Raw genomic sequence first — 288358 nt, 5'->3', positions numbered from 1 at the left:
GGTACAGCCAAACTTGCAAACCAAATCTTTGTATTTATGGAAGAATTTAGTAAAGGTTTTAAGTAATTTGTGGTAACGAAATCCCTGACTTAATAATTTACCAGTAATACATAGATTACGCTCATTGAAATCCAAAACGTCACTACAGACACGGGCATATAACGAACGAACACCGTAAGATGGTGCCAGAGGAACATCACCGTCCGAAAAGGAAAATTAACAATAGGGAAAGAAAAAATCACCCCTTTTGTCGTAAATTTTTGGGTAGAGTTTCTGGTGTAAAACTGAACAATTTAAATCTAGGAAAGAACAATTATTGCTGTTAATATTTGATTTATTTAACGTAAGTTGCTGTGGGTAAATTTCGGCAGTAAATTTAGCCTTGATTATACTAAATCTTATTAACATATAGATCTCTGATTTCGTTATCCGCATGTAATACGAGCACGCAAGTTGTGAAAGATCTGAATTTAAATCAGATTGGATTAGACTTTCTATCAAAATCTGAGAGGCGGAGAAAAACTGACAACGCCATGGAAAAAAAACCCAAACACGATATCAATATGAGAATTTGACAAGATTTAAAATCAGGACAGATTTTTATGTCCCACCTACGATAGTAGAGGGGCATTATGTTTTTCGGTCTGTGCGTCCGTTCGTTCGTTCTTCCGTTTGTCCGTCTGTCCCGCTTCAGGTTAAAGCTTTTGGTCAAGGTAGTTTTTGATAAAGTTGAAGTCCAATCAACTTGAAACTTAGTACACATGTTCTCTATGATATGATCTTTCTAATTTTATTGCCAAATTAGAGTTTTGATCCTAATTTCACGGTCCACTGAACATAGAAAATGATAGTGCGAGTGGGGTATCCGTGTACTATGGACACATTCTTGTTTATTTATACTTTGTACAAGGATTATTTTTAATAGAATTCCTACTACTAAAATCCTTGCTTGTAACCTGTAAAATATCTTCAAAATTTAAAATGTACACCAAAAGAACAGTTTCCAAATTACATGGAATTAAAACAAAGTTTAATGAAATAAAAATAATTTGCATAATTTGCTCTTTTATTGTTTTGGATATTGGTGTCCTTTCTCTGCGAATACCATCTGGTAGTCTACATTCAACTTGTTTCTAGGTCTTTCTAGGCAAAGTTGATGATCTCAGACGGTTAATAGGTAACCTTAAAACTCTGTAAACTTGTAACTTATTTTGTTTAATGTATTATTTTGTTTTGCAAGTTATAAATGATTACTATGATCAGCAATGGACGCCAAACTTGGCTCAATAAACTATCTTGTATCTTGTATTCAATTCCGGTCCAATCACACGAAATTACAAAGAATGAAGCACTAAAGGACGTTTGCTACTCTGCTTCAAAATAACAAGCTTTTTAAGAGACTGTTCTAAAATGATTTTATATAAATAAAGGAACTAAAAAAGCAGAAAAAAATGAAGGGTCCGTGTGCTTGTTTTCAAGATATAAGCCATTGAAAATTTGGCGGGCAATGATTCTCTCTAGATTTTTCTTACTTTTTTAACATTGACCGCTTTTTCGTTCCAAAAACTATAAAAAAAATAACAAGGATTTTATAAGATTTTCAAATATGGCTTTTTAAACAATATGTAAAGTGGGCAAAATTTTTAAGACCACCTCGGAGTGTGGAAGGGTCATATGTTCTGTCTTATAATGGGTTTAAACGTTTTTCAAATGGTATTTACTGCTTCTCCACCTAGCAATGCGGCGTTTAGAAGTAAGAACAAAGACAGGTCAATTCTGAGTAAGAATATTACGTGTCGGAGTAGGAGGATATGTCATTACTGAGCACTGTGACTTTGTGACATAGTACGAAAAATTCGATAAAGCCTGTCCAGCGGTCTAGTTCAAACCGGGGTATATTCATATCTTATTGCTTATTTTATCATCATTTAATAATATAAAAACAGGGCCGTAGCGTAATGGAGGCAACTGAGGCAAATGCCTCACTTTTGAAACGATGACCAAACTTTAGAAGTGTCATTTTTTTTTCTTCAATTATGTATTTTACATTATCAATATGCGAGTTTCGAGTTTCAAATTATCTACCGGCACACTACATACAGTGTGTCCAATCTGCAGCAGCGATTGCAGCTTTTACCATAGCGGTGACGGTAAAAAAATAAGTGTTCCGAATACAAATCAAAATAAAAAAATTGAAACAAATCTTAATGTCGTTACAAAACTGGTTGAAGACGGGTTCTTTAAAGAGAAAAGAAGATGAAACAGGTAACTCATGAGTATAAACACCCCCTATAAGTATGCTGGCTTATTACTTTCCTTGGTTTATGTTTGAATCGATAATGCTAAAATTACCAATGTTTACACTATCAACTCACTGAACAACAAATGCTAATCGATGGAGCCTCTGTCATGAGTGGACATGTATCAGGTGTACAACAGCGCATACGTGAACAATGTCCAGATGCACCTTTCGTTCACTGCAAGTCGCACAACCTTAACCTTGTGGTGACGCAAAGTTGCAAGGATGTGCGCCAGATACGGAATTTGATGTCATCAGTCGGCCAAATGACATGGTTCTTGTGTGCATCCCATAAGCGTAAAACCATTCTAAACTCATTTACAGGCAATACAAAATTAGAAGTTGATATGCTTGAAGGTTTACAAAATGAGGAAGAAGATGTCGACATAAAACTTTTGAAAAAGGGTGAAGCGTTTGTGCGAAACAAAGTGGACAACAAGAGTAGACACGGTTTCGTCACTTCTTGCAAACTACAAATCTGTTCATGCTGCTCTGACTAAAATTGAAAATGTAAGCACAAGTGATGCTAGGACAAATGCAAGTGGTTATCGGCGCTACCTGGAAGACCCCGAATGCATTGTTGCCGTGTTAGTGGCCCAATTTGTCTTGAGCATTCTTAAGCCACTAACATTGTTCCTTCAAAAGACTGACTGCAACATGGTGGATGCTTTTGAGGAATCAAAAATTCTTCTGGAATTATTGCAGGAAAAGAGAACAGAGGAAAATTTTTCAGATTTTTTCAGGCGAGGTACTGTCATAGCAGATGCTATTTAAATAGCCTTAATAATGCCACGTAGGCGAGTTGGGCGTCAAGTTCATAGGGAGAACGCAGCAACTGCCTCTACTGCAGAGCAGCATTGGCGAATTAGTTTATTTTTCCCATTTTTGGATGACGTCATTAGTGAAATGCAACGCCGGTTTCCTGATGAGGTAAAAAATCAAATGTTAGGATATTACCTTATTACAAAAAATGTAGGCAAGTTAACACCTGAATTAATTGAACCCCTTTTCCAAGCATTTCCGGACGTAACTAACATGGAAGAGTTAACATGTGAACTTGAAAGGTGTGTAAGAAAGACAGTAGCAATGCTAGATGAAGGAAGCCTCCAGACAGCAATTAAGCTAGCCAACAAAGACTTATACCCAAATGTTTTCATAATATTACAAGTACTTTCAACTCTGCCTGTCACATCAGTCTGTTGTGAGAGATCGTTTTCAAGTTTAAGGCTTTTGAAAACCTGGGAACGGGCTACAATGGGTGGTGACAGGCTTTTTGGACTTGCCATGCTCCATGTGCATAGGAATGATACAGTTGACAAAGAACGTGTGTTGAAGCTTTTCGATAGTACAGGTCACAGGAGAATCGGAAAGTTTTGGTTGACCAACAGAGATTAACTTTAATATTGAAACTTGTTTTGTTACTTACAAGGCTAACTAATAAAAAAAAACGCATTTCTGTTATATTTTTTTTTTGTTTTTTATTATAAATACATTGACCTCTCCCATAGTAATGCTGAAATAAGCTTCTCCCATTTCAGGCACACGAACCCCCCTAAAAACATTTTTGCCTCAGTTGATTTGGACATGCGCTACGGCCTTGAAAAATATGCATGTCTAATTGTTTCTGGAAGTAAAGCAGCCATTAATGTCATTAATCAACGGCAATGATTCCGCTAGCTTGATTCAATGCCGCCAATCTAGTTTAAAATATAGACTCTGATTTCGTTATCTCCATAAGATCTCCATAATCGCTTAACAGGGTCTATGCAATTCTTTGAGCTCATTTAAAGAATAAGGCACGAATCACATCATTATCATGTGATTGTCAAAAGATACTTTCTAACCGAGTCGCAAATCTATCTTCTACTAGCATCCCAGGCAAAAGAAGGAATTTTTTTTAAAATGAAGTCTGTATACATGCAGATGCGTTTTGTCACGAAGTTTCCGTTTGTGCTATGTCCATTGTATAGTTTGTTTTTCATGTGAATTTCTCACTTATTTTGATTAATGATATAACTATATATGAGGGTCTACAGGGGTTTATAGAATAGAGGGCTAATAAATAAAGAATATATATAGAGAGATAATAATGGGGTGCTTAAATATACAGAGTAGAGAGAAATGACTTAAAATCAATGTATACAGAAACAGAAACGATCGATATTTCATTCATGCATGGCCTTGTCGCGACCTCATTTCATGGATCAGTGATCAAGGTTAAGTTTTCGTGGTCAAGTCCGTATCCAAGAGGTCAGCTATATTTGGTGTATGGAAATGATTGTAAGGTGTACATTTATGTCTGACAGGTTTCGTTGGACCTCGACCTTACTTTCATGGTTCATTGGTCAAAGTTGAGCTTTCATTGTTTAGTCTGTTTCTTAGATACTACAAGCAATGTGGGTAAGGCACACATGTCCATGTAACAGAGATAATCTCAATTAACTTTACATTATTTACACAAGTCATTGATAACGTAAATTTATTAACTGTGCTTGTAAGATTCTTCATCATACCACAAAGCAGTCTGAAGTTATCGCTCTTGTTGTAGTCTGGTATCAAACCAAATTGATCGACCTTTCTTTGTGACGCTGGGGTTAAGATTATGATAATATATCTCTAGTGATTAAAATAGTGGCCAAAACACAGCACAGAAAACAACATGTTAAAAAACTGTGCCAACAATCTTGACATAGAGTTGCAAGTTGCTTGCAAGACACTAGTAAAATATTGATGGGAACGGATATTGTTTTGTTTTGGTATGAAGGCATATATATACACTGCTAACTAACAGTATTAACATCTCGAATAGGGGGCGTAATATTGGTGATGTTTGGTACACTATTGAGGCGTATATATAGTACATGTATTGTTACTCGTAACGATCCAGCGCCCTCGTAAGAAAGCGTATTGACTAATATGTAGACAATATATATATATTTATACAAGTCTAAATTGAAAACAACGTTCAAACCTATGATTGCGTTGGATAAAAACCGCAATTTCTACACGTGTGCATGTAAAACAAATTTCTTGGTAGAGGGGTCTAAATACAGCACAAACAACATTTTCCAAAAGACCAAAAAAGTGAAAAAGCATATTTTAACAAAACGCATTTGACTAACAGGTCGAACAACTGATGTTCTTAAACCCTACTGACTGCCATTGGCGATTGCCAAATAAATTGATCACCAGATGTAAAAAATGGATCTTACATATTAATCTAATACCAAACAGAAAACAATAAACTTGCGGAAAAGATGGTATACCGCAAACATGAGGTGCAAAAATTTGTACACCATATCCGGATTTCGACAATTAATGTCTCTTCAGTGATGTTAGGGATCGAAACGGTATTTGGAAGGCCATATAATTTACCTCAATTTAGGATAGACTCTTGAATTTTAAAGAGTCGAAATAGGATTAACGGATCATATAAACCCGAAGGAAAATATAATACAAGCCCAAACGAAAAAATATAAACAAGTCTAAATTGAAAACAACGTTCAAACCTATGATTGCGTTGGATAGAAACCGCAATTTCTATACGTGTGCATGTAAAACAAATTTCTTGGTAGAGGGGTCTAAATACAGCACAAACAACATTTTCCAAAAGACCAAAAAAGTGAAAAAGTATATTTTAACAAAACGCATTTGACTAACAGGTCGAACAACTGATGTTCTTAAACCCTGCTGACTGCCATTGGCAATTGCCAAATAAATTGATCACCAGATGTAAAAATGGATCTTACATATTAATCTAATACCAAACAGAAAACAATAAACTTGCGGAAAAGATGGTATACCGCAAACATGAGGTGCAAAAATTTGTACACCATATCCGGATTTCGACAATTAATGTCTCTTTAGTGATGTTAGGGATCGAAACGGTATTTGGAGGGCCACATAATTTACCTCAATTTAGGATATATATATATATATATATATACACAAGTCTAAATTGAAAACAACGTTCAAACCTATGATTGCGTTGGATAAAAACCGCAATTTTTATACGTGTGCATGCAAAACAAATTTCTTGTTAGAGGGGTCTAACTACAGCACAAACATTTTCCAAAAGACCAAAAAGTGAAAAGGTATATTTTAACAAAACGCATTTGACTAACAGGTCGAACAACAAATGTTCTTAAACCCTGCTGACTGCCATTGCCATTTGGCGATTGCCAAATAAACGGATCACCGATGTAATAAATGGATCTTAATTATAAATTTAATACTAAACAGAAAACAATAAACTTGCGGAAAAGATGATATACCGCAAGCAAAAGGTGCAAAGGTTTTTGTACACCATATCCGGATTTCGACAATTAATGTCTCTTCAGTGATGTTAGGAATCGAAAAGGTATTTGGAAAGCCATACAATTTACCTCAATTTAGGATAGACTCTTGAATTTTGAGGAGTCAAAATAGGATGAACGGATCATATAAACCCGAAGGAAAATATAATACAAGCCCAAACAAAAAAATATAAACAAGCAGGGGCGGGTCCAGGTAAGGGCGTAATGGCGTACGCCCCCCCCCCCCTTTTCAAAAAAAAAAAAAAAAAAAAAAAAAAACTATCGTTATCTGCTAATATTGTATTGAATATGGCAATTTATCATATTCAAATTAAACACTTACTCTGATTTCTTTTTATACTGATTCCCCCATCCGATGGGTGACTTGGGCACCTTTTTTCAAACAACCAAAGCGGTAAGTCAATCTATACATGAAATGGTTGTTTTGTGTGACACTTCCCCAATGGCCATTCTACATCTACCCGGGGGATACTCGCTATATATATGATACCGGGTATGTTCCGACAAACGGGGTTACATTTTCAGCTAAATTGTCTGAAATGGGGTTATGTTTTTTTCGCCTTGCATTGGAAGGGGTCAGATTTGACTATCTAGAACGGGGTATTATAAATACAATGTTACACTATTGCTTCAGATAAGGGTGAATGTTTGGTACCATTAAAACGTTTAAACCGCTGCAACTGTATGCACCTGTCCTAAGTCAGGAATCTGATGTTCAGAAGTTGTCGTTTGTTGATGTGGTTCATAAGTGTTTCTCGTTTCTTTTATAGATTAGACCGTTGGTTTTCCCGTTTGAATGGTTTTACACTATTAATTTTTGGGGCCCTTTATAGCTCGCTGTTCGGTGTGAGCCAAGGCTCCGTGTTGAAGACCGTACTTTGACCTATAATGGTTTACTTTTATAAATTGTGACTTGGATGGAGAGTTGTCTCGTTGGCACTCATACCACATCTTTTTATATCTACTAAATTGAAAACAACGTTCAAACCTATGATTGCGTTGGATAAAAACTGCAATTTTTATACGTGTGCATGCAAAACAAATTTCTTGGTAAAGGGGTCTAAATACAGCACAAACAACATTTTCCAAAAGACCAAAACAGTGAAAAGGTATATTTTAACAAAACGGCTATATATATATATATATATATCAAAAGTTCAGAAAAAGCTATCGTTAAAGATTTATTTTTCATTTTTCATGCCCATTTCATATAACCTTCTAACTGAATTCACAACTTCTTACAAAGATTTGATATCTACATGTTAAGCAATACATAATTTGAATGATCCGAAGGCAGACTATTTTCATCAATTTGTCTATCATGGAGTCTGTTATAATACTTCAAAATTTGATGCTAAATTTTTGAAACCAGGAGCTTCTGACCTTCCCCATGGACCCTATACCAGGGCAACCGGAATTACGCCTCCCGTTCATAAAATCCTGGCCTAGGACTATTGAAATGTAAAGTAACGCCCCATACCCTAGAATTTGGAATTTCTCGTTATTGGTCTACTGCTGTTAAGATCCATCCAATCATTTTAATATACCATAGACAATTAATGGAGAGAATTCGGCATAACAAATATCAAACCCTGACACTTTAACTATAAAATATACATGATCCAAGTCAGGAACCGTTACATTAGTGCATTTCACAATCAATTTATGTTTTTTAGCCAAAAAAGGTCCAAAAAAATTTTCGCCTCGCTCCGCTTGGCGAAAAATTGTAATATACGCCCCCTCTTTCAAATATCCTGGAAACGCCCCTGACAAGTCTAAATTGAAAACAACGTTCAAACCTATGATTGCGTTGGATAAAAACCGCAATTTTTATACGTGTGCATGCAAAACAAATTTCTTGTTAGAGGGGTCTAAATACAGCACAAACAACATTTTCCAAAAGTAAAGACCAAAAAAGTGAAAAAGTATATTTTAACAATATATATATATATATATAAGTGTCTGATAATAGAAGTACTTCTGGAGAATGTCGTTCGTGTGATGAAAAACGCTGCAAATGCTGCCTACAGATGCACCACTCATCAACTTTTCACAGTAAGGCAACCGGAAATAACTATAGGATATTTTGCAATGTAACCTGCAAAAGTATGAATGTTATTTACATTCTAGAATGTTCGGTTTGTGGCCTCCAATATGTTGGTAAGTCAAAGCAGCCTTTCCACAAACGCATCAATGGCCATAGGAGTGATATCTCTAAGAAGCCACTTCTCCCAGTTTCTCAGCATTTCAGACGTCTAAACATGTGTCAACTTTATGACAGATTTTCTCCATCGGTTAACACGTGGTTATACAGGGCTAGCACCATATATATAATTCATCTCAAATTTAGCCCAACAAACGGTTAATAGATTTTCAAATTTGCGTTAACAACAATTTGTTCTTCCCTCAGCGGTATTCGAACCCTTGCGTCTGCACCGTGTCCAGCGCCCTAGACCACTCGACCATTTAGACTACATAAAATATAGCTTTCGGTGGTCGATGTAATGCCTTTCCTCGTCGGCTTTATCTAGGGTTGTAACACAGTGCATGACGTATAGTGGCAAGTAGATGGTGTACCTTTCAGATCAGGTATTTTGTCTGTTGTAAAGGATGATAATGTTAATTACCATGCCGCCACATCAAATTTTAATTTTATTATATATACACGTCTAAACGTGTGACAACTTTATGACAGACATTCTCCATCAGATAACACGTGGTTATACACCTCCACCTGGGACGGCGTGCTCAAAGTTTACGGCAACTGTAAAATGCGCTTTTAAAAGATGTTTTATGCCACCTTGTTAAAAATATCTTTTAAACAGGAAGGGTTTTTGAATGATAAAATGATAAATACTAGCCATTAAAATCCACATTATTAGTAAGGTTATCAAAATTCAATGTATAAAGTATTAAACGAACTTAGAGAAAATGGCAAAAATATGTGTAACTTGTAGCATTAAATAAGCATAAAAAAGATTTTTTGACCTAAAATTTATACAAATTCAACATATTTACCCGCATTTTCGTATAATAGAATTTTCGGATTCGGACAATGACGTTATACCAAATTTACCCCCCAAAAAAATCAAAAACGGCCATTGTGAATGAGTTTGGAACGTAGTTCGCTATGTGTAAGAAGTAGAATTTGGAAGGATTAATATTCGCAAATGGAAGAATCGTCAAGAAAAAAATGTAATAGCTATTTTTTTTTATTACAAAATAACTTGATATTCCAAATGTGCATATCAAGAGGTTTAAAAAAATCTGCAAAATATGAATGATTCGATAGCCCAGGCTGAACACCTGAACCTTTTTAATGTCCAACTATCATGTTACAATAAAAAGAAATGACGTTTTAACGCTATTTTCTGAATAGTGTCCCCAACATAGTCGCTAATCATTTCCATTACACTGCTCTTAGCATATATTTATTTATATTTCCAGAATGTGCATTTGCTGCACTTCGTTGTAAAAAAAAAGGAGTATAATGAACGTTTATGTTTAGAGTAATGTAATAAACTAAGTGTCCAGTGATTTTGTTACGCTTACGTTTTTCTGGGGGAAAATGTCGACGTCGTAAATGATTTCAGTTATTTGAAGACGTTACGTTTGTGGACTCAGATTTATATATCGTTTCAAACTTAGCCCAATAATGTTAGATCTTCAAATTTGCGTTAGCATATATATATATTTATATACCACGACCATCTTCACACGCATGTGGAGACAAAATTAGAAAAAACGCAAACCGCTTTGTCGGCTATATATAGCCCCGGGGTATTAAAGATCTAGCTTGGCTTGTCTCTTGTATTTGTTCCTTGGTCCCTATCATATGTTGGGCATGTTGTATTTAAGGCTGGTTTCACAAGGACCATAGTGTGCGAATGACCAGGTTCTCCGCTATTCTCGGTCTGAAGAGATGTACCGATTAACTCTGTATCTTGTACTGGACCTCTTTTCATATTTCGATCACTGACCGGTAGCATGGTTGGTAAACATGTAGCACTAGTAGCAAATCTTAAATTCACTTTTTTTGCTTTGTATGATATGATCGCCATACTTGGTTTGATACGAAAGTAAGTTTCTCTTTTATTGGAAAAGTCGGGTATATGACAATTTTATATTAATTTAGATATTTTATCACATTGATACGAATTAGACATCTTAATTTTGTACCTACAGGATAAAAATAGTTTTAAAGTATTGTAATTCAGGGTGCAAACATTAAGTAACGTATTTGTTTCCTATAGTAACGTATTTGTTGCATGCCTTGAACAGATACGTTACATCGTATATCCTATTGTTTCATTTGAGTTTGAAGCGTTACGCTCACTTCTTTGATTTCAAATATTATATATTTAAAGTTAATTTATAATTAATAGTTCCAGAACCGATATAATAGAGTTTTTAATATAAAAATTGTCTTCTCAACAGATACGTGATATGTTCATTTCCAAGTTGAAAAAAAGATAATATATATAAACATTTGAAAAAATATATGAAATTAATATGAGCAGTTGTTGATAAATGATATTTAAACATATTTTGAGTAATATCTTGATACATATTTTATCAAGAACAACTAATTGTTATGTGTTTTGTCTTCAAAGTTATATTTTATCAAGATATGGATTCAAGAACAATTCATTAACTTTTCAGAGTCTATTACTAAAGTACTTAAGATTTATGACTATTAATAGCATCTTAGGTACCTCTAGAATAGTTTTGGAGGAAAAAATCTAAGCAATGACACTTTGTATGAAAATTTGTTTGCTAAGGAAATAAAACATGACGGTAACGTATCTGTTATGTGGAAAACAGTGACCCATAGTCCTGACCACGATATTATTTTCACAGTAAGAGCTAAGATCAACCACTTTGGAAACTTTCGAATCATATATATACGAATCATTTGAGCATTATTAAAAGTTGGCAAATAGTCCCGATATTCTGGGGGGGGGGGGGGGGGGGGGGGGGCCAGGAGGATTTTGAAAATAAATAACTCAGCCTTGATAATCACAAAAATAAATGGTTTGTTCTGTGGTAGTTTGAAAATACTTTCGATTAGACCTGCTGAGTTATTTATTTTCAATACATTGCAAGTCAGGTAATTTATTTTCAAACTACCACAGAACAAACCATTTATTTTTGTGATTATCAAGGCTGAGTTATTTATTTTCAAAATCCTCCTGGCCCCCCCCCCCCCCCCCCCCCAGAATATCAAATGGTCGTCCCCTAATCGAAAGTATGAGATGGCACCAGATTCTTCATAAATTCATCTTTTTTCCAAAAAAAAATCGGGGAAACACTTCCCATATCTTTTAATAATAAAAGTATAAATATTATTTAAATATACTTGAAATGTCAGAAAATTGGTTTCATTTAACTTGAGGTTAATTGTCTCAGGAACACCTACCTCACTTTTATTAAATCAGGGCCGTAACTACATTGAGACAAATGCCTCATGTAGGAAATTTCAAAACCAAACGCTTGTCTCAATATCAAATTGTGTTCACCGTGAGTGCCTTGCAAGAAGCAAGTTCTGTTCTCCCTCAGACCTAGCCCCTGATTTTTCGGGATCAATGTTTCTTATTTATTTGTCTTTTGTTCATTGATTGCCCTTCTGTATTCTGTTAGTGTTGCATTCATTTTGTAATTTAGTAATTTTATTATTAACTTGATCATGAGTTTAAAAAAACACAGCAGCCACAGACTTAACTATGTGAATTACATTTTTGCTTTATCATGCATATTTGTCTTTTGATGTTGTTCCTAGAAACTTAAGTCTTACACTGAATCTATAACGTGATTTTGCTTTGAGACCAAAATATTGTCATAAAATTATTAAAACAGAACTTGCATTTTCAGTTTAAGAAAGGGTCTGGGGAACACCCAGAAGGCATGATTTTGCGTCATTTGTTCTATAGCTTCTTGGGCCTTCAGCGGTTCAAAAACCCTTAAAAAAAATTTTGCCTCGCTCCGCTCGCCGAAACATGTTTGCCAATACTTTTAAAAGAGCCTTAGTTACAACCAAACTTTAATACTGTGTATGTATGCAATACATGTATATGCATTGGGGAATACAGAAGATTCATTTCTGCAGAGGATAATAATTAATTCTGATAATGGTACATAATGACTTGACTATACATGAATTATTTATAATAAACAAATAATTTAAAAATTGTATGTTGTCGAATATTATAAATATAGTTGTGAAAATAAATAATCAGTCCCTTGCTTTAATGAAAATGAAAAATCTTGCTTCAATAGTGCAGAAAATAGATAATCTGTCCTCTTAGTTTACAAAAATAAATAACCGATCCAAAACAAATCCTCCTGCCCCCCCCCCCCCCCCCCCCCCCAGAATATCAAATGGTCGTCCCCTTATCCATTTAAAACATCCAAAGAGTTTTTCACACTCCAAAAATATTTTTCCATAATTTTCGTATGCCTTCTTCTTCTTCTTCTTCCGGTAAGCGGCCACCGTCAACTGGTTGACTATTCTGCCACATTTTGGAGTGAGCGCATGAAATATTTTTGAAATTTATTAAACAAAAAGAGAATGGGTGCAATTTAATATATATACAGGTGCAATTAAAAACATGGCATTTAATCTAATGACGGAGCTGAGCCTTGAAGGATTCAGGACTCAGGGCGGAGACAGTAGAGTTGGGCAAGGTGTTCCACTCTCTGATTGTTCTGGGATAGAACGACTCCTTCCGTACAGTTGTTTTACACGATGGTATTCTAAGTGCCTTTTCGTTATTATTTCTGGAAGGGCGTTCATTCGGTATTAGCTTACTGGATGTATCGATTTTGACAAAGTTGTTTTGTAGCTTATACATCATTATTAAGCGGCTATGTTTCCTTCGTTCTTGTAGGGTAGACCATTCAAGATGTTCAAGCATGCTACTAACAGATGAGGTGTTGTGATATCTGTTAGTAACATACCTTGCTGCCCGTCTTTGCACCATGTCCAATCTGTGGATGTCGTTTTGTTGGTATGGATCCCATACTGCACTAGCATATTCTAAAGTAGGCCTGACGAGGGACATGTATGCTTTTTCTTTAATTGACTTGTTTGAGATGTTAACATTCCTTTTTAAGAAGCTAATGGTGTTGTTGGCTTTGGAGCAGATGGAGCTTATGTGTTTCCCCCATTTAAGATCTGATGAAATGGTGCATCCCAGGTATTTAGCTGATGTTACATGTTCGAGGTTATGGCCATGTAGTGTGTAATTGTACTTTGATGGAGTTCGCTTCTTGGAGATGGTGAGTACATTACATTTGTCTGGATGGAACTTCATAAGCCATGTTGTTTCCCATACAGCCAGTTGGTCAAGGTCCTTTTGTAAGTTTGCGGCATCTGCATTGGATGAGATGGTGAGATAAGCAATAGTGTCATCGGCAAACAGTCGTACAGTTGATTGAATCCCCTGGGGCATATCGTTTATATAAAACAAAAATAGGCTAGGTCCCAGGACGGATCCTTGTGGTACGCCGGACTCTACAGGTATGGAGGTCGATGTTTCACCCTCTACAACTACTGACTGTATTCTATCACTGGGGAAGTTGTTTATCCACTCATTTGTTTTACCGGTTATCCCATAATGCTTCAGTTTGTGGATGAGAAGGCTATGACTAACCTTATCAAATGCCTTGGAGAAGTCCATTATGAGACAATCTGTTTGTTTCCCCTGATCTAAGTTTTTAGTTACATCATCAATAAATTCAATCAGTTGTGATTCGCATGATAATCCCCTTTGAAACCCATGTTGAAGTGGATACATGATGTTGTGAGTATCTGCATGAGACATGATATGGCTAGTTATGATGTGCTCCATTAGTTTACATGCTATGCAAGTGAGAGAGACAGGCCTATAATTTATCGGATCGTATTTCTTCCCTTTCTTATACACTGGACAGACGTTTGCAGATTTCCAAATACAAGGTACTTCGCTTGTCTGATATGAGCAGCGGAATAATGTTGTCAGTATTGGTGCTATATGTAATGCAAGTTCCTTTAAGACTCTTGGTGTTATATTGTCTGGCCCAGCTGCCTTATTTGGATTAAGGTTATTTAGTAGTTTGTACACACCATTTTCTGTTATATTGATGTCCAAGATTTGTTCAAAGTTTCCGGACATGTTACACTGTTCTTGAAATTCTTTTTCTGTTATGGTGGTTTTGTCTGAAAAGGCTTTCTGAAATTGGCCATTGAGTATGTCTGCTTTTTCTGTTGGCTCTGAATGTAAAGTTCCATTTGATTTTAGAGGTGGTATTTTACTCCCATCTGACCTTTTGTGTTTTATAAAGGTCCAGAACCTTTTCATACAGTTTGGTCTTTCTTGAGGTTTAATTAGGTCTGGTGGTGAAACTATACTGTCGATGTAATTCCAGTAAGCTTTCCTAATTTCTCTCTGTGTACGACGCTTAAGTTCTTTAAATTTGTCTCTATCTCCTCCATTACCCGATTTTTTCATTCTTTTGAACCATCTGTCTCTTTTTCGTATGAGACGCTTGATGTCAGATGTGATCCAGGGACTACCATCCTTTTTCCTAGCGGTCTTTTTCGGTACATTTTTTTCTATGCTCTCTTCAAGTTTGGTTTGGAAGTGTGTCCATAATGTATTTACTCCTGCCTTTTGTTCATTCATTAGGGTGATATCATGGTGTAAGTTATTCATATCTATTTTCATATTCTCCCAATTTGCTTTTCTATATAACGGTATAATCCTTGGTTTTTGAATAGATTTCCGGGGGTTTAGATTAACTTCTGTGAAAACGATTTCATGGTCGGAGAGCCCAGGTAAGGTTTCAACTCTCATGAAGCTTTCAGGATGATTTGTTACAACAAGATCAAGAGTATTGGGTCCTCTGGTTGGTTTATTTACAAGCTGTGCCATCCCATTATCATCCAATATATCAGCAATTTTTTTTCATGATTTGTTGCACATTGGGTGTGCATCTTGATCTCTTTGTTAGTCCAATCCCAGCCTGGTAGGTTGAAATCACCAGCTGATATAATGAATGCATTTCGTATTTTACTGGCTCTTTCAATGCTTATTCCATATTCATTATATCCCTTTTCGTTTGATGTTTTGGGGTTGTAGTAACTAGATAGATAGACAGTTTTATGCCCGACAATTTCCATCTTGCACCAAGCAATTTCACAATCAGTTTGAAGTTCTGGTACTGATGAAGTGATGTATGTGTCTTTGACGGCAATGAGTACTCCCCCTCCACTTAAGTTTCTGTCATTTCTGTAAATATTGTACCCATCTGGAAAATATTGCGAGTCTTTTATTGATGAATCAAGCCAGGTTTCAGTTCCAAAAATTATATCTGGTTTTGTGCTTTCAATAAGATTTATAAGTTCGCCTTGTTTGTTTCTTATTGACTGGAAGTTGACATTTAATACTCGAATAGTCTTAGGATTTGAATCTTCTTGCTCCTTTTTCTTTTGTGTTTTCCGTTCTGGTGTTGAAGTATGTAATGGTTTTATGATGCTAGATGTTGGACTGCTGATGGATATATTTGACAGTATGCTGAAATGATTTGAAGTGCTGAATACCAAAGAATAGCAGAAGGTGGAGTAATTTGGACAATTACACATAATGCAATCCCATGCAATGGCGGAGTCATTCACATGTTCTAGGTAGGACTTAGTTTGCATAGCCTGGCAACTGATGTGGTACCATTGGTTGCATGTATCGCATACTATACCTCGTTCTTGCCATGTAACTGGTTGGTCGCATGTGCCACATGGATATACAGTTCCACTGGTGTTTGAACATTCAGGTCCAGGGTTAAGATTTACATCGTTTGATATAAGAATTAGTATCATTGAAAGATAGGTGAGATGGTTTATCATTTTACGATATATTAATCTTCTCTCATTCATACTAAGTATTTCAGTTCTAATGTTGTCAATGATGGTAAAATGGTTTATATACTCTGGGTTGTAGTTGTTAATAATGGTAAACATATGCTCCCCTTGTTTTGATTTTGTCAAAATATTTTGTTGGTCTGTTATTTTGGCTAGACATAGTTGGTATCCAAATGACAATAAAAATAGAAATATAATTAGTTGTGACATCTTTGGGCTGTGTAAGAAGCCTTAGAAGGTGGTGATAAGATGAACTCACCTACACACCTTTCTTAACTTCCACTTGACTGTCGAGCTGTCAGATTTCTATTTCGTATTTGCTGCCATTTTGTTCTTTGTTTACATAGGTAACCGCTTTCTAACTCAGGATTTCGTTGTTGATTGATGTTGGTTGGTCCTAACTTTTATGTTGCAATGAATGTAATAGATAATGGAACACCTTTACCCAACTTACATTGATTTAAATAAATTTTACAAAGGATACAAATAACTTTAGTAAGACTTTTCTTGGAGATGAAAAAGGATACGTCCGAATTCGGCGGGAAGCAAGTTAACTCGTACCATTGTAAACTCGTACCAAGTAAACTCGTACCAAAAAAGTTAACTCGTACCAACGTAAACTCGTACCACTGGGAAGTCGTACCAATCAGAACTCGTACCACTGCAAACTCGTACCATTAAAAATATATTAAAAAATACGAATGTTTTATGATTTTGTTTTGGTATCACCAGCCCAGTAGTCAGCACTTCTGTGCTGACATGAATTATCATTGATATGGTCATATTTATAAATTAACTGTTTACAAAACTTTTGCAATTTTGAAATACTAAGGCTTTTCTAGCTCAGGAATAGAATCACCTTAGCTGTATTTGGCAAAACTTCAAGTTAGGAATTTTGGTCCTTAATGCTCTTCAACTTCGTGCTTTATTTGGCTTTTTTAACTTGTTTGGATTCGAGCGTCACTGATGAGTCTTTTGTAGACGAAACGCGCGTCTGGCGTAAATACAAAATTTAATCCTGGTATCTATGATGAGTTTATTTAAAACACAATAAATAAATTCTTTCGTTAAATAAAAATTCCTTTTAGAAACAAAAGAAAAATACACAAATCTATTCAATGATACTGATTTGGAATGATTAAAAATTAAATCAAATAGTTGTCAGTAAAAGTTTAAAAAAGAGTCTACTCAAGGGAGACAACAAAGCCAATCTGCCACGGTTTTCTCTATCCAATAAGACAAGGAAAATTAGCTACAAATTGGTCATTGTAATTTCAAATTATATACACTTTACAGATTTACGAGGTATTGAGGGAAATTAAAGTATATATTCATCATTAAACACCATTTGAATGCATTTAAATAAGTTGGTACGAGTTTACAATGGTATGAATTTACCGTGGTACGAGTTAGCAGTGGTACGAGTTTGCATTGGTACGAGTTTTTTTTTAGTGGTACGAGTTGACATTGGTACGAGTTTACAATGGTACGAGATAACTATAATTCATTCGGCGCATGCGCACACTCCATCCGCCTTAATTTACACTTAAAATTTACTACAAAGTAGTCTAAGTCAGGGAATTAGTTAAAAGGACTCCCTTTAGGCGCATTTTATGTACCCTTTTCTAGTTTTCTGTGACTTTTCATTTTTTTCCCTACATTCAGACCAATCATATTTTATATTTTTTTTAAATCCAGCCCTTGTGCGGGAACACATACCTTTTTTTCTATTTATCAAACTCCACATTAATTGACTACGTCATGAAATTTGATGCACAATAAATCAGCGCCATTGGACAAGGAAATTTTGCAAGAAAAATCGGAGATATAAACAAATTTAACGAAGAAAATTAATTCAAAACAAAAAAGTTTGTACTACACATTGTTTTTGCACGGGATTGCTCAGATATATATTTGAAAATGAGTTGTCACAAATTACTTTAACTAAAGATGTAGATTATCATGATTATTAGAATAATTAGTCCAAAATTATATTTTATGACGTCTTGGGATGCTATTTAGATTTCTTGCATAGACGACTTCCAGTCGTAGGAAGGGCGTCCATTGATTTTTTTAGAAAGAATATCCAAGACATCATGATAACAAGGACTAGCAGATTATAGTTATATCCATTGTCAGATCCTATGCATGTCAATCCCCTATATAAAATATTCCATCCAGGTTGATGAAGTTTGAATATCAGGAATAGTTGGTCAAACGGATACATGTCAACTAGTACCTTCACCAACTCCTATTTTAACCAACGCGTACCCAATATTTTATTTTTACTTATAATATACATTATAGTTGTTATTTTCTTTCATATATGGTCAGATCATATGTTTTCGAAGTCATATGAATTTGTACTATCATACGGGTAACTCGAATGACCGAATAACACCGTTATTATCCAAATAACACTTGAAATGACCAAATAACACTTGAAATTTAAATATTAGCACATATTGGTGACATTTAAACATTTATTATTAAATAATAATATATTATTAGTGTATTTTATAACTTAAAAATGATTTACAGAAAGCAGGTAAGTTCATAAAGATCATTATAAATCTTAGTGTGTACATCCAACATGGCGACCAAGGAAATCACAATGGGGAGAATAAAAGAATGATTGCATACGATCCCTCAACGTGTTCATTTTAGACCACCAAAGTGGAGCCCTCACGCCACGTCAAGGCAATGAACAATGTGAGGGTGGGCACCTCCCCTTTTAAAGAAAATATGGAATAGTTAACTGTTTAAAATAATTATTTTTTTATTTATAGTTATTAAAAAAAATAATATTATAATTAAAAATTTCTACTTTTAAATAAAATATCTGTGTATTATATTTTTTTTTTTAATTTAAAATGGAGAGTAACCAAGCCCTTTTAAAACTACTAAGATATCCTGCACAAGGCACAGGCTTACCTGTTGTAGTCCGTGAAAACAATTTATTTGGGATTTATTTAACAAAATATTAAAACTACTAAGATATCCTGCACAAGGCACGGGGCTTATCTGTCATAGTCCGCGAAAACAATTTATTTAGAATTTATTGTAAAAAATTAAAACTACTAAGATATCCTGCACAAGGCATGGGCTTATCTGTCATAGTCTGCGAAAACAATTTATTTAGAATTTATTGTAAAAAATTAAAACTACTAAGATATCCTGCACAAGGCACGGGCTTATCTGTCGTAGTCCGCGATAACACTTTATATAGAATTTATTGTAAAAAATATTTTCTTCCAGTTGTACCTGAAAACATGCGCAACAATGCTATACATGCATTATGTATCCAGTCTATAAATATTTCATTATTAAACTTATTTAATGTATTAAAGTGGATGAACATAGCAATAAAAAAAAAAATTAAACGTCAATACTAAGAATATTAATTTTTTTTCCCTTTACTTTTATTTCTGAATTTTGAGAGTAAATTTAGTAAATTGAATATATATTGCCAAGGAAAATGAAATAAGAAATAAGTTAAATATAATCGAATTAGTGAAATTAATGTCTTCTTTAAAATTAAATATGTACAATATCACATTTGTTCTTTATATATATTCATATACCTTCTAATAAATATTATGTTAAAAATATACTTTATAAAATTACTTACCTTTCTAGGGCCTTGGCCATGTCGTACTTGTTGTCTGTAAAGCAGCAGTCCTTACATAGGAACTTTAGAGACACATCTGACCAGGCCGATAACATTGAATCATTCATTGGGACACAAGCACTGTGAACCCAAGGATCACAACTACTGCACTGAATTGTGCAATCAACACATTCTTCATCACATTGAACACAAGGATATAAAGCCATTTTAAAAATGGAAGACAGCACATATGTTTTTATACCAAATTTTAGTTACTTGTAAAAACATTTTTATTTGTCAATGAAAATCTTGAATGTTTTTTGGAGAAAATGTTATTACAACACACATATGAATCATCCATTCAGTTGCTTTGTTTTTATTATAAATCAATCAAGTATAATCAATTTTTTTATTAAATTTAAATTAAATATGTGAAAATTCTTAATTACGTTTCATTCAATATTGAGTAAATCCTTAAGAAAACTAATAGGTGATTGGAGTAATTGCATGGCTTTGATGTACTTGTTAACTTTTCAAAACCTTACTGAAAAACAATTATTGGACAATACTCTGTATATACAGTACATTATTTAATACTTTATTTTCATAGCATTTCCCTTTGAATGCATATGCAATCATTCTTTAATTCTTCCCATTGTGTTTTCCTTGGTTGCCATGTTGGATGTACACACTAATATTTATAATGATCTTTATGAACTTACCTGCTTTCTGTAAATCATTTTTAAGTTATAAAATACACTTATAATATATTATTATTTAATAATCAATGTTCAAATGTCACCAATATGTGCTAATATTAAAATTTCAAGTGTTATTCGGTCATTACAAGTGTTATTTGGATAATAACGGTGTTATTTGGTCATTCGAGGTACCGCTATCATACCTGCCAACCCACCTGTTTTGTACGGGAGTTTCCCACTCAAATGACGAAATTCCGGAAATCTCCTGCTTGCCAGTCCGCTGCCGCATGGGAGTATAGAATCTCCTGCATTCGGATATTTTAACCTGGAATGACCCGCAATCGTATTTCTCGGGATCTTTCATTACTTTCAATAGAAATGAACAATCAGCAATCATTTGAAAACTTTGGTCAGTAGTTTTTATGTACGATTTATAAGTAATCGAAAATCCATTTCTTCTATGTCAACTCCAACAAGATAGATTTCTTTGTCTCGACCATGCGACAGTGTAAAAAAGAAGAAATATAACTGCAAATTTCAAGCAGATTGGATGAAAGATTTTCAATTTTTACGACCAAGTTCACTCGGCAATGAATCTTCATTTTACACATTACAATGTATGTTCTATCAACTTTTCGGTTGCTTCTGGTGGTCTGTACTTGTATTATAAATTTAAACAATGAATTGAAGAAATAAAGTATATCTATTAAGGATGTATTCTTCTGAGGTTTCAGTCTGGTTGAAATCTCGTTCAGGAATTAATTTAAAAAAATGTGATGCAAGTGGAAAATATCAATGAATATAAAAAATATTATAATCAAACTAAACTCTGTGAAAAAACTGTGTACTTACAATATTTAAAGTAGTGTTTGAGTAATAAAATTTTCAAATTTTATAACCAATCTGTTCAGTGTCATAAGCCAAAATGTTGAGAAAATAGGTGAGGGTACAAAGAAATGATTTTACCAAAAATATGTACATCCCATTATTTTATTATTTTTTCTTTTAAAAATTCTTAGATATGTATTTTTTCAATCATATATAACAAAGAAGTTGAAATAATATGCTTTTTGTTCTAAAAAAAAGAGAGAAAAATCCCAAATTTACAAAATTGACAGCATGGTCAATTTGACATGAAAAAGCAACAAAATTTAATACAACTTTCTAATATTATCACCAACCTATAGTTTATTTTAGTTAAATTTATTCAGATTGGTCCACTTCATCTTTAGTGAAAGTATGAAAAAAAGTTTAATTGTGAAATTGTGATTTTTGTCGAGCCTTCGACTTTAGTCGAAAAAGCGAGACATAGCGATCCTACATTCCGTCGGCGTCGTCGTCGTCGGCGGCGTCCACAAATATTCACTCTGTGGTTAAAGTTTTTGAAATTTTAATAACTTTCTTAAACTATCCTGGATTTCTACCAAACTTGGACAGAAGCTTGTTTATGATCATAAGATAGTATCCAGAAGTAAATTTTGTAAAAATAAAATTCCATTTTTTCCGTATTTTACTTATAAATGGACTTAGTTTTTCTGCCGGGAAATATTACATTCACTCTGTGGTTAAAGTTTTTAAAATTTTAATAACTTTCTTAAACTATCCTGGGTTTCTACCAAACTTGGACAGAAGCTTGTTTATGATCATAAGATAGTATTTAGAAGTAAATTTTGTAAAAAAAAAAATCCATTTTTTCCTTATTTTACTTTTAAATGGACTTAGATTTTCTGCCAGGAAACAACACATTCACTCTGTGGTTAAAGTTTTTAAAATTTTAATAACTTTCTTATACTATTTTGGATTTGTACCAAACTTGGACAGAAGCTTGTTTATGATCAAAAGCTAGTATCTAGAAGGAAATTTTGTAAAAAAAATAAATCCGTTTTTTCAGTATTTTACTTTTAAATGGACTTAGATTTTCTGCCAGGAAACAACACATTCACTCTGTGGTTAAAGTTTTTAAAATTTTAATAACTTTCTTATACTATTTTGGATTTGTACCAAACTTGGACAGAAGCTTGTTTATGGTCAAATGCTAGTATCTAGAAGGAAATTTTTTTTTCTTCCAGTTAACATTACATTCAGTCTGCAGTTAAAGTTTTTAAACATTTATTAGATTCATAAACTATCCTGGATTTTTACCAAACTTGGACAGAAGCTTCTTACAATCAAAAGATAGTATCAAGAGGAATATTTTTATTGATTTACTTCCTCATTTTTGTTGAGCCTGCGATTAACAGAAAAAGTAGGCGAGACACTGGGTTCCGCGGAACCCTTACGAATTTTTTTCATGATAATAGCTCAAAAATGGGTAAAAATTGATGAAAAATGAGAAAATCATTAAAAATGGAGTACTTTCAAATGGCCGTAGCAAAAAAATGAAGTGCACCACCATATAATTTTTTCTTCATCAGTTACTTTCTTACAGTCATATCAACCCAAAAATCAGGTTAAGAAAAAAAGTTTAATTCTGGAAATTTTTAGCTCCTCAGAGGTGTACATCCTTAACTCTCATTGGTGTTTTGTAGACGAATAAGTGTACAGGTCATAAATTTTAGCTGGAAAATGTTGTTTGCACAAAATCTCCCCCTCAGCTGTCATAGCTGAGAGGGGGATCTCCCTCTTTGAAGGTTTCAGAGGTTGGCAGGTATGTACTATGCATGCTTTTTCAATGGAAATTTTGATGTCACAATGCATTCTTAATACTAGCACGGAAACCCATGAGATGAGGATATCATGATAATATAACAACATAAAATATAACTTTGATTGTTCATTTGATGCTATCACAATTGTTTCAAATCAAAGCTTATTAAATGCTAATCATTAATAAAAATTGAACGGCAATTTATTTGATATGCATATTAAATAATTAAATGGTACAATATATTAATCATTCATGTCAGTAATCTGACTAATCATTAGTGGATAATAGACCTTCAAAATAGAATGGGTTTGTTTGAATAAGAAATAAATATAAAGAAGTATATAAAAACAAAAAATTCTGTATAAATGCGGCACTTTGAACATCAAAGTCCGTTGAGTTGTACTTGTACAATCACCATCCTCACAGAAAAGAAAATGCATGGCTTTAACATTATAAAAGCCAAGCTTTGTAAAAAAATGTATAATGGTGATATTTTGATCTTCTTTATTTGCAGTAAAAAGTATCCTTTTGCGAAATTCTATGGATCATTCAAGCTTGAGATGATGTTCTATATATTTACCAACAAGGGTTTAAACTAATGAATTCATCACTTCACAATTAAATAGGCAAAATATACCAAAGGGACATTCAAACTCGTAAATCCAAAATAAACTGACAACACCATGGCTTAAAAAGAAAAACACCAACAAACAAACAGCAGTACACAAAACACAACACAGAAAACTAAAGACTGGGTAACATGAACGGTTCAACCTCACCATAAACAGTCAACTAACTCATGATGGCTTCCGTACTATAAAAATAACAATAAAATTTTCAATAAAACCTAACAACTAAGACACTATCATGCTGTACATATATGTTGGCCAAGGTATGAGTTGTCGTGTCCCCGGTCAAACAGACCTATTTACACCTTTGGGTATTTAGCTGAATTTGCTCTGAATAAACCCTAGATCTGTATCCAAATACTCATATTTACTCTATGTAAATTTGTCCCCATTTCTTAGAGACAAACAAGTTCCCGCAAAATTTTGCATCACAATTTAAATCATTTGACGTCATAATTATATAGTGATTGTTGCAGGACACCAGAAGGTTATTCAGAGGCAGATCTAGGGTCATTTGGAGGAAATTCAGCTAAATACACAGGTATAAATATGTCTATAACCTTCTGATGTCAGCAACAATCTCTTTTTGTAATTATTACTTCAAATTTTTATATGAATGCAAAATTTTTGCATTCATATAATGTTATGAATTGTCAGCGTCATCATTGTCGTTATCTGAAGACATATGGTTTCCAGACAATAACTTGAGTAAAAGTGTATGGATCTCTATGAATTTTAATCTCAAGGTTCCATACCACAACAGGAAGGTTGGAATTGATATGAGGGGTTATTGTCCTAGCTGATAAGGAATTAGGGGCCAAAAACAAGCCTTTTTCTTGTTTTAGAACAATAACTTGTGTATAAGTCTATGGATCTCTATGACATTGTACCACAAGGTTCCATACCAAAAAAGGAAGGTTGGGATTGATATTGGGGGTTATGGCCCTTAATGTTTTGGAAAAAAGGACGAAAAACAATACTGTTCTAATACTTAGTATAAATTGCTTATTTCTTGACCAATTTCAATGGGGTTTAATTTCAAAGTCTGGAATTCTTTGGGTTCTTTAATATATGCTGAATCTAACCATGTATTTTTGATTTTGGGCCTGGTTTTCAAATTGGTTCACATTAAGGTCCAACTTTTCAAAATTAAACTTAGTTTGATTTTAACAAAAATTGAATTCTTGGGGTTCTTAAATATGTTGAATCTAAACATATATTTTGATTTTTGATATTGGGCCCATTTTCAAGGTGGTCCAAATTGGGGTCCAAAATTAAACTTTGTTTGATTTCAACAGGAATTGAATATATTAGGTTATTTGATATGCTGAATCTAACCATGTATTCATATTTTGGATTATGGGCCTCATTATCAAATTGGTCCACATTGAGGTCCAAATCAGGGTCCAAAATTAAACTTTGTTTGATTTCATCAAAAAATGAATTCTTTGAGTTCTTTTATATGCTGTCAGAATCTAATCATGTATTTAGATTTTGGATATTGGACCATAAAAGGTATATGTCCAATTTAAATTTTTTATGTTTTTATGCCCCCGCCGAAGCATAGGGGGCATTAAGTTTTACCCTTGTCCGTACTTACATCCCAAAATTGGTTTCCGTTCTCTAACTTAAGTTGCCTCAACCAAATGTTATCAAACTTATACACAATGTTTATTACCACAAAACACAGATCAAGTTTAAATTTTGGTGGCGTCACTTAAACCGTTCTAGAGTTATGCCCTTTTATAAATGGATTTATTGCAAAATTTTTAGTTTCTGTTCTCTAACTTAAGTTTGTCTCAACCAAATGTTATGAAACTTATACACAATGCTTATTACCACAAAATTCAGATCAAGATTGAATTTTGGTAGCGTCACTCTAACCGTTCTAGAGTAATGCCCCTTCATATATGGAAAAATTGCAAAATTTTTAGTTTCTGTTCTCTAACTTAAGTTTGCCTCAACCAAATTTTATGAAACATATACACAATGCTTATTACCACAAAATAAAGATCAAGTTTGAATTTTGGTGGGGTCACTTTTACCATTCTCGAGTTATGCTGATTTGATATTTGGTGTATAGTTTTATCATGACAAGTTACAGATCAAGTTCGAATTTTGTTCTGGTCTAGATTTTGTGCAGAGTTGTGGTCCTTGGACTTAAAAATTCACTCAAATAATCAGTTTTCTGCACTTTTTTCATCATGCTTGAAGACATTGATTTAATAATTGGTATATAGTTTTATCTTGACAAGTAACATATCACTTTCGAATTTTGTTCCAGTCTGATGATTTTGTGCAGATTTATGGTCCTTGGAAAATTCGCTCAAATAATCAGTTTCCGCACTTTGTTTTCTTTGTTATATAGTTTACACCATGACAAGTTATAGATCAAGTTAGCATTTTGTTCTGGTCTGATGATTTTGTTCAGAGTTATGGTCCTTGGACATAGAAAATTCACATAAATAATCAGTTTTCCACACTTTTTAACAGGATTTTCGAAGGAAAAATCGGTTATTGATTTTTTTCATCATGCTTGAAGATATTGACTTGATATTTGTTATATAGTTAACACCATGACAAGTTATAGATCAAGTTTGCATTTTGTGCCAGTACAATGAATTTTTAACTGGTAGGCCAGGGGACTATGTATTGCCATGCAATACTCTCAGAATGCTTGTTTTATTAACTAGATAGAGCTAAGAGATTTTTTATGTTACATTATAATTGATTTTCCTCAAAATAGATCTTGGTTTCAATATCTTGGATAAGAGGAGTTATTTGCTCTGGAAATGAACAGAGCTGATAAGCTAACATTGTAGGCAATGCCTTGTTCATGATATGTTAATACAGCTTTATAGGTTTATGTTGAAGAAAAAGTGTGTGGACCAAATGGTTCGTATTATAGATTTTCTTCCGACTTTTCAACGTACTAGAATTTTTCATGCCATACTGTTTATATACAACTTGCAGTTACAGATTCTGCTTTTTGAATCTTTCAGATGACAGAAAGTGACCAAACTTACATAATATTTACAGATTCTGCTTATTAAATCTTTCAGATGACAGAAGGTGACCAAACTTATACAGTATTTACAGATTCTGCTTATTAAATCTTTCAGATGACAGAAGGTGACCAAACTTGCACAGTATTTACAGATTCTGCTTGTTGAATCTTTCAGATGACAGAAGGTGACCAAACTTACACAGTATTTACAGATTCTGCTTGTTGAATCTTTCAGATGACAGAAGGTGACCAAACTTATACAGTATTTACAGATTCTGCTTGTTGAATCTTTCAGATGACAGAAGGTGACCAAACTTACACAGTATTTACAGATTCTGCTTGTTGAATCTTTCAGATGACAGAAGGTGACCAAACTTACACAGTATTTACAGATTCTGCTTATTAAATCTTTCAGATGACAGAAGGTGACCAAACTTATACAGTATTTACAGATTCTGCTTATTAAATCTTTCAGATGACAGAAGGTGACCAAACTTGCACAGTATTTACAGATTCTGCTTGTTGAATCTTTCAGATGACAGAAGGTGACCAAACTTACACAGTATTTACAGATTCTGCTTATTAAATCTTTCAGATGACAGAAGGTGACCAAACTTATACAGTATTTACAGATTCTGCTTGTTGAATCTTTCAGATGACAGAAGGTGACCAAACTTACACAGTATTTACAGATTCTGCTTGTTGAATCTTTCAGATGACAGAAGGTGACCAAACTTACACAGTATTTACAGATTCTGCTTATTGAATCTTTCAGATGACAGAAGGTGACCAAACTTACACAGTATTTACAGATTCTGCTTATTAAATCTTTCAGATGACAGAAGGTGACCAAACTTACACAGTATTTACAGATTCTGCTTGTTGAATCTTTCAGATGACAGAAGGTGACCAAACTTACACAGTATTTACAGATTCTGCTTGTTGAATCTTTCAGATGACAGAAGGTGACCAAACTTACACAGTATTTACAGATTCTGGTTATTAAATCTTTCAGATGACAGAAGGTGACCAAACTTACACAGTATTTACAGATTCTGCTTATTAAATCTTTCAGATGACAGAAGGTGACCAAACTTACACAGTATTTACAGATTCTGCTTATTAAATCTTTCAGATTTCAGAAGGTGACCAAACTTACACAGTATTTACAGATTCTGCTTATTAAATCTTTCAGATTTCAGAAGGTGACCAAACTTACACAGTATTTACAGATTCTGCTTATTAAATCTTTCAGATGACAGAAGGTGACCAAACTTACACAGTATTTACAGATTCTGCTTATTAAATCTTTCAGATGACAGAAGGTGACCAAACTTACACAGTATTTACAGATTCTGCTTATTAAATCTTTCAGATGACAGAAGGTGACCAAACTTACACAGTATTTACAGATTCTGCTTGTTGAATCTTTCAGATGACAGAAGGTGACCAAACTTACACAGTATTTACAGATTCTGCTTGTTGAATCTTTCAGATGACAGAAGGTGACCAAACTTACACAGTATTTACAGATTCTGCTTATTAAATCTTTCAGATTTCAGAAGGTGACCAAACTTACACAGTATTTACAGATTCTGCTTGTTGAATCTTTCAGATGACAGAAGGTGACCAAACTTACACAGTATTTACAGATTCTGCTTGTTGAATCTTTCAGATGACAGAAGGTGACCAAACTTACACAGTATTTACAGATTCTGCTTGTTGAATCTTTCAGATGACAGAAGGTGACCAAACTTACACAGTATTTACAGATTCTGCTTATTAAATCTTTCAGATGACAGAAGGTGACCAAACTTGCACAGTATTTACAGATTCTGCTTATTAAATCTTTCAGATGACAGAAGGTGACCAAACTTACACAGTATTTAATACAGACAACCAACAGACAGTAACAGTAGCCATGCCTGATGATCAACAACAAGCAGGAATTCAGTACATTACACAAGATGGAGTACAATTGTCACAAATTTCTCAAGCTGAGGTAAATTGCAAAAAAATAGAAGTTTGACAGACACAAAAATAAGCCAGGTGCTAGTAATTTAAGGTTGGTGCTTAGAATTCAAGCTTGGTGTACCCTCACACTACAATAGATCATGGTGATGCCCGGAAAATCCCACAAAAATTTATGCATATTTTGACATTTTAAAGACCAATAAACCTAAATTGTAACTATGAGTAGTGTCGTCATTTGGAATCCTGTGTTAGCTTATCCCATCACTTGGTCTCCATTGTCTGTCGTAGTCTACAATCTTCTCCTCTGAAACTACTTGGCCACAATCATCATTGGGGTATCTAGTTTAAAAACTGTGTGATGACTCTGTTTGCCAACCAAGATGGCTGACATGGCTAAAATTAGTACATGGTGTTAAAATGCAAGTTTTGTCTATTATCTTGAAAACCGCTATAGATCGAGGAAATCTGTCAAGGCAAAGAAGTCTTTATTAATAGATATAGAAACATAAGCAGAACAAGATCTACAAATACTTCAAACATGGCTGAATGCTCTTTAGTGCCTCAATTTTTATTCCCTTGGACTTTGTTAATAAAGTCAATCGAGTTAACAATTGGGAAACTAAGGGCAATAAATTTGGTCACAACACATGAATATGATTACTTTTTACATGGCGATGACCATGAGGGCATTCCGATGTATTGTTGCCACAGAGATTTCTACTTGCGTAACTTTCGTTTTTGACTGGTAACCGATCTATAAATAAGCGGACATTATCGAGTGCTAAATAACATTCCTTATTACTTGTTATAAATTCATTTCTCCAATGAATACTCATAAAAATATCGTTTTTAGAACATAAATTAATAATATGAAAATGTTTTGTCGTTAGAAATATATACATTATATATAAATAAATAAACTATTAATATCTATGCACACGTACAGAAAAATTGTGTTAACGCATGCGGAAGAATATCACAAGAACGTTTTGCGGGAAAATATGAATGCCTGCTCAAATCCAATCTATTAAAAAAATCCAATTATTACAGAAGAGTGTCCACCATGCACTTGCACTTCACTATCATTAGAATAGTAGAATAGAATGATGTACAAATAGATGAAAATTATATATACATGTAACTGTTATATACAAATATTAATATAATATTACTACAATATTATAGTTATTACGATGAGGTTGAATTCCCTGTCATTTATTCATCATCCACACACGAACTTGTCTCAGAAAAAAATATATATCTCTACATTAACCTCACTTTCAGGTATAGAGATGTGATTTACTTTCTGAGACAAGTGCTTGTGACCATCCACAAGAACTTGCGGTCATCCGATGTTCAGTACTTCAGTACTTTGATTACTCTTTGCTATGGATTCCATGAACCGACTCACTAGTAGATTGCTTAAAGTTTCCTTACCTGATAGAGCATGAACACCAGTGGAATTACATTTGCTGTATACTCTTTCTAAATGCAACAACACTCTTTATAAGAAGCAATGCTTTTATTTTAAAAACACACATGTTCTAATCATTGATATTGTTTGGACAACATCTTTGAGCTGAAGTAACTCTTTTCACATTATTTCTTCATGTCAGTGCCATTTCAAACACAATTTCTTTATTTTTAAAGCTTTCAGATGCATAATCAAATTTCACAGCAATGCACATATGGACATATACATGTATGAACAATGTGGTTCTGTTGATAAATTGTTTTTTAGTGCAAGGGAATAAGTCTGATTCAAAACATTTCCAAAAGCTTAATTTGTTCTTCTTGATTATATGAATGGGGCAAACCTATATTTAGTGTCTGTTTGAGCCATGTGGCAGTTGGTCATAATGAATTTTTTATTACATTTCCTGAAAATACAACTGTTTTAGAAGTCATGCTATCAACCTTTAGGAAAAGTGGCAGTTTGATGATACTCATCTGTGAGAAGACAAAAAAAAAACATTTAATAGCCTCTTGGAGAACAGTCTTATACTGTTATACACAACTGTAAGATGTAACTGTATAAATAATGCATGTATTATATATTTTATAGACCACAGATAATCAGAATGTTATATACTCATCAATGTCAACAGCAGGCTTTACTACACCAGCATCACAGGTGATGACAAACATGGGGCAGACAACTCAAAATCAAACAATGGTTGTCCAAACTCCACAAGGTCAAAGTTCAGTACAAACCGTTGGAGTACCACAGATGTTGTTTTTAAATCAAGTCACCTTGAATGGTCAAACATCTTTTGTATTGGTAGATGCTAATAACAAACCAGTACAGTTACCTCAAGGTAAGTGAATTATCTTAGATATCAAATTCACTACTCTATACACAAAAAAAGCTGCACATTCACTCAAAATGTAAGCCACACTGTATAATCATTTCATAATCAGACATTTGTGTGACTCAGCACCAATAATAACCTGTCCAGATTCCCCTGTGTTATTCAAACAGAATGGTAGGACATTATTTATATTCGTAAAGATCAGTATTTGTACTGTTATTCCAATGACAGTCACATTGATTAATCAAACATTTATTTTAACTTGCCTATACCAAGGTAAACCTGTACAGTTACCCCTAAGTAAGATACCTTGAAGACTTAAATTTCATTACAACTGGTAAATGATTACAATGTATTATTTAAAGATTGCTTCCTCAAGGAAGGTAAAGTTTAACATGATAAAATGTCTGATGAAGAAACCTGATAAAAAGATTGGATAATGATTGATAGATAAAGATTTATGATGTAAAATATACATATGAAAAGTTTATTGAAAGGAATTATCTGTATTGACAAATTATACCCCCACTCATAGAGAGGGTGCTATGTTGCAATCACTTTGTCTTTCTTCATATGTTCCTCTCTCTCTCTCTGTCCAACAAACTAAATCATCTCACCTTTCTCAGATACTATTGAAAATAATTACTTCACATTTGGTGAACAGCTGATAAGATGAAACATGATAGTGATGATGTGATGGTATTTTTTTGGATTTGTCTTCTTAATAGAATGACTGGATTTTTGATCTGCAGCTTGACAGTAATGAGTTGAAACGTTTTGAGAACTTTTGGGATTGGGATCATAACATTGTATGATTTATGATTACAGTTTATTACATTGTACCAATTGTGATTACAATTTATTACAATGTACCATAATATTGTATGATTTATGATTACAGTTTATTACATTGTACCATATGTGATTACAATTTATTACAATGTACCATTTATGATTACTGTTTATAACATTGTACCATTTATGTTTACAGGTATACAAGTGATAAACTTACCAACAAATCAAATGAATCAACAGCTGCCTGTGGTAAGTACATAGAATTTATGTAAACTTAAGATATGGCCTGTCCATCAGGGTTAGGCAAAAACCTGGCTTTTATGAATATTTGCTAGCCCAGTGTAAGATAATAGGTTTTATATGGTAAATCTAGGCAATACAGGGCAAAATAAAATACTTACCTGAATCTAATATAGATTCAGTAATTCTCATAAAAGACGACTTAATGTTCTAATTTATAAGTTCACTAATCCAAGACTCTCCTTAGTCTCCTATCTACTTTCCTTTGTAAGCACCATATAGATCATAGCATCTTCAAACATCCACTTTTTTGCCATTAGGAGGGTTAGAATTGCCTGAGAAGAGCTTCAAGCATTTGTAATATTATAGGCCAAAGATCAAGGGCAACATGTTTAAAAAGTTTTAAATTTAACTATCTCGAGTGCATAAATATTTTAATTAATGAGGTTGTGTGGTAGAATCTATAGATATCATATATTCTGTGTATATATATACACCCCAAGAGTTTCCACTGGGGTATAGTAATATGGTCATCTGGCCTTCTTCCATCTGGCAGTAAAATCTATACAAAGAGGTGTTTCTGTTTAAATGTACAAGTACACAGCCAGGTCAAATTGGAATGGGGATTTTAGTGCAAAGGCTATACCTGTATTTACCTATATTATAGCGAGAAAGTCTTGACTCAGATTAAGTTTTTTTTTTCATTTTAGTAATTCACTGCTATAAAATCCAACTTTGAACAATTTTCATGCCTCTCGAGTAACAAAAAAATCTGATAACTATTGAAACTTTCAACCATTCAGCTTAAATTACTACCAATTATTTTTCATTATGTATAACATGTGATATTCTCTGTAGTCAAATGATTCTGGTGAAGAGCCATTGTATGTTAATGCTAAACAGTATCACAGAATATTGAAGAGAAGACAAGCGAGGGCCAAGTTAGAAGCATTAGGACGAATACCTAAAGAAAGACAAGTAGGTCATTTAATCAGATTAGACAACCAGTTGACCATAGTCCCATAGTAACTTGCAGATTGTTTTATTTAATCACACATATGGTAACTCATGTTTTGTTGAAATATGAAATTGGCTAAGACCTGTTGGTGACCTTCTGCTGTTGTCTGTTCTGTGGTCGGGTTGTTGTCTCTTTGACACATTCCCCATTTCCATTCTCAATTTTATTTGTTTACAAAGGAGGCGAAGAGCGTCATATAGAATTTTTATTAAGAATTTTACTCATGTACTTCATTCAATCAGAAGTAAATGATCAACAATACCAAAATAAAAGCTTTCAGAAATAGGCACTTTATAACTGAAAGTTGTTTTATAAAAAATTATTTAAAAAATAAACATTTAACCAACAAATCATGCACATATCTGTATTTATTATTATGTGGTAGCTAAATTTATATCCCATCTTTTGTTTGTTATAAACTTATATGAACTGACAATGTTTTGCAAGAATTTTTGTTGTCAATAAATGAAAAAGTTGACCATAAGGTCTCTATATTAAATATTTCACAAACCAACCTATACAGAAGGAGGTACAGTTTATGACCACAATAGCCATTCAATTGTCAATTAGCAGAACCATTTTTCTCAAATACAAATGAAAGACCCTTTACCAAGATGATCTCCATTCATATTAAGATAATGTTTTTAAGAAAAGGATAAATTATGAATAGACCAGTATCTGTCATGGTCAATTCATAAACTCTGTTACCTTCTATTTGCAGTGTTCAGTAATTTTCATTTACATTAGACCTCATCAACAGCTTTTAAATTACTTTTTAGCAAAAATTTCGAATAATTGTCAGATTTTGTATACCACATAGATACATAGATACAAAGATACTGCAGAATAATCAACTTCATCTGATTTTTAATCATTTATTTGTGAAGATTTATAGATATAAATAGAACTCAAACGGAATTTACCAGTATTGATATAGCATATAAAGGCCTTCCCCAAGTCTTCAAATTTCCTCTATAAATAAAATAGAATAAAAATTCTTTGAATGTATAGAAAGACGTACCAGTATTAAGACAAATAGATCTAGTACAAATATTTGAAGAGAGAAAAACTACATTCAAATACAATGGGAAAATGTTTCAATCTCTGTACTACTGACTATTTAACTGTATCAGCTACCAACATGGATTAAACAGCTCTTCTGGCTACTGGCATGTTTGTGAAAAGTACTACTAGGGGGGTGTTTTAATGACCTTGGCTACCCATGAGGGTCTCGCAAGGTCAGTCAGTCATGTTTGTGAAAAGGAAATTTAATGTGAGATGTGTTTTACTAGTTGCATAAAAATTCTTTTTACTTAATTTTGAATTGAAATTATCTTTAGAAACTGAATTTGAGGTTGCTTACTTTACAGAAATACCTGTATGAATCTCGACATCGACATGCTCTGAACAGACAGCGAGGGTCTGGTGGTGTATTTATTAAAGGTGGTAAACATGCCAATTCAGAAGAAGATGAACTTAAACAAAAGAATGGAAACACCCGAGGAGGTTCCCGCCCAGCTACGCCATCTTTTCCACAGCCAGTACCTATTGCCATTGCTCCATCTACAGGCATGTCAGCATCATCAGAAATAAATATGGCTTCATACGCTACAGCAATTAACAATCAGTTACAGGCAGCATTCTCAAGTGTAGCTGGACAATCGATTCAACTGAATACATCGAACATACAAGTATCTGCTAATGGTGCCGCAAATATACTCAATTCTTTGTCAGGAACATAAACTTGCTGTCTAAATATTTACATTTGTATATAATTTTTATGTCTTTATTAAAGGTAGTGTCCATACACAAATGTATGTAGGTTGTTACATATATTATATGAATTTATGCCATATTTATATGATAAAAGTCCTGTGTATTCAAACTTGTATGCCTTACACCTAGAATACTTTATATTCGTGTCTTATGATAATACTTGTTTTGTCATGTCAAGTCCCTACTTTATCACAGAGCTGTTTTCTTAGAGGCATAGGGGGCCTCGGTGGCCGAGTGGTCTAAGTAGTTACTACTGTAATCACTAGCCAGTCAACACTGAGGTTGTGAGTTCGAACCCCGCTCGTGCGGGTGCACTCGACTCCAATCTTAATTGACTAGGATTGTCAGTTTTCCTATCGAAGGTCGGTGGTTTTCTCCCGGCACTCCGGCTTCCTCCACCAATAAAAACTGGCCGCCACGAAATAGCCCAAAAGCGGTGCTTAAAAGTGGCGTTAAAACACCAAAAATCAATCAATTAAATCAATCTTAGAGGCATATATTGGACTAACATTCTCATTGGCCTAATAGACACATAATCTACAACAGTAGGTCTCTAGTCTTAACTTGAGTCATTTGTAGATATTATAAAAAACTCAATTACAGGTCCTTCAGTTACTTGTTCAGGCTCTCAATTCCACCAGCGATGGAGGTACATTGTATTGGTTGATTTATCACAATTTAGGATTATTTATCACCTGGCAACAAAACACTAGTGATGGCAATTTTCTTGTGCCAGAATTTGTCTGAGGAAAAATGCATTTAACATTGCTTAATATCTGTATTTACATAGAAGTTTTATCATTTATCAGCAAAAAATTCACATTTTGGCAATCAAAACAAAAAAAGACAAGATAGAACAGCGATTCATATCGCCATACAAAAGCAGTGATAAGGTATCAATTTGATGACAAATAAATAGACGCAATTAAGATTTCATTCCAAATCCATCACTAAAAAACATCTTCTGAAAGTGTTTATACTGCATCTTGAACTTTTGAGATAATGACCCTTTTCCTTTTATATCAAAACCAATTGCTCTTTTTAGAACAAGAGAAAAGATTAAAAGTTCTTTGTTACTTCTATGTAAATCATTCATTTATAGACAAATGGCAATTTCAATTTTCAGTAAATCCTTCATAACTAAAGAACATAAAAAATGCTTCTTTTTAGAAAATCTGAATTATTGATGCAGAATATGCACATGGAGTTTCATATACTATTTTTAACTGGATTTTCGAAGGAAAAATCGGTTATTGATTTGGGGATGTATGGCGGCCGGGCTGGCGGCTGCCAAACTGTCCGTTCATAAACATGAAAACACTTTGACGAAATCTTTTCAAATTTAGATATGTTGTTTCCTGTGACTAAATGAAGGTCAAGTTCAATTTTCACGATTTTAGCTGTTCTTGTTGTAGACCTTTCAGTAGCAAAAGTGATACTTATTATATGATTTATTTATTTTGAGTTATTTCCCTTTGAACAGAAATGGTGTAATTAATAAGTATATGGGTAGATAGTCTATCAATGATTGTATCTGTTTTATTCGTGCAATAATTTCCACCTTTTATCAAGATAACAAACATGTGGTAATTATCAACTAACAAAATTATAATTGGAGTGACAGATTTATTTGAAAATTTTGTGTTTCCTAAGTGTTGTTGATGATAAGCTCTGTAGGACAGTATAAATATAGTTTGAAATTTACTGCTCATTATTATTTATTTTGAAATTAATTACAGATAAGTTTTATAGATTATTATTATAGTATTAATGATAAATGATATTTTGAAGAACAAAAATTTCTTTTTTTTTTGTAAATGTTTTGAAGAATTTTGTGGTAGGCTTGTTTGTTATTCTGTATAAACTAATTTTCTAAATGCTATATATATATATATATTTTTTTATGGAGCAAAATCCTTTAAAAACTAAAACTTATATTGTTTATTAATAAACATGTATTTAGATTTTTGATTTTGAGCCCAATTTTCAAGTTGGTGCTAATCAGGGGTCCAAAATTAAATTGTTTGATATCAACAAAAATTGAATATATGGGGTTCTATGAAATGCTGAATCTCAACTTTTGTTTTTTACTTGATCATGTTTGGGGGTCCAGATTTGCAAATATCATTTTCATGCAGGAAAATCCGGTTTGATGTCACTCTGACAGCCTCTTGCTTACTCGTGTATGTGATTTTATCATCTGCTTTAGAACAATATATAAGAACAGTTTGAATAAGCAGCTGCACCAAGAGCGCATGATACACCTTTATTGTGCGTATTGAAATTGTTGCAAAAATGAAATGGGATACTTAGAAGGCAACCAAAGTGGCTCTTTAGAAAAACATGCGTGAGGATACCCTTAGATGTATAAATATTGTGTCAAATATGACTGTTAAAAGTCCCACGACTAATGACAAACCTGAAGACTTTCAATTCAAAAACGAGTTTTTATTCACCAATCAGAGTTGAGTTTGTAAAAATTTGATCCAAGCATACTACATTTAAGAAATGTCTTTTATTTATCTAATGGTCAAAGTCCTATTACTCTGGTATGACATATCCAAATTTTTTAATAGCGTTTTATTTACCAATTTTAGCAATTATGTCAAGTTTCCAGTAAATCAACCGAAGTAAACTCGAGTAATGGTACAACATTTGAAAAATTTACTTAAATCTGACAATTAAAGCCCTGTAACTCGGGAACGACAATCCAGAAAACTGGAAAAATCAAAATGGAGCTTTCTTCACTCAATCCTAATGTTGTGTTTTTTATAGGTTAAAGCAAATTTTAGTCATTGTACGAAGTGTTGATAGACTGTCAGAGGGAGGGATGGATGGATGCACGGACGGATGGATGGACATTGGTATACCATAATATGTTCCATCTTCGACAGATGTATAAAAATTCCTGCTGTTCACTATTAAATGCTTACGAAGAAAAAAAAGTAATCTAATCTAAAACACACTTTCTTCAAAACACTTTATTGGCAACATTGTTTTCCAGTTTATTGAAACCCTGAGAAAAACTGCCTTACAGGAGATTGAACAAATGTAATAATGGATGAAATGATATTGTACGTCAATAAGACAACAACCTTATGACACTATTAACCAAATGACATCTAGAGGGCAACATATAGTCTTACCATGGAAGTATTATATTGACATCTTACCAATTTACAGGCCATATCAAACACAACCCGAGTTATGAGCAGATTTTGTGAGTTACAAATCTAACTTTATATTTAAAGTATTTTCTCTTTTGATAGTTACATGCCATAGATTTTGTTTTGGAAACAATATACCCTAACTGGTATTGTTGTGGTATGTATACCTAGCTTATCATACTTCTTAGAAAAATAACAAACATTATGCCAATACCATCTTCATCATTCTGTAAGACTTCTGAGCCAACATCAATTTCAAGCTTGAATTGTTTCTTAAAGTCAAGTGAAACTAGAGCAGGCGTAGACATTAAAATGGCTTAAATTTTCTAAAATGCACCATGTTGTCTATGTAAAATTTATATTCAAATGTTCTGAAAATATGAGACATACTTGGACCATTTTTCGATAATATCTAATCATTTCCATAAATCTCACAAGTTCCTTGTTGCATAGAGACTTAATTTCTAGAACTAAACTTTTTTTCTTAACCTGATTTTTATACGACCGCAAAAAAATTTTGCGGTCACATATTGGTATGACATTGGCGGCGTCGTTGTCGTCCGAAGACACATTGGTTTTCGCACTCTAACTTTAGTTTAAGTGAATGGATCTCTATGAAATTTTACCATAAGGTTCAATACCACAAAAGGAAGGTTGGGATTGATTTTGGGGGTTATGGTACCAACAGTTAAGGAATTGGGGGCCAAAAATAATCAATTTTAAACTTCTAGACATAACTTGTGTGTTAGTGTATGGATCTCTCTGACATTGTACCACAAGGTTCCATATCACAAAGGTAATGCTGGGATTGATTTTGGGGGTAATTGCCTCAAAATTTAAGAATTATGGGGGCAAAAAACAAGCATTTTTCTAGTTTCATGACAATAACTTGTGTGTAATTGTATGGATCTTTCTGAAATTGTACTACAAGGTTCCATATCACAAAGGGAAATCTGGAATTGAGTTTGGGGGTAATTGCCCAAAACGTTTAGGAATAAGGGACCAAAAAAGGGCCAAAAATAAGCATTTTTCTAGTTTCCAGACAATAACTTGTGTTCAAGTGTATGGATCTCTCTGAAATTGTACTGCAAGGTACCATACCACAAAGGGAAGGCTGGGATTGATTTTGGGGGTAATTGCCTCAAAATTTTAGGAATTATGGGCCAAAAAGGGGCAAAAAACAAGCATTTTTCTAGTTTCAGGACAATAACTTGTGTGTTAGTGTATGGATCTTTATGAAATTGTACTACAAGGTTCCATATCACAAAGGGAAAGCTGGATATGAGTTTTGGGGTAATTGCCCTAAACGTTTAGGAATAAGGGACCAAAAAAGGGCCAAAAATAAGCATTTTTCTGGTTTCCAGACAATAACTTGTGTTCAAGTGTATGGATCTCTCTGAAATTGTACTGCAAGGTACCATACCACTAAGGGAAGGCTTGGATTGATTTTGGGGGTAATTTCCTCAAAATTTTAGGAATTTGGGGCCAAAAAGGGGCCTAAAAACAAACATTTTTATACGACTGCAAAAAAATTTTGCGGTCATATATTGGTATGACGTTGGCGTCGTCGTCATCCGAAGACACATTGGTTTTCGCACTCTAACTTGAAATTTTACCATAAGGTTCAATACCACAAAAGGAAGGTGGGGATTGATTTTGGGGGTTATGGTACCAACAGTTAAGGAATTAGGGGCCAATAATAAGCATTTTCTAGTTTCCAGACAATAACTGTGGAACGGTGTATGGATCTCTCTGAAATTATACTACAAGTTTCCATACCACAAAGGGATGGTTAGGATTTGCTTTGGGGGGTTATGGCTCAAACCGTTTAGGAATTAGGGGCAAAAAAGGGGGAAAAACAAGGTTGTCCTGGTTAATGGACAAATACTTTAGTACAAAACATAATTTAAAGCAGTGTAAGGGAAATAAATCAAATACATCATTGAAATTATCTCCCTTACACTGCTTTTAAATTATGTATAAAGTAATTGTTAATGAACAATTAAGATAATTTAAAACAGTGTAAGGGAGGTAATCCAAATACAACGTTTTGGTTACTTCCCTTACACTGCTTTTAAATTATGTTTAAAGAAATGCATATTTATAAAGGAAGACCAGTAAAAATATCTGCAAATGTTGCATCTTTTTTTTTTTACAAAAAAATCCATATGAAAGATCTGACACTATATTTTAAATTCTATTATAAAATAGATTAAGTTAGCACTATGGTAAATTTAAATGGGTAATTATGGTTGCAAACTCCATTGGAAATTTGAATTGAGATTATGACCATATCTTTAGGGAAAGAATTTTTTGGGGGAAAAAAGGGGGTGGGGGGGTAAAAAGAAATTGTGGGGGTCAATTTTTTCTCATTTCAGATTTCAGAAATTAAAAAGAATTATTCTTCAAATATTTTTTTTTTTTCAAATTTCAAATATTGAAAAATTTCAAGAAGTAATATAATCTTTAATTGCACAGTATGGCGCATTAGATTTATAAAATCTTTGACCACATTTATTTATTTGTTATGCCGAATCTATCCGTGTATTTAGATTTTCAATTTTGGGTCCAGTTTTCAAATTGGTCTACATTAAGGTCCAAAGGGTCCAAAATTAAACTTTGTTTGATTTTAACAAAAATTGAATATATGGGGTTCTTTGATATGCTGAATCTAAACATGTATTTAGATTTTTGATTTTTGGCCCAGTTTTCAAGTTGGTCCAAATTGGGGTCCAAAATTAAACTTTGTTTGATTTCAACAAAAATTGAATATATGGGGTTCTTTGATATGCTGAATCTAACCATGTATTTAGATTTTTTATTTGTGGACCCCGCTATCAAATTGGTTCACATTGAGGTCAAAAGGGTCCAAAATTAAACTTCGTTTGATTTCATGAAAAATTGAATTATTGGGGTTCTTTGATATGCCAAATCTAACCGTGTATTTAGATTTTTAATTTTGGGTCCTGTTTTTTAAATTGGTCTACATTAAGGTCCAAAGGGTCCAAAATTAAACTTTGTTTGATTTTAACAAAAATTAAATATATGGGGTTCTTTGATATGCTGAATCTAAACATGTATTTAGATTTTTGATTTTTGGCCCAGTTTTCAAGTTGGTCCAAATTGGGGTCCAAAATTAAACTTTGTTTGATTTCAACAAAAATTGAATACATGGGGTTCTTTGATATGCTGAATCTAACCATGTATTTAGATTTTTTATTTGTGGGCCCGCTATCAAATTGGTTCATATTGAGGTCCAAAGGGTCCAAAATTAAACTTAGTTTGATTTTAACAAAAATTGAATTCTTGGGGTTCTTTGATATGCTGAATCTAAACATGTGTTTAGATTTTTGATTATGGGCCCAGTTTTCAAGTTGGTCCAAGTTGGGGTCCAAAATTAAACTTTTTTTTATTTCAACAAAAATTGAATATATGGGGTTTTTTGATATGCTGAATCTAACCATGTATTTAGATTTTTTATTTAAGGGTCATGCTATCAAATTGGTTCATATTGAGGTCAAAAGGGTCCAAAATTAAACTTTGTTTGATTTCATCAAAAATTGAATTATTGGGGTTCTTTGATATGCCAAATCTAACCGTGTTTTTAGATTTTTAATTTTGGGTCCCGTTTTTTAAATTGGTCTACATTAAGGTCCAAAGGGTCCAAAATTAACTTAATTTGATTTTAACAAAAATTGAATTCTTGGGGTTCTTTGATATGCTGAATCTAAACATGTGTTTAGATTTTTGATTATGGGCCCAGTTTTCAAGTTGGTCCAAGTTGGGGTCCAAAATTAAACTTTGTTTGATTTCAACAAAAATTGAATATATGGGGTTCTTTGATATGCTGAATCTAACCATGTATTTTGATTTTGGACATTGGACCATAATAGGTAAATTAAAAAAAATCAAGTTCTTAGACCACAATATTTCTGTGTCAGAAACCTATGCTGTGTCAAATATTTAATCACAATCCAAATTCAGAGCTGTATCAAGCTTGAATGTTGTGTCCATACTTGCCCCAACTGTTCAGGGTTCGACTTCTGTGGTCGTATCATGCTGCGCCCAGCGAAGCATTTTATTCTAGTTTCCAGACAATAACTTGTGTTCAAGTGTATGGATCTCTCTGAAATTGTAATGCAAGGTACCATACCACAAAGGGAAGGCTGGGATTGAGTTTGGGGGTGATGAATCATAAGGGGGTTCAAAAAATTTGGGGGAGGTTTTTTTTTTTTCCTTTTTTTTTCTTTAAAATTTTCCATTTTAAATTTGTTATTTCTGATTTATATATAAAAGCAAATAATAATGATATGGTGTGAATAGGTAAATTAAAAATGTTTTAAGTTCTTAGACCACATTCATTCTGTGTCAGAAACCTATGCTGTGTCAAATATTTAATCACAATCCAAATTCAGTGCTGTATCAAGCTTGAATGTTGTGTCCATACTTGCCCCAACTGTTCAGGATTCGACCTCTGCGGTCGTATCAAGCTGCGCCTAGCGGAGCATTTTATTGGGTTTATATGACTGTCAGAAAGTAATTGATGAAGAAAAAATCATTAGACATATGGTGGTGGCCGTTTGAAAGTATCCCATTTTTATGATTTTCCCATTTTTGATCAATTTTTACCCATTTTTTTACTATTATCATGAAAAAAATCACAGTTTCACAATTTAACTTTTTTTCATACTTTCACTAAAGATGAAGTGGACCAATCTGAATAAATTTAACTTACAAAAACTATAGGCAGGTGTGAATATAAGAAAGTTTTATAAAATTTTGTTGCTTTTTCGTGTCAAATTGACCAGGCTGTAAATGTTGTAAATTTGGGATTTTTCTCTCTTTTTCAGAACAAAAAGCATACTATATCAACTTCTTTGTTATGAATGATTGAATAAATACATACCTAAGAATTTTTTAGCCTCAACTAAATGTTATGAAACTTATACACAATGCTTATTACCACAAAACACAGATCAAGTTTGAATATTAAGGGTGTCACTTTAACCATTCTAGAGTTATGCCCCTTTACAATGGAAAAATTGCTGAATTTTCCGTTTCCATTCTCTAACTTAAGTTAGCCTCAACCAAATGTAATGAAACTTATACACAATGCTTATTACAACAAAATACAGATCAAGTTTGAACTTTGGGGATGTCACTTTTATTGTTCTAGAGTTATACCCCATTACAAACGAAAAATTGCTGAATTTTTCATTTCCGTTCTTTTACTTAAGTTTGCTTCAACCAAATTTTATGAAACTTATACACAATGCTTATTACCACAAAACACAGATCAAGTTTGAATATTGGGGGTGTCACTTTAACCATTCTAGAGTTATGCCCCTTTACAAATGGAAAAATTGCTGAATTTTCCGTTTCCATTCTCTAACTTAAGTTAGCCTCAACCAAATGTTATGAAACTTATACACAATGCTTATTACAACAAAATACAGATCAAATTTGAACTTTGGGGATGTCACTTTTATTGTTCTAGAGTTATGCCCCATTACAAATAGAAAAATTGCTGATTTTTTCGTTCCCGTTCTTTAACTTAAGTTTGCTTCAAACAAAGTTTATGAAACTTATACACAATACTTATTACCACAAAACTCAGATCAAGTACAAATTTGGGTAGCTTCACTTTTACCGTTTTTCAGTTATGTCCCTTTATAACTTTATATGATATGCAAGCGGGGGCATCATTTGTGTCCCATGGACACATTCCCCATTTATTTTTTCAAATAGTTTAGTTTTATAATATTTTTTTAAAATTCTTTGATATTTTCCACTTGGATCACATGTTTCGGAAATAATTACCGAACGAGATTTCAACGAGACTGAAACATCAGAAGAATACATCCTCTTAACCTGTTAACATGTTGGTGTTATTTGACCTTCACCAATGACATCCATGGCTAAGAATTTTTATATGATCAAATTCGCTTTTAACTAGATTAGCTGTCCAAATTTACTTTCTATAACCTTTCTAACAATCATATATTGTAAATGAAATAACTAGACTAGAGTCACTAGACACATATTTTTGTTGACAATTCTTTGAAATGTGACAGCTGGGTTTTCTATTTACATTGGCATTACTCTGTATTGATACAAACCATACAGAGTAACAAAAGTAGAAACCGTTTTGGCCTTATCTACTAGTATTCAAGGAATGACCTTTCAAGAGGTTCAAATTTACTTAGGTATACATTTTGCCTTGCATCTATGCAACCGTCAATCCTTTGTGTAATAAAGCCTGTGGAATTGCCAAAAAAAAAAACTTGAAGTACGGTTGCCTATAATTGCTTACATCCACTTCATTTGAACTTTGGTGGATAGTTGTCTCATTGTCAATCATACCGGTACTACATCCATGCGCGTAGCTACGTTGACGTCAAAACGCCCGGGCGTGCGCATAAATTTCGAAGAAAAAAAATATTTGAACCAAATAAGGGGACGACCATTTGATATTCTGGGGGGGGGGGGGGGGGGGGGGGGGGCAGGAGGATTTTGAAAATAAATAACTCAGCCTTGATAATCACAAAAATAAATGGTTTGTTCTGTGGTAGTTTGAAAATAAATTACCTGACTTGCAATGTATTGAAAATAAATAACTCAGCAGGTCTAATCGAAAGTATGAGATGGCACCAGATTCTTCATAAATTCATCTTTTTTCCAAAAAAAAATCGTGAAACACTTCCCATATCTTTTAATAATAAAAGTATAAATATTATTTAAATATACTTGAAATGTCAGAAAATTGGTTTCATTTAACTTGAGGTTAATTGTCTCAGGAACACTTACCTCACTTTTATTAAATCAGGGCTGTAACTACATTGAGACAAATGCCTCATGTAGGAAATTTCAAAACCAAACGCTTGTCTCCATATCAAATTGAGTTCACCGTGAGTGCCTTGCAAGAAGCAAGTTCTGTAGCCCCTGATTTTTCGTGATCAATGTTTCTTATTTATTTGTCTTTTGTTCATTGCCCTTCTGTATTCTGTTAGTGTTGCATTCATTTTGTAATTTGCTTTATCATGCATATTTGTCTTTTGATGTTGTTTCTAGAAACTTAAGTCTTACACTGAATCTATAACGTGATTTTGCTTTGATACCAAAATATTGTCATAAAATTATTAAAACAGAACTTGCATTTTCAGTTTAAGAAAGGGTCTGGGGAACACCCAGAAGGCATGATTTTGCATCATTTGTTCTATAGCTTCTTGGGCCTTCAGCGGTTCAAAAACCCTTCAAAAAAAATTTTGCCTCGCTCCGCTCGGCGAAACATGTTTGCCAATACTTTTAAAAGAGCCTTAGTTACAACCAAACTTTAATACTGTGTATGTACATGTATGCAATACATGTATATGCATTGGGGAATATAGAAGATTCATTTCTGCAGAGGATAATAATTAATTCTGATTAAATGGTACATAATGACTTGACTATACATGAATTATTTATAATAAACAAATAATTTAAAAATTGTATGTTTTCGAATATTATAAATATAGTTGTGAAAATAAATAATCAGTCCCTTGCTTTAATGAAAATGAAAAATCTTGCTTCAATAGTGCAGAAAATAGATAATCTGTCCTCTTAGTTTACAAAAATAAATAACCGATCCAAAACAAATCCTCCTGCCCCCCCCCCCCCCCCCCCCCCCCCCCCCCCGAATATTAAATGGTCGTCCCCTAAATTATAAGAACTGATTAAAAGCACACGAGCCTTGTATTTTTTTCTTCAATGACTTGTAATGGGAGTTTAAAGACAAAGTGACGAAATATACTTTTTAATCAAATGGTATCCGATGATATGATTTTTAGGTCATATACATGTAGCTCTATAACTGTTTCTGTTCTTATACATCCACGGCTTTAAAATATTCGCCTTTGAGCGTTCCTGATGAAGGTAAATCTAGAAAAAGCGTTTCGAACGCATGACATTAATAAGGTGTTGTTTTCATATTTTATATTATATGTTTTTTTTTCATTTTCTGTCAAAGTCTGAATCTACTGTGAATTCTACTCAGTTTACTATTATTTAAAGCAATTCATTATCTGCTGAGATACGATGTGGCTTGCATTTTTATGTTTATTCAGTTCCCTTTCAATATTTAGTTTAACGTTACACCTGCCCATCTATGAAAACTAATTAGGGCATGTGTCCATTAACGAAATTTGAGTGTAAAACGGTGAGTTAACTAGATAAGGTAAAACAAATTAATAGAACGACAACATTGAAATGGAGACTTGCTTTTTTACTACTATCTGAAATAAAGTTTTAATTTTTTGTCGATTGACTGTTTACCCCACATCTCCTTTTAAACCAAATGAATCTTATTAAAATATATATCTCTGATTTCATTATACTGATAAGATACGAGCATGCGAGTTAATGTAGATATATAAATTTTAATCAGATTGCTTTTAAACATATTTTTAGGAAACTGGTTTGGGCATTTTTTCTCTTAAATAAATTACCATTATATTCCAAATCATTACAATGAATAAATCTAACTTAAAAAAACCAAATTAGACTCCAAAAGAGATGCGAAAGATACAAAAGGGATATTCAAACTCATCAGTTGAAAACAAACTGACAATACCATGGCAAAAAAATATAAACTACGAAAAGGCAAACAACATTATACAAAACACAACATATAGAAACATAAGACTTAACAACACGGACCCCACCAAAAACTGGGGTGATATCAGGTGCTCCGGAAGGGTAAGCAAATTCTGCTGCAAGTGTGCAAACCCAGTGATAAGTCAAATTCGGTAGATCACATTAGAGGAAAAGAGGACGGGATTGGTGTAATATTAACAATTGAAACATATCCGTCGTCATTAACCTACTCGTTATGTCGACCGTTTAATTTTTAAAGGGATAATTTCGACTTCACCACTTGGAACTCTTGCTTCAGTAGCTTTCTTGTAAGCAGCAACTATCTATCAAGGAAATGATGTTAGGAAATGCAAGCTCTGGAATATCTTGTCAACTGGCAGGTATATACGTGTACTCCATATACAGGTGCTGCTGGAATGTTGCTGCATAGAAATTGGAGGCTGAATCATCTCCTTTGTCGTAAAGTTTTGTTCTTAACCGAACAAGTATGTTGCTATTGATGAGATTTTAATGACAGATATTGGTATCTCTTTCTCAATAACGAGTGAACGTCCGGGGATTTCGCCCCTACCAGGAGGTCTTCTGTCCTGGACCTCAAACTCCTCGATGAGATTCGGGAGTACACTTAAAAATGGCCTAGCTACGCCACTGACATCTCCTTATTTTTATATGTATTACGAAATAGAAAAGTTATGTTAAATAAAAGAATAGAGTTCCAATGCCCAGTGTTGCACATATTTTATCTGTTCAATGGCAATAACTAAAAGAAGTTTTTTTTTGTTCTTCGAATTTTTGTGCTCCGCCGTAGCGGAGGGGCATTAAGGTTTATACTTGTCCGTCCGTACGTACGTCCCGAAATTGGTTTCCGTTCTCTAACTTTAGTTTGCCTCAACCAAATGTTAAGAAACTTATACACAATGCTTATTACCACAAAACTCAGACAAAGTTCGAATTTGGATGGCGTTACTTTTACCGTTCTGGAGTTATGCCCCTTTATAACGTTATATGCAAGCGGGAGCATCACCTGTGTCCAATGGGCACATTCTCCATTTATTTTATAAATATCTTTGAGAAATGGAGGCTTGGGAGCAAATGCTCTGCAATTTCCCATATAATTAATATTTCGAATGGGCATAAGCCTTTTAAAAATATTTGATCGGCACTGATTTTCTTAATTGTCCAAGACATTCAGCTGATATAAACCTTTTTTATAAATTTTATAAAAATCTGGCAAAAATTGTTCACATGAGAGAGGGTGTGGATGGGGGTTTACAGAACAGAGAATAATGGGCAAAAAATATAAAGAATAGAGAAAAATGGACCAAAACGTATATAGAATAGAGAATAATGAGGTGTTAAGATATAAAAAAATAGAGAATTATGGGCAAAACGTATAAAGAATAGAGAAAAATGGCCTAAAATTAAAGAGTACAGATATGAAGAACCCCTCCAGACCCTCATGAGAGCCCTTACAATGCAATTTTCTGTATACATTGTAATTAGTATTTCCAAGTATAAGCCTATGATATGAATTTCATAAAAAATATGACACAAGTTGTTCGTATGAGAACGCAAACAGTGCAATTTTCCATAAATGATATAATTAATATTTCCAAGGGGCATAACACTAAAAAATATTAATCCACACTGATTTTCGAATATGTCCGAGACATTGCTGATATAAACATATGAAATAAATTTCATATAAATCTGACAAGAATTGTACACGTGAGAGCGCTAATAATGCAACTTTCCATATTATAAATATTTCCAAGGGGCTTGAGTCTTTTTAAAATCTGTTGATCGGCACTGATTTTTGAACTTTTCCGAGACCATGCTGATATAAACCTATGACATATGTTTATACAAATCTGGCAAGAATTGTACACGTGAGAGCGCAATCAAGACCTGGGACGGACAGACGCCCGGTATTTCTATGTCCCCCACAGCGCGTTGCAAGGGGGACAATTTTACCAGTTGTAAATGGTAATGCTGAAGAAATTGAATCATTGGGTCGAATGTAGTTATAAAATTCTGATGTTTTGTCTTATTTAGACAGTAAATTGGAACATTTGTCATATTCACAATAACCAGATTTAAAGAAACTTATACACGAGTTTACACAAGTTGATTTATTTCCTGACACACCCTGTAAAACAACTACTATATATCATGATGTAGGTGATGCTTAATCGATAAGACATCCATATCGAGTCAATCCCATACTTGAAAGCAAAATATCTTTGTAAAGATCATGTTTTTTGGGGTATCATCTCACCACTTTTCTTTCAAACGTTTTTTTTTAAATGGGCCAGTATGACCATAAAACGAGCTAAAATGGACTGAAACCTCGAGACCCATGTAGGCTCTCTAAAAGCAAACAAGTACATCCATCCCCATCCTTGTTAAAATCAAAAAAATATGCCTTAGTAGTATTTTTTCAATGTCTGGTGAAACCTTTCTACTGCACCTGGAATTCAGCATTATGGTAAGCACTCGTCTTAAACTTGTTCTGCTTTACATACTGATTCATAACTTGTTGGAAAATGCATGACATACAATTTTAACCTTGATCAGACTGAATAGACGTTGGAAGTCCGACTGAGAAAACAAATGATTAACCAATGCTTTACAAATACGGGTAGCTCTAATATTTCTTAGGTATCTGGTTGAAGCATACATTATTTAGCATAAACGCATTGCCAGAATTTGTCCTTGGCAATAGTCATTAAGTCTATCAACACTCTGCTGAAAAGTTTGGAGTTTAGTATGACGTCCATTTCACGGAACTAGTACACATTGCTGTTTAGGGGCCAGCTGAAGCCCGCCTCCGGGGGCGGGATTTTCTCGCTGTGTTGAAGACCCATTGATGGCCTTCGGCTGTTTTCTGTTCTTTGGTCGGGTTGTTGTCTCTTTGACACATTCTCCATTTCCATTCTCAATTTTACATTAAATACTGGTATGGGAAGTAGCGGAGCTATAGGAATTTTCTGGTTTGATTTTTCTACCATTTGACATGTGTGATAGGATCTACAATATACATCATATTTTATTTAAAAAAAAATGATTTAAACTTCTGATACGATAAATTGCCAGCCATTAGTGCTTCATAGTTTTAAAAGTACTGTCCTGTATTTGTTTGGCTCAGCCACCTTTTCTCCATTCCTCGTCTGCACTGACGTCAGGAGAAATACATTTTCTCGCCACCCCGACTTCTTATAACAAACAACTTATTTTTTAACCATTGTGACTGATAGTTCCGAATAATTATCGTGGAGTGTTTTAGGTTGTTCTTGAGACACCGTTGAATACTTAATAGTATTTTGTCCATTACATTAACCATTTTCATCATTTACGGCATGTTTTGGATAAATTAATCTCATTTTGAGTAGTTTGAAGTTCGTCTTCATTTTTACGCTTCGAAACAGCAAAAAACACGAAAGAAAAATATCTGTATACCATTTTCTTCTTAATTCCTAAATTTATCTCTGCATGTTTTTTTTTACAAACAAGTGGACTGACCACCTCTTTATCTCCAGCTAAATCGGTACCCAGCAGTAAAGTATTACCTTATACTGAAATAACTTAAACAGTACCAATTTTACTGCACCAGATGCGTGTTTCTACTTTCGACAATTAGGGTCTCTTCAGTGATAAACGACTAAGGTTGACTCCTCTTGAATGCAAATTCGAATTTGGGGGGCCTCGGTGGCCGAGTGGTCTAAGTAGTTACTACTGTAATCACTAGCCAGTCAACACTGAGGTTGTGAGTTCTAACCCCGCTCGTGCGTGTGCACTCGACTCCAATCTTAATTGACTAGGATTGTCAGTTTTTCTATCGAAGGTCGGTGGTTTTCTCCGGGCACTCCGGCTTCCTCCACCAATAAAAACTGGCCGCCACGAAATAGCCCAAAAGCGGTGCTTAAAAGTGGCGTTAAAACACCAAAAATCAAATAAAATCAAATTCGAATTAAAGTTAACATTATCAAGGGGAACATTAACAAAACCGTATTCCCCATCATGAGTCTTCAGACAGCGATACAAGGTCCTTTAATTGCAAAGACTGAGAAGCACAAGTATCCCTTTAAATCTTAACGAGTTGTTGATTAGTATTGCCGCCTATAAAAAGAGAGGCGGAAGATACCAAGGGAACATTCAAAACTCACAAGTCGAGAGAAACTGATAACGCCATGATAAACGACGAAAAGACAAGTTCATAAAACACTACATAGAAAACTGGGCAACATAAACCTTACCTGATATGAGGTGCTTCGGAAGGGTTATACTGATCCCCTAATGTCACCCGTCGTCATGGTTACTCACGGAAAGTCCTCATCTTGATCATTATCCACATATTGATCATTATCCACATCTTGATCATTCACTTTCTCAAAATAATACTAAATAAAGTAACATATGAGATTTATCTTAACGAGAGCCTTACTTCTCTGTCCACTACCGCTTCGGTGGTGTCGTGTTAGCATGCCCACCTCGAGTGCACGAAATATTCGGGCCAAATACCAAACTTACTACTGTTGGAAATCACAGTTCAGATTTAAAAACATGTCAAATCAAAATTCAGAGATCAAAGTTTGACAGAGATGGATTGATGGATGGATTGGTTGTATAACGTGCAGTGGCATATTAAATGCATATTCAGGACGAGAACATGTTAATTGCTTTGTACTAGACCGACACGTTGAGTCGGATTTTAACTTGCAAGTTCAAATGGTTTCTGTCATATTGGCATTCTTGTAGATCTTGTATACTGAATGTTATTGTGAAGGAAACAAAACCTTTCCACAGGATCAGTTTGTGTTTACCTCTCTATTTAAACTTGTGCGAAAGGAATAGAGAACAACAGCTATTGTATTTATTCAATGGGAGAGTTCCTTTTGCAAAAAAAAATTGAATAGCCAGACCAATTACAACTGATTCTGAGGAAAAGTGAGATGTTCTTAGCAATAACAGTTTCTACCTATCTATTATATTTTTTTTTAAGATTAAAGGCAAAAAACTCTAAAATTCGTTTTAATAAATCCTCTTGTAAGGGCAATAACTTATGTAATGAGTCATCTGATAGTTACAGTTATAAGGGCATTGTTTTTATAGATCTTATATAGCTGATAATTTTTGCTGTTTACAGTTTCTACTTGTCTATTATAGTCTCAACATTTCAAGGTGATAGCCAAAAAAACAGTAAAAAAATCGTCATTTAAGGACAATAACTCTTATAAGAAGTCATCGTTGCTGTTTACTATATCTATACCTATTTATTACAGCCCCCTCACCCCATACGGAAAAGGATGACTAGGGAATAGACCTATGGTCACTTTGGTCTTCTCCTGACTGGCAGTATAACCTTTGCCAAAGTGGGGTGTCCGTTTGGCTGTGCATGATGTACAGGTTCGCAGCCATGTCCGGTCAGAATGAGGACGTTAAATGCGATGCCTCGTGCAAGAGTGCCACGATCGCGCAATTTTGCAACAACCCTTTGAGGGGTCTGTAGGAGGCATGTTGCAAGGCAAAATTTCTGTCCCTATCCAATATACCATAAATTTCCAGTTACAGTCCAAATTTTCCCGACCTTCATCCCGGACGGCCTCTATTACATGATCTACATATTGTATTTATTGTTAATCTAGCTGTTCTCGTCCTGAACATGCATGGGATGTTTGCCACTGGACGTTAAGGAACCAACAATCAATCAATATATTATAATTTTCAACGTAATATGCAAAAAATTGAAAATTAGTTAAAAATCATCATTCAAGGGCAATAACTCCTAAAAAGGGTCATCCGATGGTTTCTGTTCTTTTGGAATGTTCGTAGATCGTTTATTTCTTATCATTTTTGCTGTTTACAGTTACCACCTTTCTATTATAGTTTTTGAGATAATAGGCAAAAACTCCTAAATTAGTCACAGATTGTCATTAAGCTCCTATAAAGGCATCTTATGGGTTCAGACGTATTGTCATTTTTGAAGATTTTAAGTTGCTGATTATTTTTGAAGTAGTTAGATATTGACATTCTGAGCAGTTTTGCCCTTATTAGGTGTCTTATTAGGTGTTCTCTATCTAGTATTTTTTTAAGATATATAGAAGACAGTTAATGCATTTGACCCTAATGTACTAGTTTTAGGGGATGTTTGTTGACTGACTGAAAAAAAAACACAATCTTTATACTACATACCATAAGGATCATTCACCCCAATTTCGGTTGAAATTGGTCCAGTAGTTTCAGAGAACATATTGGAAAAAGTATTCAACGGACAAGAAAATAAGTAAAAAATTGTCATTTAAGTGCAATACACTATACTGTTGAATATTAACCCCCCAAAAAAAATATTTGAAGAAATTTTCTTTTAATTTCTGAAATCTGAAATGAGAAAAATTGTTCCCCCCTCCAATTTTTTTCACCTCCCCCCTTTCCCTTATTCCCCCCAAAAATTCTTTCCCTCAAGATATGGTCAGTATCTCAATTCAAATTTCTAATGCAGTTTGCAACCAAAATTACCCATTTAAATACATCATAAAAGTTTTAAAATATAAAATGACATACATAGTCATGGCTAAAGTTAATATTAATTGATAGTAACTGCTAAAAATAAATTGACAGCTAATCACCTCAAGACAGTCATCATTTCTTAATACATAATTTACAAGCAGTGTAAGGGAGGTAATCAAACAGTGTTCTTTAATTTGAATTGGATTACCTCCCTTACACTGCTTTTAAATTGTCTCAATTGTCCTTTAACAAGAAAAACCCGTTTTCCCCCCTTTTTTTGCCCCTAATTACTAAATGGTTTAAGCCATAACCCCCCAAAGTCAATCCTAACCATCGCTTTGTTGTATGGAAGTTTGTGGTATAATTTCAGAGAGATTCATACACTTTAACACAAGTTATTGTCTGGAAACTACAAAAATGCTTATTTTGGCCCCTTTTTTTGCCCCTAATTCCTAAACAGTTGGGACCATAACCCCCAAAATCAATCCCAACCTTCCTTTAGTGGTTATAAACCTTGTGTTAAAATTTTATTGATTTCTATTTACTTATACTAAAGTAATTATCCGGAAACCATCTGTCTTCGGACGACGCTGACGACGACGACGACGACGACAACGTGATACCAATATACGACCAAAAAAATTTTAATTTTTGCGGTCGTATAAAAACAATATGCTCGAACAAAAATATCAACCATTTGCAATAACTTTAAACACAGGTAAATGAAAATAACTTTGTTGTTAGGTATACGTGTACAGTTCCAATAGAGAAAGGAAATATTTTTACAAAATAAATAATTTTGATGTTCATAGTACGAAGTAAAATTTATAGTAGTACCAAACACTTATCAAAGCTGGTATATAGATATTTACTTTTAGCTTGAAATTTGTTTCTATACCTTGAATTATTTTCAAAACCAATCCGTTCGGGAACAATCTCAAATCTGTTGGAAGATCTTTCACATTTAGCTAAAGTTTCAGAAATAAAGGGCTTTAAAGTACATTGATTTGAAGTATTATCTTCGACCTCAACTAATTTTGCCGCCGATTTTGACAAGTATGACCAACGACTGTCACCTATACATAGACATACCTATCATGACTAAATAAGATTAGGCTGTGAAATCTGATACACAGAACAGATATCTGAAATGTCCCCATTTGTAGGTTCTGACGGAGGATATTTGAGAATAGTAAATTGTCGTAAAAGGGCACTTGGCAAGTCTTACTCAAACTATCTATTATGGTAAAAGATAATAGACTCCTATAAAGAGCGAACTAACGATTTCAGCCATATTAATATATTTGATATTGTCTTCTGGATCATTTTCACTTTTTTAAAGTCTCTATTTTTTCAAGATAAGGCAAACACGCAATTTTTTTGAAAAGTTGACTTATTTGTAGATCTCTATCTACCCTCTATCTATATAGTTTTCAAGATAATAGGCAAAAATAGGGAAAAAACCGAGAGGCTTCAAAAAGCCCGTGTCGCTCACACACACCAAGATTATGTGCATCTTCAACAATAGACACTCTCCAACAATGTAGACTAGAATCGAATTCATGACAAATATCTTTTTTTCTTTACTTGTATTGCTGATCTTTCTGTTTACAGTTTTAATCTTTTTCCCCAAAACACAAAAAGGGTTGAAAAAACGTCATCTTTTAAGAGCATTAACTCCTACTTACAATCTCAGCAAACATTGACTTATTTGTAGATCATTTTTGTTATTCAAAGTGTCAATCTTTTATAGTTTCAAGATGTTATTTAGTGTCCATCTTTTCTAGTCTTCAAGATAAAAAATATCGTCATTAAAGAGCAAGAACTGCAATAAGGAGTCAACTGACGGTTTCGGCCATGTTGACTTCCTTGTTGATCTTTTCTTGCTAATCGTTTTTCCTGTTTGTCTAATTATAGGTTTTTGAGATAATGGGCAAAACACTAAAAATTGGTAAAAATCGTCATTAAAGAGCAAAAACTTCAAGGAGTCGACTGACGATTTTAAAAATTAATTTAGTCATTTGTAGATCTCGTCTTGTTGATCATTTTCGACTGTTCAAATTTCTATTTATAATGGTTTTCGAGATATTAAACAAAACCGCAAAAAAAAAATGGTAATAAAAGAATGTCCCCAGCGTTGCACATATTTTATCTGCCCAAGGGCAATAACTATAAAAACTTCTTTAAATTTTTTATAAACATCTTAGAGAAATGAAGGTTTATTCGCGATATAATTAATATTTCCAAGGGGCATAACTCTTTTTAAAATAATTGATCGGCTTTGATAAAAATCTGGCAAAAATTGTACAGGTGAGATTGCTTACCATGCAAATTTCCACATAATTAATATTTCAAAGGGGCATAACTCTTTTGAAAGGGTGTCTTCCTCCTATTCCCACTTTTTTTTAAATCACTATTCCTTCTATTCCCACATGCAAATAACAATAGATGTTTTGATAAATAATTTGTTTTTATAACAATCAAGGTTAATTAAAAAATCACCAGTATTTTTTCAAAAGAAAACATATTTCTTACACTGTTTAAGTATATTATTTAAAAAAAAATAATAATACACTGTTTGTTTGTAATATGTTTTTCTTCTTCAAAGAATTACCTAAAAATGAATAATAATAAGTCAGATAAATAGTTAAAAAATCATTGAACTTGTAAACCCTAAAAAATTGTCATCCGAACACATAAATTGATGATAGTTAATATTAAAACAAACTTTCCCATCTTGCAAGATTTCCATGTACAACAAACGCAAGGAGAACCAGAACCTACCAGTTTTACCAAAAAACGTTGATGAAATCAACATAGAGGGTATTTGGGCACGTACTACCAAAGGTGACCCATTCCTGCTAACAGACGACAAAACAGTTGGGTGTATGTTAATCTTCAGTTCTCAAACGAACCTAACACATAAGCAGCAGCAGATATCATATACTAGTATGGTGAAGGTACATTTTACTCCTGTCCAAGCCTATTCTTCAAACTTTACACATTTCACGCAATGGTTGACGGCGCAATGTATCCACTGGTACACAGTTCACTTCCAGCCAAGAGCGAACTAATATACACAAGGGTCCTGACTTTACTCAAAAGATGTATGTCACCAACACCAACTACAACTTCAGTTGTTTTTTTCCACTACACACAATGCATCTGGAGAAAAGCACAATGAACAGGGATTCAGGTTTCATACAAGAAAGACAACAACATTCATCAACTAGTACGCCATGATGCTGTCCTTCCACTTGTACCTACTGCTGAGGTCGAAGATGTGTGGTTTAATGCCCTAACCGACATTGATTAGATTGATACTAACATCAGCTAAACGCCCTTTACAGACTATGTAACAAAATAGTGATGGGACCATTACACAACGCAGGGACTGAGGACTACACATCATCTAGAGGGATTGCAAAGCAAGCTGAAGAAATGTGTTCAACGCCCACATCCAAACATCTTTAAACTTATAAAACTACTGAAACAGGAGGAAGCTACGCCCTGACCATGATCCAGTATGCAGCCGATGGGAAGAGAGAGAGAGAGTGGCCCAAAAACGAAAGTATGTCGAAATCAACAACAGATTAGAAGATCTTATGGATAGATACCGCAACCAGGAAGTCACAACAGTACAGTTTGGTGATGCGGCCTCCCACCTTATTCACGGTTGAATAGATTAATGAACTTTAATAGACTTATATACATAGAATTTCTAATGTGTGTGCTACAATGGACCAACTTGAAAACTGGGCCTAAAATCAAAAATTTAAATACATGGTTAGATTCAGCATATCAAAGTGTCCCATAAATTCTATTTTTTGTTGAAATCAATCAAAGTTTAATTTTGGACCCTTTGGAACTTAATGTAGACCATTTTGAAAACCGGGCCCAAAATCGAAAATCTGAATACACTTTTAAATTCAGCATACCAAAGAACCCCAAGAATTAAATTTTTGTTGAAATCAAACAAATTATAATTTTGGAACCTTTTGCCTCAATTTTGACCATTTAAAAAACGGGGCCAAATAATCAAAATCTATATACCTGGTTAGATTTAGCATATTAAAGAACTCCTAGAATGCAAGACTTTGAATTAAACCCAATTGAAATTGGTCAAGAAATAAGCAATTTATACCCCCATTGAAATTGGACAAGAAAAAAGCAATTTATACAAAGTATTAGAAAAGTATTGTTTTTGGTCCTTTCCTAAACGGTTATGGCCATAACCCCAAAAACCAATCCCAACCTTCCTGTTTTGGTACGGAACATTGTGGTACAATTTCAAAAAGATTCATAGACTTATACTCTAGTTATTGTCTGGAAACTAGAAAATCCGTTTTTGGCCCCCAATTCCTCAACGGTGTAGGCAATGACCCCCAAAACTAAACCCAACTTTCCTTTTGAAGTATAAAACTTTGTGGTACAATTTCATAGAGATCCATACACTTATACACAAGTTATTGTCCTGAAACAAGAAAATTGTCCTGAAACAAGAAAAAAGCTTGTTTTCGGCCCCTAATTCCTAAACAGAAAGGACCCACAATCAATCCCAACCTTCCTTTTGTGGTATGGAAGTATAAAACCTTGTGCTACAATTTCACAGAGATCCATAAAATAATAAACAAGTTATTGTCCTGAAACAAGAAAAATGCTTATTTTTGGCCCCTAATTCCTAAACCGAAAGAACCCCAAAATCAGTCCCAACCTTCCTTTTGTGGTATGGAACCTTGTGGTACAATTTCATAGCGATCCATACACTTATACTCCAGTTATTGTCTGGAAACCAATTGTCTTCAGACGACGACGCTGACAACGTCATAACATTATACGGCCGTCGTATAAAATGTGTTTATCGACACTGACTTCCGAACTTGTCCGAGACAATGCTGATATAAACCTATGATACGAGTTTTCTAAAAATCTGACAAGAATTGTACATGAGAGAGCGCTAAAAAGACCGAACGGACGCCAATTAAACCCCATTGAAATTGGTCAAGAAATATGTAATTTATACAAAGTATTAGATAAGTATTGTTTTTTGCCCCCTTCTTCCTAAACAATTAGGACACTAACCCTTAAAATCAATTCCAACCTTCCTTTTTTTGTATGGAACCTTGTGGTACAATTTCATAGAGATCTTGTGCGGTAAATCATCTGTAAAATGCTTCCCAAACGCAATGTTTTGCATCAGAAATCTGTTATTCTCTTATAAACTTAATATTGCCCACGTTTAAAACTGTTTGAAACCTATATTACTTGATTGCAGTACTTGTGAAATATGGACACTTGATACGATAGTTAGACAATTCATGTACTGAATAAAGATATTTATCATTTTTGCTTCCAAAATTCAAAATAAAATTTGCTAAATATCTTGTTGGTGTAAGTAAAGCTGCAGTTAACACAGCAGTTTTAGCAGTAATAACTATGTCCCTATTGCTATTGATGCTTTAAAGGCTTCTGTAGGGTTTTGGTGCCATTTGATAAATGCAAAAAAAAGAAAGTTATGTTTCAAATGTCTAAAATGTAGTTTAAATTTACATAATGGTTTTGCAGTCAAATTGAATAATGATCCTTCAAAAATAGGATTCAATCATGCATGGGAAAATCAATACTTTCTCAAAAAAATGCCTGATTAATGCTGTACATTAGCTAGCTGAAAGATATATAGATGGAAAAACAGTCTTTGTAATGACCAAATAACCCTAATGGAAACAAATTAAGAACGTACAGAAAATTAATCAACGAGCTGCGACATGATCGCATTATACGCCCGTCAACCTTTTTGCGCGTTTTTGAGTTATTGTCCGAAAAGTGGAAAATCATCCCTTTTTTATGAATAATGTACCAATACTCCAAAACGTAACGTTAGATTTTTTTTTAAATCGAAAGGGAATTTATGTCAATATTAATAAACAATTCACCAAAGTTTCATGAAAATTGCACAAAGCAATTATGAGTTATAGTCAGAAAACAGGAAAATTCCCCATTTTTTCTATATTAAAATAACTTCCCATAACTCCAAAACGTAAAATCTAAAATTTATAAAAATCGAAAGGGAGCTTTCGTCTATATATATATATATATAAACAATTCACCAAAGTTTCATAATCAAAGAGCTGATAGTTCTGAGGGTGAAAAAGATGCATAAAAGGTAACTTGAATTACCATGAAAGCAGCCCACTCCAACCAAGCCTGCTCTGTCCCATTATTGCTTTCGAGTATTTTTTTCTTCCAAAAATAATATTCTTAAATAATTCTCATGTCTCAACCAAAACTGACTATACTAAACATAAAAATCTAAAAATGCTGTTGATTCAAATTAAATTTTCTATAATTCCATACATTTGTCTCAACATGGTCAACTTGATGCAAGCAATTATACCAGTAATTGATTATGTTTCACTTGGAAGTTTTTCTGTCAAAGGTAGATAGTTCACTTTGGGTATTCCGAACTCCTTCCTATAAAAAAACTGACCACCCTGGTTTTAGTCAAGTGTGCTTAAAGAAGGGTATAACACCAACATCAATAAGATAATCATGAATTGTTATAGTTGTTCACAGTTACTTGTGTTTTTTTCTTCATTATAAACATATATTGAAAAATGCTAAATATATCCAATGCAGAATTGTCTCAGGTCAGGGATTGGGTTTTGAGCACTTGTTAACATTTCAAACCCGTTCATTTTCTGTATGAGCTTGACCCAAATCGGGAACCACTTATTTGCTGCTGATAATAATATTTGTTTTTCATCTAAATTTTTACACAAAAGTACGAGGGTAGGAATGCCCTTTTCCGTCAGGCGTCAAACGGTCATTTTCTGAAATGTTTCCTGAAAAATAATACGATTGACAGCAACAAATTACTGGTTCCGTACTCGAGGGTCGTAATATGGGTACCTTCATGAAGAATAACGGTAAAAAGCTGGACTATTTATTTGTTAAATCCCGTTTTTGATCACTTAAAACTTTGAAACGTAACGTCAAACGTAAACGTAAGGCAATAAAGGTAATCATTGGGGACATTCCGACAATGACTAACATAAAAACTACGTACTTTCGATATGGATTCCGTCAACTTACGGTGCATCGTTTGAGGTGTAAAGCACCAGCAGATTAACGTGTGCGCTTGACTCTTTATTATTGCAATAACTATATTCCAACTTTCGTTTTAAAAAACGCATGTTTTGTAAAACCGGAATATGACTTGATTGCGTTAAAGATCTGAACACAGACGGAACAACTAAATCCGTGTATTTTTGTCAAGCATCATTGAGTTGAAGTCGTACTCTCCGCGTAGATACTTGAAATTAACATAAGATGCATTTCTGTATGAATTAATGAAAATTCTGTTTATCATTATTTTGAAACTTTCGGATGCACAATTAAATTTCCCATTTGTGCACATGCGCAGATACGTAACCAACGTGGTTTGGATTAACCCGAATAATCCAGTTGTTTTATTCCGATTACTCCAACGAGAAACGGCAGTGGATGGAGGGCGCTGAATCATTCGAGCTAGTTTCGGATTATAGTTAAATTAACGCATGCGTACTATCAAATCTCCTTTAAAAACATAAGGTTACAACAGAGACATATAATATTGTATTATATGTCTCTGGTTACAAGTAAATAAATAACGTACATGTAAGATGAGATGAAATCTAATAATTAACATAAATAAAAAGGTATATTAAAACATTAAACCATGAGAAATTAAAACACTAACGATAATGATTGTTTTTTCAAGCCTAGCTGTACATTTGTTTTATAAAATGATGCAGATGCTATTTCACAAACTTGAAACCGATCATGTGTAAACATCGGTGACAAGATATGGCACGGAAGTTATGAAATTGTAAAGCACAGAAAGGGATACGGCAACACTCCTGGTGACGGTTCAATGATTTCACAGCCGGCAGTATAGGATTTCAGAAGACTTCAAAGTCTTCTTCCACCAAAAATTGGTGAAAGCGTTTTTGAGTTATTGTCCTAAGTGTTGACGACGGACGGACGGACAACGTTATACCATAATACGTCCCGTAAACAGGCGTATAAATATAGTATAATCCTACATTCTCTCGAAACATAAATTTTATTTGTACAAGGCTTAGAAACAGATAGAAAGCGAGGCTTTGCTGAGCATTTCTGTCCTGTTTTGAGCGACCCAGTACAAATAAAATTTATATTTCGAGACAATGTATGGTTATTCGTCAAAATCTAAATCCACACTTAAATTCAGCATATATAAGAACCCCATATATTCATTTTTTTGTTAAAATCAAACAAAGTTTAATTTTGGACCCTAATTTGAACCAACTTGAAAACTGTACCCAAAATAATAAAAAAATAAATTATATGCTTAGATTCAGCATAAAAAGGAACCCAAAGATATCATTTTTTTTGTAAAAAAAATCAAACTAAGTTTAATTATGGATACTTTGGACCTTAATGTTTGTTAAGTTTGAAAAACGGACCCTAAATCAAAAATCTAAAACAGTTAGATTGGGCACATAAAAAACTCCAATAATTCAATTTTTTATGTAATCAAGCAAAATCTAATTTTGTACCCCAATTTGGACCAACTTTGAAAACCGTGCCCAAAATCAATAAACTGTTAACACAGAGATATGTCTCGCCTTTTTGTTATTTTGATAATGCAAATGTTGAAATTAAAATAGCAATACTTTAACGTGCAAGTAATGCAAATATTCAAAGTCAGTGAACCATAACTAAAGGTACGGAGATGAACAATCTCTATGGAAATGAGATGTGCCAATACTAATACAACTGCATAACAAATACCATTGACTTATCATAAGTCGTTCCCTTTAAACAAACCTAAACACAAACATTAACTTGTAAACTATGTAAAAGTTTCAAAGTCAATGAACCATAATGAGGGGGTGGGGGTATGTAATCTCCATGGAAATGAGACTTGCAAATGCCTATACGTTTGCATACCAAATATCACTGACTTAACATTAGTGGTTCATCTTAGACTGATCTAATCACAAACTAATACATGTAAACCCGTGAAAAATTGTAAACAAGCTTTAGCGTCTATCAACCTTAGCGAAGAAAATCAACATAATGTCAACAGTAGCAAAAGAATGGAAACCTCCGGGTGTTGATAAAGTCAAGACATGGATTGACGACATGCGCGTGTGGCCAAATATGATGAACGGAGATGTTTACAACTTTCTTGTTGAATCAAAAGCATTTGACGGTCAACAAATGAAGAACTTCAAAAGCTTTCAAAGCTTTAACTATTTTCAAAGTGGAAACGTAGATTTTACAACACATCATATGTACGATGATAAGACAATTATGTTTAAAGGAGAGGTACGGTCATCACAAACAGTCTCGAGAACAAATGAGGTATTTGTACATTGTAACGAGGATGGGTCAATCGTTGACGGGTGGTGTTCCTATATGGCTGGTCAAGGCCATACCTGTAGTCATGTTGGAGCTGTTTTGTGAAAAATTGAGCATGCAGTAAGAAACAGTTTGACAGGTGAAGCATGTGCTGATGAAAATGCTAAATGGAACAACAAGAAATGTGGAACCAAAATCCCTGTTGAACATTATTTTCAATAAACTGTTAACACAGAGATATGTCTCGTCTAATTGTTATTTTGATAATGTAAATGTTGAAACTAAAATAGCAATACTTTAACATACTTTAACATGTAATTTATGCAAATATTCAAAGTCAATGAACCATGACTGAAGGTACAGGGCTAAACAATCTCATGGAAATGGGATGAGCCAATGCTAAAACAACTGCACATCAAAAAACCATTGACTTTTCATGCGTCGTTCCCTTTAAACAAACCTAAACACAAACATTAACTTGTAAACCATGTAAAAGTTTCAAAATCAATGAACCATAATGAGGGGGTGGGGTTATATAATCTCCATGGAAATGAAACTTGCAAATGCCAATCATGACAAATATCATTGATTTAACATAAGTGGTTCATCTTACACTGACCTAATCACAAACTAATACATGTAAACTAAGAAAAAGTTTCAAAGTCAATAGACCATGACTGAGGAGGCAGGTCCAAATTCTCCATGGAAATGAGTTGAGCCAATACTAATACAACTGCATACCAAGTATCATTGACCTACCACTAGTGGTTCACCATAAACTAGACCTAATCACAAACTAATACATTGTTGACGCCGACGCCGCTGGAAACAGCATACATATGTCTCGCTTTTTACATCGGATGACCCTGAGGGCATTCCGGTGTATTGTTGCCACAGACATTTCTACCCACGTGACATTCGTTTTTGACTGATAACCGTATAAATACGCGGAAATTATCGTGTGTAAAATAACATTCCTTATCGCTTGTTATATATTAATTTTATCAATAAATATTCATGAAAATAATTTTTAAGAACATAGATAAATGATATGAAAATGTTTTGTCGTGAGAAATATATATATCAATAACAAATCAAGAATACCGAAAATTTGCGTTAACGCATGCGGAAGAATATCTCAAGAACGTTTTGTAACAAAGGCGGGAAAATATGAATGCCTACTCAAATCCAATCTATTAGAAAAAACGAATTATTGCAGAAGAGTGTCCACCATGCACTTGCACTGCACTATCATTAGAAGAGTAGAATAGAATGATATAGAAATGAATGAAAATTTTATATAACTATTATACAAATATAAATATAATATATAACAACAAACCAGAGTATACTGATAACAAATAATTATATCACTACAATATAATAGTTATTACGGTGAGGTTGATGCTTGTTTGGCCCCTCTTTACTAAACAGCTACGAAAATAACCCCAAAATATATACCAACCTTCCTATTGTGGTAAGAAACCTTGTGCTTAAATTTAATAGAGATCAATGCACTTATACTCAAGTTATTGCCTGTGAATCAGAGAAAATAGGTGTTTTTGTTAGTCCCTTTTTTTCCCTAATTCCTAAACAGCTACTATAACCCTCAACCTTCGTATTGTTGAATGGAACCTTGTACTAAAATTTAATAGAGTTCCATATCCTTATAAGTCATTGCCGGCAAACCAGAAAAATAGTTGTTTTTGGCCCCTATTTAACCCCTAATTATTGAACGATTTGGGCCATGGCCCCTTAAAATCAATCAAAACTTACTTTTGAAGTATGGAACCTTGTGGTAAAATGTCATAGAAATCTATACTCTTATACACAAATTATTGTCCTGAAACATAAAAATGCTTGTTTGGCCCCTTTTAGGGCCCTTATTGCTAAACAGCTATGCCAATAACCCCCAAAATAATCCCAACCTTTCTATTGTGGTATGGAACCTTGTGCTAAAATTTAAGAGAGATCCATACACTCAGTATACTCGTTATTGTCTGTGAACCAAATGTGACAAATAATTATTTTTGTTAGGCCCTTTTTGCCCCCAATTCCTAAACAGCTATATATATGACAATATTCCCCAAAATTAATCCCAACCTTGCTATTGTGGTGTGGAAACTTGTGCTAAAATTTAATAGAAATACATGTATACACTTATACTCAAGTTGTCGTCTTAAAACCAGGCAAATAATTGTTTTTGACCCGTTTCTCTCACAAGGACAGCTCATTTCTGGTACATGTGTTGATTATTTTGGTTTCGTTTTTAAGTCTGGCAAACTAGAACATAACTCTATTTAAATAGTTGACATTTTTTGTGGGTAAAATCCTTGTTCATGAAATTTTTACACTTACCTGCCTCCTGAATTAATTGCAATTTCCCTCTACTAATACGTTCGTCGAGTTTTTTTATTATGAATACGGTAATACCTCCAGTTATCTCCCTTGTGTAACTCTTCAGTTTCTCGAGAATCAAGTAATTCCTCGAGAGGGGCTGAGGGAGGGGGATGCAGCTAAGTACACAGGCACTACTATGTCTAGACGTTCTGTCAATAGTAATACGTCTAGTGCCTGTGCTAAGTATAAATATTTCATGATTTGAACAAGGATTTTGCCCACAAAAATCCTAGTTCACATCAATATTTCCACTTACCTGCAGCCCTACTAAAGGAGGTGGGAAAGGAATTAAATAAGGAATTAAAAAATTATTTTCACCTATTTCTGTCTTCCTCTCATGAAAGAATCCAAAATTGCTGACTTGGCAAAAATGGACTGGTGGTCTGGAACATCCTTCAGATAGAATGAAGTGAAAGTAGTTTCAGATGTTCAGTGAGCTGCTTTTAAAAAAATTTCAGCTGATACACCACAAAATAAAGCCCATGAAGTAGTGAGTCTTCTTGTATCATGTGCTCTTACTGTTTTTAAAGTGTCTTTACCTGCATTTTCATATGCATATCGCACTGTATTAACAATCCATCTTGCAATAGAATCATTAGAAGCTTCTTTATGATGGTTTTTCTGACAGTCTGTTTGATTTCCTTATAAATTTTGTTCCTACATATGTAAATCCTTAATGCACGGTAAGGACATACTTTTACATCCTCAAATTCAGTTGCATAAGAATTAAATGAAGGAATGAATAACGGCTCCCAATGCATATTCAAAGTCTGTGTTTTTGCAAGAAACTGCATATTTGGTAATAGTTTAATTCCATTTTTTTTCAAATCTAAAATGTCCATCATCTAATGATAAGCTATGAATTTCACTAACTCTACTGGCTGATGCAATAGCTACTAGAAAAGCTGTTTTGAAAGTTAAAAACTTTAATTCAACTGAATCTAAAGGTTCAAAGAATGTTTTGTTAGCATCAATAAAACTAAAGGTAAATTCCAATTTGGGGTCAATCGACGAATTGGTGGTCTGGATTCATATTATAGCATTCTGTGAGTATTGCGTGGCAATACATAGTCCCCTACCGGAGACAAATTCATTGTAATGGAACGAAATTCTAACTTGATCTATAACTTGTCATGGTGTAAACTACATAAAAATATCAAGTCAAAATCTTCAAGCATGACGAAAAAAACTTGAAAACTGATTATGTAAGTGAATTTTCTATGTCCAAAGACCATAACTCTGCACAAAATTATCAGACTGGAACAAAATTCCAACTTTATCTGTAACTTGTCATGATAAAACTATATACTAATTATCAAATCAATATCTTCAAGAATGACAAACAAACCTACCACTAAATTCTTCAAACAATTTACCAAAGAAAAGGAAAAAAATCCAAAATGTCATTTTGTCTTTTAATAAATTAGTTATTTCCCTTTGAACAGAAATCTAGTAATTAATAAGTATTTCATCAAAAATTTAATTCTAGGGAAAGGGCTTTAGCTGAACAAAGAGAAAAGCTAAAATCGTGAAAATTGAACTTGACCTGTAACTTGTCATGATAAATCAATAAACCAAATATCAAATCAATATCTTCAAGCACGAAGAAAAAAAGTCTGGAAAACTGACAGATGGACAGACACAGACAGACGGACGGAGTGCAAACCTAACGTCTTCTTCGACTTCGTCGGTAGGGGACTAATAATCATTTAATCAATGAAGATAACTCAGAACTGTTTGAAATTTCTAATCAATTGTTATGAATCAATGCTATGGCTGACTTGAAACCTGTAATAGTCTGTGGTTTGCATTTTCTTACAGTAGAAAGATATAACAAAAATTCTGCTACTTCTGGTAAAGTTGAAGAAGTGGAATTGATATAGTGTTCTTTACACCAACTGTCATATATTCTGAGTCTTGCATCATACACTGTTTGAGTAGATGTTTTTCTGGCATATGCCATAATTTCTGCAGTTTTTCAGAAAATCCTTTTGACTTATGGCGCAATTTGATAATTTCCATGCCACAAGATTCAATGTTTCTGGACTCTGATGAAATATTTGTATTCGATTGTGAATTTGTGAAAGCAGACCTGGCAAAAGATGTTGTTTTATTGGAATATCTATCAGTAGATCCAACATCTGAGGATACCAAGATTGTCTTGGCCACATTGGTGCTATTAGAAGAACAACTGTCTTTTCTTCTCTAATCTTTTGTAATATCCGAGGAACAAGAAATGTATTTATCAAAGTTGTACAAAAATCGAACATGTAAAAATGTTGTTTGTTTATAGTTGACTAGTGTTTGGTTAATTATAGTAAGGTCGGTTGGATTGGGATATTGAGTTCATGCACGAGTGAACTCGGGTGGTTTAAAGTCATTCGAGCCATTGCAGTCAAAGTGTACAGTAGCATTTTGCCTAATAAATAATATTATTAATTATATTATTTATTTTCAGATTTGTAGACCACTAGTATGGGGAAACCAGTACATGAACAAGCTGCCTAATACCTGTGTATTTATATGAACTTTCCACAATATTATACTCATTTTTATAATAAAATGTGCGCTTGTCTCTGCAAGTGGCGTCTCTTATGTAAGAGTTTGTGGTTATTTGATAAATATTTTATGTTCGTTTGAGTTTACGAATTAGAATTTAATTGGAAGAGGAAATGCATATGCATACATGCCGATCCAATTTACAGTTAGAGCATCTACTTGAAATGCTGCTATGTCTTGAACCGCAGAGCAATTAACTGCCAACTTTTTGTTTTGAGCTGTTGCAAATTTTAAATTTTAAATGTACTGTCGAGCTCATTCGTACAGGAATGAACTGATTCAATTGCTGGATGTTTGGCTTCCATAGTGCTAACAAATAAAGTTGGATTGGCCTCATGTGTAATCTGCACATGGATATTAGGTAAATGCATGAAGCCATTAGACCTAGTAATTTTAAAATTACTACTGCTTGAATCTGTTGACTGTTTAGTAATGCATGTATTATTTCCAAAATACTTTGAAATCTTGTCTCTGTTGGTGTTACTATCCCTTTCTCTAGATTGAATAGGACTCCCAAGTATTCTATAAGTTGGGTTTGTATTAAGTTTGACTTTTTTTTATTTACCAGAAGTCCCAAATCTTGAACTAAACGGAGTACGAAATCCATTTGATTTACAAGAGCTGTTCTGACTGAATTGCTGATCAGCCAATCGTCTAGATACATGAATATCTGAATCATTAACTTTCTTAGGTATGCTGCCAATACAGCCATGATCTTTGTGAACACTCTTGGGGCAGATTTGAGCCAGAATGGTATTGCTCGAAATTGGTACTAGTATCAGAAATCGGAATCTCAGGAATTGTTTTAAATCTGTGTGAATTGGAATAACAAAATATGCATCTGTTAAATCCAAAGTTACTGCATAGTCTCCCTTTTTTAAAGCTTTCATAATTGAACGGAGAGTTTCCATTTTGAAATGATGAGGCACTAATAATTGATTTAGAGGTTTCAGATTGAGAATCGGTCGCAGACCTCCTTGTCGTTTCGGAACTACGAAAACTGTGCTGTAAAAACCCAAGTTTTCTTGCCCAACAGGAATATGCTCTATAACATTTTTTTCTAATAAAACACTTATTTCTGTTAAAATACTCGCGAGTACCATATCTTGGAACACTTGTTTCTTTTATGTTTAAACATGGATGACTCATGAACTCCAGTTTTAGTCCTTCTAGTAGTTTCTAAAACCCATTGATCTCCTGTGATCTTTGTCCACTTCCTGTGAAACATTAGCAAATGTGCCCCTATCTGGGGACTTATATACTAGTATACAGTTTGTACAAGGTTCTTTAAACTTACTTCCTTGGAGCTGGGGAACCTTTTGGGCTCCCTCTGCTTTCCGACAAAAATTTCCTTACCTTGAAAAATTTCCTGCACGAAAATTATATCTTTGTTGGAATAAGTGTTTGTTTAGCTCCATGATCAGAATTGTCAGAATAGTCACCTTTCCTCTTTCTGTTAAAGTCATTTACAGGAGTGCGATCATCTTTAGACTTTTTAAAGTTCTTGTTATGACTACCAGCATTATTATAAACATTCTGGGTCTCTCTAGCATCCCGTAAATTCTCTGCTGATGTATGCAGTGTGTCAAAGTATTGTCCATTAAAAAGTTGACTGCCAAAAACTGGCAACTTTAACAACTTCTGTTCTGTGGACTAACTAATGAAGTAAACATTTTTCAGAAAAAGTTTCCTTCTACTTGATACTGAATTTGCCATGATTTTGCCTGACAAATCAGCCATACTTTTAAAGCAATTAATTAATGCTTTACGTGCTTCAATCCTATCATCTTTACAAGTTGCCTCATCCAAAAAAGCAGAAATCATAGTACCATATGAAAATACTCTAAAAAGTGCCCTGGCATATTTTGTCCATTATAATTATCTAATTCTCTGTGAAAGGGTGGAATATTAACTCCAGATTTAATAGAATTGCCTTTATGGCCAATAGCTAGCCCTTCTCAAATATTGTCATAGAACTTGGGACTACAGATAGCATTAAAATCATCTTTCTTAACCATGAAAGCCTTATCCCTGCGACGAACAGCTGTTTTTCAAATAACCAGAGATAGCTTCCTTTTCTACAGATTTTACCATGGCAGTAATTGTACCTTCCAAAGGCAATTTAATTGCTTTTTTTTATCATTCTTGTCGGGTTTTAATCTTGCCGAAACAAAAGAAAGACGTTCCTGATCTTGAGCCTCTGAAGATTCAGGTTCGATATTGTGAACTGTTGCCATTTTATGAATAATTGGATCAGAAGCACCAGGTGCCCCTTGTGGTACCTCGACTGGGGTGCATGTATACATTTGACTAGATCGTGGCGATGCAAACCCATCATCAATCTTTTTTTCTGGATCAAGATAAGAAACCTGATCTTGATCAACATTCAACATTAAAGACATCTGATCGTCATAGCTTTTGAACTTGTCAAAATGTGGCCTTTGGTTTCGCAAAGTTGCAGAACTATGCTTTTCAGGAGATTGAACTTCAAGAACATCAGCATTGATATCAATCAATTTCTTTTTGAATAAGTTTTGTATTTGTAATTGCACCTGTTCTTATACAATGGCCGAAATATCAACCATACAAGTGCAATTTCAGGTGTATTTTCAGTGACAGTGTCGTCATTTGAAGCTCTGACTGCCGCCTCCACAGGTAGACTTATGTCTTTGAAATCTGTCAACCCGTCTACATAGGCGAGTTAAGACAGTTCATTCAATTTTTTCAATCATTTTCATGATCACACTCCAATGCTCCTTTTACAAATTTTGCACGGGAATGACTATTGTAACATTCATCGTGCTCATCCAGTGTGTTCATCTTGACATAAATTGACAGCTAATCCCCTCAAGACTGCAACATTTCTTTTTACATTATTTAAAAGAAGTGTAAGGGAGGTAATCCAAACATACACAACATTGTACTTTAAATGAGTTTGGATTATCTCCCTTACACTGCTTTCAAATTGTCCATTAACAAGGAAACCCATGTTTTTCCCCCTTTTTAGCCCCTTATTCCTAAACGGTTTGAGCCATAACCCGCCCCCCAAAGCCAAACCTAACCATTCCTTTGTGGTATTGAAACTTGTGGTATAATTTCAGAGAGATCCATACACCGTTCCACAAGTTATTGTCTGGAAACTAGGAAAATGCTTATTTGGACCCCTTTTTGGCCCCTAATTCCTAAACTGTTCGGACTATAACCCCCAAAATCAATCCCAACCTTCCTTTTGTGGTAATAAACCTTGTGTTTAAATTTCATCAATTTCTATTTACATTTACTGAAGTAATTGTCCGGAAACCAAATGTCTTCGGACGACGACGCGATACCAATATACCGCAAATTTTTTGCGGTCGTATCATGGACTCAACGAACGTATGGGGAAGTAGAGGGAAATTGCAATTAGTTAAGAAGGCAGGTAAGTGGAAATATTGAAGCGAACTTTAATTTTACCCCTATGGTCCATTTTTAGCCATGTGTGCCATCTTGAGTGGTAGGCAGGGTCATCCGGCTCATTAAAAACTAAGATATCCCAATGATGATTGCGACAAAAGTTTGGTTAAATTTGGCCCAGTAGTTTTTTAGAAGTTGACAAATGATGGGGAAAAGCTCACAAAAGCGTTAAATTTATTTTAAAGAGTTTTAGTTTTCCTTCCAACTATGGCTGGCATTTTTCCTTGGGAGAACAAAAAATAGAATACAACATTTATATCTCGTTCAAGTTTTCAATGAACTAGTTTGTAATTCTCGTCTTTAAATGATGCTTCAAGCTCAATTGTGCATCCAACACTTACTTTCAATATATGCTATTTCAGCCTTCCTTTGTTTACCCTTTGTGGTGGCATTTTGTTTTGTTTTCAATAGATTAGATTAATTTTGGTTGGATTTACAAGATACCTACAAAATAAAAATATTCTACTCAGCACAGTATAGTAGTCGAGATTGCTCAAATGACTGACAGACCTATCTTTGATATTTGTGGGATTGGCTTGGTCAATTGGACAAGAGCAATCCATATGAGATATATGGAAATTGCTAACCCAGAATTTGAAAGAAATTACAGATTTTAAACCATACATCATTATATTCCTCTCCATAATTATTAACCTTTTACTCATAGACTACACAACCAGTCTCTAAAAAATGTTTGGAAAACAGAGAAAAATAACAAAATAGGATTTAATTTTGATAGTTTTAATTGTAATAACAATTAACAGATTTAGTGATCACATGAAATGAAAGACATTACAATGAAATATTTTGTTTCTAACAAAACCCTGAATGGTCAATACAAGACTGTCATGATAATACATATCATATTTAATGAACATTTAACAATGACATTTAATGGACATTAATAAAATATTACACTGACATATAAAAAATTACAATCAAATATTCAACATGATCTTTTTCCTTTTCTTTCTTCTTATTTTTTCAGTCTTTTGTTTTGGTTCAATAAGTTCATCATTGCACATTTGTCAATAAGTTATATTATCACAGTAGCCGACCTTTATTGCTTGTTCCTATAAAATTCTATTGAAACAAATCATACGCCCTAAATACACAACATCTTCAGATTTGCTATCTGGGACAGCGAGTTGTGTGAATCCTAATCGTTGGTAATGATCGATCATAGATTTGTCACCAATGTTCATTTCCACATGTATACCTGTAGCACCATTTGTTTTCAAGGCAGCCATAGCACATGCCAACAGCCTTTTGGGAACAGAATGGTCAACAACGCGTGGGGGAATGAAGTCAATGCGTATACATGCTGGATACAAATTATGGACTGATTCTGGAACGAAATGCTGTTCTCCATGAAAACTGGATATGACTTCCTATAATATAAAGTGGATATGACTTCCTATAATATAAAGTAATACTTATTTTACATCCATTCTGGATCTAATATTCACTTTACAAAATAAAAAAAGTATTTTTTTTCCATGAGCTTCAAGATGTTATATATTAATACATTTTAAAACAGACTTTTTGCATCAGTATGACCTTTTTTAATTGAAAAAGCTACAAATATACAATTTTTAATAAATATGAAAGTAGGAAATTATCTGTATCAGAAAAGTCAAATTAATACAAATATAATAAATTGCTTCGCCTAGCACAGCTGGATACGACCGCAGAGGTCCAACCCTGAACAGCTGGGGCAGAAATGGACACAATATTCGCTGTTGATACAGGTCTGAATTTGGATTGTAATTAAATATTTGACACATAATAGGGTTCTGACACACTGTAGTCAAAGAACTTAGAATTGGTTATATGATTTGAATTTATGAGCCATAACCCCCAAAGTCAAACCCAACCTTCCCTTTGTGGTATGGAACCCTGTGTTTCAATTTCATAGAGATCCATAGACTAATACTTAAAATACATAAGTAATTGTCCATTAATCAGAAAAACCTTGTTCTCCCCACCCCCTTTTTTGCCCCTAATTACGGTTGAATTTGATAAAGATCCATTCACTTATACTAAAGTTATTGTCCGGAAACCAAATGTCTTCTGACGACAACATAGCAATATACGAACGCAAATTTTTTGCGGTCATATAAAAAGCTCAACCTTATAATAAGCCTGTGTATATCTTGATAGTAACTATAGCTATTGAAAAATAACCACTATTATTACTACTCAGAATATACAAAATAAAACATTGTATAGAACTACATTCATTAAACTTACATCTGCAGGAGACTGTTCCCCTTTGATGGTTCTGGGATATTTTTCACACATAGCTGGCATCCAAGAGAGGGCACTTTTTTGTTGAAGCACTTTTGTATCAAGGGCAGCACAAGCATAACCACATATTCCCTCATCATCCTCCACAACAAAGCAGTATTCTGAACTCTGTGAAACTGTCCTTCCTACAATCCTATAGAGAGAAATAACACTGAATACGCTACATTACTGAGGGAGCATGTATAAAAATATATAAAAGTGTTGGCCCTGGTCTTATTTCACTCGCTCAGGTAGATCTTGGGCTTACTTTATTGGATGGTGAGCCTTTTCTTCATGATTGAAAACCATGTGGTTAACTATTTTCAGAGCACAACTTAACATTTCCATGCATGCATAATTTGCGGTATGTTTTGACTTGTTAAAAACTCTTTACTAGGTCAATGAAATGAAACTGATTTTTAAAATCGAATTTTAGATAGCATTTACTACCACATTATCAAATACTGAATTTTGTTGTTAGAATTTTATCAATATATTTTTAATTCAGGTGTTAACACAGGTAAAAGTTATAAGTGATCATAAGCCTGGAGTACCTTCCAGGCCCATGTGGATTATTAAACAATAGGGGTTTGGCAATAACAGGTTGATAAAAAAAATAAAAAAAATAGCTACAATAAATGAAAGAAAAATAAATTTGCTATACTTTTTAAACATGGCAGATGTTATTCAACAATGACTGCTTAACATAAGAGTATTCGTTATTCAAATGTTTCTGTTTGAGCATTCCCATAGTTAATCAAGAAAAGTGCTACAGTTGAAATATATATATGTTATTTTCTTGTAATAGCTTTGTGTCGATATATCTGCTGCTAGAATGTTAGTCCCCTGGTGCAACATCAGCTCAGTACATACATTTCTGAAATTCTCCATTGGTAAATTAGGAAATGGTTTAGAAAATGGTTCCAACTCCCTCAGGCAAAGTTGACCCAAGATGAAATTGGATTTTCTTTTGAGGTCTGTTTACATCATTTAGTCCTCAATAAAATTCTTTTCACTAGTCTGGATTCCGATGTTCCAAGTTTTTAAGTGTTCCCGACGAAGGTAAATAAAGAAAACTCCTTGGATGCACAAAACTTATAAAGGTTTATTTTCCATCAAATATAGGATGATGTAATTGTTCACAGTATAAAACATACCTATCTCCAATAAGATCTGGATATCCTGGGAAAACTTCAGTACCATCCATCCCATCATCACATGTCTTTAAACAAATATTGTAAACTGCTGCCTGCAACACATAATGATATAGTGTACCAAACAATTAAGACTCAGAAAGGTGATAAAGAAAGTAAAAATATTGACCCAGGTGATCTTTAAGCTCACTGATAAACTATGCCAAAGTCAATTAAAAACTCTATTCCTAATAATTTAAAATCTCATCTTGAGAATCCAAAAAAAAAATAACCCAAATATTTTATGCAAACTTGCATTACATCTGGAAAAGACTGAAGTTTGTCTGAAATCAAAGACTTGTTAGTGGTTGATGTGATATGTTGTAATGTCCAGTATTTTTGGTGATTCCTTTTATCCTATTTGTATGTTACTGGATTGCAGATACACCATGCTCAAATGTATTCAATCTAAGAAACCTACAAAGCCAAGGGCTTTTTCATAAATAATTGTGAGATGAGTGGGGCACCTTTAAAAACTAAACCAGTAAGTGTTTTCAATGACTTGCAAAAATAAACAAGTGTGACACAAAGGATAACTAAAGTGATCCCTTTGTTCCAACAGCTTCATGTCAGACAACAGTAATGATTCTTAAAAGAGTTGAAACAACCTCTTTAATAACTTCAGTGCATCCAAACCAACACATTTTTTATAAAATAGTCTCAATTCAGTTAGTTAAGAGAAATGGATTACAGATGATCACAAAACAAGGAAATCATGAAATTGAACTTAATTACCACCCAACATTGCGAGCATAAAATAGGGGTGGGGCTATTTCAATATTTTTCCTCAACAGTTACCATGCCATACCAGCTGCATCATAAGCAGGAAAATTCTTCAACAAGACATGTCACTTCAATAAAACAGTCTGAAAGTACAGTAGTGATAAATCTCATTCATGGTTCACTTTCCAAGTAAAAATGTCACAACTTATGGCAACTGTCAAACTGTTGAAGTCAAGAGTTTTGGCTTACAATTGTTGTAAAAAAACCAATTTCAGCAAGCACAAATCAAATGTGTTCCATTACACTACAGACATACAAAAGTATACCACATGCCTTTGAATGACAAAAAAAAATGCTACTATATCCAGATGGATAACCTTTAAAGTGCACCAGACTTGTAATATTTCTAACTTGGAGATGAATGAGCAAAGAGTTAACCTTTGTGGTCACGTCTACAGCTTCAATACAATATCTGTAGATAAACCTACCTCATCTGCTGCCGTGTAAGGTCTGTAGTGATAGAACTTGTTTAACACCACTTCTGGAGCACGAATAAGGAACAGATCATGTGCAAAATCAATTGGCATTAATTTCTGAAAAAAGCACACAATGTTTGTTAAGTAAGCTTCATACATGATAAACCAAAAGCGCAAGGAAAGACAGGCGAAAGCAAGGTTTTCATACTAAACACCCTTAATTTTTTCCCAAATTTCCCTGTAAATTTGTTCAGCAGAAAATTGCCTCAAGTATGTGTGAAATTTTTTTCTTGTACAAGAAAAAAATTCTTAATGGTTCTCGCCTGAATAAAAACCTTGCTTAAGTCTTTCCTTTTTGACGCAAGCGCAGACAAGCTGACAGCAATAAAATTTTCTACACATCTTAATTGTCCAAAGATATTTTTTAATTTTATTTCTTTCAAGATATTTGCTCTTTCAAGATTTAAAAATTATCTGTATGTATTTTTTTTTCTCAATACAAGTTCCTAAAGCTGTCAAAATGACTGCACATGTTGCCATCTCAAGTTTCAAGTTTTAATTGTCAGAATGTGCATATGCTTCAAAGACCTTGTTTAAAAAATGATCATTCTGACAAAGATTGGTTCTAAAAGGATTTTTCTTGCTACATGAAATGATTGAACTTTATTTTTTTGTTGAACCAATCTTTGTTCCTTGGACCAATGTATATATTTTCTGTCTTTCGAAGTATAACAAACAAGTCATGCGAAACACATGCACATTCTTGGCCTTCAAATCAAAGGCCCATTATTTGGCGCTAACCTGAAATAAAGAATATTATTAATGGCAGATAGAACTGACTTTACCATGTACAACCACTTGAGAATGAAGAACAAGTTAAGTTAACAATCTTGAAGTAATGCACATCATTAAAAAGCAAAACATTTATCACATTTAGTTTGCTGGAAACATTTACTTAATCTGAAGTGATTAATACATCTCACATTTGTCATTTACAAAGGGCTGAAAAACTTGTATTAAAATTTAAATTTACACTACCTTCAATATGGAATTGTTAAAACACCCAATTTTGTTAACCCAATGGCAAAATGTTGAAAAGAATTTCTCAATGTGATTCAAGTTGAAGGTCCTGCTCTTTCTGAGCAAGCCTACATTTATCTGAATGTAGATCTACCTGTCAACTTGAAGCACAGTGAAGTACATAAAAATCAGTTCTACCTGCACTAACGCTGCGCAACCTGGAAAAAAGACTTGAGATGGCTAAGCATGCGCTGTCAAAATGGCTGGCTAAATATTTTCATTGATTATATATCACTTCTATACCCATTTACAGACAAATGAACCACAGGCTTGCATTAGAGGATCGTGGATTGCCTGTTATACATACTTGAAGTTCTCCTTGAACACCACCTCGAAAAACCCATGGTTCTTGGTCGCCACTCATAAAGGCCTCCTTATAACCATGTGAGCTCCCTAATATTCGCAAAAAAAGAAAATAAGGGAGAAAGATTAGTACTTTGGTAGACTAAGCAGACCATGCTGCTGCAAGCTCTGAAGATAATGTAGTAGTTAAGTTTAGATTGTGGTATTTAAAATAGAAATACTTTATCACTTTTTAAAAAATATAATATTTCATTTTAATCAACTATCTTTACTTCATTTAGCCTAAAAGAACAATGGTCTAAAATTAAAAAAAAAAAACTCACAATAAACAGCTATGCCATTTATATCTATCTTGTATGAGTATTAAATCTTTCATGAAACATCTACTTAATGATCCCAAATATGCATTTGGAAAGGGAATCATATTTCAAAATGTCTGTACAACAATTTTCTGAACTTATCAATTATAATTATATATATATATTACAATGTCATTCAAAAAGAAATATCCAAACAATCAAGAACATCTAATCTAGTAGTTTTACACCTTTTTTTCAGTGTTGATTTATTCATATATTTGTTTAGATGAATTTGAAGAGTAGACTAAGCTACATAAAGCTGGGGAATCCAGATAATACTTGATTACTTGCTATTCATATATAAACACAGTTTATGTTGATTAGTTGCTCTTGAACAATTGAATACTGCTCTTTATGACTATACATGTTCTGAAATTAATACTACAAATAACAGGGTTCATACACATTATGCTACCACTAGATACCAGGGTTCCCAGCGATTGTCTCAATGATAAATAATAGACAAATTTTCCATCCACTTCAGATTAAGTATGATACAGCAAAGCTCCATACTGTGCAGGTTATGATGTATAGTACTCAAACAGGGTTTTATAGGCAAAAATTTAAAGCTTTTAATTCAAGATTTTGCTTTAAAATACATGTACAAGTCTCAACATAAAAAAAAAAGATAACTGATTATGAGAAACGGTATGAACCCTGAAAACATAAGTTCAGAAACAGAACGTTGCACAACATTTGAAGCCATGGCACAGCTGTTAATCAATATCAAATGTAAATCAATTCTTACATGTCTGACCCGCCAATAATGCCTGTTGCTGAAGCCCATTTGCATTAGCACAACCTTTGCCTGCAAAAAAGAGAGATTTATTTTCTATCAGTGAACGAAATCTGCTCAAATCTTTTAAGATTTTGTTTCTAATCATATTTGTCTTCTAAATAGACAAGTATAGAATTTAAAATGAAATTTATGTTTTTACTGTTAAAAAGTCTTTTTTTTTTTTAATCTTTGCATGAATATTCAGACTGAAAATTAAAAAATAGATGATGTACAATTATAAATTTAGGACTTTTTAGTTAAAATCATACAATGACAAAGTGGAAGGTTAAAAAATTATTTAATATCGTATTTATCATTCTCTGAATGAAACTGCAAAATAACATGCCTTTAATCAGAGTATTGTATATACAGAACATGTGTGTTACTTTTCCAAATTTATTATCAACTAATAATATATTTACAATATAACTTTTAAGCTAGTACCAGAACATTTTCAGATATAAAATGAACCTACCTAACCAAGAAACATAGCCACTACAAGTCTCCAATATTCCAAGCAAGTCCCATGCATATGGAAATAACTCTTGGACGGCAGATATGTTTGGTAACTCTACAAGTCTTTTAGATACTGCACGCAACTTCTTCACAGTGTCTGTAAAACTGGTAGCTTTAGTCACCCATTCTTCCATCTTAAAAAAAAAAAAAAATTTTAAACAGTTTTTTCATTACAAATTGCAGTGAACCAACCAGCATCGAAGTCTGTGAATGATCAAGATGTTACATCTGGAACAGCTGCACAATTTTCAGACATCAAATTAAATAGAAGTACTAAATGACTATTTTTTTGGATACACACCAATTAAGACAAGAAGTTACATGCTTAGTCTGTTCAGCTTGCCTGGTCTCACAATTCAAAGTATCACAAGATACAGACATCAGACAGGTCCGACAAAAGTTGATTGCAATAATTTTAATTTCAAGGACAAGAACTATATGATAAATGGTTCTAGACATTTTTCATTTTCCTAGATATTGAACTCTGTCAACCCACCCATAAATGCTAGAAAATTGCCATAGAAAATCAAACACAATTACCTCTGGTGTTTGGTCCTTCTTTTCCATCACCAAATGAGAATTTGACTTCAACCAATGCAAATCATCCAGCAACTGTGAGCTCTTAATTCCATGTTCAAAAGGCAAGAAAAAGAAGTCAACAATCATCTGAATATCATCACATGTGAATTCCTCCATTCGGATCTCTGGTTCTACAGTCATTTTACCATCAATTGCCCATTCTTCTGAGGTAGTTGACAAATTTGCAGTAGAAGGTACACAGTCCATTGGTTCTAATTCAACAGATGTATCAGACTCCGAGTCTGATGCAGCTTCCGGACCTGTAGATAACAAACTATTATTGATAGGAAGCATAACTGGCTGCATGAAAGAGTCTCCACCACCTACATTCACCATACTTCCATTCTGCAACTCGGAGATAGCTGCTACATTAGTTGGTAATACTGCTGTCAAGGGAGCTGGCATATGCTGTTGTGTACGAGGAGTCTTTAATTCTATCATCCAATCTGACAAAGCCACTCTCAATGCAGACCTTGGTTGGTACCTTGTATCTAATAATGATGGAATGTCCTCAACTGAACCAAAATCACTGTCAGTTTCAAGTTTGATATCTGATATTACAGGACTTAACCTATCTCCCTCTGGAAAAAAAAAATTTATACTCATTAAATATTATATTCTTCACATATTCACAATAATACTGCTGTATTTTTAAAACCGGATATCTTGTCAATTAGGCCAATATCTCAGAGGAACACAACTATAAACAGAAATAAAAATACCTGTATGCAATGATATTTGACATGCTATTTTTAGTAACTGACCAAGCTTTACCATTTGTGCTTTTTTGAAGAGCAGAAGACTGTTCAATATTGAATTTAATGTAAAAACTTTGAGGTGTTATTAAATGTGTGTCAAGAACTGAATTTCCAGAGAATTTAACTGAGTGGTAAAATGTTGATAATTAGACCAAGGGATTATTATTTATCACTTTAAAGAAGGTCATCATTAACTTACCAAAAATAACATCTTTTTTGACACCAGAGGTATTTGATTTACACCACTGACCAAGAGAATGTAAAGCAACATAATTAGATTCAAACTCTGTGTTTGGATTTGTCAGTACTCCTCTTAGGTATGGAATAATCTCTGGTGATCTGCCATCATATGCACCAAGATATATTCTTCTAGGATCATAATCATTAGCATGAATATTATCCCAGATCAATGGTGGTCTGCGAAAAACTGCAGTCACTTCTTCTAGATGTTTGATAGTCATTTTCTTACTGACAACTTTTACACCTAAAACAAAAGAAGTCATAAAAATATTAAAATATTAGATAATTTTTCATTTAACTAATATTCCTTTATTACTTATTGAAACCACAACTTTCTTTAAATGTTGAAATGTATTTCATGAAAAGATTTACTGTTAATAAGACATTAAACTGTGATATAGGCAAAGGGAAGGACAATAACGAAACTCTGCACTAGACCATTAATATATACCTGTCCAGAGGATCTCTATGTCTGACAGCAACTTTGATCCAACAGTATTCAGGTACTCTGAGGATGATAGGGTTGGCAAAGCTCTTGATGAACAATACTCTGGAAATCAAATTGAAATTATTTTTAAAGGCCAGACATGGTGGTGAAATTTAGGACATTATTACACTCCACAGTCAAGTAGCATTAAAATGGAATAATTTTATAAAGCCATTTCTAAATTTGTCAATGATGAAAAAAAACATACAAATAGTTAATATTTAAGCAAAATTTGTTCATTTTAGTAAAATCTGGAGCAATAGTTTATAGTCATGTACCATCCAAATTGATAGAACATGCCCATACAACATCCAAGGGTTGAAAGTTCTTGATTTTCAATCATCCATTGACAAATGACCACAAGTTTTGAGTTCAAGATAATATTATTGCAGCATGCAAAAATGTTTTTGTGTGTATTACATACTTGTATTGTAATATTTACCTGTTGGACAAAAATAGAAGTGTGGTTGTTCTAAATGCTGAAAAACTTCATTTGTAACAGACACTTGGGCTGCAGCTGATGAAGTAAACATACTTCTGTCGGATTCACTTAGTTCTGGGTCAATGTCGTCAAACAAGAGAGCAAATGCTTTACAGCCAAAAGTAGAAACCTGAAAAGAATGTTTCATTAGTTAGAGTCAGAAAAATATATCTCCCCCCTTCTTATCTTTTTTTTCTCTATTATTTTGAAAATGATACATTAGAACACTACCAGGCGAAATAAAATGTGTTGATTGAAGATCCAAACAATAATCAGGGCACATCAAGTTGTAATGAGCACAAAGAAGTTGTCTTCCCTTTATCATTTCACTTTTCTTCACCGTCAAAAGCAACACATATTGCCCAGGTTTGGTGTACAAAGATTTTTTTTTTATTCTGTGGAAGCCAGGTAAATATATATACGTGTATATCTTTCCCTATTGTTAATTTTCCCTTTTTGGACAGTGATGTCCCTGTAGCACCATCTTACGGTGTTTACATATCCCAACTCGTTCACTATGCTGGTGTCTGTAGTGACGTTTTGGATATCGATGATCGTAATCTATGTATAACTAGTAAATTATTAAGTCAGGGATTTCGTTACCACAAACCTAAAACCTTTACTTAATTCTTCCATACATACAAAGATTTGGTCTGCAAGTTTGGCTGTACCTGTAGAAAACCTATTTCAAACGGTATAGCACATCCTTAATTTTAAGGTGATGTAAACCGAGCCAGGAAATTTAAATACGATCTAGGTAAAGTTATCAATCCCTTAAATAAATTTATTCTAAAAGGTTACCTATTCAACACTGTAATTAAAACTTTGAATAATGTTTTTATTGGTATAAATATTGATTTGTTATCAGTAAAACCATACTAAATATTACACATATTTACTTTCATAGTTATACAATCTATTGATACCTATGGTTTGGCATTGCACAAGGTCATGTTTTTCTCAGTTAATGACGTCTTTACACTCAATCCATTGGATGTAGGATGTGAACTGATTGATATTTTAGTCTTAAGATACATGATTTTATTTATTAGTTGTCAGTGGCTTTGTTAGTTGTATTTCTATTTATATCCATCTGATGAGTTAAGCCTTTTTCAACCGATTTTTATAGTTTAATCTTATGTTGTACTGTTACACCACTGTCCCAGGTTAGGGGAGGGTTGAGCGCTCACAAACATGTTTAACCCGGCCACATTCTTTATGTGCCTGTCCTAAGTCAGAGCCTGTAGTTCAGTGGTTGTCGTTGGTTCTTGTCTGTCATATTTGTGTTTCGTAAATTGATTTATCAATTGAATTGCTTAATATTTTTCATGTCAGGGCCTTTTATAGCCGATCATACAGTATGGGGTTTTCTCACTTTTGAAGGCCATACAGTTGCCTGTAATTGCTTACATTCATTTCATTTGAACTTTGGTGGATATTAGTCTCATTGGCATTCATACCACATGTCCTTATTTAGATATATATATATATATATAAACTATAATTCTCATCAATAAATTATGTATTTGAAATTGAATTACAACTGCTTTTACCTGTTCTAATTTTCTTTTTAAGCACTGTACATCTTTAGCACTAGAAAAAGAAATGTCAAGTCCAGGAGACACTGCATAAACAAATTCTATATTGTTTTCTGTGGCTGACTGAATCAAGCTGGTTAAATTATCTAAAATATATAAATCATATTTTTATACTAACATTTTTTTTGTTCCTTTATGTTATTTTACAACTGACCAAGAATCTAAAATTGAAAACTTGTTGATGATTTACATTCTGTCCAAATTTTAACAGGTACTCGTTTTTTTTGCAATGATTTCCTACCATGATCTGTCTTCTTGAGCTTGCCACATAGTGCAGACAACAAATGAATGGGGAATTTGTCCATGGGACACAGATGATGCCCCCGCTTGCATACATTATAACGGGACATAACCCAAGAACGGTAAAAGTGACACTTCCCAAATTTGAAACTTGATCTGAGTTTTGTGGTAATAAACATTGTGTACAAGTTTCATAACATTTGGATGAGGCAAACTGAAGTTAGAGAACGGAAACCAATTTTTGGACTACGGATGTAGAGACAGACAAGGGCAAAACTTAATGACCTCAGTTATGCCGGGGGCATAAAAATATGATAAACATGTTATTGAGGGAATTGATCATAATAATGTTCATCTCCTCTCTCTATTTATATCCAAATTATCAAATGCATACAAGTCAGGATATCTTGCATTTATACCAGTCACAATTGTCATTACAACAGAGAATAAAATGCTTCGCTGGGCGCAGCTTGATACAACCGCAGAGGTCGAACCCTGAACAGTTGGGGCAAGTATGGACATAACATTCAAGCTTGATACAGCTCTGAATTTAGATTGTGATTAAATATTTGACACAGCATAGGTTTCTGACACAGAAAGAATGTGGTCTAAGAACTTCAATTTTTTTAATTTACCTATTATGGTCCAATGTCCAAAATCAAAATACATGGTTAGATTCAGCATATCAAAGAACCCCATATATTCAATTTTTGTTGAAATCAAACAAAGTTTAATTTTGGACCCCAACTTGGACCAACTTGAAAACTGGGCCCATAATCAAAAATCTAAACACATGTTTAGAGTCAGCATATCAAAGAACCCCAAAAATTCAATTTTTGTTAAAATCAAACTAAGTTTAATTTTGGACCCTTTGGACCTTAATGTAGACCAATTTAAAAAACGGGACCCAAAATTAAAAATCTAAATACACGGTTAGATTTGGCATATCAAAGAACCCCAATAATTCAATTTTTGATGAAATCAAACAAAGTTTAATTTTGGACCCTTTTGACCTCAATATGAACCAATTTGATAGCGGGCCCACAAATAAAAAATCTAAATACATGGTAAGATTCAGCATATCAAAGAACCCCATATATTCAATTTTTGTTGAAATCAAACAAAGTTTAATTTTGGACCCCAATTTGGACCAACTTGAAAACTGGGCCAAAAATCTAAATACATGTTTAGATTCAGCATATCAAACAACCCCATATATTCAATTTTTGTTGAAATCAAACAAAGTTTAATTTTGGACCCCAACTTGGACCAACTTGAAAACTGGGCCCATAATCAAAAATCTAAACACATGTTTAGAGTCAGCATATCAAAGAACCCCAAGAATTCAATTTTTGTTAAAATCAAACTAAGTTTAATTTTGGACCCTTTGGACCTTAATGTAGACCAATTTAAAAACGGGACCCAAAATTAAAAATCTAAATACACGGTTAGATTTGGCATATCAAAGAACCCCAATAATTCAATTTTTGATGAAATCAAACAAAGTTTAATTTTGGACCCTTTTGACCTCAATATGAACCAATTTGATAGCGGGTCCACAAATAAAAAATCTGAATACATGGTTAGATTCAGCATATCAAAGAACCCCATATATTCAATTTTAGATGAAATCAAACAAAGTTTAATTTTAGACCCTTTTGACCTCAATGTGGACAAAGTTGATAAAGGGGCCCAAAAATCAAAATACATGGTTAGATTCAGCATATCAAAGAACCCCATATATTCAATTTTTGTTGAAATCAAACAAAGTTTAATTTTGGACCCCGATTTGGACCAACTTGAAAACTGGTCCCGTAATCAAAAATTCGTAAGGGTTCCGCGGAACCCAGTGTCTCGCCTACTTTTTGCTGTTAATCACAGGCTCAGCAAAAATGAGGAAAAAAATTAATAAAAATATTCCTCTCTATACTATCTTTTGATTGTAAGTAGCTTCTGTCCAAGTTTGGTAAAAATCCAGGATAGTTTATGAATCTAATAAATGTTTTAAAAACTTAAACTGCAGACTGTATGTAATGTTAACTGGAAGAAAAACTAAGTCCATTTATAAGTAAAATACGGAAAAAATGGAACAAAATTTCCTTCTAGATACTAGCTTTTAATCATAAACAAGCTTCGGTCTAAGTTTGGTACAAATCCAGGATAGTTTAAGAAAGTTGTTCAAATTTTAAAAACTTTAACCACAGAGTGAATGTAATGTTAACTGGCAGAAAAACTAAGTCCATTTATAAGTAAAATACGGAAAAAATGGATTTTTTTTTTTACAAAATTTACTTCTGGATACTAGCTTTTAATCATAAACAAGCTTCTGTCCAAGTTTGGTACAAATCCAGGATAGTTTAAGAAAGTTGTTAAAATTTTAAAATCTTTAACCACAGAGTGAATGTAATGTTAACTGGCAGAAAAACTAAGTCCATTTATAAGTAAAATACGGAAAAAATGGAATTTTTTTCACAAAATTTACTTCTGGATACTATCTTATGATCATAAACAAGCTTCTTTCCAAGTTTGGTAGAAATTCAGGATAGTTTAAGAAAGTTATTAAAATTTCAAAAACTTTAACCACAGAGTGAATGTAATGTTTCCTGGCAGAAAAACTAAGTCCATTTATAAGTAAAATACGGAAAAAATGGAATTTTTTTTTACAAAATTTACTTTTGAATATTATCTTATGATCATAAACAAGCTTCTGTCCAAGTTTGGTAGAAATCCAGGATAGTTTAAGAAAGTTATTTAAATTTCAAAAACTTTAACCACAGAGTGAATATTTGTGGACGCCGCCGCCGCCGCCGCCGGAATGTAGGATCGCTATGTCTTGCTTTTTCGACAAAAGTCGAAGGCTCGACAAAAATCTAAATACATGTTTAGATTCAGCATATCAAAGAACCCTAAAAATTCAATTTTTGTTAAAATCAAACTAAGCTTAATTTTGGACCCTTTTGACCTTAATGTAGACCAATTTGAAAACGGAACCAAAAATTAAGAATCTAAATACACGGTTAGATTCGGCATATCAAAGAACCCCAATAATTCAATTTTTGATGAAATCAAACATAGTTAAATTTTGGACCCTTTGAACCTCAATGTGGACCAATTTAAAAACGGGGCCCAAAATCCAAAAACTTAATACACGGTTAGATTCAGCATATTAAAGAACCCCAAGAATTCAAGAATAAAACCCCATTGAAATTGATCAAGAAATAAGCAATTTATACGAAGTATCTTCTTTTGCACAATACTGTGCAATTGAATATTTCTTGCTATTGTGCAATACTGTACAATTGACAATTTCTTGCTATTGCGCAATATTGTGCTATTGGATATTTCTTGCTATTGCGCAATACTGTGCAATTGAAGATTTCTTGCTATTGCGCAATACTGTGCAATTGAAGAATTCTTGCAATTGTGCAATACTGTGCAATTGAAAATTTCTTGCTATTGCACAATACTTATTATATAATAATTTACACATCCTGTTTGGTGTGTATCTCCTACCATATCATTATTATTTGCTTTTAAATATTAATCAGAAATAACCAACTTAAAATGGAAAATTTTAAAAGAAAAAAAAAAAGGAAAAAAAGAAAAAAAAAAATCCCCCCCCCCCAAATTTTTTGAACCCCCTTATGATTCATCACCCCAAACTCAATCCCAGCCTTCCCTTTGTGGTATGGTACCTTGCAGTACAATTTCAGAGAGATCCATACACTTGAACACAAGTTATTGTCTGGAAACTAGAAAAATGCTTATTTTTGGCCCCCTATTCCTAAACGTTTCGGGCAATTACCCACAAACTCAATTCCAGCTTTCCCTTTGTGATATGGAACCTTGTAGTACAATTTCAGAAATATCCAAACACTTACACACAAGTTATTGTCATGAAACTAGAAAAATGCTTGTTTTTTGCCCCTTTTTTGGCCCCTAATTCCTAAAATTTTGAGGCAATTACCCCCAAAATCAATTACAGCCTTCCCTTTGTGATATGGAACCTTGTGGTACAATGTCAGAGAGATCCATACACTTACACACAAGTTATTGTCTGGAAGTTACAAAAATGCTTATTTTTTGGCCCCTAATTCCTTAACTGTTGGTACCATAACCCCCAAAATCAATCCCAACCTTCCTTTCGTGGTATTGAACCTTATGGTAAAATTTCATGGAGATCCATTCACTTCAACTAAAGTTAGAGTGCGAAAAACAATGTGTCTTCGGACGACGCCGGAGTCATACCAATATCACTGTGTATCATCGCCACCGGAAATTGGGTACTAACGAAGCGGAGAGAAATGGAAAAAAAAGTAAACAAGGTAAGAATTCATTCAATTTAAAGCATTTCTACTGATTTGACGAGGGTACCGCTTAAGAAATGATTTTCTGATATATAATTCTTTAAATTATTAGGCCGATAATTATAAAATTAAGACAAGATTTTGTGTTATACTCAAGAACTTGCCACTTAGTACCTGAAAATTTCGAGGTCGATCGTCCTCTGTCGCCCTATTGGCAAGATATTCAACTGTTTTTCATTATTTTTCCAGACACTTTTTTAGATTATTATAGTGTGGCATCATATTTACTGAAATTTGTTGTCAAAATGAACGTTTTTAAAGAATATAGACCATAAAAAATAAAGTCTAGGGTACGGCAACTTGCTCATGTTGACAAATTTACTGTATGGCAACTTGTTTTCAACTGTATGGCAACTTGCTAATTTCAAAATATTTATTTGCCGTCTTTTAAAGAAAATGAAGTATTAGGTTCAAATATCTAATTATGCATTTGATAAAAATACAATTCGCTTGACACCATTTAAGATGTATACACAATATAAGGCTTGAACACAGTCCTATTACATCTAAAACACACCTGATGTATACAATATGAATACGGCATATACAAAAGCTGGCAAATGTTGTAACTTTCGGAAAGGCATGTCACTGTTTTACTGACCTGTTGTTCTGCCCTGACGTAGCGTTAAATGTTACCCATGTCCGTCCGACCCGTCTCTCCCGTCCGTTCAGAAAGTCCCAATAATTGGTTTCCGTTCTCTAACTTTAGTATGCCTAAACCAAATGTTTTAAAACTAACACGAAATGCTTATCACCACAAACCACAGATCAAGTTATAAATTGGGTAGCGTCACTGTTACCGTTCTTGAGTTATGCCTTTTTATAAATGAAAAAAAAAGCTAAAGCTGTCGCTTCTGTTCTCAAACTTTAGATTGCCTCAACCAAATGTTTTGACCATACAACATTAGTCAGCATTTGCATATAAGTGATGAACATTTCGGGGATGGGTTGTGGGTGGAGGGAAGGAAGGAAGTAATGGCAGGAGAAATTTTCCGCATTGAATATTTAGAACCATTAAGTGAATGAATTCTCTTTCAACTTTCAGATAAAATGAAATATAAATGAATTATCATTCTCTGCAAAAAAAAAATGTTGTATTACTACACCACGGCACCATGTTAAGGGAGGTTTGAGTGCTCACAAACATGTTTAAGCCCGCCTCAATATATATGTGTCTGTCCCTGGTCAGGAACATGTAATATAGCGGCTGTCGTAAGTTGCTGCCTGACATATTTGTTTGATTTTGTCATAAATCCGGCAATTTTGATACGGTATGGGTTTTGTTCATTGTGAAGTGTATAGTAACCAATAGTTGGTCAAATCTATTTCATTTGGGCTTTGTTTGAAAGTCCTCTCAGTGAAAACCATTCCACGTCTCCTTTTTCAATTAATGTTATTGTCTTATTTGTAAAAGGCAGATACAGCCAATATATTAGAATAAAGAACAAATAAATAAAAAGATTGATTGAATTTAATTAAACTAAAAAAAATACAATCTTATTTTCAATAAGAAACAAGAAAATTAATTCGAAACACAATTCATGATTTATTTCTCCTAATTTTCAATGAAAACAAAGTATTTTCTTCACTTTTCTATTAACAAATTATTCATTTCAGAAATTTAAAAAATAAACAATAAACAATGTTGAAGACTGTACCATGACCTATAATGGTTTACTTTTACTGTATAAATTGTGACTTGGATGGAGAGTTGTCTCATTGGCACGCATACCACATCTTCCTATGTCTATTTAACCCAGCACATTCTTTATGTGTCTGTCCGAAGCCACGAGCCTGTAGTTTGGTGGTTGTCGTTGGTTCATCTCTATCATATTTGTTATTTTTCGTAAATTGTTTTGTTATGAGTTAGGCCGTTAGTTTTCTTGTTGAATCCTTCCACAATTTTCATGTCGGGGCTTTTTATAGCCGACTGTAAGGTACGATTTTTCGTTGTTGAAGGCCAAACGATAGCATATAATTGCTTACATACACTTTATTTGACCCTGGTGGATAGTTATCTTATTTGCAATCATACAACATCTCCACTGTTTATATTTTAAAAAAAAAACAGCACCAACAAAAGATGAATGGTCGGTTTTTTTTATTGAACTTACAAAATTTCACCCTGACAACAAATAAGACAACAGTCGTTAGTATTATAACGATATATGAATGTATTTAGGATAATATGGTTGAAAAAAAACTTTTTGTCTTTAAAAACACAAAGTCAAATAGAGGTATACGCAACGACGACTTCTGAACGAAATTAACGGCATATATTTTATAATATTTGATAAGTAGATTATTTTGTATATTTGTAAGCCGGTAAAGCTTTGATACAGCCAAAATTTCGTCACTTGATATTATCTAAACAGTGATTAATTTCATCTTTAAATTACAATATATTGCAAGACGCCGTACAGACAAAAGTTGTTATTTTGCAATTCGCCGTACAACGTCCTGCAATTCGCCGTACAATAAACAAACAATGTTTTGGTCCATATTCTTTAAAAACATCTTTATGACAACAGATTTCAGTCAATATGATGTCACACTATCATAATCTAAAAACGTGTCTGGAAAAATAATGAAAAACAGTTGAATATCTTGCCAATGGGGCGACAGAGGACAATCGACCTCGAAATTTTCAGGTACTAAGTGGCAAGCTTTGGAGTATAACACAAAATATTGTCTTAATTTTGTACTTATCGGCCTAATAATTTAAAGAATTATATATCAGAAAATCATTTCTTAAGCGGTACCCTCGTCAAATCAGTAGAAATGCTTTAAATTGAATGAATTCTTACCTTGTTTACTTTTTTTTCCATTTCTCTCCGCTTCGTTAGTACCCAATTTCCGGTGGCGATGATACACAGTGAATATACGACCAAAAAATTTTCAATTTTTGCGGTCGTATAATAAGCAAGTTTTTGTTCTGGCAGTCTTAAAAGCATTCAAAATTTTACTGAAACTGGAAGTGCAAGCTAGTTGAATTCATAGTTTTATAGACCAACTTTACTTTGGCTCATTACTAATATAGTAATAACTTACCAGCTTCTTCTACTGAATAAAGTTCTCTCCAGAAAGCTCTGTGCTTGCAATCATCTTTAGGGGCATACATGTAGGTGTTTAAACCCATCTTCTTCAACCTGACAAATCAAAAATATATAAATCACTGAAAATACCACTGGTCAACATTCCAAGAATAAAACCACTAAGTCATTGCCCCAAAGCTCTCTGTATTAAATTATGCAATTTTAACCACAAATAAATTCTTTATTTTCTTATCACAGGCCCCTTTTGGGCATTACAAAATTCATTACGATCATTCACACTTTCATACCAATCTTTCTCAATCCTCTCGCTCTGATTATGTTAATTAGATACAGTACATGAGAACACACATAAAAGTCATCATATAAAGGTCAAATTTGTGACAGACGTACAAGGGTAAAACTTATGCCCCCTGCGGTACGACAGGGGCATAAAAAATGTACCTCGTCCTCTACTTGGTTTAAATCACAGAACTGACAAAGCCATTCACATCTGGGTAAAGGTTGTAGTTTTCCAAGAGAGTTGTATTTTCTCTCACATCTTCCAGTTTCTACCCTTAGAAAATGATTACTTGTTCTGAATTAAGATAGCATTGACCAACTACCTTTATTTCTTATTTTTAAATATTTTTTCAAACAGGAATGCAAGACTTAAATTTAAAGTGTCTTATTTGCCTTGGTAATCAGGTCTAGAATCTTTTATACTTTTCCATAAAATAAGGAAATCAACTTTTAGTTGTTTTTTTATTAGTACTTTAAATTTGATTTTTCTAAGATTTTTGCAAATTGAAAGGTTAAAGTTTAATTTTTGCCTGAATAATTTTACATTACAGTACCAGGTTTGTGTTTCCTGCAGCTTTTGAAAAGGGCAGGGTAATTTTTTTCTCAGAGGACACTTTTAAGGGCACCCTTTGCGCAGAGGACTACACATTTAGGGCACTCTTTACATAGATATAATGGCACTGTAATGAATAGGGATTTAATCGAATATACCATTGTTTCATATTTATTGGTAGGAAATAAAGATATGTATATTAGGTTGTTAATTTAATTCTTTTTGTAATAAAATTATCACTTCTAGACTCAGCTAATATAATCTTGATCATGTTCATTGTGCAACTGCCTCCTTTCAATCAATAACTCCAGTTACAAACTTTAATACTGGTTCACCGAGACTGATTGTATACGGATGAGTTGTGAAAGTGGACTTTGCATGACCAAGAGCAATGCATTGCTTTTAGATGCACAAAAGAAGTGCCAAATACTTTTTTTTGGATCTCGATTGTTAATACCAATCAAAGCTACCATGGCTCATAACTGTACAAAGAGTTTAAGGATATTCAAAGATTTGTATAGCAAGACTTACTATACATATTCTTCTGCTTTTCATCTTTTTTTCCATCTGTGTTTGTAAGTGTGTTTTTTTAGTTTTATTGAAACGTTGTTTGCTCTTTGTATTATTCAGTGATCTGGAAGGATTTTATCTCTATGGGCCCAGGGCTCCCATAAAATAAATTCAATGGGCCATGTTGTCAAATGAGTGGGCCATTCGTTTACAATAAATAATTTAAAAATAAAATGTATATTTCAGCAACGAGGCAGTGCCTGTATGATTCTAATTGATATCATGGATATTGTTCCTGTGCTTTGTAATTTCAATTTCAATGATTATACAATAATTTCTCCCAAACCGGGCAATATTTACGATAACCTTTATTCACAACTGGTACTGTTGCCTTGTTCATGTTCATGTTTTTCTTTACATTAAATTTGGGTCTTCGCCGATTGCCATACTTTATTCCAGACGTTCCAGATTAGAGGACGTTTCTGGCGTTTCCTCTGCACGTCTTGTATTATTATTAGTCCATTGAAGACAAGAATAACAGTAGAGAGTAACGTTAATTGATAAGACACAACAACAATTTGCTGAAGGCATGTTTACAAAATGTTCAAACGAGCTAAAGACCAAAAAATTGACAAGGACAGATAAGCGCCTTTTATGGAAACAAATACTACATTCATAAAAAGGCTTTTGGGTTTTTCAATCGAAATAATAGCAAGCTTACTTAAAAGATTATAATTAGAGAAAAATTTTCGACTGTACTAGCCAAATTTCACAAATTTAAAGTTGTTTATAAAAATTTATATCATGAATGATGGTTTATTACGTATTTTGGGTAATCAGTTATACCGCATGTTGCTATTATTACCCTAGAAAAACGCCTGAGACGTCCCAAAAATCAATAGGTGGTGCTATCATTGGAGGGAACACTACACAGATTTGTACACACGATTCACGATCGGAATTCCATTTTACAATATCTATAGTTTAAAAACGAAGTGAAAAATATCGTGCGCCATGTGGGCGCTTACATTTGTCACCATATGCGACATTTATGGTCGAAAAGCGCAATAAGTGCACGTCCTTCCCGATCACTGATTATTCAAAACTTTATCAGCTATATTCCTAACTTTAATTTTATTAAGATAACAACAGTATGAAAGTCGTAGTAAATTCACATCCAATTCAACGTCTTGACCGACCGAATAAGATAAATAGAAAATATAAACAAACATCAGATTGTTTACGTAATTATCTGTGCCAGTGGTAATGTTCATCCCATGCATTGTATAATAATAACTCAATCACCTGTTTCCCTTCTAAATAGTCTACATTTTAAATTCGTAGAGGTATAAATTGATGTTGTCCCTATTAGATTCAGTCATGAGTCGTATTTGTAATCTTTCGCTTCAAAACTGTTCACTCAAACATAATGAAATTCAATAAAATGTCGGCCATTAAATTTTTGATTTTTGTTCCAAGGGAAATAACTCGAAATGGTCTTGCTGAAAGTTGAATTGCAAAACCAATATTAAATTATTGCGGTTCGTTCTAAAATACGACGGAAAAGAGACATTGCGCCACATCTCTTTCCTAGAAAGGGCAGAGCATCCAGAAAACATGGGAGGTCGCCATACCACGCCAAAACATCCCGCAGGAAACACTACAGGAGTTGTCTTCATGATCCCCATTCTTATATTCATTATATGCACTTTTTAATAAGTCACTTGGTGAGTGTTCTTGTCTAAACTAGTACATAAACATGTGTGTTATAACAGCTATGCGTGGCAACTAAATTTACATTGAAACTTTTCTTAATTAAAGTTGATCATCATCTATGTTCTTTTCTAAACTTTTAAATACAATGCAAAATTTGAAAAAACTTACCACTTGAATAAAAGCTTCCTCTGATCTGAACTCCAAGGTCTACCATAAAACCCTTTAAAACAAAAATAAAAAGTTGTAACCTTTAACAAATGATTCAGCTGCAACTTTTTGTTCCTGAATGAATCCATAATGTAGTCATAAATGAATGACACCATGTCTCATTTACACTATCCTCTTTTCAGGGAATTATGAAATCATGGACTAAACTGTAATGAAGCATATATTTTATTTATTTCTGTAAATATTTTGCACCATAAACAAGCACACAAAAGGTATGAATTGAATAGATATGAAAAAATACATGTATCCAGTCTTAAAGATTTCATGAAGAAATTAGGTCTCAAAGTCCAGTCATATAAAAATGGCTTCAGCCGTAAGACATTGTAGAAAGGTGTTGTAGCAAAAATTAAAATAGCATTTCAAGATATCATAATTATTTGGACTACCACTTAACAGGTTGGGCTCAAGTCAGGAAAAGTGGGGTATTCCCCGTTTTCAGGGTACACCCCAGTTTTCTGGTGTTTAAAAACCCCAGTATACTGGGACTTCTTTTTTCCTATTCAATTTATGGTATGAAATCTACAAAAGCGCACATTCTACATGTGATAACAATGCTTCATGATAGCAAGTGTTTTTATTAGTTCAAAAATCAAGCTTATTTCAAGTCTAATTTGATGCTCAACTCACAACAAAACAATTCCTTTGTTCACCAATTCATACCTTGATCATCAATTATGAGATGACAACAAGATAAGTTAATCACTTGGGCATTTAAATTCAATGAATAGAAATTTTCAATAGAAGTGATTATAATTCAGTTATGGTCAGTTACACCTGGAGCATGCAACTTGGTCAATTGACTCCTAAACAAAAGATTTGTATGTTTTTGAGTTTTACAAAAAAACATGGCTTCACTTATTCATGTTTTGTTGTTCCTGAAATACTTTAAGTATTTACAAATACTACTGACGCAGTTAAAATGTGCGCTTTTGTAGATTTCATGCTTTAAATTGAAATAGAAAAAGGAAGTCCCTGTAAACTGGGGTTTTTTAACACCAGAAAACTGGGGTGTTCCCTGAAAACAGGGAATACCCCACATTTCCTGACTTGTCCCCAACCTGCTTAATACAATGTATATATAAATCAGATGAAATTTGGGTTTTAGAATAATATAGTTTTTAGAATTTAATGGACTTCTTTTATCATCACTGCAGATGACTAACACCCGAATACATTTAATACTGTCCACTCTGGTACACCCTTAAAATCATTAATCATTGTGAAGATATACAATACCATGGTAACCCAACTTTAATTTTACACCTTCTACAGGGAAGAAATCAAAGCGCTAGTGACCACAGTAGGATGAGATTGCTTTCATTTTGCAATTTTGAGAATTTCTAATAAAACACTTATGTTACAGTGAATTGTATTTGGAAGACAAATTGTAAATTTGAGTTATCTTCCTTTGTTCGTGATTGTACATTTGAAGGTGGTAATATATAATAATTTATAAGATTCATACACCATGCATTACTATTTGAGAATTTTTAATAAAAAAAAAAAAAGTATGGTATTCAAAATAAGCTTGTCTTAAAACTTGAACATCTAATAATAACACATCATAGATAAATTAAATGAATTGACTGGATAGGAAAAACAGTGATCACTTTACGGCACTATTTTGTATCAACTATCAAATAATTATAAATTTCAAAATGTAAACAGCCATTATTGTCAGTTTGATATAATGAACCTTAAATAGTTGAAATATTAAAAGGTCATGATAAAGGCTTAGATTTGGTATTTTATAACGATCAGAGTAAATGGCTGGGTGCCAACAAGAATCATGACGCTTAACAAGATTAGACTCAAGAGTCTACGACCAAATATAATCAGTAAATCTAACTACTAGTAACTAGAATCACTAAAGAGACTAAAGATAAGGGTAGCTAGGTTTGACCGGATTCTATTGAAGAGTTTAAATATCCAATTGCTTTCCTCTCTCTATGAGTAATAAAGACTTTACGGAGTTTCAAATATAAATGTTTCCCTTGGGGAGCCCCGGAAACTCCATAATGAGTAATTCATTGTTGTTCATAGCTTTCTTGTGTTATAACATATTTCCTATCTATTACAGAATAACTCAGAATCATAAAAAAAATCGTAGACACTCAGGAATCAGCTCTAAATTTTCCTAGTGGTAAATTTCCAGACCATATATTTATAAATTTCAAGATGGCGGAATGTCGGTTTCTCTAAAATAACCTAAATTAGCGATAAAAACGCACCTTCCACAGCACCACAAATAAATCTTTGATTACTTTCATTGTCTAGTCCACTGTTCACTAAATCCCTCATCCTAATAGAATGTTTGGGCTTGTAAACGCAACAAGTTTTTAACTTTTCAATTACGTCCGTCTTCTTGCGATATTTTTACGATTCTGCGCAAATTTTATTATGGAATTTTTCACGATTAAAATATGTTAGATATAAGAATTGTTTCTATTGGTCAGCTAAAACTGCCAAACCAATGAAAATTGTGCTTTCAGTTGAGTTCAGGAGATGAAGGTTCTTATCTGGTTTTAACCGGATTAAACTGGCTTGTAGGTTCCCAAGACGAAAACTGTTAGGGGTTCAATTGAGGGTTAAACAACAAAAACAATATAAACCATATATATATATATATATATATAACATGGTGCTTACAAGAGAAACGAAACTAAACACAACGAAAAGTTGACAAAACGGAACGAAATATATATGACCGTTTGTAAGACTTACTAAAAAAAGGTCTCAAACGGTAAATGGAATCTGGGACTATTATATTAACATATTATGTTCCTTGGTGGAATGTAACTGAAAGTAGATTGATCTAAGTTATAATGGCTCGCGGACAAACTGTCAATGGCGTAGCTTGCATGTATGCTCAGATGCTCAAGCATCCACATCATTTTGACAAATAAAAAATAAAATGTGTTCTCAGCAGTTAAACTTTAACTGCTTAAAACTCGGAGGTATCAAAATGTAACAAGGGTGAGGATATGAGGATAAATTCCAATCATTTCTGAAGCAGTATGCGTGGTCTTTCATTTAGGATAATTTAGTTTATGTAAACAAGATGGATAAATCGCAGAAAAGTGTTCTCGACTTTTTTCGTAAAAAGTCTACGTCGTCGGCTTCGGGCCGGCAAGGACGTATATTATCTTGTTAGTTATACCGCAGAGGATGATGATACGCAGACCCGCAGACATGTTTCATCTGAAATTGAGCCTAGCGGAGCGATGGCTTCTACATCTGACTAGCAACGTTACTAACAAATAAACCACCATATCCTGATATCCTGATATCGTTTCCTGTGACATGCAAGACGACGTGATAAAAATCGATTTGTAATAGAGTGTGATCATTCCTAGGATTATAAATTCCCGTTTCTATCTAGGTACAGATATTAATTTTTATTTTCAATAAAAGAACAAAGTCCCCTGCATTGCTCATATCTAAGTTTTATCTATCCAAGGAACAAGGGCAATAACAAAAAACACACTTTTCTTTTAAATTTTATTTCTTATATCTTAAGAGAAATGAAAGCTTCAGAGCAAATGCAATCATGGGATTTCCATTATAATTTATATTTCAAAGGGTCATATCTGGTTAAAAATATTTGTTGACTTATTTTCGAAAGTGTCAAAGACTTTGCTAATGATATAAGTTTCATACAAATCTGACAAGAATTGAGAGGGCTAACAAGACCCCCCCCTTAATTCCCCGTGTCAGTTGAAATGATCATCTCTTTCTTTGTTCACAATACATCTACCGGCAAACCCAACTGACCGATGGTTTTAACCCCGATACCCCGATATTCCGACACCCCGTATGTTAGCACCCAGTGGCGGATCCAAAACTTTTCATAAGGGGGGGGGGGGGGGGGGCGCTGACTGACCTAAAGGGGTTGGGGGGGGGGGGGGCGCTCCAGTCATGCTTCAATGATTCCCTATATAATCAACCAAATTTTTCCACGAAAGGGGGGGCCCCCCTGGATCCGCCTATGGCACCATAACAGTCCGACAAAAGTTAATCATCACTGTCGATATAGAAAATTTACTTCATTGAATCGATGTTTACGCGGTATGTGAACTGCTCTTTTTGTGAGTATATTCAAGGAACAGATAACCACCATCTGATATCTTACAAAATTATAATCGAAAATAAGTTGTTTAAAGTTTGTTTGAAATATCGATATCAAAATTCTACTATCGATGATATATACATGGACTTCTTCTTCATAAGGTTGGAACTCCGAAGTCATTTACTGTCAGAATGAACTTGCATTTAATATTCATGAAACATTTGCCACTGTACATTAAGCAAACATAAATATCGGTATATCAATCACGTTAGAGTGGCATTAACATCAGCGATGAGATTTGTCATTGCATATTCATAAAACATCAAACTTTTTTTCTGTATATTGTGAATGTCTTTTTTATGCTTTGTTGCTAGTGGCGGATCCATGAATTTTCATAAAGGAGGGGGGGGGGGGGTGGGGAGTGGGCACTGACTGCAAAAAGAGGGGGCCCGCTCCAGTCATGCTTCAGTGATTCCCTAAATAATCAACCCACAAATTTTTCCCGCAAAAGGGGGGGGGGGATAGAAAGAAAAGTTGTAGTTATAAAGAATATTAAGTTGTGTTGTTTAATTTTGTTCTGGAAATATGTCTAATCTGTTTTTTTCTCAAGGTTTAGACTTAAAAGATAGGCACGTGACATAGTATAACAGTTTGTCCACGAGCTAGATGACCTTCTTGTCAGTTACTTTTTATTTACGTATGAAACCTTATTGTTGAAAGTCTACCAAACGTCATATATTTCATATTTCGTTTCGTTTCTTTTTGTCATTTCATTTTTCGTTTGTTTCGTTTTGTTTTGTCAAATTTTCGTTGCGTTTTATTTCGTTTTGTTTCGTTTTGTTTCGCTTTGTTCGTTGCTTTTCGATTTCGTTTCTGATTTTAGAACAACCCATATTAATGCGATGAAAAAGTATAAAGAATAACTCTGGAAAATAAAAGAATTAGGTAATACAATTCAGATTTTAGAAATGAACGATGTACAGAATATTGTATTCTTGCATTTTTTCCTTTATTTAGAAAAAACGCTTACTCTATAGAATTCGAATGCAAGTTATTTTACGATCTGAAAGATTGTGTGGTAGTGTAGTGAACAAATTCGAAAAATCATAACTGTCAACTGGGGACCATCAAAAGCACGTAATCTATCCAAAACATCCAAAGAGTTTATGACACTCCAAAAATAGTTAATTCCATTATAGGAAGACCTCAAGTTGGGATGGGATAGTGACATGATTATTTACTGTTTACTATTTGACTCTCTGTGGAGCGCACAACCTCTCTCTTGAATTTAGATGAATGTATATTTTCATTCTTAAGAACTTCCGTGTAGTATTTACATCATACCACTACAACATTGCTTTGTCTGTAAAAAATAACTCTGATTCAAACAAACGACTCTCTTAAATTGATATTATCAAGATGCTTGATTTCTTGATTGACAGCATATTTGTTACGTTTGGCGGACGTGTTTTTTCAACAAACTATCGGTATTAGCATGGGAACCAACTGTGCTCCTCTTCTTGCCGACTTGTTCCTTTATTCACATGAGGCTGGATTCATGCAGGAGCTTCTTAAGAAGAATGAAACGAAGCTAGCTGAAGCCCGCCTCTGGATGCGGGATTTTCTAACTGCGTTGAAGACCAGTTGGTGGCCTTGGACTATTTTCCTTTTACTTTACTTTCCATACATAGATGATGTGCTCTCATTAGATAATTCAAAGAGTGGCGACTATGTTGAATGAATCTATCCCATCGAACTTGAAATTTTTTTAAGGATACACCAGATACAGTTAAGTCTGCCTCAAATCTTCACTTACATCTAGAAATTGACAATGTCTGTACTGGCTAAGTCGGGAATACTAGTATGACAGTTGTTTTTCACTCGTTCCGTTGGTTGATAACGTTTGATTTCGTCAGTTTATATGAATACCCCCTTTTTTAATTTACCTTGGAGTTCGGTATTTTTGTTATACTTATTTTCTCGTACAGTAAGTCTTATGTTGTGCTGTTACACCACCGTCCCAGGTTAGGGGAGGATTGAGCACTCGCATACATGTTTAACCACGCCACATTCTTTGGGAGTCTGTCCAAAATCAGGAGCCTGTAGTTCAGGTGTAGTCGTTGGTTCATGTATGTTATATGTGCTTTTCGTAAATTTTGTTGTTATCAACTTTTGGCCTCTAGTTTTCTCGTTTTTAATTGTTTCACATTTTTCATGTTTGGGCATTTAAAAACTGACTATACGGTATGGGGTTTTCTCAGTGTTGAAGGCCGCACGGTTGCCTATAATTTCTTATATTTACTTCATTTGAACTCTGGTAGATAGGTGTCTTATTGGCAATCATACCACATTCCCTTATTTTTATAATGAGGGCCGCGGTTTAGGACAAAACTTTACGACAAGAGAGATGATTTCAGCTTTCCAATTGTGAACTTTCCATCTTCTATGTAGCAAAATTCCAACAACGCCTGCATATGGAGGATATATCTCCTAGTTGATACCATTTTCCAGAGCTTGCATTTCCTATCATGATTTACTTGATAACGTTTTGCTGCTTACAAAGAAGTTATCAAACCAGAAGTTCCAAGTGGTGAAGTTCCACTGTATAGATGATATCCACTCACTAAGTAATTCAGCTTGAGTTTTTGATTTTGTCATTTGATAAGGGACTTTCCGTTTTGAATTTTCGTTGGAGTTCGTTTTTTTGTTTTGTTATTTTACTTTTTCTATTTATCAATATTCCAGCAGCGCCTGCATATGGAATATGTATCTCCAAGTTGATACGATATTCCAGAGCTCGCCTTTTCTTTTATGATTTCCTTGACAGAAAGTTGCTGCTAACAAGGAAGCTATTAAACCAAGAGTTCCAAATGGCGAAATTATCCCTTCGAAAATTTTACGGACGCCATCGCAAATTGTTTAACCAAGGCACTTGTTTCTATCCATGGGAAGATCCAAAATATACGTTGATAGTGGATCTTTCCATGGATAGAAACAAGTGGTGGTGTTGGTTAACCGTTATGGAATATCTATTTCACAGATGACGAAGGATATGTTCCAATTGTCGTAACTACAATCACATTATCTTTTCCTCGAATGTCATCTACCAAATTAGACTTATCACTTGGTTTGTACTTACATGAGCAATTACGACGGGTGCTACATATGGAGCAGGATCTTTCTACCCCCTTCCGAGATCACCAACGGTTTTGACGGGGTTCATGTTGCTCAGTCTTTCGTTCTGTATATATATAGTGTTGTCCTTTGATCATTTTCGTTTTTTGCCTTTACATTGTCAGTTTTTTGTTTCGACTGATGTGTTTGAATGTCTCTTTTGGTATCTTTTGCCTCTCTTTTGAAGCAAGCCCCGAAATGTTTCTTTCATTTTATTCTGAATTGACATTCTGCACTTCAGGGCATTGCACAAGATCGTCATTTTATATTGTCAGTCTATATACACCGAGATTTAAAGAGGTCCAAATGTATATAAAAAAAACACTAAATAAAACCCTGCCACATGTTTATATTTCTGTTCCAACTTGTGCACCTATTGGGTGTGTTTCTTTTGTCATGTCTTAATGTTTTTGTCATTTGTGGAATTCCATGTCTATGACAGATCTCTGATAATATGAGGGGCCTGATTAGGGGGGGGGTCTCATCACGATTCACGAGTTGATTTTTTTGTCAATCATGATTCACAGAAAATACATTTCCATGATCATGGATCACGAAAATATAAAAAAAAAATCTGTAGAAAAACGGATCACGATAGCGAAAATGCGCCTATCACGAAGAATGAAATAACCCATCAGGCCCCTCATAATATGTGTGAAATTGTTTCACATTTTTATATTTACAGCAATTTATATCTTGAAATATTGCACATAGACTCATCTTTTGTTGGTTGAAGCTTGTATGTTGTTTTTTATTGCTTACCTGGCCCGAAGGGCCAAATGGGCTTTTGTCATCACTTGGCGTACGTCGTCCGTCGTCGTTAACTTTTTACATTTTGATCTTCTTCTAGAGAACCACTGAATGGAATGAAACCAAACATGGCATGAATGTTCCTTATGAGGTGCTGATCAAGTGTTGCTACTTTAAAGCCGATCCATCATCCAAGATGGCCGCCAGCGGGGGACTTCGTTTAGCATAGGACCCTATGGACAATACATACAAATGTCTTCTTTTAGAGAACCACTGAATGGAATGAAACCAAACATGGCATGAATGTTCCTTATGAGGTGCTGACCAAATTAACTCATCATAGATACCAGGATTGAAATTTTGTATTTGCGCCAGAGGCGCGCTTCGTCTACAAAAGACTCATCAGTGACCCTCGAATCAAAAGAAGTTAAAAAGGCCAAATAAAGTACGAAGTTGAAGAGCATTAAGGACCAAAAATTCCTTAAAGTTTTGCCAAATACAGCAAAGGTAATTTATTCCTGAGGTAGAAAAGCCTTAGTAATTCAAAAATTCAAAGTTCTGTAAACACTTAATTTATAATTATGACCATATCAATTATAATTCATGTCAACACACCAAGTGTTGTTACTTTGAAGCCAATCCATCATCCAAGCAGACTAGAGAGGGACTTAGTTTAACATAGGACCCTAGGGAAAATACATACAAATGTCTTCTTTTAGAGAACCACTAAATGGAATGAAATAAAACATGGCATGAATGTTCCTTATGAGGTGCTGACCAAGTGTTGTTACTGAGAAGCTGAACCATCATCAAAGGTGGCCACCAGCAGGTGACTTAGTTTAACATAAGACCCTATGGGAAAAACATATAAATGCTTTTAGAGGAGCACTGAATGGAATGAAACCAAACATGGCATAACTGTTCCCTATGAGATATACTGGTAAACTGCAAAAATATCAAGAAAAGAAGTTCTACACATAAGTCAACATGAGCAAAATTGTCAATTGACATCTTGTTGGAGTTATTGTCCTTATAAATTCATTTTCTACAATGTCAATGAATTTATTGGTAATTTCTGTAAACTTTACAAAAGTCATCTACTTTTGATTAAATTACAGGGCCAATATTAAACCAAATTTGGCCTCAATCATTATTAGGGTATCTGTTATGATTTTAATCTATTTTTACATGATTTCCAAAACCGAAGTAGAATCAGGTGAGTGACACAGGCTCTTGAGAGCCTCTAGTTTGTGTAGTTGAGTTTCTGTCTCAATGACATATGCCTACATTCCCATTTATTTATAATATATTATAAGTTATACCCCAAGCTTTCAATTGGTCAATCTTGATGAAGATTCCATAAACCTTATCGCTATTTGGGAATCTGTGACACCTGACCCGAGAATCTGCGACATTTGACATTATAATCTGCGACACTTGAACTATTGACATCATTCAACAATCATATTTCCTTTGCGGCATCAGACATTTTCTATTGTGACGTCAAAATTTTATTGGAACCTTTGTGATGTCCAGTAATGGCAGACAAATAGCGATAAAGTGTTGTATGCTTTAGAAGCTAACAGCCCTTAATTTCTCAGGACAACAAATAAATGCTGCAATAATGTTTATAGTCATCATTGATTTGTTCTTTCTAGTTTCACATTCTTAATTTCTTGTCAATAGGGAATTTTAGAAGAAATAGTGAACAAATTTATCATACATGAATTCTGAACTGAAAGTTTGCATTTGTGATATGAAATTGAAGAGTTTATGAAGTGGTTTGAACAATGCTGGTACACCATTTATCCACATTTCATTAGATATCATATCAGAAGAGGCATTTTTAACATCCAGAGTCATCATACAGCTTTCACAATGTTATTCCTCAATAAAGTATAAATCATATATAAGGTTCATTATCGGTTCTGATCAAGATTTTTGTTCAATCTGAAAACCTTTTTGGGGAAGAATCTTCTCAATCTGATTTTGTCAATTTTGCTCTACAAAGGCCTTTTAGCTCAGTTGGTGATTATATTGCTTGCTGGGTCAAGGTTCTAGGTTTTAATTTCTGGCTATTTTTCTTTATACAGTATAAATGCAATAAATGGAATAGATTCTTTCTTGAACTACTAAAGGTCAAATGAGAGCAACCTCATATTATATATGAAAGGCCTCTGCCAAAAGATGAAGCAATTTTGAAGGAATTAAAATAAATTACTTTGCATTTGTTGAACATGAAGTTAACATCAGGCATGGGGTAATGCAAATTTGTAATTGTAATGCATGGTAATGAATTACATTTTTCCAAGTAATTGCATGTAATGTGTAATGCAGCAATTTTTGCATTACATGTAATTGTAATTTAATGCATTACTTCAGCAAAAAGTTATGTAATTTCATGCATTACATTGCATTACATGCATTACTTTTTTTCAAATACTATATATCTTTAAATTAACAGATTGTTAGAGATTTAACAAAAACAGGAATTAAGATATCTTGATATACTAAGAAAATAATCATTTGAATATTAATTTTCTATTTTCTATTTATTTTTCACACTTCACATAAATCACTTGATGGAATAACACAACACTATATATCAGATTTAGTTCTTTTAGTTATTTCATTTTATTTCATACATTTTCCTTAAAAAAAGAGTGATACTTGAAAAGCATTACTGTAAAAGTGTTCCATTGTTGTCAAAAGATCAATGAATACCTTGTCATGATTAAATAACAGATAATTGAACATTGTCATAAAACACTAATTAGTTTGTTTTACAATTAATCTTTTCACCATTTTGACACTAGATCATAGATTAAGCTCTATGATTATAATATAATTAGGAAAGAAATTCTGAGTAAATATTTTGATTGAAATAATAAAAACAACATTGAATGTATATTTAAACTAGAGGCTCTCAAGAGCCTGTGTCGCTCACCTGATTCTACTTTGGTTTTGGAAATCTTGTAAAATTGATTAAAATCATAACAGATACCCTTATAATGATTGAGGCCAAATTTGGTTTAACATTGGCCCCGTAATTTAATCAAAAGCAGAAGACTTTTGTAAAGTTTACAGAAATTACCAATACATTCATTGAAATTGTAGAAAATGACTTTATAAGGACAATGACAAATCAGCTACAAAGTAACAACACTTGGTCAGCACCTAAAGAAACATTCATACAATGTTTGGTTTCAATCCATTAAGTGGTTTTCTAGAAGAAAACATTTGTATATATTTCCCATAGGGTCCTTTGTTAAACTAAGTCCCCCATTGGCAGCCATCGTCCCCCATTGGCAGCCATCTTGGTTGATGGATTTGCTACAAAGTAACAACACCTGGTCAGCACCTCATAAGGAACATTCCTACCATGTTTGGTTTCATTCCATTCAGTGGTTCTTCAAAAGAAGACTTTTGTATGTATTTCACATAGTGTCCTTTGTTAACCTAAGTTCCCCGCTGGCAGTCATCTTGGATAATTGATGGGCTACAAAGTAACAACACTTGGTCAGCACCTCATTAGGAACATTCATGCCATGTTTGGTTTCATTCCATTCAGTTGTTCTCTAAAGGAAAACATTTGTATGTATTTCCCTTAGGGTCCTATGTTAAAGTAAGTCCCCACTGGGGGCCATCTTGGATGATTGATCGCCTACAAAGTTACAACACTTGGTCAGCACCTCATAAGGAACAGTCATGCCATGTTTTATTTCATTCCATTAAGTGGTTCTCTAAAAGAAGAGATTTATATGTATTTCCCTCAGGGTCCTATGTTAAACTAATCCCCAGCTGGCGGCCATCTTGAATGATGGATCGGCTTCAAAGTAACAACACTTGGTCAGCACCTCATAATGAACATTCATGTCATGTTTGGTTTCATTCCATTCAGTGGTTCTCTAAAAGAAGCTCTAGACATTTGTATGTATTGTCCATAGGGTCCTATGTTAAATGAAGTCCCCAACTGGCGGCCATCTTGGATGATGGATCAGCTACATAGTAACAACACTTGGTCAGCACCTCATAAGGAATATTCATGCAATGTTTGGTTTCATTCCATTCAGTGGTTCTCTAGAAGAAGACATTTGTATGTATGATTGTCCATAGGGTCCTATAAAAGAAGACATTTGTATGTATTGTCCATAGGGTCCTATAAACAAAGTCCCCAGCTGGCGGCCATCTCGGATGATAAATCATCCACAAAGTTACAACACTTGGTCAGCACCTCATAAGGAACATTCATGCCATGTTTTATTTCATTCCATTTAGTGATTCTCTAAAAGAAGACATTTGTATGTATTTCCCATAGGGTCCTACGTTAAACTAAGTCCCACGCTGTCGGCCATCTTGGATGACAGACCGACTGCAAAGTAACAACACTTGGTCAACACCTCATAAATAACATTCATGCCATGTTTGGTTTCATTCCATTCAGTGGTTCTCTAAAAGAAGACATTTGTATGTATTTCCCATAGGATCCTATGTTAAACTTGAAGTCCCCTGTTGGCGGCCATCTTGGCTGATGGATTGACTGCAAAGTAACAACACTTGGTCAACACCTCATAAGGAACATTCATGCCATGTTTGGTTCCATTCCATTCAGTGGTTCTCTAAAAGAAGGCATTTGTATGTATTTCCCATAGGTCCTATGTTAAACTAAGTCCCCGCTGGGGGCCATCTTGGATGATGGACCAACTGCAAAGTAACAACATTTAGACAGCACCTCACAAGGAACATTCATGCCATGTTTGGTTTCATTCCATTCACTGGTTCTCTAAAAGAATACATTTGTATGTATTTCCCATAGGGTCCTATGTTAAACTAAGTCACCCACTGGCGACCATCTTGGATGATGAAATGGCTGCAAAGCAACAACACTTGGTCAGCACCTCATAAGAAACATTCATGCCATGTTTGGTTTCATTCCATTCACTGGTTCTCTAAAAGAATACATTTGTATGTATTTCCCATAGGGTCCTATGTTAAACTAAGTCCCCCGCTGGCGAACATCTTGGATGATGGACCAACTGCAAAGTAACAACACTTGGTCAGCATCTCATGAGGAACACTCATGCCATGTTTGGTTTCATTCCATTCACTGGTTATCTAAAAGAAGACATTTTTATGTATTTCCCATAGGGTCCTATGTTAAACTAAGTCCCCCGTTGGCCGCGATCTTGGAAGATGGACCAACTGCAAAGTAACAACATTTAGACAGCACCTCATAAGGAACATTCATGCAATGTTTGGTTTCATTCCATTCACTGGTTCTCTAAAAGAAGACATTTGTATGTATTTCCCATAGGGTCCTATGTTAAACTAAGTCCCCCGTTGCCAGCCATCTTGGATGATGGATCGGCTACTAAGTAACAACACTTGGTCAGCACCTCATAAAAAACATTCATGTCATGTTTGGTTTCATTCCATTCACTGGTTCTCTAAAAGAAGACATTTGTATGTATTTCCCATAGGGTCCTATGTTAAACTAAGTCCCCCGTTGGCCGCGATCTTGGATGATGGACCAACTGCAAAGTAACAACATTTAGACAGCACCTCATAAGGAACATTCATGCAATGTTTGGTTTCATTCCATTCACTGGTTCTCTAAAAGAAGACATTTGTATTTATTTCCCATAGGGTCCTATGTTAAACTAATTCCCCTGCTTGGGGCCATCTTGGATGATGGACCGACTGCAAAGTAACAACACTTGGTCAGCATCTCATAAGGAACATTCATGCCATGTTTGGTTTCATTCCATTCACTGGTTCTCTAAAAGAAGACATTTGTATGTATTTCCCATAGGGTCCTATGTTAAACTAAGTCCCCCGTTGGCGGCCATCTTGGATGATGGATCGGCTACTAAGTAACAACACTTGGTCAGCACCTCATAAAAAAACATTCATGTCATGTTTGGTTTCATTCCATTCACTGGTTCTCTAAAAGAAGACATTTGTATGTATTTCCCATAGGGTCCTATGTTAAACTAAGTCCCCCGTTGGCGGCCATCTTGGATGATGGATCGGCTACAAAGTAACAACACTTGGTCAGCACCTCATAAGGAACATTCATGCCATGTTTGGTTTTATTCCATTCAGTGGTTCTCTAGAAGAAGGTCAAAATGTAAAAAGTTAACAACGACGACGACGATGGACGACGGACGCCAAGTGATGAGAAAAGCTCACTTGGCCCTTTGGACCAGGTGAGCTTAAAAGTAAAGTTTACATTAAGTTAAAATAAGTAACAAACTTCATCTCTGTAATTTCGTTTTAGTGAAAATTTTGAAACAATAAAACCAAAGATTGAAGAGCTATCGACTTTGATAGGTTTTGTGAAACAGTTGGATAGTCAGAAATATCATTTGAAAGTTCAGGCCTGATAGAACATGTAGAATGTGCATGAAGGAGGATCCCTTTCGAAACTCTTAATGTGCATGAAGGATCATGAAATCTTTCAAAACCATTGTGATGTTAAAATGTAATAGTCGTATTGAATAGACTTCTTACACGTCTGACTAAATTCAATACAGTTGATGAATATGCTAGAATCTTTTGTGACTTCATGTTGTTTTTCAAAATGTTTAATTTTTCTTTTCACTTAATAAACAAATTTACAAAATGTAATGTGTAATTCAATGCATTACTTTGCAAAAGTAATTGTAATTTAATGCATTACTTTGATAAAAGCATATAATTGTAATTTAATGCATTACTTTGATAAAAGCATGTTTGTGATGTCCAGTAATGGCAGACAAATAGCGATAAAGTGTTGTATGCTTTAGAAGCTAACAGCCCTTAATTTCTCAGGACAACAAATAAATGCTGCAATAATGTTTATAGTCATCATTGATTTGTTCTTTCTAGTTTCACATTCTTAATTTCTTGTCAATAGGGAATTTTAGAAGAAATAGTGAACAAATTTATCATACATGAATTCTGAACTGAAAGTTTGCATTTGTGATATGAAATTGAAGAGTTTATGAAGTGGTTTGAACAATGCTGGTACACCATTTATCCACATTTCATTAGACATCATATCAGAAGAGGCATTTTTAACATCCAGAGTCATCATACAGCTTTCACAATGTTATTCCTCAATAAAGTATAAATCATATATAAGGTTCATTATCGGTTCTGATCAAGATTTTTGTTCAATCTGAAAACCTTTTTGGGGAAGAATCTTCTCAATCTGATTTTGTCAATTTTGCTCTACAAAGGCCTTTTAGCTCAGTTGGTGATTATATTGCTTGCTGGGTCAAGGTTCTAGGTTTTAATTTCTGGCTATTTTTCTTTATACAGTATAAATGCAATAAATGGAATAGATTCTTTCTTGAACTACTAAAGGTCAAATGAGAGCAACCTCATATTATATATGAAAGGCCTCTGCCAAAAGATGAAGCAATTTTGAAGGAATTAAAATAAATTACTTTGCATTTGTTGAACATGAAGTTAACATCAGGCATGGGGTAATGCAAATTTGTAATTGTAATGCATGGTAATGAATTACATTTTTCCAAGTAATTGCATGTAATGTGTAATGCAGCAATTTTTGCATTACATGTAATTGTAATTTAATGCATTACTTCAGCAAAAAGTTATGTAATTTCATGCATTACATTGCATTACATGCATTACTTTTTTTTCAAATACTATATATCTTTAAATTAACAGATTGTTAGAGATTTAACAAAAACAGAAATTAAGATTTCTTGATTAACTAAGAAAATAATCATTTGAATATTAATTTTCTATTTTCTATTTATTTTTCACACTTCACATAAATCACTTGATGGAATAACACAACACTATATATCAGATTTAGTTCTTTTAGTTATTTCATTTTATTTCATACATTTTCCTTAAAAAAAGAGTGATACTTGAAAAGCATTACTGTAAAAGTGTTCCATTGTTGTCAAAAGATCAATGAATACCTTGTCATGATTAAATAACAGATAATTGAACATTGTCATAAAACACTAATTAGTTTGTTTTACAATTAATCTTTTCACCATTTTGACACTAGATCATAGATTAAGCTCTATGATTATAATATAATTAGGAAAGAAATTCTGAGTAAATATTTTGATTGAAATAATAAAAAAAACATTGAATGTATATTTAAACTAGAGGCTCTCAAGAGCCTGTGTCGCTCACCTGATTCTACTTTGGTTTTGGAAATCTTGTAAAATTGATTAAAATCATAACAGATACCCTTATAATGATTGAGGCCAAATTTGGTTTAACATTGGCCCCGTAATTTAATCAAAAGCAGAAGACTTTTGTAAAGTTTACAGAAATTACCAATACATTAAATGAAATTGTAGAAAATGACTTTATAAGGACAATGACAAATCAGCTACAAAATAACAACACTTGGTCAGCACCTAAAGAATTTCATACAATGTTTGGTTTCAATCCATTAAGTGGTTTTCTAGAAGAAAACATTTGTATATATTTCCCATAGGGTCCTTTGTTAAACTAAGTCCCCCATTGGCAGCCATCGTCCCCCATTGGCAGCCATCTTGGTTGATGGATTTGCTACAAAGTAACAACACCTGGTCAGCACCTCATAAGGAACATTCCTACCATGTTTGGTTTCATTCCATTCAGTGGTTCTTCAAAAGAAGACTTTTGTATGTATTTCACATAGTGTCCTTTGTTAACCTAGGTTCCCCGCTGGCAGTCATCTAGGATAATTGATGGGCTACAAAGTAACAACACTTGGTCAGCAACTCATTAGGAACATTCATGCCATGTTTGGTTTCATTCCATTCAGTTGTTCTCTAAAGGAAAACATTTGTATGTATTTCCCTTAGGGTCCTATGTTAAAGTAAGTCCCCACTGGGGGCCATCTTGGATGATTGATCGCCTACAAAGTTACAACACTTGGTCAGCACCTCATAAGGAACAGTCATGCCATGTTTTATTTCATTCCATTTAGTGGTTCTCTAAAAGAAGAGATTTATATGTATTTCCCTCAGGGTCCTATGTTAAACTAATCCCCAGCTGGCGGCCATCTTGAATGATGGATCGGCTTCAAAGTAACAACACTTGGTCAGAACCTCATAATGAACATTCATGTCATGTTTGGTTTCATTCCATTCAGTGGTTCTCTTAAAGAAGCTCTAGACATTTGTATGTATTGTCCATAGGGTCCTATGTTAAATGAAGTCCCCAACTGGCGGCCATCTTGGATGATGGATCAGCTACATAGTAACAACACTTGGTCAGCACCTCATAAGGAATATTCATGCAATGTTTGGTTTCATTCCATTCAGTGGTTCTCTAGAAGAAGACATTTGTATGTATGATTGTCCATAGGGTCCTATAAAAGAAGACATTTGTATGTATTGTCCATAGGGTCCTATAAACAAAGTCCCCAGCTGGCGGCCATCTCGGATGATAAATCACCCACAAAGTTACAACACTTGGTCAGCACCTCATAAGGAACATTCATGCCATGTTTTATTTCATTCCATTTAGTGATTCTCTAAAAGAAGACATTTGTATGTATTTCCCATAGGGTCCTACGTTAAACTAAGTCCCACGCTGTCGGCCATCTTGGATGACAGACCGACTGCAAAGTAACAACACTTGGTCAACACCTCATAAAGAACATTCATGCCATGTTTGGTTTCATTCCATTCAGTGGTTCTCTAAAAGAAGACATTTGTATGTATTTCCCATAGGATCCTATGTTAAACTTGAAGTCCCCTGTTGGCGGCCATCTTGGCTGATGGATTGACTGCAAAGTAACAACACTTGGTCAACACCTCATAAGGAACATTCATGCCATGTTTGGTTCCATTCCATTCAGTGGTTCTCTAAAAGAAGGCATTTGTATGTATTTCCCATAGGTCCTATGTTAAACTAAGTCCCCGCTGGGGGCCATCTTGGATGATGGACCAACTGCAAAGTAACAACATTTAGACAGCACCTCATAAGGAACATTCATGCCATGTTTGGTTTCATTCCATTCACTGGTTCTCTAAAAGAAGACATTTGTATGTATTTCCCATAGGGTCCTATGTTAAACTAAGTCACCCACTGGCGGCCATCTTGGATGATGAAATGGCTGCAAAGCAACAACACTTGGTCAGCACCTCATAAGAAACATTCATGCCATGTTTGGTTTCATTCCATTCACTGGTTCTCTAAAAGAATACATTTGTATGTATTTCCCATAGGGTCCTATGTTAAACTAAGTCCCCCGCTGGCGAACATCTTGGATGATGGACCAACTGCAAAGTAACAACACTTGGTCAGCATCTCATGAGGAACACTCATGCCATGTTTGGTTTCATTCCATTCACTGGTTATCTAAAAGAAGACATTTGTATGTATTTCCCATAGGGTCCTAGCTATGTTAAACTAAGTCCCCCGTTGGCCGCGATCTTGGATGATGGACCAACTGCAAAGCAACAACATTTAGACAGCACCTCATAAAAAACATTCATGCAATGTTTGGTTTCATTCCATTCACTGGTTCTCTAAAAGAAGACATTTGTATGTATTTCCCATAGGGTCCTATGTTAAACTAAGTCCCCCGCTGGCGAACATCTTGGATGATGGACCAACTGCAAAGTAACAACACTTGGTCAGCATCTCATGAGGAACACTCATGCCATGTTTGGTTTCATTCCATTCACTGGTTATCTAAAAGAAGACATTTGTATGTATTTCCCATAGGGTCCTAGCTATGTTAAACTAAGTCCCCCGTTGGCCGCGATCTTGGATGATGGACCAACTGCAAAGTAACAACATTTAGACAGCACCTCATAAGGAACATTCATGCAATGTTTGGTTTCATTCCATTCACTGGTTCTCTAAAAGAAGACATTTGTATGTATTTCCCATAGGGTCCTATGTTAAACTAAGTCCCCTGCTTGGGGCCATCTTGGATGATGGACCGACTGCAAAGTAACAACACTTCGTCAGCATCTCATAAGGAACTTTCATGCCATGTTCGGTTTCATTCCATTCACTGGTTCTCTAAAAGAAGACATTTGTATGTATTTCCCATAGGGTCCTATGTTAAACTAAGTCCCCCGTTGGCGGCCATCTTGGATGATGGATCGGCTACTAAGTAACAACACTTGGTCAGAACCTCATAAAAAACATTCATGTCATGTTTGGTTTCATTCCATTCACTGGTTCTCTAAAAGAAGACATTTGTATGAATTTCCCATAGGGTCCTATGTTAAACTAAGTCCCCCGTTGGCGGCCATCTTGGATGATAGATCGGCTACAAAGTAACAACACTTGGTCAGCACCTCATAAGGAACATTCATGCCATGTTTGGTTTTATTCCATTCAGTGGTTCTCTAGAAGAAGGTCAAAATGTAAAAAGTTAACAACGACGACGACGATGGACGACGGACGCCAAGTGATGAGAAAAGCTCACTTGGCCCTTTGGACCAGGTGAGCTTAAAAGTAAAGTTTACATTAAGTTAAAATAAGTAACAAACTTCATCTCTGTAATTTCGTTTTAGTGAAAATTTTGAAACAATAAAACCAAAGATTGAAGAGCTATCGACTTTGATAGGTTTTGTGAAACAGTTGGATAGTCAGAAATATCATTTGAAAGTTCAGGCCTGATAGAACATGTAGAATGTGCATGAAGGAGGATCCCTTTCGAAACCCTTAATGTGCATGAAGGATCATGAAATCTTTCAAAACCATTGTGATGTTAAAATGTAATAGTCGTATTGAATAGACTTCTTACACGTCTGACTAAATTCAATACAGTTGATGAATATGCTAGAATCTTTTGTGACTTCATGTTGTTTTTCAAAATGTTTAATTTTTCTTTTCACTTAATAAACAAATTTACAAAATGTAATGTGTAATTCAATGCATTACTTTGCAAAAGTAATTGTAATTTAATGCATTACTTTGATAAAAGCATATAATTGTAATTTAATGCATTACTTTGATAAAAGCATGTAATTGTAATTGTAATTTAATGCATGGTTTTGTCAAAGTAATTGTCATATAATGCATTACATTGCAATGTAATTTGCCCCATGCCTGGTTAACATACATTCATAATTGCATTTTACACAGAATTGAAATGAACACACTCTTGCTGACTAAATTGACTATGTATTTTAATTTCATGTTATTGTATACAACTATATAATGGATCATGCTTGTTCGATGAGAAAGATAAATAATTTTGAAGAGGGGTTTCATTAACACTTTGGTATCTATAACAACATTTTCCTCTTTAAATTGTAAAAAATCTTGAAATACAATCTGATGTTCAGACAATACACCAAGCTACTATAAGATTCATTAATATTTTATGCAAAAATGAAATTGATGTATGAAAAAATTGTAATGTAATAGATCATGTCATTAACAAGAGTGCACACACTGAAATGTCTCGCCTTCTTTACTAACCATTGATTTTATGTTGATAGTCCTAAATATAAAGCTTTACTACAAGTAACACATAAACTTAACATGATCCAAGAAAATGAGGTCAAGGTCAGATAAACCAAACGAGAAATACATGTACACCTTACAATCATTCAATAAACCAAACATAGTTGACCTATTGCTTATAGTTTCTAAGAAACAGTCTTAACCAAGAAAACTTAACATTGACCAATGAACCATGAAAATGAGGTCAAGGTCAGATGAACCATGCCAGGCAGACATGTACACCTTACAATCAATTTATGCATTAAATATAGTTGACCTATTACTTATAGTATCTAAGAAACAAACTTAACCATGAAAACTTAACATTGACCAATGAACCATGAAAATGAGGTCAAGGTCAGATGATACCTGCCAGACAGAAATATACACCTTACAATCCTTCCATACAACAAATATAGTTGATCTACCCGGTATTGCTTATAGTTAAGAAAAACAGACCAAAACACAAAAACTTAACACTGAGAAATGAACCATGAAAATGAGGTCAAGGTCAAATAAAACCTGCGAGACTGACATGTACATCATGAAATATTTCCATACACCAAATATAGTTGACCTATTGCATATAGTATTAGAAAAAAAAGACCAAAACTCAAAAACTTAACTTTGACCACTGAACCATGAAAATGAGGTCAAGGTCAGATGACACCTACCAGTTGGACATGTACACCTTACAATTATTCCATATACCAAATATAGTAGACCTACTGCTTATAGTATCTGATATATGGACTTGACCACGAAAACTTAACCTTGTTCACTGATCCATGAAATGAGGTCGAGGTCAAATGAAAATTGTCTGACGGGCATGAGGACCTTGCAAGGTACGCACATACTAAATATAGTTATCCTATTACTCATAATAATAAAGAAATTAACATTACAAAAAATGTTGACTTTTTTTTCAAGTAGTCACTGAACCATGAAAATGAGGTCAAGGACAATGGACATATGACAGACGGAAACTTCGTAACATAAGGCATCTATATACAAAGTATGAAGCATCCAGGTCTTCAAGCTTCTAAAATATAAAAGCTTTTAAGAAGTTAGCTAACGCCGCCGCCGCCAGGTCACTATCCCTATGTCGAGCTTTCTGCGACAAAAGTCGCAGGCTCGACAAAAAAGCGAACAATTAATTTGGAAAACAAAATAAAAATACTATTTATTATCATGTGGTGTTCTAAAATGGAAGTCACAGTACATCAAGAAAGTGAAGGCATTTTTATAGCATCCATCCATACATAGTGTGGTAATGTACATAGATTTGTATGGATGGATGGATGGATGGATGGCTGTTTGACAGCCAATGGCAAATAAAATGCATATTCATGACGACAACATGAAAATGTGATATAAGTATAAACCCTACTTTGTACTAGACCAACGTGCTGAGACAGATTTTTGATGTGCTAGTTCACAAGGTAACAAGCAGTCTGCAGGAAGACATGTCACCCTACCCAGACACATTATTCTGACTCTGAGCCAACCAGTCTTTGCTTTTACTCCTGAATGCCACTTGCTTTGCAGAGAAGTAGCAAATACCAATTTTTTAGCAATAGGTTTGACCCGGCCAGGGTTCGAACCCATAACCTCTCCAACTTGAGGCAAACACATTACCACAAGACCACCGAGGCAGTCACATAGATTTGTAACATTGATTACAGGGTGCATTCTAGTGATGGATCTTTCTAAAATGGCTTAGTTTTAATATTATCTAGATCAACTTCTGAATTACAACACAATTATATAACTATGACACAATGCTTGATCATATGACCAATATTTATATATAAGCCAAGATAAACGGTTAACAGTGCCTTTTTTTGTATGTCTATGTTTGGAATTTGGTGTTTACATGTTGTTGGTTTTTAATAATTTCAAAGCTTACCTTTTTCACAGGCCCGTTAAATATAAATATAAGGAGTTGGGTATACCTTTTTCCTTCATTGAGACAGCAACCACAATACATAACTAGAGGCTCTCAAGAGCCTGTGTCGCTCACCTGTATTTACTGATGCTTTGGAAATCATGTAAAATAAGGTTAAAATCATAATTAATAGTATTAGATATTAGATATTATAATGATATCTAAGATAATAACAAATAAAATGCTCCGCAGGGCGCAGCTTGATACGACCGCAGAGGTTGAACCCTGAACAGTTGGGGCAAGTATGGACACAACATTCAAGCTTGATACAGCTTTGCATTTGGATTGTGATTAAATAATTGACACAGCATAGGTTTCTGACACAGAATGAATGTGGTCTAAGAACTAAATTGGACATTCACCTATTATGGTCCAATATCCAAAATCTAAATACATGGTTAGATTCAGCATATCAAAGAACCCCAAGAATTCAATTTTTGATGAAATCAAACAAAGTTTAATTTTGGACCCTTTTGATCTCAATGTGGACAAAGTTGATAACGGGGCCCAAAAATCAAAAATCTAAATACATGGTTAGATTCAGCATATCAAACAACCCCATATATTCAATTTTTGTTGAAATCAAACAAAGTTTAATTTTGGACCCCGATTTGGACCAACTTGAAAACTGGGCCCATAATCAAAAATCTAAATACATGTTTAGATTCAGCATATCAAAGAACCCTAAGAATTCAACTTTTGTTAAAATCAAACTAAGTTTAATTTTGGACCCTTTGGACCTTAATGTAGACCAATTTGAAAACGAAACCAAAAATTCAGAATCTAAATACACGGTTAGATTCGGCATATCAAAGAACCCCAATAATTCAATTTTTGATGAAATCAAACAAAGTTATTTAAATATTTCTTGCTATTGCGCAATACTGTACAATTGACAATTTCTTGCTATTGCGCAATACTGTGCAATTGAAGATTTCTTGCTATTGCGCAATACTGTGCAATTGAAGATTTCTTGCTATTGTGCAATACTGTGCAATTGAAAATTTCTTGCTATTGCACAATACTTACTATATTATAATTAACACATCCTGTTTGGTGTGTATCTCCTACCATATCATTATTATTTGCTTTTAAATATAAATCAGAAATAACCAACTTAAAAGGAAAATTTTAAAAGAAAAAAAAAAGGAAAAAAAAAAAAAAATGAAAAAAAAAAAATCCCCCCCCCCCAAAATTTTTTGAACCCCCTTATGATTCATCAACCCCAAACTCAATCCCAGCCTTCCCTTTGTGGTATGGTACCTTGCAGTACAATTTCAGAGGGATCCATACACTTGAACACAAGTTATTGTCTGGAAACTAGAAAATGTGTTTTTTGGGCCCTTTTTGGCCCCAAATTCCTAAACGTTTAGGGCAATTACCCCCAAACTCAAACCCAGCTTTCCCTTTGTGATATGGAACCTTGTAGTACAATTTCATAAAGATCCATACACTTACACACAAGTTATTGTCCTGAAACTAGAAAAATGCTTGTTTTTTGCCCCTTTTTGGCCCCTAATTCCTAAAATATTGAGGCAATTACCCCCATCATCAATCCCAGCCTTCCCTTTGTGGTATGGTACCTTGCAGTACAATTTCAGAGAGATCCATACACTTGAACACAAGTTATTGTCTGGAAACTAGAAAAATGCTTATTTTTGGCCCCCAATTCCTAAACGTTTCGGCAATTACCCCCAAACTCAATTCCAGCTTTCCCTTTGTGATATGGAACCTTGTAGTACAATTTCAGAAAGATCCATACACTTACACACAAGTTATTGTCCTGAAACTAGAAAAATGCTTGTTTTTTGCCCCTTTTTTGGCCCCTAATTCCTAAAATTTTGAGGCAATTACCCCTAAAATCAATCCCAGCATTCCTTTTGTGATATGGAACCTTGTGGTACAATGTCAGAGAGATCCATACACTAACACATAAGATATGTCTGGAAATTACAAAAATGCTTATTTTTGGCCCCTTATTGGCCCCTAATTCCTTTACTATAACCCCCAAAATCAATCCCAACCTTCCTTTTGTGGTATTGAACCTTGTGGTAAAATTTCATAGAGATCCATTCACTTAAACTAAAGTTAGAGTGTGAAAACCAATGTGTCTTCGGACGACGCCAGACGACGACGCCGCCAACGTCATACCAATATACGACCACAAACATTTTTTTGCGGTCGTATAAAAACTGCAAAATTTTTGTAAAATTACTAACTCAGGGGCAGCAACCCAACAACGGGTTGTGGGATTTGTCTGAAAATTTCAGGGCAGATAAATCTAAATCTGATGAACATTTTTGCCACCTGTCAGATTTGCTCTAAATGCTTTAGTTTCAGAGATATAAACCAATAAAATGCTTCGCTGGGCGCAGCTTGATACGACCGCAGAGGTCGAACCCTGAACAGTTGGGGCAAGTATGGACACAACATTCAAGCTTGATACAGCTCTGAATTTGGATTGTGATTAAATATTTGACACAGCATAGGTTCTGACACAGAAAGAATGTGGTCTAAGAACTTCAATTTTTTTAATTTACCTATTATGGTCCAATGTCAAAAAATCAAAATACATGGTTAGATTCAGCATATCAAAGAACCCCATATATTCAATTTTTGTTGAAATCAAACAAAGTTTAATTTTGGACCCCAACTTGAACAAACTTGAAAACTGGTCCCATAATCAAAAATCTAAACACATGTTTAGATTCAGCATATCAAAGTACCCCAAGAATTCAATTTTTGTTAAAATCAAACTAAGTTTAATTTTGGACCCTTTGGACCTTAATGTAAACCAATTTAAAAAACGGGACCCAAAATTAAAAATCTAAAAACACGGTTAGATTTGGCATATCAAAGAACCCCAATAATTCAATTTTTGATGAAATCAAACAAAGTTTAATTTTGGACCCTTTTGACCTCAATATGAACCAATTTGATAGCGGGCCCACAAAATAAAAAATCTAAATACATGGTAAGATTCAGCATATCAAAGAACCCCATATATTCAATTTTTGTTGAAATCAAACAAAGTTTAATTTTGGACCCCAACTTGGACCAACTTGAAAACTGGGCCCATAATCAAAAATCTAAACACATGTTTAGATTCAGCATATCAAAGAACCCCAAGAATTCAATTTTTGTTAAAATCAAACTAAGTTTAATTTTGGACCCTTTGGACCTTAATGTAGACCAATTTAAAAACGGGACCCAAAATTAAAAATCTAAATACACGGTTAGATTTGGCATATCAAAGAACCCCAATAATTCAATTTTTGATGAAATCAAACAAAGTTTAATTTTGGACCCTTTTGACCTCAATATGAACCAATTTGATAGCGGGTCCACAAATAAAAAATCTAAATACATGGTTAGATTCAGCATATCAAAGAACCCCAAGAATTCAATTTTTGATAAAATCAAACAAAGTTTAATTTTGGACCCTTTTGACCTCAATAAGGACAAAGTTGATAACGGGGCCCAAAAATCAAAAATCTAAATACATGGTTAGATTCAGCATATCAAAGAACCCCATATATTCAATTTTTGTTGAAATCAAACAAAGTTTAATTTTGGACCCCGATTTGGACCAACTTGAAAACTGGGCCCATAATCAAAAATCTAAATACATGTTTAGATTCAGCATATCAAAGTACCCTAAAATTTCAATTTTTGTTAAAATCAAACTAAGTTTAATTTTGGACCCTTTTGACCTTAATGTAGACCAATTTGAAAACGGAACCAAAAATTAAGAATCTAAATACACGGTTAGATTCGGCATATCAAAGAACCCCAATAATTCAATTTTTGATGAAATCAAACAAAGTTAAATTTTGGACCCTTTGGACCTCAATGTGGACCAATTTAAAAACGGGGCCCAAAATCCAAAAACTTAATACACGGTTAGATTCAGCATATTAAAGAACCCCAAGAATTCAAGAATAAAACCCCATTGAAATTGATCAAGAAATAAGCAATTTATACGAAGTATCTTCTTTTGCACAATACTGTGCAATTGAATATTTCTTGCTATTGTGCAATACTGTACAATTGACAATTTCTTGCTATTGCGCAATATTGTGCTATTGGATATTTCTTGCTATTGCGCAATACTGTGCAATTGAAGATTTCTTGCTATTGCGCAATACTGTGCAATTGAAGATTTCTTGCAATTGTGCAATACTGTGCAATTGAAAATTTCTTGCTATTGCACAATACTTATTATATAATAATTTACACATCCTGTTTGGTGTGTATCTCCTACCATATCATTATTATTTGCTTTTAAATATTAATCAGAAATAACCAACTTTAAATGGAAAATTTTAAAAGAAAAAAAAAAGGAAAAAAAGAAAAAAAAAGAAAAAAAAAAATTCCCCCCCCCCCAAATTTTTTGAACCCCCTTATGATTCATCACCCCCAAACTCAATCCCAGCCTTCCCTTTGTGGTATGGTACCTTGCAGTACAATTTCAGAGAGATCCATACACTTGAACACAAGTTATTGTCTGGAAACTAGAAAAATGCTTATTTTTGGCCCCTTTTTGGCCCCCAATTCCTAAACGTTTCGGGCAATTACCCCCAAACTCAATTCCAGCTTTCCCTTTGTGATATGGAACCTTGTAGTACAATTTCAGAAATATCCAAACACTTACACACAAGTTATTGTCATGAAACTAGAAAAATGCTTGTTTTTTGCCCCTTTTTTGGCCCCTAATTCCTAAAATTTTGAGGCAATTACCCCCAAAATCAATTACAGCCTTCCCTTTGTGATATGGAACCTTGTGGTACAATGTCAGAGAGATCCATACACTTACACACAAGTTATTGTCTGGAAGTTACAAAAATGCTTATTTTTGGCCCCTTTTTGGCCCCTAATTCCTTTACTGTTGGTACCATAACCCCCAAAAACAATCCCCACCTTCCTTTCGTGGTATTGAACCTTATGGTAAAATTTCATGGAGATCCATTCACTTAAACTAAAGTTAGAGTGCGAAAACCAATGTGTCTTCGGACGACGCCGGACGACGACGACGACGACGACGACGACGCCAACGTCATACCAATATACGACCAAAAAATTTTCAATTTTTGCGGTCGTATAAAAATTGCATTTTACCCCTATGTTCTATTTTTAACTAAGTTGGCCATGATGGTTGGAAGGCGGGGTCATCGGACAAATTATTTAAACAAGATACCCTAATAATGATTATGGCCAAGTATGGTTAAATTTGTATCAGTAGTTTCAGAGAAGAAGATTTTTGTAAAAGATTACAAAAATTTATGAAAAATTGTTAAAAATTGACTATTAAGGGCAATAACTCCTAAAGGGGTAGACTGACAATTTTGGTCATGACAACTTATTTGTAGATCTTACTTTGCTGAACATTATTGCTGTTTACAGTTTATCTCTATCTATAATAATATTCAAGATAATAACCAAAAACTGCAAAATTTCCTTAAAATTACCAATTCAGGGGCAGCAACCCAACAACAGGTTGTCAGATTTGTCTGAAAATTTCAGGGCAGATAGATCTTGACCTGATAATCAGTTTTACCCTTTGTCAGATTTACTCTAAATGCTTTGGTTTCAGAGATATAAGCCAAAATCTACATTTTACCCCTATGTTCTATTTTTAGCCATGGCGGCCATCTTGGTTGGTTGGCGGGGTCATCGGACACATTTTTTAAACTAGATACCCCAATGATGATTGTGTTTAAGTTTGGGTGCATTTGGCCCAGTAGTTTCAGAGGAGAAGATTTTTGTAAAAGTTTACGGACGACGGACGACGGACGCCAAGTGATGAGAAAAGCTCACTTGACCCTTTGGGTCAGGTGAGCTAAAAAGAAATTGTGGTAGCAGCTGACTCCTCCTTGTTATTCAAATCCATGATATACTGTCCCAAAAATGGCCCCATAAAACATAAGTATAACTTGTATGGTTAAAAATGTATTTATTAATATATTTATGAAAAAGATAAAACGTATGATAGCACCCGTACAGAATATAAACTGTCATTCCTGTAACAAAGTGTCACTATAGATTTTGTAACAAGTGTCAAAACAGCTCAACTGTTCATTTAAAAAATGAAATTTGTGCATTCACAGCATAAAAATAGGTAAAAGGAAACCCATATCTTCATTCTTACAAATTGATTTCAAACTGAATCTATTTAAAAAATTGTGAATTTATTCAGTCAACAAATTGTTTAACTATAAGTTACAGAAATTTACACACAATGACCAAAACATAATTCTTGTCCCACATTCCATTTAACATAATTCTTGTCATTTAACCAACTCACAAGTGTCAACTCTCCAGGCTTTATTTAAAGTGATTACATGATTTTTTTCAGTAAATATGAATAATTCTACAGCAAAAATCAATACAATGTATAAATCCCAATCCCCCCCAAAAAAAACCCCAACTTTCTACACAAGATCATTGAAATAGAAAGATAAAGTTTGCCTACAAATCTTCAAAAAATCATTAGAACAACAGATTCCATCACCATAACTTGAGATAGGATATCTCTCCACTTCAAAAATGTATCAAAGATACAGTGGTAGAATCTATATGTATATTTGGGATTGGACATACCTTTTTATGTATATCAAAAACTGACAAGATCACAAAAACAACACTTAAACAATGTGATTAATTCTAATTCAATAACATCCTTCAAAAAAGATTTTTTCCAGTCTGACAACAACAAACCCCAACCCAACCTATAAAACTTCACCAGAAGGATACCTCTCTTCTATCATTTGAAAAGTTGACACCTGCTTTCTTACTATTTTATTTTATTTCATACTATCTCACCATATAGTATTTCATTGAAGAAATCACAAAAATCACATTTTTTAAAGGTAATCAGCCTTGTGAATCTGTACTTTAGGTAATGATATAAGCTTTTATGCCAAATTATAACTTTTAAAAAAGAAGCTACAAAAATATAGTATGGCATAAAATGGCAAAATGCAATACAAAGTATTTACTGATATGTAGAAGTTTTCCATTTTCAAATGGCTATTTAATTCAAAATTACTCCAACAAAACATAAAAAACAAGGTTACTCTATCGGTATATTTTACCCGAGTTTAATTTTCAATTTTGATTTCAAAACGTCTTAATGAAACCTAAATGTAAATATCCATCTTTCAGAAAAATATATGTAAAATTGGAGTGTTTCCACTGCAAAAATCATGAAACCAATGAAAGATTCACTTTGTTTATCATTGAGAAGAAAGACATTTTAACTGTAAGGTGCGAAATGTACTTTTCATGTAAATACTATATCTACCCTAAAATAAAATATAAGTTAAATGGATCGAAACGTACACAGATGAACATAATTCAAAAGAATGAACAAATTAAATTATTACAACTGTATATTACGATGACATCTCAAAATTAACTTGCTATAACCTTTTTAAAGGAAACCAACAATACTATGAAAGACTTCTCTCTATTTACACAACAATCACTGACAACTATTTTGGTCTTTAGACCTTTGGTCATACACAAATATGACTGAACATATGACACAAACCTTTCAATCAATACAATTCTATTACATGTGTAGATCTGATCACAACTCATTCACTTTCAAGTCATAATTAAAAATTGCAAACAAAACAAAATGTTTGAGCATTATTTACATGCAAATAATAAGATTTCATGAATTTTGTCACAAACAGCATTTATTCCAGATTTCTTTTATTTGTGCATAGCCAATTCAAAACTATTAGACTTAAATGCAAATCTGACATTTCTTAAAATTTCAATATGTAAAATCATTCATAACAGTTATTATATACAGTATATGTTTCAATTGAATATTCTAAAATATTCTGATTTAAATCTTAGATGAACCAATTACTATAAGACTATCCAGCAAACTATTATTTGTAACATCCAACTTAATGTTTTCAAAGTCATAACAGCTGCATTGACAATCTATGAAACTAAATTGAGCAAATTAACTGTAGAAAAAAAATTATAAAAATATCAAACTAAAGCATTAGCAAACATAATAAACCCCACTTGTGCAACCATGTGCAAAAAAGAAGAAAGAATAACAAAAAAATAATTTCAAAATTGGAATGTTTTAAAAAATGCTAAATGAGAAAAAGAATTCTATATAGTAGAAGCTACGTAAGACATATATATTTCATTGTCAACATCATGAGATTCAAATTAAGTTACACACTGACACATCATGTAAACATTACAAACGAAGAAAGATACTCACTGCAGTCAAACAATTTTTCTTTCATATAAACATTCTTGTGATAAAAGAGGCCCTTCCCCTAATTCTTAACATCCAAATTATACAGATGACCACAAAGCCATGTAAAAATCATTTCCTTGTGATAACCTATTTGAAATTCTGAAAAAACAAAAATATAGGTCTTTTTAATTTTTTTTTTTAAATGTTTAAACTTGCGTGCAGATTTTACATGATTTATTTCTTTTAACAATACATTTCTGTGTGCTGAAGTAAATAAAATATTCTCATTCTTAGTAAATCCTGATATTTTTGGCATTTCTTTGAAGTAAAGAAACATTGAAATGCACGAAAAAGATTGAAATCTGTATTTTCCTTCTGTTTTAATGTGTAAGTACATCTTTACTTTACATGTTCAATCTGTTCATGTTGTAAACAAAAGTGATACGAGACATAGAATCTGGCAAGAATTGACAATGTTCCTATTCTGTGCCAAGATGACTAGGAATCTATATCAGGGGAAGACTAGGGAGAACCATAATCCAATAAATAGTGTGCTGTTGTATAAATATAGTGAATAAATTTGTTTAAAAACGAGTGCAGTTGGTAAGTAGAAACTGTGAACCAGTGAAAGAAAGCTGAAGTGAAGTCATTCCAAGATTGTTAAGATGGCAATTCTACTTTCTGATTTTTTGTAGGTGTTAAATTCACCCACATTTCAAATTTATGAAAAGCAAAATAACAGGCTCAATGTAAGTTTTTTAGTTTCTGAGATGCTCTGTCCTATTCCACATCAGCCTGCACTTAAAAAGCCAATACATATACAATGCCCATTTAAAATTCTCTTTACTTTTCCTTCAGGAAATTAATAATCTTGTGATGACTGTCCTAAGCTTTCCATCAGTGATAACATCAAAGAAAATAATAATAGGTATAGTTAAGTACAATACAACATTATGTTATAACCACTAACCCTGGAATTGTTTAACATATTACAAATCACAACTAATATATAAATGTATGGCTATATATATCTTTTCAACAAAATACAACTGAATGATTGACCTTAGAAATGTTGCATCTGAAACCAAAAATAGTCAATCATTTGTATTTAAAACTTAATTGCAAAAATAATATGTCTGTATGAGACAAATGCCCCTGTCTGTAGCAAAGATTGGAACAAGACTTATTTTTCTGTCAAAATCTATTCAATTATGCATACCAACATTCAGATCAATATCTGCAGAAATCGAAAAAATAATTAAGGAAAAAGATAAGTCATAACATTTTCTAGTCATTGCATCAAAAGTAAAAGGTCAACCAAGCTTAATTCATCATCATGCTAACTACAATCCAAAAATCAGTTCAATAATCAGGCACAATAATTCATTTTAGGAAAACTGAAAGTTGCATCAAATGTCTAAATTCAAGGGCTGTAATTATTGACAGGAAAGAACTGCACACTTGTCTTTAATTCTTTATCTATGACATTATTATATAACAAATATTTAATATCTGTGTTGTAATAAATATCAATAATCTAACTTTTGTATGAACATTCAAACCTTTCTCACAAAAACAAATACCAAAATATCTCTATACACAATCTAACCAGTACAAAATTTGAACCTTGTAGAACTTGATGGGACTTTCAAATTACACTGAAATACTAACTTATGATATTCAATTTACAATTAGTAGAGATCTCATTTTACTTCTACCACAGACAACTATTAACAGAATTCAAGGTTCAAATGCAGCTATTCACTACTTTCGTTGTTTGAAAAATATCTGAACCTGCTTACAACCTTGTAATCTACAGGTTGTCCTAGACATGTATACGTAAAATTAAAATGAGATACATATGTAATAGCTCCATAAACTTTCTTGAAATTAAGTTTTATTACCCTCTAGGACTTTGTACAGAGCCATGAGGAAATTTGACTTCTAGAATTCCTATTTATTTTGGGACAGAACTTCACTATCCACGCAACTGCTTTTCTTTCTTTCTACGAAATTATACGAAAATGTACAAAATCCATGAAAGGAATGAATAACCTTAAAGTACATTGGTAACATTATAGACACAGTCTTAAAATTATTTTTAGCAAGAAACACTTTTACAATGATTAAGAATTTAAGTTAAGATTAAAACATTATGTACAGCAGTAAATTATTATCATGACACACTATCAGAAAACTGGTCAGTCAATGTGATGTGTCTGTAGAACATTATCTGATGATATTGAGCAGTATTGTATTATCATTGGTTAATCTTCCCTCTTGTTTTAGCTCTTGTCCTAGGTAAAGTACCATATGGGTCAGCTCTATACTACAAATAATAAATTAATTTCATCATATACAGAATAAGCAGTTAATGAAAAATTGATGCTGTTTACTGTTTTGGTTGAAATAACATTTTCATCTGATCAGTTTAGGTTTGAAGCCCCAATGCCAATATGTAAGACAAAATTCAAACATGTAAATACAGATGTGCGAAACACTATTATGTCTTATGAACATTTGGAGGATGTTATTTGGTTGATTTATAATATTTTTTGGTGTATTGAATTCAAGAGGCCAAAAAAGTGGCCTTATCATACCTTCTCCTTTCCAGTGATGGTAGGTCAAATTACTGATTATCATAACCAGTATAAATCTACCCAGGGAACCAAACACTGATGCATAATTCAGGGGATAATTTTGAAAATACATCTTTCAATATAAAAATAGAATCAAAACGGTATGATACATTAACTGTGATATTTAAAATCATATTGACATCAGCATTAGTCATTCTACTAAATTTTGATTGCCAATTAATTATGTACATGAAATGTTCAATTAGAAAAAGCAATGAGTACTGTATTATATTTCCCTGTAGTTTACATCTGCCAGATGTTTTACATGTACAATTTTTCTGGTATTATAGCTGTATATTTTTCTGTCTGAAATTGTTTTAGGTTGTAAAGTACCTTTCTTGCTACTTTTGCAATCTTTGTTTGAAAGTATTAACAAATACCGTACATAAGAAATAAACAAATGGAGTTGTCATAAATGATAGTTAATCTCCCTCACCCATTTTTTCCTACTTTATCATTTGAATAAATAATAACTATTTTTAGTGTGGACCTTCATCCATCACTATGCCACTGGACGTTAAGCAACCAACAATCAATCATCCATCACTAAGCATGATACATCATTGGGCAATGGGAAAGTATAAATGTGTATACATTCCATTCACTTGTGTTGAGTTTACATTTAGTTTTCCTGTCGAGACAATTGTCTGTGGCAAATATTTGTAATGTAGACTTAATGCCTTTTTCTAAAAGCTTTATATACAGATGTAAAATTGTTTCCTGAATATTGTAACCATTCTGTTGTAATAAATAGTTATCACTGAAAAACTTTACATGCCCTTTAAATTAGTAGACTTACATCTCTTTTGTTATTGGTAGGAAGGTAGTAAGTTTCTTCTGAGTAGATTATTTCTTCATCTTCCTCATTTAAGCTGGCCAATGGTGCTGAAAGAAAGTCCAATTAAAAAAAACACTTAATTATTTTCTACAAAAATGTGAGGAGTTCAACTTTGCCAAATTGTAGATCTGTGTAGCAGCATAACTTTTTTACCCCCCCTCCCCCCCTCCAATTTCTTTTTCACTTCCCCCCCCCCCTTTTTTTCAAAAAAAAAAATTCTTTCCCTCAAGATATGGTCATAACCTCAATTCAAATTTCCAATGGAGTTTGCAACCATAATTACCCATTTAAATACCACATAAAAGTTTTAAAATAGAAAATGACATATACATAATCATGGCTAAAATTAATATTCCTTTATCAGCATTTTTAAATAGTAACTTCTAAAAATAAATTGACAGCTAATCACCTCAAGACAATACAACATTTCTTTATGCATAATTTAAAAGCAGTGTAAGGGAGGTAATCCAAACATAACATTGTACTTTTTTTTTAATTGTCCATTAACCAGGAAACCCTTGTTTTTCCCCCTTTTTTGCCCCTAATTCCTCAACGGTTTGAGCCATAACCCCCAAAAAGCCAATCCTAACCATCCCTTTGTGGTATGGAAACTTCTGGTATAATTTCAGAGCGATCCATACACCGTTCCACAAGTTATTGTCTGGAAACTAGAAAAATGCTTATTTGGGCCCCTTTTTGGACCCTTATTCCTAAACTGTTAGGACTATAACCCCCCAAATCAATCCCAACCTTCCTTTTGTGGTTATAAACCTTGTGTTTAAATTTCATAGATTTCTATTTACATTTACTAAAGTTATTGTCCGGAAACCAAATATCTTCGTCCGAAGCTGACGACGTGATACCAATATACGACCGCAAAATTTTTGTGGTTGTATAAAAAGGCCTCATCCTGATTCTTTAATGAATTTATTTTAAAAATCCTTAATCCATATGTTGATGAGGAATCCAAAGAGACCAATATTCTTTGCTAAATTTTTAATATTCTAATTCACAAGGTAATAAACTTCAGGAAGACATGAAATCCTATCTGTACACATTATTCCAATTCCAAGACTACCAATCTTTTCTTTTACTCCTATACATCAAATGCCTCGGGGGGAAATGTAGGAGATATCTAACTCATAATCTTAGGTATGACATCTAACTCATAATCTTTGGTATGACTTATCCAAGGATAAAACCAACTAAGTCCCATCATAAGGCAAACACATCAGATTGTTCTTATATGCACAATGTTGATATGAAGGACACTATCAGTATGTTTTCTTTCAACTTATATATGTCTTATTTTTTTACATACCTTCCTTTTGAGATCTTAGATTGCCACGCCTTACATCAGTAAGATCACTGTTACTTCTGCTGATGAGTTTTTTTCTTTTCTCCAATTCTCTATTGTCTTCATATAACCGGGAATCTGAAAATATATATTCATTATTTCTTAAATGAATTAAAAAAATTTCTTAAAACATTTAAAAGCTTGCATACCAAGGAATTTCCTTATAATTGCTGCATTAAATTCAATGTTAAGTTTTCAACCAAATTGTGTATTTAGTTTGCAGGGGTCCTTACTGATCATGCTCCCATTTAACAGTTTTAAGTTTGTACATGTTTAGATGAATTAGATTATACTAACATGTACATGGATATTAGATTTAGATTGTAGCTTGCATTACATTTTATTTGTATTTGTTCTTTACATCTAACTTTGAAAGACTGTGCAACAATTAATTTTCCATTTGTTTACTTAATTTTTTAAGTCACCACAAATTAATTTATAGATTCTCATCCTTATATGAATTACCTTTATTTAAATATTCAATTTTCAATTTTACTGTTTCCATAGCTTTGTCTTAATTTTTATTAGGCTATAGGGATTTCTATCTGTAGATGGTGATGTTATCCATACTTGGTGGTATCACTGATATTGAAGAGAGTCAAGTAACCCACTAGTATTTGTTTTATTTGAGACACCCATAGTAAATACACAATATATTATGCATGTAAAAAGTAAAATCACAAAAAAACTGAACTCCAAGGAAAATTCAAATAGGAAAGTAATTGTTAACCACAACATAACACAAATACTGTCTTCTCTCATTATCTCTAAGTCAACAGGACAGTGATTAAATTTGTCAACCAAGTAAGACTCAATAGAAGCTTAAGTGACTATAATGAAAAGGAGACAACTCTAATTTAGACAATGCAATACAGTATTCTAATCACAGTTTGTACTATTGTCTTTGATTGTTCACACTTTTCATTAGAGATAGTGTTTGAAAATAAATGTAGATTTTTTCAATTATGAATTTTAATTATTTCTTTGAAGTTTGGCTTTGAAACGAAAAATACAGTGTGTTTTACCGCTACTTGTTTTGTTCTAGCCCAAGCATATCATTATGCATATGACAAGAGTGAAACATTCTGACATAACAACCAAATTTATACTTTCAAGCCGCAGATTTAGTTTGAAAATTCTACTCGTTGAAATTCTACTCAAACAGAGCAAATTTATATAAATTGCTGTATTTAGACGTCTGGACTGGAGAAATATTTCAACTCATGAGAATTTTGAGTTAACCAAGTTTAACGATAGTTAACTGTATGTATACATTTTATTATATATGGATATATATAAACTCTACAATTAGATAAAACACATGTACTGTCGATTTAGTCATTTTAGAAGTTTTGTTTTCTTTGTCCTTCTAAACTCAAAATGTGATTTATAATGAAAGTAAACATTCTACATGGAGCTAGAATTAAGATAAGAAATTTCAAATATTTCCAAATGATGCATCATAATTTAAACAAGAATGTGTCCATAGTACACGGATGCCCCACTAGCACTTTCACTTTCTATGTTCAGTGGACTATGAAATTGGGGTCAAAACTCTAATTTGGCATTTAAATTAGAAAGATCATATCATAGGGAACATGTGTACTAAGTTTCAAGTTGATTGGACTTCAACTTCATCAAAAACTACCTTGACCAAAAACTTTAACATGAAGCGGGACAGACGGACGAACGGATGAACGAACGGACGCACAGACAGAAATACATAATGCCCTTCTACTATCGTAGGTGGGGCATAAAAAACCCTGTACTTGTGTATGTTGATATCATCAATATTTCTTTTATTTAGTATAATTATTGAGGACAAAAATATACAATACAATTCAAGCTCCTGTTTGTACCAGAAGAAAGAATCTAAAGAGTATCTTGAACACTTCATGGCTATGTGCTATCAACAAATTAATACTAGAATGATACTGAATCCACAGTACATTGAAAAAAAAACAGCTCCAAACAAAATATGGGTCTACCTAATCTAATGATGTATTATATATCATCATCCTATTTAAGCATTTCCATCTAATAAAACAAGGTCCTTCCTTTTTTGTGAGTGTTTATTTTTTTAAAAACATAATTCACTGTGGATATCAAATACTCTAAAATTAAAATGATGCATCTTGTTTTATTGTTTAAAAATCCAGGATATCAGACTTACCACTGGACAGAGTAACTTGTGTAATTATAGAATCATACCACAATCCTGTGATCATTTCACAAAAAATCTTAAGATAAAAAATACTCATAAGTTATGAATATTCTAGTCTAACTTACGATTAATTTTGCTACTAGCCTTAATATATCCTACTGTTAAAAATCCAAAACATGCAAGAAAGCACAATATATACCATTATTATAATCATGCAAGGGTAAAATCATTAGTATTAGCATAAAGAACTTAATAATCATGATAATATGCACAAACCATGATGTTTTATCAATGAAAAGATTTAGAGGCATGGATACCAATGTAATAGGGTTGAACTAAAGACAAATGAACCCAAGGTGAAAGAAGGATCTGAAAGTGTATTTGTTGTAAACCCCAGTGCTGGAAAGCTTGGATTGCACTCTCACCTTTCTTTTTCTTATAATTAGACTTTTCATCATCTGATAATTCCTCATTTATTACTTCAAGGTCACGCTTATTCTTAGCTTCAAGTCAGCAGCAAAAAATTATGGTTTAGTAACACAATACTTGAAAAAAAGACTATGATCATTTGATACTATCAATTCTTGATATTTTTGATGTTTTTTTTTTTAAATGTGCTCTCAACTTTTTTATATGTATTGTCAAATAAATGTTTTGTCATTAGTTGCATGAAATTTATCATTCTGTCAGTATCTCATATCATTAACTAGAGGCTCTAAAGAGCCTGTGTCGCTCACCTTGGTCTATGTGAATATTAAACAAAGGTTGCAGATGGATTCATGACAAAATTGTGTTTTGGTGATGGTGATGTGTTTGTACATCTTAATTTACTGAACATTTTTCCTGCTTACAATTATCTCTATCTATAATTAACTTGGCCCAGTAGTTTCAGAGGAGAAGATTTTTGTAAAAGATTACTAAGATTTACGAAAAAATGGTTAAAAATTGACTATAAAGGGCAATAACTCCTAAAGGGGTCAACTGACAATTTCGGTCATGTTGACTTATTTGTAGATATTACTTTGCCGACATTTATTGTTTTTTACAGTTTATCTCTATCTATAATAATATTCAAGATAATAACCAAAAACAGCAAAATCACCTTAAAATTACCAATTCAGGGGCAGCAACCCAACAACGGGTTGTCCGATTCATCTGAAAATTTCAGGGCAGATAGATCTTGACCTGATAAACAATTTTACTTCATGTCAGATTTGCTTTAAATGATTTGGTTTTTGAGTTAAAAGCCAAAAACTGAATTTTACCCCTATGTTCTATTTTTAGCCGTGGCGGCCATCTTGGTTGGTTGACCAGGTCACGCCACACATTTTCAAAACTAGATAACCAAATGATGATTGTGGCCAAGTTTGGTTTAATTTGGCCCAGTTGTTTCAGAGGAGAAGATTTTTGTAAAAGATTACTAAGATTTACGAAAAATGGTTAAAAATTGACTATAAAGGGCAATTACTCCTAAAGGGGTCAACTGACCATTTCGGTTATATTGACTTATTTGTAAATCTTACTTTGCTGAACATTATTACTGTTTACAGTTTATCTCTATCTATATTAATATTCAAGATAATAACCAAAAACAGCAAAATTTCCTTAAAATTACCAATACAGGGGCAGCAACCCAATAACGGGTTGTCCGATTCATCTGAAAATTTCAGGGCAGATAGATCTTGACCTGATAAACAATTTTACTTCATGTCAGATTTGCTTTAAATGCTTTGGTTTTTGAGTTAAAAGCCAAAAACTGCATTTTACCCCTATGTTTTATTTTTAGCTGTGGCGGCCTGCTTGGTTGGTTGGCCGGTTCACGCCACACATTTTTTAAACTAGATACCCCAATGATGATTGTGGCCAAGTTTGGTTTAATTTGGCCCAGTTGTTTCAGAGGAGAAGATTTTTGTAAAAGATTACTAAGATTTACGAAAAATGGTTAAAAATTGACTATAAAGGGCAATTACTCCTAAAGGGGTCAACTGACCATTTCGGTTATGTTGACTTATTTGTAAATCTTACTTTGCTGAACATTATTGCTGTTTACAGTTTATCTCTATCTATAATAATATTCAAGATAATAACCAAAAACAGCAAAATTTCCTTAAAATTACCAATTCAGGGGCAGCAACCCAATAACGGGTTGTCCGATTCATCTGAAAATTTCAGGGCAGATAGAACTTGACCTGATGAACAATTTTACCCCATGTCAGATTTGCTCTTAATGCTTTGGTTTTTGAGTTATAAGCTAAAAACTGCATTTTACCCCTATGTTCTATTTTTAGCCGTGGCGGCCATCTTGGTTGGTTGACCGGGTCACGCCACACATTTTTAAAACTAGATACCCCAATGATGATTGTGGCCAAGTTTGGTTAAATTTGGCCCAGTAGTTTCAGAGGAGAAGATTTTTGTAAAAGTTTACGGACGACGGACGACGGACGCAGGACGACGGACGCAGGACGACGGACGACGGACGCAAAGTGATGAGAAAAGCTCACTTGACCTTTCAGGTCAGGTGAGCTAAAAACAGATCACTTGCATAATTTTTTATTCTGAAATTTTGCAGGGATATAAACTTAACAAAAGCCATTTTCATGAAAAGAAAATACTAAGCAAAATCACTTCAAAGACTATTGACATTTTTTAAAGGTCTATATTTGTTCAAAAAGATACATACCGAGTTCATCTTCATCATCATCAATATATGATATACTACTATCCATCTGATCTGACGAATCATCTGGTACCCTTAGATCATTGGTACTGTAGCTCTTTCTGACATGCTCAGTTAAAGTTGACTGTCCCTAACATATGTACCAAAAAAATATGTGTAGAGCAAGGAACAGGTATAAAACTAAACTGGTTTCCATAAATAGTTTTCATTTGATAAGAGGACTTGGTATATATCTCAAAACTTTTAAAAATGTCAAGTAATAATTTTTCAAACGAAATGTGACAGATGACACACATCAAGCCTTAGAAGCCATATTCTTTAAGTTTGAAACAATAAAACTACTACTGACATACTTAATCATTGTTCATCTAAATGTCAATTCAAAATTCTAATGCAATTTGGCATGTAACGATAGTTTTGATTGGATGATGTCTGCAATCAGTTCAAGAGTTGACAGTCTGATTCATTGGCAAGAATGCATTCGCAGTTGATGTTTACCGGATATTTGAAAATGTCTAATGTTGAACATTTAAAGAGTATTGCATTAACATAGGAATAACAGTTTTGTATTTAAAGAGTTGCCCGTGTCAATTTTGGATTTGACAATCACTAACATCTGTTTTACTAGCTCCGCGTTGCCAGTAAATCTGCATTTTTGAACATCAAATCCCCAATTGACGGTGGCATCTCATTAAATACAGTACTGTTTCAGACCTCACTGTTCTAATAATAGGAATACATGGTTTTATGCAGTTCTAAAAATCATATCTGTAAATATTTTATACTTTTGATGTCCTTTTGCAAACTTTTTTGCTGTAAGGACTTGGTATGTTTAAAGATACCTTTATTGCAATCATTAAAATTAAAGACTGTAAATATAGTATAGATTTTAATGTATTTAAAAAAGGCAGGTCTATGTATCTTTAATTCAGTTGTCTTTTGTACATTTCAGACCTGGATGTCCAGACAAGCAGGACTAAATACTGCATTTCTAACCACCACATTTGTACAAAACTTCAGACATTACAATGCTGGCAGGACTACAGACATTTACTTCAATTTTAATGACCATTTAGACCACATACCTTTATTGCAGTTCTAACAACAACGTTTGTACAATATTTCAGACCCCTGTGTCCTAGACTAAGTATTGCACTATATCCCTTTGTCCTAGCTTGTGATATATACTCATCAATGTCCTGAAAATTAAAAAAATCAACTAATTTAAAAACTTGTGAAAGCACATTTTTTATATCAGCAGATAAATTACTTTGAGCCTATTCACAGTAAGAAATTTGAAAAATCATTTTCTGTTAATTGTTTTACTTGAAACTGAGCAATTGCAGTCTATGACACTAATATTCATACTAACTTAGGTACTGTTTTGCTCTGATTATTACTGTGCACATTTCCATGTATCTTTTATTAACTGACCAAGATAAAAAAAATGGCAGTTTTAGTACTAAATATACTAGTTTAATCCCACTAAATGTTAATTATTGATGGTACCAATCTAAGTCTGATGAAATACTTATCATGCTTATAGTGAGTTCTTGTTGCAAGAGACTTGAACTGAAGAAATTTGTCAGTATTAATAAAAAAAACACCATATATTTTTCCATTTCAGCATTGCCTATTACTAGGTGTTATCCAGTTTTAACATATCTATACAACTGAAACCACAACCTGGTGTTGCTTTGATGCTGTGTAGTGTTACGTCAGGGGTGTGTAAATATTTGTTGTGACCACTTGTCCCCGGGCAATTGAAATTGTAAATTTTACTTGTCCTGGGGAAAAGTTACTTGCCCTGATTTCTTAATGAATTTTGGAATGAAGAAGATGTATTTTACTGTAAACGTGTATGTTTCTAAAACAGTTTTGAAACACAATGAAAATGGTATTCATGATGTTTGTTTGTATGTCAGAATGATAAAAAGATAAGTAGAGTATACACCAATGAAAAAGAATCCAATAAAAAAAAAACAACTTTAAACTAAAGAATCTAGAGGCCAATTTTGCAATGTTTTTTCGATGCTAGCTTACATGAAACTGGGAAATTATATGATGACTTATATTTTCTTCACTGTGAGCTATGACCTATCTAAAGATGCTTATCCAACTCAACTGGTCATTTAGTTATCATTCTTGAGAAATCAGAGCTCGAAATTAATAATGACCTTTTCTGGTGTATTGCTGCTATAACCTGATGGACGATCCCGGATCAATGGGAAAAAAATCGCAGAATATTAATGAGACCCTGGTTCGCATACTTAATTTTTGTTGTTTGATAATCGATTTATTTCTTGAACATTGATGTTGTTTTACTTAAACATGTTGCTTTCATCTTGTTATTTGATATTTTGTCTACTTTGATGAATAAATTTTGAGGACTTTTCTACATGGTTATATAAATTAACCTTGTCAAGCAACATTTTTTTACTTGTCCATGGACAACAAAGACACAAAACATTGCTTGTCCGGTCGGTCAAATGTACAAGTCGGGCAAGTCGGGCATAACATTTCCACACCCCTGGTTACGTGCATTGTTGCCCTTTTTCTGTTTATTTTTGACCACATAGGTGTCTGTCCTTTGATAATTTGTTTGCTTGCTCCATTGGTAACTTTTTACTTCATATTACCGTGATTTTTAATTGTTTTGTGTTATCATACACATGTAATACATCTTAATAACATGTACATGGTACTGTAAATTCAGAAAATATTGCGTGCATTTATTATTGCGATTTTGTCATTTAAGACGAAAATGCGATTTAAATTTTTGCGATATTGAGAAAAAAACCTGTTTAATTCATAAACAAATTTTCAAAATGCGAGTTTAAATTATTGCGATTATAACCCTGTCGCATTTTTAGCAATAATAAAAACATTGCAATAGTTTCTGAATTTACAGTATTTGGTATCTGAAGGTTTTTTTCAATTCAGGGCAACTTGAGTTGTAGTTTGCAAGAGACTAATTTGGATCTCCCTTTTGGATTTCTGGCAGTCAAACACTGACAATGCCATTAACTTAAATATCAGTCTGAATATCTTGATATGTTCACTTTTCTTTTAACAAAGTATTAAGGTAAGGAGAACTTGATATCAAGTGTTATTATTTTCTAATATTTAAAGACAACCATTAGCTCTGACTACCACAATATACAGATGAACTGAGTCCCTAAATTCCTTCTGTTCAATACATTGAAATTAACATTGATTTTGAAAGGTTGTACAATGGCATAGTTTGTTGATTTTGCAAATGAGCAAGCTCACAGATCTAATTCTTAAAACAAACAAATAATTATGTTGCAAACCTTTTCTCTCTTTTTGAGCTGTGGATGGACAAATTTCTTGAATAAAAAGCTGGATCCTTTTGTCATTGGTGACAGAAGCCATATCACAAATATAATTTTTATTTCATAGTAAAATGGCATCCTGAAAACAGAAATATTGATATTATAGAAAATAGCAATAATGATCCTTTTTCAGGTACTAATTCTATTCTCTGTCTCAATTTTTAAAAAATTTTATGCAACAATATATCCAAGGCTCACACTACTTCAAAATCATAGGGAGAAGTGACTTCTCTTTTTGAAACTGGTAGGGAGAAGTGGTGAGATTTGAAAGAGAAGTGCTCGTTCGCTCGCGGCGCTACAATATTTGGTTTTTACTATAACATAAAGGCCCATATGTATCCTTTTTTTGTATAGGTGTTCAATTCATACCAGAGTCAATTAAAGTAACAGTTGTTTCAGTTTATGTCTTAAATAGTCATTTATAGTTGCAGGATAATATTAATCCTCTCGTCAGAATCTACCAACTAAATATCTAGCACTAAAAAGAACTTTTTTATATCAAAAAGAAAAAGCGAAGTGACGGACAGGAAAGCAACTTTTTCGCCTCAGCATATCTCTAAATTAAGGTGAAGTCTGGTGATCCCTTAATTTAGGACTCAGTGCACGACACATGGTATAAGACTTCAATTTAGAGATACATCTCTATGTTTAAGACCCTTTGTTGAACTCTAGATGTATTTTCAGGTTTTGTTGTTTGGTTGCTGTCGCATTGACATATAACACAACTTCACCTTATCCATGTGTTTGTCTGCCATCGCTAAATAATGGCATGAATTGCAAAGTCCATGTATTAGTATGCCGAACCCCAAAAATCACACAGATCAAACATTGAAATAGAAAATGCTTACTTTCAAGTCCTGTAAAAGAATCTGTTAAAGTCTGGCTGAATTCTATCAAGCTACTTTCAAAAAGTTGCAGATTAAAATGTTGTAATATGGACACAAGATGTCAGAAGTGATCCTAATGTGTTGCCAAGCTGTCAGGGAACACAAACAATCAAGTGAAGGGATATAGTCACCATTTATCTGTAGTTACTCATTGTTACTGAGAAACTCATCCTATCATATAAACTTAACATATTTTAGGGGAAATAGTCAACCGTGAATATGAGGTCAAGGTTTTGTATCATGTTTAAGACCGATATGGGCTCTAGTAAAGCATCTAAAGAAAAACTGCCATTGCATCTTGGGTGTTAAAACTTCTTAGAAACAATACGGTCACTCCATCATGAAAACTGACAATAGGACACTTCAGACATGTAACAAAATAATAAAACAAGCTCTTTTAATTTCTAAAATGAGATCAAGCACATCTTACATAATCCAAACAGAAAATTCAGACATTGAAGAATCTACAGCATCTATAAATGTTTCAAACTCTTTTAAAAATCTTATAAAATATAAAACTTTATAAGGCCATTGCCACTTTCATAGCATACTTTTCTTGTTCTTTTTATCACAAAAAATTCACAATGTCAGCTCCTGATTGGACAATAAGTTTATCAAGTCATCCAAAAATCTGACTTTAGACCGGCTATATAATATTGCCAGAGAGCAGTTTTCTTGACATCCTAAAACAGATCACCATCTCCAGTCTTTTTATTTTAATTATGCAATCATATTTTTAACACACCCTTGAAACAAAGCATGTTTGCTTACCTTGTAAACAACGTTAGAGATAAAGTACACAAGACCAATACCAGGAACAGAGAGTTCTTTTCTTTGTTTAGAAAGAGTTTGTTTATGATGGAAAACTATATGATACATGAATTTTTACAGACTGTACAATGGGATATACATTTTTAATTTAAGTTTCAGAGAGAATTTGCACTGGATATTTACTATATTTCTCATACCTGCTGCTCAAGGAAAACATCTAAACATGCAGAGTTTCTCTATATACTAGTACTATGGAATACCAAAAGCATGTAGAGGTTGCCTGCTACATTCAGGAAATTAAAAAAAATATGATTCATTTAATGAATCAGTGCAGTTTCTAAATTATTTCATATAATATTTCATAATTTATAAAATTATGGTAATTTGCATGTAACTGTTTTGACCTATTGTCATAGTTTGAATTATCTGAGAACTGAAGGGATAAAATTGCACCATAAAATATTTTTACCATGACAGGAAGACATCAGAGAATGTTTCAGCACATGAGAAAAATGCAAACACAACCCAATACATCATCCATTTGGCCTAAAAATGAAAAAAAGAAAAGAAAATATAGGTAAATGTACAAGTGTGAAAAACTGAAACATGTTGATATTTAGATTTTATAATGTTTTAGAACTTCTTCATGATTAGTGATTTTCGTGTTGAATCTCATTTCTTCTTTAATAATCTACACCATATCCATTTTAGTTCTTTTGACATTCTTTGGGTTTAAAAGCTCCAAAAGTTTCATGAATATCTAAATTGTGACAAAATAAGTATCAATAAGTATCAATTATAAAAAAAAAATGTATAAAGGTTTCCCTGTGATTTTGTTCTAGTGTATGATGAACTTAATCTACCATTTAAATATATAAGATGTTGACAACCTATAGAAAAGTACATGAATAAATAATTTGTATTAATACTGCAGTTGTATTTTTATGTGTTCATTTTATTCAAGTTGTTTTGTATAACTTTTTTAAGTTTATTTGCTGTGTATAACCAAATTACAGGTCTAAATAAACTCATCATAGATACCAGGATTGAAATTTTGTATTTGCGCCAGAAGAGCGTTTCGTTTACAAAAAAATACTCAGTGACGCTCGAATAAAAAAAAATTAAAAAGGCCAAATAAAGTACGAAGTTGAAGAGCATTGAGGACCAAAAATTCCTAAAAGTTTTGCCAAATACAGCTAAGGTAATCAAATTACAGGTCTTAAGCATCAAAAATACATAATGATCTGTTTTTCTTATATACATGAAAACATCTAACTAATATAACATATAAACCACAGAATATCCTTCTTCTTTCATTTTATTTGTTGATTTAATTACATTTAACTTTTATTCGCTCATCTTTTTAAGTTGCTGATGTATATTCCTTAAATGCATTGATATCTGTAGTACTCACATATTCTTTGGCATTTCTGGTTCGTATAGCTTTATAGCTGGCATAAGCTGGGTACAATGTACCAAACACAAGTCTGCAAAGAAAATAGATAAACTGACTGACATAGCTAAACATATGGTAAATCCATTCCCTTACTATTGGCATCATGTATCAACATCTCTGTAACCATATGTCTTACAATCTTGTCTACATAATACAGAACAAGTGGAACTGTTCAAAGTCTGCATCCTTTGTTATCTTCCTATCAAATTCCTTGGTCCATTGTGAGTACAGTGATTGTACAGTCATTACAATATTACCCTAATCAAAACATTGTAAAACAAGTGCACTACTATCATCATTTTATGACCCAATTCCATATGAGTTGCTATGGATACCAGAAAAACTCAAATTTGAATAAAAATAAATAATCGTCTGGGAAAAATAGGTAGGGATACTTTCATATCATAACCTCACAATATATTATTATTTATCAAGATAATACGATATATATATTAACTGCACTTTACACTTACACCTGTGCAAGTAGGTTTACTTTTGGATGCCAATATTTTACATTTGTGTAAAAGGTTCTTTATATCATACTTCCTTTGGGAATACAGAACAATTGTATAAAAGAGTTACACCAAAGCAGTTTGCACTTAACTTGTCAATGGAATAACAAAATTTCCTTGTATCATAGAGTACCATGTATAATTTTCCCCTAGTATGTCTTACATGAATACCATGGTGCAGTTAAACACAAAACAAGCTAAATTTCCCAAAATTTTCATATTGCTGTTAGCTGATCTTAATTTTTTGGCTATTTATTGCAAACAGTTTTAACTCTTCCTTTTTTTACTGCAAAATGCAGCTTTCTTCTGATCTGCAGTTATTTTTACACAACTAGATACTTTCCTTGATACTGAAATAAAGCTATTTGTACACAACTTTCACCTCTCATTCTTATAAAATAAAATAATTTATATGAAACCTGAATTCTTTCATTCATCAGAAATACATAATTATGTACACAACTGATATGCTTTTCTTTCTATCTGAAATAAAGTTATGAGATATCCTTCATTATTCTTAAATATATTATTATCTTTGTGTCCACAACCTGGCATGCCTGGCCATGGGTAATTTTCGCTCTTCTGAAATAATGCTGTGTGTACTGGCTAAAATCAGGGACCAACTCCCTCAATAATTGTTTAATGCCTTAATCTAGTATTTCAGCTGATGTTATATATCTGGTTAATACTAAAATTTCTCAATTACTGGAAGCATCTGTAAACCTTAGAAAACTGGTCCCTGCAAGATACCCTCAAACTAAGTGTATGATCATCAACCTGATATGTTAACAAATTTCTCTGAAGTTATCTTTCCTTCAATATTATTGAACATTGGACAAGAATCAATACAAAGTTCAATGAACATTCATGACATTAACCAATGAGGTATTGACCCCTTATTCTTTTGTGTACTGGTAATGTCAATTAAATCTCTGTTACCAGAGGTCACAAGACACTTAAATGGCTCTGAGAATTGCATCAGTGTTCTATAATAATCTTCAATAACTGGGTATTGTGGAAAGATGTATGACATGTAAAAAATCTAATATTCTATAGAATACTTTCATTAGTGAGAATTTGTTACCAATCATTAAAAGTCAGACAACAGGGAAAGCAATAATCTTGGAGAATTTATACTCATGTTTTTGTTATATACATTACATGGGATATTATATATTATTATACTTCATGTCAAAATGCCAGATTTTGATTGGTTAATACAAGGGAGACGATTTACTTTATCCCATGGCAAATACTCTATTACCCTTCACGGAGAAGCTTGCTCAAGTGTGCGCTTTAATAAAAACAGATGATTGTTATGTACAAGACTACATAGTTTATACTTTGAATTTGAAATTTAATAGACAGTAATAACAGAACATTCAGTATAATAAATTAAATAAAATGCTTCGCTGGGGCGCAGCTTGATACGACCGCAGAGGTCGAACCCTGAACAGTTGGGGCAAGTATGGACACAACATTCAAGCTTGATACAGCTCTGAATTTGGATTGTTATTAAATATTTGACACAGCATAGGTTTCTGACACAGAAAGAATGTGGTCTAAGAACTTGAATTTTTTTAATTTACCTATTATGGTCCAATGTCCAAAATCAAAATACATGGTAAGATTCAGCATATCAAAGAACACCATATATTCAATTTTTTTTAAAATCAAACAAAGTTTAATTTTGGACCCCAACTTGGACAAACTTGAAAACTGGGCCCATAATCAAAAATCTAAACACATGTTTAGATTCAGCATATCAAAGAACCCCAAGAATTCAATTTTTGCTAAAATCAAACTAAGTTTAATTTTGGACCCTTTGGACTATAATGTAGACCAATTTAAAAAACGGGACTTAAAATTAAAAATCTAAATACACGATTAGATTTGGAATATCAAAGAACCCCAATAATTCAATTTTTGATGAAATCAAACAAAGTTTAATTTTTGACCCTTTTGACCTCAATATGAACCAATTTGATAGCGGGGCCCACAAATAAAAATTCTAAATTCATGGTTAGATTCAGCATATCAAAGAACCCCATATATTCAATTTTTGTTGAAATCAAAAAAAGTTTAATTTTGGACCCCAACTTGGACCAACTTGAAAACTGGGCCCATAATCAAAAATCTAAATACATGTTTAGATTCAGCATATCAAAGAACCCCAAGAATTCAATTTTTGTTAAAATCAAACTAAGTTTAATTTTGGACCCTTTGGGCCTCAATGAAGACCAATTTAAAAAACAGGACCCAAATTAAAAATCTAAAAACACGGTTAGATTTGGCATATCAAAGAACCCCAATAATTCATTTTTCGATGAAATCAAACAAAGTTTAATTTTGGACCCTTTTGACCTCAATATGAACCAATTTGATAGCGGGGCCTACAAATAAAAAATCTAAATACATGGTTAGATTCAGCATATCAAAGAACATCATATATTCAATTTTTGTTGAAATCATACAAAGTTTAATTTTGGACCCCAATTTGGACCAACTTGAAAACTGGGCCCATAATCAAAAATCTAAATACATGTTTAGATTCAGCATATCAAAGAACCCCATATATTCAATTTTTGTTGAAATCAAACAAAGTTTAAATACTGGACCCTATCTTGGACCAACTTGAAAACTGGGCCCATAATCAAAAATCTAAACACATGTTTAGATTCAGCAAATCAAAGAACCCCAAGAATTCAATTTTTGTTAAAATCAAACTAAGTTTAATTTTGGACCCTTTGGACCTCAATGTAGACCAATTTAAAAAACAGGACCCAAAATTAAGAACCTAAATACACGGTTAGATTTGGAATATCAAAGAACCCCAATAATTCAATTTTAGATGAAATCAAACAAAGTTTAATTTTGGACCCTTTTGACCTCAATATGAACCAATTAGATAACGGGGTCCACAAATAAAAAATCTAAATACATGGTTAGATTCAGCATATCAAAGAACTCCATATATTCAATTTTTGTTGAAATCAAACAAAGTTTAATTTTGGACCCCAATTTGGACCAACTTGAAAACTGGGCCAAAAATCAAAAATCTAAATACATGTTTAGATTCAGCATATCAAAGAACCTCATATATTCAATTTTTGCTAAAATCAAACAAAGTTTAATTTTGGACCCTTTGGACATTAATGTAGACCAATTTGAAAACTGGACCCAAAATTAAAAATCTAAATACACTGTTAGATTCGGCATAACAAATAAATAAATGTGATCAAAGATTTTACAAATCTAATGCGCCATACTGTGCAATTAAAGATTACTTCTTGAAATTTTTCAATATTTGAAATTTGAAAAAAAAATAATATTTGAAGAATAATTCTTTTTAATTTCTGAAATCTGAAATGAGAAAAAATTGGCCCCCACAATTTCTTTTTATCCCCCCCCCCCCCTTTTTCCCCCAAAAAAATTCTTTCCCTCAAGATATGGTCATAATCTCAATTCAAATTTCCAATGGAGTTGGCAACCATAATTAACCATTTAAATTTACCATAGTGCTAACTTAATCTATTTTATAATAGAATTAATAAAAATATAGTGTCAAATCTTTCATATGGATTTTTTTGTAAAAAAAAAAGATGAAAACATTTGCAGATATTTTTACTGGTCTTCCTTTATAAATATGCATTTCTTTAAACATAATTTAAAAGCAGAGTAAGGGAAGTAACTAAAACGTTGTATTTGGATTACCTCCCTTACACTGTTTTAGATTATCTTTATTGTTCATTAACCATTACTTTATACATAATTTAAAAGCAGTGTAAGGGAGATAATTTCAATGATGTATTTGATTTATCTCCCTTACACTGCTTTAAATTATGTTTTGTACTAAAGTATTTGTCCATTAACCAGGACAACCTTGTTTTTCCCCCTTTTTTGCCCCTAATTCCTAAACGGTTTGAGCCATAACCCCCCAAAGCAAATCCTAACCATCCCTTTGTGGTATGGAAACTTGTAGTATAATTTCAGAGAGATCCATACACCATTCCACAGTTATTGTCTGGAAACTAGAAAATGCTCATTTTTGGCCCCTTTTTGGCCCCTAATTCCTTAACTGTTGGTACCATAACCCCCAAAATCAATCCCAACCTTCCTTTTGTGGTATTTAACCTTATGGTCAAATTTCAAAAAGATCCATTCACTTAAACTAAAGTTAGAGTGCGAAAACCAATATGTATTCGGACGACGACGCCGGACGACGACGACGACGCCGGACGACGACGACGACGACGACGCCAACGTCATACCAATATACGACCACAAAATTTTTTTGCGGTCGTATAATAACACATATCTGAGAGGGTGATAGAGCAGATTGTTAACCCTCGAAAAGACAATGTCAACCTTGGCTTCGCCTCAGTTGACAATGTTTTCTCTGGGTAACATTCTGCTCTATCACCCTCTCAGCTATGTGTTATTTATATATTGTACAATATAAATAAGAAGATGTGTTATGAGTGACAATGAGACAAATCTCCATCCAAGTCACAATGTATAAAAAGTAAACAATCATAGGTCAAAGTAAGGCCTTCAACACAGAGCCTTGGTTCACATAGAACTGCAAGCTATAAAGGGCCCCAAGATGACTAGTGTAAAACAATTCAAACAGGAAAACCAACGGTCTAATCGATATAAAAAACGAGAAACACTTATGAACCACACCAACAAACGACAACCACTGAACAACAGGCTCCTGACTTAGGACAGATGCATACAAATGCAGCAGGTTTATATACATATATAATATACCACCTGGGGAAATGCTCACACTTCCTAAGATTACTGGGAATTACAAATAGTAAAAGGGAAAAATATCTGTTTCCAAGACATTAATTCTTTATCAGAATCCAAGTATATTCCATAGTCGCTCACTTCAGCTATTGCAATTGACGGTACACTCATTGAAATCTACAGTACACTGATTGAAATCCTACAGTACACTGTATGCAATTTTTGGTGTATGGGAAACACATAGGGATTCAACTACTTAGGCAGAATAATTTAAAAGTTTACAACACAAAAAATGATAAAAAAGATCATTAAAGAGCAATAACTCCAATAACAAGTCAACTGAAGATTTCAGCCATAGACTAATTTAAAGATCTTATCCTGATGATCCTTTTTGCTTGTTTAAGTTTATATCTATCTATTATAGTTTTTAAAAATATTAGGCAAAAAAGAAACAAGAGGCTCTAAAGAGCATGCGTCGCTCACCTTGCCATGTCTATGTGCATATTCCACAAAGGACACTATCCAACATTGTAGACGACAAAAGAATTCATAACAAAAGTTTCTGTTCTGTTGATCTTGTATTGCTGATCATTTAGTCTGTTTATTTTCTATTCTTTTTTAGTTTTTGCTCAAAGCACAAAAGAGGTTAAAAATAAATCCTCATTTAAGGGCAATCACTCCTATAAAGAGTTACAATCTACTAACTATATCAGCAAAATTTGACTGGTTAGTAGATCTTGACTTGCTGATCATTTTTGAGATTTAAAGTGTTTATCTATCTATTATAATTATTATCATATAAGACAAAATGCAAAAAAAATGGTGAAAATTGTCATTAAAAGGCAACAATTCCATTAAGGAGTCGTGGGATGATTTCCCCAATATTGTCTTAATTGTAGATCTTGTCTTGCTGATAATTTTTGCTTATTTAAATTTCTATCTATCTATTATAATCTTTAAGATATATATAAGGCAAAAACGCAAAAAAATTGATAAAATTCGTCATCAATGGCCAATAACTCTAAGAAGGAGTTGACTGAGGATTTCCACCATTAGACTTCTATTTGTAGAACTTGTCTTGCTGATCATTTTTGCAATTTAAAGGTTTTCTCTATCTACTATACTATATTAGTTTTCAAGATAAGAGTCAAAAATGAAAAAAAAGGTAAAATTTTTCTTTTATGGGCAGGAACTCATATAAGTTGTCAGACAGTTTTGGCATATATGGACAATTGGTAGAGCTTAACATTCTGAATATTTTTGCTTCTGTTAGATTTTCTTTATTTATAACAGACTTCAAAAATAATAGTCAAAACTTGCATTTTACCCCTATGTTCTATTTTTAGCCATGTCAGCCATCTTGGTTTGCAGGCGTAGTCATCGGACACATTTTAAAACTAGATACCCCAATGATGATTGTGGCCAAGCTTGGTTAAATTTGGCCCAGTAGTTTCAGAGGAGAAGATTTTATAAAAGTTAACAGACAACGACGGATGACGGATGCCAAGTGATGAGAAAAGCTTACTTGGCCCTTTGGGCCAGGTGAGGTAAAAGGATAAAAAAAAAATAGTCATTTAAGGACAGTAACTCTTATTAAGAGTACACTGACAATTTTTGTCTTTCAGGAACCTGTAATTCAGTGGTTATAGCTATATATATATATATATATAGTCTGTTGTTGTATATATCATATTTGTGTTTCCTTCATTGTTTTGTACATTAATCATGCTGTTACAGTGTTAGTATATTCATTTGAATTGTTTTAGATTTTTCATTTCAGGGACTTTTATAGCTGACTATGAGGTATGGGCTTTGATCATTGTTGAAGGCTGTTTGGTGACCTATAGTTGTTAACTTCTATGTCATTTGGTCTCTGGTGGAGTGTTGTCTCATTGGCAATTATACCATTATAAGTCTTCTTATTTTTATAGGTTGATGTATTTGCAGATCTTGTCTTGTTGATCCTTTTTTCAAAAAAAGGATCAACAAGACAAGATCTGTAAACAGCAAAAAAGTTTTTGTTGTTTACAGTTTTTATTTATCCAATAAAAATTTTGTAAAAGATGTAATAAACTGCTTCGCTGAGCGCAGCTGGATACACCCGCAGAGGTCCAACCCTGAACAGTTGGGGCAAAAATGGACACAATATTCAAGCTTGATACAGGTCTGAATTTGGATTGTAATTAAATATTTGACATATTATAGGTTTCTGAATAAATGTAGTCAAAGAACTTGAAATTGGTTATATGAATTGAATTTATATTCAATTAAAGATTTCTTGCTGTTGTACAATACACTGTGTTGTTGTGCAATACACTGTGCTGTTGTGCAATACTTAGTAAATCTGTTGTCAGACTATAAACAAATAAAATCTTATAACACAGGAACGTAAAATCGAAAATTTATAAAAATCAAAAGGGAGCTTACATCAATAGATATAAACAATTTAACAAAGTTTCATAAAAAATGCTTTCAGCATTTTTGAGTTATTGTCTGAAAACTGGAAAATCCCCCTTTTTGTAATGAAAAAAAACCATAAATCAGAAACATATAGTCTAAAATTTATAAAAATCAAAAGAGAGCTCATGTCATTAGAAATAAACAATTCACCAAAAGTTTCTTGCAAATTGGTGAAATTGTTTTTGAGTTATTGTCCGAAAACTGGAAAATCCCCCCTTTTTCAATGAATAAAACCCCAAAACTCGGAAACGGTACATCTGAAATTTATAAAAAACAAAAGGGAGCTCATGTCAATAGATATAAACAATTAACAAAAGTTTCATGCAAATTGGTGAAATAGTTTTTGAGTTATTGTCCGAAAACTGGAAAATCCCCCCTTTTTTAATGAATAAAACCCCAAAACGGTAAATCCAAAATTTATAAAAAACGAAAGGGAGCTCACATTAATAGATATAAACAATTTATTAAAGTTTCATGCATATTAGTTAAAGCGTTTTTGAATTAATGTCCGACATGTTGACGACGGACGGACGGACAGACAACGGTATACCATAATACGTCCCATAAACGGGCGTATAAAAATTATTATTAAAAGGCAATATCACCTATAAAGAGTTGATTGACTTTATCGACCAGGTTGACTTTATTGTAGATCTTGTCTTGCTGATCATTTTGCATTTTGAAGTTTCTATTTATGTATTACAGTTTTCAAGATAAGCAAAAATGCAAAAACATTGATAAAAATCATCCTTTAAGGGCAATAACTCCTATAACAAGATGTCTGACAATTTCAGGCATGTTGACTTATTTGTAGATCTTGTTTTGATGATCGTTTTGTGTATCAATAGTTTCTCTCTATCTATTAGTTTTAAATAAAAAATGCAAAAATGTGAAAAAACTTAGTAAAATATTTCATTTACAATGATTTAAGGGCAAAAACCTCTGTAAGAAGTTGTCTGACAGGTTTGATGTAAATGGACAGTAGGTAGACCTCAACATTTTTAACATTTTTTTCCTATCTCTATCTATAGTGGTTTTCAAGATACATGTACCTGGTACATGTTATGTTTGAGAAAAAGATTTTGTAAAAGTATTACCATGTGATGAGAATAGCTCACTTGAGCCTTTATGCTCCACCTCCTTCATGTTGCACCCTCTACCTCACACTTGAAAAAATATGCCTTTGTTTCCCCTGGATGTGATAACTTTTTAAATGTTTTGATAAACAATATATTGTATCTAAACAATACAACTTTCTATCTGCTGCCATGAAATTGCTGTGAGCAATAGACACCCCCAACTAACTAACATTAATATAACATATAAAACGATAATAAAGACAACAACACCCATCAATTACCGCATGGTAAGAGTTTATTCTGGTCGACATGTTTAGCCATCAAGCGTGGCGTCTTCAGGACAATATTACATATGAAATCAAAAAGTGAAGTACAAATTTGGTGGTTCATGCAGTTGGCCAGAAGTAATGTTACAATAATGGTTGTTATGACGACTTTATAGATATAAATAGAAAATGAAAGTGAAATAAGAATTTAGTTAAGTTAAAAGTGAAAGTTAGTCAATAAAGTTATTAATGATGTGGTTAGCTGCTATTCATACACGTATGTGTAGTTATTCTCATGGAGGTTTCGAGTGGTATTGTTGTAGAAATGATGAAAGTAGATCATAAAATGTCAGTTCATTTCCAAATTGGACAACATCTCACTGGTCATCCTGTACCAATTGAACTGGCTTCGCTCTGAGGGAGGTACTGCTTCCAATTGCATTGGGAATAGTGTGAAATGTATGATCGCTGCAAATTCTGGGAATTGTAAATCTTGGTAGTTTCATTAATATTTACTCTGTTAATAAAGTGTCCATGGATCAAGATTTTCTTCATAAATATGTTTTGTGGTTCCTGTGGTTCATTATGTTTTTCTTCCTCTTTTCTCTAAGTGGATTGTCTGGTATTCCAAATAATTTTGACTTTGTGTATTTATGTATTGTATGTTAATCTCCAGTAATTGACTGCTCTATGTGTGTATTATCTGTTGTTGCATCTGTTTCCAAATCTCTTCTTTCTTTTTTCCTCGAATCTGGTAATTTTCGGGAAAGGATCGAGAAACTTTTTAAATGGTCTGGGTTATCGTCCATGCTTGGTGGTTGTTTGGTACAACGCTAGTGTGGCAAAGGTGGATATATTTATAGTCTTGCTATACAAATCTTATAATATCCTTATACTATTTGTACAATTATAAGCCATTGCTGCCAAGGTAGTTTTGATTGGTATAAATGATGTTTATACCAATCAAGAGGTGTTTGTAATATGGAATATATTAATTTTATTTTGAAATATATTAATTTTAGTTTGACACATGTCACATTACATCAGAAATTCAAATGTATTGGCACAAAAAAGGGATAATATCGTCAAACATTACACGCAAAAAATCATGAATTTGAGATCTGGATATTAAATCTTTTACTGTTTGCGTTCCGGTTATTAGGTTTTTGCGTCTAGATCAGATGGATACTTGACATCGCGGGTTTTCCTTGCTTAGCTGGCAAGCGTATTTAGGACTATGATCGTGAAACACATGTGCACGTTTTTCTCCCCTAGACTATAGAACCCCTGCATGATTTACACCAACAACAACAATTTCGCTTTGAGACTTTGATTGAAATAAAAGAATACAAACAGTTACATCGATTGTTTGATCTGTATGAATAGGAAGTTTCTTTAATTTAATTTTACTTGCCCAAGGCCAACAAAGGTTTGAATTTCCACTTTCCTGTAACCTAAATCAACTTGCCAAGGGTGACAGGAAAGGGGAATTCTAGAACACTGATTTGGCACTTCTTTTGTGCATTTAAAACGCACTGCATTGCATATGCTGTAGCACATGCAAAGTCCGCGCAAAGGTTGCCCTTAAAGAGTAGCCAACATCGCTAAGAGTGTCCTCAGAGAAAAAAATTACCCTGCCCTTTTGGAAAACTGCAGGAAACACTAGAAATGTCGTAGACATTTGGACATACTAGTTTTTGTTGTATCGTTTCTGTGCTTAATCAAAATAATTCTTCATTATTTCATACTTTCTTCTTTTTAATTTTTACATTTTGATTGCCACTCTATCAATCTGCACAATTGACACCCACATATTAACTTATGGATAAAGGTGGTAACATGCACATTTTAATTTTTATGTGTAATAAACGTTTACAAATTACAAGTTAACGTGCACTCTCCTTCTTATATAACCTCCTTGACAGAACCAAATAAAGAGATCAAAACTTGAATGTGACACTGGGCTTTGTATTTGTAGTTGTCGTTACCTGGATATTTCAAATTATTTTTAGAACTTGATTCATGGATCTTCTTAGATTTATTTTTATAAGATTTGTCAGTTGACTGATTAAAAAAAACAATTTTTACGTTTATTATTTCACCTATTCAACTCTTTAAGACGAATATTCAAATGTGGTACACGTGAACTTACACTAAAAGTCTTGAAAAAACTGCTGTAAGCATTCTTGTTTGTTAAAGACACTGCTTAAAATAGACGTCATAACTTCATAAAGTTCTATTCTTCAATGTTGCCATTATTAGTGTGCAGCGCCCTCTGTTTTCCATGGGAGGTAAATAAATAGGAATTTTGAAATTATTGACAGAGTATAAAACATGGACACGTTAATACTTAATACAATTGGTGGACGGATATATATATGTCTCAAGAAGTCATTCGTTTTTTGTTTTCTCTTATGTATTTTCATGAAATTTTCACATATTATCTAGGAAATATGTTTTTTCTTCATTGCTACAGTACTATCAAAAGATTTTTGAAACTTTATTTATTTTCAAGGATTCATTCTGGGTCTAATATTTCCAGGTTCATTGAATACTTACTGCAAATATATCTGATGGAATTTTAAATACAGTAATAATGGAAATTTCATAAAAATTCGGATTAGGAAATGAGTTTTAATTTTTTTGATTAGCAAATTTGAATAGCATATTAGATCATCTTGACTCAAAAGTAGTGTTTTTTGGCCACCTGCCATAGAAGATATTTCATCAAAATTTTTTTATTAAATTTATTTATAGACACATGTCTCATAGGCGGATCCAGGGGGGCTGGGGGGCCCGCCCCCCCCCCCTTTTCGTGGGAAAAATTTGGTTGATTATATAGGGAATCACAGAAGCATGACTGGAGCCCCCCCCCTCCCCTTTCGGTCAGTCGTTGTCACAGGATGTCTGGAAGTTATGATTCATTTTTGGAGTCTATATGCTTGATATATAATATCTAGCTTCTTAACGTGGTATTTGGAAACCTATTCATCATAATTCTTCAATCTGATGATTTCACCGATGCTTGCTTGGTCTAAGCATCAGACGTCACCGGTGGCCTATCCATGTCTCTTCTTGTTTTGTTCACGCATCGTTGTCAATATAATGGAATTTGATGCGACTGTCATACCAATGAGAGGTTTAGCTAGCTATAAAACCAGGTTCAATCCACCATTTTCTACATAAGAAAATGCCTGTACCAAGTCAGGAATATGACAGTTGTTATCCATTCGTTTGATGTGTTTGAGCTTTTGATTTTGCCATTTGATTAGGGACTTTCTTTTTTTAATTTTCCTCGGAGTTCAGTATTTTTGTGATTTTACTTTTTTCTTGTACATACCTTCTTCATTTTTTCAGTAAAGTTCTGTTACCATATTATTGATCCTGCTATATACGTTACTTGTAACTTTTTAAAACCTTTCTCCAAAATCGAGTTTACCCAAGGGACAATGCATGCGCGGATGTTTCGAAAATTGCGCAATATTAAATGCATCATGATATCCGTCCTTTTGGTCAGTCCACATTGCCTTCTTATCCCAAAGCATGTGTCAAGTGCAGTTGAATGCAGTCTGTTGGATATAAAAGATGTCTGCTAAAATCAGTGCCATTAGGCATTACTGTATAACTAGTCCACATGTTAAGACATGCCATGATTTGAAATAATTTTACTTCAAGAAAATCTGTCAAATATAAAATGAAGTGAACTTGATATAAGCTCTCTTAAAATATCCGCAAGTTTTTACCAATATACAAACATGCAGTTCCAGTTAAACGAACGAACTATATTTTCTCCATTTGTTGATAAAACATGACCTATTGACCCCGTGTCAAATATGTGTGTTGTAAATTCATACGCTGCGTACGACAGTGTAAGATACGAAGGAATTTTGTTGTAAAGTTTTGTGATTTAGGAAGAATGTGAAATGTAATATGGGTTCTTGGTGAATGAAATGGCTTTTAAGTGTAGAGAGGATTTAGTAGGGAAGAGATTTCTATCAGTTCAAAGCCCAGGAAAACTAAAAGTTAACAAAATTTGTGAGTGGGAATGGCGGTCTGGATTTGTTCGAGCTGTTTCATTGAAAGATGTAACCTGTCCAGACCTTGCTGTAAGTATTATTCATACAAGTTATTCAACTGAATAAATGACACGAACTCTAACGTAATGCAATGAAACACCTTTAAGCGAATTTATTAACTCAGATATTTAGTAAAATACCCATACATGGAATCTGTAGTTGTTTGCAATGTATGTTTGGGGACCGTCTCAGAACTGAAATCAATTTGTCAGCTGTAGTGAAATATGGGAGAAGTATATTAATCTGTTGAAAAAGACCATAGCAAAATATTGTTTGTATGTTAATATTTTCTTTAAAGTTATTTTTCGGAAGGGGAACACTATGTTTTTTCCTGTTCTTGTGTGGAAGGTGTGGCTTGTTTCTTACACTTATTTATTTACCTTGTATTTTTTAGAGTATCATTTGTTTTTAATTGTAAAATTAATGTAGATGATATTGGGACATTCAAATCTTACATGTTGTTTTTGTTCATATCCACACACACTTTTTCCTTTTATATTAGATAAAAAAGAATATGAGGTATCCATCCATCCTATTGTGATTGCATGTTTTCATACATCCTAAGATGTATTTAGATATATAGATAATATAAGTGTTCCATTATACTGATTTGGCAATGTTGTCAATTCATTATTGGTAGGTGGTAATAGTAAGGTTTTCTTCAATTCCGCAATCTATTTCCAAAACTTGGATTTGTATCAAGACAATGGCTTATTTCGTTTTCACATACATGTACAAATGTATACATGTATGTGGTTGGAATTTTGGGGTACCATATGAGGAAGTAATCAACCAGTTGATGTTTTTCTTTATATAAAGAAAAAGAAGAGAAGAGATAAATGTTTACCACATTTAGGCACACTTAAAAAGCCCAATTGTCTTCTCTGAGTGAAAGATCTTATTTTTTACACCATGAAATTCGCCAAGATTTGATAACTCCATAGCTTTTAAATCCACATTCTATGGCCTATCTCCACTATATAACAGTACAAATGGTTAAATTCTGTCATTTCATTAAAATAGTCGCATGTCCAGTATCATGGATGAGAGATTTTTTGTTTACAATTCATAATTGTGTTCCTCACTTGAGGTGACACACTTAAGGGATACATGTATTATAGTCAAAACAAAGCGCCATTCAGAAAATGAGTTGCAGTCTACAAATCCATCAATATCAATGTTGGTTTCACCAACCAGCAACAAAAAAAATCAGTAATAAAACTAATAATTGACAATCATTGAAGTGATTCATAAGTCACAACCTTTAAAGTCTACTGATCAGACAGTTGTAGTGGAGCATTCTTTGATCTACATGTACATGTTTAATGGTCTTCTTATTGACATAATTTGGAAAACAATCCCATGTTTTCTTCAAATCTGATCTTGATATACGCTATACATTGATATTTCCAATGTTATTACAACTTTTTTCACTGATATATCCAATAATAGAGTTAAATGGGTAAGGGTTTATTGTACCTACTTACAAGACTACTTAAACTCTGAAATGTTTCTTTCCCAAGTCTAAAATCTTGTCAATTGTAGCTATTGTTTCTCAATGATCTTTGTTCATTATGGTGATTTGTTGTAGCTATATATATATATGTAGTATAGTACATGTACTGTATATTTAAACCATTTTTTAGACGTTTCAGCCACTGGCATTCTTCAGTCCCTTTGTTATCTTATCTAAACTACATGTACATTGTAGATCAGTCACCTTTCACAAAACATTTAGATGTTACACCATTATGTTGATGTCAAATCGTCTTTACACATACATGTATAAAGTTTGAGTTGAATTCATTTGCAGCCTGTTTACATTTGTAGACTAAGTACATGTAGCTAAGAGCAATTTAGTGCTTGACGCATACATGTACAGGAGGGACATTTGTTCATCATTGAAGACTATTTGGCCCTCTAGATTTCTATTTTGGTTTGCTTGCAATTTTACTGATGTTTACATGAACATGTATACATGTTCTTACGTTTTCTTTCTTTCAAACAAATCATTTAAAAAACCATATAAATCAGTATAAATCAGCAATACATTGTACATGAACCATATATTCAGTCAGTCATTTATATAACACTAATACATGTAATGATTGTAACTATCATCAATAATCAACCGGTTAGTCAAAATACTCAGCAATATTTGGGTTGCTATGTTATGGACATTTAGCCAACTTTCCTTCTAATTGCTAAAGAAAAAAAGGCCCCAAATTAATCAGTAATCAACATCCAGTACATTTAGTTAGTCCTAAAAATCCAACAGTCACAAGCACAAATCACCAATCACAGTCACGTTCATTAACAATCTACCAATCCCAGTCACAACAAACAGGTCACAGTCACAACCAACAGTACATCAGTCATATTATCATTTATCAACAAACCACAATCCACCAATCAAAGTCAAAGTATTCAAAATAATCTATCCATTGCTGTCTTATTCATCAAAAGTTCACCAATCACAATCACAGTGATGAACAATTCACAAATCACAGTCACTTTCATCAACAATGCTTCATTCTTTGATTTAATCTCAATTATCAACATCTCACCAAACACAAAGTCATCAACAATTGAAAAAAAACATAAACCCTTTCATTAGCAATCCACCATTTTTCGCCACAACCAGCAGGAAAAATACAAACACATTCATTAAATGTCTTGCATCTTAGTCACATTCACCAGGAAAAATGCATGCACTGTCATCAACATTCCACCTTTTCATCGTCACAATCACCAGGAAAAATACAAACACAGTCATCAACAGGCCACCATCATCATCACTTGGCTAAAAAAATAACAATGGGGTAAAATAAAAGGTTTGTCTATTATCGTGAAAACCGCTATGAATGGCCGGCATGGATAAAATCTGACTAGGGGAAAAATGTTCAGAATGATGGAATCTACATATTGTTTGTTGCCATCAAAACTGTCAAGACAACTTCTTATAGGAGTTATTGCCCTTTAATGACAAATTTTACAAATGTTTTGTGTTTTTGTCTAATATCTTGAAAACAATGATGGATAGATGGAAACTTGTAAACAAGAAAGATAAAAACTTTAATAAGTAAAAATGATCAGCAAGACAAGATCTACAAACAAGCTTTATGGCAGAAATCGTCAGTTGACTCATTATTGAAGTTATTGCCCTTTAATGACAATTTTTATACATTTTTTTGCTTTTTTGCCAAATATTTTTTTAAAAACTATAATAGATAGATTGTAACTTAGAATAGGAAAAATTATCAGCAAGACAAGATCTACAAATAATTCAACTTGATCAAAATCGTTAGTTGCCTCCTTATTGAAGTCATTGCCATTGGCCTTTAATGACAATTTTTCCCAATTTATTTTGCATTTTTGCCTTTTATTTTGATATCTTAAAGACAGACTTTTAATAGAGAAAAATGATTAACAAGACATGATTTACATAGAACCCATAATGGTCGAAATCTTCAATCAATTTTTTATTAGAGTTATTGCCCTTTAATGATAATTTTTACCATTTTTTGCAATTTTTGCCTATAATCTTGAAAACTAATAGATAAATAGAAACTTTTAAATTAAAAGAGTTATTCCTGTTTAATTGATTTTACTGAAAAGTGGCCATTGTTGAAGATACAGGTGAGCGACACAGGCTTCTTTAATAGGAACACCATTGTGAAATTGTAAACAAACAGGAACTCTGTGCTTAAAAAAGGTTCAGGGTTAGTTTGGTATCTGTAAACACATCTATTGTTTTTGATTGACTATCAAAGATGTTCATTAAAAAAATTACCTCTTAATTAGTTAATTACTGGTCCTACCATTTTTTTGTTTATATAATAGACTGTAAATATTTAATACAGAAAACTGAATGATTAAGTTCTTGAGGTATGGTATGTTGAAGACTATACTGCTGATACCATTGTGGGGTCAGTTTAGTTTTTATTAGACTTTTTCTCTTCTTGTATGATTGACCCTTCTCATTTTATTTATATTTGTTAGACTTTGATTAGTGCCAATGAATTTGCTACACCTTTGAAAATTCTGCCCTGTTTCATTGATGATGCAATATTTCTGATTGTTATTGTGTGATTTATAGATTGTCAGTGTCATAATTAATAAATTTGTAGTTTCTTTAGCCTCTTTGGTAGAGGTACATGAGATGAGGTTATATATAATTATCCATTTAGTGTACTATTTACAAAAATGTACATGTATGTCTTTTTTTTAATGAAATTAAGAATTATTCAGGCAGGCTTGTGTCATATTTTATCACTTCAAAAAAAAAAGGTTGATCCAGATATTTTACACAAACTTACAAAATTGTACATGTTCCCTTAATTTATGTACAAATGTCATAGGTTTTATTGTCGAGCCTGCGACTTTTGTCGCAGAAAGCTCGACATAGGGATAGCGATCCGGCGGCGGCGGCGGCGTTAGCTAACTTCTTAAAAGCTTTATATTTTAGAAGATGGAAGACCTGGATGCTTCATACTTTGTATATGGATGCCTCATGTTACGAAGTTTTTGTCAGTCACATGTCCAATGTCCTTGACCTCATTTTCATGGTTCAGTGACTACTTGAAAAAAAAGTTCAGATTTTTTGTAATGTTAAATTCTCTCTTATTATAAGTAATAGGATAACTATATTTGGTATGTGCGTACCTTGCAAGGTCCTCATGCCCGTCAGACAGTTTTCACTTGACCTCGACCTCATTTCATGGATCAGTGAACAAGGTTAAGTTTTCGTGGTCAAGTCCATATCTCAGATACTATAAGCAATAGGTCTAGTATATTCGGTGTATGGAAGGACTGTAAGGTGTACATGTCCAACTGGCAGGTGTCATCTGACCTTGACCTCATTTTCATGGTTCAGTGGTTATAGTTAAGTTTTTGTGTTTTGGTCTGTTTTTCTTATACTGTATGCAATAGGTCTACTATAGTTGGTGTATGGAATGATTGTAAGGTGTACATGTCTAGCTGGCAGGTGTCATCTGACCTTGACCTCATTTTCATGGTTCAGTGGTCAAAGTTAAGTTTTTGAGTTTTGGTCTTTCTTTCTAATACTGCATGCAATAGGTCAGCTATATTTGGTGTATGGAATGATTGTAAGGTGTACATGTCTAGCTGGCAGGTGTCATCTTACCTTGACCTCATTTTCATGGTTCAGTGGTCAAAGTTAAGTTTTTGAGTTTTGGTCTTTTTTTCTAATACTATATGCAATAGTTCAACTATATTTGGTGTATGGAAATATTTTATGATCTATATGTCAGTTACGCAGGTTTTATTTGACCTTGACCTCATTTTCAAGGTTCATTGCTCAGTGTTAAGTTTTTGTGTTTTCGTCTGTTTTTCTTAAACTATAAGCAATAGGTCAACTATATTTGTTGTATGGAAGAATTGTTAGCTGTACATGCCTGCCTAGCATGGTTCATCTGACCTTGACCTCATTTTCATGGTTCATTGGTCAATGTTTAGTTTACTTGGTTAATGTTAAGTTTATGTGACAGTTGTAATAAAGCTTTATATTTAGGACTATCAACATAATATCAATGATTAGTAAAGAAGGCGAGACATTTCAGCGTGTGCACTCTTGTTCTGTATAGGGGAACATTTCCAAATTTGACTTTACAACTTAGATAATATGTATTATGTAGAAAATTATTCCTGAATGTGAAAACAAACTCTTTATTTATTTGTTTGCCATCCATTTGTAAACAAACTGGTAAAGTGTTTGAACTTCTCCAGAATAGGGTGTATTGACATGAGTGGTCAATATGTTTTAGGATCAATGACCAATAATTTAAATCACTTACCCTTATACAATGTATTGTAGTTTCTCTGTACAATGTAATAAGATTAAGAGTTCTTTCATTTTAATGTACCACAGGGCAATCATAACTTATCCATCTGAAATTATGGGAGTATGAAAACTGTGAAACTATAAAATTTGATAGGGAAAGAAAAAGTTCAATGGCTTTTTTATAATTCTTTTACGGAAAGTTGAATATTTTATGCTGAAGGTTGAAACAGACAAAACCAGTTTGATTTGAAAGGCTTGAAAAATGAACCAGATTGTTTATTTTTATGATTGATACATTTAGTATTTTAAAAATTGAATCTTGGATAAAAAAAACCAAAATCCTTCTGGTAACGAGAACCATGACAGTTTTTCTTACATATTCCAAATGCTCCAATACTCCAGCATGTCCAGTAAAACAATCTTTTCCAATGAAAAATTGTTTCAAAACCAATTTCAATTTGTTCAGCTTATTCTGATTCCCAATTCACAAATGATCAGATTTTTTATGAAAAACATCACGAATAAATAAATTAAAATTATCCTAAAACAAGCAGAAATTCCTATTAATAATAACCTTTAACATTTGAATTTAAAAAAAGACACATCTGCTTAAGGAATAATGGTGGTACAGTTTGAAGATTCAGTTTTTTATCATTTGATGCATTTCTTGACATTGAAAACCAAATATACGTACACCTAGCACACTGTGACACATAGTCAAGGGACATATGAAAATAAGAAGATGTGGTATGATTGCCAATGAGACAACTGTCCACCGGAGATCAAATGACATAGAAGTTATAAAACAACTTTAGGTCACTGTACGACCTTGGACAATAAGCAAATACCCATACCGCATAGTAAGCTATAAAAGGCCCCAAAGTGACAAATGTAAAACAATTCAAACGAGAAAACTAACGACCTGACTTTTGTACTTATAAACAATAAATGAAAATACAGACTCCATACATGGCACATACAGAATGTGGAGGGGTTAAACATGTTTGCTGGTGCCAAACCCTCCCCCTAACCTGGGACAGTGGTGTACCAGTATAACATAAGAAAAAACTGTAAAAGGTAGTTGAAAAGGGCTTAATTCTTCAGAAGGATTAAAAGCACATACAATCACATAAGACATAAGTACAGATCTGATAGTACTCACAGTTAAGAAAAGCTAGTTCAAAGCCAATAACAACAAGGTAAAATATCAAAATGGAACTAAGATTTAGATTTACTTGCTTAACTGGAAATTTAAGAGATTTCTGTGTTTTTTAAGCCTCAGTCAAAATGTATTTGGTACAAAATGTACATGTGTATTTCCTTATCCCATCGCATGTCCAAGTATGTATACACAAATCTTTACTCTCTGCCTTTCTTTGATACACACAGATACATGTATGTATGTACCAAATGTTCTTAGTAGGCTCTTTATTAAAGGTTTCGATCGACAGGTTTTTCAGATATTTATACAATATAACCGTATGGATTTAAAGTTTTCTTATTGCTTATTTACATCTATTTTGTGAAAAAAGATTGTTTGGTGTCAGAGCTCATTGGTTTTCTTATTGATTTCAGGAAAAGGGCTTTATGGATTTAAACTTACGGTTGTATAGGCATTTAGCGGTAACTAGTATCTTTTGACTTTATCTAGTCTTCATTTACATAAGCATGAATATTCAAATGTTAAAGGAACTTTGAAATATATCAGGGGCCATAACAGGAAAGATTTTTAACATGCATCTTAAAAGTTGTCCCAGAAGACTGAATTAGGCAGTCACAAAATGAAAATGTCAATAAAAGCTTGGATTTCAAAATTATCAGATTATGGCCTATGAAATCTTAGGTGGAACTTCAGGATTCAGATTATCAAAAACCAAAATCTGTCAGTCCCACTAATACGGCACTATACAGTTGGGGGTCCTGGATTTTCATGAAAACTTTGCATTGTTATTAAAAATATAAAGAGATGATATGCCTGTCAGGTTCATAAACCTTTACACTATGTCAAATGTTATTAAATGTAGTTGGATATCCTTCATTTACATGTATCATGATTTATTCTAAAATAAGGTCAAATACCCCCCGCAAAAAAACCCCAAAAAACCTTATAAGTTAAATAAGAAGAGCACTCCACTGTTTTAATATGGACAGCACCTGATGATAACTACTATGGTGTTGTATTATAAGTTATTTTACAACTCACCCCCTACAAGTCCTTCAGCCTCACCCCTATGGATTTTACTAACCCTCTGTGGATCGGTAGGCGGTCAGTAGTAAACCGTATAACGAATTTATTGCTCACAAGACTTTTCTGCTAAGTTTTGTATTAAAACAAACAATGAAATACAATAACATTAGTAGGCGACGTCACCATTAATAGTAGACACGACGTCATGATACCCATATGAAATCTACTGACCCCCTACGAATCCATAGGGGTCACCATGTGACGGTTTTAAACCAATCACAATGTCACTATTTTATCCGAGGTGTGATAATTGATAATACAGCCTGAACAGTTTCAGTCCTTGGACCTTCATCAGAGACAAAGTGATTAAAGTGTTGGTTGTGCTGGTACTTAATGCTAGCTGGTTTAATCGGTGTTTGGGGACATGTTAACCCCCCTTCTACATTATTGAAATCATGATATCATGGTATAAATAAGATGTACTCTACTGGGTAAAAAGTCCTAAGGGGTACATCTATTCCATGTACAGGTCTCACTCACACATGTGGCTTTGTTTGATTGATATTGGTATATCGGGTCATATTAGTGAGACACTGTTCAATAATAAAATGCATCATCCTCATCACAATTATATGATTAACACTTTAAATTTTTCAAACTCCTCTATATTGTCAGGTTTTTGGTTTTTGAACTTGTCCACATCCACTCTTGGTTAATGCCTCACTCTGCTTCTATTTAGTAGAGCCAGTTTTAGAAGTTCAGTGCTGATGAGGTCTAAAGTTACTTAATGCTGTCCAATGATAACCTGTAATGACAAAGGTTGAACTTGGTTCGCCAAATCTTTTATCTGTTTTGGACCTATTGTCCAGGGTTGTATCTGGCTGATTCAGAGACAGTTTATACTTTCAAGCAAATGGTTCAATCTGTTTGATCCTCAAGGTTTCTCATATAGATATAAGAAGATGTGGTATGAGTGCCAATGAGACAACTCTCCATCCAAGTCAAAATTTATAAAAGTAAACCATTATAGGTCACAGTACGGTCTTCAACACGGAGCCTTGGCTCACACGGAACAGTAAGCTATAAAGGGCCCCATACCTACATTTATACTATTAACACATCCTTCCAACCATTTGTCCCAATGCATTCCTAATGAAGGAATCCAGGAGAGAACTTTGATTTCAGCAAACTTTGTACATTGTATGTCTGGGTTTGATCTTAAGCTTACAACAATGTACTCTGACATTTTGTCTGAGTAAAAGCTTACTTCTTTGACATGAGATTAAAATTATCATAATGGCTACTCAGTACTGTATAATATTTAAAAAAAAATATGGTGTACATATATTTCTGAAAGTTTATATAAACCATTATGAAATTTTCTTTTTGTTATTAGTACATGTACCTACATTAGTTATAAAAAGTGCTTTCTTCAGAACACAGATATATTTTTGTTTACTACAGAAAATGTATCTTGAATTTATCCAACCTTTAGTTTCCCTCTTAAAGCTGTAACATAAAAAGTTTAATACTTTTGAGATTTTCCCTTTATTTTCTATTCATTCAGTCAACAGAATTCTCTTTGTGTAAGTTACCCAATTTGAACTTTGGTTTGAAAACAACACAGAGAAGAAATATTTAATTCAGAATCTTAGCATACTGTCATTGTAATATCTTTGCTAATGGCATAGCAATCTCTTGACTCACACAGGTTGTGGAAAAAGTAGGTCATCTGTCAATGTGTATTTTATTTACACATTGTACCTGTTTTTAAGATGTCTGGAATATATGGTAAACTAAAGGTTGTTATTGTTAGTCAAGGTCTTTTTCTTAAGTACCCACACACCATAAAATCATCCTTCTTCATTGGAGTCCAAACCTAATGGACCAATTCAAATACCTTGTATACATGATCTTAAATTCACTCACATCAGAAGTTTTTAGTGATTCAAACATTTAGTGTTGAAGACATAAAACAGTAATTTATTTGGTGACCTGGTAATTTATATTTCTGGGTTACTTCATTGAGTAACTGTAAATTTAACCTGTGCAGTAAATATTCATTACAGTAGATCATCACATTCTTTATAGTAAACAACTTTATTTGACATTTTCTGTCTGTGAGGGTGGGGTGGGAAGTGTGGGTGCATTAATAAAATGTACAGTACAGTTGTTATTATAGTGTTCTCCTTATGACATTTTCTATCTGTGAGGGTGGGGTGGGAAGGGTGCATTAATACAATATACATTACAAGTGTTATTATAGTGTTCTCCCTATGACATTTTCTGTCTGTGATGGTGGGGTGGGAAGGGTGCATTAATACAATATACATTACAAGTGTTATTATAGTGTTCTCCCTATGACATTTTCTGTCTGTGAGGGTGGGGTGGGAAGGGTGCATTAATACAATATACATTACAAGTGTTATTATAGTGTTCCCCCTATGACATTTTCTGTCTGTGAGGATGGGGTGGGAAGGGTGCATTAATACAATATACATTACAATTGTTATTATAGTGTTCCCCCTATGACATTTTTACATCCTGAAAGGTATTTTCTTAAGGTTTTATTATTATATAGAATTTAGTTTACCCTATTGTATATACATTTATATTAAAGCTAGATTTATTTTTGAAAATGTCAGATGCTATTTGAAAGTATTTCTAGATGCCAGGATGCTATTTGAATTTTATTATGGGAGAACAATGTGACGGTGTGCTCCATTACAGTGTGTGTATACTGCAAGATGTAACAGGGTTGTATAAAGCTTAAAAAGTTTAAGTCTGGAACAGGGACAACTTGAGCTCCTACTAACATATATCTAACATATATCAGATGATGTATATTGGGGTCATTGTCCTATTCATCCACTGTTTGTTTATCAGTGTACTTATTCATTTTCATGAAGAGTTAGAGAATAACTATTGCCAACAACACATAGACAAAAAATCTTAAGCTATACTTGTAAAACTCAACAATGTCTAATCATCTTTCAGTTCCATGTTGGAAAGTTTATGTGAATACTTCATTTTTATGTTGTTTCTTTCTGTTTTCTCCAAATGATGCCTACTGCATTGATCAAATGTTATAATGTCTATATGTGCCTTTAAATGCCTTAGTAGTTAGAATCTGATACAGTAGATTGGTTACATAAATATCCTTAAATTCTTACATGTCCCTAGAACATGAATGCATCTATATATATATTTGTAGATGTATAAATACAGCATATATATTTTCCTTTCCTAGCCTGCTACATTGTACTTCAACCTTGGTCTTTGTGAGGCTCAATGCTGCAAAGTGAGGACCCCATCTCTTTGTTTAAGACTTTTAGATATTATTCAATTCAAGATGTTCCATTTTATATTCATCCATGTAAAATAAACTTTAAATTTATAGACTGAAATAAATTTGAATTCCTAATTTTCCAATAAAGCAAAAATATTCAAAACTATATTTTGTAATTTTTTTTATGCCCCCGCCGTAGCGGAGGGGCATTAAGTTTTACCCTTGTCCGCCTGTACGTACGTACATCCGTACATCCCAAAATTGGTTTCCGTTCTCTAACTTGAGTTTGCCTCAACCAAATGTTATGAAACTTATGCACAATGCTTATTACCTCAAAACACAGATCAAGTTTGAATTTTGGTGGCGTCACTTTAAGCGTTCTAGAGTTATGCCCCTTTATAAATGGAAAAATTGCAAAAAATTTAGTTTCGGTTCTCTAACTTAAGTTTGCCTCAACCAAATGCTATGAAACTTATACACAATGCTTATTACCACATAACACAGATCAAGTTCGAATTTTGGTGGCGTCACTTTAACCGTTCTAGAGTTATGCCCTTTATAAATGGAAAAAAAAATGCAAAATTTTTAGTTTTCCTTTCTCTAACTTAAGTTGCCTCAACCAAATGTTATGAAACTTATACACAATGCTTATCACCACAAAACACAGATCAAGTTTGAATTTTGGTGGCATCACTTTAACCATTATCGAGTTATGCCCCTTTATAAATAGAAAAATTGCAAAATGTTTAGTTTCCATTCTGTAACTTACATGTTATAAGTTTGCCCCAACCAAACATTATGAAACCTATTCATAATACACTTTTATCGTTCTTGAGTTATATCCCTTTATAATGGTGTATGCAAGCAGGGGCATCATCTGTGTCCATTGGGACACATTCTCCATTTATTCTTTTAAAGTTTGTGGTTGATAAATTTTTCTTTGTGCATTTTTTGCATACTTTTCTTTATTACTAAATATAACTTCAAGTTTCATTGTAGCTGAATACAGACAGTTTTTAGCGAAAAATATTTCCCATCTGGCATGAAACATTATTTCTTGAATGAATATTAGAATAAATTTGCTTTATTATTAATAAAGCTGGTTTTTGGAGTTCTCCATTATCAGAGTTTGAGTTTCCGAAAAACCTGAAAAATCTTATTTTGAATTCTTAAAAAAGTGAAATGCTCAGCCTGGAAACATATTCTTTCGCTCTCACCAGCATTCTAGCTAGTGGTTGTTGAATTATACTTGTCAATGAGAAATTTTACTGGCTTACTCAGCAAATGAATTATTATTTCACTTTCCCATGCTTTATGTCAAATGTTAAAATCATAGGAGATTGATAACTCAGGTTGCCACTGAAATAATTTCATTTTTTGATTTGAAAGAAGAAGTCCATTTATAGAATTTTTATTTAATTTAGCACCTACAATATTGTGTATTATTATTTGGGATATTAGTCAGTATCATTATTAGATATAAGAAGATGTGGTATGAGTGCCAATGAGACAACTCTCCATCCAAGTCAAAATTTTTAAAAGTAAACCATTATAGGTCAAAGTACGGTCTTCAACACGGAGCCTTGACTCACACCGAACAGCAAGCTATAAAGGGCCCCAAAATTACTAGTGTAAAACCATTCAAACGGGAAAACCAACGGTCTAATCTATATAAAAAACGAGAAACACTTATGAACCACAACAACAGACGACAACTACTGAACATCAGATTCCTGACTAAGGACAGGTGCAAACAATTGCAGCGGGTTTAAACGTTTTAATGGTACCAAACCTTCATCCTTATCTGTAACAATTGTCTTTTAAGCCTTTCATTTAAATATATTTTTTGTCTCGCTGGCGACGAAAGTCACGGAAAGCAACACATAGGGACTTCTTTTCCAGCTACGGCGACGATGACCGCATCAGCAATTGTTAAGTTTTCGGCTTTAGTTAGTTTGATAGGATGTACTTGTAATAGATCAATGATATTTTGTATGAAGTCAGGAACTTCTTGCATTGTGGTAGATCAATGATATTTTCTATAAAGTTGCATTACTATCAGTACATATCAATTTGTCTACTATTTTGAGGCCCTGCCCCTAGGTCATGGTCCAGTGACTTTGAATTTATTAGCAGTTTTCAATGTAAAGTTCTCTGCCTAAATTATGTGATAGGAACTACTTACAATAGACAACAATATTTTCTATAAAGTTACATTACTGTCTGAACATCTCAGTTTGTTGGCCATTTTCTGGCACTGCCCACTAGATCATGGTCCTGCGACTGAAGTAATAAGCAATGTTGCTGTCCATCAGATTGTCTTTTTCTGAATTTAATGCCGACAGGCTAGGGGAGACATATCTCTGTGTCAACAGTTTATGATATATGAAATATTTAAACAAAAAAGGATTAGCATTGACTTTATACTGTATCATAGTTGGTAATAGACAACTTATAACTTCTATTTTTTCTAATCACAAACCAACCTAGATGTAATTGTGTGTATTATATAAAACTATATATATTTACATATGGTTTTTAAGATGTTTTCCCAACATTTATTATCTAGAATGGACAAATTTATTCTTCATAACTATGATTTGCATTTAAATTTCTGTGAGCAAAGCTATTTTGGAGGGTCAATGAATATGTAACATAGTTTATTTTCTTTTAAAACATGAAGTAAAAACTAAAGAGTGAATTGCAAAACAATCTTCAGTCTGTATAATCACCAAATTACTCAGTATCCTGGTAAATTGACTCGCAGACATTGATTTTTCACATTGCTGGGTTTACAATTGGACTATAAAAGACACAATTTTTTTGTCTCCGCTATAGGGATGCTAATCCAGTAACAGCAGCATAAACTATTTGTATTAAGCTTTTTATTTCAGAAGGTAGAAGAACTGGATACATGTACCTTGTATATAGATGCCTTACAAAGTTTCTGTCTGTCATATGTCCACTGTCCTTGACCTCATTATCATGGTTCATTGACTACTTATATTTCAAATTGTCACTTATGAGTAGTATAATTATGTTTGGTATTTTGGATCCTTGCAAGGTCTACATGTCTGTCAGTCAGTGTACACCTGACCTTGACCTCACTTCATGGATCAGTGATCATGATTAAGGGCTTAAGTTACATAATTAGGTCTGTTTCTCAGATACTAAGCGTTTGGTCAACTTATTTGGTGTATGGAATGATTGCAAGGTGTAAATGTCTGCCTGGCATGTATCATCTCACTTTTATTCCATTTTCATGGTTCATTGGTCAATGTTAATTTTCCTGGTTAAGTCTGTTTTTCAGATAATATAAGCAATAGGTCAATGGTGTACATGTCTGTCTGGCAAGTATCATTTGACCTTGAACTAATTTTAATGGTTCATTGGTCAATGTTAGGGTTTCATGGTTAGGTCTGTTTCTATCTATAAGCAATAGGTTAACTATTTTTGGTGTATGGAATGATTATTAGGTGTACATGTCTGTCTAACAGGGTCATCTGACCATGACCTCATGTTCATGGATCATAGATAATGTTAAGTTTATCTGATACTTGTAGTAAAACCTTAAAGACTTTCAACAGAAAATCAATCATGATCAGGAAAGCAGGCGAGACATTTCAGTGTGTGCACTCTTGTTATTCTTATCCTGCCCTTTTCAATTGAAAGTTTTATATAGTACTGTACATGCTTATTTCATCAGCACCATCAATAAATTTTAGATTTCTGTCAATTTTGGATGATGACAGCATTAATTTTCAGATTTACATATAAAAAAAAAGAATATCTTCATGATACTAGCTATTTAACCACACAACAGAGTAGTAGACTATTCTGTCAAACCTAGTCTTGTAAAAACATTAAAAATACTCTAAAAGTAAAACTTTCTTTCATTGAATAAAGAACACAAAAAAGCATAGCCTTCATTTTATGAAAGGATCACTCATATTTTCATTTTTGGAGGTATTTTAGGAAATTTTGGTTACAACATGCTGTGTAGTTGTATTATTGCCTGCAGTTATTTCATTTGAACATCTGCCATTGACATTCACTTGATTTGAACCATAACATAATCTAAAGAGGGACCATCTCAAAACTGTTTATTGATAGACATTTCATAATATTATGAATCACCATTACAATATCTTTGTGTAGAGAGATTTAACCAGTCCTTTGAATATACAAAACTAGGTCATCCATGATAAAAGATAGATCTATGTGTTTAAATTGATATTTAGTATGTAAAGAAGATTGCTGTGTACATGAATTTTTTATTAATTAGGAACATGTACCTTATTAAAAATATTGGGAAGTGCATTTAGAGATGGTTGTACAGAGCCACAATTAAAAGGGGATTTTCATTAAAAAAATATCAATAAATGTTGATTTACTTCTTTTATATTGATTTTAATGAATGCTTGATTCATGGAAGATGTATGGCTCCATAATATTTATTTCATTCATGAGTATAAATGGTAAAAGTGATAAAAGTTGATAATACCTACCTGTTAGTTTTTCGTTTGAATTGTTTTACATTTGTCATTTCGGGGCCTTTTATAGCTGACTATGCTGTCTGGGCTTTGATAAATGTTAAAGGAGTTACGGTGACCTATAATTGTTAATTTCTGTGTCATTTGGTCTCTTGTGGAGAGTTCTCATTGGCAATCATACCACATCTTCTTTTTATATGTAGGCTGAATTATTTCAGAGCTTTTGCAACATTTTTTTGTATATCCATAAAGCAAAATTCTAGATTGGTTGTGTTGAGTATATGCCTGTGTGACATTTGTCATTATGACTTTGACCTCATTTTCATGCTCCATTGGTCATCGTGTTTCATCTGTAAAAAATTGCAACAGATCATATATAATTGTTTGAGCCAAACCAAACCTATTGATTATGTAATTAATTGTGTTTTTAAAAAACCAAAAGGAACATGAGTGACATTCTCAATAATATATTCTATAACATTATAAATGAAATGTAATGCTTTTATATTTCACTGAATGTGCAACAACATATATTCATAATTGCTTGATGTTTTAGAGCATATTTACAGCAAATCTATGATTGGAAAAAGTTGTGTGTATGATATATATGAAAAAAGAGACAATAAATCATTGTGCTATCCAAACATCTTCTATCCATATAAACAGGATTTTATATTATTATTATCTCATAGTATATAGCAGCCAATTGCAACCTTAAGTGTGTAAGAGATTGATATATATAAAAAATGGTCTGTAATGATTGAAGTTGTACCAAACTGGTCAATGATAGATTGAAATTTAACTATACTTATCTCAGTGAAATGTTAGTTGTACCAAACTGAAACTTGTTAATGAAAGATTGAAAACTAACTATACCTGTTTCCAGTAAATGGTTAAGTTGTACCAGACTGGCCAAAATAGATTGAAATGTAACTTTACTTGTCTCCAGTATATGGTAGTTGTACCATACTGGTCAATGATAGATTGAAATCTAACTATACTTGTCTCAGGTTAGTGATAGTTATACCAAACTCGGTCAGTGATAGATTTCAATCTAACGATACTTGTCTCTGGTAAATGGTAGTTGTAGTGTACAAGACCGGTCAATGGTAGATTGAAATCTAACTATACTTCTATACTTATCTCTGGTAAATGGTTGTTGTACCAAACTGGTCAATGGTACATTGAAATTTAACTATACTTGTCTCTGGTAAGTGGTAGTTGTGCCAAACCGGTCAATGGTAGATTGAAATCTAACTATACTTATCTCTGATAAATGGTTGTTGTACCAAACTGGTCAATGGTACATTGAAATCATACTATACTTATCTCTGGTAAATGGTTGTTGTACCAAACTGGTCAATGGTACATTGAAATCATACTATACTTATCTCTGGTAAATGGTTGTTGTACCAAACTGGTCAATGGTACATTGAAATCATACTATACTTGTCTCTGGTAAGTGGTTGTACCAAACTGGTCAATGGTACATTGAAATCATACTATACTTATCTCTGGTAAATGGTTCAGGTTGTTGTACCAAACTGGTCAATGGTACATTGAAATCATACTATACTTGTCTCTGGTAAGTGGTAGTTATACCAAACAACAACAACAACAACAACAACAACAATAAGACTTTATTGTTAAGAGGATTACACAGTTATATAAATAATCTTCCCTGAGGCCCTCATCATAGAAAAAGCATAAAAAAAAAGGCAAACAATAGTACATGGCATAGATAATGTTCAATACAACTGCAAAAAATGTTATGATAAAATAAACATGATAAAATAATTAATATTCAGTATTTTTTCAACTGGATGATTTCAATAAATGATCTGTTATTTTGTATTTGAAAGAGTTAACATTTGTAATATTTCTCAACGATATTGGCAAATTGTGCCACAAGAATGGTCTAGAATACATAAAAGATTTCTTGAACAATTCTATTTTTAGTTTAGGGAGTATGAGGTTTCCTTGAACAGCATTTCTCAAGGGCATGGATTTCTGTCTGAAACATAATGAAACTTGCTAGTAAGATATGGTGGGGCATCATTTTTGATGCACTTAAATGTCATCACAAACTTGTGATATTTTATTCTCTTTTCAACTGTCATCCAGTTTAAGTGTTTGAATAAGCAGGGTTAGCAAAGTATTACCCGGTTGGGAAAAACTGGGTTTTCCCGGGCTGTGCAATACTCCCAAAAACGGGTAATACTGGGCAATATGATTTTTTAAGCTTATTAGTTTAGGTTTGCACTCTGACTGTCTGTCTATCCGTAGGTCGGGCAAATCAGTTTTCTACATTTTTTAGGTTTGCACTCTGTCCATCTGTCTGTTCATCCGTCAGTCCGGCAAATCAGTTTTCCACACTTTTTTTCTTCATTCTTGAAGATATTGATTTGATATTTGGTATATAGTTTTGCCATGACAAGTTATAGATCAAGTTTGAATTTTGTTCCGGTGTGATGATTAAGTCCAGAGTTATGGACCATAACTCTGGACCATATCTAATGTTAAGAGTACTATGTTAAACCATATTTATGTACAAAGGGAGATAACTCATTTTTTAAAAGATATTCTTTAGTAAATTATTTGAAGAATTATTTGGCAGGTTTGTTTGTTATTTTGTATAAACTAATTTTCTGAATGCTATATATATATATAAAAAAAAATTATGAAGTGAAATCCTTTAATTAGATAATAATCTATTTTTATTAATGTATATATTACATTACATTGTGTAGATAAAAATTGTTGACATTTTATAGATAAGTTACAAATCTTTATTAGTTTGTGAGAAATAAAAGAAAAAATATTTGAAACTATTAATTATATTTGATTTTAATTTGTTTGAATATAGATATACACTGTATTACATCATATCTAATTTTAGAGAACTATTAATCATATCTAACTTTAAAGAACTATTAATCATATCTAATTTTAGAGAACTATTAATCATATCTAATGTTAAAGTGTTCTCCACACCTTTTTTCTTCATGCTTGAAGATATTGATTGATAATTGGTATATAGTTTTATCATGACAAGTTATACAGATCAAGTTCGAAATTTTGTTTCGGTCTGATAATTTTGTGCAGAGTTATGGTCCTTGGACTTGAAAAATTCACTCATTTAATCAGTTTTCCACACTGTTTTTAGTCATGCTTGAAGTTATTGACTTGATATTTTCTTTTTGTTTACACCATGACAAGTTATAGAACAAGTTAGCTTTTTGTTCCAGTATAATGAATTTTTACCCGGTAGGGGACTATGTATTGCAATGCAATACTCTCAGAATGCTTGTTTTCTTAGTGCTTGAAGATATTGATTTGATATTTGGTGTGTTGTTTAATCATGACAAGTTACAGATCAAGTTCGAATTTTCTTTCTGTCAGACAATTTTGTGCAGAGTTATGGTCCTTGAACTTAGAAAATTCACTCAAATAATCAGTTTTCCGCACTTTTTTTTGTCATTCTTGAAGATATTGATTTGATGATTGGTATATAGTTTTATCATGACAAGTTACAGATCAAGTTCGAATTTTGTTCAGTCTAATGATTTTGTGCAGAGTTATGGTCCTTGGACTTAGAAAATGCACTCAAATAATCAATTTTCCACATTTTTTTTGTCATGCTTGAAGATGTTGACTTGATATTTGTTATATAGTGTACACCATGACAAGTTATAGATCAAGTTAGCATTTTGTTCCAGTATAACAAATTTTTAACTGGTAGAGGGCTATGTATTGCCAGGCAATACTCACAGAATGCTTGTTTTTACACAGTATAGTAAAGACTTGTTGTAGTTTCATAGTATTATAGCTAAATATATACATTTTATACAGATAACCATTGAGAGTCATTTTTAGAGGATTGAAAATCCACTCTCTTCCCCAATAATTCTTTGTAGACAGAATACAAGTTATGCACATTTTAGGATACCTCGTTAGTTTCCAAGCATTGTTTCAATAATCCAAGCTTTGAAAAAAAGTATTTCATTGCTGTGTTTAAATGAATTGTAAATTTTAATTATGATACAATCATATTGCTAAATAAACACCCCAAAGGAATATGTCATGTACACTTATAGAAATGAAAAGGCTGATAACTGTTATATAAACAAATCTGTGCTATAATCTGAATAATTGCTTACTAATTAGTGAAGTACATATATACTGCTTAGTAAACTGTTTTAGCAATGAACAAAATTTGTTTAAAAGTAATTTTCCTTATATACATGTAACTGTTAATTCTTAATAGTTATATATATATTTGAAAAAATCAAATTGAATTCTTTGGCTTTATGTTAACAGTTCGATCAATCTAAAAAGAATGTCGAAATTAATAGATTTTTGGGAGGATAATTGAGGAAAGCTTTTCACATTTGTCTAATGTTTCTTCATGTACACTGGTCTTAAGAGCTGCTGGAACTTTCTCAGATTTTTCTACACTTTATAATAAACAAGTGAACTTAGAAATTAAAATACTATTTTTATTCTTATTAACATCTTTAATGTATTGCATTTGTGATTAATAATGGAATCCTCTTTAAAACTCAGGCCAGTATTTCATATGACCCAGTTTTGCCCAGTATTACCCGGTAAAACCTAGTAAAACCCGGGTTTTCCCCAGTATATCCCACTGGACTGGGCAATACTCATAAAACCTGGGTTTTTGCCAACACTGAACTATACTTGTCTCTGGTAAATAATAGATGTACCAAACTGGTCAATGCCAGATTGAAATCTAACTATACTTGTCTCTGGTAAATGGTAGTTGTACCAAACTGGTCAATGATAGATTTTTAATCTAACTATAATTATCTGTGGTAAATAGTAGTTGTATCAAACTGGTCAATGATAGATTAAAACATTACTTTACTTACCTCCAGTATATGGTAGTTGTATCAGACTGGTCAATGGCAGATTGAAATCTTACTATACTTGTCTCTGACTCTGGTAAATGGTAGTTGTACCAGACTGGTCAATGCTAGATTGAAATCTTACTATACTTGTCTCTGGTAAATGGTAGTTGTACCAGACTGGTCAATGCCAGATTGAAATCTTACTATACTTGGTTCAGGTAAATGGTAGTTGTACCAGACTGGTCAATGATAGGTTGAAACCTTACTACACTTGACTCAGGTAAATGGTAGTTGTATCAAACTGGTCAATGCTAGATTGAAATCTTACTATACTTGTCTCTGACTCTCTGGTAAATGGTAGTTGTACCAGACTGGTCAATGCCAGATTAAAATCTTACTTTACTTATCTCTGGTAAATGGTAGTTGTACCAGACTGGTCAATGCCAGATTGAAATCTTACTTTACTTGTCTCTGGTAAATGGTAGTTGTACCAGACTGGTCAATGATAGATTGAAATCTTACTATACTTGTCTCTGGTAAATGGTAGTTGTATGAAATTGGTCAATGCTAGATTGAAATCTTACTATACTTGTCTCTGACTCTCTGGTAAATGGTAGTTGTATCAAACTGGTCAATGCTAGATTGAAATCTTACTATACTTGTCTCTGACTCCCTGGTAAATGTTAGTTGTATCAAACTGGTCAATGATAAATTGAAACCTTACTATACTTGTCTCTGGTAAATGGTAGTTGTACCAAACTGGTCAATGCTAGATTGAAATCTTACTATACTTGTCTCCAGTATATGGTAGTTGTACCAGACTGGTCAATGCTAGATTGAAATCTTACTATACTTATCTCTTGTAAATGGTAGTTGTACAAAACTGGTCAATGATAGGTTGAAACCTTACTACACTTGACTCAGGTAAATGGTAGTTGTATCAAACTGGTCAATGCTAGATTGAAATCTTACTATACTTGTCTCTGACTCTCTGGTAAATGGTAGTTGTACCAGACTGGTCAATGCCAGATTAAAATCTTACTTTACTTATCTCTGGTAAATGGTAGTTGTACCAGACTGGTCAATGCCAGATTGAAATCTTACTTTACTTGTCTCTGGTAAATGGTAGTTGTACCAGACTGGTCAATGATAGATTGAAATCTTACTATACTTGTCTCTGGTAAATGGTAGTTGTATGAAATTGGTCAATGCTAGATTGAAATCTTACTATACTTGTCTCTGACTCTCTGGTAAATGGTAGTTGTATCAAACTGGTCAATGCTAGATTGAAATCTTACTATACTTGTCTCTGACTCCCTGGTAAATGTTAGTTGTATCAAACTGGTCAATGATAAATTGAAACCTTACTATACTTGTCTCTGGTAAATGGTAGTTGTACCAAACTGGTCAATGCTAGATTGAAATCTTACTATACTTGTCTCCAGTATATGGTAGTTGTACCAGACTGGTCAATGCTAGATTGAAATCTTACTATACTTATCTCTTGTAAATGGTAGTTGTACAAAACTGGTCAATGCTAGATTGAAATCTTAGTACTGCAACTATACTTGTCTCTGGTAAATGGTAGTTATAACTGTAGGTAAGTTTCCACCTTTTTAAAATGTCTAGTGGTATTCTGTTAGAAATGCAGCTTGGCAGGGCAGTTGTATGAAATGTATAAATCACAATACAGATATTTGATTAAAAAAAAACAACAAACAAACAATAAAATGAAGATCTTGCTAGCTGCCCATTATTTCAATATGCAGACCTGCTGTTTATGACTCTAGATCTGAAAAAACACTTTTAAAACTGAGTTCATATAACTAAAATACTAAAACTATTCATCCTTTTTTTGGATGAACAAACAGAAATTGAAAAAAAATTGAATATATGCAAATAGTGTATGCATTATCATCTTAAATGACACAACAGGATAGAAATGAAAATATGAAAAGATTAAAAATAGAAATAAAGGTTATTGCCTTCCTTGATATTATTTTAGGAAAGAATTTAAAATAAAATGATAATTAAAAATTGAGTGAGATTTTGTAACTATATTATTGATATAATAGAAAGTATATACAGAGGAACAACAGATGTATGAGGCAACAGATGGTACTGCAAAAATCAATTCTTATAAAACCATTTGAATACAGACAGTTCTTTGAATATTCAATATGTACAAGTACTTATAATTTCATTTTAGGTCTTGCTAATTGTATCTCTAGTGTTGCAGAGGAAAACTTTGGAGTCCCTGTTTTGTCTTATATGACGTGATCATTTGTTGATAAAAATAATCCCCAATCCCTCAATGTGCTTAAATGTATTTGATCTCATTTGAATGGATGTTTCGAGGTTTTAGTAAAAAAAATGATGATTTCAAGTGTCATGTAACCTTTCATGAGGGAAATCTCCGATAAATCAGGAAAGTTGGCTGGTACAATGTATGTACAGACTATATCTTCAAACTAATTGCTTAGTTAACAGATATCTATTGCACACTACTCTTGAAGTTGACAATATCTAGCCTTCACTTATTCTCAAGTAAAAAGATATCTATCTCCACACTAATCCCCAAGTAAACAGATATCTTTCTCCACGCTGTTCTCCAAGTTAACAGATATCTATCTCCACACTACTCTCCAAGTTGACAGATATCAATCCCTGGGTTGCCAGATATCTTTCCCAACACTTTTCTCCAAGTTGACATATATCGATCCCCTCACTAGTCCCCAAGTTACCAGATATCTATCCCCACACTAATCTCCAAGATAACAGATATTAAACATCACACTATCTCCAAATTAACAGATATCTCAATCCCAATGTCATCCCAATATCAATCCCTTATTAGTTAACATATCTATATCTACACTAATCCCTAAGTTAACTACACTAATCCCCAAGTTAACAGATATCTATCCCCACAATAATAAAGTGAACAGATATCTATTCCCACAATGATGAAGTTAACAGATAGTCATCCCAATATCAATCCCTAATTTTACATATCTATCCCTACACTAATCCCTAAGTTAAAAGATATCTATCCCCACAATAATGAAGTTAACAGATATCTATTCCCACAATAATGAAGTTAACAGGTAGTCATCCCAATATCAATCCCTAAGTTAACATATCTATCCCTACACTAATCCCAAAGTTAACTGATAACTATTCCCAGGTAAAAGATATCTATTCCTACACTAATCCCCAAGTTAACAGATATCAACTACCATTTCATTTACCATGTAACAGTTGACAGTTGGCTAACCCCGCACAAATCCCTCATGTTAACAGATATCTATTCCAACACTTATCACTTAAGTTAACAGATAGTTATCCCCAACTTAACAGGATATTTTTTTACAAAAATGTTCCATCACCATTGCTGGATTTTCAATCAGACCTAACTGGAATTTTTGTCGAGCCTGCGAATTTGTCGCAGAAAGCTCGACATCGGGATAGTGATCCAGCGGCGGCGGCATTAACTAACTTCTTAAAAGCTTTATATTTTAGAAGCAAAAGACCTGGATGCTTCATACTTTGTATATAGATGCCTTATGTTACGAAGTTTATGTCTGTCATATGTCCATTATCCTTGACCTCATTTTCATGGTTCAGTGCACGTGACTACTTGAAAAAAAAGTCAATATTTTTTGTAATCTTAATTTCTTTCTTGTTATGAGTAATAGGATGACTATATTTAGTATGTGTGTACCTTGCAAGGTCCTCATGCCCGTCAGACAATTTTCATTTGACCTCAACCTCATTTCATGGATCAGTGAACAAGGTTAGGTTTTAGTGGTCAAGTCCATATATCAGATACTATAAGCAGTTGGTCTACTATATTTGGTATATGGAATGATTGTAAGGTGTACATGTCCAACTGGTAGGTTTCATCTGACCTTGACCTCATTTTCATGGTTCAGTGGTCAAAGTTAAGTTTTGTGAGTTTTGGTCTTTTTATGCCCTTGCCGTTGCAGAGGGGGCATTAAGTTTTACCATTATCCGCCTGTACGTACGAACATACGTCCGTCTGTACGTCCCAAAATTGTTTTCCGTTCTCTAACTTGAGTTTGCCTCAACCAAATGTAATGAAACTTATACACAATGCTAATTACCACAAAACACAGATCAAGTTTGAATTTTGGTGGCGTCACTTTAACGTTCTAGAGTTATGCCCCTTCATAAATGGAAAAATTGCAAAATTTTTAGTTTCCGTTCTAGAACTTAAGTTTGCCTCAACCAAATTGTATGAAACATATACACAATGCTTATTAGCACAAAATAAAGATCAAGTTTGAATTTTGGTGGGGTCACTTTAACCATTCTCGAGTTATGCCCCTTTATAAATGGAAAAATTGCAAAATTTTTAGTTTCCGTTCTGTAACTTAAGTTTGCCCAAACCAAACATTATGAAACCTATACACAATACTTATATTTTTAAAACTCAGATCAAGTACAAATTTGGGTAGCGTCACTTTTATCGTTCTTGAGTTATGTCCCTTTATAATGTTGTATGCAAGCGGGGCCATCATCTGTGTCCATGGGGAAACATTCTCCATTTATTTTCTAATACTGTATGCAATAGGTCAACTATATTTGGTGTATGGAAATATTTTATGATGTACATGTCAGTCTCGCAGGTTTTATTTGACCTTGACCTCATTTTCACGGTTCATTTCTCATTTTTGTAGTTACCGGACAATAACTTGTGTGTAAGTGTATGGATCTCTCTGAAATTGTACTACAAGGTTCCATATCACAAAGGGAAGGCTGGGATTGAGTATGGGGGTAATTGCCTCAAACATGCAGGAATTAGGTGCCAAAACAAGCATTTTTCTAGTTTCCAGACAATAACTTGTGTCTCTCTTAAATTGTACTACAAGGTTCCATACCACAAAGGGAAGGCTGAGATTGAGTTTGGGGGTAATTACTCCAAAAGGGGGGGAGGGGGTTCATATTTTTTTTCTTCAAAATTTTTGAATTTTCAAATTTTATGAAAAGTTTGAAGAAGAAATCTTGAATTGCACAGTATTGCGCAATATATTTTTAAGATCTTTGACACATTTATTTAGTGTCAGAAACATATATTATGTCAAAAATTTGATCACAATCCAAATCAAATCAGACAGTATCAAGCTTGAATATTGTGTCCAAACTTGCCCCAACTTCAGGGTTTGACCTTTGCGGTCTTATCAGGCTGCGCTCAGCGAATCATTTTATTAAATACATGTAGTAAGAAGATGTTGTATGATTGCCAATGAGACAACTATCCACCATGAATGTAAGCAACTATAGGTCATTGTTCAACCTTCAACGATGAGCAAAAACCATTATGTATAGTAAGCTAACAAGGCCCTGAAATAACAAAATGTAAGCCCATTCTTCCTGAAACTTGTAAGAGAAGTTTAGCACCTTTCTTTTCATCTAAATTACCTGGCATTGTCCTAAATATTGTTATTTGGCAAAGTCCAAAGTAAACCAGTTCTTCAGTAGCAAATCTTTTATATGATGTATCATTTAGTAACTGGATCAGTTTTGGCTCGTTACTGCATTTCTCCTGGATTTTTAACAAGGACAAAGGAATCTATTGATCTCGACCATGACAGATCATTTTTCTCTAATTCAATGTTGGATACAAACAAGCTATGTAAATATTATGGTCTTCAGATTCATGTGTGAAATGAGAATTAAATGTGATGTTCATATCTCGTATGAACAATTGCAATATGTAATAAATTAAAAAATCAAAAAAGCTGCTTATGTTAATTGTTTTCCATTGTTAACAAAGTGTGAGACATATATAGAATTTGTGTAGTCATTGTCTTCTCTTTTTGACAACAGTTCCAGTTCTGTACTAATTTAAATCCTAATGGAATTGGAGTCCATTAAACCTGCATTAGAAACTTTGAAATCAAAATATACCATCAAGTTTTTATAATATTTTACGTTTTATTAAAACAATCTTCATAGAAGATCACTAACCCAACAGTTGATAGGCCAATAAAAAAATCCATATGATAATCCTTGATAAAAATACTCCCAAGTTTGAAGAGATATATAAGGCCTAAAAAGACTTTTTTGTAAAGGTTGGTAGTGCTGTGATGTAATCCTAGATAAAATCTGTCATAGCTTGAACATGTCTGTCCAAATGTTTTAACTGTATTGTTCTTTTTATTGTATAAGTAGCTGATAATGTTTACTTGTGATAAATGTAGGATTTGTCAACACTGAAAATTTCACATAACATTTGTTTTATTATATCTGTATTTTAATACATCTTTTGAAATATACCCTGTTTTTACTTTGGATTAAAATCTTTGTGCTTGACTAACAACATTGCTTTTACCATTACAGGTGTGTTTTACCTATATCTACTTTGATACACTACTTTACATACATATGTACACAAACTCTCTATTATTGATTGTTTGACATAAAGTTAATTAGCAGTTGTCTCCCTTCAACTGTATTTTTGTACTAAATTTGATATCAGCTGAAACATTTCACTTTCAAAAAAATGCTATGAAAAATAAACGAACTGTATGGTCATAGCTTTAGCTACCCTTGGTTTATTGTTTATAAAAACATATAAAAATGAAAACAAGAAGAATAGAAATAAAAGGAAACTTAATGTCTGTGATAGCAAGGGAAAAAGGGGGAGGACAAATTGTGTATGGATCTGTGCATTGGTCTGTTACTTTTCTCTTGAAAAGGATTTACTGTAACTGTAAACATGAAATAAATGAATATATGAAAAACACAAGATTCTATTTCAACAGGATAATGTGTCCAACATAAAAACAATGTGAAGATTTGATGAATAAAAGCTTTGACATGTTAGAAGTAGTTTGAAACTATAATACACTTCAGCAAAGTCAACATTTGTTTACCCATTTATCATATGTTAAACTAAACTTCACTGAGGCTTACTAGATGTAAAATGTATATACTTTTATTAGAGGAAGGCTCAATTGAATATTTGAGGTCACTGTAGACTTTTTTTTTTAATCAGAATATAATCAATTACTCCAATCTTTACCAAACTTGATCATATGCTGCTTTCATTATTTCAATATGTACCATTAAGACTTTCTTAATGCTCAACCTGGGCTTATTGTGTCATTCCTTGGCATTTCGTACACCTATATTACCAGTCAAATTTTACCTAGTAATGTTTAGAATTATACAGATGCTCCTTATGTTTTTCATTTTAAAAAAAAGTATTAGATACCCCTATGAGGGCGTCAGCACGGTTTGTTGTATCTAATTTACACCAAGGTATTATTGTCAATGCAGAATGATAGTTTTCAATACTTTAGTAGTGGGTCTTCCAGCGATTTGACCATATGTTATGGAAAAGCATGATAAATGCAGGGTATCCGATTTCATTTAACAACATCTTGGTATAACTACCAATAGTACAATTGTAAAGATATTACAGTTCAACTGGGTGAAGTTCTCTTGAAAAATGGATGTTGTAGTCTGCTAGAGGTACTAGTGCTTTATTTCCTAGAAGAAAATGGTTAAATCATTGATTTTGAATTTGGCTTTAATAATGAACAAATATTTGTAAAACAAACAGCAATGTAACAGTTGTTATTCATGAATGCAGAATAAACACTAATCGGTTTCAAGCAAGACTGCCTTGCATATATATACTGAGCAGGAAGATTTTATGATATATTTGTCACAAATGTACATTAGATTTATACTAAGTGACAGATGTCACACAGGAGAAAAGACCAGGTATAACAAAGAATGTAATACACATACAGAAATGATTAGCAAGGCAACAATTTTGTAGTGACAATACTCTTCACTCAGACACTTCAATAGATTGAGGAAAAAAATACTAGGTATTAGATTGTTTTGTTTATTTGCATTTGCATTTCTTTGCTCAAGTGTATAGTTTCATTATTTTTGGCCTATCCTACCATGTATCATATTCGCTATTTCTAAAACTTCATATCAAAAGAGCTAATCAGTTTCAGAAATCCTGTTTAAAATCCTGATTTCTACATTGTGATTGGCTATTACCCAGTTCTTGTTTGGGAAGCAGGAATGTAGAAACACATCTACTTGAATCGTTGTGTACCAGTATTCTCCTGTTTGACAATAGGACCTTTTCTTGGGGATGTCTTTTTGGCAGTGGTTACTTCCTGGTATACCCAACTTTTTATTTACCTACTGAGTACCTAACTGATTTGAATAAATGAATTTGTTATAAATATTTAACAATCAAAGTGGATTCAAGAAAGTATAAGTAGAGGTTTAAGACCTAACTTCTAAGTTATCTTAACTACACCTAGTTTGGCCAGTTATAACATAATATTTAAAAAGTAAATAAAAGAGCCTGATGTATGTATACCTGGTATATATTTGCATAATACATAGTTGTGAAATGCACACTGAATCACATCTTTTCAGATTTCCTTTTACTATGTTGTGAATGTGCCAGTTAGAATCTCAAGATATTTATAATTGATGTTACACACTTATATGTGTCTGTAACAAGTGTATTCTTGCTGTGAAAAGCTTTCTACAGCTGATTCAGGTCACAACACTTAAGATTGGCTGGATACCAAGAAATTGATTATTGTAAATACAGGGGGAAATCTCAAACATTATCTTTTGTTTGGCCTTGAGGAACAATATGGCTGATTTCAAGATAATAGTTCATACAATTTTGGGGTATAACTAAAAGATATGACAGAAAAGGCTATCAATGATATCAAATCTTCAGTACAGGTTTTGTTGTAGAAAAAGTAATATTGTGTAATTGTGTATTTTATCCAATTTAAAAAACCTCTTGGAGTTTCCTCCCTTATTTCAGTAAATATGAAGTTGTTTATACATTCACTATATCAGTTATAGGAATTATCACACAGTGGGTTCTGACTTTTGGACCTACCTTTTCATACACATTTTAGATATTTAACATACTTATTTCAGGACAATATAATTCATAAAAACAATTGAAGCAGTCCATCATATAAAATAAGGTATATTGTTGCAAAATGATGCCCTTTATGGGTTCTTGATTAGATTGATTATAACACACAACTGAATAATCTAAAGTGCCAAACTTTTCTAACCAATTCAAGTTAATCTCTTTGTTCATTTAGTATTTTTATGCCCCACCTACGATAGTAGTAGGGGCATTATGTTTTCTGGTCTGTGCGTCCATTCGTTCTTCCGTCCATCCGTCTGTCCCGCTTCAGGTTAAGGATTTTGGTCAAGGTAGTTTTTGATGAAGTTGAAGTCCAATCAACTTGAAACTTAGTACACATGTTCCCTATGATATGATCTTTCTAATTTTAATGCCAAATAAGAGTTTTGATCCACGATCCACTGAACATAGAAAATGATTTTGCGAGTGGGGCATCCGTGTACTATGGACACATTCTTGTTTTGTGTAAATTCAACACGCCTTGGATGATACTTTTTAGTCTTGATTTATACATCACACAACATTTATATGTGACATTTATGATTATTGTTGCCACCTGAATAGTGCATTTCTTGTTTATGCATTTGTACAAGAGCTTCATTTTGTATGAAAATTTTAACTCATTTAGCGCTTTATAATATTAAAATCTTTATGCATATTTGAAGAGGCGTTGGCAAAAAATAAACAAATGGATGACCAAACAGATGTTCAAAAGTACAGTCTGACAGGAATGAGGATAAGTTTTAAGGGATTCAAATGATCAGACATGAATTGAAAGTTGACTGGCATTTACCAGTGAAAGGACTGGCAGAATGTTGATTGGTCAGAATTTGTAACCTTCCACAGCTTCTGATTTGAAGGGGATCAGAATCTTTAACTACACAGCTTCTCATTTGAAGGGGATCAGAATCTTTAACCTTCCACAGCTTCTCATATGAAGGGGATCAGAATCTTTAACCTTCCACAGCTTCTGATTTGAAGGGGATCAGAATCTTTAACCTTCCTAAGCTTCTGATTTGAAGGGGATCAGAATCTTTAACCTTCCACAGCTTCTGATTTGAAGGGGATCAGCATCTTTAACCTTCCACAGCTTCTGATTTGAAGGGGATCAGAATCTTTAACCTTCCACAGCTTCTGATTTGAAGGGATCAGAATCTTTAACCTTCCACAGCTTCTGATTTGAAGGGGATCAGAATCTTTAACCTTCCACAGCTTCTGATTTGAAGGGGATCAGAATCTTTAACCTTCCACAGCTTCTGATTTGAAGGGGATCAGACAAAAAATTACAATAATGTTTCTTTGCAACTTAAATTTGGTGAAATTCTCATTTCCCAGCTCTCAGAATCTCCCATTTGAAAATAAAGCAAAGTCAATGTTTTACAATGGGAAGCCCTCAAAAGAATTACAATAAAAAACAAAATAGGATTGGTTGATCGATTGCTGTTTGCTCAATGTCTAACAACATGAAATATGAAAGTGTTTAAGGCCATGAGTTGCTTAAGATTCCCTGAAAAGTTCAATTAAATCCAGTCAAGGAGGAGTTACAGATGATGCATACCACATAAAATGTATATTACTAAGTCTAGGTTTTTCTATGGGAAACCTGTTAATCATTGGAAAATGAAATAAAAAAATAATTGGGGAAAAAAAAAGAAAAAAGGAGGTGCACAATGTAATCAGATTTTTTAAAAAGTTTTATTCAAATCAGAAGCTGAAAACAAAAACAAAATAAATATATGAATTTATAAATATAGATGTATGTATGTAGAAGATGTTTATTTGAAGTTTGATGTTTATATATGCACAAAAGATTTGATGTACAAACAAATGGACATATTTGATGGCTTTACACCCTAATTTCACTAAGGAGCAGTAAGAGGGGTTCTTTATTAAATATATAATTTTGATTAAGGTCCTCTCATACGATCATTCTTGATAGTCTCAATGACTTAAGGGTTTGTGAGTCTTTGTTTTAGAATGACTTTGTACTTTGCATGTAAACAATAATAATATTGTGTGTACTTTTACAGTCAAATAGTCAATTGTTTTACATTTGTGTGTACTTTTACAGTCAAATAGTCAATTGTTTTACATTTGTGTGTACTTTTACAGTCAAATAGTCAATTGTTTTACATTTGTGTGTACTTTTACAGTCAAATAGTGAATTGTTTTACATTTTCCCTATTTCATGTTTGTTTTCTGTTTATAAAAAAATATATTTGATTGGTTGCATTCTTCTTGTGGACAAGAAATTTGATATGAAATAATGGGATGTGGTGTTTAGTTGTACTGTTTTGTTTCCCACGCTAGTCTAATAATATCTACTTGCATCTGCAATCTTATTAATTAAATCTGGAATGTGTCAAGTGGTGAGAGTTAATTGGTTGCTCTGGTAAATATCAGCTATAGTTTACTATTTTATGTTCAGAAATAATCTTTATTTTTTTATGATGTAGACATAAATATTTTGACTTTTATACCTCAACATTAATCAGCAGGTATCTGTTTTCTTCTGGAGATTTTTGTAGTTATTCACTTCAGTAAATAGTACTTGTAAGATACATCATAATTACTACCAAGGCCTCAAAGTTCATGACCTTTAAGTTACTACTGATTAACAGTAAATGTAACTGTTTCTAATCATTGTATGGATTTAGTTAATCATGGATCATCTGTTGGGTAATAAAGAAACCTTGTATTCATGTCTCCTTAGTTGCAATGAAATTTAGTCTAAAATACTTCCTTAAAAAAAAGAAAAGAAAACTCAATTATTTTACCAGTTTTTTGTAAGCAATTCATTCATATCACTTACAGTATTAGTTCTTGAAATGTCAAATCATTTGAATGTTCAGAGAAGCATACACTCCTTGTAAAATGAAATTCTCCTATTGAATTTAACTATAATAAGTGCAGAACTTTTGATTTCATTACATCATACTTACTTACTTAGACATTAGAAAAATCCATTACGATAGCCCAATGTAAACAACTTTTAGGTACAAGCATTGTTAAGTATGGATTATTTATAATCAAATGTACTTTTATTAGTCAGTAATCAGATATTTCATGATAATACTATGAAATAGGTAATTACCATGTGATCAATAAATGTATTGATTGTTTAGATTACTTTAACAACACTGCCTTTCTGTTCCAGCGAAAAGGTATAAAGGCAGTGTGATCTCACCCAGATCCTCCCACCCTCCCAGATACATATTGTCATATGGAAAGATACATGTGTATATTGAAGTTCAGCAGGTTCTTTGGAATAATGCCCCTCAAAAGATACATTGTTAAGTAATCAGGTGTTAGTCCATTTACAATTTTATACATTAGAATTGATTGTTGGTATTTTATTCTTTTTGTAAAAGATAGCCATTTTAAAGATGAAAACATAAAATTAGATGGAACAGAAATATCGCATTCAAGTATAATTCTTGCTACTCTTTTTTGAAGTTTTATGATTCTATCTGAATCTTTTTGTAATAAATTTCCCCAAACTGAACTACAATAGTCTATATATGGTAAAATATATGCATTATAAAATAGTTGTCTTGTGTGTATAGGCAAATATACTTTAATTTTAAACAAAAGTGATATTTTAGATGAGATAATCTTGCATATACTATCAACATAATCCTCCCAGCTTAAATTTTCATCAATGTCAATTCCAAGTAATTTGAAAGAATGGACATTTTCAATACATGTTTCATTGACGGTAATACATAATTCTGATAGTTGTGTAAGTTTTTGTTTTAAACCCAATTTCATACATTTTGTTTTTTGTGCATTAATTTTCATACTGTTATTGCTACACCAAGATTGTATAGCATTTAAATCATTTTGCAATATGCTGTTTATTTTTTCAATGTTTTTATTATGAAAATGCAATGTTGAATCATCAGCATATAAATCCATGTCAGATTGTTTAACATATGAAGTGGTAAATCATTTATATAAATAAAAAATAACAGAGGACCTAAAATAGAACCTTGAGGCACTCCATATTTTACAAACGATTTATCAGATTTAATGTTAGCGTATTGAACTTCTTGTTGTCTCTCAGACAAATGTGATTTTATCCAATCTATCGAATGTTCTCCGATATGATAAAATTTTAACTTTTCTAAAAGTATGGCATGGTTAATAAGGACAAAAGCCTTACTGAAATCTAAAAACACAGTACCAACTATTTCTCCCTTGTCTAAATATTTTAACCATTCATCAATTAGTTTAGTCAGCGCTGTTTGACATAAATGACCTTGCCTGAAACCTGACTGAGCGATATGTAACAATTTTTTATTATTTAAGAATGCATATAACTGTGTACATACATGTCTCTCAAAAACTTTAGATATGGTATTTAGAATAGAAATTGGACGATAATTGGAGGGAATATCTGTTGGTCCTCCTTTATGTATAGCAGTTACTCTTGCAAGTTTTAATTTTTGCGGAAAACGATTCGACGTTATACTTTTGTTTATTAGAAAAGTTAGTGATGGCGATATTATCTCTGCACTTAGCTTTAAAAGTTTTGGACCACTTCCATCTAAACCTGCGGATTTATTAATATTAAGGTGTTTTAGTTGTGAACACACCTCTCCAACAGAAATGAGTTTTAATTTAAAAATTTCAGTTTCCTTTAATTTTGTACTAGTAAAAGTTTGTAGCTTAGATTAATCCATATCCGAAGTATTATTTCCAATAAGTTTTTCAGCTACGGAAGAAAAATGAACATTTAGTGTATTAACAATATCTTTGGGGTTATAAACAGTTTGATTTTCATACTGCATTTTAGGTGGAAAAATATTATCCATTTTTGGATTTAAATCTTTAATGTGATTCCAAAGTTCTTTACTATTTTTGGAACTAGATATAGCGTTTTGATAATATTCCTTTTTTTGCATTAAATATTAACGACGTTGTTTTATTACGCCACTTTTTAAAGTTTACCCAATCTTTTTTTGAATGATACATATTTCTGTATTGAATGGATCTCTATGAAATTTTACCATAAGGTTCAATACCATAAAAGGAAGGTTGGGATTGGTTTGGGGGTTATGGTACCAACAGTTAAGGAATTAAGGGGCCAAAGCGGGGCCAAAAATAAGCATTTTTGTAACTTCCAGACAATAACTTGTGTGTTAGTGTATGGATCTCTCTGACATTGTACCACAAGGTTCCATATCACAAAGGGAATGCTGGGATTGATTTTGGGGGTAATTGCCTCAAAATTTTAGGAATTAGGGGCCACAAAAGGGGCAAAAAACAAGCATTTTTCTAGTTTCATGACAATAACTTGTGTGTAAGTGTATGGATCTTTCTGAAATTGTACTACAGGGTTCGATATCACAAAGGGAAAGCTGGAATTGAGTTTGGGGTTAATTGCCCAAAACGTTTAGGAATAAGGGACCAAAAAGGGGCTAAAAATAAGCATTTTTCTAGTTTCCAGACAATAACTTGTGTTCAAGTGTATGGATCTCTCTGAAATTGTACTGCAAGGTACCATTCCACAAATGGGAAGGCTGGGATTGATTTTGGGGGTAATTGCCTCAAGATATTAGGAATTAGGGGCCAAAAAGGGGCAAAAAACAAGCCTTTTTTTAGTTTCAGGACAATAACTTGTGTGTAAGTGTATGGATCTTTATGAAATTGTACTACAAGGTTCCATATCACAAAGGGAAAGCTGGGTTTGAGTTTGGGGGTAATTGCCCTAAACGTTTAGGAAGTTGGGGCCAAATAGGGGCCAAAAAACAAGCATTTTTACAGTTTCCAAACAATAACTTGTGTTCAAGTGTATGGATCTCTCTGAAATTGTACTGCAAGGTACCATACCACAAAGGGAAGGCTGGGATTGAGTTTGGGGATGATGAATCATAAGGGGGTTCAAAAAATTTGGGGGGGGGGGGGGGGATTTTATTTTCCTTTTTTTCCTTTTATTTTTTCTTTAAAATTTTCCATTTTAAGTTGGTTATTTTTGTCGAGCCTGCGACTTTTGTCGCAGAAAGCTCGACATAGGGATAGCGATCCGGCGGCGGCGGCGTTAGCTAACTTCTTAAAAGCTTTATATTTTAGAAGGTGGAAGGTCTGGAGGCTTCATACTTTGTATATGGATGCCTCATGTTACGAAGTTTCCGTCAGTCACATGTCCAATGTCCTTGACCTCATTTTCATGGTTCAGTGACTACTTGAAAAAAAAGTTCAGATTTTTTGTAATGTTAGATTCTCTCTTATTATAAGTAATAAGATAACTATATTTGGTATGTGCGTACCTTGCAAGGTCCTCATACCCGTCAGACAGTTTTCACTTGACCTCGACCTCATTTCATGGATCAGTGAACAAGGTTAAGTTTTGGTGGTCAAGTCCATATCTCAGATACTATAAGCAATAGGTCTAGTATATTCGGTGTATGGAAGGACTGTAAGGTGTACATGTCCAACTGGCAGGTGTCATCTGACCTTGACCTCATTTTCATGGTTCAGTGGTTATAGTTAAGTTTTTGTGTTTTGGTCTGTTTTTCTTATACTGTATGCCATAGGTCTACTATATTTGGTGTATGGAATGATTGTAAGGTGTACATGTCTAGCGGGCAGGTGTCATTTGACCTTGACCTCATTTTCATGGTTCAGTGGTCAAAGTTAAGTTTTTGAGTTTTGGTCTTTTTTTCTAATACTAAGTGCAATAGTTCAACTATATTTGGTATGTGCGTACCTTGCAAGGTCCTCATGCCCGTCAGACAGTTTTCACTTGACCTCGACCTCATTTCATGGATCAATGAACAAGGTTAAGTTTTGGTGGTCAAGTCCATATCTCAGATACTATAAGCAATAGGTCTAGTATATTCGGTGTATGGAAGGACTGTAAGGTGTACATGTCCAACTGGCAGGTGTCATCTGACCTTGACCTCATTTTCATGGTTCAGTGGTTATAGTTAAGTTTTTGTGTTTTGGTCTGTTTTTCTTATACTGTATGCCATAGGTCTACTATATTTGGTGTATGGAATGATTGTAAGGTGTACATGTCTAGCGGGCAGGTGTCATCTGACCTTGACCTTATTTTCATGGTTCAGTGGTCAAAGTTAAGTTTTTGAGTTTTGGTCTTTTTTTCTAATACTATGTGCAATAGTTCAACTATATCTGGTATGTGCGTACCTTGCAAGGTCCTCATGCCCGTCAGACAGTTTTCACTTGACCTTGACCTCATTTCATGGATCAATGAACAAGGTTAAGTTTTGGTGGTCAAGTCCATATCTCAGATACTATAAGCAATAGGTCTAGTATATTTGGTGTATGGAAGGACTGTAAGGTGTACATGTCCAACTGGCAGATGTCATCTGACCTTGACCTCATTTTCATGGTTCAGTGGTTATAGTTAAGTTTTTGTGTTTTGGTCTGTTTTTCTTATACTATATGCAATAGTTCAACTATATTTGGTGTATGGAAATATTTTATGATCTATTTGGCAGTCACGCAGGTTTTATTTGACCTTGACCTCATTTTCAAGGTTCATTGCTCAGTGTTAAGTTTTTGTGTTTTGGTCTGTTTTTCTTAAACTATAAGCAATAGGTCAACTCTATTTGTTGTATGGAAGAATTGTTAGCTGTACATGCCTGCCTAGCATGGTTCATCTGACCTTGACCTCATTTTCATGGTTCATTGGTCAATGTTTAGTTTACTTGGTTAATGTTAAGTTTATGTGACAGTTGTAATAAAGCTTTATATTTAGGACTATCAACATAATATCAATGATTAGTAAAGAAGGCGAGACATTTCAGCGTGTGCACTCTTGTTTATTTATATAAAAGCAAATAATAATGATATGGTTTGATTTCATCAAAAATTGAAATATTGGGGTTCTTTGATATGCTGAATTTAACTGTGTATTTAGATTCTTAATTTTTGGTCCTGTTTTCAAATTGGTCTACATTAAGGTCCAAAGGGTCCAAAATTAAACTTAGTTTGATTTTAACAAAAATTGAATTCTTGGGGTTCTTTGATGTGCTGAATCTAACCGTGTCTGTATTTAGATTTTGGATATTGGACCATAATAGGTAAATTAAAAATTATGAAGTTCTTTGACCACATTCATTCTGTGTCAGAAACCTATGCTGTGTCAAATATTTAATCACAATCCAAATTCAGAGCTGTATCAAGCTTGAATGTTGTGTCCATACTTGCCCCAACTGTTCAGGGTTCGACCTCTGCAGTCGTATCAAGCTGCGCCCAGCAGAGCATTTTATTATTTAGGGGTAAGAACAAAAACTTTTCGCCCTAAATCAGAATAATGTCTCCGGATTTAAGGCACATGAATAAGAGATGTTGGGTAAACAACAATGAGGCAGCAACCTACTGACAAAAAGCAAGAAACATATAAAAGTCAGCATACTGTCTTCCACATTACTGGTTGACATGTGTCTTTATGATAGATTAAGCTTTAAACTTACACAGTGTAGAAAAGTAGTTTTGGGAGATCTTGACCCTGCCCTTTTTATCTCAATCAGTGGAAACACAAAAGTTACACAAATTTACAATTGAAAACCACTTAAACTTTACTCAACAATACTGGTATAATCGATAGATACACAAGTATTAGCAAAACAGTAATGAACAAAACTGTGAAAGAATGCTTGCAGTTACTGAAAGCAAGATAAAAGTACTTGTGATGTCTGTTTGAACTGTTACCATATGGACTAGCACATTAAAAATATACCACTGAGTGTCAGTATTGTACAAATCAGGGTTTATATTCATTAATCATTAACCTATTTAACATCTGAATATGCATGTAGTATTTCTGTGGACATAGAATCTTAATCTTAGTTGCAATAACATATTACAAGTGCAAGTAATAATTTTTTTTTAGCATGAAACGGAACCTTCTGAAAATCAGTTTAGTTGTACTAATTACATGATCTTGATGCTCACATGATTTTATACCATCAAGAAAATAACAGAATAAAACAGCTGGTAGAGAACTCAGCTGCATAGTAATTAATGATTTGTAGAACGCCTACTTCCTTCTTCCATAAAATGTTACAGTATTGATTTGTTTTAATCATATTTTTATTGTTCTACAGATACTAGTTGAATTTGATAATCAAGATTGGAAAAGAAGAGAGTGGGTACGAGTTCATGACATTTTCCAAATATTTCTTGTTGAACATACAGTAATTTGGGCAGAGAGAGAGGACCCTGAGGATCTGAAAGAAACAGTGTATTGGCCAGCTTTGGTAAGTGTAATTATATACATGTAGCTCTGTTTCTGTGTCAATCCAAGATTTTTTTATCTAAATATGAAAATAGCCATTTGACTTTGGGGAGTATTTTTTATTCATTTAGGTTTTTTGTCCCAACCCCAATACAATTGTTTATGTGACCAAAACATAGTGTGGGTGATGTCATTGTATGGATGTGCTATCATACTTGCTGTCTAGACATTGGGTAGTTCTTCATTGTCTGTCTTTGTTTGTACCTCCTTTTTGTTGGAAGAGTCAAGTGTTGATGGCTGGTGTGATCAGGAGGAGTCAGGTGTTGATAGATGGTGTGATCAGGAGGAGTCTGGTGTTGATGGCTGGTGTTTAGGGAAGTCAGGTGTTAATGGCTGGTGTGATCAGGAGGAGTCACTGTCAGGTGTTGATGGCTGGTGTGATCAGGAGGAGTCGGATGTTGAGTGCTAGTGTGAGCAGGAGTCGTCAGATGTTGAGGGCTGATGTGATCTGGAGTCAGGTGTTAAGGGATGGTGTGGTCAGGAGTCATCAGGTGTTGATAGCTGGTGTGATCAGAAGTCGTCAGATGTTGAGGGCTGGTGTGGTCAGGAGTCGTCAGGTGTTGATGGCTGGTGTGATCAGGAGTCGTCAGAGTCAGGTGTTGAGGGCTGGTGTGATCAGGAGGAATCAGGTGTTGGAGGCTGGTGTGATCAGGAGGAGTCAGATGTTGATAGCTAGTGTGGTCAGGAGAAGTAAGGTGTTGATGGCTGGTTTGATCAGGAGGAGTCAGATGTTGGTGGGTGTTGTGATCAGTAGGAGTCAGATGTTGAGGGCTGGTGTGATCAGGAGGAGTCAGGTGTTGAGGGATGGTGTGGTTAGGAGTCGTCAGGTGTTGAGGGATGGTGTGATCAGGAGTCGTCAGAGTCAGTTGTTGAGGGCTGGTGTGGTCAGGAGTCGTCAGATGTTGAGAGCTGGTGTGATCAGGAGGAGTCAGGTGTTGATGGCTGGTGTGATCAGAAGGAGTCAGGTGTTGATGGCTGGTGTGATTAGGAGTCGTCAGAGTCAGGTGTTGAGGGCTGGTGTGGTCAGGAGTCATCAGATGTTGAGAGCTGGTGTGATCAGGAGGAGTCAGGTGTTGATGGCTGGTGTGATCAGGAGTTTGATGGCTGGTGTGATCAGAAGGAGTCAGGTGTTGATGGCTGGTGTGATCAGGAGTCGTCAGAGTCAGGTGTTGAGGGCTGGTGTGGTCAGGAGGAGTCGGGTGTTGAGGGCTGGTGTGATCAGGAGGAATCAGGTGTTGGAGGCTGGTGTGATCAGGAGGAGTCAGATGTTGATAGCTAGTGTGGTCAGGAGAAGTAAGGTGTTGATGGCTGGTTTGATCAGGAGGAGTCAGATGTTGGTGGGTGTTGTGATCAGTAGGAGTCAGATGTTGAGGGCTGGTGTGATCAGGAGGAGTCAGGTGTTGAGGGATGGTGTGGTTAGGAGTCGTCAGGTGTTGAGGGATGGTGTGATCAGGAGTCGTCAGAGTCAGTTGTTGAGGGCTGGTGTGGTCAGGAGTCGTCAGATGTTGAGAGCTGGTGTGATCAGGAGGAGTCAGGTGTTGATGGCTGGTGTGATCAGAAGGAGTCAGGTGTTGATGGCTGGTGTGATTAGGAGTCGTCAGAGTCAGGTGTTGAGGGCTGGTGTGGTCAGGAGTCATCAGATGTTGAGAGCTGGTGTGATCAGGAGGAGTCAGGTGTTGATGGCTGGTGTGATCAGGAGTTTGATGGCTGGTGTGATCAGAAGGAGTCAGGTGTTGATGGCTGGTGTGATCAGGAGTCGTCAGAGTCAGGTGTTGAGGGCTGGTGTGGTCAGGAGGAGTCGGGTGTTGAGGGCTGGTGTGATCAGGAGGAATCAGGTGTTGGAGGCTGGTGTGATCAGGAGGAGTCAGATGTTGATAGCTAGTGTGGTCAGGAGAAGTAAGGTGTTGATGGCTGGTTTGATCAGGAGGAGTCAGATGTTGATGGGTGTTGTGATCAGTAGGAGTCAGATGTTGAGGGCTGGTGTGATCAGGAGGAGTCAGGTGTTGAGGGATGGTGTGGTTAGGAGTCGTCAGGTGTTGAGGGATGGTGTGGTCAGGAGTCGTCAGAGTCAGTTGTTGAGGGCTGGTGTGGTCAGGAGTCGTCAGATGTTGAGAGCTGGTGTGATCAGGAGGAGTCAGGTGTTGATGGCTGGTGTGATCAGAAGGAGTCAGGTGTTGATGGCTGGTGTGATTAGGAGTCGTCAGAGTCAGGTGTTGAGGGCTGGTGTGGTCAGGAGTCATCAGATGTTGAGAGCTGGTGTGATCAGGAGGAGTCAGGTGTTGATGGCTGGTGTGATCAGAAGGAGTCAGGTGTTGATGGCTGGTGTGATTAGGAGTCGTCAGAGTCAGGTGTTGAGGGCTGGTGTGGTCAGGAGTCATCAGATGTTGAGAGCTGGTGTGATCAGGAGGAGTCAGGTGTTGATGGCTGGTGTGATCAGGAGTTTGATGGCTGGTGTGATCAGAAGGAGTCAGGTGTTGAGGGCTGGTGTGGTCAGGAGTCGTCAGATGTTGAGAGCTGGTGTGATCAGGAGGAGTCAGGTGTTGATGGCTGGTGTGATCAGAAGGAGTCAGGTGTTGATGGCTGGTGTGATCAGGAGTCGTCAGAGTCAGGTGTTGAGGGCTGGTGTGGTCAGGAGTCATCAGATGTTGAGAGCTGGTGTGATCAGGAGGAGTCAGGTGTTGATGGCTGGTGTGATCAGGAGTTTGATGGCTGGTGTGATCAGAAGGAGTCAGGTGTTGATGGCTGGTGTGATCAGGAGTCGTCAGAGTCAGGTGTTGAGGGCTGGTGTGGTCAGGAGGAGTCGGGTGTTGAGGGCTGGTGTGATCAGGAGGAGTCAGGTGTTGAGGGCTGGTGTGATCAGGAGTCAGGTGTTGATAGCTAGTGTGGTCAGGACAGGAGGATTCAGATGTTGAGGGCTGGTGTGATCAGGAGGAGTCAGGTGTTGATGGCTGGTGTGATCAGGAGGAGTCGGGTGTTGAGGGCTGGTGTGATCAGGAGGAGTCAGGTGTTGAGGGCTGGTGTGATCAGGAGTCAGGTGTTGATAGCTAGTGTGGTCAGGACAGGAGGATTCAGGTGTTGAGGTCTGGTGTGGTCAGGAGGAATCAGGTGTTGATGGCTGGTGTGGTCAGATGTTGATGACTGTTGTGGTCACAGAAGAGTCAGGTGTTGATGGCTTGTTAGGTCAGGAGAAGCCAGGTGTTGATAGCTAGTGTGATCAGGAGGAGTCAAGTGTTGATAGCTGGTGTGGTCAGGAGGAGTCAGGTGTTGGTGGCTTGTTAGGGCAGAAGCCAGGAGAAGTCGGGTGTTGATAGCTGGTGTGTTCTGGAGGAGTCAGGTGTTTGTGGCTTGTTAGGGCAGGAGCCAGGAGAAGTCAGGTGTTGATAGCTGGTGTGGTCAGGAGGAGTCAGGTGTTGGTGGCCTGTTAGGGCAGGAGCCAGGAGAAGTCAGGTGTTGATAGCTAGTGTGGTCAGGAGGAATCAGGTGTTGATGGCTTGTGTGGTCAGAATTGGTCATGTGTTGATGGCTGGTGTGATCAGGTGTTGATGCCTGGTGTGGTCACAGAAGAGTCCAGTGTTGGTGGCTTGTTAGAACAGGAGCCAGGAGAAGTCAGGTGTTGATGGGTGGTGTGGTCAGGAGGAGTCAGGTATTGATGGCTGTTGTGGTCAGAAGGAACCAGGTGTTATTGGCTGCTGTGGTATTATATATTTATATATATATAATGCCCTAACAATGTTAAGAGTAGATTTGATTCTTTACCTCATATATTTTATTCTGAAAAAACCTTTGTTGAACTTGATACAGTGGTATACAGAAACACAGGAATGGTCAAGAAGAGTCAGGTTCTGATGGTTTGTTGGTTAGGCTGTCATGTGTTGATAGGTGGTGTGGTCAAGAGGAATTTTGTGTTGATGGCTGTTTTGGTCAAGATGAGTCAGGTGTGGATGGCTGGTGTGGTCAGGGGAATCAGGTGTTAGTGGGTTGTGTAGTCATTTCCATGAGGACATTTCATATATCTTATAGTTGTACAAATGAAAAGGTGAATGGTAGGGAATCACTGTGGAGGGCTTTTTAAAACAACAACCTCATATTGGTCACTTCAACCTTTGAGTTTGACTGTCATGAATACACATTGATGAATGAAAAAAGACATGGAATAAACAGAAACTCAACAAAGCAGGTTAAACAAACATATATGTACATTTATGATACTGATTTCAGTGCACATGACATGTGGTTATCAAGTAATGTCTTGAAAAGACAAGTTAATGAAATATTAAAAGAGCATCAAACCCTGAATAGTCTAAATAGACCAGACAAAATCACAATATCATGGAAGGTCAACTTTGCCAGAGGGTTTTGCAACCTTAATTTTAGCACAATTGTCTGATTAATGAAAAAATTAGAAACAAAATGTCCAAAATAGTTATGATGTCTCTCATTTGACGAGGGGAGACATCATGTTTAAGTACATATCGTCTTCCTGTTCTTCTTATTTAATCTTGCCAGGCTCAAAACCTTTTTATCCTTTGACTTATGATATTTGGAATGAAGGTTTACTATCAAATGGCAGTGTCACATATCATTATGACCTTAATGTGACCTTGACCTTTGACCTCAGGGTGAAAATAAGGGGACATTTTCATGGCTCTGGAAGCATGATCATGGTTAAGTTCCCCACCGCTAAACCGTATATTTTGATTGCTTTGATTAAACCTTTCTAGTACAGCATAAGTTTTGTCCCTTGGGTACATGCTCGGACCTTCCATATCACTAATTGTAAAATGTCTTGAAAAATACTGATTCCCATTATTTAACCAGATATGTATTCTTATTGGCAGGGCAATACAGTTGAGTACATACCATAATGTGTTTGTTTGGTCCTTTCTTTACTAGAGTGACTTCTATATAAATAAAGTGGAGACATTTGTTTCAGTCCACTTAAACAGTTCCACCTTGTTTTTCTAATTGGGGTCAACTAAAAAATCTAAATTTTCAATGTTATTCAATAATAGCACTATCAAACAGTAAATTATAAGTTGTTATGTATCAACAGTTATTATTATTTGATTGATTGTTCCTTTCTGAAGTTTTTGGAGGAATATAGTCTTAATTAGATCAGACAGGTCTTGTCAACTGATAAAAATATGAGAAATCACTCTGCTAAAGCCTGAGCTGTGGGAAATCCCAATTTATTGATCAACTTGTTTGAAATGACAGTTTGATCTGGAAGATGCAGATAGAATAACATAAAAACATGTTGGATTAAGATTCTCATCAAGTTATATGCTTCAGAATGCTTTTTGTTTTCATTACACATGGTTCCAGAAGCAGACAAGTTGTCAGGGAATAATGAAAGTAAATTAAATTGTTATTGATTTTGCATGCCTAACCTCTAATGGATAGAGATTTTTAAAGTAATATTGATTTTGTGATAGACAACAAGAGGTGAAGAGTTGATTTACATTCCTGGGCTCTCATTGGTAATTTGTCTGTGTAAAGAAATGTCACTTCCAATTGATTGATGACATGACTGACCTATTTTATTACCTTTACCAGGGAGAATTTCAAAATAAATCATAAGGTTTCTGTGATGTTAGTTTTTCTGTTTTGTTTGTTAAGGCTTATTTATGGTGTATGGAAATTGATTAAAAACACATTGAATAAGTGATTTCTTTGTTAAAAATTGTGTTTACAACTTGAACTATGATGTGTGAAGAGTTGTGGGCCTTTAACCATAAAAAAGAGTTGGGTAAATATTTTTTTTTTTGAAAGGAAAGAGTAAATAATTATCCGGCAGATTGAAACTGTAAAGTTTATGGTTAAAGGGAGGATTCCAATTTTAGAGAGTAGAATTTTTATGCAAGGTTGAAAATTAAATATTTCTTTTCATATGAATTCTAGGATATGTACATTAACAATGAAGTGAAGAAACAATGTTGATCTATCCCATACAGGTTACAAGAGTGCAATTATTCGTAATGCATTTTCCATAGGGTACCAGTGGTGTTCCGTATTTTTTTTCTCGAAGACTACAACAACTAGGGAAAAATGGGTAGCAGTTCCTGTTACTAGAAATGCCAGTGTTGCATTACAACCAAAAAAATATACATGGTCATGCGGCAAAAATTGACTTAAAATGCAGTTGAAAAAGATCGTCTATTTTTTTTCGCTTAATGAAGAAGGCATATTTTAAATGGCCCCTACGTGCAGAAATGAAAGATATTTTATATACTTTGCAAAATGTGAATTTGATTTTATGGAATTTTTAAACCTAATTGGATAAGCTTTCGATTAAAAGTAATTCCAATTCTGTATCATCCAATCAGAAGCCGTACAGGATTCTATTCCGAGTACCATCTTGGGGTAAAAAACTTTCCGGTAAAATGTAAACAAATAATTGCGCTCTTGTAACCTACATGTTTCAGTAAAGAAACATATATATAAATATATATATAGGAGTTTTGTCCCATGTTTTCTGTTAGTTTAATTGGTGTAGCAACTGGTACTGTCACTACCAAAATGGCAAGTGAACAATGCTACAGCTAACATATATAGTACACTTATGTTTTTGCTATTAGTTTACAACTGAAAGGTATAAACTATTTTTGAAGGAGCCCATAATTCAGCGGTTGTCATTGGTTCATGTCTCTCTTTTTTTTTTGTAAATTGCATTGTTATGAATTACGCTGGTAGTTTTATTGTTTGAATGAAGTTTCACATTTTTCCTGTCAGGGCCTTTTATAGCTGACTATACGGTAAAGGTTTTCTCATTGTTGAAGGTTGTATTGTGACCTATAATTGCTTATATCTTCCTCATTTGAACTCTGATATATAGTTGTCTCATTTGCAATCATACCACATCTCTTTATTTTTATAATGCTTGTTATAACTACAAGATATAGTAAACTCGTGTTATAACTATGAGGTATAGCAACTCACAATATAGTTTAAAGGTATAGCAATGCATTACATGGTACAGCAACTCATGCTATAATTACAAGGTACAGTAACTCATGCTATAATTACCAGGTACAGTAACTCATGCTATAATTACCAGGTACTGTAACTCATGCTATAATTACCAGGTACAGTAACTCATGCTATAATTACCAGGTACAGCAACTCATGCTATAATTACCAGGTACAGTAACTCATGCTATAATTACCAGGTACAGCAACTCATGCTATAATTACCAGGTACAGTAAATCATGCTATAATTACCAGGTACAGTAACTCGTGCTATAATTACCAGGTACAGTAACTTATGCTATAATTACAAGGTATAGCAACATGTGCTGTGGTGAGCGGAAGTTACACTTCTTGTTGTAAGGTGAGGTATCTCTTTTTTAATGGCTAGATAAAGAAATGCATGTCTTAGCTACAAGGTAGCTGTTCTTGATGTGGCTACAACGTATCATAACATACTTCATAGATACAGGGTATAGAAATGAAGCTACTAATGTTGTGATAAGAGAATTTAACTATGCTGAACATTAGTTGTAACATCTCCTTCTGTAATATGAAGCTGAAGCAGCTAATCCTGTAGTTTTGACAAGGGCTATAAGAGCAGGTTTTGTTGCAAAGTAGTCATACCTCATGTGCTGTTTACCTTCAGATAGAACTCATGTTGTAATTATGTGTAACAATTTATGTTGTTTTGTCTACTGGGTGTAGCAATTTATGCTGTTTTGTCTACTGGGTGTAGCAATTTATGTTGTTTTGTCTACTGGGTGTAGCAGTTTATGTTGTCTACTGAATGTAGCAATTATTGCTGTCTACTGGGTGTATCAGTTTATTCTGTCCACTGGGTGTATAAATTATTGCTGCCTACTGGGTGAAGCAATTAGTGATGTCTACTGTGTGTATCAATTGACAATGTATTCTGTTTACTGTCAGATTGGATCAATTTATGCTGTTTACTGAGTGTATCAATTTATGCTGTTTACTGAGAGTAACAACTTATTCTGTTTATTGTTGCAATTCATGCTGTCTATTATTATGCAAAGGGAAGCAACTAATTTTTTCTTGCCAAGAAATAATTTAACCTCTTATTCTTCCATTGCAAGCTTTAGCTACTCATTCTGTGTTTACTAGGTGTAGCCACTCTGTTTTTGTCTACCACCTGTGCAATTCATACTGTTTACATGGTGAAGGAACACATAATGTGGAGATCAGACATCATGTTTCAGTATTAGCTACTCAGGCTGTCTATCAGTTGTATCAACTAATGAGATCTATTTATGTATCTGAGCAATGAGCCTTTATTATATGTTCAACAAAAATGACCTATCTCTATGTAAATGCTGAATAAATTGTATAGACATGATTGATATCTGCATTCTTGGTTTGGTAAGTGTGGTTGGGATTTCTCACTTTCCTATTGTAGATTTTGCCAGGTTCGTTGATTGTATAATCTGTTTAGAAATAGAAATGGAAACAATTTGACATGATCTGTGATGTTCCTAAGCAACAGTTTGAAATCAATATTTACTTTCGTGCCCAATACACAGCTGTATTTGATTACATTCATTCAAGGTCAAATAAACAGATAATAGTATGGACTGTGTAGATAATTTGTTCCTCAAGACATTTCCCATGTATTCATGAAAAGTACTATGTTTTTGAAGGACATTTTTTGAATTTTATGAGCTTTTTGTCATATTCATGAAATGTGAAAAACAATATTTTTCATCTACATTTAACACTTTTAAAAAACTTAAATTTGTACGGTTGAGATAAATTGGTTTAACCTCTTAGGATAGAGTTATTTCCCTTTCATTTTTATTTTTTTTATTTCCATGAGCTTAAGATTGAAAAATAGTTTTATTTTACAGAATTTCCGTTGCATTGTGGACAGATCTGGTTGTGCTACAAGTAAAAGAAAACCAGTTGAGTTTTTAGTTGACAAGCAGATTGCATTTGTTGATGAAAAGATTATAAAAAGTTTTCAGGTTAGTATATTGAAATAGTAAAGATTCATAGATATTTACAAATGTAGTAAATCATTGGTATTTTTTGTTAGTGCCTTGTTATTGTCTCCTCATAAAGTTATGGGTTTTATCAACAGTCTTGACTTAAATAATTTTTTTATTGAAAAAACAGATCCTAGCCTTCCTTGCTTAACTTCTGAAATATTTTAAACATTTGAGCCAGTTGGCACATGCAAGGTTTTTGATTGTATATGAAATGTTAAAAAAAACAAAACAACAAAAACAAAACAAAAAACAAATGAAAGCATTGATTGTTATACGACCGCAAAAATTAAAAATTTTTTGGTCGTATATTGGTATCACGTTGTCGTCCGGCGTCGTCGTCGTCAGCGTCGTCCGAAGACAGATGGTTTCCGGATAATAACTTTAGTATAAGTAAATAGAAATCAATAAAATTTTAACACAAGGTTTATAACCACTAAAGGAAGGTTGGGATTGATTTTGGGGGTTATGGTCCCAACTGTTTAGGAATAAGGGGCCAAAAAAGGGGCCCAAATAAGCATTTTTGTAGTTTCCAGACAATAACTTGTGTTAAAGTGTATGAATCTCTCTGAAATTATACCACAAACTTCCATACAACAAAGGGATTGTTAGGATTGACTTTGGGGGGTTATGGCTCAAACCATTTAGTAATTAGGGGCAAAAAAAGGAGAAAAAGAAGGGTTTTTCTGGTTAATGGACAATTGAGACAATTTAAAAGCAGTGTAAGGGAGGTAATCCAATTCAAATTAAAGAACACTGTTTGATTACCTCCCTTACACTGCTTGTAAATTATGTATTAAGAAATGATGATTGTCTTGAGGTGATTAGCTGTCAATTTATTTTTAGCAGTTACTATTAATTAATATTAATTTTAGCCATGACTATGTATGTCATTTTATATTTAAAAACTTTTATGATGTATTTAAATGGGTAATTTTGTTTGCAAACTGCATTAGAAATTTGAATTGCGATACTGACCATATCTTGAGGGAAAGATTTTTTTAGGGAATAAGGGAAAGGGGGGAGGTGAAAAAAATTGGAAGGGGGGGGGGACAATTTTTCTCATTTCAGATTTCAGAAATTAAAAGAAAATTTCTTCAAATATTTTTTTTGGGGGGTTAATATTCAACAGCATAGTGTATTGCACAAAAGCAAAAAACAGGGGTAAAATACATTTTTTTTTGGGGGAGGGGGGTCAATTCGCAACAGTATAGTGTATTGCAAAAAAGCAATAAATTGAATATAAATTCAAATCATATAACCAATTTGAAGTTCTTTGACTGCAGTTTTTCTGTGTCAGAAACCTATTATGTGTCAAAAATTTAGTTACAATCCAAATTCAGACCTGTATCAAGCGTGAATATTGTGTCCATTTTGGCCCAACTTTTCCGGGTTGGACATCTGCGGTCGTATCCAGCTGCGCTCAGCAAAGCAATTTATTAATTCTATTACAAAAAGTAGCCATTTTTAATGATAATGATATGGGCATTATGAAATACTGAATAAATCATGGCTTGATATAAATTTTGTAGCAAAATCATTCTTACAAATTTGATTCAAAGTCTTTTTAATATGTGTTTTCTCTTCAAAAGTAATGGAAAGATATGGTTTTACAGTTTAAAGTACTAGTTCTTATTGGTCATAAATTGAACCCCTTTTTGTGAAGTTTTCATTGAAATATTTTATGTTGCTGGATGGTAAACTGTAGCATTGAAATGTTTCCAAAAAAAAATAATCCCATAATGAAAAGAATAATTTTGGACTGATTTCCAAATCTAATTCACCCTAGCGTTAAACATAGACAATATGAAATGTGGCGTCATATTTTTATGCCCACATACAATAGTTTGCTTCCATCCGTCTGGTATCTTACAGTTTTGTAGGTTAAAGCTTTGGTTAAAGGTATTTACCATGAAGATGTGGTCACATCAACTTGAAAGTTAGTGGATATGTTTTTTATGATGTGAACTTTTCAAAAAATTTGCCAAATTAAGGCTTTGATCCAAATTTCACAATTTAGTAAACATTGAAAAGTGGGAGTATATCCTATGGACACATGTTCTAGTTTCTTTCATGGTTAACATTAGGTAACTGGGCAACTTTACATATGAAAGGATTTACCATATAGATTTCCAAATCTTAAATTTTAATCAATAAATTAAAGGGTAAAATTTTGTGAAGTCATCACTGAAAATCTTTTTAAATTTTGGTACATTAATATTTGTAGTAGACATACATGTATGTTGTGAGAAGTTCCCTCCATGACCTACCTGGCTGGTTACAGGTATAAGATAGTTATATTTATAGAGTTGTTTGTTAAGTTCCTTTAAATCAAGATTATACATTTGAATACTCCCTTCATATGTCAATATTTGAGTTTAACTTGAACATTATTTGTGCTTGAGAAATTTTCTTTGTTTGGTTATAAAACCTGTCCAATATTAATTCTACCTTGAACATAATCTAACTTTAGTAAATACTGCCTTTTAATACATTATTAGCAAAGGTTGTGAATATTTTAAATGGGTGTTTAAATATAGAATTTTGAAAACACTAATGCTTTTGAAACATAATGAATGGGTATTGTTTAGAGACTGACATTTGATGGAGCTGTAATTCTGATAAAGAAATATTTCCACAATGTATATGAATTGCTACTTTGAATACATTTTTTAAATGTCCCGTCTGAAAGTTATTTACATTGACATGCTACAAAGTAGATAATATGCATTACCAGCTCATGCACGCTTTCACAGGCCTCTGGTCAACATTTGTCCTACATGTATATATCATATGATATTTTGTCCTAAATATCATATGATATTTTCAGTTTTTATAAATAAAAGATGTTGGGATAAACAACTTTAAATTATTGTATTTATTTTTAAGAACCGAGTCCATCCCCCTTTTCACTAAGTCAGTGTGTGTATGATTGAATGTCTACCTAACTTTACTCAGACAACCTATGGAAACATTATCACAGGTTGTGGGATGATAGTAAAAGCATTAATGACTAAAAATCTAATAACTTAAGTCAGCTGGAAGATTTTTAATTCCATCTAATGTATATATGGGAGCAAGTGCAATGAAATCAATTCTTTAATGTTGCTGAACATTACAAAAAAAATTGTTTGAAGTGCATCCAAAATGATAACAGACATTATTGGTGTAATGGGAATAGTATTTTAATCAGCTTTCCCATGTTTCTGGATAATTTGCTAAAGGCTGTTATAATTATAGTCACACATGACTGACTTCCTGTTATATACTTAAAAAAAGTAAACTTAATTAATGTTTAGCTAGTGATGATATGAATAATGTATGACTGTGACAAGGTCATCTTTATAGTCATCTTAAATCAAATGTTCATGTGGAAGATTGCCAACAATCTCTACCATAAATTGATTTTTGTTTGAGCTGTCTGTGCCTGTAAAATAGATTGACAAAGAATTGATATAGATTTACTATTCATGGTTCAACTTACATTTCTTAATAGTTTTATCTAAATAAAAAACAACACATTCATTCTGACAACTGTTACTTTTATTTTATAGTTAGGTGACATATTGCAGTCCTATTAATCTGCTTCTTATTTAGCCCATGTACTTATATATGAATTATTTACAATAAAATTTGCAATGTTGGATTTGTCAGATTATATATATATGTAATCGGCCTACATTTAATTGTTATCAGAATAGCCTTCATTTGGCTCAAAACATGTAAACAGTACCTCTTAATTTGTTTGTTGCTTGTATTTATTCTTAATATTCAAATTTTCATGTATTAAAAACCATGACTTTTATAAAAACACACAAGTTGGAGTTTCTAAAATAAGTTGATATTTAAATGATTAGGTCACCAGCATTAGCTTTCTTAATTTAGAAAAATCGTTAGTTCAGAACAAGATGAAAAATTCATCAGTTTGATAAACCTTAAAACACTGCAATTTGTTTTATAGATCCTAGAGACAGGAATTGCTGCTCTTTAGTTCTATTTTGGCTTGCCTTTGAAATAAAATTATAAAAGACATTGTAAGGGGAAGAAGAATTATTATGTAATTCTGTCAAATCAGTATTGATCTAGACTTAACTTAAATGTCAAGCAAACATCTCACTCATAAATCAATACTTTTTAGACCTTAACAATGCTATGAATTTTCTTTGACAAATAAAACTTTTTTTTTTCCTGTTGAAGATTTATGAAGACCATAAATTTATGTTTTTAACTCAGTTTAAATATCCATATTGTTATTGCCATTGGAATCTATTTATACAAATGTGATAAAGAAGGTACATCTTCTAAGTTTTAATGTAAATTAGAAATCACAATGTTTTACTTAGTATCATTTATCATTCTTACTGTCCGTGTTTGTCTGCTTGTTTCTTCAACCTGTCAGACAAGATTTAAAATAAAAAGAATATTTATGTCTACAAAACATGCATAAAATCTGCCTTTAACATGTAATAAACTAATACTGTAGGATGGTTCTGACAAGTTTGTTAAGTTGGTTAAAGATTGGTTTGACATGGACATTTATGCTCAACTTAGTTCTCAGGTTCCTCTATACTGTCCTTATTGACACATGGTCAGTCTCAGCTTTGTCCTTCAATCTAAAGAAATGTAATCACAGCAATGATATCCTAATTTAAATAATAAAATTAAAGGTAAAGCCAAGATAGCTGCCATTATTTCAACATTTAAACAGGTATTTAAGACACTTATCTGTAAAAAGGCTGACTGAAAATCGCTTGGTTCAGGTCTGTTAAATGCATAGTCTATAATGAAACAAACAGGGCAAAACAATTTGTAGAAGATGATTTTCGGGTTGCAATTATCAACAAGCATTACTCTCTTCAAGATAACTACATGTACATATTTTACAATAATTTGAACCAATTATTTTTTCTCATATGAAGACGGGACCTAAAAGTTCACATTCATACAGAAATGAAATACTGCATTATATTAGATGTCTTTCTTTAAAAGTATTAAATTCAACATCCAAGCTGTTACATAACACTTTGTCATTGTTTTCCTACAAAACAAATTCAGAAGACTGTAGAAACAGAATAATTAGTCAATCTTTATGCTTTGGTTATCTGATACCCCTAAAGTGCAGTCTTTGTCTATAATCACTGAATCACTGTTAAGTACTTTGAGATGTTCCATCAGCTGATTATTAAGTGTTTACACAAAGAAACTATTGGTATTCTTAAGTAGGTCATCTGAAGGGCATTACATAGACCACCTGCAAATTGATTTATCAGTCAGGGGTCATTTCACCAATGATTTGCTACAGAAACACAATTAAGGACTCATAAATAATTCTTTCCACTAGGGGATAATTGATAGTCATTTTTTTCTACTGCACTTCAGGAAGGAGAGCAGCTGCAGCATCCTACTGTAGAGAGGTTCCCACAGGTTGGACAAGCTGTCAAGAATTGGTTTGATTACCAGGATGGTCAGAAGATTCTACTGACCACACCTACCGTGTTAGTGGGCTATAGAGTAGAAGTTTACAGAGCAGAGGGCACTACACAGTGGTACACAGCTGTCATTCAATCATATAATCATTCTACAAAGGTGAGTCTGACATTAGGTGTTGTGTAAGCGCAGTGGGTTAAAATGGTACAAAACTGAGGTAAATAGCTGTCATCATCTTAGCCAAATATTATACAAAGGTGAGTAAAACACCAATGTTAGAATAGAGGGCTAATCACAACTGGGAGCAATATAGAGTACCGTAATTAGCCTTGTAAAGTCTGCACTGGTACATTATCCGCACCAACCTTTTTGCCACGAGAATTCAGGAAAATAAACTTTGCAACTGCTTGAAAACATCTAATGATACTCTGGTAATTTCAAATCGTGTGTGATCGTTTGCAGTATTTTCAATACATATGAATAAATATATCCATAACATTAATGTTTGAATGATCTTCGGCTAAAAAAAAGTATGCGTCAGTATGAAAAACCAACATGGAAGGAATAACCCATTACGTTTTGTAGTTTATACATTGTAATGCATAAGCTGGTTCCCGACTGATTCATATACTTTTTTCATGCCTGTAAATACAAGTGGATTCCAGTTTATGTTATGCAATGCAATGAAAAGAAACGAGTAATTTGTAATGAAGCATTTAATTTTGATAAAGTTATAAGTTAATATTGGATTTTGAATTAAAATTGCATATTAATATGGATACGGTAAATTATTAGTCTTGAAAATTATAAGGGCACCCTCTACATTTTCAATAACAAATATGGCACAACGTAAATAAACTTCACAAAATCAAGTTTTTTTTTCTTATTTCTTGCTTATCGTACTCTATAATCCACACCCCTGCCTGGCAATATTAATTTTGGAGAAAAAAACATGGACTGTTATCTACTCTTTGGCTGGGTTGTTGTCTCTTTGACATATTCCCCATTTCCATTCTCAATTTTATACTATACAAGCCTCAATATGGTACAATCATGTGGTTATTTGTTTAGAAAGGAGAGATGTACACATGAGTGTTTTTATGAGTAAGCAGAAGTCTGTCACCCAACATGTTGTAAATATCTGTCACACAAATTGAATTGATTCTTAGTTGATTCAGGACAAGGACCAGTTTACAATGTATATCAAAACTTACATATTGAACCAGGAGAAGAGGTGTTCAGTTTGTTGCTAATATTGGACAACAAAGGCTTATTGACTACGGTCAAAAACGTTAACCTTATAGCAGTCTTGTATACTTCATTCAAGGAGGTTCTTCAATAACTACCAACATGCACTATCTTACTTAACATTCCCATCCTGACCAGTTGTGATCGAAGAATATATATTAGAATACTTAGCAGACAGAAGCTGGTTGAATAGACATATTGTATAGACACCTGTATATTTTTGAATACTCCCTAGATGTTTTTTGGATAATTGTGTCATGGGTTGCTGAGTCATTAATGTAAACCCGATATATCTTTTTATTTTGCAAAGAGTAAAAGAATGTTAAGCTGGGTGAGAATATCTTGAGACGTTATGGAAAGGAGGAGACTCTTGACAAATTAGGTGTTGTAAAGGAGCAACATTGAGATACTTAGTTCATGTCTTAATATACTTGTGAAGTTACAACAGTTTCCATTATGTTTTTATAATCTAATTGTATCTGATAAACTTGGTGTATTATTGTCTCAGTACATTTATGATTCAAGAACAATGTACTGTGTTATCTTTCATCAAATTATCTGGCTAACAGGTAATGAGGTACATATATATGCAATATCATGAAGATTTCACTCCTCAAAGTTCCCTTTTGATAAACAACAAAATATAGTAATAAAAAATTATCCTGCAGGTATTTTAAGAAGTTAGTGTTATTATAAACAGAGAGTATCATGTTTTAAGTACCGTATGTTGAACATGGTATGTTTGTGTACATAGATATTGCTTGTCAGGGCAATCCAGGGTTGATTGGATGTAATAGCAAAAATAGTGCTGAGCATAGTGAGGGGATTTTTTTTTTACAAGATGATGCCAACAAATGACATTTTTCCAATCAAAAGAGGGGAGTGTATGTCTTCTATGCCCCCACCTAAATCCCTTTCTGCTTGTTACATCTATAAAATGTTATAGAACTTGTCATAGAAATGAGAATGTGTATCTGATTTTGTCATTGTTACAAGTTGAATATTAGCTGATAATTATTAAAGGGAAATTTATTATTGTCTAAGTGTAATAATCTGAAATTCAATATTTGCACTTTTGATATATAAGTTGAATAGCTTGAAGTAATGTTAATAAGAGTACTTTATCAATTATTTAAAGAGAAAAATATCTTTTCATGATGTGAAGAGTGCATTATATCATCATAATGTTAGGTATAATGACATGTAAGAGTGCAAATAATTATTTCATTCATGGTAATATAGAGAATCTCCAAGGAAACATTCATTGGTCCTTGGTATATCTTATGTAAGAGTAAGACATTCTGAGTTTATTGATTTGACTTTCTCAGAACTTCACCAGATTCCCAGTCAAGTTAAAATACAGTTATGTTTTAAAGATCATTGTTTTCTGCACATAAAGTGTGACACAATAGCCTACGACAAAAAATCAACAACAGGGAAGCCAGACACAAATCAGTATTATGATGTTTACTATATCTGTACTTAACTTTACAAATAATATATTTATACATTTTGATAATTGGTGTAATTCACTCACATGTAGAAGATGTCTCAGCACTTCTGAAAATCAGCTAAATAACAATGGTGGCTGAAAACAAAAATATTGTTTAAGGTCACCTTGCCTTTTAATTATATAGGAACAATTGTCCTTGGAATATTTGGAGAATATTCAGTCTAAAACATGTCATGGACCTTTGTTTATTTTTTTACATGTATGAAAGGCCTAGAAGTCCTTGACCTTATAGACTACAAATATATTAGAACTTGTTTGTGTTTGAGTACCCTTTAGCACATGTGGTTGAGGCAATATACCATATTTATGTAGTCAAGGCATACTGTATTTATGTGGTCGAGGCAATATACCATATTTATGTGGTCGAGGCAATATACCATATTTATGTGGTCGAGGCATACCATATTTATGTGGTCGAGGCAATACACCATACTTATGTGGTTGAGGCAATATACTTTATTTATGTGGTCGAAGCAATATACCATATATTGTGGTCGAGGCATACCATATTTATGTAGTCGAGGCAATATACCATATTTATGAGGTCGAGGCAATATACCATATTTTTGTGGTCGAGGCAATATACCATATTTATGAGGTCGAGGCAATATACCATATTTATGAGGTCGAGGCAATATACCATATTTTTGTGGTCGAGGCAATATACCATATTTATGAGGTCGAGGCAATATACCATATTTATGTAGTCGGGGCAATATACAATATTTATGAGGTCGAGGCAATATACCATATTTTTGTGGTCGAGGAAATATACCATATTTATGTGGTAGAGGCAATATACCATATTTATGAGGTCGAGGCAATATACCATATTTATGAGGTCGAGGCAATATACCATATTTATGTGGTCAAGTAAATATACCATATTAATGTGGTCAAGTCAATATACCATATTTATGTGGTCGAGGCATACCATATTTATGTGGTCGAGGCAATATACCATATTTATGTGGTCGAGGCAATATACCATATTTATGTGGTCTAGGCAATATACCATATTTATGTGGTCGAGGCATACCATATTATGTGGTCAAGCCTATATACCGTATTTATGTGGTCGAGGCAATATACCATATTTATGTGGTCAAGGCAATATACCATATTTATGTGGTCAAGGCATACCATATTTATGTGGTCGAGGCAATATACCATATTTATGTGGTCGAGCCATACCATATTTATGTGGTTGAGGTAATATACCACATTTATGTGGTTGAGGCAATATACCATATTTATGTGGTTGAGGCAATATACCATATTTATGTGGTCGAGGCAATATACAATATATTTTTGTGGTCGAGAAGTATACCATATTTATGTGGTCGAGGCATACCATATATATGTGGTCGAGGCAATATACCATATTTATGTGGTCAAGGCAATATACCATATTTATGTGGTCTAGGCAATATACCATATTTATGTGGTGGAGGCAATATACCATCTTTATGGGGTGGAGGCAATATACCATATTTATGTGGCGGAGGCAATATACCATATTATTTATGTGGTGGAGGCAATATACCATATTTATGTGGCGGAGGCAATATACCATATTTATGTGGCGGAGGCAATATACCATATTATTTATGTGGTGGAGGCAATATACCATATTTATGTGGCGGAGGCAATATACCATATTTATGTGGCGGAGGCAATATACCATAGTTATGTGGTCGAGGCAATATACCATATTTATGTGGTGGAGGCATCATACCATATATATCCTGGTATAAGAATAAAGTCAAAGTTAAAGATTTTATTGATATAAAATGCAAAATCTTGATTGTCATCAACACACAAACAAAGAACAAACATTAATCATTAGTGATTACAATCAATTATATATTCATAAAATGGTAGTATATATGTTTTATATATCAATACAAAACATAAAAAGGAATATAAAAAGATTTAGAATTTTGATTTATTATTACCCCCCATCCCCCCAATTCTATCAATTTGACTGAGAAGGTACAGTTTTACATACTAGTATGTTAATGTTTTATAGTACAGACCTAGCTGGGGAGATGTACCATATTTATCCTGGTATAATCCAATGTGAACATGTTTTTTTCCTGAAAAGAGGACATAAAACCGTCTTGGAAAACCAGGTTTCACGGTCAACTGATTAAATTAGACTTGTATGGATTGTGGAATACTACTGTTAGATTACAGGTTTTGTTCTGCTAAAAAGTTGAATCATGTTATTTGAACAGTTAATGCTTCATAATTTAAGGAGCATAAATACAGTATCTTGAACTGGTGCTTTTTAAAGAATTATTTTAAAGAAAAATTAGAAAAACTAACTCAGCCATTCAAATAAGATGTCACCTTTTAACTGCCAGAAACAGATCAGATTACAATTATCCAACCTTACACAAGTCTCTGTGTACCTGTTTTATCAACTATTGGCCAAGGTTTACCTGTCATTACAACTTGCTTTTCCATAAAAGGACATTTGACAAATTATTACTTAGAATTTACATTAATTTTGCCTAAAACCCCCCAAGGACAACTTCAGTTTATATATTAGCCTTCTTGTCATTACCATTAAAACCCTTTAAATATCTTCTAACATTACATGAAGATAGATTTGAACGAATTTCTATAAGCCGGTATAACCTTGTTTGTTCAGTACAAATATTCCATGATATGTTTGTACTACAATATATAAAAGATTATTTGTTAGCGTTCATATTAAATCCAAATAAAAAGAATCTACCTGAGCCTATTGATGAATAAAATCCATTAGATTTTTACAAAGAGAAGGCAAATTTAACTAATGCATGAATTGTGCCATAGAATTTTGTTAGTTTTAGTTGACTTCAAATTTTTTATTGTGGAGGAATTAACAGTTCACGGATCTCTGATCTAGACAGGGAAGATCAATAATAATTTTCCAAACTTCTAGATGGCAAGGCTAGATATTTATTGTTTATCTCAAGATGTACCAAACACAAACTTGATACCCTTAATCTAAATATACAGATATGGAGAAAGATAGTTAAAGGCAAGGTCGTAGGTTATTAGAAAACCTTTGGTCAGTGATTAACATAACAAAATAAATATCTGTCCACATAGAGATGGACAGAAATCATGACATTAAAATATCCCTATACAGCTTCACTTGTAAAGACAAAAGTAAGAAAGGTTAACTATTGAAAAAAAGTAACTTCAACTGAGAGAATAACTGAATTAGGCTTCTTAATTTGAACATTTAAAGATGCATGATATTTTGCTTCACAATTTGAAGCATTGCAAATTTGTGTACAGTTGTTTTAAATTGAGCTGAAGGTCACAAACCTAGTTTTTTGTACACAAACACATGCACATGAACATGATACTGAATTAGTAGAATATTTATGTAGGGTGACGTTTTCTCATCATATATGCATGTAGTATATAAAACCTATAAAGGAGAATATCAAAAAAAAAATCAGTAAAATGTTTTGACTGTTCAAAGTTTTAGTTACTTCTTAGGTAATAGAGTTTTAGACCTGAAATAAACTAGGTGATCCTCCATTTAATTATATTATTCTTTATGCTGTGTCTCAAGTCATTTTCTTGGAATCAAATTAAAACAACAGGCTCAGGTTTAGCTGATTTTTAACCATAATTTTATATGCTGAGAATATTGATTTTCAAATTTAGAGTGTCATGAAAAAGTTGATTTGATTACCATTGATCTCAGGAGAAGAATTAAGATACAGAAGTTCTTTATTGAAGTAAATTAATTAAAGTTTTGTGTTAAATCTCCAAAGTTGACATGTTAGTTTTGAAGATCATGCAATATTAGATGTAGTGAGCGGTGCAGCTGCTCAACTATTGATTCCTCATGTTTAATCATACACAAAGGAACAAACTGTTCTAATTCTAAGACACAAAATTCAATTATCTTAATCTAATTCTGCAAGAAAAATGTTTCCTTTCTTTCTTAGATTTATCATGAATTTCTGCAAATGTAATTTAAGTGTAGAAAAAATATTTAAAAGATGAAAAGTTAATTTTCAGGATTGTTCCAGACAAAAGTCTGTGGGGTCTATGAATGTACTTATTTCCCATCCCAACATTGACATATTTTCCATTGGGAATTTTCTGAATTGCATCACCATACATGTCCAGATAAACACATGGTGAAACAGTATCATATTGGTTTATATACAATGCATTTGTAGACCAATTTGTAGATCTAAGATTTTGAGAAACCCATAACATGTAAACTTTCCCTCAGAATAAGTTGCTATCCAAATAGGGTAAAAAGTCTAAATAAATAGTATGATGTTGACCTTACTTTACAAAGATTGAGGGGAAAATAATTATGTTTTCTGTTTTGAGATTATCCCCTTTCTGATATTACAAGAAGAAACACATGATGAGTCAGAGATTTGGCATATCTATGATCTTCAAGTATTTATTGATTCTAGGTCAGCTTTCAAACTTTTATGAAAGAAAATGAAATCTGATTCTACCTGGGACTTGTTTTCAAAAGAAATTATACAAACAGTTATTTCCGCTACTGAAGTATGAATTAATCTTTTAGTTCATCAGGAAATTTGCTTGTTATGTTGTTTTTGTGAAGAAATATTAAGTAAGTATCGATCCTTTTATTGTTTGCTTCCTGTGTAAAAACCAAATAAAGTGTAAAACCATACAAATTCTTCAGTTTTATCCTTCTATTGAACCTCTATACATTAAATATTGTATCAACAGTTTCACATTAATAATGGTTTGTTTAGATATAATGAATGCTGTGTCTGGCTTTCTCAGAGCATCCAGATTATCAACATTTCTGTTATCAGACAATAACTTTTGTGCCAGGAATAATATCTTTACCATACTTGATTGTAAAATGGCTCATGGGGTTCAGATGATTCCTTTTTATGTTGAGGTCAAGGTCACAGAAGCAAATTACAGACTTAAATTGGGGGAAAATATTAAATTCTTATTTTGTTCCATAATTTCCAACATCACAAAACTTAGCTTAAAAATGACCCTTGGAAAGAACAAGGCACCTATTGCTTTTTTTGTCCTTTCTCAAAGATCAAGGTCACTGTACCTTTAAACAGAATAACATGTTGGGCAAAAGTTTGTAAAGACGGCAAGTGATTGTAAAGGTCACTGATGTCAGAGGTCAAGGTCACGGTCACAACAGTAATTGATAGACTGAAATTTAGGCATACCATCCAATCATTACCAAAGTTATATTGGGAAGAGAACAAAATTGGATACATTTGATTTGCATACAAAAAACTGAAATCCATAGAGATTGGCATTGCAACTCAGTTTTTGCACCAATGCTGCTTCTGTCATATTTTTTTTCAACATAAAAAAGAAACCTTTATTTTTATATCTTTAACAATCTTCTGCTGTATAGAAATTCTATGTAAAAATTTCCAATTATACTAATTTTGTAGCGGATCAACAATATTGTATGAATGACACCGAATAGAAAGTATTCAATTATATAACCAGTCCTGGACTCCTGGGGCTTTAGACTTGTTGATGCTGTTTTTTAAGTTGACATGTTAATTTTGTGGAATTACTTTTGTGTTTGCAGACATTAGCTGTTACTGATGACACAGTTCTAGAGGAACACCATGAAGATCCATGTCTTATTCAGATGCGACTTCTCGATGACGGAGGTGAGTTCTTTTTCTCTTTCTTGATGACGGGCACATTTATAGACGAAGGTGGCATCATTGGCAGGTTGATCTTGATTCCATTAATAAACATATGTGGCATCAGGGGCAGGTTGCTTTTGATGACAAGTACATTTTTATATAGAGGTGGCATCAGTGGGATGTTGCTTTTGGTGGCAAGTACATTTATAGATAGAGGTGGTATCAATGTTGCTTTTGATGATGGTATGCATGGTATTGATTGGTTCATGATTGCAATCTTTCTTCTAATGTTTGACACAGTTACTGCAGCATAAGCAACTTGTTAAGCACTTCCCAACCTATGTTTTAAGATCTTTTAGATGTTGGTTAACTACCATGTGCAACTTAATAAATGAGTGCATCAGGTTTCATAATGACATGACATGTACATGTAACTGTTGTTATTATTATTATGAGTTATTTTTAAACATTAGTTAGATAATTAATTATTAGCATCATTGCCATTAAAACGACTTACAGTCAGTCATAGGTGACAATTGTTTTAACTCTAGATAATGTGCACAATTATGAATGAGATGTTTATTCCCAATTTAAACAATAAGTAGATGTGGTATGATTGCCAATGAGACCATTAGTATCAAAGACAAAGTACAAGGATGTGAACAACTATAGGTCAACAATGAGCAAAACCCATACTGTATAGTCAACTAAAAAACACTCTGGGATGACTAAATGTGAATCAATTCAAAAGATAAAACCTATGGCCTGATTAATGTTAAACACATTTAAAGGAAAAATAATTACTGCAGACAGCAACTAACAACACCTACTGGAAAAATCAGTTTAAAAGGGACTACACTCATCAGATCTGTACTAAGCACCAAAAAACCCAAACAAAATGACAAAAGGTCACAAGTTACCAACCTATGAGTGCTATCAACTACTGGAAGCTAGTTCAAAGCCCAAATAACCATGTTTTCCCAGACTTAGATATCAATCAGTGCATCTTCAGCTTATTTAGATAGAGGTCATAAGCAGCTTTGGAAAAGCATGACCTTGTGCAATACCAAATTATAAGTATTGATATGATGCAGGAAGACCATAAGTGTTAATAACTGAATAGCAATATATATTAAGTAATAAATTGCATTTTGGAAAAAAAGTCAATACGTTTAATCCTGCTGTATTTGTTTGCACCTGTCCTAAGTCAGGAACCTGATGTTCAGTGGTTGTCGTTTGTTGATGTGGTTCATAAGCGTTTCTCATTTCTCGTTTTTTATATAGATTAGACCGTTGGTTTTCCTGTTTGAATGGTTTTACACTAGTCATTTTTTGGGCCCTTAATAGCTTGCTGTTCTGTGTGGGCCAAGGCTCCGTGTTGGACCTATGATGGTTTACTTTTACAAATTGTGACTTGGATGGAGAGTTGTCTCATTGGCACTCATACCACATCTTCTTACATCTAATCAATGATAATACTGGTAAAGAAAATATTTAAGTTTTATTTCAATGATACATTTGTTTACCTTTAAGAATAAGTTTATTAAAAGGAATAGTAAGTTTTACATGGCTTATACCAAATTTGCAAGCTCTATATACTACATCACTGTTACAATTAGGATGTGATATCCTGTTATTTTAAGATCAAAGATTGAGTTTTTCTGTTCAGACTAAGGGATAACAATTCCATGTTGACAGTTCATAACCAGTGGTTGTAATGTACTAAGGTTGATTAACTGCAGATGTATTCTCATTTGGAGTGGGATGTCAGTGGAGATTGGCTGCAATTGTTTTTTAATTAAGAAATTAAGAAGTTCCCATGTAAAAACTGTCTCACTGCATTAAAACATTTTTACTCAACTCTATCTAGATCCTGAGTTTCAGTGAATCATTAGAATTTCATTATAGCATATTAACACAACCAATTTATTGTATAAGTGGGAGTGGATATATTTGATATGTTGCTTTTTTAATGCAGCATCAACAATTGAGAGATCAATTGATGTAGGTAGGAAATTCTAAAGGATATTGACGTCTACAAAGTACTTTTATTGATATTAGTTCTAAGTGTATTATAGGTATAACCTAATACAGTTACATAAAGTTATTGTAGAATTTGTCTGAGAAATCATGTCTTCTATAATGAGTTGACAGCTCATGTGATTAGGCTGCCTTTGTGGAAAATCTTTTATTCTGTCACACAATCCTCCACTTTAGTGCATCAAAACTTGCACAAGATTTTCTGATAAAAGATCATTTTTAAAATTACAAAAACCTAATTATACCAGTATTTCTTTGATGGTATAATATTAAAGGTAGACTATTTTCACTGACTTATAATAAGCTGCATGAATATTAATTATTTATCTAAAGAGAAATTAATAAAAGAGAAGTATCCTGGTGATAGACAAGGGAATGATCTCCATTATGATGTGTTTACCAGATAATGAGTTTAATTTATTCAGCTGCCAAGTTTTAAAACCTCTTCATGTACTATGTCAGACTGATTAATAGTATAATGTTGTCAGTGGTTGTACCATCATAGTCAAAACACCAATGTGTATTATGATTTACAAGTGACCTAATTTAAGGTTGTCAAGTCAATAAAACCAAAAGTAAGTTACTTTCAGGGACATCATTTTGACTGTATACTCTTCAGACTATGTATTTTCAACTCTTCATATGACCTTATATAACAATTATTTCATGGTAATACAAAAGGCCATTCAAATGTAGGATTTTTCAAAATAAAAAATAAGGGACCAAATAAAATATGTTATTGTATTTGTATGATGTGTTTCTTATGTTCTGATTAGCCAAGTTGCCATTTAAGAGCGTGCTTAACAGAGGGCATAACCTAATTTTTAGAGAATTTGCATTTCTTAAATATGTCCATTTGGTATACAAGGAAAGCAGGCGTACATCCAATAATTTTTTAGGGCCTATGGGTGATTCTAGCTTAATGTTTATTGATTTTAATATGATTTTTAAAAAATATAAAGAAATGGACAGGAGAGTTACAACCCCAAACCTCTCTCTGGATCCATCTGTATAAATAGGAGGGGGGAAATATCAAGGAAGAAATTAGGAACATTTATAGGGAAAGGTTAATTTCCATCAAGAATACATGTTTATATTAGCAACATGTTGTGAAACTTAAAATATTAAACATCATAAGCATCCAACAAAAAATGACAATAAATCAAGTTTTGAGTTGGAACTAAATATTACCTATTTGACAAAGCCATCTTCAGTACACATGTCTATCTCAGAGCTTGATTAATGATTATGTCTTATTATCATTCTCTTGGCTGAGTTTTAGTCTAATTGATTAACCTTGGAACATTTCAACCATACTTTATGGCTACCTAAGATATCTTCTGACAGTTCAATTGACTGATGAAATTTCACACTGTCACTCTTCCTGACATTTCAGATGTGCAGGTTTCATCTGTACTTCTTGAAGAAAATATGCTTCAAAATTTCGTAAATTGTTATGAATTAGGCCGTTACTTTTTCTCAATTGAATTGTTTCATATTAATCATGTCGGGGCCTTTTATAGCCGACTACAGGGTATGGGTTTTTCTCATCGTTGTGTCATTGGCAATCTACCAATTGCCTTATTTTTATATTCAAATACAAAAAAAAAATTATTTCGTTTTACAAACAGCCCAATAAACTTTGGCAGTGTCTTATGTTCTGTCAAGGGACTGATTCCACTAACCTTTCCAAGGTCCTATTCGGAAAAAAACAAAATAAGAACATTTTAAATATCTGTCATGAAGACTTTGAATTTCTTTGTTTCAGAAATCATAGAATATTAAACATCCCTTATGGGCCCCACCTGAAATATCTTTGAAAATAATAAAGTATTATTTGTATTCCTATGATTAACCATGGATGGACAGCTATGTTTCCCTGTCAGAGTTATACATAGAATACACATATAACAGTTAGTTCCACTGACAGAAATGACTTCATTTGACAACTGTATCCCTTCCTTTTGATACAACAAAGCTGTTTGAAGCCTTCATCAAAACATTAATGTGTGTGTACTTTATTTGAACTTTAATCTCCTTTACAATACATGAAAATAGAACTCATCAAGTATTATTATATTGTGTAATATTAACACCACTCTTATAAGCAAGTAGAAGGCATGCTGTGTATGTTGAGGTCAGAAAACGGAATGTTGAACAAAGCTTTGGTAATTATATGTAAACAATACCTGTTATCTTAGCTTAGCTTTGTAGATAGTCAAGCAATTTTGACTATTGATAAGTAAATCATTTTAGAGTTTGTTAGATTTCCTTTAACCTCTCACAGTTGGCTAAACCTAGTTTGAAGGTTACACAGTGAATAAACAAGTTATAAAGAAATTGTAATGCATTAATAATCACAAATTGACTATTAAAATTTTATCTTATGTTCCAATCTATAAAATCTCGAATTTCTATGATGAGAATTGGTCCATAGATTTGTGTATCAGTTGAATTTAATGATGCCTTTTGGAATTGTTTATCTCAGTTTGAGATATGAACTCTTAATGTTATAACACAGTGTCAAGAGTAGTTAGAGGGTGTAACACTCAATGCTGCTTCTTTATACATTTTCATTGCAGAGCTAAGACATTTACTCAACTGATATTTACATTTTTGAGCAAATTAATTCTCATAGACTGGTTTCAGGCTAATTGCAATGTCTATGAAATATCGGGATTTTTGTAAAGAGAAACTGAGTCAAATTTAGATTGATCTTTGTTAAATCAGATACAGTTCTGTTTTATAACTGTTAATAAATTAGAATATGGATTTATTTGTACCCTTTTGACAACTTTTTGCAAGTTAAATAGATTTGACACAGTATATGAATTTGGCAAACTATTGATATGCTGTAAGTGTTAATACATTTAAACTAATGCCCTCAAATTTTCTTTGTAAGAAGGATAAAGATTTGTTTTTTTTATTTAGAAAATAGATTTTTTTTATGTATTATCGTCATATTTAAATGCGTAAATAGAGATTAAAAGGGCAAGTTGTGACACAGTGTAGTATGTATATTTACCCATACCTATGTTTACATATTCCTCTGATAATTCTGTAAGTCTAAGCAAATATTTTGTTCATAACTAATGTGTTTCATCTTAGAATGCAGTAGCAACAATGGCATGAAGAAAAATAAACTTTTAGCTTTGTCACTGATGAACATTCTGCCAGTTGCAAATATGGTTAATTTATCAGTTAGACGGGTATTTTAGGTGAATATTAATATTGATACTTTGACAAGAACAGTTATGGTATTTCGGGTCTGGTAGACAATAAAGCACAAATAGGAGTTGTTTACTTTTCAGTTTACCAGACCTGTTGGTTTATAATTACATTGAATTTTAAGTTATTCATTGGTTAAATCAGGTTTCTTCTGAACAGACATATGTCATACACTTGTTCCTGAAAACAATTTAATGAAGACTTACATGTGTGAATGAACATTGGTGGCATTGGGCTGTTTTTCTGCTCTTTGGTCGGGTTGTTGTCTCTTTGACATATTCCCCATTTCCATTCTCAATTTTATTTTAACATATATTTTTACATCGCGATGACCTTGAGGTCATCCCGATGTATTGCTATCGCCTCGATTTCCATTATGTAAATTAGTTTTGGGTTTGTAACCGATCTATAAACATGATAAATACGCGCACATAAACGAGTGCAAAATAACATTCCTTAACGTTTGATATAAATACATCTCTTCAATGAATACTGATAAAAATATTTTTGTTTACAACATAAATTAATAATATGAAAATGTTTTGTAGTTAGATATATATATATAAGTAAAAAATCATTGATAATATCAATGCACACGTACCGAAAAATTGTGTTAAAGCATGCGGAAGAATATCTCAAAGAACGTTTTGTGAAAATACCGTCAAGGACCGGTAACTCTGTAATTGATTTTGCAGGAAAATATGAATGCCTACTCGTATCCAATCTTAGAAAAATCGAATTTTTACAGAAAAGTGTCCACCATGCACTTGCATTGCACTATTTTTAGAATAGTAGAATAGAATGATATACAAATGGATTCAAATCATATATATATGTAACTGTTATTTTAATATAATATAAACAACAACTCAGTGTATACTGATTTGTATCACTACAATATAATAGTTATTACGGTGAAGTTGAATTTCCTGTCATTTATTCATCATCCACGCACGAACTTGTCTCAGAAAAAAATATATCTCTGTACATTAACCTCAGTTTTAGGTAAAGAGATATGTTGTTTTTTTCTGAGACAAGTGCTTTTGACCATCCTCAAGAACTTGTGGTCATCCGATGTTCAGTACTTCAGTACTTTGATTAACATTATTGTGTGGGTTCGTGGCCTGGTGGTTCAGACCAATGGCTATTCATAGTATGACTCCCAGGTTCATGTTCATTCCCTTGGTGTCACTGGTATCATTTTAGTAAGTAACTATACCAATCTCACTTTATTTCATAAACATGTGGAATTGAAGATAGTTAGTGTTGTGAACTGTTTATTGCAACTACTTCAGTATGACCTAGCATCTTAAGTGTACTTAATTAATTGTATGTATAACAAATATATACTGCCTAGTTCAAAGTTCTTCCTCTGTCTGTCTTTTTAATTAATCTTTATTAAACATTACAAGATAATAACTGACTCTAGGAATAAGCCAAAATCTTCAATCATTAGCCATAACATGATAGTTTCTGATGTCATATTTCTCAACTCATCACAGATTGGAAAATCTAATTTGTATGTGTGAAAAATACAAGAACATCTGTCCCACACAAATATTACTTTCATCAATAAATTGCAGAAAAATCAATGTATTTAGAGTAATAATTTTTTTTACAAGAGATGGGTTGTTGATATACTGTTGTGGATTGCTGGGCATATATTAAATAAGAGTCAGAGGAGAAAGATACCAGAGGGATATTCAAACTCTTTAAGTCTAAAACAAAATGACAATGCCATTGCAAAAAATAAAGAAACCATTAAAAGACAAACAGTATACAAAACATAACATAGAAAACTAGGCTGAGCAACACAAACCCCGCCAAAAACGGGGGGTCATCTCGGGTGCTCCAGAAGGGATAAGCATTATAATTCTGCTCCATATGTGGGACCCGTCCTGTTGCTGATTTAAGTATATTAAGTAGATAACTGAAGGTATCCCAAGAAATCCCATTGTATGATTGTGCAGGCCAACTTTGTAACATGTCTGTCAGTGTACAGGAAATCATACCTTTTTGTCAGGTTTTTGATCAAGATCATTTAGGAATATAACTATTTATTTTAGAGCAACAGTAAACATGATGTTCTGACAACAACTTGGATAGTTAAACCTGTCAAGTTCCAAATAACACATAAACATTAACATTTGAAGAATAATAATATAACATTGATTAGCATATTGAACATATACTAGTACATACATGCATTCTGGCCATGTAAAGGAAATCAGCATATAATGTTGATATGTACCAGGATAGTTGTGATTTGACTGTACCTAGTCAGGAATATGACAGTTGTTGTCCATTCGTTTGATGTGTTTGTGCTTTTGATTTTGCCATTTGATTAGGGACTTTCGGTTTTGAATTTTCCTCGGAGTTCAGTATTTTTGTGATTTAACTTTTTGATAAGCCATAAGGTTAGACAAATTGCAATGGTTTGTTGGACAGAATTTCAAATTGATAATATTGGTTGTTTTATGTTTTTATGAACTTCTACAGCTTTTACTGTATAGAGTTTGGTTGTTTTATGTTTTTATGAACTTCTACAGCTTTTACATATTAAGTTTGGTTGTTTTTTGTTTTTATGAACTTCTACAGCTTTTACAGGATAAAGTTTGGTTGTTTTATGTTTTTATGAACTTCTACAGCTTTTACTGTATAAAGTTTGCATTTACATTTGTTTTTTTGTGTAACTTTTTCAATAGGTTTTAAATTCTTTAGTGGCTTCATTTACATGTAGTGCAGTTTTACTGTAAATAACGGGTGTTGTACAAATTAAGTGCAAATATTGTTTAGTGAGGTTTTATTGTATATTATCATGTAAATGTGTGTTGTTGAGGTTAGTTTGACAGGTGTACATTAATTTGTTAGACTGTATAATCTGTATAGGTAGTGTTATTTAAGTCAAGCCATTTATGAGGCGACTATATGATATGGGTTTTTCTCATTGGTGAAGGTCGTATGTTTGCCTATAATTGCTTACATCAACTTTATTTAAACACTGGTGGATATAAAAATAAGGAGATGAGGTATGAATGCCAATGACACAGCTATCCACCAAAGTTCAAATAAAGTGGATGTAAGCAATTATAGGCAACCAAAGGTTGTCTCATTGGCAGTTATACCACATCTCCTTATTTTTATATACAATGTCTACATCTATATGTACTTTATTGTGGACTGTTGTCAGAACTCATAAATTACCGTCATGAAACTGTCTAGATGAAGTACAGCAAGAAAAGTACTTTTCCTGTGATTTTTTTGTTGTTTTTTGTAATTGATGCATCCAGTCCCATTCTATTTCTTTTCCAATTAAAAACATACACAAGGAAAACAAAAACAAGTTCTGTTGCCTGCCTCCCTAGCTACCCTAAATGTTCATGTCTATCGTAACACCTTTGTGCAGATTTTACAGTGTTATGTTTGCATTCATTAGTACTATGTAGGCAAATGGGCAGGTTTTACAGTTTAGAAAATACATTCACACTGTTATCTTTTTGTTGGTAGATAGGCAGGTCTTATTGTGTAGTGTATACATTCATGCACTAGTACTCTGTAGGTAATACTGAAGTCCGGTTTTACTGTAAAATGTTTACTTTGTGTCAGGTTTGTTGTTGGTTTGCTGTCTCCTTGTCATTTACTCTCATACCTTTTATCCATAAGAATAAGATTTTATGTTCACTAAATTAATGCCAAAGAGGGCATATGATACAAAATAATATGCTTGGAAACTTTGCATAACAATAACATATGGTCCAATTTAAAATATAAATATCCATATTGTTGTGTAATGGCTGCAGATAGGTCACATTTTATGGAGATTTTTTAATTGGGTTTTATCTTTTAAAAGAGTCATTTTTACTCATATTTGTTTACAACAGTTTACATGTGTAGTAAAGTTTACATGTGTAGTAAACATATTATATTATATCAAGTTAGGAGATGTGGTATGATTGCCCATGAGACTTCTATCCAACAGATTCCAAATGAGGAGGATTTGAATAATTTTAGTTCATGATATTGGATATTTAGGCAGGTTTTAGAGTATTAATTTCATATTTTGTGTGTTGCTTGCTACGTTTTTCCTTGGAATTTAAGTTGACTAACCAGAGAAGTGCACTGATTGTGTAAATACCTTCCCACATATGACAGATGTTACTGCATTATAGAAAATCAATATGGGTCTGATTGTCTTGTTAGATCTAGAAGGATCTATTTACAACAACATGTAAATTAAGTATCATTCTTAAATTTTAAGATATGTAATAAAAATAAGTCATGGTAATATGTTTGTAAATGTCTATTAGGCACAGTTCAAACAAAACAAAAAATCGTTCACAGTGACAAGGTATAAGAGTGCAATGGTAACATCAATCATGAACCAACAGTTAAAAATGATTGATACATTTATTAAGGTTTTTGAATACAGAATGTGTTCTTGTTATTTGAGGATGACTTGTAAACTTTGCAACATTAAGGATGTACTTAGGTGAGGTAAAGGAATTTTTGTCAAATGTTCGGACTCCTTGGTTTTTTTCCTACGATACAGGGTAAAATATTTTGCTCCGTAACACCCATTTTTCTTTTCATACATTGTATAAGACTTCAATAGCTCATAAAAGGTCATTTACCAAAGTTTAAGCAGAATCTAGATTTCTTTTTTTTTTTCGATTTGAGACCCAAATAATACCAATGCAAATATAAGGTAAAAGTCCGAGTCAGTCTTTTCCTGCCATTTTTTAAAAATTAAATATTTCGAAAAGAAGCTCCATAACCTATCAATATTTTTTAGCTTATTTTGTTCCCTAACTAATGCTCTTCTGACAAATAGTATCAATTTTGAATTCTAGATTTTTTTAATTTCACTTGAGTACATCCTTAAAGGGTTTTATCTGTACCTTGTGTCCTCATGCTTAGTGTATTTCAATAAAATCTTGCATGTTGTGTGATGGATGGGCAACATTTCAAATCTGTAGTCTGTAAAATTTGCCTTAGATATGTAATGTTGTTTTGATTAGAATGCAGTGAATTACTCTATAATTTTGAATTCAATGAAAATGGCAGCTGTGATTGGCATTCAGTTGTCTGATTGGAGCTGTGACCTGTGGTAAAATCAAACATTCTTGTTTATAATGTAAGTCTCCTCTGCTATTGATTTTTGCATCAGAATAAAGAAAAAAAATATTAGAATTTCCTGAAAAAGATTAATGGAGTATGATTCTCCCAGCAGAGAATACCATTTAAGCTTTACATTGACACTCAGGGGAACATTTGATGAATAATAAAATCAATATCCTTGCACAATTACCAGACTGCACAGTAAGTCTGATTGTGTAAATGGTATTTTAATAGGATCTTTATTGATTCACATCTCTGCCCATTTTATACTTTGTTAGCATTTTTGTATGGGTCTGGTGTCCTTTGAAGTGAATTTTATGGTTCTCATTTACATGTGTTTATCCAGATAAAAGTATTTGATACCAGAGAAAGCCTTTCCTCAACAGATTTGTGTTGATATATTACATACAAAAGATTTAGGCCATTTCTAGGCCTTTAAATGTGATAATATCCTGTTCATGTAGTTATATTGAAAACATCAATATTAAATATGAAAACAAAGGGCAAATGACGCACTGTAATCATATCCTTACATCAAACATGACCTTCACCTTCATAACATTAATGGCTTCACATGTATTTTTGTAGCATTAATATCATCTAATTGAAACACTGATCAACTTAACTTAATTATGTGTTTGCTTTTACTCCTACACTGGTAAGATTGGACTTATTGGTCTGACACTTCAAATTATTCCCCTGATTTCCGTTTCTTAGCAAATATTATTTAATTGAAGAGACATTCTCCTATTTCATAGTAAAATTTGTTTGATTGAAGTACCTTGGAGCTATCCTTTAAAGATCAGTACTTTTGATAAATTTAATATAGTAAAGTCTGGAAGGTATCTCTTTATACATTGAAACCTGTTCAGATTCAGCCAATGATTTGACAAAAATTCTATACAGACAAAAGGTGAATGGTTTTTGCCTTGTACAACAGTTTGATTTTGACATGTTTCTACATTTGGGTAATAAGTATATCTGTAATTTTGTGTTCTTTAATGGTGGTTTCAGTTCAGGTGTAGAAGGCGTACACCCTTCGTTTAAAAAAATCTTTATGCATTATTTTGTAAAAAATGTATCTAACATTACAAACAGTTATGTCTTTAATGCTCCACCTTTCCAAACCCTGGATCTGCCCCTTACCCAAACCTTTCCTCTAACCTTTGATCTATATACACCCCATGTCTGTACCACATTTCCTTTGGTAAGTTCTGTGATGTGTGAAAAGGTCACAACTTTTACAATTTCAATTTTACCAGACCAGGGTACATTTCAATAATCTACTAGTAAGTAAGTAAGTAAAGGAGAAGGTCCAGTAAAGGGTAATTTTGGCCTAAAATTTGAAGTACATCTGATGAAAGATTTTTGTCATTTTTTGTACAATTAAGTGTATGTTAAAGATTTTAACTGATTTGGTCATCAAAGAGGCTCAAATTCAAGCTTAAATATGAAAAATCTATCAAATATGCCATAAAACATCACTTTTCAGATGGTTTTTGTCTACAATGGAAGTGGCCACATTCGTGTGCAGTCTCAACATTTATATTTGTTATGTATTATCAATAAATACAACATATATTTAAATATTAAGACTGAACACAAGTGAGGCCACTTCCATTTTAGACAAAAACCATGTTACAATTAGCACAAGAAAGATTGGGTGAAGATTTTAGTATTTTTGCATCAAATAATGATGTTGGTACCTGATGTATATCCAATGTACTGTCAAAAACATCCCATATTTATGTAACAAAAGTATTCTACTTTCCAATAAATAGCTAAAAGTTTATATTTTCAACAACTTTGTAAAACACCGTATTTTGGGGCCAAAAAGGGGTCTTACTGGACCTAATCCTTTCATTAAAAGTCGGCATATATATAATTACAAAGAAACAGGAACTCTGATGAACTCTTTAACCGACTAGCTGTTGGGCTTTTTCTAATCTTTCCTTGTATAGGGCTAACATATTTTTTTATGTATGGAAATTCTGTTTTTTCTGCTAATGCTTGTCCAGCTGCTAAGATTTGATGAAGGTGGCTTCATTCTTATTCATTTACATAGCTAAGGAGTAATTATATCAGTACAATCAGGTTATGTGAATTTTTGTAATCTTACAATATTTCTCCAAAAATTAATCATTGCATGGGACCTTGTTTTGGACTCATGTGTGTCCAGTTTCAAGAATTTTTGGGACCCCCCTATATTCTTATCATGATCTGATGAAAAAAGTCCCAATAACTGGGGGGGTAAATTTTCCAATTCTTGCCACTAACAAACACTATATTAACTGTGAGCATTTCTCTTTAAAATTGACAATGTATTTCACTCATTTCTTGTTGAGGTTGTATGTTGACCTCAGAAGATCAGGCATGCTTAGATTCGTGGCTGTCAGTATTTAAAATTTTAACTTAAAATAGTTGGTGCAATCTAATTACAAAAAATGAAAACCTCTAGGAGTATTCAACATTAGACAAGGATCGTCGTCTACTCAATGTTTCAAGCTCTGAGCTGTCAACTTTTACTTCAAGCTAGACATGCCTTCCTGTTAGATTTGTGTAGTAATCATCTAGATGTCTAATTTCTGGCTTTTTTTCAAACAATCATTTTTAAATAAACTTTTCCTATTAGATAAGCATATCATCTGTCATTCTGGTTTTAAATCAACTATATAAGCAATTTGTGTCATAAAATATTAATGTAAAAACATTAAATCCCATTCAAGATGGCTGATACCTTCAGCATGACCTAATTTACTATATTACCCTGTTTACAAATTCCATTTCACAATATTAATGCATATTTCACTACTGAGATACAATTAAATAAATATACACATATGGCAGGCAAATCATTTTGTAATTCAATAACTAACAATAGAAATATGCATTGTAATGATATTTTAAGAATTCAATAACACAGACTGTGACCTTTACATTTAGCTTAAAGGTTCAATACACCAGTATAACTACACACACACTGTCACCAAGATATTATAATTGTTATGTTACACCTATCAAGTTTGATCAATATAGGACAGATCACATGGTGTGTCCAATTTAGCTGCAAGGCACTACAATCTCACTTTACAGTCCATGTGTTAGTGTGATAACAGTTCTTTTTCATTTGAAGGAAATATAATTTTTTGTGGAAATTTTGTTTCACTTTTAAGGTAAATATGATATTTTATATTTCCTCTTTCAAATGAAGGTAGAAAAGATTCATTAGACAATGCTGATTGCTTAGTGGACTTTCATACCATGATTTTTGTTCAAAATGGTAGTATTTTTTTTAGAAATTTTTAGTAGGAAGTTTGGAAAGAGAAAGTTATAATTGTGGTTTAGATTTCCGTGATAGTTTGACCTTTTGCTGTTTTGTTATCCTCCTACTTAGATTGTTTGGAATGTGAGACAGATTCATCAATGCTTCTCCTGGTATGATAACCGCCATGTTTATTCAATGTTATTGCAGGATTATAAAGTTGTTTTTTATGAGTCACCTGATCTGAACATTTCTTTGCATCTATTTATTCTAGATTGTAGTGTAAATTGAACCTATTCAAACGTATTTCTATTCACCTGGGATTTAATTTTCGTAAGCTGTATGCATAATATATGACCTAACTGCATTGCGTTAGTTGTTAATGGCCGACTTTTATTTAATTTTCAGTGGTAGACTCTATACTACGAGGAGTTGAGATTGGAATAGGACCCCGTCGAACACGACAGGCTAACAAGGATAAGGAAAAGGATCAAACATCTAATTTGGTAAGACAGATTTATTATTTACTTATAAAATAGAAATATTTGCAATGTCTTAACTAAAAACCCTGAGACTACAGTTGTAATTTTATCACATCCGTGTGACTTGAGGACATGTGATGTATTAGTAAAGCCCCCAGAATATGACAATTACATTACTTATTCATCAATGTCACCTCCAGGGAATATAACAGGAATTATTACATCTTTAATGAGTTGATTTAGGATTGATGTAAATTTACAAAATTACCCTCCAGGGAAAATAGGTCATTTATCATTGATAATTTAAAATCTAGTGGTAGGTAGGGCCTTCAGTTTACATAATATGTTTGATTTGGATTTAAATAAAAAGAACTGACTATATTCTTCTTATTCGTTATTTAATTAATGTATTGCTACATAAAGGTTCTCCTTTTCTTCTTGTTACATTGAAACAGTTGACATGTCTTTGTTTTGTCATAAATTTAGAGTAGCTTCAAAGAGATGATATTAAATTTGCTGTGCTGGGAAAGATGGCTTTGTTTCAGTAAATTTAAATATGGTCTTTTCGATTGAACATGCAGGTGTAGAGGTCACATTGAATACAATGTGTCAGGTGACTAGCTCTTGGGTTGTTGGTATCAATAATATCTATATCTGATACCAGTTGTACAAATTAACATGGACTGATAAAACATGTGATGAATGTTTAATTATCTTGGAGTTAAGGTACAAAGGGGGTAATCAATAACAACATAAGACACATCATTTTCAGTTTTCATGGTACTAGCTCTAGTTTTGAATGATGAGATTTAGTTCTTTTTATTAATGTATGTAAAACTAGCAAAAAGTACTAATGACCCCTTTACTACCAATGAGCTTTGTTGATCTTATGACCCCCTCCACTACCAATAAGATTTGTTGATCTCATGACCCCTCTATTATGAATGTTGATTTGATGACCCCTCTATTATGAATGTTGATTTGATGACCCCTCCATTGTTATTTTTTGTTCAGATGACCCCTCCATTGTTGTTTGTTGATCAGATGACCCCTCCATTGTTATTTGTTGATCTGATGACCCCTTCGTTAGGTGTGTATTTTGTTGATCTGATGACCCCTCTGTTATGAATATTTTTTAATGATCTGATGACCCCTCAGTTATGAATGTTTTTTGTCGATCTGATCTATTCATTTGACGACCCTTCCACTACTTTTGGTGTTTATTAATCTGATTCTGTGGCCACTACACTTATTGATGTCCTCTTTTATGTCTATATCTATAAACGCCCTTCCAGTAGAAATTGTAACCAGAAATCTACTGATCTATTGATCAATGGTCACTATAATAAGCCCTGAATCTTACAGTATATCTGTTTATTGATCTAACCATAGGGAAACAGTAATGACAAATCTGACTTATCTATTACTTCATTAAGAGATGGGTGGAACCATTGATTATCTACTGTACGATTAGGTTAACACAAAATGTCCACTGTCAATAACAGAGCTTTTAGTTTTAGCTTATGACATATGACTTTATATCTAAATTTTAATAGATTTTTAAGTGACCTGTTTTCCTTCCAAAGTATCTGAAATGATAAAATATTAGCATAAGATTATAAGTAGGGTTGGTAAATGGCCGGATTTCCACTTTTGTCCATGTTTACCAGGATAAAAACTAAAAAATAGAAAGAAAAAGGGTAATGAACAGGTTGGGGAAGGTAAATAGGTCAGTTGGTATAGTGAAGGATATTATGTGTATTATCAATGTTGTAGACAAATATAGATTAGCATATGTATTTGTGTAAGTTATCATTCCAGTCTAAATGCTGGATCCAATCCAGATTGTTTTATCAACCAAGTATGTTATCTCTCTCAAAGAAGGATGTGTTGTTTGTGTTATATCTGAACATTTCACCTTGCAAAAAATAGGTTTTACATTTGTATGTTGCCAGTGTTTAATTCTCAGTTACATATATCTTTTAATAGATTTGCTCAGTTTAACATTGAAATAAACTAATTAATAGAGCTTTCATGACAATCAATGGTTTGATATAAATGTATTTTAACCTTAGAACCTACGTAATCAACATTCATTATACTGCACCATTGTATTACTAAATTGTTTAATTTACCCTTGAAATCATTTAAATATATGTAACCAAAATTTGAATGTAAATAAAAGGAAACTTTTCTGTAAGCTTTGTACTTATGTTTATTTATAACTCCAATCCTCGTTTCTCACACAACAGGATACAGATACTCCTACTATGAAGTGCCTTTTAGACTTTGATACACACATTTTACTATCACCTAGCTGGTCTTTTATCTGTGAAGGTATGACTCATACTTTGCCATGTGGCCTCATTTCCCACCAAAACATGGCTGACTTCTCTTTGTTTGCCAGCTGACTACTTAATCATTTATTTCTTGACAGACAAGATTTTATTACACCAGATATTTATATGTACATACATGATTAAGAAATATTTAGGCAGGTGATTTAATTTTATTGCTTGAGTAGATAATTTTGGATTATTCAAGGAAGGGAAGTTAAAGCCACATTAAGGTCTGTTACATAATCAAGCAGTACACAAGGATACAATTTGTTGGCTTAACATAACATTTCAGGTCAGTTAAAGAAAGATGCTTCTATTTGTATATCATTAAAATGTGAAATAAAAAAAAACGTGGATAGGATTACAGAATTGAAGAATATTGCCACACCTAAATCAATTCTTTTTACATGAATTTGTGATATGCTACACTTCAAATGCATCATGCACATGTTGCTGTATATTATATTTGTTTTTCATTTATTGTTTTGTACATAATCAGGCCGTTAAGTTTCTCGTTTGAATTGTTTTACATTTGTCATTTCGGGGCCTTTTATAGCTTACTGTGTGATATGGGTTTTGATCATTGTTGAAAGGGGAAGGGTGAGCTTGGCTTTTCTTTTATGTCAATGTTAAATATTACTTGTGCCATACAGATAGTGTTGGGAGACCATAATTTGGCCTTCCTGTATCTGCCCTTAAAATGAACGTCCTTGATTCTTCTGAAGAAGCATTTTCTTATTCTTTTTGTAATTTAATTGACACTAGGCATGATGGCTAGTAAAATGAAATAAGGACATTCAAATTTACTATTTTAGCAGTAAACAGGAAGAAAGCAAATACATTCATTTGGAAAATGTTCATTAAAGTTATGTCATTCTGTTCAATAGTAATGGAAATTCTCATAAATGAATTTCCCTTTTAATTATAGCAAAGCTCAAATGTAATGTTCTATTGGTAATGGTTTAAGGTAGGAAGAAATAAATTATAGGTATTGATTAATCCATTGAACTTCCATGTACCACCATCAAATTACAGGCATCTGCAGTTAAGATTAGAAAACTTGATGACGCATACAGTATTGACCTGACTTTTTAAAATTTAATCAATCATTTAGTGATTTTGAAACATTAAGCAGATTGTGGTTAACAATTTGGAGAGTGAGAGGTGCGGTTACCAGGTCTGTTGTAAACATTGAGTGCAGAGATTATGTAACTTGTCAAAACCACAAAGTACTTACACTCGATGACAGGGATTTTGTCATGTGATTATACTTATCCTTCTTTTGGACAACAAAAGTTTAAAATGAAAGGACACTAATGACTGTTATCTCCTATGTGTCCAGACCTAAATACCAGTAAAGAAATTTCAAATTTGACCAGGCAGTAGCATTACCAATGAAAGGAGATGTGAGGTAAACATTAGTGAGACAGTCACCCAGCAACACACGATTTTCAAACATTAATTCGTTTATTTTTAGTTACCTCAAAAGAAATAAAAATTTGCTTGTAATCTAAGATACAAGGTTATTATGCAACTAAGTGTTTTTTTTAAAGGTTTGTTTTTGTAATTCTGCATAATCAAGAAGCTTCAAGATCAGATTTCAAGTCAAACCATTTGCCAGAAAAACTTACAATGCTTTAGTAAACAAAAAACAAGGAGCAGATGCAATAATTATGCATGTTGCATTTAATTAACTGTGATGCATTTGAATAATGACGCAAATAGAAATCACAACAACAACTTTTGAAAAGTATTGTATATACAATAAAACATGACCGAATAAAATCAAATCTTTACGTCCATATAAAGAACAGGTTTATGGATTTTATCTTAAATCTTTCCGAGGATTTTTATGTGGGTTGTTTACAGTTACAAGATCTGACCTTTTGTTATAAGAAGAATAAATGATTCATGTGACCCCGAGGACATACCTGTATTTTTGTGACAAATTTACCTTAAGTTGTCTTTTCGTGATTAGCCAAGCAGAATGACAATGTCTGAAGGTATTATTGTATTGATGATAAACAGTTTTTATACAGAGACCTACATTCATGTCAAAATGCTGTTAGGAATTGTTACCATGTTCTGCTTGGTTAGATCTCTTTTTTTGTAGTCATTTGAAAAGACAGTATATTTTCTAAAGATAGGATTGTCAGCTGGTTTAATGATAACTTACAGAAATTTAAGACTTGCTAACTTTTTAAGGTTACAATGTGACTCTTTGAGAACAAAGAAATTGTCCAAAATGGATTATAATTAGCCAGTACAATAGCTTTTTTAGTGTCCATCCATCCATTTATCTATCCCATGTCAAGTTTTTGTGTAAGGTAGTTTTAACCGTGAAGTTGTTATTTGTTTGCAAGATTGGTAATTATGCCCCAGTCCTAGGGCATTATGTGTTTTTCGGTCTATGAGTCCGTTCGTCCGTCTGTCCCGCTTCAGGTTAAAGTTTTTGGTCGCTTCAGGTTAAAGTTTTTGGTCAAGGTAGTTTTTGATGAAGTCCAATCAACTTGAAACTTAGTACACATGTTCCCTATGATATGATCACTCTAAATTTTAATGCCAAATTAGAGTTTTTACCCCAATTTCACGGTCCACTGAACATAGAAAATGATAGTGCGAGTGGGGCATCGGTGTTCTATGGACACATTCTCGTTGTGTCTGATTTGCACATATTTTTGTGTTGTGGAAATTTAATGTGTCCAGGTTAGGGATTCATGTCTTCTGGGGGACTTTTACATTGGGAACAAGCATGTTATAAATTTGGCTCACCATGTCAGTGTAGTAACAAAGCAGGGTTCATATTCAGAACGTTCTCATCCTGATATGCATGTGATATTTGCCACTGGATGTTAAACACCTATTCATCATATTTATCATGGTTTGTGGATTAGGCAAATTATTTGTTAATGTGAAATTTATAATCATTATTTAAAAATGTTTTATAGTGTGGTTATATGCAGTGTAGCTCAACTGAATACACAAAAATGTTATGAAAGGCTTTGTTTAATTCACACAGTTTCTTTGAATGTGTTTGTCATAACAGAAATTTTACAATCAAGTCTGTCCATAGAATTAGAAACAATAAACAGACAATGTAGTGCCAGACAGATGGAAGCATGCAAGTTGACTCATGGATAAGAATCTAAAGGTGCATTACAATGCAGGAAAAATCAATATATTATTAGTCATTACTTTGGACCTTCAGAGGGATTTTAACACCATCTGCTTTTTTCAGTTTATCACATCTGCTTAAGCTAGGTGTGAATTTTGTTAGAGGTGTGAAATTTTTTTCCCATTATCATAGGTTAAAAATCTGGACATAATGTGGTATGACCTGTTGTTACACACTAGATAATAGTCTCTTTATCAAACCTTTTTCAAATTTAAAACAATTTAATCTCCTTCCTGGTGACAAAAATGGGTATAACAATTTTGTCCACAATAAAAAGAAGTAAATGTATACATGTTCGTAGACCAGTACCACCTGTATGTATAGTTAAACAAAAGGTAATATGTTTGTCTATGTCATTGGTATGATGGAAGACCTGTTTTAAATCTTGTTTACGTTCATACCATTTATCTTCTGTAAAAAAATAATGCATATTTCGAATGTCATCTAAAGTACAACTCCTGTTTCTCAATTGACAAAGTAATAAAGAAAATTTCTTCTTTCATCTTGAAAAGTAATAAAATTACAATTGATGGCATTTCCCCAATGGAAACCATTAAAACATGGAGGAAGTCATAATGGCAGATTATATTTAGCTGGAATTCTTTCTACATGTCTGTGTTAATGTAATTATTTTATGATGATGGTAACCATGTGTATTGCTTTCCTTCTGCAAGAGGTAAAAACAAGGGTTTCTTTGTCTCTTCAACATGGTTTCTTAATTTTTATAGAAATAAGTTTTGAAAGAAAGCTTTTATCTTTTAACTGTTATCTAATACTCTAGCATTAAATACATTTTCTTGCAGCTCTTTGTTTTTTTGTAGAAATTTTTATTGTAAGTCAGCTTTAGCATCAATTTATTATCAGGACTTCAAGGTCAAATCTCAGTTGTTGTTTCTTTCCACTTTAATAGATAGTACACTCTTAATTAAAACTGGTACCCATTACTGGTAAATTAATACTGGTACCCCATCCTGGCAATATTTGCATGCAAAGCTAAATGTTAGCAGTGATTTTGACATTACATACCATTAAGACCGGATGATCAATAGATTTCTCTATGTAGCCGTTATCCATTAAAATCATTTCCCTGGATGGAGAAAGTTTTATTGATGTATGCTTGTCTCTCACTGGATTATACTGTGAATGTTTGATTATTGTATATGGCGTGGTTACAACCACATTCCATTTACGGCAGTGACAAATGTCCGATGTAATAAACCTAACACAAGACTGGAATAGACAGCTATCAAGCTTGTTTGTCATGAAAGATCTCCTTCATTTCAGGGTAAAAAAGTACAATCAATACATCTATATTTGATAAACTGTCTGAGATCGGAAGAAGGAATTACATCAGGAAACAAACTGATTGTTGATTAAAATAAAGTACCTAAAAAAATCCTCATTGGAAAATTTATAAAGGAAATAAAAAAAGGTCAATGCCCCTTATAGTTGCTCATCCAGCATGTGAATTAAATTTCATGTCATAACAGCATTCATTAGTTAATAAAAACTTTTTTTGTGTATTGGACTGGAACATAATATAATCCATTTGTTAAAGCAAAACTTTAGGTGGTCAGTAATTTGACCGATTAAAAGCACAATCATTATTTGAACAAAGTATTAAAATATAGATTTGAAAGGAAGACAATAAATAACAAGCCAGTTCAATTTATCCCTTAACACAACAGACAAATATGTGTTTGTACTTTGTATAATATCTTTCCCAGAGGGCACTCCAACAAGACATGATTGTCAGTGAATATGTATTTTGAGATCTTCCCTCCTGTTAATGTGAATTGATAAGTGAAGTGTTTGTCAGTTGCTCAAGGCATTTTCATGATAAAGAGAGGGAAGCCAAATACTTGAGATAAGGGAAGGAGATTATATGTGTACTCTTTGTGGGAGAGAATTTTAAACTTCTGCCATGTATATTTGTTGATTGGATTCATTATTTCTTTACAAACCATTGATCTTGATGTAATTACCTATTACAAGTTTACATAGCTGTAAACCTATTATGTAGATTTTATAGGTTTTTTAGTTGTATTAATGTGTTAATAACAACCTATGTGAGTTTGGCAGCTTGCCAAGTACAAGTTATTGTATGACATTTATCTTTAGTGGGAATAAATATCTGTTTAGTGAACAAGTTGAAGGACAGACCGAAAACAGTTTACTTATTGTTTCAAATTAGTGAAGGTGGAACCACATTTTTATAATACTGTGAGACAAATTTCAGCCTTTGAAGTTAATTAACTATTGTATCAGACTTCTTAAAATTTAGCATGATGTGAGATTAACCAAACCCTTGATCTGCTATTTTAGGATTCTTTTTATTATCATTACAGATATCAGGTCAGATCATTACCACAGTAGATCAAAACAAGTCTGGAAAAACTCAACAAAAACCTACAATTACTGAACAACAAAGAGGTAAGCAAAATAAACTAATTTATTAGGAATCCAGCTTTTAATTTGCTTATTTTTCTGTGGAATAAAGTTTTGTTCGAATCATTCATTTATTCTTTGCATATTATAAAGACATTGACCAAGTTTTTACTGGTTGATTATGTAATACTATTGATTTTTTATTTTAAATCTAATGGAACCCAGAAGTATGGCACATTAAAATTTAAGTTTAATTTGAACAATAAAAAAGATATTTACGCTTTTGTATATGATCAAACAAATAGGGCTAATGTGATTTGAAAATCAATGATTTTGTTAGTTTCCAACCAACCAAGGGAAATATGCTGATTCAATAGAATTTTTTGATGAGAATCATTTGATATAATTATGAATTTTGATCATAATGGAAAAAAAAAGATTATTTGATAAGTTACTTTTAGGCATAGCATAGTGAAAAAACATTGTTCAAATTAGCATATCTATCATTTGGGTGTTTTTGTTTTTTCACTAATATGCCAGTGAGGATATAAAAAAAATCATTTATTCTGAACAAGCAACTAAAAATCTTTTAAAACGATGACAATAAGAAAAATGGGTATATTTGTGTTAGTGTTCATACATGTTAAAAAGAATTTAAATTTAGTTTAATCAGAAGGGGTTATTCCTTAGCAATCTAATCAGCTTGTCTACAATGTAAAACATATTTAGGCTTAATTTTAATAAGTCCTTAATTTTGGTGTATTACTTTTGTAATCTCTCTATTTATTTATTATTAAATATTGAATTCCCTACACATATTAGTAATCCTTCATGGTCACTCAGGCAAGGGATTTAATCAGATAATCCTATAAAAGTACAAAGAAAACAAGTTTTAACAGGAATTGTAAACTTTTCAATACAAGCTCTTCTTTAAGGCATAAACATACAGATATTTTGATCTGTAAAAACAGACAGGTATTTTGACAATGCAAAAAGACAGGCAGATATTTTGACAGTGTAAAGTAAGATAGAATTCTGGTACATTTTTATAAAGGTAAAATTTACATAAGGAGTGTTAAAAGGAAAACTACCTTCTACAAAGCAGGCAAGCATTTTATCTTTTTTTACAATGTTGGAATAAGTATTTACAATGTAAAGAGATCTTATGATATAATTAGCATTTGAAAGTCAGGGAAGTATCACACTATTTATCAGTTCTCTTTGAGTTTTGTATGGCTTTGTATTATCATCAAAATATGCTTTCTTTGTTTCTTTTCATACTTGGTCTGTCGTTAAGAATTTGTTCAATATGACCGACTATAATGATGAGATCTGCATGACAGAATCAATACCAGCTTTTCAATATTAGTCCTTTCAAATCAGAATCGCTATTCACTGTTGGTAATAACCAGTTTATTGATGTTTGAATGAGCAGGCTCAGACAAGGGATCGTGTGTATGTTTCAGGTAACATAATCAATGTTAAATATAGAGCTATCTTTTCAATCATTTTAATTGGTTGTGTTAAAGAACACTCAAAAGGTTTTTAATATCTTTTCAGATAAAAATTCTAGATCTTCAAAGCCAGATAGAAAAAGAAAATCAGAGCAAATTATTGTTGAAACAAAACCTGATGTGTCAACTGTAAATAAAAGATCTCGGTCATTAGAGACAAGAAAGATTCGTGTAAATGAGGAAATTAAAAAGGATTCTATTAAATCTACTGCTAAACCAACAAATGTTGTGTCAAACTGTAAGTCTGCAAAATCAAAGGCAGAACCAATATCTGATCGAATAACACGTAGACAGGTGAAAGATTCTACTGTCAAATCACCATGCAGAGTTCAAACCAAGGAATCTAAAAAACCTTTAAAATCATCTAAATCAACTAAAGACAAATCTGTCAAACCTAATCCTAGCAAGCGAGATAAAGGATTAGGTGACTGTGATAAAACATTGAAAAATTCTCATATTGACAAGGAGAAGTCAATTTCATGTGATATTACAAACACTAATTCAGTGCGAGAGAAAGAAGAGGAGAAACCAAAAACAGAAAACGAGGAAAGTGAAACTTTAAAAAGTGAAGACACTGTAATATCTACTAGTGATGACATAAAACAAAGTGATAAAAATGAGGAGGAAAATACTACTAGTGAAGTAACGGTGAAATTAGAATCGAAGACAGTGGAAGAATGTTCAGAGGATAATACAACTTCTGAAGAAAAGAAACACGACGAAACAGACGATAATATGCACTTTATGAAACAACGTTTGTTAGCAAACAACTCACAAGCAAATTCTCCGTCTACAAACTTGACAGAAAAAATCGATGTGAATCAATCTGTCACGGACCAGCTAACCAAATTAGCAAAAACCCAAACTCATTCATCCAATAGTTTTGAGCATCAAACATCCAGGAAATCAACATCTCCATCTACAAAACATTCAGAAGAAAACCGATATGATCATGTGAATGCATTTCAAACTTCTCATTATAGTAACTCAGAATTTAGGTCTAGTTCTCGTGCAAGTGAGCATTCAGGAACTAGTGAGGATCGCAGACCTGGTTCACGTTCAGATAAAATAAAAAACAGTCCATCATCAAGTCCATTAGTTTTAGACAAAACTGAACCAGTTCACCCGTACAGGGATCCTGAATTAATGAAGAAAAACACAGTTCACAGCAATGTGCAGAGTATGCATCCTAAGATGCCTGCAGCCTACCCAGGAATGCCCATTCCACCACCAGTTAGTGCTATGCCTTCTGGGTCATCTTATCAGTCTTCAATGCAGAGATCACATCTCTCTTCATTGTATCACCCTTTAGCCCAGGTACCAGCCATGCCATCACCAGGGATGGGTATAGACCCTGCCACATATGCAGCCATTCAACAACAACAACTATTACAGTATCAATTACTGTTACAAAGAACTGCTACAGCTTACCCAGCCAATCTTACACAGCAGCTCGAACTCTTGTGGCAGCAGAAACATCCGTCTACTCCAGTACCCCCACACTGGGCTCTAAATAAAAACCAAGAAGAATTACTTCGTGATTTGTATGCTTTGAAAGAGAGAGAAATTGATAGGTATGATATCAAAAGGAGGGAAATTGCTGAGAGGGAACGCATTGAACAGGAACATTTGGAACGTTTAGAAAGGGATAAAATGGAAAGGGAACAGAGAGAAAGACAAATTGAAAGAGAAAGACAGGATCGTGAAAGAATAGAAAGGTAGGGAACAGTTTGTCTTATTTAATACACATAAAAATTTTAATTCATTAGCTCTGTGATTTATTATTTACGTTGGTTAAAATTAGATCTAATTATTTTCTGATAACACCAAGATCTCATTACCGCTGTAGGCAGACATTTCTGCCTGGTACGATTTCCTTTGTTACAACTACATGATCAATAAGATCCTGTTATGGTTTCTCACTGAAAATATGTCAGACGAATATTGTCATTTGAGTAACAAGTCATCTTAAAAACAAAATAATCCCTCATATGTTAAGAAAGTTCATCATAAAAAGTGGCTGTGTATATGTTTCTGCATGGTAAATGTGTAGGTTGGTGACTACATGTCTATATAACTTGTGACTGATTGGAATCTTATACTTGCCTTAAGCAGATTGATTTTATGTGTACATGTGCAAAGGAAACAATAAGTTTGTTTTTTTTTCATATAAGAAATGGGAACATTTATCATTGAAATTTGAATTGTTATTTGGTTATATGTTTGTAATGTACTAGGATACACTCTGATCTCGGTCATCGTTTTTAATGATCTTTTGGGATGATTTGCAGCTGAATATTGTTTACTGTCATTGAAAATATATACAGTGTCAGTTGATAAAGGATTCAGAATCATTAAAAAAGCAGTGATTTTTTTGTGGTTTTGTTTTGAATTTATCAACAACAAAAAATAGACAAATTTGACAAGCAAAGGTTAGTTGAGAAGTAATAAGATATATGATGGATAATTACCCATTGTATCACATGTTTCTAACACTTACAGACCAGACATGACACTAATTACTAATCAAAACTTAATACATTTTACCCTGTTGGTGAAACATTATATAATCTAATCATTATAAAGAATATTGATTACAGCTTTACAATGTTACAGGAATAAACTGTTAAGTTGGTATTAAACCCTATTCACAGTGTAATATATTGATTTCGTTATTGATTTTCATGTTAAAACATTTGTTGGTAGACTGATGTCATTAATTTACTTATTCACAACATTGGTTTTTCCAGAATCATTGACATTTGCAAGCTACTGTTATTAAATGTTCACCAAACAATCCCGATTCCAATGATAATACTCAAACAGAGTAAAACATTAATGCTTAATTGATTTTATTAAATTGTGTTCTCCATGACTATGTGTACTTCAAAGTGAAAGATTTTTACTTGAAAAAAAGATTTCAGACAATTTATGTAGGACTGGGTGATCTAAAAGTTTCTCATGTTTTGTCTTCGACTTTGTACTTTGTTTCCTTATTCATTCATTAGTATTGTATTAAAATGTTAAGAAATTAAAGGGATAGTACATATTTTTCTGTAATAGAATACCCAGTATTTTGTATAACATAAGAACAATAAAACCTTTATGCATTGCTCCGAGTGACCTGTTAATTATGCACAGGAGTTCATTTAATGGTGAAATTTTTGTGGTGACAGGTAAAAACCTGAATTAGATAAGAACACTGTTAGTATATAGAGTTACACTCCTTGGTAAAACTTTTAAAAAGCTCTATTTACAGCGGAATCATATGTCTGAATATAAATAAGTGAAGTCTTCCTTGAAATGTTAAACATGCACTTCCTGACCTACTTGGTTTGTTTCTTATCATGGTTAACCACAAGTCTACTCTACCCACTTGTAACTCTCTGTTCTATTTGATTCCTGTGTAAGGTCAAAGTAAACAATGCTTTTATCTGCATAGAGAAAGAAAACTGTTAAATAAAAGAAAACATAAACAATTTTTGATTCTTTCCAAAACTTGATGAAAATTTTCACTTCTTACAAATTTTTTTTAGAGAAACCATAGGAATATATGTTTGTGAAACTGATTTAACCCTACCATATTTTGTGCCTGCACCAAATTAAGCTACCCGCTATCCTGATTAATGGGAGATTTGTCCATAGTGTAAACTGAATACCTTAAAACAGGCATTCAAAGGATTTAAATTGGCATTTCAGCACACATATATACTCACTCAAAACAATAGTATACAAGATTCATTAGATCAGGTTGTGCTTTAATCCCCATCATGTAGAGATTTTGAGAAGTTGGCAGGTATCAATGTATGTTTTTTACATGGTGTTATCTTTATATCCACAGAGAGAAATTGGAGAGAGAAAGACAACAGGAGGAAAAGGACAGATTAGAAAGACAGGAAAGACAGAAGAATGAATGGAGGAGAGAACATGAAAGGGAACAAAGAGTGGAAAGGGAGAGAATTCTGAAGGAATCAGCTGACACTTTAGCTGCTGTTGACAACCACTTTAAACAGTCTCTGATGTTGGCCAATCAGAAGGTTAGTTTCTGCGTTTTATCTTTGGCAGTGATTTTAACACTAGCACAAACAATTTTTACTAGACAGGATTTTTAAGCATTGTAAATAGTGGTCTAAAAAGAGGAACAGTCTATGAATTATACCTTTAATCTGAATAGAAAGCAGAGTTTTACTTGCAATTTCTCCTCTAAACCCTGTTCAAACATGAAATCAATTGTATAGAATGCACTTTGAAAAACAAACAAAGGGAGGCAACATAATTTACCTTACAATAGATATTTGATTTTTGGCCTAGTATAGGCAGTTTAGGGCAGACTGTTGGACCATAGATGGATTTGGTTGTTATAAGAAGGTTTTTTTTTTATGCTCTAAAATGTTAAATTAATGCTGAGCATACACTCAAAATATGCTGTGTGCACTTAATAAGTTTATCAAATGTTTTTACCATAGCTATACTGGAATTCATAACATAGTTAAATCATAAACAATTGGGAAGGAGGTTACACTTTTTTTATTCAAAATTGTGTGATGATCAAATTGACTGACTACAAAAAGTTATATGTCTTAAACTCTTTCTATAGGCTAGTAACTTGTCATATGCTTAGGAAAATATATGTTGTAACTACATTTCTTTTCTAGTGTTTCATAATGCTAAATAGTTCAAGGTTTATAGTGTAGTAAACATATGTGACAAAAATAAATCTGCAAGTAAACATTGTATATATTGACCTATCAATAAATCAGTCTTCTTAGGTCTCAGTAGGGGTTTTATATCAAGTTTAATGTTGTTCAAGTTAAAATCAATTTAAGCCTTTTAAGTATAGAATATTCAATTCAGCATTTGTTCTGCTCGAGTGAATTGTTATTAGTAAGTTTGATTTCTATCATTGGTTTTACATTCAATGGCTTTTCAATTATTTATTGGCAAATATTGTTATTAACAACTTGTATTTACACATAGCAATAATTAGATTCTCAGCTGAAATGGAAGGTTTTTTTTCATGCCAAGTAATGGTGACATTTAAATAGTTATTAAAGGAAATATGGTCTGAGGATTTTCTATACATTGCCTGTTTAAATGTTCAAAGGTCACGAAATTGTTGAGAAAGACTGAGTAATTAGATGGAAGTTTCTTTTTCTATAAGGCCTTAATCACTTCATGTCCTGACAAAACTAATTAATACACTGCATAGCACATTAACAATGTATTTAGTTATTTTAAAATTCTTTAGAAGTGTACCTATCTCTTTTGTCATCTTTCAACAGATTGAAATTAAGATTTCCTTAGATAAATGGTTATGGTTAGACTGTGTGTGTTTTATGCAACCTGATTTGAATATATACGAAGTTTAAACATACCAAATATGGTGTTTATTATTTGTATTTCAAGGTTAACATCATGTTAGGTTTCACAACACAATGTTAAGTTCTTTCAATAAGAAAGCAGTACATGAAGACAAGATTTTTCTTGTTTACTTTTCATGTTATAAAAGACTAACATAAGTATTTCTAAACATAGACAGTGGGGACAACAAATTTCATAGAGTCTATATATATATATAATGATTGTATTCCCTCTCAACCGCATGAATGATGTTATGTCTAAATTTATAAATATCTACCTTGCAGTGAAATTTGACCTTTCATACACCTGCTTATTCATGACATTTCATTTTTAGGTATCAATATTCAGCTATTTAGTAGAAACTTCAATTATTTTGCTATACATACTTTCAATAGATGCCAATTTTAGCTGTGTGTAAATGAATACCCTTCCTTATTTGATACAACTATGTATTGGCTGTTGACCAAATGTTGTTGATGAGTTTATTTCTATCTAACCTCTGCCTTCAATAAAGAAAGAAGATTTTTAGGTGTAATTCACTTCTATACAGATGTTGCATGTCTGTTTGAAGTCTGCTTGTTTTTGTTTATGGTAGCTTGAAAAGAGTTCACCCAAATTTCCATTGATATCTTCATGAATAAAATAGATTAGCATTGATGTATGAAAAACCGAGAGTCAGCTTACAATATTTTATTATTCTTTCATTAAGGCTCAGTGGTCTGGACCATCAATAGTCCAAGGCACAGTAAAGCCACCCAAATCTGAGCATCATGGTATGGATAGGCGACAAGAGGCCACCAAATCCATGGAGGAAAAAATCAAACAGGTACACATGCACCTAATATTTTAGTTAGAAATTGGTAGCTGGCATAATCATTAGAGCTAGAAAGGCTTCCTACTTGCTTCATGTTACAACTCTGATTCATGCTTCAACACAGGTGGAATCATTTAACCATTCTCTGTTGATATGCTATCACAAAGGAATCTTGATTGTTGAAAACAATATATTTTATGTACATAAATACTGTTTGGTTAGTTAAACTCATAAATATGTAAGACATTGACCTAATTCTTTGGTTCCCAGGGTATTGTTTGTTATCATTTGACCTTGAGATAGTACATACTACATGCAAATTATGACTAAATTATAGGTATTAGATACATATGTACAATGTGTGACTAAACTGTGTACTCGCAATTTATTTGCTACTGGAAGGTGGAAGTAGGGGTTAGAAATAGTAGAATTTTCCCAGACATTAAAACTTTGCGACAAATATTTAATTGGAAAAAGCATAACACCATCTGTAATAATAATTACAATTTTATTGATTCAAATAAAAGGCACACTATATAAAACTGACAGTACAGAATAAAAAAAAATGTTACATATGGATAGATGTAATAAAATTTCACAGAAAATATCCAGGATGTAAAAACATTTTAAATATTACAAAAATATAGCATTAGATGAATTGTGATGATTATTAAATTTAGAGAGAACTATTAAAAGGACATAAAAACTATACTTATGAAATTTAATAATATAGAAACAAAATTAACTAGAATAAATACTCTTTTACACTCAAATTAAAACCACAGTTTCCTCCATAAAATTCATTTGAAATGAGGTTGAGAGTCCCGCTTTTTTGGACTCTGTTGGATAGTTGTCTCTTTGGCAGTGACATCTGTTTTTTTAACTTTCTATTGAGAGATTGAATTTAGTGATATGTACTTAATGTATTTCCAATTATTCCTTTATATGTTACTGCTATTTTAGTTGTTTTTATTATTATTGACTGCTTGTCATATACCTAAATCAAATGTTTAATGGCAATAGAATATTGAATTCAACTGAATTTTGTGCCAATTTAGATCCTGTCACTTTAGATGGAAATCTATTTTTAAGGTGATTTGAATTATTCAGGAGACTACTGCCCTATAAATTTCAGCTCTATTAAATCAGTAATCAGAAAGTCCTTACTCATACTGAGTGGCCATAAAACATCCAGTTTGCTCCTACACATAATCTACCTCTGTCATAACTATTGACTAATTTCTCCTATAATTTACATAAAAGCTGAAGTATTGAATAACATAATGGCCTTCCTATTGTAATTTGTCTATTGATTCTTTGTAGTACATTGATTTGTTTTTGTAGGAGAAAGAGCAGCAGTTAAGACAAAGGCATTTAACTGAAGAACAAATTCGCCAGGATTATCTTCAACGGGAGATGATCGAAAGAGAAAAATACCTGAAACATGTAAAAGAAGCTTCAATTAAACAAGAACAAAAAATAGAGAAAGGAACAAAAGAAGGGAAGGACATGTACTACCCTGGTTATTCCATTCCCTCATCTACGGCAAATATCAAACAGGAACCAAAATTTAGTTTGTTTGGTTATCAGCCGTTTCAACATTCCTATATTTCTTCAGAACAATTGCAATCATATGGACTAGGGGATAAACACAGAAAAGAGGAAAAAGACTCTAAACGTTCAACTGTGTCAGTACCCCCACCATTGATCAAAGACAGCAAATCACATAGTTCTGTTATTGTTGATAACAGGATGAAATCAAGTAGTCCACGTCCTGCTCATTCTCATCATTCTACTGTACCGTCCACGTCTCCACGATCACAACCAAAACCAGCACATACACCAGACCGCCAGTACTCATCACTTACATCAGGCAGTCCCTTGGCTTCTCATCAGGATTACATGTCTCAGTCAATGGACTTGTCAGCTCATCGTGATAAACATATCCCTAGAAGTCATAGTCCCCTTCATGTGGCTGATCCACATCAGCTCTCAGCAGCCATCTCACAGCCTCTTGACTACCACCGTAAGCCCAGAGTTCAGTCTAAGTCTCCTGTGTCTTCCTCATCTGTGACAGCATCTATTGCTCAGCCTCCGGTTACATTAACTGGATCCATGGCTTACAGCTACAGTCTAATACAGCAAGGACTTGTACCAAATCCAATTTACTCTCAGACTACTGTTAAAGCAGCATCTAGTACTAGTGCTCAAGAAATCTCACCCGGAAGTCAGGGAGTTAAAAGAAAATTCAACAAGGAGGGCAACAACAGGAAACGACAGAAAGGAGAAAATTCCATGCCAATAACTAGCAGCAATAATTTCATTCCTAATACAACACCACAAATATTAACCAATCATTCACCGTACACCACAACCTCTAGTGTTAGCAGCAGCAATACGTTATCTAACATTACCTCACCATCAAATTATACGGCAGCCGGATCAGGATTCATGGACAGTTTTAAAACTTTTGTAGAAAATGCAGTTCAGAATGCATTCTTCCAAGATCCTGATTTTAATAAAAATAAAAAAATGACAGCAACAACAACATCAAGTAGTAATAAGGGGTTGTCCCAAACACCCCCAGCTACTTCTATAGCACCCAGTACTGGTGTGGAAAATCAGGAGAGACGGAAGAGTGATCCAATTCAATTCACTCCTATGGCAAATGACGAGGCCACTTCATTGACTCTAAGCAGTAGTACTAGCAGCTTAAATAGCCAGGTGACTTTATTGGAAACAATTAATCGTGTTGCAAATGGACAATTAGATACAGATAGTGATACACTTAGTGCTCCTAGTCCCCCACCTAATGTCAAATCGGATTCATCACCCCACAAATCAGCAAATCATCCAAAACTGAAGAAAGCATGGCTTCAGAGGCATTCAGAAGATAAAGTCTCAACTAAAACTTCACCTCTTTTACATGATGAAAATTCTGAAAGTTCAATTAAAAGTGAAAAAAATGTCGTCAATGAAAAAGGTGAAGTGGTCAAAAATTGTTATGTGAATTGTTCGTACATATCACCCAGCAAAGAAGGCGGATCTAAATCTCCAATTAGTGCTCTAAAGTTACCTAATGGTAATGGGAAGGAAGGCGATGAATCTACAACATCAGCATCGGAGACAGAGACACAGGTTTGTATTATACAGTAAAGAAATGTAACCCTGTTCATACTTATATGTCAAGTATGAAACACTTCAACATAGTTTATCATCATTTTATATAAATTGCTTGTTAACAGATTATGTAAGAATGAATCCAGGGTGAAAATTATAATGAGATTATGAGATTATTATGCTGCACAGATAAATTAGTTCAATGCAAGATGTGTGCTAAGATATATTCTTGGTGAATCAGGTTAATGGGTTTATTTAGCATTTTTGTGACTATCTGCCTACTAAAAGTAAACAATTTACAAAACAGTGATTTTTCTACTGATATATCATGCATTGAAATACACAAAAGTATTTTCTGACAACTGCTTGTAGTTCTATCACATTTGTCAGAATGTAAGTTGTAGGAGAGGCTCCTATTTATATTTGGATACTTGTTTACATGATTATAAGTAAACCAGACTCTATGATGCAATATAGAGTGTTAGTGAAATGGTAAGGTTTGCCAGAGAAACTACACACAAATATTTACTGAAATCTTGCCAAACTCGTCAAGTACTGTAATTGTGCCAAAAAATTCCACTGATGTATTGGTTTATTGTGATAGAGATGTAATTAATAACTTGTCTGATATCAAAAGTCAGGAATTCTATCATTACACAAACAAAGAAATTAGTTACAGAGGAATCTGGGGATTATTGGTTTTTGTGTTGTTAAAATTGTTTTGTGATGTAACAATTTGCATTAAAAAGGGAACAGTTCTCATATGACACGCATGTGTTCATGTGCTCGTATCATATTTATCATATTTATTTTTATTTAGATATGTGATAATATGTTAATAACTCAATCACACCTGCTTTCAGGTTAGCACTTCTGTCATAAGTGGTGTAATAAGTATCTGCATCTATTATTGATCTCTTATGAATAATGATACAATGACCAATATCTTTTATTAAAATTATCCCAATGGATTACGCCAGAAAAATTAGCAACAATAATTTGATATTTAGTAACCTTGACTGTAGGAAGATTGCCAGTATAAAGATTGGTTAAGTGATCATAGAATGTTAGTAATTAGATGTGCTACACAGACAGTCCTAATTACTCCTAGTTTGATTGCCTGCCATCACTACAGGGATTATTTTACCACCTGTTTTGTCAAGATTTTGTTTACTTCACCTTAAATCTAGTACAAGAAATTATAAACCATACTCTGCTCAGAATTTAATTAACATCTGAAAGTACAAGTTAATCATATAAATCTCTAAAACATGAATAATGTATGGCGGGTTCCATTTTTAGTTATATTATACCAGAATAGGTTATAAGGGCCATCTTAGGAATGAATCTGTTTGCACACACATGACTAGACTGTGAATGTGTTGTATGTCGTTAACACTGAAGAACACTATTATAAAGGAAGGAGATGACATCCTGTGGTTATATAGATAATCTGCTTTACTCTGTTTGCTAAGTATAAGTACTTTAATAAGAGGAAATATTCATCCATTAAATATTTTCCTGCTTAGCTATAACAAAAAGCCGTGGTAATTGTAAACCCCAATGGGAACCCCACAACCTACTTTTGATGATGACTAAGAACTTTTATAAACATACAAAAAAATGGCTTCTTTATGTCAAAATTTGACAAATTTGAATTTTACTACCATATTAATTGTTGTGTGGGTTGTATAGGACCTTTAATTTTCTATCCTGGAGTCATTATTAGATAACATCACAAATATTTGCTGAGAATTTTACCACTTACTACCATGAATGATGATCCCTGTAAACTTTCAAGGTTATTTTAAGTACAAAGCAATTCTCTCTTATGGCTGCCGTTTTGCTAGCCTCGTATAAAGGGTGGATGTTTTCTTATAGGATGTAATGTTTGCCTCTCATATTTGGCTGTTTAATTTTAGCGTTTGATCTCCATAACTGTCATATCTTTTAATTTCTGTCTATCTCATTTCTGCAGATATTTGAACAAATTTTACTGCACATTTTTCAGATCACTGATGGTAACTCTGGAAAAAAGCGTACCAAGACAAAAAGATTAAATCCTAAAAAGACCAAAGTAGATTCTGATGATAGTAGCAGTAGTAGTGCTCCAAAACGCAAAACAAAAAAACCAAAAGATTCCAAAGAACCAGTAGAAAATCTTACCAAAATTCCACAACCAGTAAGTTCTCATACAATGACAGAAAAGCAGAAAATGTTCCTTCATCAGTTATGTGTTAAAATTATCTAAGTTGACATTATCTTGTGGTAAGAGGCTTAGGTCTTATTTAATTACCCCTTTAGAATTTCAAAACCTTGAGGCTTTCTTTGTAGTCAAGCAAGCATGGCATTTGAATTTAAAAAACCTATAGAGTTATTTAAAGTATAATAATTTGTTATTGAATAAATATGTATAACTATTTAAATGGATTGGTGAAAACATTACAGTTCAATTTAAACTTATTTATTATGATTCTCGGCTGATTAAACATGTTGTTTGGTATTTGAGAACAGTAAGCGTATTGATATTTTCATTCTGTAATAGTACAGGCCATTTAAACCTGAATGATTTTCTAATTCCCATTAAGCAAATACAGTGTATAAAGAATATGGATTCTGTCTGAGTGTTCACAATGTAGAAAGATTGATCCTCCCAACTATTGTGTAAATTATTAATCTTTATTGACCTAACTTTTAATGAAACCTTGGGGGATTTAATATATAGTCAATCAATAGGGGGAGTTTATAGCATAGAAAGATGAGTGTCCAAATGTTATTCAAATAAAATTTACATTTTTTAATGAAATTGATTTTCTCTAATTAGCATTGTGAGTGCATTAGATAACTATTAGATAAGTATTATTCAGTGTTTTCATACATTTTTAATGAATTATATCATATTCGGTGTAACTTGTTGATAAAACCAATCTGTTGCTATAAATATTGTTGTTAAAGTCTAAATGATAGATCACAAACATTCCTTACTCATGTTGCTGTGTACCAACAAATTCCAGAAATGCATGAAAGATAAACATATTGAGGATGAGAATAGTTGTTCTGTTAGGGTATTAAGTGTGATTGTTTGTTAGATGTTCTGTTAGGGTATTAGATAGCTGGTGTAGAATTAAACCCATAACCAGGATAAGAACACAATCTAAGATTGCATTTCTTTCTAACACAAACGATACAAACGGTTCAGCGAGCCTTTAGATCATTTGTTTTTAACATACGTTTGCAAAGTTTGCATAAATGCGTCTACAGTTTGTCATTCGTCGTTTGTTAGTACAAACACTGCATTTCTTTCTAACTTTAACATTGAATCATTTATCTACACATATGTTTCCCACTAAAAAAAGACTGATTCTGAAGAAAGAAAAAGAGGTATGTTCCTGATTGTCATAACTCAAAACAATGTCACAAATTTTTAATTGCTGCTATTTTCAATTAAAAGGTTTTATCACTATCTTCATACATTCATCTGATGAAGATGATGAACTGACATTAAGAATATATATGCATATGAAGAGCGATGTCCTCTGTGTCTAAAACATCTTCTACAGAAGCTAGTTTCCCAGCGTAATAAGTTTTTACCGACAACATGTGCATGCATTTTTGACAGTTCAATCAGGGTCAGTAAACACTGATTAAACGATGCATTTGTCTCTACTTTTGTAACCTTTAACAAACTATAACAAACGGCACACAATGTTTACAAAAGTTTGGTTAGAAAGAAATGCACTGTTTAGATAGAAGAAAAGAGAGGATAAACTGTTTGTAAACCTTGTGAACTAGCACATTAAAATTCCTGCTCAGCATGTCGATCTAGTACAAAACAGAGATATTATTCATATCATCAACATTTTCTCATCCTGATATGTATGTAATATTTGCAAACTGGATGTTAAACACTAATCCATCATCCTAATTAAAAGTTTGACCTGCTTGAAGTGACCACAGGCAGACCAGATAGGTAACTAAACATGTAAACAGGTTTATGTTGTAGTCCAGTGTAAATTACTGAAATAGTTTTCAATATTATAATTAGCAATATGACATTTGTCTTCCAGTTACAGTTTAACTCAGAAACTGAAATGGAAGTAGAAAACACAGAGGTTAATGTGGTCAAAGAGGAAGAACCAGTTGAGATTGAAAAACCAGAAGAACCAGTTCCAGTTGCCATGGAAACAGAACCGGAACCAGTGAAAAAGGAGAAAGAGAAAAAGAAACACAAGAAACAAAACAAAGAAGTGCAAAAGGAAGCAACATTGAAAGAGGTGAAGGACATAATAGCCAGTGTCACCAAACCAGTAGAAACTAACCCTGCAGGAGGTATGTAGTCATTGATTATAATTAGAATGTATGACAAGCTAAGACGTAATAAAAATTATATCATTATTAAACATTATTAAAAGAACATATGTAGTTTTGTAGCCAAATCTGCAGCTGTTGGAATGTATAATTTTAATCTAAAACAGAAATAAGATGGTACATCATATTATCTCGTCAGTGTTTTTGTTTGTAGTCTTTTGATGTGAAACTTACCTGTAATTGTTGATAAAACAAAGAATGATGAACATATTGAAAATTTTATTCTCAATAAAAATAGATTTGTTCATGGCAAAATTTCACATACCAGAACTTAGAAATAACATATGGTGTGTTGGGATTTCTATAGATGGGTAAATAAGAATATCTGTATTTCTACATAATATATTACATTATTGTCATGCTTTTTGTATTATCTTTACACAGGTTCCAATTTCAACAAACCATTGGTAAAAGCCTCTATAGCTACTTTAAAAAAGACATGTCAGCCATTTTTACAAGCTGGTTCCTGTAGTGAAGTGACTCCAAAGCTGATGAAATGTAGAGAGTGTAAGATGACACCAAATCAGAGGAGCAAAAAGTTACCAAACATCTTTTGTAGATTCTATGCTTTCAGACGGTAAGTTACCCAAATATCTTCTGTAGATTCTAGGCGTTCAGAATGTTAGAAACTGAACATGCTTGAAAGATTCTACCCTTAAGAGATTTCTTTTTAGGCCAAGGTGGAACTTTTGGACCCTTCATCAATTTCTTCCTAAGGACTTGATTTTTTTTTAACCATGTTTTTCCAGACTTTAGGTTTGAACTCCTTCCATCTGTTTGTCTGTCCATTCGTCAGTCCGGCAAATCAGTTTTCCAAACTTTTTTCTTCGTGCTTGAAGATATTGATTTGAAATTTGGTATATAGTTTAAATTTTGTTCCAGTCTGATGATTTATGCAGAGTTATGGTCCTTGGACTCTGAAAATTCTCTCAAATACTTAGTTTTCCACACTTTTTTTCATCATGCTTGAATATATTGACTTGATATTTGTTATATAGTTTACACCATGACAAGTTATAGATCAAGTTAGCATTTTGTTCCAGTACAATGAATTCTTAACCGGTAGGGGACTATGTATTGCCATGCAATACTCTCAGAATGCTTGTTTACTTAGGAAGTCAGTATTTCCTGTCCTTAATTTATTTAATTAATCTTGAAATTGGTAAAAATTTCTTAGATGTAGCTTATCCAGAACAATGGTAAATTGTGATCATTTTGTTAGACATATTCAGACATAACTCATTGAATTGCAATACGACAAAAGCTTTGTTTTCAAGGTCATGACAGGGTCATATCACAACTCATTTGTATATATATATGGACTTTGTTTAATTCTAAATAGATCCTATTACTCAGATCAAAAATGCAAACAATATAGATCTCTTACTTTGCAAAATAATTGGAAATAGATTAAAACCCACCTGGATTAAATTTACATGATTAAGTACTATTGATTTGTTGTAAATGGTTTTAACACGATTCTAGGCCATAATAAAAGTTGGTCATGGAATTCAGGGGTTTTAACAGCAATATATCTCATTGTATTTTCTTTCTGTATGAGTGGAGGATTAAAATAAGTATTAGAATGCATTAGATGGGTATTTTCTTGCCTTAGTCGGGTGTTTTCTTAATGACATAATTTATTCTGATGACTTTGGAAGGTCAAAGTATAAGTGGTTTTGTGCTAGGTATTTTCATAGATACCAAAGAACAAATGACACAACAAACATAAAGACAGACAGACCAACAAACAAAATCTGTCTTTCCTGTAATAATGCAGACTAAATAAAGCCAAAATAGAATCAATAGAGAACATTGTTTTGTAACTTTGCAGGTTCATAGGATGTACTTTAGTTATTACATTCTGGTTATGACATGTTATCCTAAATATCAGTAGACAAAACTCTATTATCGGAAATTTATTCCTCTCTGACATTTAACTATATTGCAAATGCTAACATAGTTTGAGTCTTTGGAGGATTTATTGTGTAGATTTTCAATACTTAATCATGTGATTTCTTCTGTTGTTTTATTGGATTTTATTGAATTTTATTTGTATGGAGGACAATGTTAAGGAATGAAATGTTTCATTGTTTTCAGTATCTCATGTCGAGTTAGGTTGTTTATTGACTGTGACAGACTGATTATTCTTGTAGTAGAAGTTAATACCAGAATCAAATGATCTTCATTTAAAGGCTATTGCCCTGAAGAATTACTTTTATTCACCGAAGTTTATACATTTAGAAGTGACCTTGAACACAGGCGTCTGCTTAAACTAAAGGGCTACCTCTGCATACAAATGTCTTGTAGAAATAACCTGAACAAAAGTGTCATTTTGAAAAGATGTCCACTTTAATCATTGTTATCCTTTTGAGGTTGTTCAAAACACACGTGTCATTGTGAAGAATACACATGTGTCTTTGGACAGAGATGACCTCCAAAAACAGGTGTCTACTGACAAATGTCTGCTAAGGTGACCTCTAAATACAGGTGTCTCCTGGCAGATATGTCTTCAAAGGTGACCTAATATGGGCATTTTCTGGCAGATATGGCTTCTGTAATGACCTCCTAAATACAGGTGTCTTCTGGCAGATTTGTCTTCCAAGGTGACCTAATACAGGTGTCTTCTGGTAGATATGACCTCCAAATACCTGTGTCCTCTAGGGTGACCCTGTAAATGCAGCTTTCATCAGGCAGATATGTCCTTTAAACAGATTTGTTATTGTGTTGAGGTTGTTTCAGAACTAAGGTGGTATTGGTAGGTTTAACCTCTGAAGACACATGTCCTCTTAAATAAATCATGTTGAGGTTGATTTCAAAACTAGATTTCTGTAGAATGCCTCTGAACTCATTTGTATTCTAGAATAGATGACCTCTGAACATGGGTTTCTACTTGTATAGATTGCCTTTTGACTTCTAGAAGAGATGACCTCTGAACATGGGTTTCTACTTGTATAGATTGCCTTTTGACACAATTGTTGTTGAGTCTTTGTATGTAAAGGTGACCTCTCAACAAGATACCTTATTGTAAAGGTTACCAGTGAACACAGGTGCCAACCTCAATATTTGGTTCAGTTACCAGTTGTCAGCTTAAGAAAGGCAGCTAATATGTATGACCTTGAGGTTTTATTTTTCATTATTTTTTTTATTACCCATGATGGTTTATTTTTGTTTTGAATTAGACTTTGACATTATTGCCTACATAATGGTTACATGTTTTATATAATTAAATTTTGATGGGAAGGTGTATGTCATTAATTATTGAAATAGACACAGTTATATCATGCTATTACATGTTATTTTTAGCTTCCCATAGGTAAACACCATCATAAAGCAATCCATTACTAGTCAGGAGAATGCACTCTATCTAGATTTTAATGGCTCCCTATAAATATTAATTCTCATTTTACATATCAAAGAAATTCCTTCAGGCCGTTTAAATCTAAATCAATATAATTCACAGAGCAGTATTAAATGTTAATAGCTTTTCCATTTCATTTACTTTTTGACCTGTTTTGTATAGACATGTAATTACTTCTGAAATTTATTAGACATAGGGGAAAGTTTAAAATAATATAAAGAATAATCTTCAATCAAATATTGTAAACACAAGTTGAACTATTGCTTTGGTCAAGGTCATAAAAAATATTTAGTAGAAAAGTGGTCTAATTTATTTGGAGATTCTTTCATCATAAATAAGCTCATGTAATCTTTGGTCTGACAACTGACTGATTCAATACCCATCAAATAGTCTCAATTAAAACATTTTATGCAAATTTGTGTGAATCCTAGAAACAATTAAAAGTAGGAGTAAGTCACAATACAGAATAATGACCAACAAAAATAAAAACAACTCATAACTTTTATGTTGACACTGTGTAAATATAGTTCAGTAAATGGATGTTTTTATGTTGACATAGTTTGAATTAATGGCCCATCGAGACTATACATTAATACAGCAACTTTATATCATTAATCGTGTAATATACACCTCAAGGTACAAACTACTACAGGTAATTCATCTCTGTCCTTTTGGTAGGGTAAAAATAGGACAAGGTCATTAATCCACGCTTAACAATGCTTTTTAAATAGTTTGAACTGGCATTAGATTCTGTTAGTAGCATCTCTTTCTAAGTTAGTCATGTGACAACATTGTCTCCTACCTAAAAATCTAGAAGTCAAATGTTTAAAAGACCCCACCTGTATGACATAAAATAAAAAAACCACAAGACTTAGTCACATAATGGTGTTTGACGTGTCATTAGTGGTGACAATATCGATTTTCTGTTTAATCATCTTCATATTTCAGTTGTTTATCATGGAGATAATAAAATGTCTTAGGAGTTCTATTTCCTGTTTTGTATGGTCAATCTTGATTAATGTATGTCTTATGTAATTAATCTGTAACACAATGTGTTTAGGAAATGTTATCTTTTTCTTAACATTACATAACTTGAAAATTCCAAGGTTGTTTGAAAATAAGATTAGTGATGTAAGAAATCTCTAAAGCGATTTGTTTATAAATTTAATTAAAATACAAATTTCTGTGAGCATTACATAATAATAAATTGTGAGATTAGATGGGAGTTTGTTGACTGCTCAGTTATTGCTATCTTTTTGCACTAATCTTACAAGTAGCTGTCAGATAGTAAATAGATTTGTCATTTTGAACTTCCTTTATTAGTCAATAAACCTTGGTACAACTATTTTATAGTTGTTGTAATTTGCACATTTCTGACTCATTTAGTGTCTCTAATACTTTAACTAAAAGGCATATACAAGAGATTTTGATGAGGTATCAACAATAAAGAAAAGATTTTATCAAGCAAACTTAAAGTAGTTTCATTCTATTCATAAAGTACAGATAAAATATTTCCTACAACAGATTACATTTTTGGTATTTACTAGGTAGTAAGATATAAATATTGAAGAGCTCATAGTTTAAATGTTTATGATTTTTTTTCTTTCAGACTAAGATTCAGTCAGAAAGGTTTCCTAACGATCGCTGGGTTTTCTGAATTAGAGGATGCAGAGAAGGATGATATTGATCCTTGGTTACCTCATACACCTGTCATGGAACCGAAGCTGGATTTGGAAACATGTAAATACATAGCTGCTAAAGTGGGAGATAAATTCTGTGAACTGGTTGAACAAGAAAGAAATGCCATAGCCGAGGCTGGTGAGGATGGTATGTATTACTATTAGTCACTTACTGTGACAAGAACAAATATAACATAACTTGAAGTTCAAAAAAATTAATTTAAACAATAGTACTGGACTAAATAAAGAATTTGTATGTTCTTAAGATTTGAATAACTTTATCTCTAACATATGAATTTTATATTAAGATAGTAAAATTCGATATTGTGAAATCATGGTATATTTCATTATTAGGACAGCAGATATTTTACTAAGGTATTGAAAATTGAATTTTTTTCTTCTTTTTTTTTTTTACAATTCATAGAAGTTCAGTTTGCTACTTTCACACTAGTTTTCAATATGAAATTTAATAAATGTCTGTAATTTCAGCAAAAATTGCCTGGAAGAGAGCAGTTACCGGTGTACGTGAGATGTGTGATGTCTGTGATACAACATTATTTAACATGCACTGGGTGTGTCACAAGTGTGGTTTTGTGGTCTGTCTCGACTGTTATAAAGTCAAAAAGAAACAGATGGAGAGAGAGGAAAAAGGTCAGACCGACCTGATTGCTGACGATGAGGAGCAGAGAGAATGGCTTACTTGTAGTTCCAATCGACAGCAGCATGAGATAGATAAACTCATGTTAACACAAATTATTCCTAGAAGTGGTAAGTAAATAAATAGTTTTACCTTCATATCAGTCAAGTTTTTTTTGTTTTGTCCTATATAGGACAGCATTGTATACCTCAAACGTAAGTCAATCTGAATGTAACCAAAGCAGTGTAAACTAATGTTAACACAGAAAATGCACCCATTTTATCCAGATATGAATAGTAATTGCCAGTTAATTTTTGTTGACTCAGATCAGACTTAAAAGTAGAGCTGACTTTTGCCTTATACCAGATAAATTTTATATTACAAAAACATGATCTGAGTGTAAACCTTCATCAAGATGTACCATGTTTATTTACATAAATTTATTAATGCTTAGATAAAGAAAACAGATGAGTAACAGTTTTTAAAAGAAAAAAATGTAAATGAAACTAATTTTTCTTTTCTATATTTTAGCTTTATGGGAAGTAGGAACACTACTTCATGAGATGAGAGCAAAATGGAATCTTCCGGCCACCTGCTTGTGTCAGAAAGCTGTCAAATTTCAACAAAAAAATGGAATAAATCAGGTATGTTTAGAAAATTTTTGAAAAAAATATATGAAAAAAAACCAAGATTTATGGAATGACATGACAGAGCAGATTTTATAGTCAATAAAGTACAGATTACACCTGTTATGTTTACACCTGTGTGACATATAGAATATAGGATAGACTTCACTTGTTGTCTCTCACTATTCAGGGACACATTACTCCAGTCTGACATAAACAAAATATTGACTCAACAAAAGAGATTTTTACAACAATTCCAAGATTTATCAAAATTTGCTAAACTTGATTTAACTTGTTTGTTTGCAACATTACTGAATTATTTTATCACAATCATTGTACATGTTGATTAGGATTTAGAATATTTAATACACCATCATAAATATAAAAAATATAAAAAGGTATTGAATCATACATTGTTAATCAATGTTATTTTGATATGATAAAAGTAGTGAGAAGATGTATTGATTTGCCCTGTATTTTACTTCCTTGTCTGGTGAAAGTGAATTCATCAGAAGTACTTGAAGCTTCATCATTCATTAGAAAATCAGGAAATATTTTATATGTTTTAAGGCACAATGCAAAAAAATGCACACTTGATAACCATTTCTTGTTAAGAATTATCCTTCATATTGCACTTGAAGAACAATAGTTCAGGGTAAGGGGCCTTACAGGTCATTTTATTTTACATTACTTCTCTTTTTCTCTTAAACGGATCAACAAGTCTGCAGATGCATTTTTTTCTGTTTTCTTATGATAAATGAAATCAAAAAATAATTATACAACATTTGTAAGATGTCAATATAGATTCATTGATTTAATTTAAGTATTCACTGATTTTTTTTCAGCAATTTGTGAAGCAAGCAGTAGAGCATGGAAAGAAAATGGTGAATGGTACTGATGAACATGGAAAGTCATTCAAAGGGAGTAAAAAACATAATGGCAACTTCAAAGCTCACAGTTACAATCCAGATAACTCATCTCCGTTAAGTTTACTAGCAGACGTAGCGTCTATGGACTCTGAGAATAGCCGAGACCGTAGTGAATCTCCATACAGTAAAGTGGACAAATACGGGAAATCTTACAATCCTATCACAGAGCCTGTGTCACCCTGTGGTGGGGGACAAGGTGGTGAAAATGAAGGGGATAAGAAAAATCCAGCTAGTTGTTCTACTTTGAGGGAATTATTAACTAAAACAGCAGGCAGCAAAGTTAAATCTAGTGAAACAAAAAAATCGAAAAAGTCTGGAAATACTTTAGATGATATAATTCAGTCAGTTGTAGAAAAACAACTACCTAAAGATGTGGAGAATAACAATCCAATTAAACTACTGCATTACATTCCAAAATTTGGTCATAGTGGCATGATAGCACGGGATGCTCCCATTCTAAAACGTACCTTGACAGAAACTAGTGTTTTATATCCTGATGTTCCTCATTCTTGGCTTTGTGATGGACGTTTGTTACGACTTCATGATGCGCGACACAAAGGAAATATCAAAATATTTCAGGAACAGTGGAAGCGGGGTCAGCCAGTGTTAGTGTCGGGTGTGGATAAACTATTAAATCAAGGAGTATGGCGACCCTCTAGTTTTAGTAAACAGTTTGGAAAAATAAAAAATGATCTGATAAATACACGAACTGGATGTTTATTGGTTGGACATCCAATGTCAGATTTCTGGGATGGATTTGAAAAACTTGAAGGTAAATTTTATTGTTTTATAGTTCTTGTGTATTAACCAAAAACTTCAGTTCTACTGTTTATGATACTTTTACAGTGAAACATTTTTAAACATGAACCTGAAGGGTACTTTACACTGTTATAGCTTAAATTCTGCTGATAGACCAAAGGACTATAGAAGAACTTGCACTAGTTAATTACTGTTACCTTATGTTTTCCTAATGAAAATTGTCAACTTAAAAGGATCCAGTTTAGACTGGCTTTTATAACTTTTAATTTCATGAATAAAATTAGATGGTTACAAACAGTTCTCATTTACAAGTAATATAAAAATAAATTGTGATATTTGTTTACATTTATCTTGAATTCAAAGAAATCTTTGAACCTTTTCCTTGTTCTAATGGTTGGTTGATGTTTGTTATATCAGGTCTGCTACAATTTTTCACAGGCCTAGCAGAGCATCAAAACATGATATATGCATTTCAAAAGATTTTTATTTTATTTGAATTGAGATGAAATATTTGAGTCTTGTCAGAATGATTTATAATTCTGTTTCAATGAAAGCTAACATATGCATGATAATAACTGCTATAAATTAGATCTGACAGGTAACACCCAATGAGTTCAGACTACATAATCATGTAAACTGTTTAATATTCTTGACAAAAAACTTATAAGAACCGGAGAAAATTGATCAAATTACTTTTGCTAATGCTTTGATTTAGAATTACATAATCTTACAATATGGAAAAGAGTTGAATATTGAAATTTAATATTGGTGTGAAACTTAAGTTTATAGGTTTATAGATTTACAGTCAAATATTGTATAAATTCCAGGCAGTATCTTTGATATATTGATTAAAATATGAAGTTACAAAATAGATCAACAGATGGGGGATACTTTTTCTACTTTTTGTTATAGTTTTTTATGCTATATACATGTCTATGTATACAATTTTGTTTTGAAAAAAAGGGTGTTAGATGGTGATGATGGTTGTCTGTAAAATGTCCAGGGACATTAAAGGCTTTAGGGGAAGAGTTAGATCATGCATCACATTAGGTATATATATCACTTGCTAGAACTTTTATAGCAGTTCTTAAGGACTATATATATGATTATTTTTTTTTATACACATGTACTTTGACCATTTTTCTATTCAAGCTGATAGCTTTTGGTAAGTTTATGGTTACAAGATATTTACTCTGTGATATGGAGCATAATTATCAAAATAGCAGTTTAAGCTTCAGTCTGTTAATACTTATTTTTGATCAAAGACATTTTTAACTCTTTCAGAGCGTTTAGTTGATGAGACCCAGAACCCAATGTTACTCAAATTAAAGGACTGGCCTCCTGGTGATGATTTCAGCGACATTATGCCAAATCATTTCGATGATCTCATGCAAGCTTTGCCTCTGCCGGAATATACTCATCGTCATGGTAAACTTAACTTGGCATCACGTTTACCTGATTTCCTCGTAAGACCTGATCTAGGACCAAAAATGTACAATGCATATGGTATGTGTTTAAACACTGATATTTTTCTGTTATATACTATATATATATTCAACAACCAAAACCCAGAAGAATGTTAATAAATTTTAAAGGAACGTGCATTAAAAAGAAATCCTTTGTCATTGCTTTGTCATGTTTGAAAATATATTTATAAATATAAATGAAAAGTATACACCCATCTAAGATTAACAGGAGAACAGTATTTACCATGATATTTAATTTATTTAAATATCACTTTGATGTTCTAAAATAGCACAAATTTCTGCTTAAATGTTAATTTAATGTCAACTTTGACATTCCAGATTGTATAAACTGTCCTTTACTGACAGTAAATCATATTTCACTCTAACATGTTTATTTTTCCAGATTGTCCTTTACTGAAGGTAAAAACTATATGTGACTGTAACTGATTTATTATTCCAGGCTCTGCATATTTTCCTGCTGAAGGTACTACCAATCTGCATTTAGATGTCTCTGATGCTGTCAATGTTATGGTATTTGTTGGTATTCCTGATGACGGACCCGGTGGAAAAGCAATACATGAAAGTGCTGCTTTACAGGCAATTGATAATGCAGGATGTGATATCATTACCAAGAGACGTGTACGAGAGGTGTATGAAGTACCAGGAGCTCTGTGGCATATTTTTGATGCCATTGATGCTGACAAAATGAGAGACTTTCTAAATATGGTAAGTTTGAAATCATTAAAGGAAAAGGTAGGAAGTCAGCCATTTGAACAAAATATCACAACCAGATAGGGTCTTAAACTTTATAAATTTATTGAAATTCAGAAAAAATATGTTGTCTTATTGATGCACTAAGTATATATTATGTCCTCAATTTACTAATAATTGTATAAAACTATCAATTTTTCGCTATGCATTAAGAGACCACTTAAATTAAACAAGTACTTGCATTATAGAAATATTTATTGATTTCTGTTAAATCAGCCGAACACTTAATTGTTACAAAACTCTATCAATTGATTTCCATTGAAATGGTTAATGCAGGTAGTGTTGACCTAGATATATAATCCTTTATCTAATATCAATGATTACTTTGTGGTAAATAAATATCTCATACACCAATCAACTTTGGACAAGTTGAGTGTCATAAATATGTACAAATATTAGTGTCACTAATTGTTCAGATATGAAAATGTCATGTGACTTATAAATATCAAATATTGTAAATAAAGGTCATGTGACCTTTCATAAACACAATGGAATCTCAAAGAAAAGTCGTTTTGTGTATGCTGTTACCATATCCAATTCTAAAATCATAAGCTATGCCTGTAGTACCTACTGATAACCAGAATGATATAAGAAAAATATTAAATTCAGGATTTATGTCCGAAATACTTACTGAATATTACAGAGTTTTCAGTCTTATACAGATGACATATATTTTACATCAGAGTGAAAAGTAAATATTCTCTGTTTAAAAGGCAATGCAAAAGCTTAAAGTTACACGTTTATATAGGAACTGTTTGTTAAGGTCTAAAAATTTCTCATTCATGAACTTGTAATATAAAATAGTAATATGAACCTTTGTTTGAAGGGTGCTTGCTCTTTAATGACATACATTTCACTTCTTTTGATTGTTTTCTTTCATTGCATTGACTGATAAATGTAGAAATATGAATAGTGTACAGAGTTTATAGATATGAAATAATTAATTCTTCAGGTTGGAAAAGAAAGAGGTGAAGAGATAGAAGCTGAACATGATCCCATCCATGACCAGGCATGGTATTTAGATGAGGAATTACGTGAACGACTTTACAAGGAGTATGGTGTACTAGGCTACACTATTGTACAATGTATGGGAGATGCTATATTTATACCTGCAGGGGCACCACATCAAGTTCGTAATCTACACAGTTGTATAAAGGTTGCTGAAGATTTTGTTTCTCCTGAGCACTTAAATCATTGTGTTAGTCTCACACAAGAGTTCCGAGGTCTGTCAGATACACATTCCAACCATGAGGATAAACTACAGGTAATGTATTTGTTGAATGAATTTGAATAATTGATACAAAGATGGCCACTATCAGAATATTTGTTGCATTTTCATAACATAATATTTGAAAGAGATTTAGAGAAAAGTAATTTGCCTTTTGTAAGCAAACTTAGAAAAGCTTATAAGTTTACCATAATAAATTGCAAATGCATTAAAGCTGTTGCATTCAACTGGTAGCTGGAACATATAGTAATTCTGAACAAAGAGAGATAACTCTGGTCAAAATTACAAATATTTTTATATCTGTTTACATAATTAATTTATTAAAGCATACAATGAATTCTTAATGAAGTTTTATGTTATATTTTAGGTCAAGAATATAATGTACCATGCAGTAAAAGATTCTATGGCAGTTCTTCAGGAACATGACCCAGATGAGGATGACTAAGGAATTCATTTATCTACATATAATGTCCTAATGTGTCTCCACTCAACTCAGTGCTAATGACTGGTCATTTCTTAACCAGGGATATTTATGTCAGTAAAACAAAGTGCCATCACCAAAGTGATTTAGGACACATTATAAATGGCTATAACATAGCCACGATCTCAATGATCTCAAATTTTCAGGGATATTTTAAATCTTTCAACAACACATGTTTTTGTTTTTTTCAAGCATACTTGTCATTCAGATTCTATAAAGAAATAAACCATACATGTTGACGCGATATCAACAAGTGTATGGATGAGATGTGTGTGTGTGAGAGATATATGACACAAAGTATCTTCCGTTGATCATTTAGATCCGTTTTCAGGGATCAGCCAAAGTATTTCATGTGCTTCATTAATCATGTATTGTTGTACAATGGTAAAACCATGTTATGTAAATATTAATCTATAAATAGAAGGTTAATATCACAATAGCTCAAATTACAGCATCATGTGCTTTTTACATGTTGTCATTTTAATAAATGTTCTTCATTCTGCTTATACAGATTTTGTATTAAAATAGTACTGTTTATTTACGTAGCCTTATGTATATATTATATATAAAATATGATAAAAAGGAAGATATTTTTATATGACGTGGTAAATTTTTGTTCACATTTTAAAAAAGTCTAACGATGAATGTGATATAAATCACAAAATGTCAGACTATGTCATAAATACAAAAATTTGTTCTTACATAAATGTATTTGTTTCTTTAATGTTGAAAATTTTATTTAAACAAAGTCTTTAATATGTTATGGTTTTACTTATATCATATTGCTGTACTTTAAAGAGAATAAAAATACTTTAAAGTTGATATATAAATAGTTGGTAATTCTTTTCTGTCGACAGTCTATTATGCAGTTACAAGTATAGTGAGATGTGAGGTATATGTCAATGATAGCTCACGTCAATGAGACAGCGCCCAACAAAAAAATTAACAGATCAACATAAAATCTTCAACAATCAACAGGTGTCGATACAATATGTCAAGTTCTAAATAATCCAGTCTAAAAAACTTGTGAATTAATTTAATATAGACTTTTAAAGGCTGTATGGTGACCTATAGTTGCTAACTTCTACGTCATTTGGTCTCTGGTGGAGATGGTCTAATTTGCAATCATACTACATCTTATTTTTATATGACTAGATATTATCGCCTAAAAATAAATAAATGTAGTTGTAGATGTAGAACTGGTACTGTAAATACTTTTCTCCCAGTTCTACTTAATGAAGTTCATCTAACAAGGACACAAAAAACAAGCAACAATCAATCAGTCAATCATGATAACAATTCTCTTCCTTATATTCACATGACAAGAAATAGGTACATGGTAAATCAGTTCACATGCTGTTGAAGATGGTGGTCTACTACTTATGAGGAGAAAATGTTAAATTGCTGTCCAACAGGCCTATTATGGGCCTACAAGATAATTTATTTGTCAAGTCTTTTTAATGTGTATGGAGTACTAGCATCACATGGCTTTAACAACCCAGATTTGATTCAGAAATGCTAAAATTAAAACCAAACACAAACAGCAAATAATAAAAGTTGCGAGAGATTTCCACTACATTTATAACAAACACAACTTAATACAGAGCAGAAATCCACTATCATACATACAATGAATTGTGAAGTTACTTCAGGAAAGTCACAACACATGTTACCATATAATGTCAATAGGAATGTCAACATCATATGGTACGGCTTACATCAGAGGGATCAATATCCTTTCACAATACATGGATTCAGTTTATTATATATCAAATGGTTGAAACATATTAGTTCTAGAACAAAAAAATATATGAAGAGCTTTCCCGATCTTTAGAGTAAACTGTTGTTGAATTACTTGCCAAGAATCAGCAAGCCATAGTATTGAGAATTTTGACACATGTTCATTTGAAGAAATCAATACTGGTACGCCAAAACTATTAGCTTCAGTAGAGACCATGTGTGCTCTGTCATTTAGGTCATTGGTTGATTATATAGGGAATCACTGAAGCATGACTGGAGCGGACCCCCTCTTAGGCAGTCAGTGGGCCCCTCCTCATGAAAATTTCTGGATCCGCCACTGTTCACTACAATATTATCATCAATGACCTTGTATTGCTGTAATCTTATTGGGAAAGATTGTAAAAATTTGTTGATTTCTCTTTCTTAACTGACTTTAAAACAAAAACAATGTTAAAAATCAACTTCTTATACGTCCAGTTCTGCTGGTGTGGCGTTCAAAAAGGTAAAAACAAAACAGAGATAAACATATAAACAACCAACTCATATATAAGGCTCAAAATTTGTACTTGATAAGCATCCAAAATACTATATATGGTATCATTAAAAATGCTTTGACAACCCTCCTATTAAACTGCACATCCACCCACAATGAATGGTATATGATCAAAAGGGTTACTAACCAATATCTGAGACATATATGTATGTTTGCACCTGTCCTAAGTCAGGAATCTGATTACAGTAGTTGTCGTCTGTTTATGTAGTTCATACATGTTTCTCGTTTCTCGTTTTTATACGACAGATTAGACCGTTGGTTTTTCCGTTTGAATGGTTTTACACTAGTAATTTTTTGGGGCCCTTTATAGCTTGCTGTTCGGTGTGAGCCAATGCTCCGTGTTGAAGGCCGTACCTTGACCTATAATGGTTTACTTTTATAAATTGTAACTTGGATGGAGAGTTGTCTCATTGGCACTCATACCACATCTTCCTATATCTATGTATTATTGTATTTGTCAATATATAGGGTGTTCAATCGACAGAAGAGGGTATCTGACTACTAACCAACAAACATGGTACCTGAGCAACAAAGCAAGTATTTGGTCACCAACTAAACAATCCTGCAGACAACCAAACAACAAAGTAGAAACTTATCTATCTGCTGCTCTTTTTACAAAAAATCTTATGAGAAAAATTACTCATAAGTCATGAACATTCCAGTGTAACTTACGATTAGTGTTTTTCTGTGAAAAGAGCCACTAACATTTAGACAAATTATAATCAATGATATGACCTTAAATCACTGGATCATTTTATCACTAACAACCAACATACTGGAGTATCATAAAGGAACAAAATCAGTAATTGACCCAGGTGTTATTTCACTCAATGAAATGGTGTCTGATTTCTGTATTGGTTTTACATTTTCGACCAATTACTATCAGACACCTACAGTACTTCAATCACAAACCAATAAACTGGAATATTAATCATCAATCAACAACCAAGGTATACTATTACTTAATTAATAACCAAAATACTTCATTTATAACAGCAAACAGCCACAATACTTTGAACATACACAATATTTGATCCCTAACAAACAGAATATGTGTTGACCAACACACAAACAATAAAGGTACAACACTAAACCCTAAAAACAACTAAGATGTATGAAAATCAACCCAAAACCAAGAACACTAGATGGACAGGTTGTCAAGAATATTGTCAGTGGACAGGTTATCAAAAATATTGTCACTGGACAGGTTGTCAAGAATATTGTCAGAGGAATTGGTCAGTTGATCGATTGTCAAAAATATTGTCAGTTGATATATTGTCAAGGATTTTGTCAGTTGACAGATTGTCAAGAAAACTATCAATGGACAGATTGTCCAGCATATTGTTAGTGGACTGATTGGCAAGAAAATTGGTCGTGAACAGGTTGTCAAAAATATTGTCAGTGGACAGGTTGTCAAGAATATTGTCAGTGGACTGGTTAAGAATATTGTCAGTGGACAGGTTGTCAAAAATATTGTCAGTGGACAGATTGTCAAGAATATTGTCAGTGGACTGGTTAAGAATATTGTCAGTGGACATGTTGTCAAAAATGTTGTCAGTGGACAGGTTGTCAAGAATATTGTCAGTGGACAGGTTGTCAAAAGTATTGTCAGTGGACAGTTGTCAAGAATATTGTCAAAGGACTGGTTGTCAAAATAATTGGTCAGTTGATCAATTGTCAAAAATATTGTCAGTTGATATATTGTCAAGGATTTTGTCAGTTGACAGATTGTCAAGAAAACTATCAATGGACAGATTGTCCAGCATATTGTTAGTGGACTGATTGGCAAGAAAATTGTCAGTGGACTGGTTAAGAATATTGTCAGTGGACAGGTTGTCAAGAATATTGTCAGTCGACAGGTTGTTGAGAATATTGTCAGTTTATCAATTGTCAAAAAAATTGGTCAGTTGATCAATTGTCAAAAATATTGTCAGTTGATCAATTGTCAAAAATATTGTCAGTTGATCAATTGTCAAAAATATTGTCAATTGATATATTGTCAAGGATTTTGTCAGTTGACAGATTGTCAAGAAAACTATCAATGGACAGATTGTCCAGCATATTGTTAGTGGACTGATTGGCAAGAAAATTGTCAGTGGACTGGTTAAGAATATTGTCAGTGGACAGGTTGTCAAGAATATTGTCAGTCGACAGGTTGTTGAGAATATTGTCAGAGGACAGGTTGTCAAAAAAATTGGTTAGTTTATTGATTGTCAAAAGTATTGTCAGTTGACAGTATCCAAAAATGTCAGTTGATACATTGTCAAAGATTTTGTCAGTTGAGAGTTTGTCAAGATTACTGTCAATGGACAGATTGTCAAGCATATTGTTAGTTGACTGATTGCCAAGAACATTGTCAGTGAACAGGTTGCCAAGAATATTGTCAATGAACAGGTTGCAAAGAATATTGTCAGTGGACAGGTTGTCAAGAAAATTGTCAGTGGACAGGTTGTAAAGAATATTGTCAGTGGACAGGTTGTCAAGAAAATGTAGGTGTAGAAATTCTTTAGAATAATGTCATTGGATTGATTGCCAATTACTGTAAGTTGGCTTATTATCCAGAATAATGTTAGCGAGCATATTTTCAAAACATATTGTCAAGAATAATTTCAGAGAACATATTGTCAAGAATGCTGAAGGTTCAAGAATACTGTCAGTGGACTGATTGTCAGGAATACTATGGTGTACTAATTGTGACAAATACCATAAGAGGGCTAAATATCAAATATACTATCTGGACTTATATACCAAGAATAAAATAAGAGGACTAGATATCATTAATACTGGGGAATACTTGTCAAGAATATTGTCAGTGGACATATTGTAAAAAATAATGTCAGCTGATAGTTGTCAAAAATACTGTCAGTTAATGGATTGATTGTCAAGAATACTGTCAATTAAAAGATAAGTCATAAACAGATTGTCAAGAGTACTGTCATATAACAGATTGTTAAGAATACTGTCTATTGACAGATTGTTAAGAATACTGTCTATTGACAGATTGTTAAGAATACTGTCAAATAACAGATTGTTAAGAATACTGTCGATTGACAGATTGTTAAGAATATTGTCAAATAACAGATTGTTAAGAATACTGTCAAATAACAGATTGTTAAGAATACTGTTGATTGACAGATTGTTAAGAATATTGTCAAATAACAGATTGTTAAGAATACTGTCAAATAACAGATTGTTAAGAATACTGTCGATTGACAAATTTTTAAGAATACTGTCAAATAACAGATTGTTAAGAATACTGTCGACTGACAGATTGTTAAGAATATTGTCAAATAACAGATTGTAAAGAATACTGTCAAATAACAGATTGTTAAGAATATTGTCAAATAACAGATTGTTAAGAATACTGTCAAATAACAAATTGTTAAGAAAACAGTTGATTGACAGATTGTTAAGAATACTGTCAAATAACAAATTGTTAAGAATACTGTCAAATAACAGATTGTTAAGAATACTGTTGATTGACAGATTGTTAAGAATACTGTCAAATAACAAATTGTTAAGAATACTGTCAAATAACAGATTGTTAAGAATACTGTCGATTGACAGATTTTTAAGAATACTGTCAAATAACAGATTGTTAAGAATACTGTCGATTGACAGATTTTTAAAAATACTGTCAAATAACAGATTGCCATAAATACTGTCAAATAACAGATTGTCAAGAATACTGCCAAATAACAGATTGTTAAGAATACTGTTGATTGACAGATTGTTAAGAATACTGTCAAATAACAAATTGTTAAGAATACTGTCAAATAACAGATTATCAAGAATACTGTGACGTCAAATAACATATGGTCTAGAATGCTGTCAAATAACATATTGTTAAGAATACTGATTGTGTAGAATGCTGTCAAATAACAGATTGTCATAAATACTGTCAAATAACAGATTGTCAAGAATGCTGCCAAATAACATATGTTAAGAATACTGATTGTATAGAATGCTGTCAAATAACAGATTGTTAAGAATACTGTCAAATAAAAGTTTGTTAAGAATAATGTCATATAACAGATTTTATAGAATATTGTCAAATAACAGATAGTCATAAAAACTGTCAAATAACAGATTGTCATAAATATTGTCAAATAACAGATTGTCTAGAATACTGCCAAATAACAGATTGTTAAGAATACTGTCAAATAACAAATTGTCAAGAATAATGTCAAATACCAGATTGTCATAAATACTGTCAAATAACAGATTGTCATAAATACTGTCAAATAACAGATTGTTAAGAATACTGTCAAATAACAGATTGTCAAGAATGCTGTCAAATAACATATCTAAAGGATTATAAATGGGCTGATTGTCAAGAACACTTTTAATGAATAGATTGTTGTGGAAGCTGTCAATTGATAGATTGTCATGAATACTGTCAGTTGATATATTGTCATGAATACTGTCAGTTGATAGATTGTCATACATACTGTCAGTTGATAGATTGTCAGAAATACAAATGTAGATAATGTCATGAATAGTCAATGGACAGATGTCAGTTGAAAGATTGTCAAGAATACATTCAATGGAAAGATTGTCAGAAATACTGTCAGTGGATAGATTGTAAAAATATTGTCAGTTGACAGTTTGATTACAAAACTGTCATCGAAATGATTGTCATGAATATTGTCGGTGAAGTGATTGTCATGAATATTGTCAGTGGACTGATTGTCAAAAATACTGTTAGTGGATATATTGTCAGGAAAATTGTAAATGGACTGATTGTCATGCAAACTGTCAATGGACATATTGTCAAGAATATTATTAATAGCAGTAACGCTGTAAGTTTAATAACCTATTATTAAGAATATTGTCAGCAAACTAATTGTCAAGAATACTATACATGGGCTGATTCCCAATAAAACTTCAGGGAACTGATTGTCAGAATAGATTGTCAGAATACTATAAGTGGATAGATAGTCAAGAAATAGTGTCAGTGGACTGATTGTCAATTGTACTGTCAGAGAAATAACTGTCAAGTGTTCAGCTGGTTGACTGATTGTAGAGAAAAACTGTAAATGATCTTATTTTCACAAATACTCTCAACAAACTGATTATCAAGAATACTTTAATTGGACATATTGTCAATAAAACTGTCATTAAACTGATTGTCAATAATAATGTTGACAGTCAGAAATATTGTAGTTGACTAATTGTTCAGAGCACTACCAAGAGAACAAGTGAACTTATTATCAAGTGTACTGTTATGATAATTGTCAAGTGTACTGCCAGTGGACTTATTGTCAAGAACACTGTCAGTTAACCTATTGTCGAGAATACTGACAAAGGACCTATTGTCATGAATTATTTTAGTGGACCTATTGTTGAGAACACTGCCAGTGGAACTATTGTCGAGAACACTGCCAGTGGAACTATTGTCGAGAACACTGACAGAGGACCTATTGTCATGAATTATGTTAGTGGACCTATTGTCGAGAATAATGTCAGTGGACAGATTGTTGAGTGTACGGTCAATGACTTATTTTTAAATGTACTGTCAGTGAACTGATTGTCAAGAACACTGCCAGTAAACTGATATTCCAGTGGGCTAATCGACAAAAATAGAGGGTTTTTTAGACAAAATGTTAAGAACACTGTCAGTGGGCTGATCATCTGAAATACGTTAATTAACTGATTGATAAATGCATTCTCAATTAGCTGATTGTTTGGAATTTTGTCAGTGAATTTATGTCAAAAATACCTCTGTGGACTAGATTACAATAAAACTGTAGACTAATTATTCAAGAATACTCTAGTTGGATTGAATATCATGTATGTTTTCTGTGGACTGGTTCTCAAGAAAAGTTTCAGTGAAATAATTATGAAGAATAGTCAATGGTTTGAGTGTCAAGAACACTGTAATTGAGCTGATTGTTAAGAAATTTCCATGTAAAACTGATTTCCAAGTATTCTTTAAGTGGACCAGTTGTGAAGAATACTGTTAGTGGATTTCAAAAAACCTGTCATTGATATAAATTAAGAATACAATAAATGACCTCATTCTCAAGTGTACTGCCAAATGTCTATTATCTGCAAAATATCCATTTGAAAGATAGACCAGAATGCTGTACGTGGACTAATCATCTAGAATACTATCAGTGCAATGACTGTCCAGAATACTGTTGAAAGACTTTTTTTCAAGAACAATGTCACTTAACGGATTGTGGATACTGTCACTGGGCTGTCTATCAGGAATATCATCATTTAATACTGGTTGTGATTTTTTAAATTAAAAAAAAGTCATTGAACTGACTATTAAGAATACGGTCAATAGACTGATTTCCTTGAATAATGTTAATTGACTGATTGACAAGAATACTCACAGAGGACTAATTGTCTGCGATACAGTCAGGTTGATATTCCAGAATACTCACAGAGGACTAATTGTCTGCAATACAGTCAGGTTGATATTCCAGATTACTCACAGAGGACTAATTGTCTGCGATACAATCAGGTTGATATTCCAGATTACTCACAGAGGACTAATTGTCTGCGATACAGTCAGGTTGATATTCCATAATACTCTTTGAGTTGAATGATAGTACAGGCAACCATCTTAGAATGTAGTCAGTGGGCGATTGTAAAGAAAACCTTTCAGAGAATTGCTAATCATGAACACTGACAGTGGTGTAATTGTCGTGTGTACACTCAGTAGATTACACTATATTGAATGATTTGTTGGTGGCAAGGTTTAAAGTGTGTCATTTGGTGGTCATGCTAGCTGTCTAGTGTACTAGTAATTGTCAGGTGTACACTCAGTGGATTACACTACAGTGAATGATTTGTTAGTGGAAAGGTTTAAAGTGTGTCATTTGGTGGGCATACTAGCTGTCTAGTGTAATTGTCAGGTGTACACTCAGTGGATTACACTACATTGAATGATTTGTTGGTGGCAAGGTTTAAAGTGTGTCATTTGGTGGTCATACTAGCTGTCTAGTGTAATTGTCAGGTGTACACTCAGTGGATTACACTACAGTGAATGATTTGTTGATGGCAAGGTTTAAAGTGTGTCATTTGGTGGTCATGCTAGCTGTCTAGTGTAATTGTCAGGTGTACACTCAGTGGATTACACTACAGTGAATGATTTGTTGGTGGCAAGGTTTAAAGTGTGTCATTTGGTGGTCATGCTAGCTGTCTAGTGTAATTGTCAGGTGTACACTCAGTGGATTACACTACAGTGAATGATTTGTTGGTGGCAAGGTTTAAATGTGTCATTTGGTGGTCATACTAGCTGTCTAGTGTAATTGTCAGGTGTACACTCAGTGGATTACACTACAGTGAATGATTTGTTAGTGGAAAGGTTTAAAGTGTGTCATTTGGTGGTCATACTAGCTGTCTAGTGTAATTGTCAGGTGTACACTCAGTGGATTACACTACAGTGAATGATTTGTTGGTGGCAAGGTTTAAAGTGTGTCATTTGGTTGTCATACTAGCTGTCTAGTGTAATTGTCAGGTGTACACTCAGTGGATTACACTACAGTGAATGATTTGTTAGTGGAAAGGTTTAAAGTGTGTCATTTGGTGGTCATGCTAGCTGTCTAGTGTAATTGTCAGGTGTACACTCAGTAGATTACACTACATTGAATGATTTGTTGGTGGCAAGGTTTAAAGTGTGTCATTTGGTGGTCATACTAGCTGTCTAGTGTAATTGTCAGGTGTACACTCAGTAGATTACACTACATTGAATGATTTGTTGGTGGCAAGGTTTAAAGTGTGTCATTTGGTGGTCATACTAGCTGTCTAGTGTAATTGTCAGGTGTACACTCAGTGGATTACACTACAGTGAATGATTTGTTAGTGGAAAGGTTTAAAGTGTGTCATTTTGGTGGTCATACTAGCTGTCTAGTGTAATTGTCAGGTGTACACTCAGTGGATTACACTACAGTGAATGATTTGTTGGTGGCAAGGTTTAAAGTGTGTCATTTGGTGGTCACACTAGCTGTCTAGTGTAATTGTCAGGTGTACACTCAGTAGATTACACTACAGTGAATGATTTGTTAGTGGAAAGGTTTAAAGTGTGTCATTTGGTGGTCATACTAGCTGTCTAGTGTAATTGTCAGGTGTACACTCAGTGGATTACACTACAGTGAATGATTTGTTGGTGGCAAGGTTTAAAGTGTGTCATTTGGTGGTCATACTAGCTGTCTAGTGTAATTGTCAGGTGTACACTCAGTGGATTACACTACAGTGAATGATTTGTTAGTGGAAAGGTTTAAAGTGTGTCATTTGGTGGTCATGCTAGCTGTCTATTCATAAGCATTCACATGAACTTCAAATTGGTTATATGATTTGAATTTATAATGAATTGAAGATTTCCAGTTGTGCAATACACTGTGCTGTTGCGCAATACTTAGTAAATCTGTTTTCAGACTATATACAAAGAATTAGCAAAATAAATTGTGACCCCCAATTTTTTTTTTGGAAAATTGATAATTTCTTAGATCTTGAGGAAAAAAAATGACCCCCACCCCTCCAAAAAAAATAATATTTGAAGAAATTTTCTTTTTGTAAAATGTGGTAAAATTTATGAGACATCCATACACTTAAACACAAGTTATTGTCTGAAAACTAGAAAATTGCTTGTTTTGGCCCCTAATTCCTGAACGGTTTGGGTAATTACCCCCAAAATGAATCCCAACCTTCTACTTGTGGTATTGAACCTTGTGGTACAATTTCAGAGCAATCAAAATACTTATACACAAGTTATTGTCCTGAAACTAGAAAAATGCTTGTTTTGGGCCCATTACCCCCAAAAACAATCCCAACCTTCCTTTTGTGGTATTGAACCTTTTGGTTAAATTTCATAGAGATCCATACACTTAAACTAAAGTTATTGTCCGGAAACCAAATGTCTTTGGACGACAACGTGATAGCATTATACGAACACAAATTTTTTGCGGTAGTATAATGAGGCAAAATCTCTACTGGCTGGTGGACAATTTAGCTGTGTACTTATTAGTAATATTGATTGATTGTTGTTTACTAAGCGTCCACTGACAAATATCATGCATTGTTCAGGATGAATAAACAATTGATACAATAGGTAGGTCCTGTAATAGGGGGTTGACCGGGATGATGGGCGGGAAACTTGGAATGCTACTGGAAAATGAGGGTATCTTGGCTGGAGAAAGAAATTTAACATTGCAACAGGTTAATTGACCCCTGAAAGAGTTGTTTCATGGGTTCTCAACATGCATAGTGTGTGGCACTCTCTCTACATGAGGCATCAGATTTTACGACCACATTCTTACTGGACATGGCTGTGAATTTACACATCAGCATAGCTTATACAGACTTTTGTGGGTATTCAATTCTTCACTTCTAAATCTCAATCAGTGTAATAAAAACAGCCAAAGACACCACACAATTCAGGAAATACACAACTCAATAGTATCAGTTAGACACCACACAATTCAGGAAATACACAACTCAATAGTATCAGTTAGACACCACACAATTCAGGAAATACACAACTCAGTAGTATCAGTTTTACAAACAATTTAAACAATATTTGTATTATTTCATCAGATTAGTTTTTTCTGAGTTCGAGTGTTAATGGTTATTGGTAAACCAACAACCTTCAATGATTAACATTGGTAGATCTAGTCAGCATGTCATTTTGCCTTTTAAGATAAAAGACAAACACACATTCTAGTTCTATATTGGTGAAAGGGAGATGAAAATCAGCTTTTCAAACCACTCTATTCAGAAATATTTTTTCATCTTCTGTTTGCAATAATGATTGTATTATATAGGACATTGCAAATTGGTAGCTGGGGGCAACACTTAAAACATATGGGTAGAATTATTTAAAACAGATGCAAAATTAAAATTTTACAGTCAGCCTCATTTTTCCAACAAAGGTTTATGAAATACTATCTATAAATTAAATTATCTTGACTTTGGGTATTGAATATTCTATTACAAGTTATAAGTAATAAGAATACAGCAAAAGAAAGACAACCCTAGATATTTCTGCATCAGCTTGCCTTAACATTGCAATTCAAATGGAGCATGGACAAACTCTCATAAATAAGATGACACAGATATAAATTACTTTTTTATTTAATATTATACACAGTATAATAAATCAAGTACTCATTTAAACGCTTTACACTTCTTTTGTTGTTGTTTTTCAAAATTAATTTAATTCCAAATTTCAAAACACAAAACATTTTACATCAGTTATTCAATCAAATTGGAACAATTAGTATCATTAAATAAATACTTTAAAATGGTTTGTTTCCAATTTTTGGAAGTTTTGTTTGTAATTCTTACAGAAAAACTGTAAAATCTGAGCAATACAGATACATCAAAAAAAGCTTAGTCTTTTTTAACAGTCAATGATTTGTAGTTTTCTTTTTCAAGATGACTAGTTGTACATGTGGATTACAGCTCAATAAAAATGTCTTCTTGTCTTTTTTAGGAAATAAACATTCTTCTTACATTCATCTTTAATTTATATATTCAAAAGACTAAAAATTGCCATCCTACTGAGAACTGCATAAATTAATGCCTCTTTCATGTCAAACAAATAATTAGATATTTACATTATTTCAGCATAAAAATGTAAGTGTTTATGTTTTCACAGTTCAGTTTAAACTATTGGAAGCATCTACACAAAAAAAATTACCTTTTTCATTATTCCATGTATAAAAATAAAATGCAATGATATTATACTCCTCCAAAATTAACAATAAATAAAATCACTGGTAAAAATATAAAGCTTCATATTTGTGTCAATGAAATACATAATATATAATAAAAGTGAGATATATTTGTTTTACACAAAAAAATACTGACCAAGAATCTAGAAATCTGAGTCAAACAGCTTGTATTGTAAAAAAATAAATACTGACCAAGAATCTAGAAATCTGAGTCAAACAGCTTGTATTGTAAAAAAATAAATACTGACCAAGAATCTAGAAATCTGAAACAAACAGCTTGTATTGTAAACAATAAAACTTTGTCATCACATTCACTGAATAGGAACAATTATGGGGTGAATTTCACAGCGTTAAAGGAAAGTAAGAACAGTAATGAGAAAATTTGTTCCAACATTTTTATGTCAACACTCCAATTTCAAACTTATTTTATTATTACTGATCAAATGTAGTCTGTATTTCAATGAAAAATATGATGACAATTGAAATCATAAAATTTTATTTCAACAATTATAAAAAAATGTAACAAACCTGTAATTAGGTGTTTTTAAAGTTTTTAGAGGGAAAGCTTATGTTTAAGGTCTTTTTAAAGTTTTTAGAGGGAAATCTTATGTTTAAGGTCTTTTTAAAGTTTTTAGAGGGAAAGCTAATATGTCTAAGGGAGTAATTAGGTGTTTTTAAAGTTTTTAGAGGGAAAGCTTATGTTTAAGCAAGTTTATGGTGTGATTGTAAGAGATTCTAACTCATAATTAAATCAATACAATTAGTTGAAATAGAAAAACGTGAACAGTGTGACAACACTGAAAACACGAAAACAAAGCTGATGGTGAAAAATCCTACTATTTCCAATTATATATAATAAAAAATAATAGGAATGGATTAAAAATACAGTAAGCTTTGAAAAGTTTGAAGCAGCTACACATATGAACATCTATTTGTCTGAAGTCAGTTGGGATTCAGAACATTCGAATCAAATCAGTCCACACAGAATCACTCAAAATATTGTTTTAGAAAATAATAGATAAAATATTATGGCAATACAACTTTTATACATTAGAAAAAGAGATTTATAAAAACATCCCAGATTTTTGGAATGATTTAAAACATCACTAACAAAATGCTGACAGATTTTTGTAGATTCAGTTCACTCAAAACATCTGTTGTGAGACCCACATGTTGATTTGAGAGTATTTCTTTCTAGATGACTCTTCAAATAACTTGACTTCATCATCATAAAAAAACAAGTTTGTTTTGGTATTACAGCTTTTTTTACAAAAATTTGTTCCCAAGTGACTATAATGACAGGTTTTAACAAATTCATTTACAACATAATGACAACACAGTCTATATATACATGTATTACAGTTATTACAATTTAATGTGCCCTATATCAACTAGCACCCATCAGAAGTATGTAAACCGGAGGTATCAAATTTATTTTGAGGGGTTTGCGTACCTAAATGTCTTTATGTAACTGTTTTTTTAAATAATTCAATCACCATCACCCCATTGCACAAAATGTCAAGCAAATGTCACTGCACAAAACATATAAAAGCAAAATATTGTAAAATGGTGAAAAATTGTCTGCCACTGCACTTAATTTAGTTTTTATGATTTATTAGTCAGAATTTTACAACCATCACTTGTATAATAAGTGCAACGGTTTAGATCTATGACAAAAAAAAAATAAGAACAATGAATCATTTAAAACCAAATCTAACATATAATTTTTCAGTGACAAGTAAAAGGCTGTACTAAAAATGACTTTTATCATCAATCTAGTTGAAAAACTGGATTAATCACAAAATTATGTTATAAGCTAGTGCAGTTATTACATCAGGATATTTAGGCTAATATCATTAAAGCAACAAGTACATGATAAATCAAGAAATTCTTGGTTAATAAAAGAAACAAAATTCAAAAATTTATACAAAATTTAACAGCACAGTATCACTCTCAAGAACAACAAGAAAATCTAAAATGCTTCATGGAACACTTCATCAGCTTTTTAACAAAGGTGCATTTCTACAAAATGTTCCTTGTTCTTGAAGACTGGTCCCCAAGCTGGCTCCCATGTGGATCTCCTAATGCTCATCCTACTCTGAGCTTGGCTTGGGACTGTGTCCTGTTGAACTGGTGCTCTTTGAGAGGGAGGTGTGTCTGTTTCCATATTTTCAGCTTTGTTTTCCCTGCAAAATGGAAAGATAACTGAATTTGGCATTCTAGCATACATATTAAACAATGTTGTTTAAAACCTAACATTTTTTCACAGCATGTACATGTAGATAAGTGGTAGTTCATTTTATACTGCCAGTGATAAGTTTTTCATACAGCTGACATTACAAACTGAAACATGTTGTTTTCGATTTTTGCTATTCATGTGATATTATAAAACAGACTGCTATTTGCTTATGAACTTTATACATGTATCACAATATTTAATATAATTATAGTATAGTTACTTACATTATTACCAATAAAGGATTAACTCAGTCAACAACCACTTGTCACTTGTTATTTCACTCCTTCCAGCATAAAATTCAATTTTTAAGGGATATTTATAATACATTTTCAAAGTTACATGTAGATTAACACTATAAAGATTGTACAAAAAACCCATATACAAAATGTAACTTAAAGATGATCAGATATCTCATTTTTTCATACATACCGAGGGAGATTCTTTGGTTGAACAGCAGACATATCCTTCACCATTTTGCAATAAATTGCTGAGTATTCACTTATTATTCCAATATAAAACAAGATAAAAAATATTCAGTGGCAATCTTTTCTGTCTCTACCACTTCGTGTTTGCAATTTAGAACCAGTGCACTAACAATAACTGAAAGTAATATAAATAAAACATTTCATGTTTGGGGAAAATTTACATGATTAATAATTTGTTATCCAAATTTGATTGGTTTTTCAAAATAATCAATATTTTATCATTATACAATATATATATATATATGTTCCGGACCATATGAGTATTTGAACCTTACACGTATAGTCATGACCATACAAGTATATTTATACGGTCCTACCATACACCTTTGGTCGGACCATATCAGTATATACTCGTTTGGTCATTAATGGGATAGACCATATGAGTATTTAGACTATATAGGTATTTTTTTCAAATAAATAAAAACTTCCTTTTGCAGGTCACAAATCACATTCTCCAAACCAAAACAGTAAAACAGTTACTAAATGAATTCCTTTATCTTTGACATATTGTCTGTATCTTGGTGTATTTGTTATCTTGCCTTTTGTTAGAGTCAATTTAGCCCTTTATCCTATTTGCTGTATCATCTGTAAGTGAAACCACAGGCATTTGGGGCATTGATTTTTTTCTTTTTCTTTTTTTCTAAATTATAATTTCTACTTATTTTCATTTAATTGACGTGTACGTGTTTTTGTTTGGGGGGGTTGTATGTCAGTCTGGTATGGTCAAGACATTCGGTTGAGTTAGCATATGTTTAAGAGAGTTATCTCTCCTAAACCAGTTATTGGGTTTTGCGTATTGCGGAATACAGTCCGTATTTGGTTTATATATTAGTTTTACAGTTGATTGTTCTGGATTTATTGTGACTAGATATGTACATGCGTTTGTGAAATAGATCTTTATTAATTTGAAAAGTAGTTTATTATTTATGCTAAAGTAAAGCATAATGAAGAAAGTGTATTTTCCTTGTAGATGTTGATGTCCAGACTGTGTATTTTCCTTGTAGATGTTGATGTCCAGACTGTGTATTTTCCTTGTAGATGTTGATGTCCAGACTGTGTATTTTCCTTGTAGATGTTGATGTCCAGACTGTGTATTTTCCTTGTAGATGTTGATGTCCAGACTGTGTATTTTCCTTGTAGATGTTGATGTCCAGACTGTGTATTTTCCTTGTAGATGTTGATGTCCAGACTGTGTATTTTCCTTGTAGATGTTGATGTCCAGACTGTGTATTTTCCTTGTAGATGTTGATGTCCAGACTGTGTATTTTCCTTGTAGATGTTGATGTCCAGACTGTGTATTTTCCTTGTAGATGTTGATGTCCAGACTGTGTATTTTCCTTGTAGATGTTGATGTCCAGACTGTTGAAGATTTGAAGCTTGATGTATAAGCAATTGTCTGTTGATCACTATATCGTCTCATGGGTTTTTCATGCTATTAAGAATGCAATGTGACGTCACAATTTTCATTGAAAAAGCATGCATAGTACGAATTCATATGACCTACAAAAAACATGTGATCTGACTTTACATGTCTTCTAATTTTTAGGGTTTCTTTTTGTTGCTGGGTTGCTTTGTTATAGGATCTCCTGTAGTTGGTGATCGCAATACTGGTATACTAGTATTGTGCACAATACTGGTATAAAAATTTTGTACCAGTATTGTATTCCAGTATTGTACCAGTATTGTGTTTTTTTTAAATAAACAATACATATAGGTAATTAATCTTTTATTAACCCCCACTTCCTAAATTGATATTTAGGTATTCAGTCTGTGGACTTTCTCTTACGCTTACTAGATTACAAGCTTGTTTAGATAGCACCTGTACGGCTCTCTTACTGTAGGAGTGCTTGTCTAGTATTAGTATTTGAGTATTTGTACCAGTAGATATATCTGCTACAAATTGTATTGCCCATGGTTCTGAATCAACTGCTTTAACTACCCTTAACATTCATGTAGACAAACTAGTTAATTTGATTATAATCAGGTTCCCCTATTAAGCAACTTTTTATGTTTAATGGATATTGATATCTTTTATCATGTTTATTGTGAAAGATTAATAAGAAAATAAAGACAAACAAATGCATATGATCTTAGTATACATGTATTAAAATATCTGTAAAAAATATACGATGGCATACATGTAAATGCTGAATTTACAGTGTTATAGTGTAATAATTTGCTTGAATTTATTAAATAATAACTCAGATCATAAAGCTTTTATTCTATTTTATCTAAATTGAATTAAATAAAATATAGAAATATGATAAAATTATTAGCAATTATTTATATACTTAACAATTGTTTGAATAAGATGATTTAGTAACAATAATCTTTTACAAGTATAGTAATTTTTTTAACTGGTTGTTAATTGATTTCACAATTATCCTCTATAATCTTTTTGAGTTCATTTAATCTCCTTTTGATCTTCAATATCTAATTTTACTTAAAATTCATTTTTCATTATACACCTTAAAGTATAGTGAACAATACAACTACATACTGGTATATCAGTAATGTACCAGTATTGCTGTTTTTTAAATTTTTATACCAGTATTGTGGACAATACTAGTATACCAGTATTGCGATCACCAACTACAGGAGATCCTTGTTATACACCTCCTTTAAAATATACCATGATAGCCAGTAATTTTATTCAGTTGGTATGTCTGTTCATTCAACCAAACACATGGACTTAATATTGGACAAACGAGAGCTTCAGAGAAAACTGCATGTCCGGATTGAATATTTTTAAACAGCTGTCTAATCATTTTAATCTATTTAAGTCGTATATATTCTGAATTAGAAATTAAACCCATGTGATCTGTTAATGCAACGACTGCTGTTCAGTTGAAATACCCCAAAATATAGCATTCTATAACGTCATTCTATATCAACAATAAACATTATAAATGTCACGTATGTGGGTCAAAATTTTACCTTGTGACAAAACTGAATCGCAACGTTGGTTGCAGCACTGGCTGAGAAAAGGTTTGCTATTGTCTTCTGGTCAAACATTCGACCATTCAGATGAGGAAACTGTAAGGATTCTTCTTTCTCCGGCATTCACTTCGTCAGCTGTGTTCTATTTTTCCAGATTTGTTGTGCCAGTTTCTAATTTTAGACACCAGACAGTCAATGCGTGGTTTTACACGATTTTGATTGGCTGTCTACCAAAAGGAAAAAGCCAAAGTCCAATCGTTCAGTGCAGATAAGTCAACACTGAATTGCAATTCCAAGCAATTATGACGTCTGGAATTTATTTATTTTGCTTGCTATCATGCCTTCATTGATTCCAATAATATACAATTATTGACTTTTGATGAGATTATGATATTCTCCGAGGCCAAGGGCCGAAAGTGCATACCATATCTCTCTGGGGTTAATAAATCATCATATTTAAATATTTAATGGACTTCTATATAGTAGCAATGCAATTGTTGGATTTTACACTATTACACATCTTAATATATCAACTGATATCAAAGGACAACAATCGTTTTAATGTGACAGGAACGCTTCCCTTAGTACATGTGGTACACTGTTTAGGAATTAGGGGAAAAAGGGGGGGGGGGGGGAACAAGGGTTTCCAGGTTAATGGACAATTACTTAAGTAGTAAAACATAATTTTAATGGTTGCAAAGTCCTAGCTGTCAATTTATTTTTAGAAGTTACTTTTAAATGCTGATGAAGGAATTTTATTTTTATATATTACTATTAAAAGTTGCTGATGAAGGTTTTTTAATTTTAGCCATGACTATGATGTCATTTTCTATTTTAATACTTTTATGATGTATTTAAATGGGCTTTTATGGTTAAAAAAAAGCATTTTTCTAGTTTCCAGACAGTAACTTGTGATTAAGTGTATGGATCTCTCTAAAATTGTACCACAAGGTTCCATACTACAAAGGAAAGACTGCAATTGAGTTTGATGGTTAATGCTAAAAGGGGGATTCAAAAAGTTTGGGGGGAAGGGGGGGTTTCCATGTATTACTTTTTATGTTTCTCTGATACATTTGACGTGTCTCTGTACTTTAAATATCCAGCCATTGTGTTATTGTTCTATTATAATTTTTGTATACTTTGAACGACAAAATTATTTTATATCTCTACCTGTGTGACGTTTACATTCTGACGTCAAACACACAATTCTACGCCAGAGTAATGTTAAAATTACGATTCGGTCCCAGTGCTTAAAATCCCTTAATCCTTTATGGGTTGATTTGGCATACATAAATAAAATCCAAAAAAAAAGTAAGCAATGAACGAGGTTGTTAAATGTGATATATGCTTTTTTTGTGCTTCTTTGTTAAATATTTGTTTGTTTTTGTTGTTATTAAGATTGTGACACAGTGTTGACTGCTGTACCCCTATTTTGACATTTTTACCTATTATGTCTGTTTGTTTTATTCACGCATCGTTGTCAATATAATGGAATTTGATGCGACTGTCATACAAGTGAGAGGTTTAGCGCTATAAAACCAGGTTCAATCCAACATTTTCTACATAAGAAAATGCCTGTACCAAGTCAGGAATATGACAGTTGTTGTCAATTCCTTTGATGTGCTTTTGATTTTGCCATTTGATTAGGGACTTTCCGTTTTGAATTTTTCCTCGGAGTTCAGTATTTTTGTGATTTAACTTTTTTTCTTTTTCCAATTTTTTTTTCAAAATTTTCAAAATTTCAAATTTTTGAAAAGTTTCAAGAAGAAATCTTCAATTGCACAGTATTGCGCATTAGAATTGTAAGATCTTTGACCACATTTATTTTGTGTCAGAAACCTATATTATGTCAAAAATTTGATCACAATCCAAATTCAGATAGTATCAAGCTTGAATATTGTGTCCAAATTTGCCCCAACTGTTCAGGGTTCGACCACTGCAGTCGTATCAGGCTGCGCTCAGCGAAGCATTTTATTTTTTAATAGAATCATGCTCTGCGGTTACATTTGGCGCCAAACTAAAATACCCATAATGGTATGACTCCTCTTGAGGTGTGGGGAAGTGTGATGGGATCGCTTCCCTTAGTACATGTGGTAGATACTTAGTAAGCCATAAGTAGTTGAGCTAAGGAAGTACTTCTTTAGCTCAGTCGGTTAGAGTGCTGCCTTGTAACACAGAAGTCCCAGGTTCGAGTCCTGTAGGAGACAAAGTGATTTTGCAATAGAATCATGCTCTCCATTTACATTATTATATGACTTCTTTTATCGCTCTCCAATTTTCTTGTATTTGCTCAAGATAATTTCTCCTTGTTTTAATAGTAAAAACTAACACAGCCAGAAAAAAAAGAAGAAAAGATTCTAAATCTTATGCTAATAGCTAATGGGAAAACAGAAGATTTATAGTCCTATAGTAATATTCATTGTCAAGTCAGCATTACAGTAATTTACAAGGGCATTCCCTTAGACACAAACCATCTTTTGTGGGGGACATTTTTTTTTAAAATAAATTGTTTGATTCTAAATTCATTTAGAAAAAAATTCATATGTTTCAGAAGGAAAGTGAAAAAAAAAATAGTCCGTTTTCATTGAAAATTATGAAAAAAATGTATCATACAACATTTCAGTTTCAAAAAGATAAAATTTCTTTTTTATGTATGTCAATAAAGTTCATCTTTACCTATAGGCAAAAAATGGCAATGTTTTTACCACATTTACCTTGAGTACAGACAAACTTGTGCATCTGGCAAAGGTTTCAGGCTTGGCAGGACCTAAATAAATATTTTCCAACTTGAAAAAAGGGGGTGACAAATTTTATCTTTTAGTTATGCTTTGACTGCTATATTTTTGTTTTCCATGAACACTATGATGAAACGAGTAAGGACAGTGTTTAACACATAATAACTGACAATTTTTGGAGACAAAAAAATATCTCAAAATGGCCACAAGAAATATTACTATAGAGTTTTTCCTTGAAATATGCAAAAAAATGCTATAGCCAATTTAGGGGGATACCATTTGATTTTTATGGGGGGCTAGGATGAAATTTGAAAAAAAGGCAGGATGAGCAACTTGGCAAAAAAAAAAAAGGCAGGATAAAGTAATGAAAAAAAAGGCAGGACAGAATAGAGTGAAAAATAAAAAGGCAGGACAGAGTTCTTGCTATATTAAACATGTGTCCCAAGTTTAAAGTTGAGGTTACCACATCTTCATCATAACCTACCTTAAACCAAAACCTGTACTGGACGGAGACACACAAAATTAAAAAAAACAATGCTTCCTTACAATTGTAGGCAGGGCCTTAACTATAATTAAGAGAGCCTGCACCGCTCTACTGAATTTAAGTACACCTTGAATAATGGCCACTCTCCAAAATTGTAGACTTTAATAGAATTCATGACTAAATTCCCTTTTTTTTGTTGATCTTGTATCGCTGATAATTTTTTCACTCCTCAATGTCATATAAGAAATTTATAAAAAACAAAAGGGAGCTTATTTTAATAGATATAAAACCAGTCACCAAAGTTTCAAGAAAACTGCTCAAAGCATTTTTGAGTTATTGTCCGAAAACTGGAAAATCCCCCCTTTTTTAAGAATAAAATCTAAAATTAATAAAAATTGAAAGGGAGCTTATGTCAATAGATATAAACAATTCACCAAAGTTTAATGAATATTGGTTAAAGCATATTTGGGTTATTGTCCGACATGTTTATGACGGACAGACAGACAATGGTATACAATAATACGCCCCATAAATGGACGTATAAAAATTAGTTGTTGCCAAAAACACAAAAAATAGTAAAAAAATAACTCCTATAAGGATTCAACTAACAATTTCATCTCTATTAACCTTTTCTTGCTGATAATTTTTGTTACATAAAGTTTCTTTCTATTTATTATAGTTTTCATGATAATCCTCATTTAATCGGGTCAGGTGAGATAAAAAAAGATATGGAGCTAAAATGATCTGAATGCTATGGTGTGCTGCTTGCTATATCGCTTATTACAAAAGTTTAATATAGTCAATTATTCATTTTTATGTCTCTTAAAACACTAAAGGTTTAGGTTCATAAAAGGTTAAACAGCCATGAAAATTCACAATTGGAATTATAGCACCAATTTACCTGAAAACATTTCGACGTATTATGCTAATAAAAAATAAAAATATTCTGATATAGTTTTCCTGCCATGATGCGATGACAACTGACCTGCTATAAAAACATATTTTGTAAGGACCATTCCAGAAACAAATGTAATGGAGGGTTAAGATGGTTTTTGATATTTTTTTCTGTGGGTAGTAGAGATTGAAGCAAATGCAATTGTGTGGGTAGATGAATGTCTCCCATTAAGGGCATAGGATACAGTTACGGGGGAGGTAATGAGGTCGCTAGCATAAAATGTAATTTAAGCGATTTCAAACTGTGACATGGTGGAAAAGGATGCATTTTTTGACAAAATAAATTATAAGCTTGAAAACAAGTACATGGACACCCATTTTTTAAAATGGCATTTGGCTTTATTATGTGTGAAGATTATTTGAACCAATTTTTATGAACAAATCACTGATCGAATTTTTTTAAAATTAGATAAAAGTACTGGGTACCCGGATACAGAAAAAAAGGCTGGGTTTTTTTCTAATATCATGAAAATTTGATAAAAATGAAATATTACCGAAGAATTCTAACACAAGTTTAGAGTATACTTATGTTAAGAAGATATTTGAAATGTTATAACAAAAATCTGCTTGTGTTTATCTTTAAAAAAAATAAATATAGGTATGTTGGTGGCAAGGATATAAATTTCCAAGAATTTAAATTTGGATTTATGTCTAAAATTTTGACCCCATTTCTCTCT

General features: G+C 33.1%; 5 protein-coding genes and 1 long non-coding RNA gene across 9 annotated transcripts; 3 read left to right on the top strand and 3 right to left on the bottom strand.

Annotated features, from left to right (window-relative positions):
* The first annotated feature begins 18274 nt into the window (after positions 1-18274).
* LOC127732985 (nuclear transcription factor Y subunit alpha-like) lies at positions 18275-35260 on the top strand. 2 transcript variants are annotated; one of them, XM_052242240.1, is made up of 6 exons: positions 18275-18378; positions 28960-29106; positions 31144-31396; positions 32382-32434; positions 33284-33403; positions 34814-35260. In XM_052242240.1, the coding sequence occupies exons 2-6, from the start codon at positions 28960-28962 to the stop codon at positions 35183-35185; spliced, it is 945 nt and encodes a 314-aa protein (XP_052098200.1). In that variant the 5' UTR covers positions 18275-18378; the 3' UTR covers positions 35186-35260. The 2 variants fall into 2 exon arrangements, with proteins under 2 accessions (XP_052098200.1, XP_052098201.1); XM_052242241.1 differs by lacking the exon at positions 18275-18378 and adding an exon at positions 24568-24638.
* A 36791-nt stretch (positions 35261-72051) lies between these two features.
* On the bottom strand, positions 72052-96540 carry LOC127732956 (protein O-GlcNAcase-like). Its single transcript, XM_052242184.1, has 15 exons — positions 96367-96540; positions 94076-94127; positions 90845-90942; positions 83142-83272; positions 81550-81718; positions 81072-81170; positions 80580-80864; positions 79584-80203; positions 79003-79177; positions 78498-78557; positions 77395-77480; positions 76020-76124; positions 74773-74864; positions 73580-73769; positions 72052-72717 (listed from the first exon to the last, which is right to left on the bottom strand). The coding sequence occupies exons 1-15, from the start codon at positions 96434-96436 to the stop codon at positions 72400-72402; spliced, it is 2550 nt and encodes an 849-aa protein (XP_052098144.1). The 5' UTR covers positions 96437-96540; the 3' UTR covers positions 72052-72399.
* Positions 96541-122444: 25904 nt separating this feature from the next.
* LOC127732987 (receptor expression-enhancing protein 1-like) lies at positions 122445-152239 on the bottom strand. Of its 2 annotated transcripts, XM_052242242.1 has the most exons (10): positions 152114-152239; positions 140848-140920; positions 139903-139979; positions 137734-137854; positions 135505-135618; positions 134423-134549; positions 132168-132245; positions 129543-129656; positions 128183-128268; positions 122445-127073 (listed from the first exon to the last, which is right to left on the bottom strand). In XM_052242242.1, exons 1-10 carry the CDS (start codon positions 152143-152145, stop codon positions 127005-127007), a joined length of 891 nt encoding a protein of 296 aa, XP_052098202.1. In that variant the 5' UTR covers positions 152146-152239; the 3' UTR covers positions 122445-127004. The 2 variants fall into 2 exon arrangements, with proteins under 2 accessions (XP_052098202.1, XP_052098203.1); XM_052242243.1 differs by lacking the exon at positions 132168-132245.
* Positions 152240-153799: 1560 nt separating this feature from the next.
* On the top strand, positions 153800-265685 carry LOC127732943 (probable JmjC domain-containing histone demethylation protein 2C). Its single transcript, XM_052242150.1, has 22 exons — positions 153800-154067; positions 192721-192873; positions 201747-201863; positions 207264-207470; positions 215654-215738; positions 229774-229871; positions 237710-237794; positions 239310-240981; positions 243105-243300; positions 245334-245450; positions 246783-248576; positions 250570-250740; positions 252626-252887; positions 253311-253503; positions 257897-258114; positions 258456-258734; positions 259135-259247; positions 260075-260930; positions 262202-262423; positions 262844-263109; positions 264107-264418; positions 264750-265685. Exons 1-22 carry the CDS (start codon positions 153912-153914, stop codon positions 264825-264827), a joined length of 7650 nt encoding a protein of 2549 aa, XP_052098110.1. The 5' UTR covers positions 153800-153911; the 3' UTR covers positions 264828-265685.
* Positions 192880-196319, top strand: LOC127732953 (uncharacterized). Of its 2 annotated transcripts, none has more exons than XM_052242179.1 (2): positions 192880-195849; positions 196286-196319. In XM_052242179.1, exon 1 carries the CDS (start codon positions 193241-193243, stop codon positions 195821-195823), a length of 2583 nt encoding a protein of 860 aa, XP_052098139.1. In that variant the 5' UTR covers positions 192880-193240; the 3' UTR covers positions 195824-195849; positions 196286-196319. The 2 variants fall into 2 exon arrangements, with proteins under 2 accessions (XP_052098139.1, XP_052098140.1); XM_052242180.1 differs by having other exon boundaries at positions 192880-195382; positions 195482-196313.
* An 11539-nt stretch (positions 265686-277224) lies between the features above and the next one.
* Positions 277225-283704, bottom strand: LOC127733964 (uncharacterized). Its single transcript, XR_007997310.1, has 3 exons — positions 283506-283704; positions 280513-280683; positions 277225-280030 (listed from the first exon to the last, which is right to left on the bottom strand). It is a non-coding gene; the product is annotated as an uncharacterized LOC127733964 (long non-coding RNA).
* Between the last annotated feature and the right edge of the window lie 4654 nt (positions 283705-288358).

Source organism: Mytilus californianus, unplaced genomic scaffold (genome assembly GCF_021869535.1).
Source record: "Mytilus californianus isolate M0D057914Y unplaced genomic scaffold, xbMytCali1.0.p SCAF_3, whole genome shotgun sequence".
Lineage (NCBI taxonomy): Eukaryota > Metazoa > Mollusca > Bivalvia > Mytilida > Mytilidae > Mytilus > Mytilus californianus.
The sequence above is the reverse complement of the archived record's forward strand: the minus strand, read 5'-3'. Positions and strand labels throughout refer to the sequence as shown.

What these genes read in the sequence shown, in the direction of transcription:
- LOC127732985 (XM_052242240.1), top strand. Translation starts at nt 28,960, where the DNA reads ATGACAGAAGGTGACCAAACTTACACAGTATTTAATACAGACAACCAA. An exon ending in ACCAGTACAGTTACCTCAAG is followed by an intron (nt 31,397 to 32,381) that starts GTAAGTGAATTA and finishes TTATGTTTACAG; the next exon opens with GTATACAAGTGATAAACTTA. An exon ending in TGAATCAACAGCTGCCTGTG is followed by an intron (nt 32,435 to 33,283) that starts GTAAGTACATAG and finishes TATTCTCTGTAG; the next exon opens with TCAAATGATTCTGGTGAAGA.
- LOC127732956 (XM_052242184.1), bottom strand. Translation starts at nt 96,436, where the DNA reads ATGAGGGATTTAGTGAACAGTGGACTAGACAATGAAAGTAATCAAAGA. An exon ending in CTTCTATTTTTGTCCAACAG is followed by an intron (nt 81,171 to 81,549) that starts GTAAATATTACA and finishes TTTGATTTCCAG; the next exon opens with AGTATTGTTCATCAAGAGCT. An exon ending in CTTACACGGCAGCAGATGAG is followed by an intron (nt 74,865 to 76,019) that starts GTAGGTTTATCT and finishes TATGTGTTGCAG; the next exon opens with GCAGCAGTTTACAATATTTG.
- LOC127732987 (XM_052242242.1), bottom strand. Translation starts at nt 152,145, where the DNA reads ATGCTTACAGCAGTTTTTTCAAGACTTTTAGT. An exon ending in TCTGATGTCTTCCTGTCATG is followed by an intron (nt 137,855 to 139,902) that starts GTAAAAATATTT and finishes TTCTGTTTTCAG; the next exon opens with GATGCCATTTTACTATGAAA. An exon ending in AGCTCAAAAAGAGAGAAAAG is followed by an intron (nt 135,619 to 137,733) that starts GTTTGCAACATA and finishes TTTAATTTTCAG; the next exon opens with GACATTGATGAGTATATATC.
- LOC127732943 (XM_052242150.1), top strand. Translation starts at nt 153,912, where the DNA reads ATGGCTTTTAAGTGTAGAGAGGATTTAGTAGGGAAGAGATTTCTATCA. An exon ending in CATATAATCATTCTACAAAG is followed by an intron (nt 207,471 to 215,653) that starts GTGAGTCTGACA and finishes TTGTGTTTGCAG; the next exon opens with ACATTAGCTGTTACTGATGA. An exon ending in CATCGGAGACAGAGACACAG is followed by an intron (nt 248,577 to 250,569) that starts GTTTGTATTATA and finishes CACATTTTTCAG; the next exon opens with ATCACTGATGGTAACTCTGG.
- LOC127732953 (XM_052242179.1), top strand. Translation starts at nt 193,241, where the DNA reads ATGGCTGGTGTGATCAGGAGGAGTCACTGTCAGGTGTTGATGGCTGGT.